Raw genomic sequence first — 288,358 nt, 5'->3', positions numbered from 1 at the left:
TCTGAGAGCTTCGCAGAACATTCTTCTCAAACCAAAGTGGATGGGGCTTACCGTACAAGGCGACTGGGAAAGGAACCATCCTGAAAGCAACCGTATTACCTTTTCTCCAAGACATGGGCCAAATACTGCCAGTATTCTGGAAATCAGAAATTCCTAATGAATTTGTGTGGTGGCTGTAGTTTTACTCACTGCTTTGTTACCCCATCAGCTCCCCTGACCAGTGTTGCGTCGTGGCTGGAGTATGGTTTTAGTAACACCAGACTCCCTAGGAAACTTCACCAGTAACAAGTGACCTAAAAGATTAACAACAACTCAAAAATAAAGCAAAAGGAGACCCTGGCCTTACCTGCACCAAAAAGAAAAAAAAAAAAAAAGGGAAAAAATCTAAGAAGTAAAGTGGAAGACTCACCAAAATGTGGACATTTGAATATTTACTATTATTCCTTAAGAGAAAACAACTAGAGAAGGAAAATGTCCACAGATTTTTCCAGCCAGTCGAGATCCCGGGAATGTCTCTGTGTGGAAGACAAGAGAGAGCCCCTAGGCTTATATTTTTGCCTGTTTTTTTCCTGTTTGGGTAACATGAGCTGGAAGAAAGAATATCAGTTAATACATGGGGAGAATCGCAACCCAAGAAATCTAAAACATATAATAAAAGTTTCCTCCTTCTTTTCTGTTCGTTTTTGATATTGGTGCTAAACTTCCAAGTGTCATAATTTAAAAGGAAATTTCATGCCCTTCTTATTTATTTTTAGGATGAAGGATGATACCATTATTGTTTTTTTATGTGACTTTCTTTGAAAAATGCAGTATCATATTTCTTCAAAAGAAATTTAAAATTTTTTTTTGAAGATTTTATTTATTTGAGAGAGAGAGAAAGAGAGAGAGAGAACACAAAAGAGAGCATGAGCAGGTGGGAGGGACGGAGGGAGAGGGAGAATCAGACACTCTGCTGAGCAGGAGGCCTGAAACAGGGCTCCATCTCAGGACCCTGGGATCATGACCTGAGCCCAGGGCAGACGGGTAACCAATGATGCTTGTGGAACAGCATCTACAAGAGGACACTTATAAAGATGCTTGAGCAAAAAGAAAATTATTACCCTTGAAAGAAAAGAAATTGTTGGGCCCCTCAGTACCAGTCACCATACACAAGTCGATACCCACCCAGAGCCTGGTGTTTTCATGTTTGTGCCGTGTCCTGGTGGTGTTAATGAAGACCAAGTGACAGGGTATATGCAGAACGCTTGGGACATTATCAAGACTTAATACATATTAGCTGGTAGCTATTGTTTTTTATGAATCTGAAGAGGGGTTTTGTATGGGGATTCCTGCTTCCCGTGGGCCTGGCGGGAGAGGAAGGTGGTCTGGAGAAGAGGGGGGCCAGGGAGAGGGCACACGGGCAAAGCTCCACTGTCTTCGGGAAAATAAACGGTTAGTTGGCTTATGTCGTCTATATTCCCCGTTTAAAAAAAAAAAAAATAGGAAAGGGAACAAAAAAGAAACAATAAGAACAACAAAAAAAAATCAGCAGAAACAGCAAACCTGTTTCTGGAAGGCAAAAGGAAGAAGAAGGAGGAGGAGGAAGAGACTGAGGGAAACTAGTGAGAGAATCTGATATTGTGACCCTGGGCCTACAGGGAAGGTTTCCACGTGACGGCCTATTTGAACCAAGGCTGTTTGAAGGAAGAAAACTCCGCAGACAAAATCAGAAAAATAGGAAGAACGAAGGCGAGCGGGGAAGCCGCACAGCCCGTGGCATGGAGGGGTATGTGCAAATAAAGGGGTAGTGCCTGAAAAAGGATAGATTTTTAAAAGTATGTAGATGTACCCAGTTATAATTTTATCAAACGTTATACTCACCTTGACAATAAATAGAAGACAACTGGCATAATGTCAACATATTGTTTGGTCAAGTTCCGAAGATACTTAAATTCAGTTTGACAAGTATACAAAACATTACAAAATACAATTATTTAAAAATTGTTTTAATTGTTTTATCGTTGTTTTAGTTGATTCCTGGGCTATTGCTTTTGATAAGTAAATCCTCCCTCATTTTGCTGGTACCTCCAAGGCAGTGACTGACACATTTATGTATACTCACAATTAAAGCAAAAACACAGGAACTCCTTGGGTGGTGGGGTGCTTGGGTGACTCATTCATTTAGGGGTCCAACTCTTGATTTTGGCTCATGTCGTGATCTCAGGGTCGTGAGATCGAGCCCTGCATCAGGCTCCACACTCAGTGGGGAGTGTGTTGGAGATTTTTTCACTCTCCCTCTACCCTTGCCCTGTATTCTCCCTTTGAAATAAGTAAATAAATCTCAAAAAAAAAAAACCACAAAAAACTCCTTAGGTAGGATAGGATGCTGGGTATGTCACACTACCGGGACATGTGCCACAGGGTCCTTATTTTTAAAAGAATTTCCATCCAGTCTAGTCCTTGTTTTTGAATGCCCTGCCCTGCACTTCTCCAGATGTGGCCTGAAACCCACGTGTATTTTAAGCACCTGTTGATTTGTTTCTCTCCCCCTCGGACTCCAAACTGAAAGGGCAGATGGTGAATAGTTGTTGACTTAGAGCAAAGATCTGTAGGAGGAGAGGGGGCAAGCCCTTTGGGGAGGTGCACCAGCAGAGGGAATAGCAGAGCAGGTGCCCACGACCGAAAGGGCTGGGCATGTTTCAGGAGCAGGTATGGGTGGGTAGTGCGGATTCATTAGAGTGATTAGAGGGAGGCGGTTAGAGCAGAGAAGGATCTTGGTTAGAGAGGTTAAAATGGGGCTTGCAGATTGGGTAGGACCCGGAAGGTCACTGTAAGAAACTGGCCTTTTATTCTGAATGAGCTGGGAGTCCATGGAGGGTTTCGAGCAGACGGTGATATGATCTGGATTTTCAAGTTAAAAGGCTCCTTCTGGCTGCTCGACTGAGAATCAGCAGGAGAAAGCAAAGACTAAAGTAGCAAAGACAGTGGGCAGGCTATTGTAGCCATCCAGACAAGAAACCGTGGCAGCTTCCCCCGTAGAGTGTTCACGTCAGCTTCTGGATTCACTGAGCAGGCTGTGAACTGGGAGAGCGAGGGAGATGAGCACGACCCCAAGGCCATTGGTCTGCGTGGCTGGAGGATGGAGTCACAGTGTTCTAGGGGGCACATGGGGAGCAGGTGCACTGTGTGGGAAGCCCAGGAGTTTGGTCATGGGTGTACTAAGTTTGAGTTCCTTATTAGGCACGTCTTTCTTTTTTATGTTGAATTCTGCATCCAGATTGGAGAGCTGGTGGTGTTTCTTTTTCAGTATGACAGTCTATCAGGAACTGAAAGTTTTCATAACAGTCTGGCAGGAACTGAAACCATGGTGGAGGGGAGGAGAGGGGAGGGTTTGAGTGTTTTTGTTTAAATAGGAGGAGACAGGGGCGCCTGCCTGGCTCGGTTGGAAGAGCATAGTGACTCTTGATCTTGAGGTCATGAGTTCGAGCCCTATGTATACTTAAAATTAAAAAAAAAAAAAAAAGAGAGAGACAGATTTGCAATCACAATCCCATTGTTCTTTAGTGATGAACACATTTGAGGCAGTCTTCAACAGCTGGCGCAGGGCTATTAGTGCTCCGTGTTGTGGGTTTTTGGATTAAGGTAGTTCTGAGGGAAAGTTTGGAATTTGAAAATGCATGTGGGGCTCTGGAGAGGCACGTTGCCTTGGGCCCTGAACATCCCCAAGTTCTCCTGCTCAGTGCGCCTGACGGTTAGGTTCATGCTTGTCCTGATACAGAGCAGTTTCCCTCGTTAGTTAAAGTAGGTCGTGGCAGAGGAGGAATGGCTTGTCTGTTGCCAGCTTAAGGGCTGGGGCCTTGACCCCGTGTCCTTCTCCTTCAAGGCAACCCGCTGCATGTTCAGATGTCATTGTGGGCTCATGTTGTAATCCCTGTGTTATATCTGGGCAAGGGAACTAAAACAAAGGTGCAAGTATTGCTTGCTCTGTTGTTAGTAACGAAGTCCTTTGTCTCTGACCCAGGAATCTCATGTCTGCCAGCACCCAGGAAACAGGAACAGAGTAATGGTTAGAGTATAAGTTGTGTAAAATTTCAGATCCTTCACATCCCTTGATGGGCCACATCTCCCTCAAAGGAGTTGTCCGAAGCCCATGCTGGGATAGAGAGGTAGCTTGAGTGAAACACACAAAAGGTCAGGGCAGTTGGCCCAGACCCAGGGACGGACTCTATTTCCTCCTGTTGACTATGCTTCTGGATGAAGTACTTGATGGGACAAGAATGAAGAACACTGAGCTGAAGACCTTAGGCTAGTTTTCAGTGTGTTTATACTCCTTCACTCACCATATAGTAAAAGGGAGTCATTTCTGCAATTCCTTAGGATTCGGTACAGGATGGGGGCAGGTAGAAATGTCATTTTTAGGGTAAAGACAGCAGATCTTGGCTGCTGAAAATAAAGGAAATCCTGGTCCACTTGTGCCTAAGGATGGGCGGGGAGTCAGGCCACAAAAAAATCCAGCACCTTTATTTTTACAAAGAGAATCCATTTGGATATATTTTTAAGAAACTCAGAGACTGACTAGGCCCCTGGGATGCTGAACCCTCTCCATTCACGCTCAATGCCCTTGAGACCACCTCCCTCCCTTATGGAATTGAACCAGCCAGCAGATACCCATAGCAAATGTTGTGCTGGGGTGGGGGAGCAGGTACAAAGACCTAGAAGAGTCCCTGATTGTCTAAAGGAACAGTAGGAAGGGGACACCATTTCCTTAAGTGTCAGCTTTTCAGAAATGTATAGTACTAATTTAGTAATGTCCCAACTTTACGCAGTATGACAAATCTCATCTTTATACTATGTGCCGTGCAATCCCTCTTCCTTCTATGGAGACTCATCTTTTGAGAGTTAACATCAGGGATGAAAAAAGGAGGGAGATTAAGATGGTCTGGAACCAGACCATCTGGAACCATCAACACAAAGAGCACATAGATGAATCGATCATTGTAGCAATAGATGAATCGATCATTGTAGCAATAGGTTTGAGTGAGGTACAGTGAAATTTCATATTCCCTCCAGTGATTTCCTTAGTGTTCCCCTCTGACTACCCCAGCCCTTCTGGCTGGCCACAGGCTGTTCTTAGAGGGTTGAAGGAGAGGATTAGAAAGGCGCACTGTGACAAAAGATACACAGATAAGTTCATCCCGATCTACTTACTTAATTTAGCTCATATTTTTGCCCCAAGACAGTAAGAAATCCTTGAGTCCATTGCTTGCTTTTGCCCTTCTGAACTACGCTGCCATCCCAAATAGACGAGGATGCAGGAAGATGATGGAATTTAGAGAGGCTAGAAACCATTTTGGTAAGAAGTAGGGACCTCTGACTCCTATCCACGTGTGGTCATTTTGTTTTATGTGGTATGTTGGCCGAATGCAAAAAGCATCCCATTGTCTTTTCTCATGCAAAATAGTCTACCTCCTCTCAATTTGCAAAATTTCTTGCTTACCTCTTTTACTCAGTATTCCAAGTCTTTATATAAAATGACAGACATCATGTCTCAACCTGAAATCCAGATCACTGATACCCAAATTAGATTCTAGCCATTTCCGCCCTCTTTTGCCATCATGTCATCCAACAAAAAACACATTAATTGTGAACAGTCTCAGAATTAGTTCTCCTGCAATATAGTTGGTGAATTAATGGAAGTTTCCGCATCATTTAAAGAATGAAGAACACGAACACAAATGCTTACTGTGTCTATGGCAGGGATTTTGTGGGCAATCATTAGCTACTGGAATCCAGAGATAGAGAGGTAATTACTTGCTTCCCTGGGGAATGGTCTGTTGAGAAAAACACTTTCAGTTTTGTTGTGGGGAAGTAACATTAGGGTTAGAAAGGAAAAAAACAGCACTTTTCAAGTGTTCTGGGAAGGATGGACTGATGTCTGAGGACGGAAGCATTTGTGTTAGGGAGTTTTGAGTAGAGACGTGTTCTTTCAGATTCTGAGCCCTTTTTTAATGGGTTCTAGACCTCCTCCAGATTCTGGAGTTGGGTAGACTGAAAGGACTATTTTTTAAAAAAATATGATATCATGGACAGCAGAACATTAGCTTTCCACTGGGAGGCCTCTATTCATCTGTTGTCCACTCTTGGAACATAGGATCCTCCAACACCAGCCACATGTGATTATTATAAACTCTCAGTGGGGCCAGCATGAATTGGGCTGTGTTGTAAATATGAAAGACACACCAGATCCCGAAGACTTAGTATGACAAAAACAGACTGAACCATCGCATTAATTTTTACAATGCTGACACTCAAAGTGATAATATTTTGGATACATTGGACTTAATAAAATAGAATATTATAATTGGCTCCATCTGTCTCTTTTTTTTTTTCACTTAAAAATGTGATCACTCTAAAAAAATTTTTTTTAAAAGATTTTATTTATTTATTTGACAGACAGAGATCACAAGTAGGCAGAAAGGCAGGCAGAGAAATAGTGGGGGTGGGATGGGGAAGCAGGCTCCCTGCCGAGCAGAGAGCCCCATGTGGGGCTCCATCCCAGGACCCTAGGATCACGACCTGAGCCGAAGGCAGAGGCTTTAACCAGCTGAGCCACTCAGGCTCCCCAATCACTCTAAAATTTTAAGTTAGATGTGTTTCCTTGGGAAAGCACTGTTCTAGAAATTTAGAACAATAGATTAACTGCATGTCTGAAAAGGAGAAGGAACATAGAGGGAAAAAGAAAAATGTTTTGGCTTTCCGTCTTCCTCTAGGTCTTGAGGAATTTAGTGAAGGAAAAAGATTTTTTTTTTCTTTCTAAGAATTTTAGAGCTAAGGCCATTAGAAATGATCGAATCTGGTATTTCTCAAATTCGAGATCTTAGGTATCTTTGAATGTAATCTATAATTGCAGAGGAGTCTGCAGAACCCCCTTGAGAAGCAATGATAGAATCAGGAAACTTATTTTGTAGATTTAGGAAACCAAGGTTCAGGGAGACTAGGTGACTTCAGGGCAGTGAAGACCCAATATTGGAAACCAGCTCCCCCTGCCCAGCCTACTCTCTGGTACCCTATGGGAATGTTTGTTTTTTAACAAGCAGTAAATTCCACTCTTTTATCTCCAACAAGATGTCAGTATACATGGAAAAGTGAGATATGTCTCTATAGCAAAAGGAGAGTATGTCAGGATAGACTTGAGGGTATCTAAAAAAAGGTCAAATTCAGCTCACTTCCTTTCACTCAGCTGCTCTATTTCTATCTCCCTTTTCTATCCCCAGTATTCCTAAAATCCTCATTTGGATTTTATATTCTATTTTCTGGCACCCCGATGAGGCTTTTAAAAAACTTATTTTGATATCTTTCTCTCTGGATCCACACATGATCTGAGGAGATTATATTTTCTTTGCAGATTCCTCTCTTCTTCAAACTCAGAAGTTTCCTCTTCAAAATATATACCCTGGGGGCATCTGGGATGGGCTCTCTGCTCAGCAGGGAGTCTGCTTCCCCACCCCCCCCACCTGCCTCTCGGCCTACTTGTGATCTCTGTCAAATAAATAAATAAAATCTTAAGAAATATATATATACATATGTAAATGTATATATGTATATATATATATATACCCTTTACCTGCTCCATGTCTTGTCTTTAAGATTACTGTCAGTAAAAACAAACTCCATGTATCAACCATGTCTTATGGTTTCTCTGATGCTAAGGCAGCTAACTGAGAGGCTGGCCCCAGACAGTACTCTCTGATAAACTTCTCAGAGCTTCCTTCCGTAGTAGCACAGTGTTTCCCTCCAACATAAAACACCCCCAGAATATGCCTGTGACCCGTCCAGACTTCCTATACCTTTCCCCTCCCTTGGTGTTCATGACACTGGAGTGGTATCTCTCGGGAAGCCTCTGCCGTGGCGTTTCCTCATCAGAGAAAGTCTAGCCTTTCATTGAAGTTCTTGGCCCCTGGGGAATTATGGAATTCCCCAGGGAATTGGCCTCAGTGGAACTGGCCTCAGTGATTACACGAGAGAGTTCTCCACTTCTCTTCATCCACTCGGAATGCTTTACAGTTATCAAATATAACTAGAACTGTCGGTAGTCTTTAAGAAAATTGACACAACCCACCAGTCCTTTCTCTCTGTATCTGCTATTCAAAGAAAATTAAGATTTTGGAACCTTTGTGATTACTTTCCAGAGGAAAGATGTTATGAGGAAATCATGCAAGGAATTGACTCATGCAGGGTAAGTAAGTGTATCTCAGTTCACTTGGTGATGACTAACAGCATTCTTCTGGCTGTTAAAAGCAATGATTTCAATTATTATATTGTGTAACCAAAAGATGGCAGTGCTCACTCTTCCTGTTTTCTCTGTTAGGACAAAATGGAAAGGTCATCGTGTTCTTACTTCCATTTTTCCTTTACTCAACACAAAGGGAAAATCGTGAGTAAAAGTTACATAATCAAATAAGTGAAATCTATCCCGAGCCTCTTTAGTACAACACTAATAATCTGCGAAGGATAATTCCATAGCAACAAGAATAAAAGACATTTTCTTTTATTTACTTGATTTACTTTTCTGATACTGGATCGTTGCTTCTATTTCTAAATATTTAAAGCACTGTCTCCAGCGAACCTCCAAGCTACCTTTCAAAAGACAGAGAAAAGGTAGATTTCACTGGTAGCTGGTAGTTCGTGTCTATATGTGCCAAGGGAATATTGACTAAAATAAAATTCGGTAATAGTGATAGTGCATTTCTTGGTTGTTACATTTTTCCAAATTATTGCCGCATTAACCCCATCCTATCTTTTCTTAGGCATCAATTTATCCTTCAAATCCTAGCAATTTTTTTTCTTTTCTAACATTACTTCCTTGTAAGATGTGTCTCTTAACAATTAGACCAAAGATTGGGTCATTTAGAGTATTATACCTAGACAAGGTGCATTTATTTATTTATTTTTAAAAGATTTTATTTATTTACTTGACAGAGAGAGATCACAAGTAGGCAGAGAGGCAGGCAGAGAGAGAGGAGGAAGCAGGCTCCCTGCTGAGCAGAGAGCCCAATGTGGGACTCGATCCCAGGACCCTGAGATCATGACCTGAGCCGAAGGCAGTGGCTTAACCCCCTGAGCCACCCAGGCGCCCGACAAAGTGCATTTAAATAGGAAACCATACAGTCTGGCAGAGCCAACAAAAAATTTAATTCTACTGGCACTGAATTCCTCCAAAAATAATGATTTCAACTCATCCTATTTATTGATGAATTGGGTGGCTACATGCAGGGCAAATTTGTGGATATCTGTGTTGATAGACTGTGCGTTGTAGACAGGCCTGAACTCACAGACCTTGCTAGGCACTGTGATTGGAAACAAGTTACTCAACTTTGGGCAAGTTTGATCCTATGGAAAAATGGTGATGAAATACCCAATTTGCGGGCCTGTTGTGAGAATAAGGTGAAATAATCAGTATACGTGGAACTAGCAACCTTGTGCCTGGGAAACAGGGGTCCGTCAACCTAAGCCTTCTTTCCTATTAAGTAAACACACACTTACATCCATCATTATTGTTAGATGGCCAGTAAGAGAAAATAAAGAAGAGGACTATACTTGTACAAAGGTTCTATCCCTTTGAGAAGAAATGCTTAATTGATTTTCACATTCCATAGGAATTATTGTTTAAATCACTCATTCAGTAATTCCTTTGGTTGTAAATATCATTTACTGAGTGCAGGGTCTTCCTAAGGGTTGTATGGATTGACTCCTTTAATTCTCATTGCTCCTGTGACAAGATACCATCATCTGCATTTCATAGCTGGAGAAATGGAGTTAAGAGCTGTTAAGTAACTTGTCCAAGGCCCCACAGCTAATAAGATGGAAACCCCAGCATGCAAACCCAGGAAGTGTGTCTCTAGAATCTAGGTTCCTAACCATTATGCTATTCCACATCTCTATTTACCCTGGTTAAAAAGAAGAGGGTCAGTGCCTTGAAAGGGAGTCTTCTTCTTTTTCTCCTCCTCCTTCTCTTCTTCTGTTCTTTAAAAAAAAATGATTTCACTGTGGCGAGAACACTTGAGATGAGATCTACCCTCTTAACAAATGTTTAATTGTATGATACAGTATTGTTATCTCTAGGTACAATGTTGTATAGCAGATCTCTAGAACTTTCTCATCTCACTCAGTCAAAACTTTGTGCCCGTTGATGAATAACTCCCCATTTTTCCTTTCCTCCAGCCCATGAAAACCACCATTTTACTCTAATGAGACAATGAATTTGACAATTCTAGGTCCCTATGTAAGTGGAATCATATAGTATCTGTTTTTCTGTGACTGGCTTATTTCACTTAGCTTTATGTCCTCAGGGTTCATCGTATTGTCACATACTGCAGAATTTATTTTTCAAGGCCGAATACTATTCCATTGTATGACTATACTATATTCTCTTTGTCTGTTCATCCATGGATGGATATTTAAGTTGTTTACACATCTTGACTGTTGTGAAGAGTGCTTCAATAAACACAAGAGTGCTAATGTCTGTTCAAGCTCCTGATTTTATTCCTTTAAAGAAAGATCCAGAAATAGGATGACTAGATCAGATGGTCTTTCTACATTAGTTTTTTTGAGGAACCTCCCTATTGTTTTCCGTAGTGGCTACACCATTTTGCTTCACCCCCAGCAGCATACGAGGCTCTCAGTTTCTCCACATCTTCACCAAAATTTATTGTCTGTCTTTTGGTAGTACCCGCCCTGACAGATGTAATGCGGCAGCAGGGATATTTTCATACTCTGTAATCCCAGCCCAACGGCAATGTGGCTGGCTGCTGAGTCAAAGGGTCCCTAGCACTAAAATAAGTAGTGTCAACAACGAGGACATAGAATTTTGGGTGGGCCCCCCATGAGAGTTGTTCAGCTGAGCCTGAGCAGGTAGCCATCGAAAATGAAAAGACGGGGCATCTGGGTGGCTCAGGTGGTTAAGTGATTGCCTTTGGCTCAGGTCATGATCCTGGAGTCCTGGGATTGAGTTCCACATGGGACTCCCTGCTTAGCGGGGGAGTCTGCTTTTCCCTCTGATCTTTTCCCTTCTCATACTCTCTCTCTCAAATAAATAAATAAATAAATAAAATCTTAAAAAAAAAATAAAAGAAGTGTGCCTTGCTTAATGGCTAGGGCAGCTCTCTCCTGTACTCTGATTCCTTCATCTTCACCCTGGCTTTCAGCTGCTTTAAGGAAAAAAAAAAAATGCTCACAGGCAGGGCTAAGTTCTCCCTGTCCCCAAGCAGAACAGAGGTCATATACAGCCATCCAAGTATTCTGGGGGAACTTTGGTGATGGATTGGAGAGGGCCTCAAACTCCTAGGGCTATCTTGAATATAGACACCCAAGTGATCACCATATCTTCAGGGAGAAGGGCACTCGGATTTGACCGATGGGATTTAAGGAAGGATCTCACTGGGAAAAGGAAGCTAACATGAACTTGTGGGTGGGGACTTTGGGGCAAGTCAGCACACGGTTGTTACATGGACGTTTGAATGTATAGGAGGAACTAGGGTGTTAGAGACTTGTACTTCCCTATCCCGTAAGTGCCATAGGGGACCCTCCTGATCTGGACGAGCCATTGGGGTAGAAGTGCTGGCGAGGCAAAATTCCCTTCTGTTTGGCACTAGTGAGTGAGTCAGGATTTACTTAGTGCCTCTATCCTCTGATGTTCACTAAAGAGATGATATCCTGTTGTGACAAGTCAGCAGTCTGTCTTAGTGACCCAGACTTCCACGTTATCACACCTCTCTCTGCGGGAGTGTCTGATAAAACCCAACAATATTCTGCTTCCCCCACAAAGCTTTCTTAGGACTATGTGAGTAGATGTACAATGATCCATCCTTCCAGTGATCAAGGAAACGTTGCTATCCATTAGCCTCCGGGCACCAAAAAGGAGGCCAGTGTGTTGGAGACAGTACATGTCAGTACTCTGGCCGTCTGTTTGGTCCTTTGGCTGTGGCAGGCAGAGTTTTAAGATGGCCCATGACTTTCTCCAGGTTTTACTCCTGCCATTATGTTACATTATATGGCAAAGATTTTGCATGTAATTAAGGTTAACAGTCATTTTCATTTAACTCTGGGAGATGATCTGGGTACACCTCACCTCACGTAAGCCCTTAAAAGCCCTCAGTTTTCATCAGTTGGTAGAAGAAGAGGAAGTCAGAAAGAAAAGAAGCAGGAGAAGGCCATTTGCTGGCCTTGAACATGGGAAGAGGTACAAGGGTTGGAGATTGGCTTCAGGACAGGGAGCGACCTCTGGCCAACAGCCTGCAAGCAAATGAAGACTTTTGTCCTACAACTGAACAAACTTGAGATAAGAGTCCAGTCTGACTGTTGTCTTGAATTCAGCCATGGGAAACCCTAAGCAAAGGACTTAGCCAAGCTCACCCAACCTGCTGATCTACAGATCAGGGAGTTAATAAATGGGTGTTGTTTTAAGCCACTAGGTGTGGTAATTTGTTCTATGGCAATGGAAAAAGAACCCGAAAATTAACATCCTTCAAGGAGGCCCAGGCCAACTTGCCACATTAGAAGCAACATTTTTTAAAGAAATATTTCATGATATAAAATGAATTTTTAAAATAAAAACGTTGGCACTTACTTTTAAGCTAACTAACTTATGAAACCATTTTCTTTTGTAGAATGCACAACGGCATCATTAAAACAGAGTAAAGAAGTTGTATAACAATTAGTTCTGGTTGCTGTATTCAGATACAAATTTTGTATCTGCACATGTGAAATAAAATTAAATTTCTCAAACACTTTATATGCAGCATTTTTTAAGAAGTGCACTACTTTTCACTGTTATGATCTTTGTAAAGGATTTGGCTTAACGCTTAAAAAAAACCCTAACAAACCAGGCTTTAGGATAACTCTGCTGTATTTTTTAACCATATGTGTATACAGAACAGTTTGAGTCAGCACGCAAACAACTTCCCTTTTTATCACATACCTGTATTTAGGGAAAATTCTACCGGTTTTTGCAAAAATAAAATCCCAACGGGGTCAGGGTCCTAACTGAGGGTCCAAGAAATTGCAATCAATGTTCTGGAAACCTTTTGGGAAAAGTAAAGTGGGGGAGGTGCAAGGGGAACAGAGTAGCAATGCAGTCCCTATCCTTCACATTGGCAGCTGCTCTGGGGAGACACTTCTTTTGCAAAACCATCTAGTGATCTGGTTGCTATAGTAGCAATAGTAATACTCTGCTGCAGGCTCCACATAAAAAATACTTCTCTTTCATTCTTTTTTTTTTTTTTTAATATTTTGAAATATGCTTTTGAAGTAAAATATTCAGGGCTGATGGCCTTCCTTTGGTATGCAGTAAGGCAAAGCCCTTTCCTTCTTGTATCCTTTCTGTGTATATAAAACCAATACTTTAATACTTGCAATTTGTGTAGAAATGCATGCATGTATGTATGTATGTATATATGGATTTTAAAGTTTATTTATTTAATCTCTACACCCAACGTGGGGCTTGAACTCACAACCCTGAGATCAAGAACTGCGTGTTCTTCCCACTGAGCCAGTCAGGCACCCTTTCATAGAATTTTCAAAGGAGGTTTTCATGTAGCTGTGGCCACACAATGAGGTGAACATGACGATGCCACAGATCCTCAACAGCTCCTTAGCTGTCTAGATAAATTGTAGAATTGGATTTCTTTTTGTACTTCAATCCAGAGAAAATAATTTTTTTGAAGGGTTTTATTTATTGGGTGCCTGGGTGGCTCCGTCAGTTAAGCATCTGCCTTTGGCTCAAGTCATGATCTCAGAGTCCTGGGATCAGAGTCCTGCATGGGGATCCTTGCTCAGTGAGGAGCCTGCTTCTCCCTCTCACTCTGCCTGCTGTTCCTTCTGCTTGTGCTCTCTCTCTCTGTCAAACAAATAAATAAATATTTTTTAAAAAATAATATTTTATGTATTTATTTGAGAAAGAGCGAGTAAGAGAGATCTTCCTCTTCTCCCCTTCCCCCTCCTCCCCTTGTCGTCCCCCATTCCTCCTCCTCCTCCTTCTTCTTCACAGCTTTATAGAACTATAAACTCACATACCATACAATTCATCCATTTGAAGTGTGTAATTGATTTTTTTTAGCATATTCAGAGATGTGGCAACCATCACCACAGTCAATTTTGAACACTTTTATCACCTCAAAAAGAAATCTTATACCCTTTAGCTATCACCCTTCTATCAACCCATCTACCTCTGGCTGGAAGCAACCATAAATACACTTTCTGTCTCTATAGATTTGCCTGATCTGACCATTTCACATAAATGGAATTGTATAATAAGTGGTCTTTTCTGACTGGTTTCCTTCACTTTGCTTGACGTCTTCAAGTTTCGTCCATTGTGTAGTGTGTGTCAGGATCTCTCTCCTTTTTATGCCAATAATATGCAAATTCAACCTTTGTTTCATCCATTCTTCCATGGTTGGACATTTGGGTTGTTTGCATCTTTTGGATATAATGAAGAAAGCTGTTCTAAGCACTCACACACAAGTTCTCATTCTTATTTTTCTTGGCTAACGAGCAGTGGAAGGTGCTGGGCCCTCCATTCCTCCTAGCCATGCATCAAAAGACCCAAGACTTTCCTTGTCCCCCTTACAGTGCTGTCTAGGAGTTGGTCTGAAGTCTTGGCTGCTTTTGGACTTCCTCATTTACTGAATCTTGAAAGACGAGGTTTAAAGATAATTTAATAAAGGCCTTTGGGGAGTTGGAGTGAACAGTTTCACGGATGGAAATTTCATAGCTCCAGTGAGCAGACCCACATTCACACCCAAGTGTTTTTGGACCCTGGTGATATTGTTATTTATGCTGAGGTCTGTACTGCAACAGGGATTTTGGAAGTCTTGAGGGAAATATCAGATTGGGAGCAGTCATGGGGGTAAAAGGACTATTGCTCCATGAAAATCTAAACTCCCTGTTGTGTTCTGGGTCATGTTTTCTCTCTGTGTGGTCCTTGTGAATCTTTGCCTCTCTCTCTTCTCATCTTACTTTCCTGCTCTGCTCTTATTTTTCTGCTGTAACTGGCTTAGTAGAAAAACAAAATATAATTTAACTCATATACAAGGTTTATAGCTCTTCTTAGTCATATACGAAGCAGATAAGCAGGAGATTTTATATCTTTCTCTTAAAAATAAAATTACTTTTTAAAAAGCAGAAAAGCAAAAGGAGGTGACCTATAGCTGATTTTTTTTTCTTGTGGATTTAATAGTTCTTTTTTTTTTTAAGATTTTTAAAATTTATTTGACAGAGAGAGCGAGAGATCACAAGTAGGCAGAGAGGCAGGCAGAGAAAGAGGGGAGGAAGCAGGCTCGATCCCAGGACCCCAGGATCATGACCTGAGCCGAAGGCAGTGGCTTTAACCCACTGAGCCACCCAGGTTCCTGTCTTTTTTTTTTTTTTTTTTTTTAAGATTTTATTTATTTACTTGAGAGAGAGAGTGAGAAAGAGCATTGAAAGGGGAGAAGGTCAGAGAGAGAAATGGACTCCCCATGGAGCTGGGAGCCAGATGTGGGACTTGATTCTGGGACTCTGGGATCATGACCTGAGTCAAAGGCAGTCTCTTAACCAACTGAGCCACCCAGGTGTCCCTGGATTTAATGTTCTTGATTAAAAAAAAAAAAAAAATTTCTCCAGTCCCATTTTCAGAAACGATTAGGTTTGAGTTGTTTTCTTCTTTAATCCTGTAGCTGAGAGAACTCAGAAAGATTGGGGAGAGATTGCTAGGATCTGTTCATTAATCTTGATCCTTAGAATAATTTTTAAATTGAATAGAATATTTGAACACAAAACCTCCAGACTGTGAAACGATTATTAAACATCCAAACTGTGGGAGTCTAAAATCTATCTTAGTTGGTAACAGAGGGAAGGAAAAATATCGTTCCTCTTCCCAGCTTACGTTTTCAGTTAGGCCTCTGTAACAAAAGACAGATTAGTAAGAGAAAAGCTTACAGATTTATTTAATATAAGTTTATGAGACCTAGAAATCTTCAGAAAGCAATGAAGACCTCAAAGAACCTGTTATACTTGAGTATTTTTATGCTAGGTTTGATGAAGAGGGGGACATCAAGGGAAAATATGAAGGATCTGAGCTAAGGGTAGTGAACGAGGCGGGGGGTGGGAGGGGGAACTTAGTAGGGCATTCTCTCAGATTTCTCTCAAAGCCCCTCTGTTTTGGAAATAAGAATGCCCCTCTTCTCTGAGAATAGGGAAAGCACCTTTATTCTTTTTTTAATAAAGATTTTATTTATTTATTTATTTATCAGAAAGAGAGAGAGAGAATGAGAGTGCACAATTAGGGGGAGTGACAGGCAGAGGGAGAAGCAGGCTCCCCACTGAGCAAGGAGCCTGACCTGGGACTTAGAATCATGACCTGGGCCAAAAGCAAATGCTTACTTAACCTACTGAACCACCCAGGTGTCCCAGGGAAGGAACTTTCCACATAAAGGTCTTTGACCTGCTTCAGGTTCCTTCCCAGGGAAGGAACTTTCCACATAAAGGTCTTTGACCTTCTGAAAGGTCAGAAAGTCTTTCCTGTACCTGTTATTTCTCAAATCCCTTCAGCTTGAGATTTTATATATGCCAAGATACCATTTTTGGGGATGGTGTGTCCTCAACCCTTCCAATGATTACGAGGAAAAAATACCTGTTGGAAAAATATTTATGACCATGCACTATCCAATTTTTTTACTATTACCAGTAGCTGTCCTATCAGATTTAGTGCCTGAATAGAATTAATTAATCAGTTAATTAATTAATATACATATTTTATTCTGAGTGTTTTCCTACTCAAAATTTAGTACTGAGATTTTTTCCTATGTAATTTGGAACAAAAAGCCAAGAACACTTGGATGTATGTAAATTTTGCTCCTATTTTCTGTTTGTAATATTTTGTTACTAACCTTTCTAATTTGGTATAAACCACAACAGCAAAAATGCAAAAATTATATTGATGCTGAAATTTACTAAGTAAAACCTGTAAAAATGGCAGCTGAGTACTGTTGACATGGGGACAAGATGTAAGAGAGAAATGAATGTAGCTTGCAAAACTAGGAAGACAGTAAATGGATTGCTCTTCAGAAAACTTGTGATTAAAATTTCTTTTTTTTTTTTTTAAAGATTTTGTTTCCTTATTTGACAGAGAGATAACATAAGCAGGGGAAGCAGCACGCAGAAGGAGAGAGAAAGAAGTAGTCTCCCCGCTGATTTGAGAGCCCGATGTAGGACTCAATCCCAGGACTTTGGGATCATGACCCGAGCTGAAGGCAGATGCTTAACCAACTGAGCCACCCAGGGGGCCCCAAATATCTTTTTTTTTTTTTTAAGACTTATTTATTTTTTTTTTTTTTTGAGAGAGAGAGAGAGAGTACAAGCAGGGGGAGGGGTAAAGGGAGAGGGAGGCAAGCAGAATCTGTGTTCTGGAGGAGAACTCTTATGGGGAGGAGGAGCCTCTTACGGGGCTTGATCCCAGGACTCTGAGATCATGACTTGAACCAAAATCGAGAGTTGGACTCTTAACCGATTGAACCACCCAGGCACACTTAAAATATCTTAAATTTGTTCATTTGGTTGCTTTTTTTTTTTTTAAAGTAAAACAAAAAAGCAACAGCAACAAAAAGAACATCATCAAATTCCTAAATCAGATAACTTCAGTTCAAATGACCTTTGATTTGTGTGTGCTCTTTGCTCGTGATAACTACCTAGGTTTCTCTGTAAAGCAGTATGCCTGGGTGACATGACATCTGCCACGATTGCAAATAACATCCCCCAACCTCCCCATCTTCTTTGGCTGGAGAAAATACAGGATTTTTCTGATGTGTACTGAAATACCGTGTGTTAAACTAGAAGACAAAACGCGGATTTTTGCATGCTAAGCTGTAGCTGGCACCAGAAGCATGTTCATTTTGACAGAAAATGCTCTTCTATTTTACCCTTGCAAATTCTCTGTTCCATAATAATCCTTGTCCAGCAGCCATGCGATTTGTCTTGACTGAGGCAGCTTACATGTGCAGTGGAAGGACCCTAAGCTGGGTAAATAGGGCAATTTGGGTTGTAGTTATGACTCTATCACTGCCATTGGGCATCTTATGTAAATATAGATGAGAAGAAAATGTCAACTTATAAATATCTATAGTTTTCAGGCCTTACCTTGCAAGGAGGAAGGGTCCTTTATTCTCCACACCCAGCAAAAGGGTGGAGCTTTGAAAAGCTGATGTTGCTGAAAGCCATCAAAATCAATTTATATTGGAAGGAAACAGATATAATATTCCTCAAAAAGGAATTGGGTATAAGAGGAGACAGGAGTAAGGGAGGAAACTTAAGTCAGCTGATTTGGGAAGAAGGGAAACCCAGAGAAAAGAGTGTATCTTTAAATAAACTTTATTGAAGTAATTTTTAAATACAATACAACGCATCCATAGTAAGTGTCTTGTTTAATCCGTCTTCGCAATCATGTGTGGCCCCATAACTACCAGTGTGACCACGTTTAATACAACATGGCCATCGCTCCCGAAAATCTTCTGCCCTAGCTGCTTTCTGTCACTGAAGATTAGGCTTGTTTCTTCTAGAGTTTTACGTTAATAGAATTATACAATATGTACTTTCTTGTGTGGATTTTTTTGCATAGCACATATTTTGAGATTCATCTATGTATCAGGAATTTGGTTCTTTTTATTATTGAGTTATGTTCTAGCGCATGGATGTACACAATATGTTTATTTAGCTGTTGGTGAACATTTGAATGGTATTCTTTTTAGGGCTATTACAGGTAAAGCTGCTATGACTATTACTGTGATGTAATGCTATTACTATTGTAATACTAATATTACTGTTGTATATAGTATTACTATTGTAATACTATTACTATTACTGCTATGACTATGTCCAAAGGTTTTTGGACATAGGTTTTCATTTCTCTTGGAGAGAATGCTCAGAAGTTGAGTAGCTAGGTCATATGGTAATGGTATGTTTGACTTTATAAAACAATTGCCAAGCTGTTTTACAAAGGTTATACTAATTTACATATTCACTAGCAATGGAGGAGAGTTTCAGTTGCCTCATGACCTCCTCAACACTTGGTATTTTTAAACTTCTAATTAAGACATACCTGTGGGTGTGTAGAGGTGTTCCTGTGGTTTCAATCTGCATTCCCTAAGGACTGATGACCTTGAGGACCACTTCCTGTGCTCACTTTACATCTGCGTACCTTCTTTGGTGTAGCTTCATTTAAATCCCTTACCTGGTTTAAATTGGATTATTTGTCTTATTACTGAGTTGTAAAAATTATTTACATATTCTGAGTACAAGTCCCTTGTCAGATCCTGTAAATATTTCTTCCCAGTCTGTGGCTTGTCTTTGCATTTTCTTATCTGTGTTTTTTGAAGAGCAGAAAATTTTAATTTTGAAGTCTAATTTATCACCTTTTTCTTTTGTGACCTATGTTTTTGGTGTGTTAAGAAATCTCTGCCTGCCCAAGGTATATATATTTTTTCTGGAAGTATTATAGGTTTGAATTTTAGATTTAGGTTTATCATTCATTTTGAGTTCACTTTAACGTATGGTATGAGGTAAGGGTCAAGGTTAGTTTTTATCTGAATGGATAGCCGGCCACATTTGTTGAAAAATTTATCCTTTTCCCTTTGGATTACCTTGATCTCTCTCTCTCTCTCTCTTTTTTTTTAAGATTTTATTTATTTATTTGACGGAGAGAGAGAGAGATCCTAGGTAGGCAGAGAGAGCAGGGGAAGCAGGCTCCCTGCTGAGCAGATAGCCTGATGCGGGGCTTGATCCCAGGACCCTGAGACCATGACCTGAGCCAAAGACAAAGGCTCAACACACTGGGCCACCCAGACTCCCCCTTGATATATTTTTAAAAAAAATGATTTACCATATATATATGCATCTATTTCTGGACTGTATAGTCTCTTCCATTGATCTCTATGTCTGTCCTTTGATCTCTATTTCCATCCAATGGTAATAATACCACACTGTCTTAATTACTATAGTTTCAAGTCTTGAAATCAGGTAAGGTAAGTCTTCTACCTCTGTATTATATTTAAAAAATATTCTGGTTATTGGAGATATTATGGATTTCCCTAAGATTGCTTGTGAATTTCTTAAAAATAAATACTGGTATTTTGGTTGGAATTATGTTGAATACATAGACCAGTTTGGGGGGGAATTGGCATCCTAATAATACTGAATAATCTGTTTCATGAACATGGCAATATATATTAGACTATATTCTATGTACTGGAATTTTCTACGTTGGTACTTGGTCTGGAAAGTAGACTTCAATCTTAAAGTTAAAAGGTGGGATTTTTTTTTAATTATAAGAATATTTTAAAATGATACTTTTGGGATAAAGAAATGTTTTCACTTGTGAAATGATAGACTTGAACTACACAATCTCTAATGCCTCTTTCAATATTTTAAGGTTATTAAACAGATCTTACTGCTTTTACAAATAAAGATCAGGACTGCTAGAGACTCTTACCCAAAGAGTTAAGTTAAAGAAAATTAAGTCTTTCTATTGCAGTTTTAAGAATCTGTGAGAAATGTTACTTTGGCCCTTTGGCCTCTAAAGGACAAAATAATGGGCCATTCTATAAGATAAAGAAGCTAAAAGGAGTGCAGTTTTATACATTAACTCGAAGCATAAGAGCAAGACCTAAAATGAAAATTTGGGGAGGTACAAAATTCTATTTTTATATTGGTTTTCAGGGACACTAGTTTTTTTTTTTAATATTCTTTTAATTTATTTGACAGATAGAGATCACAAGTAGGCAGAGAGGCAGGCAGAGAGAGAGAGAGGGAAGCAGGCTCCCCGCTGAGCAGAGAGCCTGATGCAGGACTCGATCTCAGGACCCTGAGATCATGACCTGAGCTGAAGGCAGCAGCTTAATCCACTGAGCCACCCAGGGACACTAGTTTTTAAAGCAGTAATATATTTATCAAGTTATTTGCTAATCCTCCAAAACATCACAAAAATGATAAATTGAATGCACTTTCTTTTGTCACTTTCTAATATCAAAAAGGGATAATTATACTGTCTGTAATTACAATTTGATAACAACTGTATCTGCTCATTTACTTTGAGTAGTCATAACAAAATGCTGCTAAGTTATTAAAAAGAAATATGAAAAATTCCTGGAATCCTAATAGGGTAAATAAAACACTATAAAGTGATATACTAAACATTTTTAAGTACTTATTTGTTACTACTTTTACTGTGCATATCTCAGCTGCCCACATGCCTTCTTTAGGGTTTTCAGCTGATTTATTTATTTTTTAAAAATCACTGCAGTAAATAAATGCTTTGGCCCCCAAAATTTCAAAATCAAGATTATAAACTAAGTCCCCTGACTTCCAATTTAAGATGAAGCACTCTTAAAAACTTTTTTAAAACATTTGTAGTTAAATGTGAAATACTGCTTGGTAAAAATACACAGAATTCTTTTATTCCAATGTCTTTAATCAGGTATCAAGAAATTTTCTGTGAAGGGCTGGATAGTCAGTATTTTAGGCTTTGCAGACCAAGAGGAAAAACTGAGGATGTTATATAATACTTACGTAAGAAGACAGAGAACACATTTCCATAATGTGGAAAAATCTGCAGCAAAGCTAATCTCTAAAACCATTCAGAGCTTGATAATAGTGGTTGAATGTGGTTCTCCTGATTCAGAAAAATTTCTGTCTACATCCTAAACTCAAAAATTGCAATAAAATCTTACCACCTCTAAGTCATCAAACTGCTGTAGAGTAATGCAAATCAAGATATTAATCTATTTCTGAAAAAATGTTATGGAACTGATGATAGGTTCATGTTTATTATACGACACTGTAGTCTCTGCTTAAAAAATACAATGTAGGGGCGCCTGGGTGTCTCAGTGGGTTAAGGCCCTCTGCCTTCAGCTCAGGTCATGATCCCAGGGTCCTGGGATCAAGCCCCACATCGGGCTCTCTGCTCAGCAGGGAGCCTGCTTCTCTTCCTCTCTCTCTGCCTGCCTCTCTGCCTACTTGTGATCTCTTTCTGTCAAATAAATAAATACAATCTTAAAAAAAATACAGTATACATCAACAGCACCAAAATAAACACTCATCATGATAGTCTCAATTCACAGGAAAACAAGTCAGAAATACCAGAAAACTTTAAGTGGGATATCTCATCACAGATGAATTTCTTCAAAAAAATTAAAATGGAAACAAGGCCAAAGTCAAAGTAAGTTTCTGAGTGATTCATTTTTTTTTGTTTTGTTTTTTAAAGATTTTATTTATTTATTTGACAGAGAGATCACAAGTAGGCAGAGAGGCAGGCAGAGAGAGAGGGAGGAAGCAGGCTCCTTGCCAAGTAGAGAGCCCGATGTGGGGCTCGATTCCAGGACCCTGGGATCATGACCTGAGCTGAAGGCAGAGGCTTAACCCACTGAGCCACCCAGGCGCCCCAGAGTGATTCATTTGTTAACCAAGCAAGGAAAGCCATTGCCTGGTGGCAGGTTAATGAAATTACTATTGATTGTAGTAGCCAAAATGAGTACAGAGAAAATAAACCCATTTAGGATTATAATCCTTTTGGTGTGAACACTTGCTTAAGGAACAGAGGATACTGGGAAAAACATCAATTTTTTACAAAAGGAAAATGATTCCAAGTGGTTTTCCTTGACAACAGATAGGATTGAAAATGTTGTTTTTGTTTGTTTGAGGAGTTAATGGCAAATTTAAAGTGACTAAAGAGGGGTGCTCAGCTGGCTCAATCAGTACAGCACACAACTTTTTTTTTTTTAAGATATATTTATTTATTTATTAGACAGGGTAGCAGGTAGGGCAGGCAGGTGCACAGGAAGAGAGGGAGAGAGAATCCTCAAGCAGGCTCCCCACTGAACAAGGAGCCCCATGTGGGACTCCATCCCAGGAGACTGAGATCATGGCCTGAGCTGAAATCAAGAGTCTGACGCTTTACCAATGGAGCCATCCAAGCACCCTGAGCAAGCAACTTTTGATCTTGGGGTCGTGCGTTCCAGCTCCACATTGGGCATAGATTCTACAGACCTGTACTACTGGGGCAAATAATACATTATATGTTAATAAAAAAAAATTTAGGGGCACCTGGGGAGTCTTTCTGCTCAGCAGGGAGCCTGCTTCTACCTGCTTCTCTGCCTGCTTGTGATCTCTCTCTGTCAAATAAATAAATAAAATCTTTTTTAAAAATTTCATTTAAAAATTAAAAAAAAAAAATAAAAACACTAAAAAAAAATAAAATAAAGTAACAGTAAAGTGCCTGAAGAATTAGCTCTTGAATAGCCTGCATGAAGCATCTATAGATAATAATGTTTTTAAAGTTGAGAAAGTTCTAAGTCAGCATAACCTAAAGTGGAATATGATAGGATGTGTCGTGACCAATGGCAGCAAACATTTGTGTACAGCAAAGAGGCTTGGTTGTACAATTGGTTCCCTTCTTCCTTACCAATCTGGTTGCCTTTTATTTCTCTTTCTTGCCTCACTACACTATCATTTCCAATACAATACTGAGTAGAAGTAGCAAAAGCAGGTATCCCTATCTTGTTCCTCATCTTAGGAAGGAAAACTTTCCAATTTTTCACCATTATTTCCTCACATTTTCAAAGCAGAACAGCTTATGCTTTAAAACACAATCATAGCTGCCTCTGAATTCCAAAGGCTATCTTCCTAATGAGATTAAAAAAAAAAAGAACTAAAGATCTTATAGACAAAAAAGTGAGAGAGAGAGAGCAGGGAGGAGGGGCAGAAGGAGAAGCAGACTCCCCCTGCTGAGTGGGGAGCCTGATATGGGGCTCCGTCCCGGCACCCTGGATCATGACCTGAGCCAAAGGCAGTACATACAGTATGGAAGATGACTGAGCCACCCAGGTGCCCCCAAAATAAAACATTTTTTTAAAAGATTTATTTATTTATTTGAGAGAGAGAGTGAGAGAGAATGGGGGGAAGGGCAGAGGGAAAGAATCTCAAGCAGACTCTCCGTGGAGTGCAGAGACTCATGCACGGCTCGTCTCACAAGCCTGCCATCATGACTTGAGTCAAAATCAAAAGTAGGACTCTTAACCAACGGAGCCACCCCAGCGCCCCTCACCTGTCTTTTCTACTTTTAATACTTGCTCTACTTCCTAAACCCAAGTCTCTGAGGTGCCTAGGTTGGAGAGGTAAGTTAGAAGAGGGAAAATTCTTTGTATCTATAGAATGTTCCTGGCCAGATACCTTTCTTATAGTCAGGTTTCCCCAATTCAATGTTCATTGCTTTATGAAATGATGAAGTAGAGAACAAGGATGGAATTAAAGCTCCCCCACATAGTACTGCGGCAGAAGCTGCCCTCTTTCTGGTAGGTAATAGGTTAGGCAGGTTATCCCTGCCACTAGTATTGCCATAGGTCACCTGCAAAACACATCAACTTGGATTTATAACAAATGTGTGTTATCTGCATAAATTGCAGGAGCAACACACTGAAATTGGGGGGGAGGGTGGGCAAGAGTAATTTAAGTCTAACATTGTCTCCCTAACAGAGGAGTATCGGGTGGTAGCAGTCCCATGGATTCATGGATGGAGGTGAACATTTGAAATGTATGAAGCAGATGAAATGTATGAAACAGATCGTGTTTTCTTCCTGTCTACATTTTACATTCCCAGGGATAGGTGAATAATCCCCAATGTGACTAACTTCTGTCTCATACTTGTCTTGAACTTCTTTCTCATCCTACATTTAAGTGTTTCAATTTCTTGGACTCTTGGTAAACCTAAAACTCCAGCAAATACTGGTCAACAGCAGTATCTAGAGTGGTGTGTATCGTCTCCTCACAAATCTTGTTTAAGTATATTACAGTGATGGGGCGCCTGGGTGGCTCAGTGGATTAAAGCCTTTGCCTTTGGCTCAGGTCATTATTCCAGGGTCCTGGGATTGAGCCCCGCGTTGGTCTCTCTGATGGGAGGGGAGGCTGCTTCCTCCTCTCTCTGCCTGCCTCTCTGCCTACTTGTTATCTCTGTCTGTCAAATAAATAAATAAAATCTTTTTTTTTTTAAGTGTATTACAGGAATCACTGGAAAATCAATTTTATCTTTGGTATGTTGGAGGTCAATATTTTGTCTCCTGGTTTCTTCATTAGTTTTTATATTATGATTACATAAGTATTCTTGATGTTCTCTATCTATCATGCCTTCTTTTTCATGAAGGCTCATCTCCTTCAGAGTTCATCCTCTAAGGGCATAGATAAGTCAAAGATCTCTGCATTTGTGTCAGGTTGCCAGGTCTCTCATTTCACTATTGAAACTCATGTTCAGGCTCAAAAGAAGTGGTTTTCAATTCAGCAAAAATTGTCTACTACTGAAATAGGGGTGAGAAGCATGAAAATAATGTCGAGCCCCTGTGGACTCACACTGGGTGATTCAGTGTCTGTCCAAACTCTTCTAGTGATGTGTTATGATGGGGAGTACAGCACGACACTTCATCTTCTGTTTCCATCCACTCCTCAGGTCCAGCCCGGTCATCAGCCTTGGTCTGTACTTTAGAATCAACTATCGAAGGGCCAAGTAGCTCCCAACACTCCTGATTGCTACTCCTGGCCTGACTTGCTTCTTTCCAGTTCTCATTTCTATGGCCCCTTGTGACGGCCAATGGGAAACTTCTACTACTGTCTTTTCACGCTGCCTAACCTGGTCCATACCTACTCTTGCTTTGTGTCCTGATTCATAGGCTGACCCTCTCTCTTGTTAGCCTGAATATGGGGGAAAAGACAATAGGTCCACTGCTCCAAAGTCTCCACTTTTCCAAACTATTTCAGTGTACTTAGAGCACATAGGACTTGACACAGTTAACTTATTGGTAGACATGTGTTTTAAAATCTAGTGTCCATTAGAGGGATTTTAAGAGATTTTCATTTATGCAAGGCAAGTGAGTCCTTCAATTATATCTAATATACCTATCACTACTATATTCCCCACATGAGAAATAATTTCATTAAGATTTTTAATCACTCCTTGAAAATTAATATGTTACCAAGAAACAGGAAGTACTGATTTTTATAAAATGGGAAATGGCCAAGATCTAGCACAGTTATCCTTTAGCAGAGTTCTAAGTACTCAAGGAATAGTACTTGGTCTTGAAGAATTAGAAACAAAACAAAACAAAACAAAAAACAACAAACTTTAAAAGTTCCCCAAATTCCCCAAGTTTGTGCTTGTGTGTCAACTTCATAAAAACAGCAATCTGTTACTGGGTTGGTGGTTATCGTTTCTTTACTTAGAGTCTGAGTTTTAACCCAGATATCCAAAGCTGGAAATGAATTATGCATTCACCGTGGTAAGCTCCAACCCAGGGAATGATACGGAAATATACTTAAAACATGGTCCTTATCGAGAGATTTAAAATGTTCAAGGAGAAGAAATTTGGGCAAATACTATATGTCTGGACCATGATTAGTAAATTTGAGAGTTGGGGTACTATTGGTGCTGTTTATATAATTTTAGGGCAGTTTGTATAACTTTAGGGCAATACTATGAGGTAGAATCTTGAGAGAGAAGAGCAAAGCTGGAGGCATTACACTTCCTGATTTCAAACTGTATTACAAAACTATAGTAATCAAAACAATATGAAACCAGCATAAAAACAGACCGATAAGTGGGAGTGCCTGGTTGGCTCAATTAGAGGAGCATGCAAATCTGGATCTCAAGGTTGTGAGTTTGAGCCCCTCGTTGGGTGTGGAGAGTAATTAAAAATTTTTTTAAAAAGGGGCTCCTGACTGACTTAGTCAGTTATGCTTCTAACTCTTGATCTCAACTCAGGTTTTGATCTCAGGATTGTGAGTTCAAGTCCCGTGTTGGGCTCCAACCTGGGCATGGAGCCCACTTGAAACAAACAAACACCCACACAAACAAGCGGACAGAATGCCAGACATTCAGATCAACAAAACAGAATAGAGAGCCCAGAAATAAACCCATGCACATATGATCAATTGATTTATAACAAGGGATGCAAGAACATATAAGGGGAAAAAGACAGTTTCTTCAATAAATGCTTTTAGAATAACTGTATGGGCAAAGAAAATAATTAAGTACACTCCGAAACCACTACATACTTTCCCTGAAGGATGCCTTTGAAATGTGTGTACTAATCATGTCCAAGAACTTGCTTGTTAGATGACTGCAGATGTGTCTACAGGCTCCAGAGAGGTTTGCTACCCAATTCTGCCAGGAAACTGCTCTTACACACTTTCTGCCATGGAAGCTACCCCAGAATGAATTGAGGTGCCCTACGGTCATTGGCCGTGTTTAGACATAAATGAACAGCCCACTGTTTTGGATGTTACAGAAAGCATTCCTGTGAGTGGAAAAGGGATTAGAAGCCATAACCACCAAGGGTTTTTTAAATTCAAACACACTGTGACTTAAGGACACTCTAGTTTTTCTGAGTTGAAGCATAAAGCCCGCATCATCATCTCTCATCACAATGGATGCTAATGCTTCTGTGAACAGCCCAGGGAGCAAGATGATAGAATGTCTGTACTTGACTTCACTGCCTAATCTACCATATGAGATCTAGTTACCATGAGCAGTCAGATGGAGAAAAATGATCATGATGAAGAGAAGACCCCAGGGAAGGGATTTTTCTGCTTGAATAAATAAAATTAAATCACTTCCACTGGGAAAAGCACATCAAATCCAAAAAGGAAGGAGCCACAAGAAGAAATGGAGACTGGCCCAGAGCACAATATTTTTTTCAGAATTTTTTAAAACCACAATCAGAAATACATTTTACATCGTGAGTCACTACACGCACATACCCCTAACTATAACAAAATTTCGCAAAACAACACTTATCCTCATTAAGAGCAATGCACTCAGACATTTTCTATTTTATTACTTTTTTTTTAAGATTTTATTTATTTGTTAGAGAGATCACAAGCAGGCAGAGAGACAGGCAGAGAGAGAGAACCAGGCTCCCTGCCATGCAGAGAGCCCTATGCGGGGCTCAGTCCCAGGACCCTGAGATCATGACCTGAGCCAAAGGCAGAGACTTAACCGAATGAGCCACCCAGGTGCCCCTTTATTCCAGTTTTTAATAATTCTTTTATTGAAGCATAGCAAATACATGGAAACATACATGATGGTAAGAGAAGACTTTGATGAATTTTCACAGTGAACACATCTAAGTAACCTATGTTTTATTCTGTTCTGTTGCATTTTATTGTAGTTATATTTTATTATAGTAAAATAGGCATAATAGACAATTTACCACTTTAGCAATTTTTAAGTATACAGTTCTGTGGCATTAACTGCATTCACGCTATTGTGTACCCATTACCACCATCCATCTCTAGACATTTCCATTACCCCTAAATGAAACTCTGTGACCATTAAACCATTATTTGAGAGAGAGGGAGAGAGAGAGAGAGAGAGTATGAGCAAGAGGGAGAGGGGCAGAGGGAGAAACGGATTCTCATCTGAGCAAGGAGCCCGATGCGGAACTGGATCCCATGACCCTGTGATCATGACCTGAGCCCAAGGTAGATGCTTAACCCATTGAGCCACCCAGGCATCCCTTAGTTATACACATTTCTTATTCACTTATTTAGTCCTGTGAATTTAGAATAATAAATTTTAATATTAATGCTTTTGTTTCAGTCAGTGTTTGTTATCTTCAATCAGAGATACTCAAACAAAATTTAAAAATATATATTATAGGCAAGGATGCGGAGAAAGGGGAACTCTCCTACACTGTTGGTGGGAATGCAAGCTGGTGCAGCCACTCTGGAAAAGAGCATGGAGGTTCCTCAAAATGTTGAAAACAGAACTGCCATATGACCCAGCAATTGCACTATTGGGTATTTACCCTAAAGATACAAACGTAGTGATCCAAAGGGGTACGTGCACCCGAATGTTTATAGCAGCAATGTCCACAATAGCCAAACTATGGAAAGAACCTAGATGTCCATCAACAGATGAATGGATCAAGAAGATGTGGTATATATACACAATGGAATACTATGCAGCCATCAAAAGAAATGAAATCTTGCCATTTGCGACAACATGGATGGAACTAGAGTGTATCATGCTTAGCGAAATAAGTCAAGTGGACTAGAGCGTATCATGCTTAGCGAAATAAGTCAAGCGGAGAAAGACAACTTTCATATGATCTCCCTGATATGAGGAAATGGTGATGCAACATGGGGGCTTAAGTGGGTAGAAGAAGAATCAATGAAACAAGATGGAATTGGGAGGGAGACAAACCATAAGTGACTCTTAATCTCACAAAACAAACTGAGGGTTGCTGGGGGGAGGGGGGTTGGGAGAAGGGGGTGGGATTATGGACATTGGGGAGGGTATGGGCTTTGGTGAGTGCTGTGAAGTGTGTAAACCTGGTGACTCACAGACCTGTACCCCTGGGGATAAAAATATATGTTTATAAAAATAAAAAATTTAAAAAATATATATATTATATAAAATTCACATAACTGAACAAGAGTATAAGAGATTCAAGTAATAAACTTACAAATGATGTTGTTTGCAGGTTTATTGCATTTGTACTTCTGAAGTTACTAATGCCTAAAACTGCCCTAAGACTTGGGAATGCCCAACCTAGTGAGTGCTAATTTTTTTTAAGAAAGGGGTGAAGATAAGTCATGTCCGTTTCCTGTTGTTTCTGTAGCAGATTACCACAAACTTATTTTCTGCTAGTTTTGGAGGTCAGAGGTCTAAAATGGTTCTGCAGGGGACGCTTGGGTGGCTTAGTCGGTTAAGGGGCTGCGTTAAGCTCAGGTCATGATCCCAGAGTGCTGAGATTGAGGCCCGCACCAGCCTCCTTGCTAGTGGGAAGCCTGCTTCTCTCTGTGCCTGTAGCTTCCCCTGCTTGTGCTCATGCTCGCTCGCTCTCTGACAAATACATAAATAAAATCTTTAAGCAAAAAATAAAACAAAATGGATCTGCAGGACTGCATTCCTTCTGGAGGTTCCAGGAGAGAATCTGTGTCCTCGCCTTTTCCAGCTTCTAGGGGCTGCCTTCCTCCACCTTCATGGCCAGCAGTGTGGTACTTTCCAGTGACTCTGTTGTCTTTTCTCATTTCTGGCCTCCTGCCTTCCTCGTGTAAGGATGATACTGGGTCCGCCTGGATCATTCCACATCTAAAGATCCTTCACTTAATCACAGCTTCAAAGCTCCTTTGCCACATAAAGTAGCAGAGTCACAGGTTCCAGAAGCTCCAAGACATCTTTGGGTGGCCATTTACTCTGACTATCATGTTCTTATCTTTATTTTTGTTTGTATTTGCATAAAGAAACATTGAATGGATAGGTAAGAAAGAAAGTAATAAAAATAGTGACTTATGGGGACAGTGAGGAGTGTGGACGGGGGAAGAATTTTTTTTTAAAGATTTTATTTATTTCTTTGAGAAAGAGAAAGAGACGGGGGTGGGGCAGAGGGAGAGGGAGAGACAGAATCTGGAGCAGACTCCCGGCTGAGCAGAGCCAGATACAGGCCTCGATCCCAGGACCCTGGGATCATGACCTGAGCTGAAATCAAGAATCCATGCTTAACAGACTGAGCCACTCAGGTGCTCCAGGGTGGAAGAAATATATTTTTAAAATATTTATTTATTTATTTATTTTTAAACATATAATGTATTTTTATCCCCAGGGGTACAGGTCTGTGAATCGCCAGGTTTACACACTTCACAGCACTCACCATAGCCCATACGCTCCCCAATGTCCATAACCCCACACCCCTCTCCCGACCGCCCTCCCCAGGGTGGAAGAATTCTTAATGTGTATTATTGTATATGAATTTGGTATCTGAATACACGAATGTATTATCTACTCAAAATAATAATAACTGTTTAAAAAGTAGGGCTTGCTGATTATCAGGTATCCCCTGTGAGGTACCTAGACATTTGCAAATTCTGGACTTCTGGAAATAACAGCATAATCCTTCTGAAGTGGATGAACTGACTCGATAAAGTCAGAATAGGATGAGTTCACTTACACTGCTTACGCAGCACGCTGTGAAATCTGTCTCTGGCTAATTCTTTCTAGTGAAATGGCGAGAAGCACCGTGGTGCAAGGACTAGCTCTGGTCCAGCCTGGGGCCTCATTCTCCGTGGGCACTGTGGTTTCTAGTCTCACGGATTTTATGACAAGTGTCAGCCAGTTCTCGGTGTTTTCTTGAGCGCTCACCTGCGGTAGACAGTTTGCCTTTAAAGCCTCCTGTCTCACCCTGAAACCAAATGCACTGACGCAGGCTGCAGGGACTGTGGGCCCCACAGAGGCGGGGAAAAAGCGGGGCCGGATGGCTCGTCCTGTCCCTGGGGCTGCTGCTTGTTGTTTGTGCATGAGCCAGCCCTTACTCACCAAACCAAGAAGAGAAAACTTTCGCCTGGGACCACCCGCCAACGCAATGTGCCCCAGACTCCAGACGTGTCCCACTTGGGGTTTCACATTTCAGTTCCACCCGCGAGAGAAGGCAGGTGGGGGAGGGGGGGAGAATCCGGAGTGCCAGAATCATTGTGCCATGCTGGGTTGATCTGGAAGGTTTTTCTACCTTCCTGGCTGGTTCATCCCCAAAGACAGAGAGGAGAAGCAGACATGCTGGGCGCCCCAGAGCCTCTGAACCACCACCCCCACCCCCGCGCCTGGGGGCTGAAGTGCCTCTTTGCTTTTATCTTTGGTTGCATCAGAAGGAAACTGCACTTTGAGGAAGAAGATTGCTTATTGTTCAAAAGGGGCAGTCTAACAGGAGATGGCCCTGTCTTCCGCAGATAACAAGCAGGGCAATTCTCTGCTGAGTAACAAATCAGCCCAGGGAGAGACTTAAAGGGTTTCTGCAAGGGACCTGCTTCCTCTGGCTGAGTCACGGCCAGCTCAGTGTGACGGGGGCTGGCTGCTTCCTGGCTGTGTCCGTCATCTGGGTGGGGACACTGCCTCCTGTCCACGGGCCTCCTGTCACTTCCTTCCTTTCTGGGCTGAAGGTGACCCAGAGGGTGGTGGAGGGGACCAGACATCCTTGCGTGCAGGTGAGGAGCTCTGGATTGGGAGCAGGACCCCTTGGGCTCAGAGGCTGGAGAACTGGGTCTGCCTTGATTTACCCCTTGTGTGTGCCAGTTGGGTGTACACTGTCACCACCACACAATGCTCCCTTCGACCTTGCCAGCCCTCTTCTCAACACACGCCTCTGGTCTCAAGGTCAAATGTGGACAGAGAGTAACAATAAAAATAATAATAGTGTTAAGTGATTTATACCTGGATTATAACTCTTATCAATTATAGCCCTCTGTTACCCTCCTATGGAGAAGCCTTCCTGCATAAAGTTATATATCAGATGTTCCGTGGCGGCCAGTGGGGAAGGGGATAATTCAAATGAGAAATTGGTATAATACAGGTTTGGTGAGACAAGGGAGAAGAAAGTTAAGAGAAGATTTCTAACTCAGTGGGAGAGAGGCTAACAGGGTTTTAAGGGACTGGAGGTACTGCAGGGAAATTTGAGCAGCTGGACTGGGAATGGGACTTTAGGGGAAGAAGTGATGTTGAAATGGGACCTTGGGGAGAGTTTCCACGTGAAATATGGTGCAAGTTCCCTTCTCTTTAAGTATCTTTAAAAATACTTCTGGGGAGGGGCACCTGGGTGGCTCATTTGGTTAAATGTCTGCTTTCGGCTCAGGACTTTGGGATCAAGCTGCATGTCGGGCTCCCTGCTTGGTGGGAGCCCGTTTCTCCCTTTCCTCCCTGCTTGTGCTCTCTCTTGCTATCTCTGTCACTATCTGTCTCTCTCAAAAAGATAAATAAATAAAGCCGTAAAGAAAAATGCTTCTGTGGAGACCCAAACTGCTTTTCAGTGTGTTGGAATCCGATATGTGTTTCTATGTGTATTTTTAAGTGCAGACTGGTCCAGGGAGGCTACTAGACCTGGAGTGCCAGCCTCCACTCAGGTTCCCGAGACAACAGGGCCGCCATTCTGTATGGGGGGGGTGGTGGTGGGGTGGGGGGGCAGGTGGGGAATCCGAGGGCTTGGGAATGCAGAGCAAGAATGGGGCTGGGGACAGGAAAGGAGGAAAAACAAATGAAAGGGTGTGTAATTCAGAGTCAGCCCCGGTCTCACAAGGAAGAGAGCAGTTGCACATAGGACATTCTGTAGAGACTGCATGAAATCATTGCTCTGGGGACCGTGGACCGCCACTGGAGTGGGAACAAGAGGAAGCAGTGTATCTGTCAGCTCCTTCTATCTGCTCTCATTGCCAATGCCCAGTCTATGGGGCATTAACTTCCCGTGTTTGTGTGTGTGTTACTCAGCCCCTGTGGGCAGCCACCAAGACAGTGAGAGCCTCTGGAGTCTGTTTGGGTCACACTGGGGTGCTGGGCTGTGGCCCTTAACCATGGCAGATGTTACAGTGGCCTCCGCTGGCCAAGAGAGGCAAGGCAGGAGGCAATGCTGGGTGGTGGTGAGGAACTGTGGTTGTTCCTGGAGCAAGGACTTGGAGAATTGGGGTCAAGATAAGCAAATCTGGGGAGGCACACCAGCTGGGAGGGGCACAGCGCCTTTATGCTAATAAGAAAAGGTACATCTGCCTCAAGCAATTGTATTTCTATTTGTTGGGAAAATTGGGATGTTACATTTAATTTTTTTGGTAAAAGTTCTGTACTTCCATCTGCCTGAAGAGTGTCAGGATAAATAAGTTCATGAAAGGTGCTTGTGCAGGATACAACATGTGTAATTGTCCATGGCCTTGAACTGGTCTCATGATGAAGAGCAGGCTGGCACAGGAAGGCTTTTATAAAGTCCTTTCACGCATTACATGGGAATGTTGATTTGTTGACACTGAACACAAGTTCGCTGAAAGATTCTGGAGGGAGACTCTCTAAGTGGGAATAAATGCCATAGGAATGAGTAAGTGAATGAATGAATGAATGGAATAGTCCAGTCCCAGAAAGGCTTTCTCCTTCCCACTCTCCACCCCCATCATTTTCCTCACTTCACTCCAACAAGCTCCCCTTTATTTATTGAAATTAGCTGTAATGTTTCAATTTTTTAAAAAGATTCCCCCGCTTTGAAATATGAACTTAAGCATTGTTTTTTCTAGCACACAGCAGGAACTCGGTAAACACTGGTTGCTTACTACATGGCTCAGGGCTGTGTGAGCAAACCAGCACCACACCGGGGTGGCTCTGAGGTGATCATGCGGAAGGCACATGCGCAGGAGGCTAGATTCCCCCCGCTGAGTGTACAGTGAGTCGACAGACTCTGAGGAACTGCTCTCTGGTGACTTCTTTTTAATCATGTCGTGGATATCCTTCTTCCTTTAATAAACATCCTCTGGCTCAAAGCTAAGGACAAAAGTACTATGACGAGTCTCATCAGTGTCCTTTTGAAGGTACTTTATTAAAATAACAACAAGGACAAAACCTGAGGATGAAGCTGTTTTAGAATCAAGCAGGTGAGCATTAGCTCTTGGGCTGGGAATGTCTATTCAATTCTTGGGCGACCCTGGACATAACTGTTCTGGGTCCAGAGAAAAAAGATGTGCCAAGTTGTCAAAATAAAACAGATTCCTAATGGATCCAAGACTGTAGATAAGACGAGGTGACTCAGTAATTTTCCATGCCGGAGACCTGTTCCACCAAACCCACATGAAACACAGGAAGAAAGGCATTACTGACTCAGAAAAACTAGGGCATGAAACTATCTCTATTTGTAGGTTTTAAAAATTTATTTCTGTCCTTATCTTGTTCCAAAAAACTTTAGGGTGGCTTCCAGAGACACAAAGACTATAGCAAGAAGACAGAGCCCTGAAGCAGGAGAGCAAAAATAAAAATAAAACCAAGGATAATGTAGGAAACGAAGCCTGAGGTTAATACAAAAATGCACTCTGACGAGCCATAAATTTGACTCTTAGCTCTTCTTTTTCTGCCAGAAGAGAGAAACGTGATAAGTTGGTAAACCTGGGTCCAGAGTGAGAGGGACAGATGCTCAGGGGGAAAAGGAAGGACTTCTGATGTGAAGAGATGGGGCACTAGGGGCGAGCTAGTGGAGAGAGCCTCAGCAGGACAGGAAGAAGTTGGCGACGGCAAAATGTAGGCCCCTGTGCCCCTGGAAATTTCCAGAAAGAAGCCACCAGTTGGCATGCTTGGGCCAGTCCAAAGTGGCCTGTTATGGTAGTGAATCACTTCCTGCATCTGAGAGCTCCAAGGAAAAGACACCAGAACAGTCTTGTCTGACCTTGATACCACTTGCTCTTTTAATTTTGCCATGCAATTTATAGAATCCTTCACACACGTCCTCCGCTACTTGACTTTTTACATGAATCTGCCAACTTGAAAAAATATTCTCAAGCCTGTTTTGTTTGGGCTGAGCAGCCTTATTGTAGGTTCTTCTATATTTCAATAAGCTTTATGAATGTTTGAAGGGTGGGGAACGCAATGTGGTATATTGGGAAAGGCATTGTGTTGGAGTCAGAAGAACCCGGATTTAATGTCCAGTTCTTTAACTGAATATGTAAGCATGAATGACCTTAACTAGAAAATGGAGATGAAGTATTATGGGTGTCCCTTGTCCAGGACATATTTCATAAGGGCTGGTTATGATCACTGAAAACAGCTTTTAATATCCCTGATACTTAAAGATCCAAGATTGGGAAGGGTCAACCTATTCCTTCTTGTAGAAACAAGAGAGAGAGTGTGAGTGGGTGGCTGGGAGTGATCCACTCATAGTGGTTTGGTCTACTTTAATGTCTCTCAAACTTTTTGACCGTGACCCAGAATATAAAATGCATTTACCTTACTACCCTATATACCCATACTGACCTGTAACTAGGAAAAAAAAAAAATCCTGAACCAGCACTGGGATATTTTCTTTTCCTTTTCTTCCAGTTAATGAAAAATGGCTGGTCAAGAGTCACTACATTGATTTCATGACCTATTAGTGGGCCTCACCATAAAACTTGAAAACCCTAGTCTAAATAAATAGTCCGGTTCTATAAATATGGGTCGTGCCTCAGACCAAGAGACAACAGATTATTTCATTTTTTTAAAAAGCAAATTCTTAAGCTCTCATTCTCAAGAGATTGTTAAAAATTTAGTCTTGGTTGTGATTGTGGTTCTTTCGCTTGACACTCTCAGGGTCTTGCAAAGTCGTCCAGTCTTATGCAGGCCAGTGTTGGGGGAGGGCCTTTGGGTCTTGGGTCTGAGCTCTAACAGCCCTTAAAGCCTGGGTGAGGCCAGGACTGCCATGACAAGTCAGCCCAGAAAAGGCTTGCTGAGGCCAGGACCCGAGGACTCCAGGCACAACCCCTACTGAGCTACCATCCAGCCCAAGCCCCTGAGGTTCTGCCCCGCGGTGGGGCTCTGAAATACAGGAGTTCCCTCTCCTTTTGGGCATACTCTTCACTCTCTTCCAAAACTATGAGAATGTTCAAAGCTTTGCTCACTTCTATTCCGTTCAGTATCCAAGCAATGTCAGAGCCTCTCCCTCACCTGGGACGGAGACTCTATTGCTTATTTCTACCCGACAGCCCTGAGAGCCCAGGTCTCTTGGAATCAAATTCTCCTTTGCCTTCAATACCCACAAATAGGACTATCAGGACAGATCGAGGAGCTAGGAAAAACCTCTGATCTAGGTATTTATAGATTCTACTCTGGAATCTGCCTCTGTAATGGGGTCCTGCAGGGATGGTATGAACCCAGCATAGAGGAATGCTCACAAGTATCTGTGAAATGAATGAATGAATGAATGAATGAATGATTTGGGGCAAGTCATTTGATGTCTCCAGGCTTCAGTTCCTTCACGCTTCTGCCTTCAGCTCAAGGTGAAGTTTGGCACAGATGGTTCATGGAGCCTGTTGTTCAGCTGGGATGTGCCAGGAAAAGCAGAGTCAGAACATTGGCTCCTCTCCATACCCAGAGTGGAAAAAAAGGGATAACTGAATGTAGTCACATTTGGCCTTACTGAAGAGAACATGCATTTTTTTCCCCTCTCTCCATTTGGTGGAATTTACTGTCTTTAGTTCTCATCTCATGTGCTTTTAAAAAAATACTGCTTTCCAAGGCCTTCACTGAAAGGGGCCTTAACCCAGGGGCAGTTAGTCTACCACACAGCCCACTGCTGACATTAGTGATATCTTTCCATCTCTGTATTTCTCTTTTTAAGGGAGTTGAGAATTAAAGAAGTTTTAATAAGCCTGTTCCTCTGCTGTCCAACTCTCTCCTCCAGGGATAGACAGCTCCCCCGGAGGTGTGCACACCAGTGTGATGGTGGTGCTGTCTGCCCCAGAATCTACAAAACCCTGGGTATGCGTGGACCAATTTGCAGAAAATGTACTTGTGTGCGAACAGAAAGCTTACTAGTTGGCTACCACCTTGCCTTAGACCTAAGCTATCGATACCCCAGAATGTAGACAGGCTTGGATAATGATTATGGGGAGAGCTCCAAGGGTTCCCTGCCTTCTGTACTTTATGCCAGGAAGTTTCTTTATTTAATTCATTTGAAGAAATCTTATTTGATTTGATTTAATTACTTTAAAGATTTGATTTATTTGAGAGAGAGAGAGAGGGCATGAGAGAAAGCACAAGCAGGGGGAGTGGCAGAGGGAGAGAGAGAAACTGGCTTCCTGCTGAGCAGAGAGCCTGATGCTGGATTTGATCCTAGGACCCTGGGACCATGACCTGAGCTGAACGAAGATGCCTAACTGACTGAGCCACCCAGGCTCCCTGCAGGGAAGTTTAGAAATTGGGTATTTTATGCCTTAATTCTTCTCTCTTTTTTTAAAATATGAACTCTATGATTTTAATCATTTATGACCCCTATCTCAATTAATATACCTGGACAATTCTATTAACATTGTGTTCCTTTATGTTTTTATAATGAAACCTTGTGTATATCTCTGGTGATGTAATGATCATTTTTGTGAAAATTCTCTGTCTACACATCTACCTTCCTAACTAGATTGAGATCGTCCTTAGCATAGGAATTGAGCCTTTTTCATGTTTGTATCAACTTTGTATTTAAAAAATACAGTATATTGGTCACAGTGTATGACCAATGAATATTTGTGAGATGAACTAAATGTAAACATTTAACCCAGGGGCAGTTAGTCTACCACACAGCCCACTGCTGACATTCCTAGCCCTGTGACCACAGCAGACATCACTAGTTGGTCACTGATCACAATGATCTTTTCCACTAAGCTGGGACATAACCATTAGAATTTGTCTCAACACAGCACTCTGTGCAGTAGCTATGAATAGTTCAAGATTGGCACACGGGAGGAAATCTGTCATCTAATGTTACCCTTTCTGTAAGCTGTATTAGCTGACGCAAGACAAAGCCTGGGTCAGGGCCAGTGTTCATCAGCTTTATGACCTACTGATTGTTTACGGCTAGCATCTGTTCTCACTAATTAGTGCCCATGCCATGCCTGAGGTTAAGTATTTTGAGTATAGCCCTGGGATCAGACAATCATTGTCACACATTCTCATCCCCCAACCTCTGTTTCACTCTTCCCTTGGGGGATTCGGGTTTCTCTGACTCCCCCTGGGGTCTGATAGAGGAGGAACCATCTAGCCTTCCCAGTGCCAGGAAGCCCTTTTCCTGCTTGCACTGTAACCTCCTCCCCAAGGCACTTTTCCGCAAGTGGGGGTCATTCTCATTCCCGCAACACCTGAAATGAGAGATACTGCCTGCCTGATGTGTTTAAGTAATGAAATTCCCCAATGCCCGTTAATCCACAGTGATTTTGAAAGTGGAGATTTTGCCATATTAGTTGCCCATGACCCCCCTGCTTTGTATTTGACCCAACTGTTGCTGGTTCCCACAGCACTTGCCAGGGAGCCTTGGGCAGACACTGATTTGTGCCAGGGGACTCAGAGGCATCACTGCTGCTGATACCACCCTTCGGTCTTGCCCTTAATCTCCCCTTAGCCTCCCTTGCTGAGGTTAATCTCTACTTCCTCGAGCTAATGCAACTGTCTCCCTTGCAATGACACAGAGAATTTGCTTCACAAGATCCTTGCTGTGTAATCAGATTACAACCATGTCATCTTTGCATTCTGTCACTTTGTGGTCCAGAAAAATATTCCTGCAACTACAGATGCTCTTTTCTGGAGAGAAAAGACATGGTATTGGACATTTCTTTTCTTTTTTTTTTTAAGATTTTATTTATTTATTTGACAGACAGAGATCACAGGTAGGCAGAGAGGCAGGCAGAGAGAGAGAGGAGGAAGCAGGCTCCCTGCTGAGCAGAGAGCCCGATGCGATGCGGGGCTCGATCCCAGGACCCTGGGATCATGACCTGAGCTGAAGGCAGAGGCTTTAACCCACTGAGCCATCCAGGTGCCCCGGTATTGGACATTTCTTATGTGTCACTGCAAGAACCCTTGGTTTAGCTGACCTCCGTTCCAGCCACTGTGACCACTTCTCCTGGCTTTAATTAGTTTAATGGGGGAGAAGCCTGCAAACATCTTGCTTCAGGCACAGGCTGTAGTCTCTTGTCCTGAGACCTCCCTGTGGACCCCATGAGAACTCAGAAATGTTCAGTGTCCACATATATGCAACCTGAAAGTATGAGGGTTTAGTGCCCAAAGGGCAAACCTTTAACCAACATGAGAGGGCAAAAAATGCTTCCCCTTTCTTACAAAAGGTCCTGAGACAGTATAAAGTCTTCCAGACTATAATTATGTTTATATAAGACTATTCAATCTGTTTTATACATAAAGATCATCTCTTCTCCCCCTTTCCTTCTCTGTTCGGTCTTCTTCTTTCTTGTATTTATTGTCCAACATCTAGAAACAATTGACTATACATGTGCTCAAAAACAAATAAAAGAAAAAAACCTCAGTCAATACACACACAAAAAAGAATTCAAAATGAATCATAGATCGGGGCGCCTGGGTGGCTCAGTGGGTTAAGCCGCTGCCTTCGGCTCAGGTCATGATCTCAGGGTCCTGGGATCGAGTCCCGCATCGGGCTCTCTGCTCAGCAGGGAGCCTGCTTCCTCCTCTCTCTCTCTCTCTCTGCCTGCCTCTCAGTGTACTTGTGATTTCTCTCTGTCAAATAAATAAATAAAATCTTAAAAAAAAAATGAATCATAGATCTAAATGTAAGAACTAAAGCTATAAAACTTCTAAAAATAAGTATAGGAGACATTATATATAGTCTTCTTAGAAAAGATAAAGATTCATTATATATGAGACCAAAAGTAAGATATGTTAAAGAAAAATTTGGTACACAAAAATTATAAAAATAAAAAAAAACTTTTATTCTTCAAAAGACACTTTAAAAGTGAAAAAAAAAACAAGACCACAAAGCATAGACTAGGAGTTAATATTTGCAAATTATAGATCAGACAAAGGACTCATATGCAGAATATAGAAAGAACTCTTATATTAGTACTAATACAAGAAACCCAATTTTGGGGGCACCTGGGTGGTTCAGTGGGTTAAACCTCTGCCTTTGGCTCAGGCCATGATCCCCGGATCCTGGGATTGAGCCCCGCATTGGACTCTCTGTTCAGCAGGGAGCCTGCTTCCCCCTCTCTCTCTGCCTGCTTCTCTGCCTACTTGTGATCTCTATCAGTCAAATGAATAAATAAAATATTTAGAAGAAAAAAAAAGAAACCCAATTTTTTAAAAAGACAAAATATTTGAATAATGATATCTGAATGATTATAAGTACATAAAAAGGTATTCAACATCATTAGGGAAATGCAATTAAAATCAAAATAGGGTGCTACTCTACACCCACTATCCTGGCTCTACTTGATAAAACAGACAATAGCAGGTGTTAAGGAGGATTTGGAGAAACTGAAATACTATTACATTTCTGGTGGAATGTAAAGAAAAGCAACCTCCTTGTAAATCATTTTTCAAGTTGCTTAAATGAAGATATACTTACCACACAATCTTGCAAATCTACTCCTCAGGAAGTGAAAAACTCCAAGAATCCTGAAAACCTAATGTGCACAGAAAGAGTTGTAGTCCCTCACTTGTGACTAATCATAGCAGCATTATTCATACTGGCCCCAAAGTGGAAAGAACCCAGAAGTCTGTTAGCTGGGGAATGAATAAACAGAAAGTGGAAAATATCCCTACAATGGAATAGCACTTGGGATTAAACAAACAAACAGAGCTACTGATTCATGCAACAAGAATGAAGCTCAGAATCATTCCACAGGGGCACCTGTGTGGCTCAGTTGGTGAAGCGTCTGGCTATTGGTTTTGGGTCAGGTCATGGTCTCGTTGTGAGGCCGAGCCCTGCAACAGGCTCTGTGCTCCACAGGGAGTCTGCTTGAAGATTCTCTGCCTCTGCCCCTCACTCTACTCCTGCGTGCATGTCCTCATGCTTTTTCTCTTTCAAACAAATACATCTTTAAGCAAAACAAAAGATCCTAAGCAAAAGAACCCAGACACAAGAGCCTATCGATTTGTTTCCATGTATATGAAATTTCTAAAAAACAAAACAAAACAAAAAACTCTTGCATAGACAGAAAGCAGATCAGTGGTTCTCTGAAGCAGGTAGAGGGATGTGGAGGGCAGAATGTAGAATTGCTTTTATAGTTCATGCTGCAGTGACTTATTTGAGAACTCTTTCCCAAAACAAACCCACTAAAATTTTCTCCTGTGTTTTCTCCTACAAGTTTTGTCATTTTAGGGTCTTTCATTTGGGTCTCTGATCCATTTAACTTATACCTATGGTGTAAGATATAGATTGGAGTTCTTTTTTAATTTTTTTTTTTTTTACCATGAATCCATATCCAGCTGTTGCAACACCCTTTGCTGAAAGGACTAGTTTTTGGTCTACTGAATTGCCTTTATACTTTTGTCAAAATATCAATCTATCATATTACGTGGATTTTTTTTCTAGACTCTGTTCTGTTCCATTGATATGTTTGTCTTGATTAAACTGTCTTATTTATTATTGCTTTATAATAATAATTTACAATAATATTTATAATAAGATTTGAGATCAAGTAGCATAAATCAGGTACTATAAGGCCTCCAGCCTTTTTAAAAAAGTTGTTTTGGCCATTTTAGATCGTTTTCATATTCTTGTAAATTTTGCAATACACTTATCAATCTCTAGCCGAAAAATTCTTATAAAAAGTTTGTTGTGATTTTGTTAACTCTATAGATCTACTGGGGATAAGTGCCACTGTAATTTCATGAGCAAATTACTTAAAACCAACAATTAAAAAAACAAATCTCATAAGCAGCCAGAGAGAAAGATGCACTACAGAGTAACAAACATAAGAGTGACAGCAGACTCACTTCCCATCAGTAAGAAAGCAAGCCACAAAGACGAGAGCAACCTCCAGCTGGATTTTGTAAATGGAGTCAGAATCTAATAGACGAATGTGATCCATTTACATTTATGTTGTGTACCGATACATTTTTTTTTCCTATTATTGTATTCTGTGTTTTCCATTTACTGTGGTCTCTCCCCTCTCCCTGACCTCCACCTCCTTCGCCCGTCTTAGTGCTATCATTATGACTTACAGTAAATGCTGATGAAGACAACCAGTGTACTTAGCACTGCTGCTTGCATACCACTCAGATCCAAGTCTTTCTCTGGTACATTTTAGCCAGTTACTTCAGGCAAGTCTGTAAGTAGTACATTTGCTTGTCTGAAAGCATCTTTATTTTGCTCTCAGTCTTGAGTGACGGTATCACTAGGATAGAATTCTGGGGAGACAGTCTTTTTCCTCATTAGAACTTTGCAATATCACTCCATTGTCATTTGACTTCTGTTAAGTCTTCTCCAGTATGATTGCCATTCTTTGATACATAATCTGATGGCTTTTTTTTTTTTTAAGAGATTATGTATTTATTTGACACAGAGAGAGTACAAGCAAGGGGAAAAGCAGAGAGAGGGAGAAGCAGGGAACCTGACGCGGGGCTCCATTCCAGGACCCTGAAATCACCTGAGCTGACCTGAGCTGAACGAAGGCAGACACTTAACCGACGGAGCCACCCAGGTGCCCCAATCTGGTGGCTCTTAAGGCTTTTTTCCCCCTTTGTTTTGGATACGTGCTGTTTCATTATGATATGTTGAGTTGGAATTATGCTTTTCTTTTATCTGCTTAGGTCCTGATGTTGCAGGCTTGCAAGGTTCTTGTCTCACAGAGTCGAGGAATGACTCTTGTGGACATGGAAAGGTGAAGTGAAAGTTTATTAAGTGAAGGTGAGAGCAGAAAGGGAAGAAAAAAGCGCTCCAGAGAGAGAGGGGTCCCGAATGCGTTGCTGCTGAGGACTTACAGTGGAAGTCTTTACAGACAACTGACTGGGAAGCCTGTGGCTTTGAGATTCTTGTGTCTTCTTGGTTTTTTCCCTTATGTCTTGTTCTTCTTTGTCTTAGCCTCTCCACCTGCCAGGGGCAGTTTCCAAACCCAGTCAGGGGAGTTAAGGGCCTCCTGTCTCTCTTGCCTCTACCTCAACCCCTTCTCTCTCACAGGACAGGACCCGTGGGCAGAAAGAGCTATACTGGGATTGTGAGGAGTGACTGACTGTGTACTTTTGAACTAGTGGGGGTTAGGCATAGCACGAGTCTCCAAGGAATCTAGAAGCAAGGTTTTCAGGACCTTGAGGGACCAGCTACTGCCAAGATAAGGTTCCTTTTTAAAGGTTAAGGCCTAAGGCAGCCACGAGTTCCTCAAGGAAGGTCATGCCCTGCATGTTTCAGGTATCTATCAGTGGGCTGTGAGCTGTAAAGAGATTTTAATTTAAGCTACATTGTGCCTTTATTTTCCACATCACTGATACTTTCCTTTCCACCAGAGAGAGATTCCTTTTATAATTCAGGGAATTTTCAGCCTTTAGCTTTTTAAATACCACCACCTCCTCCGCTTTTTTTTTTTTTCCCCCCTGTTGATTTTTTTGGGTAATTTTTACCAGACATATTTCGGGATTTCTCACTCTGTCCTTTGTGTGTCTTTGCCTCTCTTTTCTTTTGAAGATTTTATTTATTTATTTATTTGTCAGAGAGAGAGAGAGAGAGAGCGAGAGCGTGCACAAGCAGAAGGAGCAGCAGGCAGAGGGAGAAGCCGGCTCCCCACTGAGCAGGGAGCCAGATGTGGAACTCCATCCCAGGACTCTGGGATCATGACCTGAGCTGAAGGCAGACGCTTAACCGAGTGAGCCACCGAGGCATCTCACCTCTCCTTTCTATTTTCATCCTATGCCACAAGGTTTTTTGTTGTTGTTGTTGTTTTAAGATTTATATTTCAATTCACTAATTTTCTATTTGCCTGGATCTAATATGCTATTTTTCCACCTACAACACTTAAAAAAAAAAAAAAAAAGTGATCCCTACACCCAGCCTGGGTCTCTAACTCATGACTAGAAGATCAAGAGTGGGATATTTTATTGACTGAGCCAACCAGGCACCCCGTAGTATACTTTTAATTTCAATAATTATACCCCGTCTTTTTTTTTTTTTTAAGATTTTATTTATTTATTTGACAGACAGAGATCACAAGTAGTCAGAGAGGCAGGCAGAGAGAGAGGGGACAGACAGAGATCACAAGTTGGCAGAGAGGCAGGCAGAGAGAGAGGGGGAAGCAGGTTCCCTGCTGATCAGAGAACCTGATGTGGGGCTCGATCCCAGGACCGTGGGATCATGACCTGAGCTGAAGGCAGAGGCTTTAACCCACTGAGCCACCCAGGCACTCCTCCCCGCCCAATTTAAGTAGGCTCTACGCCCAGCATGGAGCCTAACGTGGGGCCCAAACTCATGACCCTGAGATCAAGACCTGAACTGAGATCAAGAGTCTGATGCTCAACTGACTGAGCCACCCAGGCCCCTCTCAATAGTTATAACTTTTATTTCTACAATGCCTATATAGTTTCCTCTCAAAAAACAGGTTCTTCCCATATTACTCTGCACTTGACTTACAGTTTGCATACCTTCTTGACTCTCTAAATATTTTAAACAAAAACAAGCTTATTTTATAATCTCGTTCAGCTTAACCTATTACCTTTAGTTTTGGGGGGTGCAAATTCTCCTGTTTGATGTTCCTTGTGACTTCCTCTCTGTGCAATCTATACATTTTTCTTGTGAATTTATCTTCAGTGAGTGTATCCAGATGGCCATGTAATCAGGAGTGTCATAGTCAGCCTGGGTAGCTTGCACATAGAAATTATTTTCTCACAGTTGTGGAGGTTAGAGGTCCAAGGTCAAGGAGCTGCCAGCAGGTTTAGTGTCTCCTGAGGTCTCTGTTCTTGGCCTGAAGCTGGCCCTTTTCATCCCAACCTCACATGGTCTTTCTTGTGTCTCTTCCTCCTCTCAGAGAGATGCTAGTCCTACTGTATCGGGGCTCCATCTTTATGACCTCATTGACCCCTAACTACCTCTTTAAAGACCTTGTCTTTAATTACAATCACCATAGGGGCTCGAGCGTCAATGTATGAATTGTGGGGGGTATAATTCCGTTCATCACGGGGGTAAAAAAATGTCTCTAAGAACAGATTTACAGGGCCTCCTCCATGTTTCTAGTGGTTTCACCCATTTCAGAATTTTTATATTAATTTCTTTGCATGAGGGTTTTCTCACCATATCCAAATTGTAAATGCAGAACCTCACACGTTTATTTTGATATATTGTGGGTGGCTCTTTTGGTCCAAGGATCAAAGTAGGTGGTTATCTTCTTGTTTCTTCTCCAGGAACATAGGAAGAGATTTTCTACTCATTAAGTTCATGAAAGAAAATACTGACATTACTCATAACCATCCTTTCCCCGAGGTTGGGGAACTAACTCTAAGTGTGTTAAAACTTCAACTCCCAGGCATCTGGGTGGCTCAGTGGCTGCCTTTGGCTCAGGTCATGATCTTGGAGTCCAAGGATCAAGTCCTGCCTCAGGCTCCCAGCTCCACCGGGAGTCTGTTTCTCCCTCTGACCTTCTTTCCTCTCATGCTGTCTCTCACTGTCTCTCTCTCAAATAAATAAACAAAATCTTAAAGAAAACCTCAACTCCCAGCTGATAAGACCTCTATTTGGGTGTGATAACCTCAGGCCATGCTGCTTCTTCTCTTCATTCTGGCTTTGGTGTCCTTTAGATATTGGACCAGTTTTCTAAATATTGTGAACTGGGCCACCTACCCATTTAAGTCTGTTCATATCTATAGGAGTTACAGATGTTTAGAAAAAGTTGGTGGAAGAGGGCAGAGAATTTCTTCCATGTCCACCCAGTCTGTGATATTGACCCAAAATCATAATTCTGGAAGGCCTATCTTCATTAGTTCCCTTTAATGGCCAGTAACCGTTCTTAAATTTCAAAGTTTATGTTCTCTGTATTATACCGTACTACCTTATTTTCCTAATTGAGAGACATCTTTAAATTGAAGCTTATAAAAGACTATTGATGGATGGATGGCCACATTCTTCATGATTATAATTTTACATTTTAACCCTCTTTGAGAAGATCTATCAGCTTCTTCACTCTTCTTGCCTTCTATGGGAAATGGACACCTCCCTCTCCTCCCATCAGTGACCTTAAAATTACAAACCCAATGAAAATAATTGCCACCAGAGGAAAGGAGTTTATTCCCTCTGTGACAATAAAAATGTGTCTGGCCATGTTTTCCTAAAAAAGGAGGGAACAATATACCAAACCTTGTATATTTTCTCTGAGGTGATTTCACAGGCCAAAAGCATCCTGAAATGTTTTGGCAAAGCATGGCTACAATGGAGACTGCCCCATCTCATGCTAACAAAACTCCTCAAACTCGTATTTCCTTTCCTTTCTGGGTAGACTCTCAGTGAAGTCCCCAGGAGGTTCTGTACTGACAGCAGCAATGAGCCGATCACGATGGAAAAGCCACTCCTCATGGAATTTACATAATAGACACTTCACAACAGAGGAAGATATGACAATAATTACAAAAATGGGAAAAGGGCCAAGAGCTAATGGATTTCTTAGCTCCATTTTCAGCAACCCAGGTAGAATTACATTTTAAGAAATCTGTTTCCATGCAATTTAAAGGTCTGCTGATTTCAACATTTGGCGTCTCCTGTATTTTTCTAATCAGCTCTCTCTTAGGGAGAAAAGAGGAAAAGTTGACATTTTCCTCTGTGCAAATTACTTAAACTGGAAAAGGTTCATTTAGAAACTAAGAGTCTACTGCTTACAGACTTAGCATAACAAACATCCATTGCAGTCACATGAAAAGCTATTGGAAGATTATGGCGTTAGTCTTTTTTTCTTTTTTAATTTTTTAAATATATATATATATATATATATATATATATATATATATATTAAGGTTTTATTTATTCATTTGACAGACAGAGATCACAAGTAGGCAGAAAGACAGGCAGAGAGAGAGGAGGAAGCAGGCTCCCTGCTGAGGAGAGAGCCCATTGCTGGGCTTGATTCCAGGACCCTGAAATCATGACCTGAGCCTAAAGCAGAGGCTTTAACCCACTGAGCCACCCAGGAGCCCCTAGAGTCTTTCTGATTGTAGACAGAAGCGACAAAAACGCTGTAGGTAAACTTAACTACGAACTTAACTGCTTAACTATGAATACAGACTGTGCTTTTTTATGAGGTTCTGTGTCTTCTGTTTCATTCTTCGGTCAGGTCTCTCCACGAAAGAATGTGAGAGTCGCTGTTCCCCTTGGACTGAATCTCTAAATCGACCTGTGCTTCTCCGCCATCTTGTCAGAACAACAATAAGGTTAAGGACTGCTTTTGATAACTAGGATGGATGGCCAAAGTCCTAGCTCAATCTCAAGTCTCCTGTAACACCTTTCATTACTCTCTCCAAATTTATTCACTTGTCTTTAAATAGTCTAACAAAAATATGAGCCAGCGACATTAGCCAAAGAGCTCATGTAGGGCAAAATCCAACCCCAAACAAGTTATAATGAAACAGAATTCCCTGAAGTCTGAAAGCATTCAGCATCCACAGGTGCACAAGAACTGTCACAGAGGATTAGCAGCTATGAGGCTGAGGGGACTGTGCACTAATCTGGGATTCGAAACTTGGGCTGCAACCAGATAATACCCGTCTCACCCTATACTAGTTAAAATGCTTTTAAGCAGCACAGATACAGAGGCATCTGCAGAATGAGGGCATCCAGCCATCTGTTACCATTCTTGATCCTCTGAATACAACCTTCTCATGAGCTCCCCCAAAGCTATGCAATCAGGCAGCCTGCATCAAAGGGGTGGGGCTGGAAGGAAGCAGGGAGCAAAGAAAAAGGCTTAGATACATCTGTGCATATACAATGAGTACTTTGGGCAATTTTATATGAAGCAAGTTAATACTGTGCTTCTTTTTCCTGAAGAGGGAGGCCAAATGTATTATTGGTCTGGATATGTTTTATCTCCTTTGGTCCTAAGTCATTTATTCATTTATTCGTTACCATTTATTCATATATTCATTACCTCTCCATCCAAAATTTATGGAACACTTACTGTATGTCATGCTCCATTCTAGGTGCTAGGGAGACAGATATTGATATAAAAGATACTAAAAAAAAAAAATGGTAGAAAGAAAAATAAAGCAAGGTAAAGGGGGCAGCAAATAACAGGGACTCTCACCCCAACTAAAGGGGTAATTTTTATTTAGAGGAAAATAATGTAAATAATAGATTTGCATTTGTTAGAAAAATACTGTGTTTTTTTGATACTAAAGTGTTTCATTTCATTTTGTTTTGTTTTAGATTGACTTACATCATTTATTACATTTTGGTTCTACACAATTCCACAAAGGTAATTTATATATCCTTCCAAAGTAGGCTTACAAATCAAATTATAATGTATTATTATCCTATTTGAGATCATTAAAACTCAACAATGAAATGATATTCTGATTTCATGTCTAGGACCAAGGTTTGAAAAGCAATATAATGACTGTCTCAACTATATCACACTAGTTTTTCTCATGTAAGCTAACTAAGATTTAAAAAAAAAAAATCCAGTAAGATTAACATACAGTGTCATATTAGTTTTAGGTGTGGTGCTCAACTTTTGAATCTTTCATTCCAATAATCATTCTATGAAAGAATCAGTTTCTTCTATAATTAAAAAACACACACTAATTTCTAGGATAGCGTATTTATATGTAAAGGTATATGTTATGTTAGCTATTAATTAAGCAATTAACTTCCAAATTGTCACAGGTTTTTTTTTTTTTTCCAGAAATAGACACCAAGATGGAGTTTGATGTGTATGGTATTTATTAGAGATCATCTGTGGAAAGAAGGTGAAGGAAGTGGGATTTCTTCGTGGGAAAGATCCTAGTACAAAACGGGCCAACAATAGGAACCCTTTTGACAGCTCTGGAGCAGAAGCAGCCTATCAGAGTGATCCCTTGTTGGGCTGAAACGGCTGGGCCTTTGTCTCCTACAACAACCAGTCAATGGATATGGGTCCCCTAGGAAGACCCAAGTTCTTGGGTGAGTCAGCTCTCTGCTACTGAGGCAAGAAGCAGCTGGAGCTTGTCCTCCAACAGCTGGCACAAGTCTTTCCTTGAAAGGGTTGCAGGCACTGCCTCTCCATGTCCACCACAGAAAGAAGTGTATAGACTTGCGGGCCAAATGGGAGAGAGATTCATAACATAGTAACAGGCAAAAAGTTACCAAGTCTGGATAATTATGAATTAAGTCGCTATAAACATCCATGTACAGGTTTTTGTGTAGACATAAGTTTTTAACTCCTTGAGTAGACATCAAGGATCACTTTTGCTGAATCATAGGGAACGAGTCTGTTTAGTTTTGTAAAAAATCCCAAACTGTTTTCCAAGGTCCCTGTGTCATTTTGGTTTCCCACCAGCCTTGAAGGAGAATTCCGGTTGTTCCATATCCTCACCAACATTTGCCCTTGTCAGTGGCCAAGATCTGAGCTATTCTAATACATGTGTGATAGGTTAGCTAATTTCAAATTAATTTTTTATGAAGCTCTCAGTTCACATTTTTTAAAAAAAGATTTTATTTTTTTACTTGAGAGAGAATGAGTGAGAGAGCATGAGAGAGGAGGTCAGAGGGAGAAGCACACTCCCCAACAAGCTGGGAGCCTAAGGCGGGACTCAATCCTGCACGTCCGGGATCATGACCTGAGCCCAAGGCAGTCACACAACCAACTGAGCCACCCAGGTGCCCTCAGTTCACATATTTGAACAAAATCCTAATTATGAGTCTTTGAAAAATGAAGAACAGAAGAAATGAAACTGTTTCAACAGAAACCTTTAAAAAAAAAATTATTTATTTATTTATTTATTTATTTATTGACAGACAGAGATCACAAGTAGCCAGAGAGGTAGGCAGAGAGAGAAAGTGGGGAAGCAGGCTCCCTGCTGGGTAGGGAGCCCCGATGCGGGGCTTGATCCCAAGACCCTGAGATCATGACCTGAGCCGAAGGCAGAGGCTTAACCCACTGAGCCACCCAGGCGACCCTCAGTAGAACCCATTTCTGAGTAACAGTGATAGGTCTATCTTTGACCAAAATTAGTCAAAGGTTCATTTTCTTTGTGGTTGAAATATTGCTTTTTTGTTATGTTTGATAAGTGATAATTAAAAACAAAATACTAAACCAAATGATAAGAAAATACCATTTCTTAATTTTGGCAGCAATACACAAATATTTGTATGTTGCCATTCTTTTAAATTCAAGTACTAAAATAATTCTAAAGCTGCTTGTCAAATTGCTAATTGATAAAAAGAAAGTACAGATTAGGTGAAAGTAGTTTAAAATCCTTCATATTTAGTTTTTAAAAGATACCTTAAATTTGACAGAATTCTTTGAGGGTGCAAGTGGTATCTGAAATATAAAAAGTATAGCAAGGTATAGTTCTAGTGCGATTGTTGAATTCCGGTGATGGTGGGTCTGCCCAAAGCTGGAGTGGGATGGGGGAGCTGTAGGATCTGTTAGAGGTTGTGACACCGACCTGAGTTTTGAAGGAGGAAAAGAATCCTTCCTTGTCTTTCTATGCCAGCACACATGGTAGAGAAGAAAATCCAGGATTTGGGATTTTTTGCTCCCCTTTACTGATTTCTACAGTGAACATGAAAAAAATTGCTTGTAGAACTTTAAAAGCATCTCTGGTATTCCTTAGGGGGGAAAATTACTCTTTTCTAGATTTTTTTCCCTAAATAGGGCAGATCTGCAAAGACAGAAGGATGAGGAAATGCTAAAAATAACTTTCCCCAATTAGTGGTAGCCAAACACATATGGGAAGATGGAAATAGTTTTCGATGGCCCAGAGCAAAACTGTGATGCAAAATGAACTCCCCAAGGGCAGGGGGTAATTAGAAACAGCCCCGAAAATGTACTCAGGATGCTGTGGGAATAGTTAGCGAATGTTGAGGGAGGTGATTATGGCCTTGCAACCTCTTGGAGCCTGTGGACATTGAGGAACTGACTCTGAAAATATTTATTCCTGTTATTTTTTTTTCACAAAGGCATGGGGGCTGGGCTCCTTCTTGGAAAGTCAGAAATTCCAGATCTTCTAACACAGATTCTATGGAGGGGAGTGTGGTCTGAATTGCACATTTCTTGAAGCCCAGAGGCAAACGGCTCTATTGCTGTTTCTCCAGGGAGGGATTTTGTTTTTGACTTGGGCGTGTGGAGAAGAGCCACCTGTGGGCCATGGGCACAAGAGGGCACGAGAGCCTGCCAAGATCAGCATCACTCTGGGCTTTGGCCCAACTGACCAGCCGGTTTCCCTGCCTTGGAAATTGGGGCTGCCACTCAGCCAGCTGGATGGGTGCTGCTGCCAGGGCTGCCTCCCCGGGTGGGGCGGGTCAACAGCTATGACCACAGGGGCCTCGGGACCCGCCATGCTGGACAACAGGGAACCTGATCTGACTGGAAGGGCAGCTCCGCCATGCCCCTGCCAGTTTCCCTTTTACTGGCTTCCATGTCTGTTAATGATCCCGGAGAGCCACATTCTCCTCCCTCTTCTCTCGTTTCAGTGCAAGATACTCAATCAGCACATTCCTGATGAGAGCAGTGGTGGATAAAATGCTGTATGTATTTCTTGGTAGTGGTCAGCAGCCAGTACCATAGCCCCACACTTACCCCTGGGGACTTCTCCAGGTTCCCCTTGACCCTTCCCAGATTCTGAGGGGTGAAGGGCTCATGCCCAGCATAGGTTGTCCTTCAGGAGTCCAACAATGTCTGTGGATTGGCCTGCATCCATCTGGCATGGTTGTTCAGTGTTGTGAACTGAACCCGTGCGTGCACCTGTTCTTTCTTTTTCTTTCTCCTCCGACCCTTAATTTCCTACCTAGAATCCCAAATTCTGCTTTTGCCCACCCCCTATTCTATGCTCCCTCAAACCTACAGGCCAGTCCTCTTCCTTCCAGAACAGTGGGCTGGTTCTCCTTTCCCATGATGAAGAATGGCTCACTTTCCTCTGCTTTGGTCCTGGCAAGCGATGGTTGGACAGTGATCACCTCCCCCAGAGGAATCTGATCAGGGAAGGGGGAGGGCTCTGGACACATCACACAGGCAGCCTGTCACTTACATCACAGCCAGACTCCCTAGGTTTTTGGGAATCATCTTCTTGAATGCCTCTATTCAGCCAGCTCAAGGTAGAGCCTCCAGACTGACCTCTTTGCTTCCTGTCTGCTAATCAGTTTATGGAAAAAATGTAAACCAAGCCTCACTGTTCCCAGAAGAGCCTGCTTTCAGACAGTCTGCAGCTCCCTCTTCCCCTTTGTGGTCTCTCAGTTATAAACCCTACTTTGCATTTGTCCCAGGCAATACCCCCACTCACTCTCCTCCTTCCCATGAAAGCATTGTTGTAAGCAGACAACCAGCTAAAGGTCTCCGAGTCATTCTGATGCCAAGCATCCCCATGTCTCTTCTGGTTCTCCTCAGGTTCTCCAGGTTCAGGGAAACCTGAACTCAGAACTAACAACCTCGTAGTCACTGAAGAAGCCGCAGTTTCACAAATTACGTGGATGGCCACATGCCTTTCCTGAGTACCCACCACGTGTGAGATTTGCTGTGCACAAAGATGACATGTTGAAGGACAACGTCCTTCTTGGGGCTTGAGTTTCTGGTTGAGAGAAAGAAGAAATACAACTTACAGGGAGATGGAATGAAAAATGACAGGAAGGAGTCAGAAAGGAATGGCGGCAGAAGATGAGATACCACTCTGGTTGGGGGGACTCCCACGGCCTATGTTGAGAGGAGGGTCCTAGACCTGAGGAGGAGGCAGCTGGGTTTGAATAGTGGCTTTGCCAAGGTGTGTGCGCCCACCATACCTCAGTTTCCCTGCTTGTGAGATAGGGTCATCAGGAGAATTACGTGAGATGGTGCTCATCAGGCCCCTTGCACGTGGCCAGTGAGGAATTAGTAGAAGAAGCTGTCGCTGTGTGAGCTTCATGGAGGAGATAGGACCTGGCCTGGTGCTAAAGCCAGGATACACGCGGACAGATGCCCAGGAGTTTTCATGGTAGAGCCGGGGACTCAGAGACAAGCAAGGCACGGTTCTTACTAGGAAAGGGCTTCTAAAGAACTGACAAATCCCATTCTTTTGCGCTGATAAGATAAGTGATGCCAACCCTTACGGACACCGGTGTTTAATAATAGCGACTAAAGAAAGCTGCTATAGAAAAGACAAAGCACGAAGGTGTACACTGTAGTAGCAAAGACTGTCAAAGGAAGGGCTCAAAGGATTTTCCCTGAGATGGGTATTTCTCCCCATGGTGGCTAGGGGGCGATGGAAGCCCACAAAACAGGGAGATGTTCGCACACAGTGTTAACTGTGCAACCGGCAGGTCGGCCCTGGGCCCTACTTTGCTTACCTGAAAAGAGCATCCACCCCCACTCCCACACCAAACACCCCACATGCCCACCCTTTCATCCTTCACTCTCCAAATATTTCCTGAAAGACTAGTATGTCTCAGGCTTGCATAGGTACCAAGGAGCAGAAATGTATGGAAAACTCTATAGATGTTGAATACTGAGTCTGAGTCTTTTTTGTTTTTTTTAAAGATTTTTCTTTTTTTTTTTTCTTTCTTTCTTTCTTTTTTTTTTTTTTTTAAGATTTATATTTCTTTATTTGACAGACAGAGATCACAAATAGGCAGAGAGGCAGGCAGAGAGAGGGAGATGGGGGGAAGCAGGATCCCTGCTGAGCAGAGAGCCTGGGCTCAGTCCCAGGACCCTGAGATCATGACCTGAGTTGAAGGCAGAGGCTTTAACCACCCACTGAGCCACCCGGGCACCCCTTGAGTACTAAGTCTTAAATGTGGCATTGATCTGTTAGGTTGTCACGTCTGAAAAATGCATGTGTTAAGATGAGGTGTCATTTGCACACTTCAAGGCTCTTTTAAAACTTGTACCTGTCTAAATACCATTCAAAGTTTTGGGGACTGCACTCAGTTTGAGGAAAAGAGGCCCAACTGAGCAGTGAAGTCTGGATAGAGACTGGCTTTGCCATCCTAGAGTCTCGGTTCAGCTGTGGGTTGCAGCACCATCAGTGGCCTGAGCTCAGATGAGCTATTTAATGTCTCTGAGCTGCAGTGCTGCAGCTCTCATGCATGGTTGTATGTATGCAGTGTGCGGCATTCAGGAGGTGATCAGCAGGTGTTCATTCCCGAGATTCTGCTCTCTAGGAGGAAGAGAAAGGAGGCAAGTGAGGAGCCACGTACTCCATGTGCTTGGCTGGGGACACAGCCACTGCCCAAAAGGCATTGTCTCCATAGGCATACACAGAGAACATCAGTTAGTTCAAATGCTCCAAAACACTTGAAATCAGAGGGGAGGGAATCCAGATAGTCTGAAATATGCTTATTACAAGGCGAGGAGAAGTGTTTAGCCCAACAGACATGTCTTGAGGGCTCCAATGATGCGCGGCAGGGGTCAGGGATGGAAAGACCGAGACAAGACAAGGTGGGAATCTGGCCAAGTGCAGAAGCTTCGGGAGCAATGGTGTGACACCTGGGCAGAGAGTGTGAGCCACAGAGTGAGGACGTCTGCTCCCCGGTTTCATGTGGCTTTATTAATAGCTTATGTCAGCTGGTTTCTGGGTAATTGGGTTTGATGGCTCAGCCTGGATTTGATTGACATGTGTGCTGAGAGGGGCTGTGGGGGGAAATCTTGAACTTGATTTAGTCACAATGAATTTTACATGTCATAAAGTATTTTATGAACTGCAGGTTCATATCAGGTGCCCTGGATGACCTCAGAAAATGTTTATTTTTGAGGATAGGAAGTTTGCTGTTAGAATGGGGCTTGTGAGAAGGGGCTTGGGTTCAGGACTCTCACACTTGACTGCGACTCTAATTTTGCTCCTTATTATTCATGGGTTGTTAGACATGCACCTGATGACTTCTAAGACAGAGCTTGTTGCCAAGTTCCAGGGTGGTCCCTCAAATTCCTGTCTCTGGGACTCACATCCTAGATAATTCCCTCCCCCAAATGTGGTGAGACTTTTGAGTATGGTGGAATATCATGCCCAAGATTTTCTTACATGGTATGACAAAGGTGAGGAGATTTTGCTGAAGTAATCGAGGTACCATGTCTGTTAATGTTGAGTTACTAAAAGGGAGATTATCTAGGGTGGGCCTGACCTAATCAGGCATGCTCTTGAAAAGAGGGTCCAGAGGTCAGAGACAGAAGTCAGGAGGATTTTCTGATGGCTTTGAAGAAGCAGACTGCCAGGTTGTGAACAAGACCACATGTCAGAGGATGACTCCAATGGAAGGTCAACAAAAATGTAAGGACCATGTGCAGCCTCTGTAGGGAACTTTGGCTCTCATTTCAGGAAAGTCTGTCTTGGAAGACCACAAGCAGTGGGTTTGATGAGATGAGATCACAGCCCAGCTGACGTCTTGACTACAGCTTTGTGAGACCCTGAGCAGAGGACCCATGAAGGCACACTGAACTCTTCATTATGCAAAAGTGTCCATTTAAGCTTCGAAATTAATGGTGATTTGTTCCTCAGCAAAAAAAAAAAAAAAAAAAAAAAAAAGAACTTAGAACTCATATTACCTACTTTACAGGGCTGTTGTGGGGATTAGGAAAGAGGTGTGCAAGGCACCCGGCATGTAGGAGACCACTAATTAATGATAGCTTTTAGACCGGTAATGGGTAATATCCCACTGTTTTTTAGGGAACATAAATCTCCACTTTTGGAATGGATCTGGTGAGGTGCTAAGAAATATTGAGAGGACCAAGGGAAATGTTGTGTGTACCACACTCCTAGTGTAGTGTCTGCAGACGGCGGCCTCAGTAAACAGTACGGGATGGCACTGATGATGGCGATAATGACCATCCTGACTCACAGTCATGGTGGCTTTCATCCTGGTGAGAATTAGGTCTATTTCTCAATAAAACACAGATCTCTTCTTCCCCCTTAAAACCACTTCAGCTAATTAGCTCTTCTGACAAAAGTACCAGAGACTATTACCATTACCGTTACTGTCCACAGATAGCCATGAACCTTAGACATAATCTGGTCCGACTTCTTCAGTTTACCAAAACACCTTGAATATGAAGCAGGTGTTTTTAATGTCACAAAGCAAATTAATAACGGAATCAAGAATAGAATTCAGGTATGTTGACACCAAGGTCATTCCTACAGAATCACATATTTATTTCTTTTCTGAAAATGTCCTTCTATTTAAGACACAGAGCAACTCACATTTCAACTCAAAAATTGTCAGCATTCCCTTGCAAAAGTCACCTTGCACGTCAGTTGTGAACGTTCATTTCCAGCTACCACTCCCAAAGATTTGTTATTAATCTTAATTCATTGAATTAATCCTTATTGAGAGCCTGCTGTGTGCTATATTTGGAATCAAGTTTGTTAACCTGTAGTCCCAAGTCACACTAAAATTATACCCCAAGTTCCTTGTTAGATTATGTGCCATAATGACCCTCTAAGTAGGTGCTGCGGAGACGACCATTTTTTTAAATTTATTTTTTTAAAGATTATTTATTTATTTATTTGACAGACAGAGATCACAAGTAGGCAGAGAGGCAGGCAGAGAGAAAGGTGGAAGCAGGCTCCCTGCTGAGCAGAGAGCCCGATGTGGGGCTTGATCCTAGGACCCTGGGATCATGACCTAAGCCGAAGGCAGAGGCTTTAACCCACTGAGGCACCCAGGCGTCCCTGTGATGACCGTTTTATAGGTGAAGACATTGAGAAATAAAGAGGTTCAAGGGGTGGTTGCCAGAGAGGAGGGGGCTAAGGGGCTGGGTGAAATGGACAGAGAGGCACAGGCTTCCAGGTAAATGATGACTAAGTCACAGAGACGAAAAGTACAGCACAGGGAACATAGTCAATAATATTGTCATGTCATTGTCTGCTGACGGATGGTGACGGCACTTAACTGAAGTAACGAATAGAATTGACGCATTAATATATTATATGCTTGAAACAAATGTAATATTGTATTTTAATTACACTTCAATACAAAAATAGATAATAAAACACTGTGTCTCAAACTAGTGAGAAAAGAAAAAAGAGGTTCAGGGGTTTGCAAGGCCAAACAACTGGTAAGAAGGATTTGAGATTTTGGCCAAATAATAATAATAAAATGAATCGGAGAAGTAGAGAACCAACCCCCTTCTGCCTTCAGCCCTGTCACTGGGGCTCTGCTGGATCTGGGGTGGTGTTCAGGCTCGGGTCCCCAGGACTGACAGCACAAAAGCTCCCAGCATGGACAATGAGGGAGGAGGAAATGTTGAAATGGCTCTCCTGGTTTTTTAGTCCCTTCTCAGCAGAATTCTTCTTTTTCCTCAGCAGACATTTCAGAAACTTGGTCAGATACCGACAGGAGCCTAGATCCTGGGGGTGGAACCCCGCATTTCTCATTAATGACCCTGTCTATCCAGGGCTGAGCCTGCCACCCACCTGTAAGGAGGGCAGCCTGCAGGAGGTGACCAGGCTCTGGCTCCGTGGCTGGGGTAAGCTCATGAGCAGCGACAGGTGTTTCTTCATGCCTCCTGTATTTGTAGTGAGACCCGGAAACGAACCCCATGGGGAAGACCACCGAAGATGGAGGAGAATCTTCTGGACAGCACGAAGTCTAAAGCCCTGCCGTATATTTATTTATTTTTAATTTTTTTAAAAAGGGTTTATTTATTTGACAGAGAGAGCACGTGCACAAATAGTGGGAGCAGGAAAGGGAGAAGCAGGATTCCCACTGAGTAAGGAGCCTGATGCAGGACTTGGTCCCAGGACCCCGGGATCGTGACCTGAGCTGAAGGCAGATGCTTAACCGACTGAGCCACCCTGGTGCCCCTGAAACCCTGAGGTTTATAAACCTCTCCCTTCTGCCACAGGGTCCATCTCCATGGGCCTGCAGACCCTGGGTTTATGGATCTGAACATGCAGGAACAGAGTCTCGGTTTGTGGGGAAACTTGGCATTTCATGAAACAAACTGTTGCCAAGCATCTCTTTGGGCAGAACACTTGGAAATAAAGTCCGGAAGCCTGCTGACACTCGGGCCTGGTGCCTCCCACCCTTCATCTGCTCTCAGTATTCTCCTCTGCTCTTGCCCTCGGGCTCCTGTGCTCTCTTCGCTCCTCATTTCCCCTTCTCCAAGGCACAGGAGTCAAAGAATGGAGTTCGGTCTCTAGGGTTCTCCATCTCAAGTGCATCTCCTTTCAAAACCTTTTCTATTACCGTGGATCAAAATGCCCTTGCTTCTACTCGAAGTAGATCTAGGCTCAGTGGTACCAGGGGGGGACAGAGAACATAAGCTCCATACACCCCCTGGTCATGAACTTCCTCTTCCGGTGTGTACCAGTTTCTCCTTACCATGTGCAAAACTCAAGTGAGTAATATTGCCCATGATGTCTTTGTGGGGGCTCCTGTGTCCCAAGTATGTGAGCATTGACCGTGGCTGTGAGGGGGGGTCTGTAGTAGTCCCACTTCCTGGGAAAGGCAGGGAGGCCCGGGGAGGTTAAGTCACATGCTCAAGATGGTCCCAGGACTGGAAATGGCAACTGCCCCATCCGGCCCTTCTAATCCCCTTCAGGTTCTTCTTTCCTTTTCTCTGTGGTGGGGACCAATTCCTCATTTCTTCTGTAGCTTCCTTGTTCATTGGGTCTATTGCATGTGATCTGTCTCCCTGCCTCTTCCCCCCCAGGCCCCAGTGGGAGGCCACCTGCCCTATGAAGGCTGGGGCTTTTGTCAGTTATATTTGCTAGGAGATCCTGGTGGCTTAGAAGGGGGCCTGCCTCCCAATGACAATGAATAAATAACTTTTTAAGAAGATTTAATTAATTAATTTATTTGAGAGAGAGAGAGCGAGAGTGCTTGCATGGGGTGGGGTGGGATGAGGTCCTGGCAGAGGGAGAGGGAGAAAGAATCCCAGCATTCTCCCCGCTGAGCGTGGAGCCTGAGGCAGGTCTCAGATCTCAGGACCCTGAGATCATGACCTAGGATCAGATGCTTCACTGACTGAGCTACTTAGGCACCCTAAATAAACATTTTAAAAAAATGAATGGATAACAGTAGCTAAAGCAAGATTTCTAATGACGAGTTTTACCCCAACTTTAGCACCCAATTTAGGTGTCACCCAAATTGTCTTTTTTTTTTTTTTTAAATATAGACCATTCATCTCTTTTGTATCCTATGAAGAAATAGTGTTTGGAAAATTCATGTAGATGAAGCAAGCTCTGTGTCTTTCATCTGAACCACGTCCTGGGGCAGCTTTGGGTGTCTTTTTATTGACACCTGACCAGGAGGTGTATTTAGTTGCTGGTTGCCCCAGAAATCCATATTCATTGTAAGAGCTGAGCTCTTTGAACACCAGTGTGGAACGCATTAGAGCTACCTCGGGACTCACATCAGTGTCATGTTCAAGACTCACTTAACGGGTATTCATGTTTTTCCTCATTAGATTTTTCCATATGGCTTCCAGCTTCGCATGTGTTTCTACTCCCAGACAGTAGCATTTGTAAACACTGACATCCCTCAACCTCTTCCCCAGCTCTCCCTGCCAACTGCCTTCCAAAAATGAACCCAACTCTGACTCGAACACGTGTTTATGTGTATGTCTGTCTTGTGCCATTTTCCCCCATATGCTCCTTATATGGGAATGTTCTAGGATTTTCGTAGATCTTTTTATGTGGGCTTCAATGTCTGCTTTAGTTGCTGTCTTACATAATTATTCTCTCTATTCATATAAAGGTTTGTTCATTTCCAAAGACTTCACGTACATTTCTCATCCAACCCTCCCTGTGCCTGGCCTGTGAGGTTAGCAAGACAGGCATAATTATTGGTGATATTTTATAAATGAGTAGTTTGATGCTCAGAGAGGCTAAGTGTCTTTTTCAAGGCAACAAGGTAGGAGGAAGCAGAAGTGGGACCAGAGGACTTCGGAGGACATGCCCTGCCCTTTCCCACTGTGCTACTGGGCCTGGACCCCTGTTGGCTACATTTCAAGTGTTGTGCCATGTATAATTATGGGATTAAAACATATTTTTAAGGCTGGTGTTCTCTGCAGCTAAAGTAATAGTCCATGTGAACAGTGTATAAATAATTGAGCTAAGGGAACCAAAATGTGATCCAAGGGAATGAGAGAGGCTGACGGGTTATCATGTGAGGCACAAGAAGTAAATAGCTTGGAGGGACAGAAGATACAGTCTGTGGGTGAAAGACCAGGGACAGACTGAGGGAAAAGGAAAAAGAAAGCCTTCCATGGGTCTTGTGTTCTTCACTTTCAAATAAATGATCTCCTTTATTCCTCAGACTAAACTCATAGGGAGATGTTATTAAAATTTCCATTTAATTGAGGAAGGGATTGCAGACCAGAGAGTTTACTGCTTTTTTCTCAGTTGGGAGAGCCGGAATTTAAAGCAGCTTTTCTGACTCTAAAGACTGAATTTTTTAAAGTGTGAAACCTAGATTATTTTTCCTCCAAGATTCTGAAGTCCGTCTGGTTTCTTGCATTATATCTAAGTTCTTCTCTAGTGACAATGGCTGCCCTCTTGGCTTCTCCCTTTTTATAAAGAGCCCTAGAGGCACCCAGTGGCCCACGTGACAAATACGAGTTCAAACCCAGCTCTATCACTCACCAGCTGTGTGAATTTAAGCAAGTTTCTTCCCGTCTCTGTGCCTCAGTTTGTGATCTGTAAAATGGAGATAATAATAAATCTGGCGCATAGAATTGTTTTAAAGATCAAGGGAGATGTATGTCAAGTACTCAACACAGAGCCCAGCACCGGGAAAACCCTCATTAAATATTAGTTGTTGTCATCATGCTGTATAATAAAAATTTGTCTGTTCTTTGTCTCAGGTTCTAGACTCCTGGAATTTCCTGAGCGCTAGGAGCCCATGGACCACACCTGAGTTAAAGCTAACGAGGTAACTCGGGATGGGGCCAGTTGTGGTGTCAGCCTGACCTCCCCACCTCTGGGGAGGGAAGACGGAGTTCGAGTTCAATCACAGGGCCAATGATTCGGTCAATCATGCCTCTGTAATAAAATTCCGGTGAAACCCTGGATACCCAAAGCTGCCCCAAGGTTAGTGAGCATACTGCTGTATTGGGAGGGTGACACGTCTTGATTCCACAGGGACAGGGAGTGGAAGCAGCTCGCTCAGGACTGTTCCAAACTTTGCCCTATGGATCTCTTCATGTGGTGATTCCTGATTTGTTACTTAACTTTTTTTTTTTTTTTTCTAAAGCTCTTGGTATGAAACCCAGAGTAGGACTTGAACTCTGAGACCCTCAGACCAATACCTGAGCTGAGATCAAGAGTCGGATGCTTAACTGACTGAGCCACCAGGCACCCCCTGATTTGTATCTTTTATAATAAATCTATAATCATAAAGATAGCACTTTCTGAGTTCTAGGAATCATTCTAGTGAATCATTGAACTTGAGGGGGTCACGGGAACCCCAAATTCATAGCCAGTTTGTCAGAAGTAGAGGAGGCCCGGGGACCCCCAAACTAGCAGCTGGTATCTGAAGTGAGGCAACGTGGATGGAGCACGTGCCCTTCACCTGTGGAGTCTGTGCTAACCCAGAGGGGTGAGAGGCAGACGTGACCACCATGTTGCATACTGTTCTCATTGGATCAGGCATCTCCTGTCCCAGAAAAGGAAACACCTCCCAGAAGGCCAGGTTCTAGGTCATGGGGGCAGGAAAATAGACCATGTTCAGTCAGAAACTCAAGTTCCTCAGCATGTAGGTCTTCTCTGGGCTACGAAAGAGGGTGTCTTTGTGGATTTCCAGGAAGGGAGGTGGGAGTGTGGAGCAGAGGTTTGCGGGGCGGGGGGCCTCTGGAGTAACAGAGTTAGAATCCTATCCCAATTTGTTCGTAAGTAATGCTTACTTATTCTGAGGACACATTAATTATTTCTGGAATTAAAATAGTGCTGCTACTATTACTATTACTACTACTACTACTACAACTACTACTGCTACTACTACTACTAAACATTCCAGGTAGCTTCCAAAGTGGCTTATTGAAAACTGGCTGTTTTGAACTACCCTTCCTTTTCCTGGACATTTGGGGCCCTTCTAAGCTCTCTCATCTCCAAAGCAAATTCTCTTAATGGCAGTCTCCACAACCTGGATGCCTTCCAAATATTCCTCGTTTGTATAGATTTCCTGGTCCAGGCTCCACTTAGAGGCCTTGCCCCAGCTCTCCCTGTTCACAGGCCTCGGTCCAGGTCAGCACAGGGCGACACTGGATGCTCACCCTTCTCCCCATGGTAGGTATCCTTTTCTCTCTCTCTTTCTCTTCAGAGTTTCAGATGTGCCTCTGTGTAAAAGCCTTCTGCTGCTTCTTGCCAAGATTTTTTTGCTTTTCTTCTAAATTCTGCCTTAAGACATAAATCTTCTCTGAAGTCTTTTATGGAGATTTCTGCACCAGAGTGTTCCTATGATTTGTAGCAACTGAACAGCTGTCTCCTCTTCTAGATTTATCTTGGAGGACAAGGAACAGCAGATGAGCCTATGGTAGAAGAAGAAATCGGGAGTATTTACTTCTGCAGTTCTCTAATAAAAATGAGGTTTTCCTTAAAAACAATGATCCTGTTAAAAACTGACAAAATGAGCTCTCTCCAGGTGGTCCGAGGTCCCTGACACATTTGGCTGGGGCAGCTGGGAGTTGGTGGGGAGACCGCTGACACAGAGCAAGGGTGGCCAGATACGGGGATGTCCGATCTCCAGCCCTGGAGACAGATAGCCTCAGTTGTGAGGAGAAGGATGTCCCCAATTCTTAGGTGCCCACAAACTCAGTGGCTGTGACCTGAGCCTGCTCAGTCTTAATTGCACAACCCATTTGGACCTGACAGACAATAGCGCTTCTGTCGTAAAAACCAGAGCGAGGAACAGTTCCAAATATTTCACAGTTTTCTCCTCTAGCCATCAAATGACACCCTTCAGAATTCCACCTTCTGAGAGCCAAAGCCTTTTCTTTGTATCCTGATCCAGTCTCTTCCCTTTTAATGGAGAGAGTGCCACTGGACCCACCTTTGGGTGAGCAAAGCTGCTCTCCCTTGTCTGGCTAGCAACCAACTTAGCTTGGTTTTTCTGTCTCTGGTTATCTTTGTTCAATTTCAAAGCTGTTTCTGCTATTTAAGAAGAGATGTGCCCTTGGGTAACCTTACTGAAACTCGGTCCTCCCAGATGAGGATAAAAATAGAACTATCCTCAGAGAATTATTTGAGGATTAAATAAGATAATCCCCATAAGCCTAGTACCTGGCACACAGTAAGCACTTTATAACTGGTAGGGGGAAAAACAAAATGGCTGCAAAAAAGACGGAAATCCCTAGAGTGCCATTTGACTTGGACACCTTGTTAACCCTGACGTTAGTGAGTACAGGAGGCTTAGTACTTATTTCGTCCACTGTGTCATTTGACTCTCATGGCACCTTTCAGGAAATTTGGAGTGGATGTTACTACTATCACCTCATAGACGAGTAAACAAAGGCAAGGAGATTCTATGGGTCTTAACCTGAGGTTACCAGTGGGTTAGTGGCAGGAACCTGACTAGTGTTGGTCACGCAGGACCACAGTACTTCCCTCTCAGAACAAAATGTGAACAAAATGTGTGGATGAACAGTACTTGGTTGACCCAGTAGGCTTGGTTGTCCAAACTCAGCACATTCTGAAAGTTCTAGTTCTTGATTGGCTCCTGAGAGAGAAATTTAAGTCCTTGGAATATCTTGCCTGACAAGAGGGTCTTTATTTACCTGGGGCACTAGGCCATGCCAGGTAATCTGTGATCGTACTGCGATTTATGATGGGGGCTTTGGCCATTCTGCCCCAGTTTGGAGATGCTAGATTCTAAATAGCTAAGGTCAATCATGAGGGTACCCCACGCCTATGTGACTGACCCTAGTAAAATCCCTGGGCACCAAGGCTCATGTAAGTGTCGCCAATTGGCAATATTTGGCTCATATTCTCACACTTTGTTCCTGGGAGAAGGAGGTGCTGTCCACAGGGCTCTGGTGGGGACAGAAGACCAGAAACTTACTCCTGGAACTCTCCTGGGCCTCTGACACTTTTCCCTTGGCTGATTTTATTTTATGTACTTATTTATTTTTTAAAGATTTTATTTATTTGAGAGAGAGAGAGAAGGGGAGAGAATCAGCTGGGGAAGGGGCAGAGGGAGGAGAAGCAGACTCTCTGCTGAACAAGGAGCCCAGTGTGGGGCTTGATCCCAGAACCCTGGGATGATGACCTGAGCCTAAGGCAGACACTTAACTGACTGAGTCACCCAGGCAGATTTTAATCTATATCCTTTCACTGTCATAAGCCATAAACATGGGTAGATCAGCTTTTCCGATTTCTGTGAATCCCAGAATCTGAGTGTGGTCTTGGGGACCCCTGATCTACTGGGGAACCAAGGATTTGCTACCTCATCACTGGGAGCAAGACCTGAGATCTGGGAAGCTACGTTTCTGCTTGGAAACATGTGCATTCCCCCCATCTCCTACTCAGGCCTAGGTCACCACTGTGGTCTCTACCTCAGGCTGTGTGCTGCAAGTCTTGAGACCAGCCCTGCTAAGGTGGTTTGAATCATCTTTCCAAATCATCCAAATCATCTTTCCAAAAGGTGATGTGCTGGGCTAGAAAGACAGGAAGCCTGCCTTTCTTCCAACACATTGGGTTTCCGTTAAGGACATGGACTCAGTTGAATCTGGAGGACATACTGTGTTTGAAAGTGAGTGAGGCACTGACCCAGGCTCTCAGGCCTGGCGTGTCCTTGCTGGGGGTGGGATGTCTGGCTCTGACCATGAAGATACACAGAGGAATCAGAGGCTCTTACACACTGGGATTTTGGCAGCCTGTACTGAGATGACATGGGGCACTGGCTCCAAGCAGTGGGGTTTCTATCCTGTGATGGATCTCACTCCTGGGTAAGGTCTACAAGAAATAAGCTAAGGTTATCTGTGTGATGGGGCTCCCACTTGACTTGATTGCCTTGACAGTGAGGAGGACCGGAAAGGGGCTGGAAGGGAGTGGGGAGGATGGACGAACAGGAAGTAGAGGAAGTTGTGAATCAACCTGCCATTAGGAAAGCCACTTCTCTAGTGTTTTATTGGCTTCAATTCACTATTATAGCTGCTAGAAAAATGTGCTATATTCTTGGTTTTGAAACAAGTTCAAAACAAGTTCATCTTTTTTCCTTTTGGTTTCTATTTCCTTTTAAAAATGCTAACTTTCTCAGACAGGGTCTGTTTCTTATTGTTGTCCCGACACCCATGGAACTTTCTCCTCACTCCGTGTGGCCACCATCTGCCATCCTTTGGGTCTCAGCGTCCATGTCACTTCCTCCTGGAAACTTCCCCCAGCCTCCAGTCTAGGGTAGGTTGTCTTTTGTGGTGGCTTTAAAATCTGTCAGCTTGACAAGGGCAACCGCATCTCTCAGAACTCCCTTCCCTGTAAGTGACCAGCCACAATGAGCTACAAAACAGATCTCGTAGGAGGTGGGGAAGGCGGAGATGAGGCAGCAGGCTGTCTGGAGCTGACAATGGGGTCTCATACCTGCTGGCTCATCTCATGGGTGGGAGGCAAGGGCTGGCCCCGAGTCCTTCACTCTTCCAACTTCTCCCACTCCTGAGCCAGATGTATGCTTTTGTCCATGACAGAGGGGGTGTCTGGGAGGCAACAAGAGGGCTTCTTTATCTCCCGCCACTTTATGTTCCTCTTTCTTTCCCCTATCTCCTACCCTGTTGGCTCAGATGTGAAGACAACAGCCAGGTAGAAGGCACTTAGCCAGCCCCTACAATTGCATGACGCCAGTCCCTGTAGCAAATCTATCTATCTATCTATCTATCTATCTATCTATCTATCTATTTACCTAACTACCTAGCTGTCTTAAATCAGGCTGCTATGACAAAATATCACAGGCTGGGTAGCTTATAAACAACAGAAATTTATACTCATGGTTCTGGAGGCTGGGAAGTCCAAGATCAAGGCTCTGGCAGATTTGGCATCTGCTGAGGACCCTCTTCATCACAGATAGCCATCTTCTCACTGTGTCCTCACAAAGCCTACAAGAGAGGGAGTTTTCTGGGCTCTCTTTTTAAGGGCAATGGTCTAATTCCATTGGCGGTGGGTTTCAACATATGAATTTAGAGGGGACCACCTGTGTCTTTGTCTATCTCTTAGCGGTTCTGCTTCTCTGAACCCTGATAGACCATGCCAACCTCTCCTTCAATACCCAGACTTCACATCATAGCCTTTACAACACTGGGTTCCAAGTATCACCAAGCTATTCAGGCTTCCCTTACTGTGGCATCCCATGCCCTTCCCTGAGGCCAGTACTTCATGAGAGCAAAGAAGAAGCATTGCTTGTTCTTGGCTACACTTCCTGAGATAACATAGTCTCCAGCATAAAATAGGTGCTCAGGAAATACTTGATGCATGAAAAATGGAATGAGTTTTATTTCCACTGAATCTTTTCCCCACCTGTTCATCAGGAATTTGTTTGACAGTTCATAGCTAGGACTTGGACTCATTCCTTGCACATACACAGGGATGAAAAAAATCAAGGTGCAGTAATTGAGGGAAGAACTAAGCATTGGGTTTGGAAAACTTTTGGCAAAGTGGCTTAAATAATTTAATTGTACTAGAATCTCATGTTCACATCATTTCCGTGCCTTCACCTTTGGGCAAGCAAGCATGCACGTGAGCACACTGATCCATCTGCTTTGTTCTCTGGATTTTTTAAGTTGACTCTAGAGGAGAAAGCCTGGCAGGCAACCCAAGGCTTTAGGTGCCCAAGGTTGACTTCCCTTGTTGTGTGGTTTTAGGCAAGTCATCTCAGCTCTCAGTTTCCCCTTCTGCAAAATTAGTTGGTAGGACCAGCTGATACACCATCAGAAGCTTTATCTTTATCACGTCGGGCTGTCTGCTTCTACCATCTCATGACCATATAGCAGAATAACATAATGTGAGGAAAATGCTCTGTGCTCATGCATAAAAGATGATATTTAAGGTCAAATTCTGAATTCCTGTCCTTGTCAGTTTTTTTTTTAATTGTGGTAAAATCTATACACCAAGGAACTTTCCATATTAAGCATCTTTAAATGTATGCAATAGTGCTATGCAACCAACCCCACCATCCATCCACAGAACTTTTTCATCATCCTAAACAGAAACTTGGTCCCCATTAAATCACTTGGCATTCTCTCTTTCCTGTGGTCCCTGGCAACTGCCATTTTACTTTCTGCCTCTATGCATTTAACTATTCAAAATACCTCAGATAAGTGAAATCATAGAATATTTGTCCTTTTTTGACTGGCTTTTTCACTTAGTGTAAGAGCCGCAAGTTTCACCCTTGTTATAGCATGTGTCAAGATTTCTTTTTTTTTTTTTTTTAAGGCTGAATAATATTCCATGGTAGTATGGATGTAACAATTTTGTTTATCCATTCATCCTTTAATGGGTCCTTGGGTTGTTTCTACTTTTGGCTGTGGTGATTACTCCTGCTATGAACAATGGTACACTCAAACATCTGTTCGAGTCTCTGCTTTCAATTCTTTTAGGTGTATACCTAGGGGTAGACTTGCTGGAGCATATGATAGCCTATGTTTAATTTGGGGAAAGCTGCCAAACTGTCTTCCTAGCTCCTAATTTTTAACGTCTGTCACCTCAGAGTTTGCAGCAACAAGATTTGGTCATGGGGTTATTAGGTTGCTATTAGAACTGGCTTCTGTCTGCCAACCAGGAAGAGGGCCCTCGCCAGATTCTGCTGGCATTTTAATCCTGGACTTCTCAGCCTCTGGAACTAAAAAAGTGACTGTCCATTTTTAAAAAATAATTGGTGTTGAGGTCCAGGCCAATTTAGAAAGTGAGACAGTTAATTCTTTAGAAGGAGATAGGTTCGGGGGGTGGCATCCCATCCCAGCTGTGTGATTCTGGGGAAATCATCCACCACCTTGACTGGTGGTTTCCACATCTGTGAAGTGAGCATATGCTTTATTCCCCAAGGTCATGAAGGGGAGTAAACACACAGGAAACATTTTGTGTAACGCCCGGCATAGAGTAAAGGCTCAATTGAAGATCAACCCCCTTCATCCTTTGCATTTCATGGCCACACCTTCTCCACTTGAGTCCACCCTCTGTGCTCCACAAAGTCTGTCCTTCTGCTCTACTCTGCTTAGAACACTTGTCTTTGTTGGCCCATCTCCATTCTTTCCAAGCCTCCCTCTCTGCAGATCCCATTTGGAAAGGAGTTGTTAACATGCTCCTGCCAAGGGCTTAGTAGTCCATAATTTAAAGCATGTCCTCTCTGGAACACCTGTTTTTTGTTTTTGTTTGTTTGTTTGTTTGTTTTTAACAGAGTTTGATCTTGCAACCAAAGGATGTGTCCTAACAGTATTTCAGACTCTTGGGATGGAAATGTAAAAGGTAGTGATGGGACGATAGACCTCTACTACGTAGCTTAGATCCTACTGAAGACCACACTGTGTGCTCTCCCTGGCCTAAAACAGTGTTGGGGTAGACGGAATAATTAGACCGAAAAACTGAACCATATTGGTCGGAAAAAGGGAGGTAGCACACATTTCTGACCAAACTTCTTAGAGGCAAAGTGACATTTCCATGATTGAAATGTTCAATTCACAAAACCCCTGGGATATGGTAATTAACAGTCAGCAAAGCAGACCCATACGACTAAGTGACTCAGTGAGATCCCATTCTGAAACAAACACTTGAGACTAAGGCAATTTGATATGAAGCTTTTTTGGCCGGAACTCCTGGGGGTCAGCATAAAACTTATCCTCATATGGTTTGCAGGTATATGAGGGTGAAGTGAATGAATTTCAACCAGAAACTAGGCACAGGCTGTCAAAATTAATTTTTGTATTTCATCTTTGTGCGAGAGGTTGTCCGATAGATGTAGTTTGTATTCTAAAATGTTGGAATTTCTGGGGCATTTTGATGGATTATGAAGACAAAGAATATATTCAAAACTGAGCTGGTTTTAGAAATGCTAGAACATATGGTACCCATCCTAGTGAAATTCACTGCCAACACAGGAATCAACAACAATAGGAGTTTTGGGTGAGGTGAATTGGGAGATGCTGCCAAAAAGTGGGCTCTTCCTGTCCCTGTCCCTGCTGCCTGTAGCCTCTGGCCAAATGTTGCCCATAGATGAAAAACAAGGTATCCCAGGAGGTTGCTAAGTGGATGACGCCATGCGGGGGAGCTGGGTTTGCCCCACTGAGTATGCCGCAGACTTGACAAGGCACATATGGTGCTCATTCCTGCAAATGTCAACCCCTCATTTCAAAACCTAAAAATGAAATAAAGTGCATTTTAAACATTTATGCACAGATCAATCGAGAATATGTTTCCATGGATGTGAGTTTGATGTATGAAGCTGTTTTCATACTGTGCCTTGCATATTCCCCTGATAATCTGCCTTGTTCTGACCTGCAGGGTGCCAGGGGAACCGACTCACTATAACTGAAAGGCATCCTGGCTTTCTGCTCTCATGCCAGTGAAACTGCAGACTGAGTAGACATCCTCCAGTGGCTCTTAACTTTTAGGTGATGCCTAATAAGATTGATACCATACAACAATCAAAATCCAGGCAAGAAAATATTCTCAGGAGCCCTTATGAATTTGACAAAATATACAGCCTCTTTGCCTTTACCTTTAAGTGGTCATTGGCTGTATTGGTCAGGATAGGCTGGGTATGCCACAGAACAAAAATCCTTCAACAAAGATATATTTCTTGTTCATGTCATATGTCCAACACAGGTCAGCAGGTGTAGAGGAGTGATCTGTTGTGACTCAGGAACTCAGGCTAACAGAGGCTTTGTTGTCTGTAATGTGGCTGGTGGCCTACGAGGGAAATCCTGCTCTATCTCCTATCTTCAGTTTGGATCAGAAGTGACACCTGTCATTTCTACTTGCAGTCACATGGCCCCATTTGATGGCAGGGAATTTTGACCTGTAGTTTTTCATGTGCTTGGGGGAGATGAGACTTGGAAATGAGCACTAATAATGTAAATTAGATTTTAGAATTTCATTCATTTGTTCACTCATTCATTCATCCACCCATCAAATGAGCCCATACTAAATGCAATTCTAGGCCTTATGGATGATAAAGGCACATATAAAGTACACTTGCCCTCAAAATCAGGAGACACCATGTTTCAGGCTGGCAGAGGAGCGGTTGGAGACTTTGACCACCCACACTTAAATGATTATGTCATTTGGAATCTCTCTTTCCCAAAATATGGAGAAGGATTGCCCAAAGAAAGGGAGATCAGGCAGCCCCTGACAAGAAAATGCAGGAATTACAAATGACCCTTACCATCAAGGACATAGCAACCAACCAGCCTCTCACCATCTCTGCTGGAACTACACTTCTGGGCCCTGGTAACCAAAATTGAGTGGAAGAGGTAGTGTTCACAGGAATGCTAGATGTTAAAAGCAAGAATACCCTGGCTGATGATTTAGAGTGGGCTTTGAGGCAGGGCTGGATCCCCCAGTCATGACTGCTTCTCTTAACACTGTCTCAAAATTTCTTTTCATTTTGTCATCATGCCTGACAAATGGATTTGAGATTCACTTTGGTTATTGAACAGCTTTGTTCAAAAATATACCTACTGCCCAGAGGATTTTGAAGCTGATGGCTTTCAAGTGTGACCCTCTTCAATCAGATACTTTTCCTTTCGAAGACCTAGTTGAACTTGGGGAGAGGGATTTGATTGAGAGCCAGGGATAACAGGGCTAGTAGGGGTGAAGGGCTTGGGCACCACTAGTAAAATGGGGGCTTGGAGAAAGAAACATGCTAATCTAGGGAAGGAGGTGGTGTTCAGACCTTTGGGGGTGACTGCACCTTGGACAGTGGGAGGTTAGGGAGAGTAACTTGCTGAGTACCTGTTCAGTGTCAGCACAGAGCTGGGACCTTCACATACATTCGTCTCATTGTCTCCTCCCAAGAGCTCTGTGGGTTAGCCGTTGGCTCCACTTTATAGGAGAACAACCAAGGTTCAAAGACAGTAAGGGATTTGTTCAAAGGGCTGGCAAAGGCCAGAGAAGGAATTGAAAGATCCAGGCCATTTCCCTGATGCCATTTTCCTTCCGGTCACTGACCTCTTCCTCACTCTTACAGTACTGATCTCCTGGTGTCCGGACAGGACTCAGGTCAGGCCTGGAAGGACCAGAGTCCTCTGATCTGGTAGTCAAATAGACCTCGATGGGCCAGCTCAGAGACTCCTTTTTTAGCTGATACTTTTCTTACAGCAAAAGGCACACCGAGCTCCAAGTTGCTTGCTTACAAATGCATTAGGAGGGGGGGAAATACAACAGATTATGGAGACTGCTTAAATAATTAACTCCCTTAAAAATCGCCAAGTAGGGTTTAAATGTTATCTTAATAGTTCTGGGATGGATGGATGACTGTCAAAAGTGTGATTATCCTTAACTAACTTCTTGGTGTGAAAAATTCAGAGTCTGACTTAATGAGGATCCCAACCCTCACCTTTTGTGCACTTATACTTCTCTATGATTGATTTAACTAGTCTAAGTCTTCTCCATGTTATCTGTTGAAATTGTCTGGGAGTCGGTCATGGTTTTTGGAATGAAATGTCTTCATCCTAGGTTCTGAAATAATCAGAGTATTAAGATGAATAGGGACCGGAGGGCCTGGCTGGATCAGTTGGTAGAGCATGCAAATCTTGTTCTCAAGGCTGTGAGTTCAAGTCCCATGTTAAGTGTAGAGCTTACTTAAAAAATAAAAAAGAAATGGATAGGGGTCAGTTTTCCTTGTTAATTTGGAGGTAGGACACCTGGGTTCACCTGGGTTCCTTCTAGAGCTGGATCTGCCTCTAGTTAGTGATTAATTAAGGGGATATCATTCAACCTGTCTGAGTCTCAGACAGTCTGAATCTCAGCCTGAGAAATGAATGTGATGAACTGTAGGATTTCTAAGTGGGCTCAGCCCTCTGGGATTCTAGGATCTACAAACAGCTGGGATCTCTGAGAAGACCAGTTCTGGATGAATGTGAGGTTTTGTGTCATTTAAATTAGGAGATGCCACATTCTGGCCAACTTCCTGCTGTCTGGGTGGGCATATTATTTTCCATTTGGCAGCTGTTCCAGTGTGGCATCAAATATTCTAGACAGAATAATTTCTCAGAGCAGCAGAAAGGCTGCCTTTGGTTCTCCATTGGCTTGGAAAGTAACAAAAACAGGTGCAGGAAACAAATAAACCATTTAATGTTGTCATGACCTTTTCTTTGGATAGATTTGATCATCATTATGTGGCCTACCAAAGCATCCTTTTGAGGTTAAAGGAGTCACAAGAAGGTGACCTGCTAGCAACTTCCTTGGAAGAGAAGCAGCTCAACAAAGAACTTTCACGAAGGTCTAAGAACTTCAGGATTAAAATAAAGATAAGGGTTTTTCTATACCTACAATTTAGTGTTTTTCCCTTGAAACCTTGGACACCTTCCCGTTCAAAGAGAAAACCCCACATGTTACGTGACATTTCCTTGCTTTTCTATGACACTTTCTCTTTGGTCATTTCAGGCTGTTTTGAGAAACCCAAACTGACTGAAAAACCAAGTCCAAGCAATTGCTTGGCACCACGAAGACAAAACAACCTGTCTCATGAACTACAGACCACTTCTACCTTTCCCTCGATGAGATGGGCCCAAAGGGGACGCTTGCCTTCTTCCAACTGTAGGCAAGAATTAAGAGGGTGTGAGCAGACAGGAACGCAGGCTGGTGGTGCACACATGGAGCTCTGCTTCAGCAGACTCTGACACCCACTGCAGACAACTGTGGTTGAGGGTTCTCGTTACAAATGTATTCTTTGGATTGCAAAAGTATTTTGCTCTTTTGTCACTTTTCTGCGATCAAGTCAATGCAATGTGCTATACGCAAAGTCCTCTATTAGGAGGTGTGGGCACAAAGATGTCTAGGAGGCAGAATTCCAGCCCTCAAAGAAAGAAAGCCCAGGGGAATCCAGTTGTGGGGTGGGGGGGGGGGCTGTTGGTAGGGGAAAGGGAAGGCGCTGGGGCTGGTTGAAGGGAGCTATCAATGGGCAAATATAGAGCAGACTGAACACAACTATATGGTGTCCGGGATTGGGAAACAAGAGGGACAATCAACTCTCCAAGAACATGTTTACACAGTTTGTAAGGCATGTTTAAATGACCTCTATTAAAATCACGATACACAGATGTTAACGGGAAGGGGTAAGAAGGCAGAAGGATGAGACAAGCAGACAAGGAGGTCTCAAGGGTGATGCATGTTTATGTTAACTATCCCACACCCTAATGAAGTGCAGGGTCCACCCCTCTCTCTATGGTTGCCTTACTTCTAGTGGGTTCCTCCCTTATGGTACACCTGGCTGAACCTCTGGGGTCCTGAAATGATGAAAGAGATAAGCAGAGTCCTGAGAGGGGAGGGCAGGGCCAAAAAATGCCAGTGCTGTGCTGGGAATGTTGACTAGGTCAGCTGGGTGGAGGACTCTGGTTTGTGGAAGCGAATAATAGAAAATAAACCAAGAAGAATAGGAAGGGATCTGATTTTAGAAAACCTGAAATTTCAGCCTGAGGACTTTGGACTTTTATCAGTAGTCAGTGGAATGTTTTGATCAGGGGAGTAATAGGATCAAAATAATGCTTTAATAATAGGAACACCCTGCCTATATTTGAGAATTTATTTACAGAGAAACTACCAGGCAGAAAATCTTGATTCCGTAGGGATGAAGCAGAAATTCAAAACTAAGTTAGCAACCATTGCCATGACCCTTACTGACCGCCCTCTCATTTGGCCTTATCCCCTACTCTCTGGAACTACAATTACCATTCCTGTGTGCTGAGCTATGACCGGGTAACTAGATCACAAATCCACTGGAAGAGTCAGGGAATAATGCATAGTAATAGCTCAGGACATGTTTCTTATTAGAAATGATGACAAGACAGGAAGTTATAATGGAAACCAGTGGGAAAAGAACAAAATTTGTGAACCCTTGATTTGCACTTGACTTTAGGGGAGGGTCTGTTGCTCAGGGAATAGAATTTGTATTTGAGACATAAGAAGTCTATGTGAAGAGTTATGTTGGCTTCTTTTAACACCCATGACATTATGAATATATTTTTAAATCCATAAAAATAGACTTAAAAATATGTTCATGAGTAACAACAACAAATTCCTACTTCTCTTGGTGGGTTTACCTCCTCCATTTGCTGGAGGGATCACAGTGGTTCTCAAATGACAAATGTGGACAGTACATTGGCCCTTTTTAAGAGGCCAATGTCTAAATTCATTAAAAGGGACATTCCTATCCAAATTTGGTTTTTCCTCTAAACAGCCCAGGTGAACTAAATATTGTTCTTCATTTCTTCTTCAGTGCATGCCTTACAAACTTGGCAATTACTTCAGAATGTGGAAAGGCCAGCCAAAAGTTAGCCATTAACTCACCAAGAGAATTCTTATTCAACTGAATAGATACAGACAAAGTAAATAATTTTCTAAGTAAAATAAAGAAGGGAGGGTCATCAAGGAGCTCTTATAGGAGTAAGAAAGTCATTGATAACAGTTGTTATTTCCTCTCTCAGGTGAGGCAACAATTATTTCCTTGATTGTCAAATATGAAGTGTGTTCATTGATACATTTCCTGATTTGTTTCTTAAATGTTCGCTACGTTTGCTCTGTTGAGAGAAGGGGTGGGTTAAAACTCATTCACTTGACACATTGAATAAAGTTAAAAAAAGAAAAGAAAACATGCGAGCACCAAAGTGAGAAAGGTTGGATGTGTTGAATTTATTCTGGATTACTATTAGCCATCTCTGTTTTGTGTTGGTGGTGGTCTTCCCAAAGAAACCACCAGAAGCCCTTGTTGATCAAGCAAAGCAGATCGTGTTAGATCTATAGCAGGATAGGAGAACATGGCATTGTTAGTTTTCTTTCTTTCTTTCATTTTTTTAATTAAAACAATTTTTTAAAAGATTTTATTTATTTATTTGACAGACAGAGATCACAAATAGGCAGAGAGGCAGGCAGAGAGGTGGGGGGGAACAGGTTCCCTGCTGAGCAGAGAGCCCAATGTGGGGCTCGATCCCAGGACCCCGAGATCATGACCTGAGCTGGAGGCACAGGCTTAACCCACTGAGCCATCCAGGTGCCCCTTTCTTTTCTTTTATTTTTTTTTTTTAAGATTTTATTTATTTATTTGAGAGAGAGAGATTGAGAGAATGAGTCGGGGGAAGAAGAAGAGGGTGAAGCAGTCTCCCTACTGAGCAGAAAACCCAATGCGTCAAGACCCTGGGATTATGGGATTATGACCAGAGACGAAGGCAGACACTTCACTGACTGAGCCACCCAGGAAGCCACAACACTGTTAGTTTCAGAGTGCTGAAACTTCAGAGACATGGAGAAATTAGGGTAAGGCATAGGGAGGTTGTTTGGGCTTGGATTGAGTGACTTTAAGGGGTGTCTTACGAGGCAATGAATGGGATCAGATTGGTTAGTTTGAGACAGCATAGTTTTGAATTTGGTGAACCTAGGAGGCAGGGATCTTGAAGTCAACCTCGAGGAGCAAGCCGTTAGTTTGATAAGTCAGTTACTTTAACTGGGTCACAGTTTTAGCCCCAGGAACAAGCATCGCACAGAGCAAATACAAAATCTTTTATCTGCCAATGGTGCTGTTTGATGCAGAGGCAGTTCTCACCATCACTGCCCACTTCTCCAGCTTCTTTCCCACCAGTTAATATACATCCCGAAGGGTGCCTTGGTGGCTCAGTGGGTTAAGACTCTGCCTTCAGCTCAGGTCATGATCTCAGGGTCCTGGGATCGAGCCCCACATTGGCTCTCTGTTCGGCAGGGAACCTGTTTCCCCCTCTCTCTGTGCCTGCTTGCCTCTCTGCCTACTTGTGATCTCTCTCTCTCTCTCTGTCAAATAAATAAATAAAATCTTAAATATATATATATATATATATATACACACACACGTGTGTGTGTGCGTGTGCATGTGTGTGTGTGTATATACACATATGTACACACACACACACACACATATATATATATATATACAGCTTCGGCTTTGGGATGCATATATATATGGCTTCTTTCATATATATATGCATCCCAAAGCCGAAGCTGGGAGGAGGTGCAATAGCCCCTCAAGGGGTTCCTGTTGTCGTATGGGGAGGGGCCTCTGCAGAATTTGCCAGCACAACAAAAGGACTGGACCTCACTAGGGAAGGGTGGGCCAGCTCTTGGGCCCAGAGGGTCCAGGGGCCTCTGTTGAATCCACATCTTCAGGCCATCATTTGAGATGTTTCTGTCCCACACTTCAAGATGCCAGGTTTTCCCCATCAGGGCCCAGGCCTTTGGATAATAGAGCTGCCTTGGTGAGCACTGCCACCTCCTTGGAGCTCCAGGACCCTCACAATGAGCTCTTCAGCCTGCACGTCGGCTGTGCCTGTCATTCCTCCGCAGGAGATAAAGGCCCCTTTGAAAGCTCTCACAGAGACCCTATGTCAGCGGGCCTCAGTAGCTCATTCTTCTTCTGCCGGCCAGCGACCCAGCCTAGCGGCATCCAGCCCCTGGTGCTGTTTCTGCAGACTTATGCCACCCATGTTTTTAAATGCCTGCTTGCACCTGTCACAGCATTCTCCTCCACCAGACATTCTCCAGGTCACCATTGGTGAAATCTTGAGCAACTGAGCCAATACCTTACACGGGGGACTCTCAATGCCCCATCTGCTGACCAGAAGGGCAGACTCTTCACCTGCTGAGAGGTGGGCGGCCCAGTTCTGCATCCCCATCAAATTGCCCATTTCCTCAGAGCATTCCTGTCCCCCCCTCCTTGTGTTATTCTGGATCCTTCAACAGCAGATGCCATGACAGGATTAATTGTGCAAGAAATTGGTTAGGGGGAAGAGAAAATGGGGAGAGCATTTGGGGACAATAGAGGAGTGGCCAGACCACCAAACAAGGCTGGGCACAGTGACAGTAGGAGGAGGGGAGGGAAGTCTAGATGGAAGCTTCCAAACGGCTTTGACGTTCTCAGGGAGGTTCCCCTCAGACCCTCAGGAAGGGCCTGCCTTACTGTCCTGCTGCGCAGGGTCATGGCCAGGCAGCAGATCTTGGTGTAAGATCAGTAGTGAGTTTCAGAGTTGGGCACCTGGGTCCCTTGTCACCCTCCAGGCAGAGGAGAGACACAGCTGCCACACGCACACAGACGCACGATGGATAGAGGTGGAAGAAAGCGCTCCTTTTGCCTTCTTGCAGTCATCCAAATATCAATTTTAACTGAGTAAAAAGCAGAAGAGTTAAGTTTTGATGGTAATGTACTCTATAATTGCTAGATTAGAATTGACATCTGACTCAATCTCTTGGTTTCAATTTCAATTTGGAAAAAAAATAATGCATGTGATTCATTTAAAATGTGAGCATTTCCTGAGCTTAACATTTCAAGGATCCCATGACCGAGTCTCCAGCTCTTTGACGCAAATCTGGACTCAGGCCACGCGATCTTCCTTGGCGTCACTGCCCACGTCGTTCGCCTGTATGAGTCTACTTTGGCTTTGCATCCCGTCTTATCTAGTGCTCCTTTTCCTTTCATTCTTCACAAAGCAACATCTCGCTAACTATTCAGGTTCTCTTTAGTCAACCCAGCAAAGCAAATGCTATTATCCTTATGTCTATACATTGTATTAGTCTTTTATGCTATGTAACAAACTGGCATAGATTTAATGGCTTAAGTCAACATGCGTTCATCCTCTCAGTGTCTGTGGGGCAGAAGTCCCACCTGGCAAAACTTCATTGGGACCTTAGCAAAACTGCTTTTGGGGTCTTGTCAGGGCTGGGTTCTCATCTGGAGGCTCGAAAGGAGAAGGGTCTGCTTCCAAGCTCATGCACGATATTGGAAGGATTCTTTTCCTGGTGGACATAGAAGTTATGGTAGCTTGCTTCTTCATAACTTTCAGGGAGAGCAAGACTCTAGAACATATCTAACAAGATGGAGTCTCACATAACAGAACCTGGGGGTGGCATCCCACCACTTTTGTCCTGGGGTAACTCATTGGGGTCATGGTGACTGCCCTTAAGTTCTATCTGCACACACGTGTGGAACCTCAAACTCATCCAGATCAGGTAATATGCTAACTAGCAAGAGGCAGATGCCAGACTTCTTTTTTTTTTTTTAAATTTTTTATTTTTTCAGTGTTCCAAGATTCATTGTTTATGCACCTCACCCAGTGCTCCATGCAATACATGCCCTCCATAATACTCACCACCAGGCTCACCTAACCCCCACTCCCTCCCTTCCAAAACCCTCAGTTTTTTTCTCAGAGCCCACAGTCTCTCATGGTTTGTCTCCCCTTCCAATTTCCCCCAATTCACTTCTCTCCATCTCCCAATGTCCTCTGTGTTATTCCGTATGCTCCACAAATAAGTGAAACCATATGATAATTGACTCTCTCTCCTTGACTTATTTCACTCAGCATTATCTCTTCCAGTCCCATCCATGTCGATACAAAAGTTGGGTTTTCATCCTTTCTGATGGAGGCATAATACTGCATTGTATATATGGACCACATCTTCTTTATCCATTCATCTGTTGAAGGGCATCTTGGCTCTTTCCACAGTTTGGTGACCGTGGCCATTGCTGCTTTGAACATTGGGGTACAGATGGCCCTTCTTTTTACTACATCTGTCTTTGGGGTAAATACCCAGTAGTGCAATTGCAGAGTCATAGGGTAGCTTCAGCTTTAATTTCTTTTTTTTTTTTTTTTAAGATTTTATTTATTTACTTGGCAGAGAGAGAGATCACAAGTAGGCAGAGAGGCAGGCAGAGAGAGAGGGGGAAGCAGGCTCTCGGGGCTGGATCCCAGGACCCTGAGATCATGAACCGAGCCGAAGGCAGAAGTTACCAGAGGCATGCAGGCACCCCTCCAGTTTTAATTTCTTAAGGAATCTCCATACTGTTTTCCAAAGTAGATGCCAGACTTCTAACCATGTTCTACCTAATTGAACCTAACAGCCATCTTCTTGACACTAGACTGTATTCATTTATTTCATTATATTTGGGTGATATGAAGGGATGTAGTTACTTTGATTTTCCTCATTTGCACAGCTTCTTCTATGCTTTGGGAGGGACCTGGGGTCTGGGGTGGGGGTGGGGGTGGTCAAAGTTTATTGAGCTCTGAAACTTATGAAGAGTTGCAAACTAACAAACCTGGGCATCTCCCAGGGCCTTAGGGGGAGCCCTGTGGAACCCACCTGGCAGAAGCCCTAATCTTAGATAAGACAGAAAGTACATATACACTTTCTCTCTGGGCTGCAGGAATTATGCACGAGCCCTTGGTTCCCCTACTCTCCTATCCCCACCGTACCTCAGGAACACCATGTTCTACCCTGCTGCCTCATGCTGCTTTAGGTCTCCCTGGCCACTGGCTCTCTCTCTTTCCAGATGATCATTCAAGTATCACCTCTCCTCTCTCCTGGACACCCACGCCTCCTCCTCCCCTTCAGCAGATGACTGAGCATCCCACCACACAGAGAAAATAGAAGCCACCAGATGGAGATGCCCTGCCTCTCTGTGACCATCTCTGCAAACTTCCTTCCACTTTGCCATTCCAATCTTGGTCCAGAGAGATACGGACCTTCCTCTGAGTCGAGGTGCTATTCCCTCCTGAGCTCAGGATGCCGCCTGTATCATGCCTCCTGACTTCTCGGAAAGCTCACATTCTGGGCCATTCTTCTTTTTTCTTTGCATTATCCCTTTTCTCTTTTATATTCAACTCCTCCCTCCCAAGGGCTCTTCTTCATCTGTTTTTAAATCTGCAAACCAAGCCAATCCAAGTCAGAAGAAAAGAAAGGAAACCCTCCCTTTCCCCCTGCCCGGAACCTACTGCTACCCTTTCTCTGCCCACCTCTCTGCAGCTCAGTCTCTCAAAATTCTTGATTATACTTACTGGCTGCAATTCCTTCCCTTGCCCACCGCTCCAATTCTGTGACTGCACTGGCTCCATCTTACTTAGCTAACCCATGACCCCTGGGTTTCCCTCTGTCATGGCACCCGCTCCAGGTGAGCTGTGACGGTGCTGATGAGTCCGTCTCCAGCAATGAGACACCCTCTCAGAGGACTGCCATTAGACACAGTGACATTGTAGGGAGGCGGGGCTTGAGGTGTCCATTGCGCAGGTGTGCCTCAGACGGGTCCTCACAGGGGCAGGATGGCCAGCGGGAGGAAGTTTCCAGACCAGTATCTCCCTGACGACGCAGGCTGGAGCTCCTTTTAAATGACTGTCTCCGCAGTGCAGTTTGCGGATTTATTCCTGGAACGTCAGCCCAGAGTCTGTTTTCTTGCCTTTCCCAACAATTCTCTAAGTTGCCTATGAGTTTTAATAAATCTCTTTTATTTAAATGAGCTAGCATGGATTCTGTTGTCTGAGACTAAGAACATTGACTGAAACAGTGACTTTTTTTTTTTAACTGATGAATCATTTATTTGGACAAAACAAAAATGTGTCTACCTTATTTCTTTTTATATAGAAACTGGGACATTTCAAATATATTAGGTGTTTTTTTTCTCTTTTTCAACAGAATTCATTTCCATCTGGTCCCAGGAACTGCTTCTCATTTTAGGATTCATATTTTAGTAACACATATGCACCAGTTACATCCACAAGAGCATATTTGAAACTGGGGTAGTCATTCATTATTACCGTGACCATCCCAAATTATAGTTAAAAAAAAAAAAAAAGTCCTCTGGCTCACCATGTCCTGCTTTTTGAGTCAGTTCTGGTCTTCTTTGTACAAGCCTCTATGTGGCCAACTGTGTTATTATCTCCTTTAGACAAAATTTTGATGTTTATCTTTTGCATGAATTCTGATTGCTCTATGAACTACTGGAATGGCTCATCCTTGATTAATTAATTAATTAATTGGTGGGGAGAGAGAAAGAGCACGAGTGCTGCTCGGGGAGCAGAGGAAGAGGGAGAATCAGATTCCACTCTGTGCAGGGAGTCCACCGGGGGGCTTGATCCTAGGACCGTGAGTTCTTGACCTGAGCCGAAGGCAGACGATTAACCGATTAACCGAATGAACCACCCAGGTGCGCTTTGTCCTTAAACTTTAAAAGCAACTGCTTCACCAGCACTAACAGGGTTCTCTTGGAAATTTGATAGGGACAGAAGGTCTATCCCTTTTTGGGGTACTGCCACTCTTCACTTCCATGTTGGGATGTCCTCTGCCAGTGAAGAGGGCTAATCACTGTCCTAATCTTCCCTGTGTCTTGAGGCTCTTCCTCCTTCTGTTTCTGTCACACCCCCACAGGGTTGGGTCCTAGGTCCCTACATCTTCTCACCCTTCTGCCCCCATGGACTCTCTGGTCCATGTTCATGGCTGTAGTCGGTCCCTATATAAAATGATGCATGGGTGGTATGTATAGGTAAACCCTTTTCTATACATAACCAGAGAGATGGTTTCTTTTTTTTTTTTTTTTAATTGATGTGTGGTTAGTATGCAATAGTATAGTAGTTTCAGGTGTATGACATAGTGATGCAACATTGACATATATTATGAGGTGATCACTGAGATAAATCTAGCTACCATCTGTTTCCATAAAAGTTGTCAGGTATTGTTAGTTTTTATATTGCTACCATAACAAATGAGCATCAACCTAGTGGCTTAAGACAATATCCGTTTATTATCTCACAGTTCCATGGGCTAAAAGTGCTGGTGCAGTGAGGCTCAGGGGTATCTTCTGCTTAGGGTCCCACAAGGTCAGAATCATGGTAGCAGTGGGATAGTGTCCCCTTTGGAAGATCTAGGGGCGAATCCACCTCCAGTCTTATTCAGGTGTTGACAGGATTCAGTTCCTTGTGCTGAGAGGGCTGAGGCCCCTGTTCCCTTCCTGGGAGCCTCTCTCAGTTCAAGGCCACCTGCATTCACCATGCTGCCCCTCCCTCTTCAAACCAGGGAGGACATATTGAATCCTCATGCCTTGAATCCCTCTGGCTTCTCCTGTAGCCTCATTTTTTCTGATTGCTCTTGAAGAAAATTCTTGGCTTTTAAAATTTTCCTTTTTTTTTTTTTTAAAGATATTATTTATTTGACAGAGAGAGAGATCACAAGTAGGCAGAGAGGCAGGCAGAAAGAGAGGAGGAAGCAGGCTCCTTGCTGAGCAGAGAGCCCGATGTGGAGCTCCATCCCAGGACCCCGAGATCATAACCCGAGCTGAAAGCAGAGGCTTAACCCACTGAGCCACCAGGCACCCCAAACTTTTCCTTTTTTTAAACAATTTTTTTATTGAGGTACAATCCATATAACATGAAATTCACCATTTAAAGTATCTAATTCAGTGGTTTTTAGTATAGTCCCAATCTTATGTAACCATCACCATTATCTAATTTCCATCACCCTAAAAGGGAACCAGGTGCCTCTTAGAGGTCACCCCACTTTATCCTCCCTGTTCCCTGACACCCACTAATATTTTCGGTCTCTATGAATTTGCCTATTTGGGCATTTCATATAAACAGAATCACATAATATGTGCGTTTTTTGTGCCTGGCTTCATTCACTCAGAATGTCTTTAAAATTCACCCAATATTGTATCACATATCAATGCTTTATTCCTTTTTTTATGGAAAAATAATATCCCATTGCATGGGTGTACCACATTTTGTTCATCCATTGAGAATTGCTAGGTTTTTCAGTTGCTTATATCCTTCGCTGTTGTGACTAACGCTGCTGTGAACACTCATGTACAAGTTCTGGTATAAACATAGGTTTTCATTTCTGTTGAGTATGTGCCAAGGAGTGGAATCCTGGGTCAGATGGTAGGTAACTCCATGTTTAACCTTTGAGGAACAGCCAAAATGTTTTCCACAGAAGTTGTACCATCTTATGCTCTTAGCATCATTGAGCAGAAATTCCAGCTTTTCCACATCCTTGTCAACATCTGCTATTTTCCTTTTCTTCCTACCTTATTACAGTCATTCTAGTGGTATCTCATTGTACAGTTAACTTGCATTTCCCTGAAGACTAATACTATTGACCATGTTTTCAGGAGCTTATTGAATATTTGTCTATCTTTTTCGGAGAGATATCTATTCAAGACCTTTGCCACATTTTTAATTGGATTTTGGCCTTTTATTATCGAATTGTAAGAGTTCTTTATATATTCAGTATACTAGACCCTTGTCAGATTTATGACGTGCAAATATTTTCTCCCCCTCTTTTCACTTGATTGATAGAACCTATGGTGCACAGAGGTTTTTCACTTAGATTAAATCTACTACATCTGATTTTTTTCTTTGATTGCTTGTGTTTTGGGTGCCATATTTAAGAAAATTTCTTTGCTTTTAGGGCTAACGTAATTATATTGGACTCATATAGATAATCCAGGAATATCCTTTAAGCCTCCTAACCTTAATCACATCTGCAAAGTCCCTTTTGCCACATAAGATAACATATTCACAGAATCCCGGGATCAGGATAAGGACATCTTTGGAGGATCATTCTGCCGATAACAGCCAGTGCCTTGACAACTGTTTCTAGGGTTTTCAAGCCCTTCTGATTCAACATGTCCACAATATAGCCTCTTCTAGTGTTCATTATCCTGGTGAATTATACCATCTATCCATCTCAAAAGCAAGAGTTCAAAGTCATTATTGAAATCTTCCCCTTTCTGACTTTGTCATGCCCTACTCTCTGGCATATGTCCTATGCCAAGTTTTCTGATTTTTCCTTTCCAAATTTCACACATATTTATTATCTGTCCACTTTCTCCAATTCCACCAATCTTATCTACTTTTAGCTAGAGTTTTTGACTTTTAACAAGTAATAGATGTGTCTGTAAGAGTAACACATCTCTAAAACACTGAAAAGTGTATAAGACACACAGCATTCAATAAGGGTTAGCTATTTTATTGCTGCTGTTGTTGGTTCTGGATAGAGACAAAATCCCTTAACAATGCCTGTGAGACCCTATGTAGTTGGGACCCTCCCTGTCTCCCAAACGTTATCTGACAGTGGTCCCTATTGCTTTTCACGCTCCATCCAGGCTCACCTTTTCTCGATCTTTGTATTCCTCTGTTTTTCCTCTCACCCTGAGAACTTTGGATTTTACTTCTCTTTCCTCTCCATCTGGTAAGTTCTCATCTTCTTCAGATCTCCATGTAAGTGCCACTTCCTCACAGAAATCCCCCTTCTCCTTAGGTACTCACAGTATGGTGCCCAGCTTCTAGTCACAGTTGCAATTTTTTATTTTGTGTCATTATTTGATTTATGACATTCTTCCTCACTATACTGGAAGTTCACCAAATAGCTCTAGCATCTAGCACAGCACACGGCATGAACTAGATGCTCTGTAAATATTGATTGATTAAATATAAATTTTTATAGAATCCAAAAACCTCATGGCTGATTATCAATCATCTGGTCTACCCTTTCCTAATGCTGAAATGAATGAAGACCTCTAAACAGTCCTGACAATTTTGGCCAATTATCTCAATTATTAGCTTCCTAGACTGTTTGCTGGAGATAGTGGTCTGATTTCCTATAAATCTGACTTATAGATAATATGTTGGTTTTGTAGACTGGTTATTATAGATAATGGGTTCTTTTTCCAGATGTGGGTCAGAACTCTATTTTTGTATATGGTCTGGCCATTGTCCATTTGTATACTCTGTTTCTCACTCATATATCTGAAAAAGGGGAACTAGGGGTGTTAAGAGACTTGTCCAAGTTCACCCAGCTTGTAAAGAACAAGTAATGTTCTAACTAGTAATGTATACTTAACTCTGCCACCTCATCCCACTCATGCAGAAGGCTGTCTATGCCTGTGATGCAAATATGTCTTGTATGTAATGTCCTGTAATGTATGACTCAAAGGAAGAGTCCTTTACAATATTGTTAAGGAGATTGAGGAGAGACGATAAAATAAGAAATGTTAAGCTGAGGGTGATGAAATGGCATTTAGTCCTACTGTTATAAAAATCTGCACATCTTCCCTTGAAAGGTGAGTTAGCTTCCATTTCCCCCCGGTGTGGTAAGGAGAATGCAGACTGATTCATTTAAGTGCAGTTCTCTTTAAGCATTTAAGACTTGAGTTGACTGACACACAGGGCAGCACTGGGCAAGTACGCCTCTGAGGAAGATAATTGTGTCAGGCATGGGAAGACAGAACCATAATTTGTGGACCTAGGAAAGGATCGCTTTTAGCTTCAGGGAATTTCTCAAGGAAGCTCTTGTCTGGAATTAGGTTGACTGAAAGATGAGTTTATCAAAAATCTCAGTCCCTGTGATTATCATCAGAATACAAGCGGCTGCTCAGTAGCCCTGTGGAGCAGGGCCCTGTGGGAGCCGGATTGCTGGATTTATCTGCATCTGGTTGTTGAGCTCACTGTGCAGCAGAAAGGCATGCTGGGAAGAGGCCCACCACAGGACCCATGGAGCTCTGTCTTCAAGAGTCTGTCAGAGACAATGGTCAGGCCACTGCTGACTTTAGCCTGGTGTGGCTTGTACTCAGGCCAAATGGAAAAAAAAAACTCTTTCCAAACTCGAAATATCTTCATTTAAGAAATAAATATCCTTTACAATTGTATTTTAAATTATAATTTAGTTTGCTATGTACAAATACTATAAATACACAATTATAAATATAAAGTTGTAATAGTTATAATAGTGATAATAAATAAAAATAAAATTACTGTCAAATCAGCTGCTCATATATCTAAAGGAACTATGCTAGTTAAAAAGGAGTTTTCCAGCTCAAAGGAAGAACTTAATAATACTGCAGAAGGGTTAATCTGAAGCCATTTTGCAGGGTAACAAAGAGAACAAAGGATAAAAAGAATCCAGTGCTACTTTGCATGATAACAGGCTCACGGGACTGCTAAACAGGTGGGGGCCTGTTTTGAAAAACCATTTATTTTGGAAAATGTTCAAAAGAGTACATTCTTTGCAATATTTTATGCCAAATCTCAGAAATTGTGTCTTCTCACTTGTAAATAATTCATCGTGCCTCTTTACCAGATGAAAACTTTGACAACAAAAAAGGACCACGAGTACACTGAAAAAATCAACAATTCCTTAATACCATCTAAACCTCAGTCTATGTTTAAACCTTAGATTGTCTCAAAACTGTCATTATTAAGGTTGGTTTGTTTAAATCATGAACTCAACAAGATCTAAATATTGCCTTTAGTTGACAAGCCAGCAGGCGCTTTTGAATGAAGGAACACATTTTCTTACGGTTGGTTGACGCCAGGGAAGGAAAACCAAATTCCTATGAGTCATGCAGGTCACTCTAAATGGGTGAAATGGATTTAAAACACACACACACACACACACACCACACACACACTTTCATTACATTTCATTACAGATACACTTTGAATATTAAACATCTAGGAATGAACTTCACTTCCAAAGACATACGAACCCCCCTTTTCACCTCCCCTCCCTGCTTGGTGATGGGGTTCAGGAGTTCTACTCCCAAATATGGCACACTGGCACCGTGAGTGTTTGAAGAGGAAGGAGTTTGAGTAAACAGCAGAAACAACGTCATTCTGACCTTCCCCTAATGCTTCTCCTTGGAAATAGGCCAGCCCTCATGTGAGGGGTGCACTCCCCATACCCAGAGGAAAGGAGCATCTTATCTCTGAAGACAGAGGCACTTGAAAAGAATCCTAACCAACAAGTGTTGTAAGTTTCCAACAGTTCCCTACATTCTCATCCTCTATAACCTATCCTATTTCTGCACAACTGCCTGTCCTTAATCAATCCCAGCAGAAAAACACACATATCTAACTATTTCTTCTGGTCCTTCTTTCTTTTCTTTCTTTTATTTTTTTTTTTAAATTTATTTTTAAATAATCTCTACACCGAATGTGGGGCTCAAACTCACATCCCTGAGATTGAGAGTTGCAGGTTGTATGGACTGAACCGGATGTGCGCCCTTGGTATTCATAGCCTTAAAAAAGCTCTCTAGTCAGGGGTGCCTGGGTGGCGTTAAAGCCTCTGCCTTCAGCTCAGGCCATGATCTCAGGGTCCTGGGATAGAGCCCCGCATCGCATTGGGCTCTCTGCTCAGCAGGGGGCCTGCTTCCTTCTCTCTCTCTCTCTGCCTGCCTCTCTGCCTACTTGTGATTTCTGTCTGTCAAATAAATAAATAAAATCTTCAAAAAAAAAACTAGTCTGTAAAAAAAAAGTTCTCTAGTCAGGTAAAATTTATATTAAATATGCTTATATGCTTTTTTCCTGTTAATCTATCTTTGTCAGTTTGATTATCAGAACCAGCCCAGGGACCGTAAGATGGCTGAGAAAACTTTTCTTTTCCCTCCCCTACATGGGTCTATTTTTGCTTTTGATAGAGATGTGGGCACAACAATTAGCTCATTTTCCTGGTAGCTCTATGAATAATTAAATCTCCACTATGACCGTAAGATAACTGATAATTGGTTTTTGCCTGTCTGGGGAGACCCTGGATGTTTGGACCATCTGTGTGACAGAGGGGAGAGCAACTAAGGGGGCAGCTGTATTCACGGCATGGCCAACGCCATCACTATGGCTGGCTCTGAGTGGCCCCATCTAGAGAAGCTAGAAATTCAGATATTTAAGGGAGAGCTTCTGAGTGAAAATGCTGGCAGCTGGTGAAAATGGAAAACAATATAGACATGCACACTTGTCATCTTTCAGCAGTGTTTCTGGTCAGAGTTTCCCTGTGCCTGCTCCAGGAAAGTGAATTTTTCCAAAGTAAATCCCCCAATGGGTTACTGGACTGTCTTTGAGTCGCTGCCATCAGCCTAATCATGCTGAACGATCAGGCTCAGCAGAAAATGGTGTTTTCCTGTCGAGATTCAATGTGTTTCCAGTCTTTCTCAGCCCTTGCAAGAACAGTGGGCTGCCCAATGTTATTGTTACATTCTGACCAGCATAAACCCACTTACTTACTGCAGCCGGGAGAACCCAGCTACTTGTACCCTTCCTGAATGCAGGCAAACAAAAGTGTCTTTTTGCATATTTAAACCCAGCAAGTTATTAATTGAAGTCATATAAACTCAGTTTTTTGGTACCCTTATATTCACATTGTGAACAGACGTATTTCACTAATTAAGATCCAGCACCTTGCTGGAAATGCTCAGCTTGCAAAAGGCTGTTGCCAATCCCACATATATAGAAATGTGGTGAAAACCCTTAATTCGTATTTCTCTAGTCTGATGTATATTGTGATCCAGGGGGAATGAGGTAAAGTTTGTATTTGAATTCCCTTTGGGGGAAGGGGATGATTGTGGAACACGATGTCTCTGTAAGAGAAGCTATTTTCATGCATCACGGAAACCCTCTCTTACCCACGGGTGTGCTAACTATAAATTGCTTCATGTAGAAACAAGCGGCATTTCGTTAGCCAAGTGCAAGTTCCTGTTCGTACTCGAAAATGATAAGCCTGCATTTCTTTGAAGAGAGAAAGAAAGAAAGAAAAAGGATAGATCTAGCAAACACAGACCGCATACTATGTCTCCAAGTAAAACACGCCGGAAGAAGCGTGGATTCTCTGGTTTGTGTTATTAAAAATCAACAGAGGGGGGCACCTGGGTGGCTCAGTGGGTTAAGTCTCTGCCTTCAGCTCAGGTCATGATCCCAGGGTCCTGGGATCGAGCCCGACATCGGGCTTTCTGCTCTGCAGGGAGCCTGCTTCCTCCTCTCTCCCTGCCTGCCTCTCTGCTTACTTGTGATCTCTGTCAGATAAATAAAGAAAAAATCTTAAAAAAAAAAAATCAACAGAGGCATACTAGACATTTTTAGAATTTATTTGAACAGAAATGTATTGGCATAGGGCAGAGCCAAACCGGAAGTGGTTAGCAAACCCTGGAAAGACTTCTTTACACAGAGAGAAAGTGCACAAGCAAAGTAAGGGAATTATGGACCGGCTAAAAGCTTAAAGCCTCCCTGGCTCTTTGTGTTTGGTTGTCTTTAGCATTTTGATTTTGTAACCTTGAGGCATTTACAGACTTTGATTTTCATTTGCTTCCCATAAGGCCACCACCATGGCGTTCCAGCCACCTCAGTCTCATGGCCTCCTTGTTTCATGAATTTAACATTGTGTAGTTTGCAGCTTGGGGTTTGATTTCCGGAGTATCTGACCGAGAGCGCAGCCCCAGCCACCGGCTCGGAGAGCTCCTCAGTGAGCCTCAGGCTCCCAGCCCTGGCCGGAGCTGCAATCCCAGTAAGGGAGTCTCTCTGCTGTACCTCAAACTTCCAGGATGAAGAGAGTTGCAAGGAGAAAGGTTGATGCAGAATCTGCCGCCTCTTTCTCTGGCTGAGTGCTTGTCATTTGAACCTGCCGCACCTCCCTTTTGCACACCTACTTGGCTACAAACAAAGCTTCCAAATGACTCAGAGTGAAATTCCTCCCTTCCTCCCACTGGGTCTGAGCATAGCTGGCTCACTTCCTATGTATGTTGTTCCCCAGACAAAGTCCGGACGCTTCCTTCTCGAAAAGTCAAATGGTTGTCCCACAGCTGTGCCTGCGGCAGGTGGTTCCCTTCCCTGGTCCCATCTCCCACCCTCCTTCCTTCACTCTGCCAAGGAGCAAGGCTTCCCAGGCTGCATGCTCCCCCTCTCACTCCTTTGCTTTACCAGTACTCGCACCCCCTTCCCTGTGCGTCTGAGTCTTCCCCCTCCCTGCGAGGAAATCCCAGAAGCCTGGACAGGTCCTTCGTCTTGTAAATTCTTTAATTCTTGTAAATTCTGCAGAATCTTACAGGTGTGTTTCTCAGCTCAGGAGGCTGGTGAGATCTGTAACCACACCTATTCGTGGAGATTGTGTGTTTGGTTTTCTCAGCACGTCATAAAGAAGTTTCTTCCCTCTAACCCCTGCTCCTCCAAGTGTGTCCACAAAGGAGCAGTTCTGGCTAACGTTGGAGCTTGTTGGAAATGCCCAGTGTCAGACTCCAGCCCAGACCTACCTCAGCAGAGCACCTGGTGTTTTTGGTGATTCGTAAGTACCCTGAAGCTCGAGGACCTCCACTCTGAATAACCAGGGATGGCCCTGTCTTGATGATGGAGCAGACAGAACTCCCACACCTGCAGCTTTTAAAGAAACTGCCTTTCCCCCGCATCACTGACTTGGAACAGCCCTTCGGCAAGTGAAATAGTGCAGCTGTGGACTTTAGGGTCTTAGGGACCCAGGCCCAGTTTTGGGGGTGTGGGTTTGTCAGATGGATGAGAACAGACTTCAGGGCTCTCATGCTGAAACTTTTTTTTAGATTGGTTCGTAATCCCCAAATGACTCTAAAACTGACCTTGACGTAGCAAACATTTAATTCGGACAAGCACCCGTGTCTGGCCCTCACTTTGTCCATAGTACACCTTTCAGGTGATCCTGGTTCCCAGACAGCTATTCTGCAATATTCTGTGCAGTGACAGTGACGGATGCCCTGCCTAGAAGGCTTAATTTACCCCACCACCCCCACCCACTGTGGGAAAACTGGTTGCCTCAACTTGCATATTTTTTGAAGATTTTTATTTTTTTATTTTTGATCCTATGACCCTGGGATCATGACCTGAGCGAAGGCAGAGGCCTAACCGACTCAGCCATCAAAGTGTCCTTCAGTTTGCATATTACTATCAATATACCTGATCTATAAATCTGTTCTTCAGATACTCTTTTGAACCAGCTATATGATTTGCTTCCCTCATGAGTTAAATAAAATCTTTTTTAAAAATCTGAATGAGAGTCATGATTTTCTCCTTTTTGAAAATAATCTTTTAACGGCAACTACTTTTCTTCTCTTGTTCTAGTTTATGGTAGGGGTTCTCAACCTCAACAATATTGACATTTTGAGCTGGGTCATTCCTTGCCAAGGGGCTATCCTACACCGTTCATAGGATGTTTAGCAGAGCCCTTGGCCTCTACCCACCAGACATGCAATGCACGCCCCCACCCCGAGTCAGGGCAGCTGAAACTATCTCCTGACATTGTTAAATGTCCCTGATGGGGCAACCCTCCCCTATTTGCTCCCCCTCCCCCAAACTGTGAACCACTGGTTTACAGTGAATAAACAAGACTATGAATCTTACAACTATTAAACTGACAGATATTCTCTCGACGTTTTCCTAAACTGTAAGAGAGACGAGGAAATCTGCTGGGAATATCATATTTCAGAAATTATGAAAGGTCATGAGAGCTTTGGGAAAAACAAACAATGCTGAAATTCAAAACGGAAGTCAAGAGGCCAAGAGGTTGTTTTTTTTTTTTTTTTCCTCTCATAAGAGACTTGGTTTCAGTGCCCTGAGATCCTGAAGAGCTGGCTGGGGGAGCCCACCAGCTGCCAAGAGAGGGGTAAGTTTGCTTTGGGATTCTGTGGAGTTAGAGACCCCATGCCTGAGGTTGGTGATGGGTTGCGGAGCTGTTTTGTTTGTAATGTTAGTCATCATATAGTACATAATTAATTTTTGATGCAGTGTTCCATGATCCATTGTGTACGTATAACACCCAGTGCTCCATGAAAAGGTGCCCTCCTTAATACCTACCACCGGGCTCACCCATCCCCCCACTCTCCTCCCCTCTAAAACCCTCAGTTTGTTTCTCTATGAGAGTCTATAGTCTCTCATGGTTTGTCTCCCCCTCTGATTTCCCCATCTTCATTTTTCCCTTCCTTCTTCTAATGTCCTCCATGCTATTCTTTATGTTGCACAAATAAGTGAAACTATATGACAATTGACTTTCTCTGCTTGACTTATTTCACTCAGCATAACCTCCTCCAGTCCCATCCATGTTGATGCAAAAGTTGGGTATTCAGCCTTTCTGAGGGTTGAGTAATATTCTACTGTATATATGGACCACATCTTCTTTATCCATTAGTCTGTTGAAGGACATCTTAGCTCTTTCCACAGTTTGGCAATTGTGGCCATTGCTGCAATGAACATGGGGGTATGGATGGCCCTTCTTTTCACTACATCTGTAACTTTGGGGTAAACACCCGGTAGCGCAAATGCTGGGTCATAGGGTAGCTCTATTTTTAACTTTAAAAAATTTTTTAAAAAAATATTTTATTTATTTAGTTGACAGATAGCACAGGTAGGCAGAGAGGCAGGCAGAGAGAGAGGAAGAAGCAGGCTCCCCACTGAGCAGAGACCCCGATGTGGGGCTCGATCCCAGCACCCTGGGATCACGACCTGAGCCGAAGACAGAGGTTTTAACCCACTGAGCCACCCAGGTGCCCCTCTATTTTTAACTTTTTGAGGAAACTCCACACTGCTTTCCAAAGTGGCTGCACCAGTTTGTATTCCCACTAATAGTGTAAAGAGGGTTCTCTTTTCTCCACAACCCCTCCAACATTTGTTGTTTCTTGCGTTGTCAATTTTTTCCCCTTCTAACTGGTTTTGATTAGAATTTCCCTGATGGCTAATGATGATGAACATTTTTTCATGTGTCTGTTAGCCATTTGTTTGTCTTCTTTTGAGAAGTGTCTATTCATGTCTTCTGCCTGTTTTTTGACTTATTTGTTTTTTGGGTATTGAGTTTGAGAAGTTCTTTACAGATCTTGGTTATCAGCCCTTTGTCTGTAGTGTCATTTGCGAATATCTTCTCCCATTACATGGGTTGCCACTTTGTTTTGTTGACTGTTTCCTTTGTTATGCTGAAGTTTTATCTTGATGAAGTCCCAAAAGTTCATTTTTGCTTTTGTTTCCTTTGCCTTTGGAGACATGTCTTGAAAGAAGTTGCTGTGGCTGATGTCGAAGTGGTTACTGCCTATGTTTTCCTCTAGGATTTTGATGGGTTCCTGTCTTTCATCCATTTTGAGTTTATCTTTGTGTATAGTGTAGAGAATGATCCAGAGTTTCATTCTTCTGTATGTAGCTGCCCAATTCTCCCATCACCATTCTTATTGGAGACTATTACCTTCTTATTGAAGAGACTGGTTTTTTTTTTTTCCCATTGGATATTATTTGTTGAAGATTGTTTGACCATAGAGTTGAGAGTCCATATCTGGACTCTTTGTTCTGTTCCACTGGTCTACATGTCTGTTTTTGAGCCAGTACCATGCTGTCTTGGTGATCACAGCTTTGTAGTATAGCTTGAAGTCAGGCAACGTGATGTCCCCAGCTTTGTTTTTCTTTTCAATATTTCCTTGGTGATTTGGGGTCTTTTCTGCTTCCATACAAATTTTAGGATTGTTTGTTCCAGCACTTTGGAAAATGCCATTGGTATTTTGAATCGGGATGGCTTTGAAAGTATAGATTGCTGCAGAGCTGTTCTTACCTGAGGATGACCCCTCGGACAATAGGTCATTTTAACAGTCCTATGTTCACTCACTTCCTCATTCACTCATTCACTGGCTTCCATCACGGCCCGCAGCTGTGCATCCTGACTGAGAGGAGAGAGGTAGGGATGCCCAGATTCTTTCTCTCTGTCTTGGGAGCATTCAGTTCACAGGCAGAACGATGATGTGGTCTCATACCCTCGAGGGTAACTTCTCTATATAGAAGGCTGTGTTCTCATTGTGGACTTCCTTTTATACAGCGTTCATAATAACCCTTGGAGGTAGGAATGAGTTATGATAGCACCCTTGTCAAAATCATTTGGCCCTAAATGCCAAGGTTTATTTCTGGGCTCTTTGTTCTATCCCTTTGGTCTATATGGCTGCCCTTAAGCCTGGTGCCACACCTATTTTAGATTACTATAGCTTTGCAGTAAGTTTTCAAATCAGGAGGTGTGAGTCCTCCAACTTTGTTCTTCTTTTTCAAGACTATCTCGGCCATTCAAGCTCCCTTGCAATTCCCTATGAATTTTAGAGCACACGGCCCTGCAAGATTCAACGGCACACTTGCCAGAGCACTGTCTAGCATTGAAAAGTGTAGCTTCTGTTCGATGTGCTGTACTTCCTCTACTAAATTATCTAATCAACAGTCGATCTCATTGCTTTTGACTTCCCATCCTTGTGATTAACAGAGAACTTTCACATATCCTGAAGATGCTATCATGTCCCCCTGACTGAGAATTACTGTCTTCTGGGTATTTCCGGAGCCTAGAAGATTATTGTCCACTCATTTCTTTTATTCTTATCTTAACAATATTTTTTTGCTGACTTTAACTAGAACATTATATGATGATAATGAATATGCTTTTAAAACGACACTCCCTTGGTCCTGACTCTGTGAGGCAATGATTCTCTGCCCCTCCCCCGTTCAGAACTACTGACCTGTGGGGACGAGACAGACCCCGGTGTGGATAATGGTTCCTATCAGAAGATCTAAGGGCTGGGTTCTTGATTCAGAGAGTCTGGCTGCCTCAGATAAGAGCTAGCTCTGAGGTACTTTCTGAGACATGTGTAACCTGCAGAGAGACCACTCCGAGAGAAGGGCCATCATGAGCTTCCACAGACATTCCCTCCTTGACAAACTGATCAGACTCCTCTGAGCTCTTTCTCAGCCAGACCTCAACTTTTTGGGCTTCTGTGTTTGTCTCCATAACATCCAGTTTTAGCAAGAATCCCGGTAAGTCTGACAAATCCACATGAGTCCTGATACGTTTAGGAAGAATCCCCTCCCTTTGATATCTGATCACCCTTCCTATCTGACAGGTTCCTCTCGCACAACGTCTCCCTAGTGATAGCTGATCAGCCTGGCCTGTTCAGCCAGAATCCCCCCCGTATCCCTGAGGTTTCCTCTCATAACTTCCATCCACCAACTCTGCTCCCCTGCCCCCACCCTGCTCCTTGCCTATCAATACTCCCTTTCCCTTGTACTTGGAGTTGAGCCCAACCTCTCCCTGAACTACAACCCCCCACTACAGTGTCCTTACATCTGTCACTAGAGTTCCCTGAACAAAGTCTGCCTGGCCATTCTCTAACAAGTGCCTGGAATAATTTCTTCTTCAATAGTGCCTCTTCATGAGGAGATGAGGGACACATCTCCCTCTGGTCTCGGTATCAGGAGACGTTTGCTTCTTATGAATGTCTGGTTTGCTTTAACTTCTGGAAGAAATCACTATCTTGCAATAGCATTTTTTCCCTGTACCAGGCATGCAGAGAAAGATGGCATGTGTTTCTTTGTGTTACCCCCTTCTGGTTTTACTATTTTCATGCCCACTGTTTTTCTGAGCTCTGTTCCCTTAAATATTTACTAATCATTAAATGTCATAAGGTTTTTTTTTCTTTTTTTTCCTTTTTTTTTTTTTTTTTTGGTCAGCAGCCTCAAACCTTTATGGAACACAGTTCATGTCAATAAGTCTTCAAAAATAGATTGAAGTTGGCCTTCAATAAACTTGGTTCAATGAACCTTCAATGAACTTGGCCTCATGCTTGCCCCCAGAGTGGGACCCAACGCATCCAGTCCTGTATTGCTTTGAAGGGTGGCCTCATGTCAACGCTAAGCCTTTGTGGGATGAATCTTAGCAAAATTTTTAATGTATAAATGGGGAAAGCCTAACTTTGAAAAATAATCTCATAATTGGTCTACTTGTCAGAGGGGTCAAAAGAGAGACTTATTAAGTATAGTAAGTATTTCTAGTCGTTTAGGTGCTGAAGTGGACTCTGCTCCCCACCCCAAACAAGTTCTAACACTGAATTAGTTTAACGCTCCTGGGTCTGCCTTCCTTTCCCACAGATCGCTGTTTGTTTGGAGAGAATCTTGAAGCATCTGAACTCTAAGAATACAATGTAAAAACAAAGCTTTCTTAAGCCCATCAGTGTTTTAAAAAAGAATAAAACAACCAAACATAATTGTGGTCTTTGGCTAACTTTCTAGAGAGAAGAAAACAAGCCATCTGGTGTAACAGGCTGCTTTGGGGACAGCGGATCACAGGGCCGAATGAAACATTCATAGTAATTAGTGGCTGCCCCAGAATAGAAACTTCAGCAGTGCTTTTCCTGTTGTTATGGTGACAGCCCCCCCCCAAACAACCCACCCCTCCCCTTTCAGGGCACTCAGCACTTTCTGTGGCCTTCCATCTGGTGCGTGTCCTTGTTGAGTGCAGTGAAATTAAGTTGATTGCTCATTTGTCACCCCACAGTAGCGTGTGTGTGTGTGTGTGTGTGTGTGTGTGTGTGTGTGTTGTGGGAAGGAGGATGTGGATTGGAAGACATGGGGGTGGGGAAGCCTGTCCCCTGTGCTCAGCAGGAGGGACAAGAGAGCAGCTGGCACACCAGCCCAGCTCACCAGACAGGTGCTGCCAGGGGCTCAGAACTCACTGACAGCCCGCAGTGCCTGGGCGATGATACAGGAGAACTGGCCTTGGTTCAAGCAGGTTGTTAACCTGTCAAGAGGAGAGGAGGAGGCCTGGCACCCAGATCTTTGAGTTACCGAGACATCCTTCATACTCACCTTCTACTTCTAGGTGGCCTTGTCATTTCAAGGGGTTCTTTTTTTTTTTTTTAAGATTTTATTTATTTATTTGACAGAGATCACAAGTAGACAGAGAGGCAGGCAGAGAGAGATGAGGAAGCAGGCTCCCTGCTGAGCAGAGAGTCCGATGTGGGGCTCGATCCCAGGACCCTGGGATCATGACCTGAGTTGAAGGCAGAGGCTTTAACCCACTGAGCCACCCAGGCACCCCTCCACAGGTTCTTGAGAAACTGTGAAGTCTCCCAAACTTTTGTTGCTCTGCTAAAAATATAAGAATTTGGCCAGGAAGTCTGATTCGCTCCAGAGTGTAAAGTAGATTGTCAAGTAGAAATTGGGCTGCTTATTTTCCTTAGGGTCTCGTTCATTTTGGAGCAGGGTGTTAAAGACATTGATTTGAGCACCAATATTGTGTGCTGATGTCCACAGGGGCCCCAGGCGCTGCAAAGAAAGCCAGCTGCTTCGGAGATCACTTCTCTACCAGGCACTTGAATCTCAGAGGATACGTGACACGCTCAGGAGAGATGTGTGTTAAACTTGGCCGAGGCTATGGTTTCCTTGTCATTAGATCTGTAGGTTTTGGATGTTTTATTCCCTTAATAAATCTCCCCCATATTATGTTGCCCCATGGACTAGAGTGTGCATGAAACAGAGAGAGCTGATGCCATTGATGAGGGCTGCTTAGTGAAGAGATTTCCCGAGAATTCAGCGTGGAGGCTGAGCCATCAGAAGGAGAGACTGCTAACAAGGGACACACTTTCACGGTGCACCTGTCCTGCATGTGAATCTCAGCCTCGGGCTCTGTCAGACCGCTGGTTCCCTCCTTGCTGAGTTTTTGTGATGGTCATAGCCAGCTTCAAGGTTACTGAACTTGATGCATCCATGTTTATTTTCATATTTTTCTGCCAGCGACAGACTCTGCCATTCATCCTGCATACTTAGTTCTAAGGACACATTTCTAGCTTGAACTTTTTATTTATTTAAAAAATTAAAAAAAACATTTTATTTATTTATTTGACACAGAGAGAGAGATCAGAAGTAGGCATAGAGGCAGGCAGAGAGAGAGGGGGAAGCAGCCTCCCCGCTGAGCAGAGAGCCCGATGATGTGGGCCTCGATCCCAGGACCCTGAGATCATGACCTGAGCCAAAGGCAGAGGCTTAACCCACTGAGCCACTCAGGCACCCCTAGTGTGACCTTTTTAAACAGATAAGCTCTGCATAGGCTGGGTCCGGTCCTGTGAAGGCGATCATTTGACCAGCAGTTCTGAATCGTAGACTGTTGGAGCTGGAGTCTCTTAGGGGTCAACTAATCACACTTGGCAGAAAGGCACACTCAGGTCAGAGAGCTATGGAGCTGGGCCTTGGGTCCGGCACCCCTCTCCCTCTGTAGCCTAATTGCATGAGAGTTGTTTGCACCGGTACGGTGGAAGGGAAGTTACAAAGAGATGTTGCAATTTCTGGTCTAGTTAGAAAGATGAGATGCGCGATTAGGCCCCAGCTGGGGATGTCCCAGGGCTGTGGGAGACGAGTGTGAGATTGTGGGATGTTCCCCCCTGGGGGCTCAGACTGTCCACCCCTCGCTGTGTTCCTGGGAAAATTATCTGAACTCTGTGACTTTCGTTTGTGCAATTGTAAATTAGGATTAAGAATACCTTCTTTGGAGGGTTGCTGTCGAGATTGGAGGAGATACCGCAGAGCCCGTCTGGGCGTACTGCCCAGCTAGAGTAAACGCACAGTTTCATTAGTTATTCTCATTAGTCAAGCTCATCCCCGCCGCCCCTTCCTGCCCGGCTCTTTACTCACTCATTTCTTAGACCTTAAGTTTCCCCTTCAGGCTCTCGGTAAATAGACGGTACATCTCTCTCTGCCTGGCAGCTGTTCGGGTTTCAAGGGCAGATGGCCAGCGTCCTCATGCCATTAACATCTGACAGTCTTTGTGAACAGAAGTGGCTTGACCGTCGTGACCCTCAGTACCAGACTCCTAGTTTCCATCGGCAGTCCCCAGCCCCATAGGGGCGGTCCAGCCTCGTTCCCCAGGGACGGAGGCAGGCTCCAGAAGGCAGGGAGCCAGCACGGGTCCCTGGTGCCTTACCCTCTCAGCTGCTTGCCAGTCCTTCTGGAGGCCCCAGGTTTAAGCCTGCTTATCGTTATCTTTCGGGATAACTTCATTCAACAAACATGCCCAGCGCTGTGCTCAGTGCCAAGCACACGTAAGTGAGTAAGAGAGTTCTTGTCTTTGAGTTGCCCAGGAACTAGTGAGCTAGATGCCTAGATAGCAGCACAGGGCAGACAATCAGGTGTGGGAATGTAGTGGTGTTATCCCAGAGGGCAAGGTGGCACCTGTCCCATTTGCAGGGCTGACTCCTGTTCTAGCACCATTCCTAAAAGGTCTTAGGTTCTTTCGTCCTCACCACGTGGCTACAGCGTGGGTGCGTTATCCTCACGTTAATGGAGAGGTTAACCACCTGGCCAAGGTCACCCGGGCTGGCTCTATGTAGTTGAAATCAAAATTTACCCACTATATCAGATGCATAAAACCAATGCTACCCTCTCATCTGTGACTGAGCTCTTCCAGTACTGGATGAGAATCCCGCTGGTTGTAACACACACTTAAGAATGTCTCTCCCCCTCTCCCAGCCCTCTCCGTTTAAAACAATAATTTGAAGTTCAACTCCTTTTGTCTGGGCTCTTTTCTTCATCCTTCTCTAAGGATGGGCTTAAGAAAGGGCCTTAATACTGGGATGGGGGTGCGGGTAGCCGAAGCATGCTTTAGAAAAGGTGACTTCCAGCTTAAGCCTTGAAGATCAAGGGTTCGGCTCATCAGTTATGAGTGGTGCATAGTGTTAGGGATAAACGAGGCAGCCGGGGGAATGGAATGTGGGAGCACACAGCAGTCTGTGGAACTGCATAGATTCATTTATTCACTCATTCCGTAAGTGGTTTCTGAGCGGGCACTACTTTCCTCTCCCCAGCCGTGGGGCTGCTGGGTTGGGCACCCCGTAGACGGTGGTGCAGTGTTTGCTAGGAAGAGCACAGGAGACTGGAGGTGGTAGGGGAGACGGTTACCTCTGAGTAGATAATCAGAATTTACTAAATAAATGGACATAGGCAGTGTCTTCTGATGGAATTTGTCTGGGTCAGTGTCTCAGTTATGTTTTGCTGGCCAACAATGCTCCCCACCACCGCCACTCCAACTCAGTGGCTTAAAACAATTGTTTTATTATCTTTCTCGATCCTGCCTACTTAGTTGGGTGGTCCTTCTGCTCCTAACCATGTCAGCTGGGTCTGTAGTCAACCAGGGCCATGACTGAGCTGGTTAGTCCATAGGCAACTCAAGCGAATTCCTGCTGTCACAATTGCAGTCAGATCTTTAAACTGCTAACAGAGGCTAAGGGATGCGTATTCTCAAATGCAAATCAGTCCATTATGACACGCAGTGACTGTGGGCAGGGACCCTCCTCAGGATCTTGGAGAGAGGCTAGACCTGCCTTGCGACGCATTATAGTGTTGATTGTTTAATATGTTTTTTTTTTAAGATTTTATTTATTTATTTGACAGAGAGAGATCACAAGTAGACGGAGAGGCAGACTGAGAGAGAGATAGAGGGAAGCAGGCTCCCTGCTGAGCAGAGAGCCCGATATGGGACTCAATCCCAGGACCCTGAGATCATGACCTGAGCCGAAGGCAGTGGCTTAACCCACTGAGCCACCCAGGTGCCCCGATTGTTTAATATTTAAAATTCCTTGGGATAAGAAAAGTGTTTCATGTTCAGTTACTGCTCTGTCATTAAAGTTCTATCACATACTTGGGTTTTGTGGTCTGTAGGGATTTAGAGTCATCTGTGGGTATGTATTGGAGCATTCAGGAGCATACACAGAAAATAAGACAGGCTTCATATTATTAAAGACCTTTTAATATTAATATAATGTTTCTTCGAGGATTTGTGATAAGAACTGTCCTACACATTTTCCATGGTAATAAAATGAGACAAGGTATGTGAAAATACTTTGCATGCCATAATTATCACTAACAATCACTCAATAAATAAGTGACCACACACTGTATAGATTTTGTTTTTACTTGTGTGCTTTCTACACCGTGTTTTGGTCTCTGAATGACATTTTCTCGGCACTTGGGGAGATCCATTGGCCAAATTGAGGTTGTACCAATTTCTGTAAAAAATTGACAATATTTCTAAATACATATAACAAACAGCCTTTGAATTGCTCAAAGACTCAGGATTGATGCTGACCATTTTCTTGCTACACTGCTTCACATTTTTCATCTATAAGATTGGACTGAAAATCTAGGCTTCAAAGAGTAGTAGGAAGGCATTAAGTGAACAATGCACAAAAACACTTGGCAAATATGTAACATTGAACAATTGCACCACTGTACTACTTACTATGATTATCCCTCAAAATATCCTGGGGTGTAGTATTACCAGTCCTATTGTCTATACTCTAGATCTTTTCAACTTCTCAATGTCAGGAAATTTATTCTCAACACTGAGATTTATTAAGACAGAGCTTTATTTCCCCATCTTACAACACTACAGGACATATTATTTCAACTACGGCTAACATAAAAATGTTGTTCAATTACACATATCTTAGCCTAAGTGAACATACATCATTATGTTATACACACACAATTTGTAAAAGAGTCATCAGTTACAAACGCATTAGCCTGTACATTGAAGTTAGCCATGGGAAAATGCTGTTGTCACAGAAAAGTGGACTCTGAAAATAGATAAATGTTCAGATGCTTCCTTTTGAAATAGGAAGCATTCATCTTGTGACAACATTGGTTTACAGTAGCTTTATTTCCATTATGGAAGTGCCAGGCAGGCAATTATTGTCCTTGAAGAATGTAAGGACTGGTTACTTCATCAGCACAGAAACAGTCATCCTGTTACATGCCAGATATAGTCTGAAGTCCTAAATGCCAACTCAGCTTCTTGATTTAAACTTTTTAAAATTTGTATATTCTTTTGATATATAGCAAAAGCAATAATACAAAATTCAGAAGGTTCTAGAGGGAATAACATGAAACATCCCCCTGCTTCCCAACCCCATAGCCATCCCAGGCCCTTCCTTGAAGACAAATAATATTGATTTCCTTTCTTGTGTGTACTCCATAGGTATTTTATGCATACACAAGCATGTATCTCTCTCTTTCTTTTCTCCCCTGAATTGTCTCCCCACCCCCACCCGCATTTCATTTGTACCTCAGAATGAGACTCTATTTGTAGATAAGCCCTTTAAAGAGGTGATTAGGCTAAAACAAGGTCCTGTGGGTGGTCCCTAATTCTCAACGAAGTTTGTCCTTATAGGAGGAGGAAATAGGACCCAGACACACAGAGAGGGAAGACCATATGAAGACTGAGGGAGAGCTACAAGCCAAGGGAACAGGTTCAGAAAAAAAACGGTCCTGCCAATACTTTGATCTCAAATTTCTAGCCTCCAGAACTGTGCAAAAAGTTCCTGTTTTAACCACCCAGGTGTGGTGTTCCTTACAGAGGTTGCAAACCCACACTCCCCCCTCCTTTTACAAACCTGTTAGCACACAATGCCCACTTTGCTGTGTCTTCCTCTTCACTTACTTTATGGTAAAGAAGTACCTTAAAGCTTCCTGTTTCATTTTACAGTATAAGAATATGGATTCTTTTTATTGGACAGATTTAGCATAATTTATCTGGCCACTTTCCCACTGATGAACACTTAGGTTATTTATAATATTTTGCTATTAAAAACAGCACTATAGATAGGGGTGCCTGGGTGGCTCAGTTGGTTAAGTAACTGCCTTCGGCTCAGGTCATGGTCCCAGAGTCCTGGGATCGGGCCCCACATCAGGCTCCCTGCTCATTAGGGAGCCTGCTTCTCCCTCTCTCTCTGCCTGCTGCTCTGCCTACTTGTGATCTCTAGCTCTATGTCAAAAAGAAAAAAAAAAAAAGCACTATAGATGGATAGATAATTTTGTACATAAATATTTTCATACATGGACAAGTGTATCCATACAATCGATTTCTAGAAGTGGTACTGAGATTTAAAAAAAAAAACCTGAAAGGACTCCATGAAAGACTGCTTTTCTGGCTAGTGCCTACAGCTCCTCCCTTACATACACCTTACAGAACAGATAATGAATGGCCTCCTTGTAAAGGTCAAGGAGTTCCTGATTTGTTTGGAGTGTTTCAGCCCAGGAGATAACATCTGAGGAGCGACTGGGTGGGGTCATCATGAGTATTTTCCAAGACCCCTGACTCAGCAAGACCCCTGGCTCCAGGGCACGAGTGACTTCTTTTTTTTAAGATTTTATTTATTTATTTGAGAGAGAGACCGTGAGAGAGAGCATGAGCGAGGAGAAGGTCAGAGAGAGAAGCAAACTCCCCGTGGAGCTGGGAGCCCAATGCGGGACTCGATCCTGGGACTCTGGGATCATGACCTGAGCCGAAAGTAGTCATCCAACCAAATGAGCCACCCAGGCGTCCCAAAGAGTGACTTCTGGAGGTTACCTGAATACTGGCCTTTGTTCCTGGATGCCCGAAAGGACATGCACACTGGACACCAAGCAACCCAACATGCTCGTGCTCCTATAGGTAAAAATGCCGGTTTGTGAGCTTGTCTATGAACAGTGCATGAATTTCATAGCCTGTATCTGTAGCCTGAGTTAACAGCAGGAGCTTCCAGAGTTCCCAATAAATGTGTCCAAATGCCTGGCCTATCCCATTTTTCCATCTAATTTAATTTTTGTATCCATCAGGGTTTAAAGGTATGGGATGTATTCTTCAATAGAAAACTATGAGAGTCTTATTTATGTATTTATTTATATCAGAGGGTGAGATCCATCATCCGTGGAGCACTGTGTGCTGGAGATAGAGGGGGAGACAGGCTTCAAAAAGCCTGTGATTGATGAGGGTAGGCACATGGGAGCGAAGCATTTAGCCTACAGTTTTCATGGGAAAAACTGAGTTAGAACTCAGAACCGAGGTTGTAAAGTGAACCCATGAGAACCCATAAACAAACACTTCATATTTTCTTTCTCATTCTGTCCAGAAAGGATTGGTGCTGGTTTAAGTTTTTATTAACGTAAGGAAAAAAAAAAACAGTAAAATACTATATTCACAAATATAAAAATTAATAAAACGTTATTATTCATAAAATTAGCAATAAAGGATATTATACATTTGAACACAGATTTCACCCTGCAGTCTGAAAGTAAAACATTCCTATGAAACATTTCCAAAGCCAAAATGGTACACAGCAAAGAAGCAATTACCATTAATTTATACAGAGAAAAATTTGAATGTTTCTAGACCTCTGTTGGGCTTTTCTGATTCCTTAGCACACATCTTGCTAAGGAGTGAAGCAGATAAATGTAGGTAAAGCACATGCTCATGGACTGTTCAGAGCTATGATGTGGGATGCTGAGATGCTGAGTGTAGCTCCTGGGGAAGGAGCTGGGCAGGGCCAGTCTTGCTGCTTGGCATTTGTGCTGCGTCTGTACCTGCTGGGCTCATTGCAAAACAAATGCTGAATGCTATTTTTGCTTTTTGGGTAAGAGCAAAAAAATCTCTTTGGGTTTTTTTTTTTAGTTAGCGAAACAGGTACTACTGTACAGCCTTTTTTAAAGCCAAGTGGCATAATGTGAAATTTTTAAAAAGATTTTATTTACTTATTTGATAGAGCGAGTGAGAGAGAGTGCGCACACACAAGCAGGGAGAGCAGGGAAGGGAGAAGCAGGTACCCCACTGAGCAGGGAGCCCAATACAGGACTCGATCCCAGAACCCTGGTATCATGACCTGAGCTAACGGCCGATGCTTAACGGACTGAGCCACCCAGGCACCCATAATGTGATTTTTGTAAAGCAAAAAACTTTCCCTTGGCAGAATGATTCATAAAATATGAAACCATTTTATTAGCTCAGGCACAGCAAAGACAGATAACAAATGTACCCAAGTTTTTTACTTATAAATTCAAAAGGTCTGATGTAGAACAAGTGGAAAGAAGAAAAGTTGGATGGAGTGGATGTTCTCGTAGGGTAGCTTGGGGTCTCACTTTTGGAAGCAGGACTGGTCTTCTAGCACCTGGAAACAACTGCCTCATCCACCAATGGGTCCCTCCCTGGAGACTGCCCTCTGCCACAGACTGTCTACCCTGAGCTTATGCCTCATTCCCGTCCCCAGAAGGTGGCTCCTGGTCAGTGATAGGCTGATGTGGGGCATATACAAGCCCGTCTTCTTGTTTTGGTCTGGGCTCTGAAGGACTGTCCCAGCTCCCTTTGAGACGGGCTCAAGCTGCAGTTTCCAATGCACTGGGGGTCAGCTTCTTTTCCAGCCCCTACTCTTGCCTTCCTCACTTTTGGAAATTAGAACAGGGAGAAAGAGCCTATGCCAAGGAACTGCCCAGGGCTCACTGCAGGTCCGGGAGATCCAATATCAGAAAGTATGATATGCACAGTTGTTGACCCAGCTGTGGTTCATGGAAATTTACCTTGGAAGGTGTGGTAGGCAGAGTTCTGAAATTGCTGCTCTCCATTCCTAGCCCTGGTGGACACATGTCTTCAAACACTGGTCTCAGAACTGCTGTATGGATGTTTTTCAGATAAAATTAAGTTTCTGGATCAGCTGGCATCAAGATAGAGAGAGTCTCTGAAGGCAAACATGGTATCTAATCACACGAGCCCTTTGAAAGCAGAGAGTTTTTTCCATCTGGTTACAGAAGAGGAAGTCAGAAATTCAAAGCCTATGAAGGACTGGTGTGCTCTTGCTGGCTTGAAGATGGAGAAACATCTCTGGAAAGGACAGAGATGATGTCTAGAAGCTGAGAGCCCCTCTCAGCTAAGAGCCAGCACAGGATCTTGGTCCCATAACCACAAGGTTGAATTCTGCCAACGACAAGAATGAGCTTGGAAGTGAATTTTCCCTAGAGCCTCCAGACAAGAACTTTGCCAATATCTTGATTTTGGCCTTACTTTGGGTGGGGGAACCAGTCATGCCATGCATGACTTCTAACATGTAGAACTGTGAGCTAACAAGTGAGCATTGCCTTAAACCACTAAGTTTGTGGCACTTTGTTATTTATGCAGCAGTAGAAAGCTAATACGGGGGGACAATACAATGGGAGGGTCTCAGGATAAGCTCCTACCCATTACAGCAAACTGCACTTAAGTCGGTCCAATTTGATAACATCATCTCCTGGGAAAAGGGGGGTAGGTCCTCTGAATGTGACTAGACCTGCATCCAAGAAAAAAGGGACCAGGAGGTCTTAATGAACTTTGGAAAAACAAAACAAAGAAAACAAAACCTCACTGGGTCTGATTAAATTTATCTGAGACTAGATCAAGTTTGCAAAAAGAGACAGAGTAAGGACTCAAGTTAAAAATTAGTGTGAGATCTAAAACCAGAAAACTAAAAGAAAACATAGGCGGTAGTCTCTTGGACATTAGCCTTAGCAACGTGTATTTATGGATCTCCCTTCTCAAGCAAACAGAACAAAAGTAAAATTAAACTAGTGGAACTACACCAAAATAAAAAGATTTAGCACAGCAAAGGAAATCATCAACAAAACACAAAGGCAACCTACAGAATGGGTTGATCGTTTGCAAATGATATATCTGATAAGGAGTTAATAACCAAATTATATAAAGAATTTATGCAATTAAAGGCCAAAAGAACAAACAATCTGATTTAAAAATGGGCAAAGGACCTGAATAGACATTTTCCCAAGAAGACATCCAGATGGCCAACAGACACATGAAAAGATGTTCAGCATCACTCATCATTAGGGAAATGCAAATCAAAACCAGGATATCACCTTATCCCTCTCAGAAAGGCTAGTATCAAAAAGGCAATAGATAATAACTGTTGGTGAGGATGCGGAGAAAGGGAGTCCTTGTGCCTTACTGGTAGGAATATAAGTTGGGGCAGCCATTGTGGAAAACAGCATGGAGGTTATTCAAGAAATTAGAAATAAGATATGATCTAATAATATCACTACTGGCTATCTATCCGAAGAAAAGGAGAAAACTAACTTGAAAGCTATATGCACCCCTATGTTTATTGCAACATTATTTACAACAACCAAGATATGGTAACCACGCAAGTGTCCACTGATAAAGGGATAAAGAAGGTGTGGTATATACATAATTGAATATTATTCACCCATAAAAAAGCACAAGTTCTTGCCATTTGCAACAATATGAATGTTGTTGACGGGCAACATTCAAATCAGCCTAGCGGGTCTTAGGCTGAGTGAAATAAGTCAGAGAGAGAAAGACAAATACCATATGATTTTATTTACATGTAAAACAAAACAAAACAACAACAACAACAAAAAAAAAACAAAACAAATGAAGAAACAAACAGACTCTTCATACAGAGAACAAACTGGTGGTTGCTCTGGTGAGGGAGTGGGGAGTGGGTCAAACAGACTAAGGGGAGTAAGAGGCACAAACTTCCAGTTACGAAATAAATAAGTCATGGAGATGAAAAGTACAGCCTAGTGAATATAGCCAATAAAATTGTAATTAACTGTAGGGTGACAGGTGGCGACTGCATTTAAAGAGTGAGCACTAAGAAACGTGCAGAATTACCAGATCACTGTGTTGCACACCTCAAACTAATAAAACATTGTCAACTATACTATATTTCAATAATAAATAAAATAATAATAATTAGTAAAATGAAGTTCCATCTTTACCCTTCTGAGTCTGTGATAGGTAAAATTTATATTTACTGTGATTTGTGTTTGGTTGTTAAAAGTGGTTAAGATTTTGCTTGCCCTGTCGGTTCCACAGGACAATGATACATTTTTCTTACACTGTTGCAGGCTATTCACATGCTAAGAAACATTCCTCCCTGTGCTAGGATCTTCAAAGACTTTTAGAGAAACACCTACCAACGGCAACATAGGGACTTTATATGGATCCTGATTCAAATAAACTTTAAAGAAAAACTTATGAGATAATGGGGAAATTTGAACCCTGGTTGAATAGTATATAATGTTAAGAAAAACTATTGTTCATTTTCAAAGGTGTGCTAATGGATATATACATGCAAGAATATAACCACTCATAATGAAAGATTTATGGATGAAATAATATAATGTCTGGGATTTGCTTCCAAATAATCAAGTGTGTGTCTGGGGACTAAGTTCAGAGCAGAGACACATTTGGTCATGAGTTGACGTGTTGAATTTGGGATGACAGGCATATGGATGTTCATTATATATGTTCATTATGACAAAATACATACTCTTTTTTATTCTGTGTATTTGAAACTTTTCATTAAAGAGAGTATGAAGCCCACTTCGGTCCCATTCTGGTTTTGATGACCGACGTCGCAGATAGTCCACGCCCTCCTGGGTGCAGGGGTCCTGGGCGGGGGGAGTGCTACCTTGGCTGAGCAGGAGCTATTCCAGGTACAGCCTTTCTCTAGCTCCCTTCATTCCTCTCAAGGCTTCTTGGCAGAATTCCTACTTCTCTTCTTTTGTATCATCTCTCTTTTCTATTTCTGAACTCCATTTCATGCTTTCCCTAATTATTCCCAACAAAGAGCAACTTGAAATTCATATGCTTCTGCCGAACATCTTGTTGCTGAAAGGGCATACGGAAATAGCCCAAAGAGCAGAATCTCTGGCAAGGAAAGCATCTGGGGAAAGATTTCTGCCTTAGTTTTCTTTAACACAAGGTTATTTAGCACCAGTCTCAGAAGACACATAGGGAACCGCATTCCATTTTCTTGTTAATTACATTTGAGCTGAGATACAGAAATAAGAAAGCGTTTTCCTTTTTTTTTTTTTTTTAACAAGAAGTTTATTCAAACAATAAGATGCATGGCTTGAAGGGAAGTGATACCTGAGGCTACCGTTTCTTTTAGAATAATTTATCTCTACTAAAAGTCAGTTTGCCCTACATATAACAGCTACATATAAAAAAGTTGTAAAAATTATCTTAGTTTTACAATGATAAGTAAAAAACATTAAAATTCTCCAATTAAACAATGTAGAAGAATTTTTTATGTTGTTCTTTTTTGTGTGTATTAAAGACTGAAAGCAAAATAACTTACTGGAATACAAAGATAAGAGCTGAATGAGTGTACCACGAATGGAGAAAGGGGCTATTCCCACAGAAGCAGTATTTTTCTCCATTCTGTCTCCATCTGATGTTGATCAAAACACATCATTGGCCATTTATTAAACAACAACAACAAAAGCCAGTATGCTTATGCACATGCTCCAAATACGTTACATACAACAAAAAAATCAGGAGGGGGGAAATGAAAGAATAGAGAAAACTGTATTACACAATATGATCCTAATGAGGATATGGTAGAACCTAATTGCAGTTCTACTTTCTTCTTAGTCTGGAGGAACAGAGTTCTGGAAAGAAGTAGCAGATTCCCTTTTTAGTAGACACCTCCCACCCCCTCCTGGAACACATCAATTGTTATCTTCCTCATCCACTTCCAACCGTGCAGGTCTGTCTGTTTCATGGATTGGTTGCCCGTCAAATCAGAATCTGATCTGCCTCATTGACAACCCTTGCCATGCACAATAGGTTGTCATCATTTACTAAGTGGCATATGCCTCTTAATCCTAAACAGCACTACAGAACCATCCTGCCCCCTACCTTCAAGTTATTATGATTGTAGTTCTCAGTTCTGACTTATTCCTTGGGCTCTTTATTGGCCATGGTAAGTCCTGAGGTCTCTTTGGCTGCAGCTTCACAAAGAAAGGATCAGGTTGGCACTGAACAAGCACAAAGCAGCCCCCCAAGAGGAGCAGATGGAGGGTGGCAGTGCTCAAAAAGCATTTTCTGAAATAAAAGATAAGTCTTTAGAACTTACTAGAATTTATTTAAAACCTACCAGACCAGGGCAGGAGAAGATCTTTATCATGGGGTTTATTTCTAATTGAATTAATTGCAAAAGAGCTGACACTTAGCCAGAGAAGTCTGAAACTCCCAGGTAACTGAAATACTTATGTAAGATAAAACTCTTAGCAGGGAAAGGCTTCCCAATACAGCCAAAGAGCAAGAACTGCTCTTTTTATGTCAAAAAAAGAATAAAAGACTTGGGAATGAATTTAACAAAACAAAATGTCTACTCAGAAAACTATAAAACATTGTTGAAAGAAATTAAGGAAGATCTGAGAAGATCTCCTTAATTTAGATCTCTCTAAATGAGAGATCATTTAGATCTCTCTAAATGAGAAGATATCTCGTGTTGGAGGATCAGAAGACTCAAGATGTTGTCAAGATGTCAGTGTTCCCTGTAGTGATTCATGGCAAAGTCATTCACTGACATCCCCATCTAAATTCTAGCTGGGTTCTTCGCAGACATTCACAAGAGGATCCTAAAATTCATATGGAAACACAGGAGACTTAGAAGAGCCAAACATTCTTGAAAAAGAAGAACAAAATTAGAGAACTCATTTCTGGAAACAAAAACTGGTTTTAAATCTACAGGAATCAAGACAGTGTGTTACTAGCATGCAGACAGACATATAGGTCAATGGGAATAGATACATTTGCAGTTAATTGATTTTCAATGGGTCCAAGGCCATGAGGAAAAGAAGAGCTTTTTCAATATGTTATTCTTGGATAACCGAATAGCCACTTGTAAAAGAATGAAATTAGATGATCTACCAAACACCATATACAGAAATTAACCCCAAATGTGTAAAAACAAACAAACAAACAAACAAACAAATAAAACAAAAAAAAACCTAATCTAAAACTATAACACCCTTAAAGAGAAAAAAAATAGGTGTAAATCTTTGTGATTTGGATTAGGTATTGGTTTCTTAGATAGAACACCTAAAAGTATAAGTAACCAAAGAAAACACTGACAAATTGAACTTCATCAAAATAAAAACTTTAGTGGCTCAAAGACACCATCAAGAGAAGTGAAACAAACAAACAAACCAACAACAACATATAACCCAATTTAAAAACAGGTGGAGGGGGGGTGCTTGGGTGGCTCAGTGGGTTAAAGCCTCTGCCTTCAGCTCATGTCATGATCTCAGGGTCCTGGGTTCGAGCCCTACATTGGGCTCTCTGCTCAGCAGGGAGCCTGCTTCCCTTCCTCTCTCTGCCTGCCTCTCTGCCTACTTGTGATCTCTCTCTGTCAAATAGATAAATAAAAATCTTTTAAAAAAACAAAAAACGAAAAAAAACAGGTGGAGAATCAGAGTAGACATTCTCCAAATAAGATCTGCAGATGACCAAGAAACACATGAAAAGATGTTCAACACCATTAGACATCAGGGAAGTGCGGCTCAAAATTACATGAGATACACTTCACACACACTAAGATAGCTATAATCACCAAGACCGATAATAAAAAGTATTGGCAAAGATATGGAGTATTAGAACCCTCCAGCCTTGCTAGTGGGAATGTGAAATAATGCAGCTGATGTAAAAAATAGGTTGGCAATTTCTCAAATGGTCAAATATAGAGTTCCCATATAACATCCCAATTCTAGTACTTGGTCTATACCCAAGAGAAATGAAAACAAAGGTCTACACAACAACCTGTACATGAATGTGGTAGCTTGGGGCTAGGTGACCACTTCCAAGATAGCTTTGTCACAGGACAGGCTACAGGCTGACAGCTCAACTGAGTCTGGGGTCCTGAGAACTTGGGTCCTCGCTTCATGAGCTCCTCCATGGGCTGTTCTCCTTCTTCATGTCACAGTGACCGAGTTCCATGAAGAAGAAGGGGCATCCCAAGAGGCAGGAAGCAGAATCTGCTGGTTTCCTGGGGCCTGGGTCTAGAAACTGTCACCATTACTTCTGTTCCATTTTATCAGTTGAGCACTCACAGAGCCTAGATTCAAGAGTTGGAGATATTGACCTCAACTCTTGATGGGAAGTGTGTTAAAATTTTGATGACATGTTTTATGATTGCCACACCCCATGGTAATTTCCAGAGCCGGGGTATGACTCCAGGTATGTCTGAATCATGGAGTTCAAAGTCTTAAATATTCTGCTTTCCATTTCAGATAGGAGGGGTGACAGACCCTGGGACGGAAGACTGAGAAAGCTGTTTGAAATATTTTCAGTTGGTTTTAGGAGGGGTGTTGTTGTTCTATTAACCTACTCATAATCATGACCATTTTGAGGGAAAAGAAAGAGAGAGAGAGAGAACAGAACAAACTATTTGCAATATTTATGGCAAATTTCAGTGAAGTCACTTTAATGCTGAGTATCTGAAGATGGGAAGGTCGGAGATGAGGCTATTAAAGAACAAACAGAAGAAGGGCTTGTTTCCCTTTTAGCAGCAGATCTGAAGACAGGACACGTCATGAACAGAAAGAGCTCTGTCTACGCTTTGGTTGTGAAGGAGAAGAACAGTCTCTTTATAGTGGGCATGTCTTAACTCAACACCACATTACTCAGCTGGGCTTTAATCCTGGGGCTACAATCAGGCCATTCAAAATGCCATCATTATACCTGACAGATGGGGCATGTGCCAGCATGATTCAGACCCAGGAACACATCAAAATGGGAAATCGGGGCTTTGTTCAACTGTTGACTTTACGATGCAAATAGAATCCAGCCCCTTTCTTATTTTATTCTGTTATTGTTCTCCAAAGGTTTTCCCCAGAGGATAGAGAAATTCCAGCCATTGCTCTCATTTGCTTTGGAGATCTTGGGTTTTGATAGCACTACAGATAAAGATTTGCATAAACCCCAGCTGCTAGAAGACCGGCTAAGTGACTATGACCTGGTAAATAGGATCTTGGTGCGTGGATAACATGAGGTGCTCGGGAGAGAAACTGACGTAACTGTACAGTGTTGGAGCATCATTAACGAAACAATGCATTGAGGATGTCCAGAGATGCCTTATTTTCTCATGGTGCTCAGTAACAAGGAGAAGATAGTCATTTTTACTAACCATTAAGCTTGCTTTCCAGAGTAAGACATCCTTACTGGGATTCCTAAGAGCTGCTTTCCTGGACCACACTGGGACAACTTCATGTGTGGCTCAGCATAGGCTGTATCTTGCACTATGCTGCTTCTGAGGTCTGAGGCTCAAAGGGGTCCATGGAAAGGGCTCTGTAAAGATAATTCACAGGAGTGGCCTGCAGTCTTGGTAGGACAATGGTTTAAACAGTTCTGCTAAAGGAACAGGTAAGAAAGCTGCTTCATGGGCTGATTTTCTATGAGTAGTTGTCTCCTTAGGACTAGGAAGGGCAAGGAATCTGGCATAGGACAGAGGGGTCAAATGACCCAGAGAGAAGTTTTTTTCTTTTTGCTGTGTCCTGCCCTGAGTGCTCAGGGAACTACCAACAACATTCCCAGCATCTTTGCCTGGCAGGGCTGATAAGCAATTTGCTGCTGCCTTGCCCAGGCTAAACCCCTTCCGTCCCTAATGGACCAGAAGCCATTAGCACCATCGATCGCTGGCCAGGATACAGCCCCAGTTCCTCTCTGGATGATTTATGATCTCGGTGCTGAGACAGGGGGCACCGATGGACTGTCTTCTCAAGATGTGGTCCAGGCGGCGCTAGCATTCTTTCAATGCAAGCCTTTAATCAACAGCAAAGACCCCAGAGGCTAAAGAATTATAAAAGCCCGGGAGAAATTTGAGGCTGACAGTTTGTCATCAGTGCCCGTCTGAGGCTGCATACTGGGAAAAACAGCTGAGGAGTTTAAGAGAACTAGACTGGTGGAATGGGAACCATTGGAAGAACAGAGTTTTGGTTGAGTGGCTCATCTCTGGGGTAGTCAAGGTCAGGAGTAAAGTTTTAAAGTCCCCCTGAATCTCTCCTCCTCTCTGTGGCCTCTGCTGTCCCCATTTCTTCCAGATAACTGTTTGACTGTCACCTCCATTCAACCCTGTACATTTTCTGCTCCAGTACTCCCTGGACAGAGAGCCTTCCAGAAGCACCCTCACCCCACCTAAAGGGAATTTAGAGACCAGAGATTTCCTTGGGGTACTGGCAGCAGGTGGCTACTGGTTACATAAGTGCTGATTTTTTTAAATCTTTTAATCCTTGTGTTAGGTATGACACCTAACCTAAAATTTACCGTTTGAACCATTTATAAGTGTGCAGTTTAATGGTACTAAGTAGATACACATTACTGTACATCCATCCCTACAAATTTTTCATCTTCCCAACAGAAACTTTATACCCATGGAACAATAACTCAAAGGTGGAACTACTGAATCACATGGTAATCCTATGTTTAATATTTTCAGAGTTGGTCATACCGTTTTCCACAGTAGCAATGCACCAGGGTGCTAATTTCTTCACATCCTTGTCTGCATTTGTTATTTTCTTTTTCTTCATTTTTTTCCCCTAATGATAGCCATCCTAATGGGTATGAAGTGATATCTCATTGTGGTTTGGATTTGCATTTCTCTAATGACCCATCATATTGAGCATCTTTTCACATGCTTTTGGACATATGTATGTCTTCTTTGGAGAAGTGTCTATTTAAGTCCTTTGCCCGTTTTTAAATTGGTTTTTGTTGTTTGTTTTTATCTTTGAGCTGTAAGAGTTCTTTACGTATTCTGGATATTAATCCTTTAACAGATACGTGATTTGAAAATATCTTCCCCCATTCTGTGGGCTGCCTTTCACTCTGTTGATAATGTCTTTTGATGCACAAAGTTTTAGAATTTTGATGAGGTCTAATTTATCTATTAGTTCTATTTTTGCTTATACTTTTGGTGTCATATCTAAGAAATCATTGCCAAATCCAATGTCATGAAGATTTCTCCCTATGTTTTCCTCTAAAAGTTTAATACTTTTAGTTCTTCTGTTTAGGCCTTTGGTCCATTTTGAGTTTATATATATATATATATATATATATATATATATATATATATATATTATAAAGCAAGGGTCCAATTTCATTCTTTTGCATGTAAATATCCAGTTTTCCCAACACCATTTGTTGAAAAGACTGTCTTTTCCCTGTTGAAAGGTAGTGGCCATTCCCTTTTGACTTTGGTAGATTCTGTTCCCCTACACTTTTCAGATTCCATGTAGGTCTAGGTAGGTTTAAGTGTCTCTGTCACAAGCCTGACTATGCTTTTTGCCTTTGGAGTCTGCCATCCACTTCCTGCATTCACAGGAATCAAATGTAGACTAGATTTAACTAGGATTTAGGTTGTCTGGTTAGCACATATGGTAAAATTTGCACACAGTCATAATTAGCCTTGAAAATCTTTGTATCACCCAAAAATTACATTGAGTGACGCACCTCCGTAAGTCAATCACAGCTAGTTTCCTCTTCTGTGTTAGACATGACTGCTTTTTGACAGCGGGGGTGGAGACGGAATTGGGTTTGAGCATCAGATGCAGAGATTGGTCTGCATTTAGGGACCATTTTTAAATGAAAAGTATGAATCTATAACATCACTTCCAGGATATCTAGATGCTCACAAGGTGCACTGTCCTGGGCACCGGAATCATCCTTGGGAATGGCACCACTCATTCCAAGGAACTTGTCCACTGGGTGAGGTGTGCTGCGGGCCCTAGTGCATTGTGTTTTCTCTCACTCTCTGCAGATGGCAAAAGGTTTAATTCCTATAAGTTAAAAGGCTTATTGCATGGCTCCACTGTAGGCCATAGGCAGCTGGGCAGTTGGCTTGTTTGTGGGTTCCAAAAGCATTCCTTGTCTACCTTCATCTCGCTCCTCTTTGGGCCCCATTGGTTAGAAGTACCGTGGCCTTCTGACTTGAGGATGGCTTTGGCGTCTCTCCTGGATTAACTGCTCCCTGTAATTTGGCTTTAGGATGGCCGGAACTCTTTGGTTCTTGGATTGTTGTTTGTAGAGGCTTGGTTGGCTTTTGAATTAACTTCTCAACTTGGACTGCTAGACTGTGGGCCTCAGGGTCACAATTGAAGGGCCTGCCCTTCCTTTGTCCCTCTGTGTGCCAGGCTCCTGCCCACAGAAAGCTTTTCCTATTCATCCCCACCCTCTCCAGTAGAGAGAGAGAGAGAGAAAGAGAGAGGGAGGGAATCTGGAATCTGCTTCTCAGACTGACCCTAGATGCAGCTAGGAATCTCCAGCCTGGGGCTGGGCTCCTCTTTTCCTGAGACATCCTGGGCCTTCCTGAGGAAGGAAGGAAACCTTTCATATTCTTAAAATACCACCTGGAATCTAGATGGTCACTGTGGACCCTGAAGCCACAGGGTCACTCTTCTCTGGACCCTCCCTCCATCACTCAGATTTTCAGAAAAATGTCTTGTCAATTCTAATTTCCCTTTACTCTTGACTTTCTTCAATGTGTTTAATTCGATGTGTCCTAGTTAAAGGTCACTGCTGGCTTTTTAAGGAAGCTATTTGCTCCTACACTGAGAGTGTGATTAGCCTTTCCCAGTGCTGATCACTATCTTGAGGTTCTCTGGGTTAACTGGCTTATTCCTCAGCTAAATTTGTGGGGGGAGGGGTGGAGATTTTCCATGGTGCTCTCACCACTGGTTTATGGTAGGAAAACAAACTGAACGATCCAAATCATAACAGTATTTTCCACACTGAGAAGTCATGGCTATTTCCATCGATGCTAAGAAGTGGGACCATCCCACACAGGTCCACCTCCAGAGCTGGTGGAGGCCAGAGACACAGCTAACTGAAACAGAGGCTCCCACTTACTGCTGCACAAGCACAACTGGGACACCGGTGGTCCTTGCCCATCTCCAGCATTCACAGACTTTCTGATAGAGTTTTTGAGCAGCATGAGAGGTGCTATTTCTTTCTTTCTTTCTTTCTTCCTTCCTTTCTTTCTTTCTTTCTTTCTTTCAAGATTTTATTTATTTATTTGACAGAGAGAGATCACAAGTAGGCAGAGAGGCAGGCAGGGAGAGAGGAGGAAGCTGCTTCCCCACCGAGCAGAAAGCCTGAGGCGGGGCTCCATCCCAGGACCCTGGGATCATGACCTGAGCCAAAGGCAGAGGCTTTAACCCCCTGAGCCACCATTTCTTGAACACCTCCATGCACCATCTCTGTGCCAAATACTTTCTCTATATATGATACTATACTTGTCCAGACAATGGCTCATCTTCACAACTCTTGGAGGGAGGGTATTAAAACCTTTGATTGGGGCACCTGGGTCCCTCAATTGGTTAAAGCCTCTGCCTTCTGCTCAGGTCATGATCTCAGGGTCCTGGGATAGAGTCCGGCCTTGGGCTGTCTGCTTGGTGGGGAGCCTGCTTTCCCCCTTTCCTTCTGCTGGCTTCTCTACCTACTTGTGATCTCTCTCTCTCTCTGTCAAATAAAGAAATAAAATCTTTAAAAAAAAATCTTTGATTTGTGGTCAGTGGAAATGGAGATCCAGATGGTTCAAGCAGCTTGCCCAGGGCCACACAGCTGGTGACTGGCAAACTCTGTACTGCTTGATGCCAAACATCTTATTTTAACACATCACCACACAAGGGGCCCATCAAAATTCTGAAGTAGCTAAATCTCATCTTTGTTGCTTTCAGCTTTTCCTCCTCTCTGTGTGCTCCATCCGAGAGGCCATAATTCACGACAGTACCTCACATCGTCCTGGGCTCTCAGATGGAATCCTGAGCTACAATTTATTTCTTAATTTTTCTCCTCACTCCGAAATAATTGGCCCCGGGGCCATCCCAGTAGGCTCAGCTCTGGGCTGGGTAATACATTATGCAAAATGGCCACAATATTAATATGAGATAGTGGCTTCCTCTGTCTTCCTTTTTTATTATATGTTTGCACTTTAATGAAATGCTAGCTCAGAGGACTGTTGGTAGGAATTTGAGGTACATAACAACCCCAGAATGGAAAACATTTTTGGATAGGCTTTGTCGGTATCTTGCAAATCTCAAGAGTCACACCACAGAGGCCAAAGCAGATGGTGGAGGGTACGGCACAAGGCTGAATGCCCCTTGGCAGGGAGGGGAGAGACACCATCTCCTTCCTGCCTCCCTTTCTGTAAGTGCTGTGAGGACACGGAAGGACTTTGCGGTCTGCTACTGTAAACACTTTGATGGGATCTATGAGATCAGAGACATTGAAATCACCTTCAAGGAGCCAGACAGAAAGGCAGGCAATAAAGCAATAGGGGACCAGGCTGGAGCAGACAGATGGCGTTTAACACCCAGGATCCTCCATTTGCCCAATGCAACCATCACCCACTCTGGGCCTTAGTCTCCTAAGACAGGGATAACAGCACTATTCTCAGGCCTGCGAGGATTAAGGGAGTGCTCCATACGATCGTCTATGCACATTTTGAAAGAGTGCTCAGCAAATGACGTCGCAAGAAGTACAAAACACCATTGAACTGTACATTTAAAGTGGTTACCATTTTAATGAATTTTCTGGTATGTATATGTTATGGACTGAATAGTTGAGAGCCCCAAATTCTTATGTTGAAACCCTATCCCCAAAGTGAAGGTGTTTGGAGGTGGGGCCTTTGGGAGGCGATTAGGTCATGAGGGTGTTGACCCCTCGATGGGATTAGTGGCCCAGTAGGAAGACATAGGAGACAGACAGACTGCCCTCTTTCTGCTCTTCACCACGTGAGCACACAGCAAGAGGACAACCGTCGGCAGGAACCCCCTGCAGGAATCAGGAAGAGAGCCTCCCCAGGTAACGGATCTGCTGGACCTTGGCCTGAGACTTCCCAGCCTCCAGAATGGTGAGAAATGTTTATTGTATAAGCCACCCAGTCTGTGGCATATTTGTTACAGCAGCCAGAGCTGACTGAGACAGTATATTTTTACCATAATTTTTACAGAGTGCAAAGTGACACAGCACTCATCCTCTGGCTCCCTTTCCTGTTCTTTCTAGATTAAGATAATTCACTGGGCATGACACCCGACTTCTCCCTCATGTTTTAGTCAAACGTCACTGTGTTGGGGGATAACAGGCCTGATGTGGGACTTGCTTAGTTTGGACCTCACTCTTAACCTATCACATGAAGTCCCCAAGTGGCAGTTCTGATGTAGGCCACAGCAGAGTTGATGCAAAGAATGTGAATAAGCCTGTTGTGGTCACTGTGATGTGTCTGTTGACACAATGTACACCAAGACCCAGACTGAGAGAATCTGTCAGGCCATCAATGTCATTGCTGGGTCATGGGGGTGAGCGGATGGTAGCTGGGCTGAGAGCCCAACAGGGGCAGTGGCCTCTTCCTTACCAGTCACACTTGCTTCCTGGCAAAGCAGGACATGGGCACAAGGACCTGACTGAGTCTCAACAGATGAGCCACCCCCAGCCCCAAGGAAGGATAATGGATTTGCAAAGAACAAATGGAGATGACATCATCTCCTAACAGAAGAAGACTGTCTCTGGGAGCAGAGAACCATGGAGCTGGACAGCAGGGTCTCAGAAGGTGGTGGGAAAACAGTCCGGAGCTCTTTGTTGAAGGCAGCCGGAAGGCATGGGATAGAATGGGAGGAGGCAGAAGGGCCAGCAAGAAAGAGTGACAGGGCTTCAGGGATGCTTAGTGACTTTGTGAACAACCTGAAAGCAGGTAGGAGACAAACCCCGAATGTCCAAAACACACAGGTGAGTGAAGGGAATTGGGGCTTCCATTCCCACCAGTGGTGGCATCTTTGAGATGCTGTTTCCAACATTCAACAACACAGAGGAGGCTCCAAAATGTGATGTTGGACTGAAGAAGCTAGACAGAAGAGTGCCTGTAGTATGATTCCATTTACATGAAATTCAAAGGCACAAACAAATCTAGGGCGGTGGAAATGTGAGCAGTTATATTCTGGCTAGGGATGGCGCTGTGGGTAAGGAAAGGGAAGCAGGGACTATTCTGGGGTGATGGCTCTCTATCTCCACTGGGTAGTTGTTACCAGGTATAAAACTCAATGAAGAGTACACTTAAAACCTATGCAGTTTACTGACATATATTACACCCCAATAAAATTAATAATAAACACACACGATTATGTCCAAGTAAACAAAGTTTTGTGCTAGATGTCTGTGGGCATTAATCTGATGAGAATCTGCCCTAGGGAAGCATGGAGCAGACAGTTGTATAGATTAGACAAAAGACATGGTCAAAAGTCATAGAAAAAGGAACCTGGTGATAATGTCCTTAGACAGGAAGGTACAAAAGGACACCAGAGGCTAGAGGAAGGAGGATGATTTCTAGTTGCAAGAAAGGTGTTGGACTTCATAGTGGAGGTGGCGTTTGTGCTGGGACCCTCAAGCAGTTGGGCAAGAACCTCCCAGGCAGAAGAAATAGCTGAATGAAGGCAGAGTGAGAGGAAGTCTAGGAAACAGCACAAGTTTCCATTTGGTGGAGGTACAGATCACGAGAAGAGAACAGTGGAAGAAAAGGTTAGAAAGCAGGTGGGATCCATCTGCACAAGGGTCTTGAATGTCAGATGGAAAAGTCTGGTTTGACTAGCAGGCGGTGGAGGATCTTCAGGCGGGGATGTGACACTGGTGTGATGTACAAGTTAGACTTGGAAGAAGGAGGCTTCAGGGTGAAGCTTGGTTTATAGTCATGCAGTGTCTGCTACCCAAAGAGCGACCCATCACCAGCAGCACCAGCATCACCTGGGAGCTTCTTGGAAAGGCGAACTGCCCGGTCGAGTCCCCCAAGGGAATCAGAATCTGCATTTTGGCAAGATCCCCGGGGTGTCCTTGTGCACATCAAAGTTTAAAAAGTACTGTCGGGTGCCTGGGTGGCTCAGTGGGTTGAGCCGCTGCCTTCGGCTCAGGTCATGATCTCAGCGTCCTGGGATCGAGTCCCGCATCGGGCTCGCTGCTCGGTGGGGAGCCTGCTTCCTCCTCTCTCTCTGCCTGCCTCCCTGCCTACTTGTGATCTCTCTCTGTCAAATAAATAAATAAAATCTTAAAAAAAAAAAAAAAAAGTACTGTCCGCAGATCAGATCATGGAATCATGGTCTTGTGTGGGGACGGATGGGGGATTCTGAATCCATCCTTTGTTGCCTGAAGTCCCGAGCCCAATGGAGGAAGGTATGTAGATGCTGGATCTTGGCGGGGCTTCAAGAATGGTTCATTTTCGGTGCCTGCAGAAGAGCAAATGAAACTCAGTATAAGGCTGGGGCAAAATGTCCAAGGCAGGTCTGCTGTCACTCCTCCATTTCTCATTGGCATCCTCCAGCAAAGTCCTCCATGGGTGAGTAATGGTAGAATCAATACTCTCGACTACAGAGAGTGGAAGCCAGGAGTGTACTTCATTTGAATTATTTATCATCCCCCAACATAAGGAATTGAAGACTTGCCAACCACTGAGTTCTTGAAAAGGTCATGGTCCCTTTTTATCTTTTTTTGTCTGTCCTTTCAGGCCAGCTCCAGCTGCCAGACTGTGTCAAGATAATTCTAGGACTTTTTTTAAAAAACTACTTTGTCCACAGTGAATTTTCCTGTTTAAAAGAACTGACTTTTGAGGAGGGCTCTGTTTGGTACTGAGCACCGTGGGTGTCTGGTCAGTGTAGGCTACGGTTGCCGGGATCCCCAGTGTTTATCTCACTTGTCCTGTCCTATAACCCAGGTGCTTTGGTCCCTGCCCTTGCCCCCTGGCCTAGGTGAGGCTAGCAACTTGCCTGGCTCATGGAACAAAAATTTCCCCATCAATGTATATCATGAAATGTTCAGACACAAAGAAAAGTTGAAGGAATTTTATAGTACTCACTCATCTACCCAACCACCTAGACTTTGCTATTAATACCTACTATCCTTGTTTTATTCCGTATTTATTCATCTATCCCTCTCTCCAACCATCAATATGTTTACGTTTTCAGATGCATTTCGATTTTTTTTTCTTTTGAGGTAAAATTTACGATCAAAGCAAGGCTCACATCTTGAAGGTTTTCACTTCTTGAGTTTTGGTCATTGCCTAAATCTGTGTAGCATAAGTGCCCACCTCCCAAGTGACAGCACATTCCTCTACCTTCATGCCCTTTCCCCACTGGTTTGCAGCTCCTCCCTCACCAGACACACCACTGAGCTGAGCTTTTTTCTATCATAAGGTATCTTTTTTTTTTAGTAGATACTTTCCTTTTTTGCATATGTTCATTTTGTCTATTTTAGAATGTCAAAGAAATGGAATCCTATGGTAGGTACAGTGGTACCTGCTCTTTTCTGTCTGGCTTCTTTCCCAAGTGTGATGTTTTTGAGATTCAGCTGCATTGTGTTGTATATTGGTCATTTGTTCCTTTTTCTTGCTGAGAAGTGTCAGGCTGTGTGAATATACCTCAGTTTGTACGTCCGTCTCTGTATGGGTGGACACTCGGGAGTCCCCAGTTTGGGATATTATTAATATCCATTCTTTTATAAGCCTTGTGGGTATATGTTTCATTTCACTTGGAGAAACGCCTAGAATGGAACTGTTGAACCAAAGGGCAAGTGTATGTTTTAGTCTACAAAACTGCCAGATACCACAATACAGCCGCCAACAATATACAAGTTCCGGCTGCTTCACTGTTGGGGCTGGTGTTTTTAAAATGTATTTTTTTTAAAGAGTTTATTTATTTAACAGACAGAGATCACAAGTAGGCAGAGAGGCAGGCAGAAAAAGAGGGGGAAACAGGCTCTCCACTGAGCAGAGAGCCCGATGAGGGGTTCAATCCCAGGACCCTGAGATCATGACCTGAGCTGAAGGCAGAGGCTTTAACCCACTGAGCCACCCAGGCACCCCAGGGGCTTGTGTTTTTAATTTCATCTGTTCCAGTGGCTGAGTAGTGCTGTCTTGTGGTTTTAATCATCTCTATCTCCCTGTGGACTAATGGGATCCAGCAATTTTTCATGTGTTTACTGGGCATTTGTGAACCTTCTTTGCAAGGTATCTATTCACATCCTTTGACCTTTCTAAAATCGGGTTGTCTTTTTACTACTGAGTTGTAAGAGTTCTTGACTTGTCCCAGATACTAGCATTTAGTTTTTTGACTATTTTATCTAAGCCTATGGGTGACCTATTCATTTTCTTAATGGTCACTCGATGACCAAAAGATCTTAATTTTGGTGAAATCGAATTTCTTCTTCTTTTTTTTTTTTTCTTTTATGGTCACTATTTTCTGTTTCCTGCCTCAACAATGTTTTCCTACTCTCAGAGTCATAAAGATGTAGGTTTTCCCTTAAAAGCTTTATTACATTGTCATTAACATTTGCATTTAGGTTTATGGCCCATCTCCGGTAACATTTTCTGTGCAGTGTTGGGGGGTGGGTGGAGCAGATACTGATGTTTATTTTTTCCACTGGGACATCCACTTATTTTTACACCATTTGTTGAAAGGGCTCTCCTTTCTCTTTTGAATTGCCTTGGAACCTTTGTAGAAAATCAAACAAACTTTTGCTTTTGGCCAAAACGGTGTAATGTGGACCAGATTTACCACTGAGTCATAAAACACTAGAAACCTGGACAAAAATCCATGAGATAACAGTTTTGACATTGGACAACAGTTGGCGCAGGAAGGTCATTCTTGAGAGAGGGGAGACAAACGAGGTCATCTTACTGTGGTCGTGGCTGACCCACCTGGTGAGTCTCCAAGATGCAGCACGGTGAGGGGGACCCAAATCAGGCCTGGTGGTCTCCCTCAGTGGAGGAGTCAGAGGAGGGGATCAGGGAAAAGAAGGCAGCTAGAATTTCCAAGGCAGAATGCCAGAGAGGGGAAGGGGGCACCCCAGTTCTGTCAGGCTGTGCGTGAGGGGTGGAGGCAAGTAGGTGTGGTCAGGTTGGGTTGGGGGCCATTGTTGCTCTGGTTACCTTCAGGGCACCACCGTGCATTTTCAGTCTCTGCCTCAGTGGGCAGCTGTCATGCTCACGCGGGGCCTGTGGGGTCAGAGGCTTTTTCTCACCTCCTTCGTTGGTTCCTGCATGTCCACCACGGAGGGGGCCTCTCTGCCTGTTTGTGCCCTCCTCCAGAAGACTGCTGTGGCTTGTTCCTCTGTGTCACGCTTGTGTAGGGGGATGAGGGCTCTCAGTTTTTTGGGTCCTTCTTCAGTGTTAGGCACAGTCTCCTGCCTGGCCCTAAATTTTCTCACAATGCCTGATAGAGGCCATGACTTTCCTGGGCTGCTGGTTGTCCAATGTCAAAATCATTCTGTCACAGGTTTCTAGTGTTTTATGGCTCAGTGGCTAATCTTGTCCCTGGCACACCATCTTGGCCAATAGCAAAAGTTCATCTAATGTTTAACCAAGGGTCCAGAGCAACACAATGAAAAGAGCTTGCGTGCAAGTGCAGACCACTGCCCCTTGTATCCAGAGCTCCTTGTCACCCTAAACTGTGATACTTGGGCCACACTTCAGAATTTGTTTATTTCCAAGCTATTTCCTTCCTCCTCGCTTCTCATGGCAGCCATGTGTTCCTCCATCTCTCTTAAAGGCAAATCAGTGATGTGTACCACCTTTTCTCAGCTCATTACTCTTCAAATTACATTCGCTTCATTGTCTAGTGGCTTTTGTCTCTTTGATGGGCTCAAGAAAAGTAATGATGTTTTTAGAGTGTTCAGCTTTTTCTTGTTAGGGTGGAAGCCAGGAGCTCCCACCAAGGGAAGTGGAGCTCTGCCTCATTCACTTTAACATACGTTTGTTGAATGCCTTGCTCGCTGGGCTCTGTGCATACAGAGGAGATAAGACATGGTCTTTACTGGCTGCTGGCTGAACAGCTCATGCACTAGGCTAGCAACATCACAAAAGGATGTGTTCACTGCTGGTATGCTTGGAAAGTGCTGGAAATGGAGAGCAGCCAGCACCCAGGCCTGTTGGGGCTGCCCTGGAGAGTTCAGCTGGTGCTGATGTCCTATTACATGGAAGAGCAATGACTTTCGGGCCGACAGAGGAGATGAGGACATTGTGGGCAGAGAATCACCATACTTATAGTCATGTAAGACGTAAGAGCATGGCTGTCCCCAGCAGGGTCCCAACCTTGATTTCCAAATTTGCTGCTGGCTGCTGGAGCTCTCTGACAGTCACGTCTCCGAGCCCAGGCATCTCTTTGATACCACCTGTCACCTTGATTTTCTATCAGACATCAACCAACACGATTACAAGCCTGGGCAAATAGTCTCCCACTGTTCTGTCTGAGCTCTGTTACACACTCTCGTGCTATGCAATCCGTGTGCCTTTCTCACGGACTCCACCAGACCTCAAGGGCAGCGGTGGTCTTTGCATCTCTCCCTGCCGGGCATCCGGTTGTAGCTGGCTTGGTCTGAGCTCCGAGAGTGCTGTATGAGCTAAAATCAAATAATGATCCAATCCACCCTGTCAGGGGCCAGCCCACTCTCTGGCTCTCAGGTCTGAATGGTACTCCTGCCAAAATCCTGTCTGGGAGATGAACATATAGATTCTGGAGTCAGTTTATTTATTTCTAATTGAAGAGAGGGGACCATCTTATTTCAGGCTGTATCTTCCTCTTGGAATTTGCAAGTCTGGTCTTTTCTAAATGTTAACTTTTCATGAGCTAAATTATTCATTCATTCCTCTAACCCAGTGACATTTTGATTGCTGCATTCACTGTTTAAATTTTGAATGATCTCAGATTCTCCTTGCACCGGTCTCAGCATAGCGATTAACGGCAAGAGGAGGGGAAGGAATTGCTTGCTCTGCAAACACTGGTCCCAACTGTACTTCTACAGAGTAAGTGACACTTGGTCCGGGGACACAAGGCATCTGTTTGCAGCTGTGACATTCTTTCCCATGGGAAATGCTTGCCCGGGTGTTTTGCTCCTGTCTTTTGCTTTTGCCTCTTTGCCTCTTCCTAACAGAACAATGTCATATTTTTTTTTCCAGAACACAGCTCATTCTTGGTTGGGTACGTGGGATGAAATGATGTCTTGAAATATAAAACATGAAAAATTGTCTAACTAGCGGTGAATTTTGGAAGACTCGGGGTCATGGGAGGCAATGTAAAGGATAGTTTCTCTACATGCGCTGTTCAGTAATTACGCAGATGTTTAAAATAAGTAAAGCAGCGGGCCACTGCAGTTGTCCTCATAGTCACAGCTTTGGGGACCGAGCCGAGGCAGGAATGAAATCCCGGCAGTAGGAAGGGAAAGTGGAGCCATGGCTCCAGGAAGTCAGGGCGAGGCTGGTTCTTGAAGGCCGGGTCAGTGCTCCTCGGGGATGATCTCCCAGATGAGAGACAGCAGGTGGCAGGCAATGCGTTAGCTGTGGTCTCAGAGTCAATCTATGCAATAGGAACGAAATACTTGTTTTCCTCATCTCCCCTGTTTTACATACGGTTTATTTTTCCCTTTGTTTTTCAGTGAAACCATCCCACTACCTAAATTAACATGAGCTCTTTCTGGATGATCTGTTCACCTTGCTGTCCCTGCCTTATTTAATCTCTCCATCCCATTTCTGTTTGACTCTCTTTGCTTTTGTGATTTGGCTTCACACCCTTCCCACAGCACTCCTGAGGTCCTCTTTCCCCCTCTTGGGTCCCGCGACCTCCCCTGTTCCCTTCTGTCTGCTGGCATGCAACGAGGCGGCAGTTGGCCATCTCCTTCTGAAGATGAACATGACCGAGTCTGGAGAGATCAGCAAATATTTGCACCAAGCTCTGTTTATATTTTCCTCACGAATATCCCCTTAGCAAATGTTTGGTGAATACCTACTATGGAGACAGGCAGAGGAACAGAAATCCTCATATGTCTTGTCAAATCATAGGTGATATGATGTATTAGACACAAGGTGAAAGCGCTGTGTGACCCCAGAGGGCTGCCCTTCTGAGAGCTCGTGGAAAGCGTAACAAGAGTGGTGATCTGGGGCAGATGGGGAGGGGGATCAGGCTTGGAGGGCTCTGAAGCTCATTCAGTTTGGATGGACTTTTAACCAAAAATATCTTCTATTCTTTTATACAAACAAGAAATACCCATGTAAACACATGGCTCCACCCTCCCATGTTGTGGTAGTAGAGGCCCATGTGAATGCAAGTCCTGAAGCTTACATTTCACTGGCTTCATAGTAAATCTGTCACTGGAGATGTTTGAATTGTTTTTTTTTTTTTTTTAAGATTTTATTTATTTATTTACTTGATGCAGAGAGAGAGAGACAGCAAGAAAGGAAACACAAGCAAGGGAAATGGGAGAGGGAGAAGCAGGCTTCCCGCAGAGCAGAGAGCCTCATGTGGGCTCCATCCCAGGACCCCGGGATCATGACCTGAGTCAAAGGCAGACGCTTAGTGACTGAGCCACCCAGACCTCCCTGAGGTGGGTTTTGAAGGCTGTGTAGGAGTTTGGCAGATAAGGAAAGAAGGCAATAACCCACCTCGCGAAGTTATTAGCATTCGTAAGGGCCAAAAACGTGAAAATGAGGTGTATGATGGCACTGACTGATTGGGATGAGTGATGGGGGATGACACTGGAGAAAGAATCCTGGGGTCAAATTGAGGATGACCTTCGTGTCTCAGGGGTTTTGATGATACCCTATATCATATGCTAAGAGAGTTTTACACAGAAGTATCATATGGGCAGATATGTTTTTTCAGACAACTGTTCCAGAGCAAGACGAATAATAGCTTGTTATTGGAAGTACCTAAAACTGTTGATGACTGATACCGTCTACTTACGGAGTCCACAATTACTATACTGAAGTTTCAATGAATGAATATATTTCCAAATAAAGAGATCCTGGAAACAAACAATGAAGTGGATAAAGCAAGTTGTGGAACATTGGAACAGAATAATATCATTTATGTAAAAATTGTATAAATCCTACAGAACCACACTGTGTCCTGTTTATGGATGCACACACCAGAGGCTCTCAAGAACCTCACCACATTTCCCCTGAGAATAATTGGCTAATTAAGCGCTCATGGCAATGCTGTAGAATGTAACGACCATCGGTAATGAGAATCAGTGTAATTTAAGTAATACATAAACATCAGCAAATGTCAGCTACTCGTTTTTTTTTTTTTAAGATTTTATTTATTTATTTGACAGATAGAGATCACAAGTAGGCAGAGAGGCAGGCAGAGAGAGAGGGGACAGACAGAGATCACAAGTAGTCAGAGAGGCAGGCAGAGAGAGAGGAGGAAGCAGGCTACCTGCTGAGCAGAGAGCCCGACGCGGGGCTCGATCCCAGAACCCCGAGATCATGACCCGAGCCGAAGGCAGAGGCTTAACCCACTGAGCCACCCAGGTGCCCCCAGCTACTTGTTTTGAATACTGATCCACAAGTACTGTTCTATCATTTTTTGTTATTATTTGTATTTTGTTCAAAAAGAAAAGAAACGATTTGGAGTATAAACACGGGATAATTAAAAAATTTTTCTTTCCTGTTAACTGATACTAGCTTGATACATACACATACAATTCTTACATTACATAATGTAATGAGAGGTCCAGGGCTTCTTAATCAAGGATTTCAAGGGAGAAGCCCAGTGAAGTCATCTTTAGCGCCACACAAACATCCAGGCTTGTTCTCAACCTTTGCATCGGTCTCCGATGGGACCCATGCACGCTTCACTCGCTGTAGAATCTGTGTTCTGATTTCCATGAGGCCTCCAAGGCATTCTGATCCACCATGGTTGGCCACACCTCTCCTGTTGGTCTTTTCTAACCCAAAGACCAGAGCTGACAGTAGCTGCACGGCGAGAGGGGACAAGACAGAAGCCGGCCAGAACCGGGCCCCTGCCGGGAGCACCAGCCAAGGCGAGGCCTTTGGAGCCCACGAGGCAGCTAGGAACAGAGCCCGGTCCCTGCGTACCTCCCAGCTGCTCAGAAGGTTGCCTTTTAAGTACCTGGTTCCTCTGGAGGCCAGGAGGTTGCTTTTCGTCTTCACGGGAAGGAGAAAGTGGCTCTTTCTCTTTCCAAATCAGCAGATCTTGCTGTCATTTAGTAAAGACTAGAGGAACCGAGGCTATGTCAGCAGCAGACACGGCGCTGTAACTCTCGGGCCTATTCTCGGGCGATCGTAGCAACACAATGGACACAAAACTGCCCTTATTCTTTTTTCTGTTAGATATTTTTTCCTAAACTATTCTCAATCTTCAGAGAATAAAGGAGTTGTCCGTTAAGCTGGGCAGTTTATCAAAACGCTGCTCCAAAGCTGAAAGACTGTTTGTCGCTTTCCTAATGCTGAGTCAGCAAGGGCTCTGCGGGGAGAGGATGGATTCGGGCATCTACTGGGATCTGGTGAGTGTTTGGGGTTTGTCCACTCAACTTCTGCTATCACCCGGAAGGGTTCCATATTTGAGACCCTTAACCTTCAGTATTTTGCTCAGGCCATTTGCAGAGACTGCAACAAAGCCTTCAGTGGTCACTGTTCAGAATGAAGCCTGCATTTTCTAGTCTCCCTTCCAACTAGGTGTGGCGATGTGACTCAGTAGCACTCGTTTGATGGGATGTAAGAAGAAGCTGTGTATGCAGTTCCTGAAAAGTGTCCTCATAAAAAGGGGGCAATTCGTTTTTTACTCCTTCTTCCTTTGCACTGAGTGGAATAAGGCTGTGATGATTGGGGCATGAGCAGCCATTTTGGACCCTGAGATAGGAGCTGTCATTGAGGTTGAGGGTGACAGAGCTACCTTATAGAAGCAGTTTGCCTCCTTATGATTGTGGACACCAGCCCTGCTTTGCCTATGTTTTCATGACAGGGAAACAAGCCTGTTTTGTTTCTAGTACTGCTCTTTTGGTCTTGTGTCCCTCACAGCCAACCTCGATCCTTGTTTATTTATAGCTCTCTTTTTCACCATTATGTTTGCATCGCAACCTGATCAAGACCTCCATCCTCTTTATTCCAGATTCTCTCTTGATATTATTTCCTTCACTATCCATACTCTCTTTCCAGCCCATGCAAAATACCTCATACTATGCCTCAGAGTCCTATGGCGACCTATTAGTCCTCAGGGCCTAAAGAAATTGATCCGCCATCCTCGTGGCCATGCAGTGGGGTGTGTTCGTAGATCAGCTTCTGAAGGAAAGCCTGCTTCTCTCGTGGCTGTAGCTACAGCCCAGGGGATGACAATTTTATTAAGACCAGTGATCCCGCAAAGAAAGCAAAGGCACCAAACACAGCTCTGGGCTCTGTGGTGCTTTATAGATGGCGTTGGGCTGAGCCTGAAAAAGGATGCATGCTCATTTAAGGAGACCAGTAGATACCAAAGGTTCTTTTGGCTGTTGCCTCAGCAGAAGACTCAGGGGTCTGAGAGCTGCAGCCCAGACAGCGAAGCACTGCAGAGAATGAGGGGGGACTGGACCCTGCCCCCGTCACATGGGTTAGGAGGCACCGCCACCTCCTTAATGAGAAAGAGAGTGTGATCTGCAGTCAGTGTTTATGACTCTGATATGGATGCTATGTTGGAATCTTTCTTAACGTAGATGTGAGCTCAGTCAGTTGCAGTAAACCATTTTGTTATCCTCGTGAGCTCTGAATTAAAAAACCTAGTTAGATATATTTTATATGGAAAGTAGGAATTAGAAGGGCTCCATCTGAGTCAAGAATCTCAACCCCACATCGGATAAACTGAGATAATGACGTCTTCGTGGGGCTCACCTCTGTTCACACCTGGTACTCCCAGAATGAGGCCCAGCCTCCTACGTGATTAATGCTGGGGTACCCTGCATGGCAGTGAAGTGCAATTATGCCTTTCTCTTCCACTGGACTCCGGAGTCCCTTGACACAGGTTTCTACTGACTCATCTCCATATCCCTGCAACCAAGGCTGCAATGTAGGAGATGGTTAATGATTATTTGTTGATTGTCCAAGTGAAAGAATCTGGGTGGTAGGGATATGTGATTAGACCTTATCTTGAACACATAATCACATAATAACTCAGATGAATGGATTTATTGAAAGGAAAGATTATCCACAGGCCCTGTAAGATGAATGCACTTCCACTCATCTTAAGGTCTGTAAGATAAATATAATCCCTGGGGTGATTTAGTGATGGCACGTGATCAGAAGTCGGAAGGAAAGTTGTATTATGGTTGCCCTTTTGGTCCATGTAGAATTATGTTATGATGAATAGAATGGCACAGTAGGCCCAGAGGATCTGTGTTCACAATCATCTCTTGCACTCATGTGTATGAGAAAGAACAAGTGGTACAAAACAGTGTGGTTCCTTACCCCAGGAGATCCTGGCATATAGCCCATAATAGGAGATGCTCTGGAAGGAGGAGGAAGGTGTGTCCTAGCTGCTTAGTGTAGGGCAGCCAGTTAGCCTAGAGCTATGGTTCCTTGAGAGACGGGCTGGCCCACTCAGGGGGAATTGTGGCTTTGGGGTGACACAACCCTTGGGGGACATCTTAGGTAGGGGATGGCTGTTAATGCCCAGATGGAGGTTACCAAGTGGCTCTTCCTTGTGGGAGCCATGGATCTGTTTACAGCTAGGACTTTCCAGAAAACATCATCTCACAAACTCCACCAAAGGTCTCTTATTACTCATACAGCTTCCCTACTACCATTTTCTCCTTTATTTTCCTACAAAACCATCCCTTCTTCTGATCTGGGAGACTGTCCTGGGGATCTCTGAATAACCAGTGTCTCAGCATGAACAAGAGCATGAAGCGAATGGAGAAGGGACAGATGGGTGGCTCTATGGGTGGGTAGACAGGGAGACAACTGAACAAACAGGAAGAAATTGATGATAATAATAAAGAGGTTAAACCAGGAATTAAGGCAGAGGCATAGAACACCTTTGTGTCATCTCGTTTCCTGGCGGATAGGGACCTAGTTATTGAAGTCCAACAGTAGCCTAAAACAGAACCAGGATTTGAAGCACGCTCTCATCTAAGCCCTTCTCATTTGCTACCTGGTGCTTGTAAATGCTTCATGATGGCATAACCTGCACAATTAAGACAACAATGAACACTGGAAGAGCAGTTATTGGGGGGGAAAGAAATGCGTGTATATTTCCTAGAAGATTTTGAAAAATGGTTTATTCATGGGAGTCACCTATTTTTGACAAAATATCATCTTACAGAAGCACAATACTTGACAAACGTCAGCTCACGAATGCTCCTGGCCTCAGGCCACCCCAGATACCGGTGTGCCTCTGTCCTCAATTGCCCCTGGTGTCTGGTGCAAGGGCTTGGATGGAAACCAGCTTTGTTTGCCACTGCGTGTTTGCCAACATTTTCAAATGGAACCACAATAAATCTCAATATGTGTTGATACTGTAGCAAATGCTGGGCTGGACAGTTTTTCTCCGTGATAGGTCTGGTGGCAAAGCTGTCGGCAACTTGCAGGCAGGAACCAAGTCTATTCCAGCTCCCACCACGTGCCCAGGTCCAGCAGAGCGCCCAGCACTTGGTAGAGGTCAGGTGTTTGCTGAACGACTGAACAAAGGCACCACCGTGAGGAGACTGGGGTGGGACATGTCTTTTCAGGTCCTGACTCCGCATATGCCACCTGTGGGGCTTAATCAGTCTTACCTGAAGGTGACCACGGAGGGTGGAGCTTCTAATCACCCCAAATGGTGCATGGGTAGGAAACAGATTACTAATGATGTGTTTTGCACACATTTAGAAATGCTACTGGAAGGTTTCTGCGCTGAGCTGGGACAGGGTAAATGGTGCAGAAGGAACACCTGCTGGCCGCTGGCTGTGAGCACAGGCTTTGGGTCAGCTGATCCAGGATCTGAGCTGCTGCTTCCACATTTATTGGCCATAAATGGCCTAACCCCTCTGAGACTCGGTTTCCTCATCTATAAGATGCATCTATAAAATTGTTTATTAAATGAGATAATACCCAGTACACAGTTGAGTGCTCAATAAATGACCACTACCGTGTTAGTGATTAGTTATAATTTCTGAATGTATTAGGCCCAGCCAATAATTGTGGGACTTAGGCAGAGGATGAACACAAACTGGCCAGGTTATTGGAGGCAAAGGGAGATGTGAGGCTTCTGATACCTCCTTGTTCCAGCTACCCATGGTTGTCTTCTCTTGAAACAGCTCAGGATCTGCTTGGCCCATAGTGGGCAGGGTTCTCTGAGAGGTGCCCCTGGAGCAGGTAATGGCCAAGTGACTGGAAGACTTGCATGAGGGAAAGTTTGAGAAAGGACTGAGAAAGAATGACTAATGGGAAACAGGCACTATATTCAGGTCCCCAGATCACAAATGTATTAAAGGAATGATGTGTACCAGAGCACTTTATGAAACCACGGATCTGTCCATAAACCATAGCTATTAGAATTACAATGTGCTTATTACCGTGCCGTGTGTGTGTGTGTGTGTGTGTGTGTGTGTTTATGCTAGGCAGTAGGTCTTTCAGGTTACCTGGGTTAGGCTCTATTCCTTAAATGTTAATGCTTTTATTTATATTTATTAAATATTTATTATTCCTTAATTGTCTCCCCCCACCCAAAGTGGAAATGAGAGTGCTGGATCCAAAAAGCATTTCTTGAGGGTCTGCAAATTTCTTGAGGGCACTGTGAAGTTACAAGGAAGAGAATCCCTGCCTTCATGCGGCTCACAGCCCGGTGCGCCTGAGAAGCCACACTGCCTTAATTCAGGTTCCAAGGTCAGGAATAGGTCCCTTTGGCTTTCATCTCATTGCAAGTGGCAGAGCAAAATTAGTCTGCAGGAAGCTGGAAGTATAAACCAGCCTTCCTTGGCAAGCGCACAGCCACCTGCTAGGCTGCGCCACCTGCCTGGGCACACATGGGGTGTGCTCCTGCCCAGGGGGAAGCAAAACAGGTCATTCTAAATGAGAAGAGGAGGCAGGTTTCTGGCCTCCAAAGCCCCATCCGCTCTATCTCCCACCTGCAGCAGTGACTTAAAATCCATTTTACCATTTCAACCCATTTTGTCGAAATGCCAGAGTCCTCTGCTCACCAGATGTCGCTACTGATGCTCATGAGTGACGTCTGCGAGGTGTCACTAGGCAACCAGGCGGCGCCCTGCGCATCCCCCAGCCGCTCGCCTGCGTCACCATCCTGCCAGCAGCCCCAGCAGCCCTGCTGGCGCCACTGCGCACAGGTGTGGCCCCAGCCCTCGCCTTGACCGCCACCAGAAGCAGTTTGCTGCCCATCTGGTCTCCCAGGCGGCGAGTTGATGTTGGATCCAAAGCGGCCACTGGCTGCTTTATGGGGCATCAGTGCCTTGAGTATGGTGTCCCAAATTTCATTAAAAAAAAAAAAAAAAAAAAGTCCGCTTGGTTCTGGCTCCTTCCCTAAGTGGGTCAGGGTAAATTTAGACAAGATCTTGAGTGTCTCTGAGAATTCAATTCAATTTGAACTTAACCTTTGAGGACACAGTGTTCTCAGGGGGAAGATGTTCCTGCTTTGTTATTTTGGGGTTTTGCTTTAACCAGTTTGGCCTGGAAATGACCTCTTTCACTGAGGTGTAGCCAACAAGGCAACAAGTGATTGGAGAGATCCCCTTGCGGCTGAGAGAAGGGTGGCTTTTCATACCCAGAAACCCTCTCTGCTTTCTCAGGGCATCAAAATCGCCAGCACAAGTGACCCTACACCCTGCAGCCTGAGAATCCATAGGGATAAATCCCATCTTAGCCAAGCTGCAGCTGCTCCAGAATTCCTGGAGAGCCCAAAATGAAGAATTGGGCTTCATTCTGGTTGAATGGGGACTGGGAAAACTCTTGAAACTCTCTTCATGCCCGATAGCAGTGAGAAGTCAATTGTTCCTATCTAAGTAAAGCAGCGAGGGGATAATAGAGTTGAGAGGAGGTGGGCTAAACAGCTCTGTCTCCCCCTCCCACGCCTGCCCCAGCCAGCCCTGGTGCTGCCCCCACCAATGTCACAGCTTTGCTCACACAGCAGGTGTGAGGTTGGAGGGCATCTGCGGCAGGGCTCTGGCCCCTCCCCTCCCCATGATAAACACATATTTTAAGTAAACAAAGTAAACCTGTGGGTCATCTCTAAGGGTGCTGGGGGCCCCATCTAATTCTGTGGTTCTATACTTTTCCTTCAAAGGATCACATTCTGTGATATAGGAGTAAATGCCTTGGGCAATTTCCCTGCCTTCTCTGGAATCTATGAAGCAAATATAAATGTGTCCCGAGTGCCCAAGTTCATCCTTCTATGCAAGGAGTGATGTGAGGGTTTAACAGGCCATGATCCCTTTGGAAAGTGTACCATATTAATATAAGAAACAGTTTTGAGTAACCATTACGGTTTGTGATCACACCGAGAAAAGGATTCTGGTTAAATAGGTCAACTGAGGCTATGTTACAATCTTGAAAACAGATGACGTCAACGAGATTTAAGACATGACTTAGTCTCAAGCTCCAGGGCAGAAGCAGGTGAGCTGAGTTGGGCCCAGGTCCACTGGACCACCTAAATGTGCTCCATAGTGGGGTCCTTTCAACATGGTGGCCTGGCCCCATTTGGTTAGCCCGGGTGGGCTGGGGAATGGGGTGTGCTTGAGGCAGCTGCAAGTACTGCAAGTATCTGTACAGTAAAGCCTTGGGATGATCCAGGCTTTGATAATCATCACCATGTTACCTTAAGGCAACCAACGACTTTTCTGATCCTCACTTCCTTTAGCTATGAGGTTAGGACATCATTTACAGAATAAACGAGAGAATGAAATGAGACGATACTCACTTGTGTTTCTTGAGCAGTTTTTGCCGGACACAGTGCTCACCCACTGTTTCAGTCCTCACAACCACCTTAGGCAGCAGCTGTGGTTATTTCCATTTTACAGAACGGGAAATCTGAACTCCACGGAAAGTAAGGACCATGCCCGCAGCCACACACTGTGGGAGAGTCAGGATTTGTGCCCACATCAGACTGAATCGACCCGAAGCTCTTAAATTTGGTTAAGACTATGGCAGCCCAACTGTGTGCTGTAAAACAGAATTAATTCTGATGGGGATTCATTCTTTGAAATTTTCTTTTTAAATTTTTATTTTTTTAAATTTTTTTTCAGTCTTTAAAAATTTCTGACACCCAGGTCTCACGAGAGCAAGTCTATCAATAAGTCTGGGAGAGACAGGCTTTATTTTATTTATTTATTTTTAGGCCCCGGGTGATGCCAGTGTGCAATGACATTTGGGAACCACGAGGTTAAGAAATTCTCTTCTGATGGTTCTCGAATTCCGGCTGCACAGAACTACCAGGGAGACATCTAAAATATATGGATGGCCACACCCACAGAAGTCTGACTTATGCAGTTGGGGGAAGGGGCTTAAGTTACTCTGGGTGATTCTCAAACACAGCTCAGTAGAGATGGCTGTGCTAAGTTAACAGAGAAAGCAGCCCCAGAAAATGGTTGCGATCTCAGTTACTTAACACATCAGATAAGGTTAGGGCTTGGCCAAGATGCTCTTAAGGTCTCTTCTAACCTGTACTTGTAATTCCCTGGACAATCATTACTCAACTTCGTCTCAGCTGGCTAGCTCAAGGGCAGAGCTCAAACTATACTTCTCCAACAGCGAGTGAAGGTAGGAAGAAGCAAAGGAGCAGGAAGGAGCATGGCTGGGATATTTGGCACATCTGGTTCTGTTTCATACAGGTAGTCAATTAGTTCTGTATTAAGCACAGTTCTGCCTTCATCTACCCTCTTGGCTAAAAGAACTGGAAATTTCTTTTATTCTGAATTCAATGAATTAAGAAAATGAATTAAGAAAAATAACCATTTGCTTAACTTTAAATTCTCTTATGTCTTTGTTAGCATTTCCTTACGATGTGAAAACTTGATCTCCTGCTTAGATTTCTTTGTATTATTCATACACACATTTACAATTTTGGAGGACTATTATTGGAGTCAGGATGGGCGAAGGCATGCTGCTTTAATAAGCAATTCCCAAATCTCAGTGGCTTAACATAACAAAGACTTCTTTGCCCCTCATGCTACATATTTAAAGTGGGCTTGTATATTACAGTCCTTCAGGGGCCCAGCTGGATGGACACCTGCTACCATAACTGTCAAGGCACAAGGTAGGTGGTGTGCTTACTGGCTCTTAAAATTTTAAGCAGGAAGTGACACCTGTTGCTTTTTATTCACAATTCATTGGCAGACAGCCACACCCAACTTCCAAGGGGGTGGGAGAAGCCATTTTATTATGTGCTCGGGAGTACATGGAATATTCATGAAGAACTCTCAAGACTAACACAAGCACATGCACATCTAGCTCCCTTTTTATTAGCACTACCTTGAGAACACTGGTACTGCCCAGAGTCTAACTCGCATGTCCACAGGCATGAACCCATGATAAAAAAAGTAGATGAGATTGCTGGCTTCATGAGGAATGCCACGACTGAGAGTCTTCTAGTGGACAAGAGTAAAAGTGACTCCTTCTCCAAAATGCCATAGAGGATGGTGTACTCAGGAAGGAGTGACTGGCATTCCTGCTAGGGCAGTCCTTATTCTGGGAAGACTATGTCGGGATGGATGGCAGCATCCTGAAGGTCGGGATGGATGAACAGCTTTTCTCCATCTGGTTTTCTTTCCATTTAGCATGGCGTCACATAGATGCAGTTGGGGGAAAGGGCTTAGATAAACCTACCAGTTCAATATACAATAGTCTTTGAAAATAATTGTGAAACTATCTTGTAAAATCTGAAAGGAACATTACATGCATAACTTTGATAGTACCTCTTAAAGTTTTTCTCATGCTCTTTCTTCCTTCACTATTTCCACCTGGTGAAACCTCCCACATTCTTGAAGACTCTTACCAAACAGTCAGCCTGCCGTCCTCCTAGACCATCACCCCAGGCAGAACTAATCCCTTTTATGTGCTCATTCTACATTTACATATAGTATTATGACTTATTATATTGTACGATAATGTGGCATTTATAGAATTATTTCATTTAACAAAACATAGCACCAGCCACTATTCTAGTTGTTTAAGAAGCATTATCAGCATAGCTTACCTATTATGTGATTACTACTATTCTTATTTTTCATAGGAGGAAATAGGCTCAGAGGGCATAGGTAACTTTCCCAAGGGTGTCTGGTTAGAGAGCAATGCAGCAGAATTTGAACCAAAGAAATTGGACGCCCTTGCCCTGGTCATGAGCCTCTTGGGGGCAGAGAGGTAACATTTATGTTTACATTTCCACAGGCCAGCCCAGTCTCTGTCGCTAAGACTGATTTTTAAACGAATGAGCACAGTATTCAAATCTGTTGATGGGCTCTAACTTATTAGCCTATTTTCAAATTTCTCTGTATAATTTGTGCTGTCATAAAACCTGTTATACAAATTACCTTGATGTCATTGGGGTTATTTGGGGGTAAATTCCCCTAGGTGAAATGATTCAGAAAGTATAAACAGTTTTACAGATAATTGCTTAATCATGCCCCAGAAATTTGGGATTTAGAATTTACAATTCCACAAGCTGTTTTTAGGTGTGCCTATTTCATCAGAGTATCTTCAGGACTTTGTTTTTATTTTAATCGGTTAGAAGTGAATTTGGGGGGGGGGGCAATGCAGGCCGTGGGTTGACGAATGATGAATTGCTCCAGGATCACCATGGGAATGATGAACTTTGGAGTCCTGGAGACCTGCCGAAGTTTATTAGCTCACTGGGAAGTTACAGAAGCTTCTATCATTGGAATGGAGTGGGTTTGTTCAATCTAACGGATGGAATTTGGCTTACGAAGAACAACGGCTGGCTTGCTTTGTGTTCCCATCCCGTTCTTTGAGATTAGGTTGCTCAGGCCCTATCAGTACCTCCCCAGCCTCCCCAACCACCCCGGTGCCTGGAGTCTTAGTCGCCCCCTACAGAGACAAGCCACTTCTATTAAGTTACCCACGGAAGGATGAATAGCGCACAAGTGCCAACTTCCTTGGGAAGGATCAGACCTTAAAAACAAAACAAAACAAAACGCAACCAGACGGGAAAGGAATACAAACCATGCTGTGTGCTTTTTCTGGCCCTGAAAGGATGGGAGCGAAGAGGGAAGACCGGTTCTTCAGGGTGCGAGGCCGTGGGCAGGACAGCCGGCCCGGGCCGGGGCCTCAGAGGCCGAAGAATAAATAAGGGCTTCCTTCACTTTTTATCCGAACCACGGCGGCAGATTCTGGAGTTTGGAGTCGGGGCCTGCGGAATCCTCAGCAGCGGCTGCTGATGGCTGGTTCTTGACGAGCAGCACGTGGCGATCCTGCTGGCGACACGGCTAATAATAACAGGAGCGGAAAAGCGGTCCGAGTCGCCATCGTGGCGCATGCGCACTCCTCCTCCCAGCCTTACACCTGCGAGTCTCTCTGCCGGCCCACAGTTCCACGGCTGCTCCTTGCTCAGGCCTCTGCTCAAACGGTAGCTCCCCAGGAAAGCCTTTCAGGACCTCTCCACCGCACTCCCACCTGTGTGCCCGGGGTTCTCACCACTACAACGGAAGCTCTGCAAAAGCAGGAGCTCGAGTTTTCTGTTCATGTTTGGTGTTCGCACCTCCCTAGCAGAGTATCTTGCACACAATAAACCTGGATCCTTAACACGCCTGGGAAGTAGACATTATTGTTGCTGTTTTTCAAATGAATCTTCAAGAGATGGCCCAAGGTCGCACTCCTGGAAGTGTTCAAACCAAAATTCAAATCCAGATTTTTCCACTCGAGGTGCCACACTGATTCTAGTGACCCAGGGTGTATTAAAGACCGGGTGTCATCAGATCCATTCAAACAGCCAGCTCGCTCATGACTCAGCCTGATTTCTTGCTATACCGGTTTCCAGGGCACACTGCATTCAAAGAAAGATGTGCAAAGGACTAAATGCAAACCAAAGACAAGCAACCTGAGCAGAAGACATACTGGGGACCTCATGAAAACAACTATGCCTAAAAGTTAGACTACGAAGTGCCTCAGTGCTGTAAGTTCACTGATAATGTCTTAATTATTCATGAATTGCCTCCTTTTTGGCAACTGGGGAATGCAGAAGGTTGATTAAAATAACCAAAGCATGTCCTTTTGGTTTAAAAATAGACACATTACCATCAACTGATGAATAAACAAACAACATGTAAGGGCATCCATACAATGCAATAGCGTCCAACTCTAAAAGGAATGTGGGGCGCCTGGGTGGCTCAGTGGGTTAAGCCTCTGCCTTCAACTCAGGTCATGGTCTCAGGGTCCTGGGATGGAGCCCTGAATCCAGCTTTCTGCTCAGCGGGGAGCCTGCTTTCCCCTCTCTCTCTGCCTGCCTGTCTCCTTGTGATCTTTCTCTCCATCAAATAAATAAGATTTTATTTATTCTCTCCATCAAATAAATAAATAAATCTTTAAAAAAATAAAATAAAAAAAAAAACCCGAAGCTCTGACGCATGCGTGCTACAGTATGGCTGAGCCTCGAAAAGGCTATGCTAAGTGAAAGAAGCCAGACAAAAAGGGCCGCATATTGTGTGATTCCATTTATGTGAAATATCCTGAATAGGCAAATCCACAGAGACTGAAAACAGATTCATGGGTGCCAAGGACTGGGGTGACCGACTGCCAAATGCCTACTTGCGACCCTGGGAGTGGTGGGGTAGGGTAGGAGGTGGGGGAGGGGCGCTGGGGAAGAGGGGTAGGCCAGAACAACGTTCTGGGTTTAGACAATGTGGATTGCTGCACAACATTGTGAATGCTCTAAAGGCCACTGAATTGTACACTCTAAAGTGGTTAAAATGGTAAATTTTATGTTATGTGTATTTTATAATTTAAAAAGACCAGTGAGTTAGAAAATAGAAAATAATAGTTGTACTTCTCAGTTACTTTTTGAACGAAAGAAATATGCTTAATTCTGGCAAGTTTAATTTTAAAAGAGGATGAGGAGCACCTGGGTGGCTCAGTCAGTTAAGTGTCTGCCTTCAGCTCAGGTCATGATCCCAGAGTCCTGGGATGGGGACCCTGCCTGGGGCTCCCTGCTCAGTAGGAAGTTTGCTTCTCCCTCTCCCCCTACTTGTGCTCTCTCCCTCAAATAAATGAATAAAATCTTTAAAATAAAAAGAGAGAGAATGAAACACAAATGTACTAAATAAAAATTAGAATCATGGAGTGTACAGATAATGAAAAAGAAAAAAGCCCAGGTTGAGTAGAGTTTGATGAGATCTGTCTCTGGGCTGCTGGTGCTGGTCCTGACCCAGTGGGCAGGGCACGCCCCGTGTGTGAGGGGTGCTAGCTGGGCTCCAGAAATTTTCTTCTGCCTCTTTCTTCAGAACATAAAAGCAAGTGGCACATTGAGGACAGCTCCTGAAGACATTAACACACACTCCCTGCAGGCCAGGCCCTGGTGCACCTGCTCCCCTTCAGAGCCCAGAATAATCCACTTAGCTGCCTCAGGCGTTCATTTGGGCAGGAGTCTAGAACATGATTCCATCTGACTTACAGTCTTGCTTTTGCAGGTGTTGGAGTAGTTCCACAACAAAGAGACTCAAGAATATCTATGCCCAACTATTAGAAAATTGGATGGAGGGGCACCTGGGTGGCTCAGGTCATGATCCCAGAGTCCTGGGATCGGGTCCCTCATTGGGCTCTCTGCTTGGTGGGGAGCCTGCTTTCCCCCACCCCACCGCCTACCTCTCTACTTGCAATCTCTGTGTGTCAAATAAATAAACAAAATCTTAAAAAGAAAATAAAGAAAGAAAATTGGATGGTTGGAGACGTTCCAAATCTGCTTTCAAGGTACTGGCACTGTGTCAGGTGGTTCTGCTCACCCCAGGGTCTGCTTCCAGTCCCGTGAGCCTGTCACTGCTCCCGTCTGATGTACTTACTGCCACCACCTCACACTCTGCTCCTCCTGGTCTCCCAACCCCACGACCCCTCCCTGTCTCCACACTGCAATCCATTCTTCCTCGAGGTCCAACTCAAGCCCTAGTGTCCTTGGGATTTATACCACAGCATTTCTACATTTTGCTTTAGTGCTTGGGAATCTTATCTCCTCCAACCAGACCGTACCTTCTCTCTCTGATGACCAGACCTCTCCTTGTTAACTCTGGGGTGCCCTGCCGTCTCACACCGCCTTCACTGCCTGCCAGACACCTTCGCCTCTATTCTGCCAGCCCCCTAGTTGTCCTCTGCTGGGCAAATGTGTCAGCAGTTGGCTCAGGGAGCGATGTGTGAGTTACAGGAAACCCGTGAGATTTAGGACTCCTGGGGCTTTGGCTAGTGCCACCCATAAGAGATCTTTTTTCTCTAGGAGTTGAGCAACAAAGAGGAGTTGCTGGGGGCCACTGTAGCCGACTCTTGAGACCAGGGTCCTGAGGGCACTGTTGGAGGCCCAGCCCTGTGATGGCACTTCTGGCACTTTTCCAGCTATGAGTGCCAATGACTCCCCTTCTTCCTGCCAGCCGGCTGCTTCCAACTGGAGAAACACTAATGCACCTTCCAGCATTTACTATGGGCACAGAAGTAGTTTGTTGACTTGTTAGGAGGAGTATTTTTTGCATTAAAAGTTGTTACTGTGGTAAAATATACATTAGCATTCACCATTTTAGTCATTTTAAGGGTAGAGTTCAGTGGCATGAAGTACAGTCTGCTTCCACCATCTGTTTCTAGAACTTGCCCATCCTGAACGGAAACTGTACTCATTCAACACTTACTTCCTGTTCTTTCCTCTTCCCTTGTAACCCAGTCACCATTATTCTCCTTTTTGTATCTATAAATTTGATTACTCTAGGTACTTCATAGAATTGGAACCATACACTGTTATTTTTGTGACAGGCCCATTTCACTTAACATGACGTCCTCAAGACTCGTGCATGTGATAGGCAGCACGTACGTGCCGGAATCTCCCGGCTTTCTAAGGCTGAACAGCATATTAGCACATGGACAGACCACAGCTCGTTTATTCTCTCGCTGATGGACGGATTGCTTCCGCCGGCTGGCTCGTGGGTCACGCTGCCGTGAACATCAGTGGGCTGAGAGCTGTTCAAGTCCCAGCTTTCAATTCTTCTGGGCCTACGACCACAGCTGCTGGAGCACAGATGATTCGGTTTCCCTTCAGGGCCGGTCATGCTGTTCTCCACAGCGGCTGCCCCAGGAGTGCCCCAGAGTTCCAGTATCTCCATGTCCTCACCAATAGTTGGCATTTTCCATTTTAGAGGGGGAAAATATTTAAAGGTGGAATATTTAAAAGTGGGAACGCTGGGAACAGAGTTTATTCTGTCAACGAGTCTAGAGAAGGACATTCGGCCTGAAGCAGTTCTTACGCTCTGTTTGGCAGCGTCACCTCTTCATAAACCCCTACTCTGTCACCCACTAACAGCCCGGAGACATCAGGGATGGAGGCACCCTCCTGGTGACTGGCCACTCCCGCTTTCCCAAAGAGAGGAGAAGGAGAGAGGCCGGGCACATTTGGACTTTGGATATGAGTTTCCTCATACCTCCACGCCTGCCATGTTTTCAGTCAGAATGAAGTTGCCTTTTCATCTACCCCAGGATACTCTTCCAGAGAACAGGGAAGCTGCGGTGCACCACATGCTCACAGTGTGCCCCAGTGAGGTGTGTCAGGACCTCCCCCCTCCCTCATTCCCCTGGCTATGGAAAACTGTCACTTGAGCCCTTAGGAGAAGGTGCAGGGCATGTGAAACACGAGGTCCCGGCACAGGCCGCCATCTTGTAAAGGCTTTATTTCTACTTCATCATTGTCTCATACAGACTCTGAGGCACCATCCTTTGATTCAGTGTGGTACCCTCCTGACTTTTTGTAGTGCTTTTCCTTAAACAAGAAAACTTTGAGTAAACACTGCATATTGCCAGTTCATCGTTAACAATAATTTAAAAATGCCATTGCTGTTGTATCTCAGTGCAGGAGGACAACGATAAAAGTACAGTATGAGGGATTCACAACGTATTACGGTGGGACAGGTGACTCACACTTAGGCGATGGCGAGACCACAGCAGCAGTATGTACAGGCACCCCAGCGCTTCGAACCCAAAGACGTGCAAGTTGAGTAGAGTACGTGGATTATACAGCAAATTTGGTAAGCCCAGCTGAGGACTCTGTACCTTTTCAAGAATGCGGACATGTATCCCCTCACATAGAGAGGATATCGGTCTTGTCGACTGGCTTCATGGCTTTTTCACTACAAAAAGTTCACTGAATCAGACAGTCTGAAGCATTTCAAAAATTCTTAAAAACCCAAGACACTGACAAAATAAAATTAACTTAACACACCCCAATTCAACGTGGAAATTAACCAAACCAAAGTGTAACAGTGCAAATTTAACAGAGAGGCAGCCAGTATTGAGAGCAAGGGTGTTCAGAATCTCTTAAAATGTACATCTTTAAAACTTTTATTGTTTAAATTTATTTATATCTTATCTAGCTTTTTTCTTGTTTAATATACTGTGTGTAAAAAAGATGGAGACAAAAATAGTTTTCTGAGCTATGAAAAAAATTAAGTTATTACAGGCACGTTTACGGTTTCGTTCTGGAAACATCTCAGGTTCACAGGTTGGACATTCAGCAGCTGTGTGTTTTTTTAAAAACATTCTTTGACCTTGGGAAAGCTAGATCTCTCCTTGTGGGCAGAGCTTGGTTGATGACGACAGTGTGGTTATGCAAATTACAGGGAATTATTCCCTGATAATCCATGCAAACTTTGCACTCGTCACAGGTGTGTCTTCTCCCCTGGTGGCTCCTCGTCGCCGAGCTCCTCCAATGAGGCTGGGTCTCCGGGTGACTGAGCCGGTGAGGCAGTGGGGGAATGTGAGGCCCAACGGGACGGAGGGCGACGGTTTGCTGGTCTCTCGGGCCTGGAGAAGCAGGGTTCTAGGGATGGAGCTAGTGCGGAACAAGGTAGTTCCTTCAAAGCCGAGAAAGAGAAAGACAGGATTACTCACACTGATAGGTCCCCTGGATTGGGGTGGTGGTGGGGGGGCGTGGGGTGTGACTCTCCTCAAACACACTTCTCAACAGACTCAAGTTCAATGCAATGGGTCAGGGGCAACTTCAGAATGTTAATTCATATTTTGCTCCAGGAGAATAACTTAAAGTGTTAAGTGAAAAATTCAGCACAGATGATCAGTGACATAGTAATGAGAAGATAGCAACGTATGATCAAAACATGGCAATGCAATGAGATGGGTTTTTACATGGCGTCTTCCAGATTGGGTTGGAGCCTATGGAGGTGGGAGAGCCACCCGTCACCTGGTCACATCCTAACCCAGTTGATCCCATCCTTTTGGTCTTCCTGAATGATCTACTAGCCACAGTGACCTGGCCCTAACAGGCCAGCCTCCCTACGCTTTGGTCTGTTGGGAAGCCCACGAAGAGACCCATGATTTATCCAGCTGCATTAGCAACAACAGTCACCTTAAAACGAACTCTGCTACTGCTTATTCTAAGTTGACTGGCAGTGGGTTAAACAAACTCCCACGGCATGGGAAAAAAAAGGCTGCAGGCAGAAATTTTAACTTCGTTCTGATATTCTTTAATGATTCTTCCTTACTGCAGCATTTTAAAAAGGGGAAATCAGAGTGTGCTGGCGCTTGTCACAGGGATCCTACGCCCTCGAACAGATCGTGCACAACACACTCAACCAGAGGGCCAATGACCTGTCGGACTTCTCAGGGGCCCGCGCTCCTTTCCTGGTGTTAACGAGTGTAGAGCTACTTAGTCTGCAGGACAGGAAGCAAGGATACCCACACTTGGGAGCATGCCGGTGCCCAGAAAAGAGTGGTGGGGGCGTGAGGAAACGGTGGGTTCCCTGGGGGCGGGGGGGCAGAACCTGCCCCCGCCCCAAGTGACACTCAAACGAGAAAAAGCTGAGATGGTAAGCCACTGTGATGAAGAACAACAGAGAACACAGGCGCTCAGAGCCTGTCAGAAGGGCGGCGGAAGACCGACAGAGATGGGACAAGCAAGCGCAAAGGCCAGGATGAGGACAGTTTGGTCTGCGGAGCAGGGAGTGACAGCAGAGAAGAGACAGTGAGCTATGTCGATGAGCAATGGGAGGAGGAGGGAGGGCGGAAGGCGGAGCACGGCCTGGTCCTTCTGGAAGAGTGATGGAGTGAGGTGGTTCCCGCCTCCCCCATGGGCCCAGTGGAAAATGGCTTTAACACTGGAGACGACTCTTAAACATCTCCTGCCTCATTGTGACTCTGCGTCCTAGCAGAGGATGGGGAAGCCTGGATTAGCAAAGCACTCAGCCGATGGGAACCATGACAACCAGGAAGACCTCGCCCACGAAGCCCAGCCTGAAATAGCTGAGATGCAAATTGAGGGGGTTCAAAGTGGGGGAGATGTCCTCCCCTCACCTCAGCCCGCGGGTGCACATGCGCCGGGGTTGCGTGGCTTGGGAAACCTGCCACGGCTTTGTCTTTTTCTGTCTCTGCTCCTGGTATTAAGATTTGCATGTTGTGTTCTGTTTGTATTTTGTGTGTGTTGTGTAGTGTACGTGTGGGATCGTGTTGGGTATGAGGGCTGCGTTGTATGTGCCGTGTCTGAGGGCATGTGGCGTGTGTGCACTTTGTGTCATCTTGTGTGGGCTGTATGTGCTGTGTAGGAGTGTGTGATGTGTGTTACATGTGTGGCAGGTATGTTGAAAATGGGGATGGCTGCTACCATAGGTTTTTTTCCCCTGACCCCACAACAGCCCTTTTCCACCTGGCTGATGCTGGACCAGAATGGGCTTTTTGATTAGACCGTGTGAACCCCTAATAGGAAGAAGTGGGGGACCATGGGTTTAAGCATGAACTTTCTCTTTAGTAGTATACCAGTATAGACAAGCAAATGATCTTGTCCTTCCCTGAGAGGCTATTGCAACGGGCTGTGTGGCCATTTTATCTTGGGAGCACCTCCTTCATCATTGAGAGCCAAGTGCATTTTTGTATTTAGCATTCCGAGTTAAGACCTGTGGGTGAGGTGGGTGGGTGACCAATTCTTGATCAAAGGTTAAGTTGGGATTTTTTTCCCATGCCTCCATTCAGGCTCAGATGACAATCGTGAGGCTATTTTTTTGGACCAAGGGATGGCTTTGTTGTTGATTCATCCAACAAATATTTAGTGAGCGCTTACTAGGTCACCTATGGTGATCATCTGGAAGGACAAGATACATTTGGATTTATTCCTTCTGGTGAAGTTGTTGAAAGAGAGAAAAGCCTCATCGCATTATGGTCACAGCTCATTATAGCATCTGGTGGCGTGTATGTGCCTTAGAACACCAGCGAGCAGGTACAGGCCGACTGGGAAAACGCTGGGCTCACAGACCCCCCATAGGCCAGGCCTCTGTGCCCGACACAGTCCCCTCTCCGGCCAATATCCCTTTGCCCTCTGGAAAGCAGAGAGCGGAAACGTTAGCAGGATTTCTTCACAGTGAGCACTCGCTACTCTGGGGAGCAACTGGGGATGTCTACGCCTGCCGACTGGCTCCTGAAGATGGACTCCAGGCCAGGGCAGGCTGGCAGCGGGCTCTCCGGACAGGGCAGATCCACCTGGCATGATTCGGCCTCATTTCTGAGTGTCAGATACCAACCCCAAATTACACAGAGGACCTTTCCAGACGGTGTGCAAAGAAGGTAGAAAGCACTTACGGCGTGAGGCAGGCAGGGCTAGAGTCCCCAGGGGGCAGTTAGTAAGACAGTTTGGTTCTGGACAGAACAGACAGAGAAAGAAAAGAAAAGCAAGTAGGTTGGAAAGTAGTTTTTAAAAAAGAAGAACAGTAAAGGTTTAAAGTCAATAAGTCTGGTGGCAGCTCCAGGGACAGCTATCAGGAGAGACGTGAGGCCCGCAGAAGTGGGCAGGTGCACGCGCAGGTACACAGGCCTCTCTCTGCCGGGGTCCCGGTGGTCCAGCGCACAGAGGGACCCTCACGACAGAACAGCAACAGACCTCTCCCTCCCGCTTTCTGTTCCTCCCTGATTCGCCCTTTGGCGTTTCACGTTTCAGAAACCCTTTGGCGCGCATAGGGATAGAAGCCACATGACTGCTGTATTTGAAACAGAGGATTAAATGCAATGATCATGTGGCCACTGCTCTCACTGAGAAGTTCCCTTCACACTGTGCACTAGACACGGGAAGAAAGAATAGCACTCCATTTCCAGATTGTTCTCTTCTTTCACACCACAACTCTCCTCTTAGCTTCTCTGCAGGGTAGAGCTGGTACTACAGCTTCAAGAGAAAAAGAGGATAAATAGAACCATGGGGGCCGGAGGAGGGAGAAAAGACAAGGGAAATTTCCCGTTGTGCCCCACCCCCACCAGGGAGGTCCCCTGATCAGGCATCCAAGGGCGTGGACAGGGAAAGGCCCACAGCCGGGGCACTTGGGGCAGGCTGGATAATCAGCATTAGTCCTGGTGATTCCGGAATGAAAACCCAGAACTACTTACTCCATAATTTATGGAGTGGTGGGAAAGTTTCCAATGGGCCTAATACAGGAAGTCAGTTTAGACAAGGAGGAACTCCAGTGGAATCGAGAGCCAGCAAAATTCCAACAGAAAAGGAAAAGAGAGCCCACAACATCTAATCTCTGCCACTGGGCGCTCTGCGCAGGTTCTGAATCTCCGAGCTTGGCCAATCATCTTTTTGGTAGCAAGCACACCCAGTGAGAAGAAAATCTATAGCAGACATTTCACAGAGGCCCTGACTGGTAGGCGGACAGGCCTAGTTCAGTCCTGATAAAACCGGTTTCATGCCTCGTGGTTGTGATTTACATGAAGCGGTTGTCTTTCTACTATCACAGATTGCCTGGAGCGGTCACTGTAACTCAGAACCCTTTTGGGTTCCTAAACATTAATTTCTCTTTAGTTTCTAATATTAATGGAATTAACTGCAGACACAGCCAGGTAATGTTTTGGGTTGGAGCCCTCATTTCACCAGATTCTTCCAGAGCCTTAAGAAGGTTAGGGCATCCACCTAAATAAGCCCTTTGTGGCAGGAAAGTCACTGACCTCAGGCCCCTGGAGGGATGGGGTAACAGAAGTCCACACAAGACACAATTTGTCACCCGAGAACACTCAACCATGGTATTTGTTCTTCTCAGCGTACTAAGCAGCTTTATCACAAAGACACCTATGTTCCAAACGTGGCCAATATACTATCATTATGTTGAAAGAAATGGCCACTGCCATTTCTGTAGGGCACTGGCAATGCCACATGGTTTAAACTCTACATTTTGAGTTGACTGTTCCTGGGTGGGTTCCACTGGGAGCCACCGATTCCACACCACCCCCCCACCCTGCCCTGCACCAGGAAAATGTGGAAACTCGCCTGCCTCGTCTCCCAACAAGGCTGCCTGGGCCATGGCAGGAGAGCAGGGCCGCAGCCCGGGGAGTATGTCTCTCTTCTCTGACCCTCGCCATCTGCAGGAGCTACCTGGAGAATGGTGACAGGTATCTGGACTCCACGGGGCTGGAGTCTGTCCATCTGGGCTAGTGGTGAGCCGGCCTCACCCTCCAGTCTGCACGCGGGATCCCCGACCCAACAGTGTCTGATGGAGGTGGGGACCGTGGGCCGCCCCACCGCACCAGGCCCGCAGCCCCTACGCGTCTGGTCCCAGCATAACCATTAGACTTTGTTTTGTTTCACTCACTCTTGAAGTGGAAATGCGGACTATTCTTAAAGTGGTGTGGTGCAGACATACTGCGTGTGGAAACACGTGAGATCAAAATTCAAGGCTGGCCCATTGGTGAATAATGTTAAGGGGAATGTAATAATAATTGCATAATAATCACAGATGCTGGTATGGGTGGTCATATACAGTGTGATGGTCATACGAAAGACGTAAGGTGGATAACTGTAATCACATCATAGGAAGGCAGGATTTTTGATCTTATCCATCTGCCTCACCCAGTTTTATGGCCAGGGAGACAGAGGGCTGCTACTCTGTACTGTAGCCAGCACTGGAGTCCAGACCTTCTGGGACGTTCCACGTTATCAGCCTCTCTGGCACACCTCTTGTGTTGTCCCAGATAAAGATGTGGAGCACTCAGATAGCCCTGATGTGACTCCAACACACCTCTCACACACGCACATTTCTAGGACACAAGTTCACACAGAAAGAGGACAAATTATAACCCCAAGTGAAAGGCCCAGATAGACAAGCATCAATCACCTAGACCAGAGAACCTGAGTCAAACCCTGAGCTACATCTTCAAGAAAAGATCACCGAGGACAAGAACATGAACTTTTCTTTAGGAGTAACCCAGGGCTTGTGTTTCTGCCTATCCAGTTCTCCCAGAACTTCTGCATCTTCCAGCTCACAAAAACCCATTACGGATAAGGATTCTTGAAATCAGATGACCTAACAAAACCCCAGGTTTACACATCTTTTCTGAGCATTTAAACAGAAGAGCTGGTGGGGTGAGGGTTGGAATACTCAGCCTTATTACCTCGATGGACCCTGGTTCAGCTTTGACTCTTTCTCCCGTGTGGTTGTCACTGTTAAGACTTGGGGGCGCGTGCCTCCTCTCCTCCTTTAAGGCATGCTCCAACAGCTTCTTGTTGAGGATCCGGGCTACGTTCTCAGCGAGTGTGTAACCAGGGGGAGCGGATAAGTCCTGCCTCAAGGGCGTGCCCTCTCCCCCTTCCTCCCTCCACGTCTCTGAGCCAGCCCCGATGGGGCTGGGGGACCGTCCTCGGGAACTGGGGCCTGTTTCCTGGCCTGGGCCCAGGTCTGACCGAGGTTCTGCTGAGCGAGACCGACTCCCGGCCCGTGTCCCCTTCTGGAAGGGGTCCTGCACCACGGGGCTGTGGTCGATGATGTTGAAGAGGCTGGAGAGGCCATCGTTGATGGCGGTGTGCACGGGGCTCTCTCTTGTGGTGGTGGAGCGGGCCCAGGCTGACTCGCTGCACCCCTTTGGGGCTAGCCCCAGGGAGGTCCTGCTGTTTGGCGGCTCGGCTTTGGGGAGGGGCTTCCTTTGCAGCTTGGGAGACCCGTACTTGGGGGAGCAGCATGTGCGTTCAAACTTGGCCTGCACCTTCTCGATGGCGGGGGCCACCTGCCTGCTCCTAAGGCCACGGGAAGGAGACGACGCGGGCGTGGCACCACCCCCTGCCTTTGGCGTGAGACACTTATGGGGGCTGCTGGTGATGGTGCTGCCACGTAGGGCTTCGGTCTGCAGGCCAATGTTGATGGTCTGCACGGTCTGTGTCCCTGTTGTCCGGGACCCATTGGTCTGGCAGGCCATGTCCTTGACAGGAGGCTTGGCGGGACTGGAGCATATGGCATTCCTGACGGAGAAGGCCACCTCCTTCATGTCATCACTCATGTTCTTGGACAGACTGTGTAGTGGGGAGGCGAACCCCAGGGGGGTGCAGAGGGAGCTTTCCAGGGGGCGCAGTCCTCCCTCCACATAGTCCCGGGGGTGTCTGGAGGGGGCACAAGGCCACCTGCTAAGCACGTGTTCTGAGGGACCCCCCTTTGCGTCTCCAGCGCCCCCCCTGGCTCTGCTCGTGGGAAACGGGCCCTCGGGCTCCGACCGGCCCTTGCCCTCACCCCCGGCCACCACGATGCTGTCCATCCTGCGGATGGCGGGCGGGCTGTGCAGCACCCGCACCCCCGCCTGCTCGGCGCACACGTGGCTCCGCAGGGGCTGCTTCTGGCAGTGCTCTGGGCTGGTCATGGTGTCCGTGGTCATGGTGACACTCGTGGTGAGGTACCAGGAGGAGTCGGGGAAAGGCTCTGCGCTGGCCTCATTCCCTGCCCGCCCCCCCTCGGTCCTGTCTGCCCATGGCTCCGGGGGCCTCTCCTCCCAGCTCTTGCTGTTGAACTCCTCGATGTACTTCAGGTCGTCCGGAGACAGGGGCGGGGTGACGTCCTCTTTGCTGTTGGCAGCCGGCAGGCCCTTCTCCGGCAGGAAGGGAGAGACGTCCATCAGACGCTGGAACTCAGACATGGAGGACACAGACACAGCCCTGGGGAAAGTGGGAGAGAAGAGGGTGTCAGCTGCCCGCCAGCCAAGAAGCGTGCTCACCCCCGCCCCTGACCCCGCAGCTCGTGGGTCCCGCCCCCGCGCGGTCCGACTGTGCGTCAGTCTCCATCCGCCTCCACTACCCGCACTTCTTCCAGCCGCTCGATGTTCTCTGCTCCTGAGCCGCCCCCGTGCGTGTTCAACCGACTCTTCATGGCTCTGGAATTGTTCCGGGAGCCTTGTAGGAGTCAGAGTTTCATACAGGCGGCCCTCAACTACCATGGAACGAGCAGGAGGCTGGGCTCTGGGGGATGGTCAGAGCTAAGCTCCAAACCCACTTTGGAAGGCTTTCATTTTGGTCTGTGGTTGCTCCAAAGCAAGAAGGACACCTGGCTGACGAGTGCCTTCAATCCCTAACCCAAAGGAGTTTCCAAATCCCCGGCACCGAGGCAGGTGCTCGAGCTACTGACGGAAATACTGCTCCGTCCTGATCCAAACCTGGCAAATGGTGTGCGCCAAAGGGGTCGATATCACAACATCACAGGTATAATCTGACATCTTGTTCATCCGCCAGCCTCATCCTCTGCTGGATGAACTTCTGGTGAAGTACCATTGACCCCTGAACATCACGGGGGTTAGCTGGTCCCATCCCCATGTAGGTGAAAATCACGTACAATTTCTGACTCCCCCCACACTTAACTACTCATAGCCTACTGTTGAGCAGAAGCTTTATCCTTAAGATAAGCAGCTTATATAACACATACTTTGGGGTATGTATTAAATACTGTATTCTTGTAATAAAATAAGCTAATGAAAGAAAATGTTATTAAGAGAACCACAAGGAAGAGAAAATACATTTACAGCACTGTACTATATTTACTGGGAACAAAAATCCACATCTAGGTGGACCCGTGTAGTTCAATCTGTGTTGTTCAGGGGTCAACTGTACTAAGGGTCATCCCCAGAGGCCAAAGGGAAGATGTGGAGCAAAGGAGGGAAGTGGAAGGTGTGACAGGTGGGCACGTGATTTCCAAATACGACTTCCTACAGAAAGTTCATCCTGCCCTGCTGAAATCCACCACCAGGGCTCAGGTCTCCCCTCCCCCCACCTGCTCCCTCCTGTACAGCCCAGCCTGTGCTGTGTTCTTGCTCCTCCTGGATCCTTGGACGAGAGGAAGATGCCTGCAGACACTCAAACACATGGGAGGGTGAAGAGGTCTGAGCTGAAGGGATATCCAGGGTTGGGGGAGTGCTGCCCGATGGGCGTGGATTTGGATGTAGATTCATGGATAATTAGTGCTTTCGTTCCACGTATTTCTAGTTGGTATGAATTTCCCTACTGCCTCCTATAGGCCCGGGCAGGCACCATATGAGGTGTTGGGGATTCCAAAATGCTAAGACAGGAGGTTGCTGGCGCGCTTAGGCAGCTTGTCAACCCGCTGGACCTTCTGGCCGGAAATGGCTCCTGTCGGCGTGGAGGCAGGGGCATATGCAGACTCACTCTCTCTGCAACGAGACCACTTTCTCATAGGACAACATATTCCTATCTGCGCACCCCAAACAGAAGTTTAAATATTTAGGGTTTCAGACCAGCACAACTGGGTCCCAGAAGGAGCGTGCATGGGCCAGTCTACTGCAGAAACCATTAATGATGGTGAGGCTAGAACTGGGGTGTGTGTACCACATGGACTGGCTCACAGAACCGGCAAAGACCTGGGTACCTTTGCCCTCACCCTGGGTTGCCACCCTGGGGTAAAAGACAGAAGCTACAAATGATACCCATAGGCTTTCTATCTTGTTATTTCTCACTAGAAGCAAAAGTTAGTGATTTTTTTGTTGTTGTTAGAAATAATCTACAAACTTTCCCATGGACCCATGAAGAACAGCAAGCTGGCTACAACTAGCACTGAAAAGAAAAAGAAATAGGAGGGGTGGGTCAGTTTATCATAGATCTGAAGCCTTCCAGTGTGATTTTTCTCTTCTTGCCTCTAACCAAGTCAGGGAGTTGCTGAATTAATAATGAGCTTCAGATGCCTCGGTGGCGCAGTGGGTTAAGCAGCTGCCTTTGGCTCAGGTCATGATCTCAGGGTCCTGGGATGGAGCCTGGCATCAGGCTCCCTGCTCAGCGGGGAGTCTGCTTTTCCCTTGCACTCTGCTGGCCCTGCTTGTGCTCTCTGTTAAAGAAATAAAATCTTAAAAAAAAAAAAAAAAGATAAGCTTCAGAACGTTGTTCACTGGGGACTGGAAATGCCCCGTAGGTACTGAAACCCCAGTCCTTTCCACATTTCTTGAACATGGCTCGTCTGAGCCCCGTTTCTGCCCACAGAGGCCTTTTTGCTCCCAGGCGTTGGATGGATCTCATGGAACAGAGGTGATGTGGGCAGAGAAAGGGAACACATCAGCCTTAGCAGTGGCCAAAACAAAACAGATACAAAACCAGGACACACTAGAAATGTGCCAGTGCATGAAAGCGCACAGAAGAAAGTATTTGGGGGGGAAGACAGGAAACTGCTAGAACCAAGAGGGAGAAGGGCATAGCGAGGACAACACGTGTACTTTCTTGCCTTAGACATTTTGATACGTACTTTTATTTTTATTTTTTTTAAGATTTTGTTCATTTATTTGAGAGACAAAACACAAGTGGGCAGAGGGGCAGCGGGAGAGGGAGAAAGAGACTTGCGCTGAGAGGGAGCCCAGCACTGACCTGAGCCAAAGGCAGACGCTTAACCAACTGAGTCACCCAGGGACCCCTAAAATGTAAGTTTTAATATTTCTGATATTGCGTTATTTAAGTTTTGATTTAGGATTGATTTTCTAAGTATGGATGACTTTTGAAATTAATAGCAGCAATAGGATAAAAAATAGGGGGCACCTGGCTGTCTTAGTCAGTAGAGTGTATGACTCTTGAGCTTGGGGTTGTGAGTTCGAGCCCCACATTGGGTGTAGAGATTAAAAAAATAAACTTTTTGAAAAAGATAAAAAATAAGAGCTACTAAGTGAAGAGTTCTGTGAAGATAGCTAAATTTTGTTGACCACTTACTCTGTGTCAGGCATTGCTCTGTTTTATGTGGAGTAACACATTTAAGCTGTGAAGAAATGGAAACACCTTTTGTTTACAGATGAGGAAACCGAGGCACAGGGTGGTTACCGAACTCATGGCTGGCGAGAGCAGATGTGCATTTGAAACCAGGCTCTGGCTCTTGAATGCGGCCCTGGACTGTCCAAGAATGACCAGACAAGACAATGTCTGAAGGACAGAAATACACCATAGGTGTTTTGGATGGCTTGGGATGAACCCAATACCGGGCAAAATGGGAAGGAGACAGTAATTCATGGACCCGAAGTTCACAGGAAAACCGGGGATGAGGAGATCTGGAAACAGCGAACTGCCCTGAGGAGAAGTTTCCTGTGGTGGAAATAGCATGTGTTCGTCTATAAAGAAAAAGCATGTGAGTGGGGATGGCGGGAGTTGTGTACAGGAAGTCTTTCCTCTCAGTTGTGTTTTCAATGTTTAAATATAAACAAATTTGCTTAGATGTGTCTTTTCAGATATATCCTATCATACAAATGACCTAAAATGATGATAATGAACATTGCCAACATCACCCACTTTGTATTTACTTTAAGGTTGACGGACAGGAAATATGTTAATAAACTCTCCTGGTAGAACTTTAAATGCCTAGTATATAAAATGTCTCCGAGCACATCAAGAGGGAGTCTTTCCAGACTAAATGAAAAGTGACAGGTTTCTGTGGGCTGTTCAGAGACCACTAGACACAACATTCCTTTATATACACGATACACAATTGTAACTGTTCTCACCATGACACTAACACCCACAAGAGTACAGCGTCTCCCTGGCCTTTCTATGGCAAATAATAATAATAGAGCAACTATGTACTCAGAAGTTTTACTTTAAGTCATTCTCAAGACGGTGGTTACCACAGGTTCTGGTGACAAGATAGAATTTTAAGACTGAGAGGTTTTAATTTCAGTAACTGACTATTGTTTTCATCAGTCTTACTTACCTTTGAAGATTTCCTTTGTGATTTTCTTCTTCCTACAAAGAAGGAGGTAGATCATCTGAATCAGTTAATATGGTTGCCAGGCCCTTTCAACGTGCTAAGTAATCTGTTTTGCACTTTGGCCACAGGAAAACCCCATTTAAAATGTACACCGAGGCCAAGTTTTGGTCAGGAATGCTCCTGCCCCTCAGCCCTTTGAAGTATAATAATAAAACCAGAACCCACAGTGGGGTTGGAGCTCTGGCAGTCCAGGGAGGAGCCCATGTGAGTGAGAAAAATTGGCTATATACTTTGTCATGAAGAAAGTGCTTTCCTGGGTTTCTGCAAAGGAAGCTACCTGTGTAAACTTCAAAGCTGGCTTTTGTCATGACCCGAATACATCTGAATGTGTGTGTGCGTGTGAGAGAGAGAGAGGAGGAGGTGGGAGAAGGGAAAATGTGCGCTCCCCCCAGCCCCCCGCCCCGGAGAGAGGAAGGTGGCAGCTATGTCCCTCAATCTAAGCCTCAGTGTAGAAGGTGATGCAGCAGCCTCTGGCTTGAGCACTTCTGTTGCAAGCTTTGCCATGTGGAATCAGAGGCAAGCTTACAAGAACGTCTGCTCCGTGGCAGCTCAGTATGGAGCCCGGTCACTGTGGACTCCAGACCCGGGTTTGCTTCCTTTCTGCTGTGCAGCTGCACCATGGGAATTGCCAGCAGACCAAACAGGATGGCATCCTAGTGATGGCACCTGGCCCATACTGCCAAGAAGGTATTTGACCTCACAAATACCAGACCGAAGTCTAACTGGCCCCCATTTCAACACTACTTGACACCAACTCTTTGAAGTCTTCCTTTGGACAGGTTAAGTGACAGGTACAGCAGCTGTTAAACTTACTCACAGGTAATGATTCCTAAAATCCAGGTGCAGAAGGGCACCTGGGTGGCTCAGTCGGTTAAGTGTCTGCCTTTGGTTCGGGTCGTGATCCTGGCATCCCAGGATAGAGCCCCATGTCGGGCTCCTAGCTCAGCAGGGAGCCTGCTTCTCCCTCTACCCTCACTGTGCGCTCTCTTGAATAAATAAATAAAATCTTAAAAAAAAAAAACAAACAACAAAAAACAAAAACCCAGTTGTAGAAAGGGCATAACCACAAAAACCTGACATTGAGCCGTGGAAATCTGAGTCCAGAGTTGAGCTTACTGCATTGTTGATCTAATTTACGCACAGCTTCTAAGTGCTGGATTTTCCCCACTTTGCAGAGAATAAGAATTTATAGCATGTCATTGTTTAGTAACACTTAGCATTTCCCAATGTGAGGTACCTTCTTTGGAACAGATTTTTTTCTGTTACCAGTAAGTGTTAAGAATCAGAAGGCTGCGGTGATTTAAAGAGAGGTTGCAGACCTATACTTCCCAGAATGAAAGATCTCTGTGTGTTTTCCTGGACCTGCTCATGGGTGAGACCAGTGTCTCCAAACCCCAGACATGTTTGGAAAGTGAAAGTGAATGCAGCTCGCCCTAGGAATTTCGGGTCGGGACCACCAAGCAAAGATCTTGGCACTCTGAGGGTTTCCTGCCTACTTAACCCGGAGGCTACAATTTGCAAAACCAGAGCCTGCCGGCCAGATGGCCAGCTCTCCTGACAACCCCTTGGTCCTGCAGCAGTTAACTGGACCCCAAATCCCAGGCCGACCTGGGGAAGGCAGTTCCTGAAGTCCCGCTGGGGCCCTCGGGCTGGAGGCTCCTCTGGCTCGTCATCCAGAGACAAGGCGTCCAAGTAGAGGTTTTCCCGCGCTGAACATCTGTCCGATTCCTTCAGCTTGGACAGCGGCCGGTCTTCAAACGGGGCGGAATCGGTGTCTGCGCAGGGCCACACCCCCAAGGGACGGGGCATTCGGGGGCTTCCCGGGTGGGCAAAGGGGTGCATGTTGCCTTCCTTTTGATCACAGAGGAAACTGCCACTTCTCCGGGGACTGTTTTCTTTCTGCAGCTTGAGGGTTTTAAAAATGAAAACAATGAGCCTCATTTTTCTGTCTGTTGGTCTCCCCAGACCACTGCTTCTTCACAGTTTGGAACTACGTTTGGGTCCATCAGAAAGACTGTAAGAAGTCAATGGTCTTAAAGTTTTGACCTTACTTTCAAAAGTAACCCAACATTACAGATGCTTTTATTTAAAAAAAAAAAAATCACAATTTTATCCAGCCTGGAAAATGCATTAACCATACACATGAGCCTATTTCCCATGAAGCTGTATCATTTCATATATATATATATATATATATATAAAATATACACACACATATATATCACACACACACATATATATATATATATATCATATGCACATATATATCATATACAATACAACTTCATGGGAAATTATACATTTATTTTTTAAAAACTGACATTGTTACATGACATATTTAGAAGTCTTTTTTATACCTTTAGAACTTAAGGCACATTCACCGGGAAACCATCAGTGATACCAAACTTCTGAGGGGAAATTTGATTGTCCTAACTAGCAGGGTTTCCTCATTTTAATGCTATTATTCCCAAATCATTTGGAAGGGGTCCCATCCATAATCCAAGTGATGAATTGGGTTATAACCACTGGGTGTCAAAAACAACTTCTAACTTTGCTCGAGGGGATTACAATTTAGCTATCAAGTTAAGGAAAGATCTGGACTGACTGAAAAAGGAAAAGCCACATCCTATAGAATGTAGTTGTTTGCCTGACTTGGGAAAGGCAGGAAACAATAGTGAGGAACACACAGGCACCCCTCAAGTGAGGAAGGCCTGAGTTGGGAGCCACTGTTCTGTGGCTGGCTGGCAGAAGAGACGTCCCCAGAGATCCCCAGCTCAGTGTCCTCATCTGTAAAGTGGGGACCTCACAGCTGTGAGGGGAGGAGCGCAGGGGCCACCGGCAAGGCAAGCTCAGCAGGGCTCACTCTTCGTCCGTGAGACCAGCACTGACCTCCCTGGGGTCTGGGTGCGCGGACACGCCTTGTTGATTTATGGCACTAAAAGGAACCATGTGGAGCAACTCAGGAAGGGAGCCAACGTGAAATCACAGGGAAAGGCAGGGAAATGGCGAACTGGGCGGATGCTGCCTCCCTGGAGAAGCCGTAATGGACTACTTCTCCCCAGACTCTCCAGAGCTTTCCTCACCGCCTTCCTTTCGAACCGTGCACACAAAGGGCTGAGGAGACCCCCACCCAGGTATCTCCACGATGGTCTTTACTGGGTGACACGTCACACACCCCACCATGGCAGAAGCTCTCCTGGCTAAGAAAGTTACCTGAAGGGCGGAAGTGACATCTGGATTTTTCAAAGAAGAGAGATGATGGGTCCTCAAGGGCTGACATGGCGCCAGGAAGTTCTAGAACTCCCCCAGAAGGATTAATTTATTTTTTAACTGAGACTCTTTCACAAATTACACCTCTGTGTCCCAACTGAGGCCTTCATCCAGGAGCTGGAGGTAAGTGTGGCCTGTTCATCATCAGGAACCAAGCCATGTGAAATAATCGCCATTATTAAAAGGACTTTTACTCAATTTAAGTAATTTCTGATATGGTGTGTTATCTTCATTTTCTGAGAAAGATGGAAATTCAAGCAGCCAGAGCTTCAGTGTTAGAGTCTGAGGTGGGGTCAGAGTTGAGTTAGGGAACAAGCCAGTCACTCTGGGTTTCAGCAGCTCGGCCCCTCTCATCTCTTCCCATCCCCCCCACCCCAAGGCACAGTTTTTCCCAATTCTCTTAAAGATACTAAATGTTTTCTTTACAACACCAACAAACAAAAAACGACAACAAAAAGGGAACGCTTTTTATTATGTTCATCTAATGCATGTCAACGCAATTTAGTTCTAACACATGATCATCTCAAAGCTATTCTGGGCAAGGAATTAAAACGCAAGAATCACACTTGGAGCTGTAAATGTGCACCGAGGGTGTGTGTGAAGAGGAGGAAAGAATGACTAAGGAGGAGGCTTTGAACGAGCACATTCTAACTCAGCACAGGGGGAATTCAAAAATAAACACAGGCGGCCAGAAGCAATGCTCACTAAAGCTGGTCAGTATTAGGTTTCCTAAAAATGAACTGGAATGGGTTTAGCTGGAGGGTATCTGCTGCTAAGATGCCTCTGGGATGTTGTAATAGAATAATGGGTCCTTAAAAGGATAGGGTTTCCTAGGATAGTCATTTCAAACCAGCCACCAGCGCCCACTGTACTTCGAATCCTGCCCTAGAACAACTTTTAATGCAAATAGAAAACTGAAAAGACTTGCATTTCAAATAATACAGGAAACAATAAGCCCTCCACAGTGTCACCTTACCTGAGCTGGTCCAAAAAAAAAAGGTCGCTTTGTGAATGGGTTTTAAAAGAAAGGCCTTTCAGGCTACAGAGGTAGTTGATTTAAGAAAGTTTCTGGAAGGAGACCAGAAAGACGCATGGTTTTCCCTGTAGGTCTTTAGTACAGTGGCGAGTCCTATATCATCTGCATGTTAACTGGGATCTTAATTCTAAGGAGAAATGTAGTGTGACTCCATAAAAGTTAACTATCGCCCAATCAAATCTGGACTGTGACAAGGGTTGCTGATAAGATAGATGACACGTGTTATGTGACCTTAACTGCATCCCCACAGTCATCTGTCATATGAAATGCCTCATGCAACGCAGAAATTATGTAGGAATTTAATGACACCGGACAAGTATGAAGCATGTGTTCTGAAAGTGGAAAATGGATTTAGTGTTACTTCCTTCACCAACTATATTAGGTTATCACAGTCAAGGTTACATGGCTCACCAAGTAGTCAAATATCAAGAGCATATATTATGAGGAATGTTCACCTGTATTTCTTATTTATCTATGGAATGTGGAGTTAAAAATTAAACGAATGATAAACGAAATCTACACCACACACATACACACACACACACTCTTTGGTCGATTTCTTCTTTCCAGAGAATGACTATAACTGCTTCATTTAATTTTTGGGATTGGGCACCAAGATTTATAAAATCTTTTTTTAAAATGCTGACTATTTGGGGGAAAAGGTTGGATTTATTTTTGAAAGCCACAACTGCATATCTGAAGCATCATTCACTGGCAGCAAATCCTCTTCTAAAAACAGTGGTGAGATCATTGTGCAAAGCCTGTGGGATCTACCACACAGATTTCAGGAACAGATGAATGCCTGGAACCCACGTGTCTCGAATCCCTTATACTCAGAGACATTAACCTTGAGGACTCACATTCTGAGGCTATCGGCTCGGCAGAACCACAGTCATTCTGACTCAAAAGACAGATGTGAACCGGAAATGGGGTTCAGCTCACGCCCAATCTTACCCTTCAAGATACAGTCTTAAAATGGGGCCACTGCTCCTCCCCTGGTCATTAACTCCTCAAAAGTTGACTATCATCAGATGTCCTACTACTTTTTCCTTTCCAAGGAATTCCTCATTCCAAAAAGTAAAAACCCTAAAAGACTTGCTTAAATTATATCCAAGCTGTGACTTCCAAAAAGGAGCTATGACAAGACCACAGCTAACAGGCAAAGGGGACCCCAGAAGGGCTGTGGCAGGGATGGGGCTGGCCTTACTGTGCCATAGGAGGGATGAACACGGTGAGGGCTCCTGGAGGGGAGGCCAAGGGGGACCCTCCCTGATAACAAGGTGCCTGGCATTTCTGAGACACTGGTTAACCAAAGCTAGATGTGATAAATCAGTGACCTCTTTGTGAGAATACGTGCTATTTCTGCCCCTGCAATTTCCACCTAACCACTGATCTGTTCAGGAGAGCCCAGGCACACGGGGGATTCAATACAGAAGATTCTTCTCAAATGATGCATTTCTAGGCCAAACAGGAAGTGGCCACCTTTCTTTTGCTAGACTTTGGGGAATTCTGAAATGAGCCACATCAAAGACCAATATGGTGACTCAGGTGGGTGAGTAATCAAATCTAGGAAGAAGGTCCGCTCCATTCTATCTGCAGTGTGTCTCCTTCTCAACACTTTCTGAGCCAGAGAATCCTGGCTTTTTTTTTAGTCCATTCTCCTTCTCTCCCTCCCCGACAGTGTGCAGAAACTAACTTTGGCCATTGCACCGGCATAACACAGGTATCTCACACATTTTCAAAAGGCTCCCACATCAATGCAGGCAATATGGGTATTTGTAAGAGAGTAATAAGGTTATTTTCCTGACCTCAGTTTCTTATTGATTAATTCATTTCCTTGAGGTCTCATAAATTTATAAGTGGGGCAGGCTGAAATAAAAAATAAAAATAAAAACAAAAACCATATATGCTATATAAAAATCCAGCCAGAGAAGAAGTTTAAAACTTCATCAGTTTAATATTTAATATTTAATCTGTGCATCACTCGGGCTAGAAACTATGCAAACGATCCTGAGTCTGACGCAATGCAGAGAACAACTCTCTGGGAAGTAGAAAAACAACTCCTCAGGCTCCCCCTGAATTCGTCCGGGTGTTTGAATTGTTTGTTTAGCTGAAGACAATGAGCTACCAGCCCCATCCTCTGACTGTGGTCCTCCCTAATCACAGCTCAGCAATAATCACAGGTGCAACCAGCCTCATTTCCAACTTAATTCAGCGATTTCTTTCCTAATGGAGAGCAATTCCATTCAAGTTGGAGCAGCCACTGTGACCACATCTTTAGTGATAAACTTAAAAGGTAGTTTGCTTTTTGGCAGGAATCACCTTAGAACGCCTGAAATAACCTCATGTTTCAAGCGTAGTCTTTAAATTCCTTCAGAATATTACCCACCCCCACCACCCCTGACCAAAGACATACCACACATATACACACACACAAAGAAATTACCTACAAATTTAGCAATAAAAAGATCTGTGTAATGCAAGGGCTGAGTGTGGGTCGCCAATGCTAGAAATTCTGTGATTTTTTTACCTCTTCCTCCAGACGCCCATGAAACATTAGCCTGATTTTTTTTTTTTTCCCCTCTAAGGGCTCTGATTTCAGTTTAGTTATCTGTACTCTCTTCCCTGTTCACTGGTCCCGGGGTACTCCCTTTACCTGTTCTATTCTCCACAGGAGCTCCTTCTTCTGCTGCTCCCACTCCTGCCGGTCTCTGTCTAGACGGTCAAGAAGTTCCACCTTCTCCCGGTTCCAGTTCTTCTCGCTGTGATGAATCTGCCAGCGCAGGTCCATGACCAGGCCATGACTGTCAGCAAGGAGCTTCTGGTGTGTCTCCCTCTCCTTTCTGAATGCTCCTTTGCTGTCAGTAAAAGAGCCTGCTTCTCCCAAGTTCTTCTCAGTCTTCTCTTCCAGCTGGCAAGGAGAAAGGACTTAGACCTTAATCTCTGGAAAATCTTACATGAACAGGTGAGGAAAATCTTACCACATTTGCATATTATCCTCAGAAACATGTTTAAGTCAAGATTTGACCAATCCCATGGTGGGGGGTGAAACAATTTTCATTTTTAAAGCCCTAATTACGAACATTTGACATAGAGAGTCACACAAAACATAAGGCAGTGAGTCCACTTAGCTTCCTGTGGTCTGCCTCTCAGCTCCACGTCCTGCCTCAGTTACCACCATACCTTGCTTGTCCTTCTATAGAGCTCCCTGAGGGCAGGTCCATATCTGTCCCCAAGTCCTCAGCCCCCACATGGAAATGAGGGATGGGCCAGCAGTGGGACTGACCCGTCTATAATAAATATCCATTAAACATCCTTGAGATCAAATACCAAAACAAACAAATATGTGAAAAAACTTCCATCTAGACATACCATATTCCAATTGCTAAAAACCAAACAGGAAACCTTAGAGGCAGACAGACACAGGACACATAGACACGAATCACAGCCCACCTCTCCTCTGAAACTATCCAAGTCAGAGGACAATGGAGTGGCATCCTTGAATGGCTGCAGGGGAAACTGACCGACTTCTATGGTCAGCAACAATATCTTTCAAAAATAAAGGGGAAAAGGGCTTTTTCAACAAATTTTTTAAAAAATCACTGCCGGCAGACCTGCACTTCAAGAAATGATGGAAGTTTTCAGGCAGAAGGATTAGGATACTAAGAGACACTCTGATCTACACAAAAAATGAACAATGCAAATGACAAAAGAAATACAAATACAAGCTCATCTCCTCCTATTTTTAAATTTGCTTTAAAGTATTACTGAGTATCTAAAGCAAAACCAGTTGCAGTGTATTGTTTATAGAAGTAAGGTATGACAACAAGAGCAGAGGACAGGAGGAGGGTGTTGGGAACACACTGTTGCTACAGAACATGATCGATTTTAGTGAAAGATCCGTGAACGTAAGGATGCATCTTTTTCTATTCTAGTTCAGCAGACTGCAGGATTTTTACCTACGGACCATGTTACTCCATTCAATTCTAATGGGTTCTAATCCATTCTTTTCCTTGAAGCCAGAAAAATGTTTTAAAAATGTAAACCAAAATGCTTTACTTCCATGATAAAATCAGGATTAATGTTTCAATCTTTGGCACATTCTTTTCCCTCATACCTGACTAGGTGCAGGTCCTCAAAGATACTCCTTTTTTCATGATGTTTTTTTCCTCTGAAACATCCTTTCTCTCCTTTTCCAGGTACTCACTCATATTCATCTTCTGAGACTCATTCTAAGCAGGACTTTCACAAACAATCCCTCCCTGAACCCTCAGGTTGAGGTGCATGGCCAACATACCCCCTACTTCCTGACAGCACTGTGTATAGGCCTGGTGGGACACTGATCACACTATTATAAATTACAGCCCTGGTCTGGGTCTCCCACTGCACTGAGAACCCCTTTAAGAAAGGTCTTCTCCGTTGCTGGATCCTTGGCATCTAGGACAAGGTCTGACTTGGGAGTGAACTGATAGAATCGCCAATTCGGCCAGGGACACAACATGACCTCCATGGAGATAAAATACTTAACTTTTGGTAGAATTTTCCTGTTTTGCTTTTAAGTAGAAGAAGAGTAAAGATGGGAGTATTACAAAGAAACTAGCTTTAGCCCACATTCATTGTTTCTTGGTCTGCAGTGGTTTCAGAAACTTCTTAAAATGATCTGGGCAGAAGATGAATCTTTACCTATTACCACCTGGCTTCTAAGTTGGAAGTCCTAATTTTATTTCATGGTGTCTAGTGATTCTCCCTGAGGCTTTATGTGTAGCATGCATGTGGGTGGCCACCAGGTTTCTCTAAAACAAAGATGAAATATTTTGAAATTGGCTCACATCAAAGATTAGGCCTCCTTTCTTTAGCTACATTTACATCTGCGAAAATATTTAGCTTTCTCCCCCATAAACATATTTTAAAATAGGTTTCAGCTCACCAGAGAGCATCTTACTCATTTTGTCTCCACTCCTGACTCTTCAGGCTGTGCACTAAGATAAACAGAGCCTCTAGTAAGACACCAGGAAGGAGACAGGATTTGTAACTGGGTCAGCGGCTCCAGCAGCCCGGCCTGATGCTTCCGTTTTGCCCTGTTTTGCTGCTTCCTCTGTGGAGAAGGCAGTGTCTCCACTCTACTGGGGGCTGCGAACCTGAATCCAGGGCTCCCCTGGGGCAGCTGGCCATGCCACTGAACTTGTGGGTACCAGGCCAGGTGGGGGCTGGGGGGAGCACTGTTTTCTTTTGACATGACAGGCTCTTTCATCTTTTATCAAGGCCACTTGGAAGATGTCTCCTTTCTGGGCAATTTTTTTTTTTCTTTTATGACCTAGCCAATTCATATAAAATTTTAATTTAAGATATACCTCAAAATAGGACTTAGAAAGTAGATGATCAAAGATGCACAGACTTTTCCTCCCATTGTGACCAAGGGGCTGGAAGAAACCTGGAGAAATAATCAGAGCAAGAGGACCCGGGGCAGGACGTGATATTGCTTATAAGGGTTTCCAGGGAGAAAACACTTAGAAAAGAACGTTTCTGGTGATGTCTGACCTTAACAACTATGGCCTTGGTCTAAAACCTCTGAGACGGCTCTGCTTGGTTGGGAAGATGAAGGTAAGACCCCGTTCTCTCTACTCAAGCACTAAAGCCTCCATGATCTGAGACCAGCCACTTCCTCTGGGCCTCCCTTTCCTCCAGGGGAATTAAGGACCGAGATACTAATCAGATTTCTAGGGCTTGTAGTACAAGGTCTACAAGCTCTTTTCAGTATTTGGAGAAATCTAGAGGAATGCATGTTTGCCTTTTTCAAAGATAACTAGGCCACGCTCTGCATTTTCTTTGCGCCTGTCTGAACTATGACTGTGTGTTCCGATCACCACTTCATGTTGGCCACCCCTTGATGGGGCTAAATACAGCCTTGTTCAACATAGAATGGAAAAATAAATGCTGCTGTCAAAAAGCACTTGGCGGGGACTGTGCTTCATACTTGGGAGAGGGAATAGGAGGAAGAAGAAGGTGCCTTGAAAAGGCTGGGAATTATTATTTTTTTCCCTAAGCAGGCTCCACGCTCAGCATAGAGCTCAAGACAGGGCTTGAACTCATGACCCCAGCGATCAAGATCTGAGCTGAGATCGAGAGTCAGATGCTCTACCGGCTGAGCCACCCAGGCGCGCCGAAGCTGGGGATTTTAAAAAGAGCGAGCGAGTGAGCAGGCAGCTATTCCCGGCTTTCCCCCCCGAGTCCTAGCTCTTTGGTCTACCATCACTGCAGATTTGTTGACTGTGTCTTCTCCCCATCTGGCCCAGATGGCAGAGGCCCCGCAGCGGGAGCAGAGGGCAACCCCACAGGCAGGTACCTGTTCCAGGCGGCACTTGAGCGCGGCCCACTCCACGTCCCAGGCGGCCTTGTCGCTGGCGTACTGCTGCTGCAGCCGCCGCCGTGCGTGCTCGTCCTCGCGCAGCTCAGTGCGCAGGTCCTCCAGCAGGCTCTTGAGTGCCCCGAACAGCTGCTGGTTTTCCACCACCTGCGAGAGCGAACATGGAGTTGGTTCTGTCATGTAAGGTTATTCTTTAGGTCATGGCATCAAGGGGGTGCTGGGTTGCGTCCAAGGGTCCATTGCAATGGGTACACAACAGGCAGAAAGTCTGCAGCTTGTAGGACAGAGCCCCTAGGGTCCCTATGCTGCCAGCTGTCAGGCTCCCGGAGCTGAGGCCGCTAAGGGCCTGGTGGAACAGGAAGGGGGAACCCCGCACTCAGGGCTGGTGCTCCGGGCCCAGAAACATTAGGGAAGAAGCTGCAGGAGGCCACAGGGCGCCCGGAAGGCAGGGCTGCGAGGAAGCCCAGTGTGATTTCAGACATCGGCAGCGAAGGTTGGGAATGCAGATCTGGCAAGATATAAACACTCACCTATATATGTTGTTATTTTAATACCAGCTGTTGAATCAGAAGAGAAAAAATAAAGGTTCTGTGTCTCTTATCAACACAGGGTGGTCATACTCTAACTTGGATGGATAAGTACGGCCATGGGGGAGGCCATTTTGAGCTTTAATCAAAATCAAATGTAAATGTTTAACATGCATGATGGCTTCCTCATGGTCTTCTGAGACAGAATCACTGTGTCCCTCCTTTGGGCTGCACCAACATCACCAGTAACCATGCACCTGCTTGTTCTCCCTGTGCCTCCCCTGACCACCCCACCACCGATGTGAGTGCATGGAGACAGACAAAACCCAACCCACCACCATGTTTCCTGCGGCCCACACAATGCTCATCTCAAATGAAGTATGTAAACAGGTGTGATAAATGAAAAAAGGATTTTTATCACTAATCTGCTTACACCTAACTTAAAAGATTTTTTATTTTCTAAAACTCACCCTGCCCTTGGAAAGCACATTTCAAAAGCATGACTGCTGTCTTTGTACGTTTCAGCATGGGCATTGTATCAGAAAGGCCGGTCCAAGCGAATTAAATACTGAATCAATTAGGATATTTGGATAGTAAAAATGCCACGAGCTCATCCCTTCCAATCCAACAGAAACACTAAAAGTGCATCCTGAGCTCCCAGACTGGTTCCAGGGCCATCTTGTTGGGTTCATGTACAAGGCAGGTAGAATCAAAGCTCTCTCAGTACTGCTGGAGTCAGACTGTCTCGACTCTGGGGACACAGAGCACCTTACTCTCAGAGACTCCCCGCCCCCCCGCCCCCCCCCCCCACTGCTTGATAGCCCTCTTGTGCCCAGGGCAGCAGGACGGAGCCCCCAGCTCTCCTCCACCAGATGGAGAGTCTGTCATGCTTCTAAAACCATCTCATTAATCCCTTAAACACCCATGCACAGAGATGAAAATGGACAGCCACCTTTGGGAAGAATTTAAGATACTCTGGCTATCTATACGTTTAGATTTAGAGAGAGTTGAATTAGAAAAGAGAAGCTCTTTAACATGAGTTTTATTACTGAAAACGCCCCAGTTTTCCCTGTAAATTGTCTGCAGTTCTAATATTAGATGCGGTAGACTTTCAATGGGGGTAGAAAGGCCTGTTTGTTAACATTTATAGCTGTTTGGTTTTTCTCCCCTTGACCGTTAATTGTTACTTGAATAGCTCTGAGACTAAAACCAGTAAGAGTACAATCTAGACAACGTCTGAAAGATTCAGCAGCCAGAGAGCCTTCTAAAAATCCTACACGTTCCTTCCAACCAAAATGTAAGTAAATTACCACTACACTCAAAGAGGTGCTCAGGATACATATACAACTGTAATAAATGCAGAACAGTTTCTTTCAACTCTACACCAAAAGTTTTTAAAAATTATGCAAGTGCAGGTGAGTCAGAAGTGTTGCAATAATCTTTTCAGAAATACATACCTTTTTGAGTACAGAATTTGAGAAAAACTATGCTTTATAGTAGATTCATACGCTATTTCTAAAAAAAAAATTTATTTATTTGAGAGCAAGAGAGAGCACAAGCAGGGAGAGCAACAGGAAGAGGGAGATAGAGAAGTAGACTCCCCCACAGAGCAGAGAGCCTGATGTGGGGCTTGATCCCAGGACCTTGGGTCATGACCTGAGCCAAAGGCAGATGCTCAAACGACTGAGCCACCCACACATGCCATCATAAGCTCTTTTCATCTTTGGATTTTAAACTTAAAAAATCACTACTTTTTAAGTCAGAGTATTTTAAGCATAAAGTAATTTTGATCTAGTCTCTGTGTAGTCATTTAATTCTCACTGAAGAAAACAAAGAAAATCATATAATCAATTCTTATATGTAATCAATATCTCCTTACGAACCTTACTTTGTGAGTATCATCAGACTGTGGGGTTTCTAGCCCCACACCAAATGGTTCTGATAACATGAGGACCAGAATTTGTGGTCCTTGAAAGGAGGAATTCACAGAAAAGTCTTTTTGCAGACTGAAATTTTGGTTCTTCTGGAAATAAGTATTTTCTGGCATTAGCAAATACCAGATTAAATAAAATTAAGCCTTAGCGTTTTCATGCACAGTTGGGTCAGTATAATTATCATAATGTGCTATTATACCAGCATAATATTGATCGCCACGGAATGAGTTCAAAAATTGCTCTGGGACGAAGGTGGCCAAAGGGAGCAAGAGAGTGCACGGAATGGATGTTATTGTACTTGTGATAATCACCCAGGAGCAGCATGTGTCACTGCAAGAAGCCAGACTAGCTCTCTCCACCATTGATGTACAACGTCGAGAACTGAGGTCCAAATAAAAATTTCTGAAGACCCAGATGGGCAGGATACTTCAAACCTCTTCAGGTACAAAAACCCAATAATGAAAAGTAATACTAACTGTCTCTAATAGAGGGGGTGCTAAGTCAGGTGTGCCCATCGCTCACTGGCAGGATCTCATTGGCCTCTCTCATCAATCCTGGGCGCGTACCATCCCGTTCCCTGGGTGACAGTGGAGGAACCAGAGCATGCGCAAACGCAGCAACCGCCGGGCTCTCCCAGGCAGGAGGTGCACAGCGCAGACTGCACTCCCGGTCTGTCCCACCCGAGGCTGGACAAACGGAGCCAACCTATCTATATCTAAATTCTGACATTATACACTACCCAGGCTTTTTTGTTTTTGTTTTTTCTTTAAATTTTGCCTAAAAGAAGCCATCTCATCTCTGGAAACAAATTCCATCCCCAGATCAATGGAAATGGTATTAGTAAGCCATCCTGAAAGAATGCCTTGTCTTACATTTTTCCTCTGTGGGGGCCCTTGCTGGGCAATGCTTTCTGTAAAAAGACGACCCTAATAACGTTAAGAATGGCATCAAGACTCTTTGGGCCATTTAGAGGTCTTTGGGTGAAAGTCGTCTTGGCTACAGAACTTTCTGAAACTTCTATGCCAGGGGCCCAATTATGCAACCTTTTAGTTTATAGATCTGTTAAGTGTAGGTCAATTTCAATCAAAAACACCAATTTTTCAACCTCTTCAAGATCAGCTGGCTGGTTTTCTTGTGTAGAAGCAGGATAAAATCGCTGCCACCATTTCCTTTTCTGCAGGCTTAGGTTATTTCAGCCGTTCCAAGTTCATCTCTCTTTGGCAAGGCTTGCAATGATCCCAAAATTGGGATTAGGAGCTTGACTGTGCTATAAAGTGCTAACTTTATTACAGGTTCAAGGTTGGGCTTCTGCCAATAAGACTACTACCCAAAAATACAATAAATATTACTAATAGAAAGTAAAAAGGAAGCTTCTGGGAAAGAGAACATACCAAAATATTTGTGATGTAATGACAACTACTTCATAAAATCATTCTTGCCTAAGATTTCTAAGATAAGGTGTTTCATAATTCTATGAAAGACCTAAACTACCACCAACCACTTTGCTTGTCTCAGAGCCGTTAATTTGGGAGATGGGTTTAATAGAAAGTTGGAACAGATACACTGACCGGCCACTAAAGGCTGACCCACAGAGAGCCAGGTGGCCTCTACTTCGTGCTCATCTAGGCTAGCAGACATAGGCAGGGAGTTCCAGAATGCTATGGTAGCTGTGCCTGACCCCCAGCACAGGCGTAGTTCCTATTTCATACTTATAAAGAGGGGGACCTCATATCCTATTCAATTCCTCTACCTGCAAGAATCCCAGGATAAGTCCTTTACTGTGAGATCAGACCAAAAGGATACATTGACACATTTTAATAAAGAAGCCATTTGTCATTCTTACTTTCATTGTTTCATTCAGATTAATTTTAAGATTCTTTTCTAAAACGACTCTCCTCCCACAGTTAAGAGAATGAGTCACTGAAGACCAGCCATGAAAATCCCCGGTAGAGGGTTATAGAGATGAGAAATTCATTTATGTACAGGGGCGCCTGGGTGGCTCAGTGGGTTAAAGCCTCTGCCTTCAGCTCAGGTCATGATCTCAGGGTCCTGGAATCAAGCCCCACATTGGGCTCTCTGCTCAGCGGGGAGCCTTCTTCCCCCCTCTCTCTGCCTGCCTCTCTGCCTACTTATGATCTCTCTTCCTGTCAAATAAATACATAAAATCTTTAAAAAATTTTTTTAAAAATCATCTGTCCTTTGGCTGAGAACATGCCCGGTGATCCAGGCCACAATGACTGGTGATCTCAGGGCAGGTCACTGTAATTTTCAGAGAGCTTCCCAAGAATAGATGTGGGCTTGTGAAAGAAAGATGGACAAATGTTTAGTAAGTTATAACACAGGTTATCAGCCAAAGGCTCCAAGAAAACCAGGGCAGATGTGATGAAAATCAAGTGGCCAGAGGGGAAGAAATCACTTATGAGCAAGGTTTAGGGTTTACTGCTGATTGTGGCTGATGCTGGGAGGCACGGCAGGGGTCGGAGAGTCCTTTCCTGAATATCCTCTAGTACTTGTGGTTCTTCACTCCTGTGCCTGTGCTATTTGCACAGTAACAGTAACAGACAAAAACACATCGCCAACATAAAATGTTTCATAATCATAAGCTCTAGTCTGGTTCCTTATACAAAGAGTTGCACGTCTCTTAGGGGAGGTTATAAAGTTGTAGAATCTGAAAAATGAATCATGGTACATACAAAATTGAAGGTAAAAGTGATCCAGGCTCAAGAGGAGGGCTTCTTTATTGGGAGGGGGGAATAAAGTCAGAGCAGATCAGTTTCTGACGTACAGAACTGTACGTTTCTTGTCTGGCAGAGGTGCTCTTTCTGGAAGTTTCCACATCTTGGGCAAAGCAAAAAAGGTGAGCACCAAGGTGAGTCAACTGGGAGGCCCAAGGTGCCAAAGGCACTCGGTCTACAAGAGAGAGGCTGACTTCTACCGAGGGGGGCTTCTGAAGGCCCTGAGCCCCAGACGAGTCCTGGATGAGTTGAGTGACAAAGGTCCTGGGGAACAGATGCTAGTCATTTCTAAAGCAGGTCCTGAGGGGGGAATCTTCAGGGAGCCGCTGTAGGTGAAGACTAACGTGAAACATAATTTCATTAGCTCTTGCTCTGAATTTTAAATTAGGTTCTATATATTTATGCTTAGCTGCTTTAATAAAGAATATTATATCCCCTCCCTGGATGAAAAAGTAACTTCTCTCTTTGAATAAATTAATCCAATTCATAGACAATTAGCTAGTGGAACCACGGGGCCATAATGCTGGGGCTCTTAGTCACCTTGCATTAAAAATCTTGATTTGGGGAACTCCTAGTAAGCATAAAATGCCTACGTGGGTCTCAAAAGCTTCATGTCGTGGCCAGCGTCCCGGAGCTCAGTGAGAGCAATACAATAAGCTCTTGCCTATTTTCCAGCTCTTCCAGAAGGCCAGGCAAACTGAAAGTGCTTTCTGTTCTCGAGGACAATCAGGTCGCGGCCGCTAGATCACTAGTCCTGTAACTAAAAATCAGTCGATGGGGAACATTCACACGGCTGAACATTTTCCAACCTGATGATCTTTTATGAACTATTCCCAAGGGTGACTTGATACACACACATTTTTCTTTTTCTTTTTTTTTTAACCACTTTGGACAATGATGCATTTTGCCATCCACTGTGTTCAACTGTGAGAATGCTCACTATGACACACAGCGGAAGTCCAAGGCCCGGGGAATTAGGTCCCTGGCGTGTTTAGCCTTGGGACAGGAGGTAGGCCACGTCGTCATGCTGCTTATCACCTTGGCAGGTTCTCAGAGTTTCTGAATAGGGTGCGGCTCTCTGGGACACGTGTCCCTGCTCTTGCGGGCAGGCTGCCTAGCTAATACCCATGCCACAGAAGGGCAGGCAAATCTGCTAACGGAGAATGTTCGCTCCCAGGCTACCAGCTGTCGTACAGTAGAGCGCATTAATCTTCTGTCCTCAGGCGGACGGCTTCGTGCACTTGACTCCTGTAGACAGACGGGGCCATGAAAGGCCACCTGGATTCTGCCAGGCCGCACCCTGTCCTGCAGGCTGCCCCCCGCCCCCGCCCCATTGGCCTCTTCTGCACACCATACAAAGTGGAAATTCACGACTCCCACTGCCACTTCTGAGGGGACTAACGAAAAAAAATCAGCTTTGGAAGGAGCGGGCAAAGAGAGATGATGTTAAAATATGCTGAATGTGAGGTTCCAGCTGACTGACTTTACATTATTTTCCACCCCCAGGGTAACATTTTCTGTGAGAACTGTTTAGAAAACCAGATGTGTTACATTTTTTCCCTTTTCCTAAGCGTCTGGACGCACGGGCTGGAAACACCCAACACATGACCTGAGACACGACAGGTTTAGGGCTAAGAGGCAGTCAGTCACTGGGTGCTCTCTGAGTTAATCCCAGATGCTTTACAGAACTGCCTGACATCTCTTTGAAATATGGTAAAAACGGTAGGTTTTTGAGGATTATTTGCAAGCGTTGTATTTCCTAACTAGAGCCATTGCTGGAAAACTCACTCCACGCGTTAAGAACTCCCCAGGGACCCTGGCATAATGACAAACTTCCTAATAAGTGTAATTAAACATTCATTTGAAAGTGCAACCTCTTTCTTGAGTCATATTATTCAGGGGAAACGAAGGGCGGATGGGCGTGCAGAGAAAACAGCTCTTCAGTTGTGAAAATCGGATTTGTCTAAGAAGAGAAAGCAGACCGGGGCGGCGGGGAGTAGGGTTGGGGAAAGACACACAGCCCCGAGGCCTGCGCTCAGACATCACGATTTTTCTCATTTGGAGCTGAGCCAGAGTTCTGATGACAACCCTCTCCCACTTGACCCTCTGAGGCTCGGAGGGAGGAGCCACAGCTGTGGGGTCTAGCACGCAGGGCGTGGCCAGAAATGTCTGTGGTCCGGGAGCCACACCGCCCCACCCCGGGTCACTGTGCACTTCGGGCCCACCCGGACCTGCCCCTCCCTGCCAGAGCCAAGAGTCTAGGGCTTGGGGCTTCTGGCTCTGCCCTGCAGAACCCTCAAAGAAGCAACACAGGATCGGAAAAGACTCAGACCAGGAAGGCTGCGAGGAAGGAAGCTTTAACGCTGGGTACTTCCCAGGGTCTCTCAGCACGCCAAAGCCGACACAGCTGCTGTTTTGTAGTGGGCCGCATCAATAGTATCTTCTGGCTGATTAAGCAGGGGCTATCTGCTTAATAATTAATAAATGTGACATTTGGTATTCATAATGATTTCATATTATGCACTGAAATCCCATCTCCATATACGCTTTTCAGTTTTTCTAAGTGTCATCAAAAAAAAAATTTTTTTTCGAGTGGCCCAAAAAGAACTTGAAACACTTTATACATGTTTGGGGTTAAAAAAAAATACTTTTTCTTTCCTCCTTGTGCAAGAGGTTGCCTAATTCGTGAGGCCGCCGATATCCATTCAGCCAAACATCAACAAAAAGAGCCCCTGTACCTTCTTGTTCTGGTCCCGAGGAGGGTGCTGCCCCCGGTAAAGTCTCTTTCGTGGAAGAACAGTCAGCCTTTCTGAAGTCACAGATCCTTCTACACACCACTCTATAAGTCCCCCTTCTCCTTCTCAGGTACGTTTGCCGGCCCTTCCAATTGATCGGATCCTACCATGCTCCTTATTGACATGTGTAAGGCAAATGGACTAATGGGTTGATGCTGAAATAAAGCCTTAATGATATGATTTCTAGCACAAGCACAGTGACAGGCCACTACAGGCGCTCAGTGTTTTCCGCTCCCCAGAACACAGCACATAAAGTACGATGACCCAGACGTAGGCTAGGAGTCTATTCTCAGGTGTGGGTCACAATGGGAGCTGGAACCTTGGCACCCACCTGCCTGTGGAGCTGTCCCCCGTGTGTAGGCTGCAGCCTCGATCCGTGGTCACCCGTTTGCACCGCAGGGTGTGCAGAATGCTCTCCCATCGAAAAGCCGCAGCCTGGACTGTTGTCATCTCGGTCTGGGCTGTCCCCCTTGGGCTCCCCCTGAACTCCAAGCTCACCGAGCCTGGGGAGGGTCTCTGGATGCTCGCTCTGAAAACAGCAGGAGACAACAGTCACAGCTCTACCCGACCCCTTTGCTTGCAGCCTGGTTTATTGCTTGAGGGTAATTCTCCCCTTTATGGGTTATCATGTCTTGACTTCTCAGCCCTTTCCTGAACATGCTCAGTTAGCCCATTTCATTCACTGGCCACTTTCTTCATGGAAACAGCACATTGTGGATATGCAATTGGTCAGAAAAGATCGGAAATTTGACTGTAACTTATTTTGATAATGAAAAGTTTTATTATTTATAAATCAGTATTGTTGACAGGTACGGTATTATAAGCTGGAGGAGGAGGAATTCCAAAGCACTGATCAGCAGTGAACTTTACAACCACTTCTAGGCTTTGCGCAAAGGTGGTTTTCAATGTCAAGGTTATCTGGAAGCAGGCTGAATTAATTTGGGAGGACTTTCCTCCCCGAAGAAAGAAACAACGGTATCTGCCCCTTCCTAGGATGACTTAAAATTACGTACAGTGAAAAGCAGATGAAAACTCTGTGGGGGCTAAGAGGAAACCAATATTCACGAGGCCCTGAAGCAGCAGACAAAGGAGCCAGGGGTGTGGCTGCCCAGTGCACACCCCATGGCAGTGGCCAGAAGGCAAGGCCCGAAGGAGCCCACAGGGCTAAAGGCCACAGGGACTGAATCAGTCAGAATCAACCAGAAAGCAAATGACTCTGTGCTATTTCTGTGATGAATCTGGGAGTGCAGGCAGAAGGGGGGCGGGGCACGTATGCAAATGTCAGAGGTGGCAAAACGCAGACCCATCTGGAGCAGAGCAGAGACCCTTATCAAAACACATGGGCAGAAGGGGCTCTAGCATTTAGGAACAAAAAACCAAAACGGAAAGGAGACAGAAAGATTCAGAACTCAGTCTGACAAACCAGCAAGGCTTCTCAAGAGACACACAGGACCTCAGGGTGACAATGTGCATGACTTCAAAGGTCAGCAAGGGGAAAAATGGCCACACAGCTTCGCCGCACAGCGGAGTTCGAGACAAGGGCTCTGACAACGAGGCCAGGGGACAGCACAGAATTCTTGGTCTAATATAGAACTGGACAACATGTTGCATTTCCCGTGCTTGGATTGGGCTTGATAAAATCATCCTAAGTAACAGAATGTGACTTTGTGTGTAGGGGGGTAGAGGGACAGCAGGGCCTGGGGGTCAAGAACAAAACAGACACAAATAAAATGAACTCTCCGTGGGGGCTGCATTGGGGGGGGGGGTACCTCAGTGAAGTCCTCGCCTTCCTCCTCCATCTGCTTCCCTTGCCTCCAATGCTTCAGCAGCCACCGGAGTTTGACATAGAACAGGAAAATGTTCTGCTTCAAGGACCGGAGCTCCTGCTGCATCAGATTCCTCTCGTCACTCCAGGTTCGCTCATGGAGGGTGTTTTGCAAAGCCAGGCTGTGCATTTCTAGTTCTTTCCACCTTAAGGCATAGAGGTGCTCCTCCTCCATCTTGAATGGAAAGAGAGACACGAGTGTGACGGCAGCTATTCCAATGTGCCGCAACACCAAACCAAGTTTTGATCAAGTTGCCCCTGGGACGGGAAACACAGACTCCCCCAAAGCCCAGGAAACTCCTTGAGAGGTGTAGTATTTAGGAAACCTCAAGGGTTTTCCGATTCGGAAGGAAACGCTATTTCAAACCAAGGTGCTATCGTCAGTTCTCCTTGTCAAGTCTCCTGTGGTGTTTTTCGGAGGTCTCTAAGCTTCAGGAAAATCGTTTCTCGGATGGACGGCTCACAGCGGACTTCCATGCCGATTCCCTTTGCCCTCTGTTTGTGGGCCTGCAAAAGGCACACTGCAATTGGAAGCGGGGGTGGGGGGGAGGTTAAGTGGAAACCCTTCTCCTTGGTTTCCTAAGCCTTCTAGTGTGCACCACCCTCAGAAGACAGGAGAAAGCAAGCTGATGGAAAGGCCCACAGAGAGCGGGAGAGCGAGGTGGGCGGATGGGGGAGCAGGGACTGTCCTGGAGGCAAGGTCCTCGGCCACAGATGGTGGGGAGCAAACAGGAAAGTACGCTGAGAACCTCCTTCCACACTTAGCATTCCACATTCTCATTGGCTACAAGTAACTCTTAGGGAAATAAAGCATTGCTGAAAAAGAAGTGTTTTCCATTTCTATGCTCAGTTCCTGCTTTTCAACATGGGTACAGGCGCTCTTCCAAGCAATAAACAATGATGATGTCGGTAATGACTAAGCAAAGGGGTGTGAATAGAATTTTATTGCACAGAGAAGGGCACAAAAATAATATCAATAGTAGCTAAATGAAAGCTTTCTGTTCCACAGACTGGGGGGGTGGGGAGGATTCTAATGCCAGCCTTATAGTTATCAGCTGTCCTCTCCCAATTTAATACTCCCTCTTGGCCAAACACCAAGGCTTTGAGTTTTGTTTTGTCTTATTTTCCTAAAGGACTCCATTAGTGCTCCAAAACCCATGTTGCTGTGACTATGGCTGCCTGTGGTCGACACCATCCTATGTGTTAATGCCAGTGAAGAGGGAGGGGCAGCTCTGGGAAGACCCCGGCTGTGCACAGAGACTGGCGTGGTCACTGTCAAAACACCAGATCTTTACTGCACTGCAAGCTGGCAGAACACAAACATAGTGGTGATTTCATTCCCCATCTCGGCAGCCCTCAGAGTCCTGCCGTGGGTTCTCTTCCTGGTGGGCACAAGAGCAGGATGAGTGGGGAGGGGGGCAAGTCTTGTCTTCAATACACTCCTTTGTCTTGAACCCAAGTACTACCATACCTGGGACCCTGCTATTTTGCTCTTAGCATCTCCAGGGATAAACTCACTTCCAGGGATAAACTTTTGGTGCAGGGGGAAAAAAAAAAAAAAGTTAAATTATTTAGGAAGTGAGGGCTCGTGTCTGTGACTCCCTTCTCCTAGCAACTCTGGGAATTAACAGATTCTGGATTTAACAACTCTGATTTAACAGATCATGGATAATTAGCCAGTAACAGGTAATTCTAAGATAAGCGAGGAGAGTTAATAAGGCCGCAGCTCAATCAATGGCAGTTTTCTGAAGACAACCGTTGAGGGTGGGTCTGGTATTTCTCTCAGAAAATTTACCTAACATTGGGAAAGCTTACAAATCTGATTATTATGATTATTATGGACACCCTTTCTTGTCCAGATGCGTTAAGGCCCTCTGTGATGCTCCTTTGCTGGTTACAGCTACATAGGTCAGATGTTAGGAAGAACTTCCTGAGACCACAACATAAATAGTGGAAAGCATGTTTTAGAGGAGGAAGATGGACAGCTGTCTTCATGAGATGTCCTCGGGGCAGCTCAACCGGATCCAGGAGTCCAGGAGCCTGCGAGTGACAGACAACGCTCTTTCAAATACATCCTGTCACCTGTCTCCAGGGGGCTCCGCGCTCAGAGCCCTGGGTGTGCTGAAATTGTGTTACATATTTACCTTCCGAATCTTGTTTGTAAATTTCTCTGTCTCCTCTTGATGCAGTCTGGTCGCCCGCGTAAGCTGACCCTGCAGCTCCTCTAGCGATACACTCTGTTCAGGTAAAACAGGGGGGCCCCTGAGCTGATCGGTGGGATAAAGGAAGGGGTTTAGTGGAATCGAGAACTCTGCCTGACGGGAAGACGCAGGACAGACATCTGCACAAGCCAGGGACACACACGGAGCGACACAGCATGGGCGGGCGCTGTAGCAGTGGAGTGAGTTCAGCGGCAACTCAGGGCCCTGGGGTTGTCTGTGATGGGCAACCCCGGCCGTCCTCAGCTCCCACCTGGGAGACAGGTGCTTAGCGGTGCCTGTCGCCCGAACGTGGGCCACCACCGTCCCCGCCACCCAGGCCGAGCCAGGGGTGGCAATGACCAGCTCACACAAGTTGGTCTTTAAGATTCACTGCCTGAGTTCATTCCAGGTTGCAGCATTCATTTGCTCCGAGGCTTTCCTAGCAGAGATTTTCCTGCCCTGTCAAGAGTGCCTTTGTTTCCTCTGAGCACCAGGGATAAGTGGGGTGGGGTGCCTTTGGGGACCAGAAACCTCTTTTCAGTTGCACACATTGCCTAAGAGGAACGGCACAAAGATCTGCTTATTACATTTTGGGTTAAAAATAGCTAAAGGAATCCTTCTTCATGCCCTTTCCTGGTAAACTCTACCTCTTGGTAAAAGCCTGTCTTTTGTGCCTTTATGTCCAAATGGCAATGATCGAGAAGTAGGGGCTATTGTGTTTTAAGTAAAGTATATTTTTTAAGAAACGGAAACGGTTATATTTAAAATTCTCAGGCATTACTAAAATCAAAGCATGACGTTTTACCCACTTGGTTTATGCTGCTTGAAGGCAGGGGTTCATAAATCCAGGAACTAGAGTGGATTGTTGCAATTAAAATAGAACCTACTGGTTCATTCTGATGAGCTAATCTGTCCTTTCTCACAGAGGATACTGTTCGCTCATCCTAAATGGCTGTGACCTGGGTTGTTGGGACCAAATATCATGCCCCAAGAACAGGAAATGGAGGGGAATGGAGGGAAGTGCAGATCTCCTTCTTTAGCACAAGGGATGATCAAGAGTTTACAGGAAGAAGGATGACGACAGAAAATCAGAGATGCTGGGGATTTGCCAACTTTTGGGTAACATTTCAGGAAGCTAGATATTTCAGTTCATCCTACTTTCAAGAAATCAGGAACTACTGAGGACCATCATGCCTCTTGGAGTTGCTTGTTTCTAGAGATGATTACTATAGACTTTTATATTTACTAGGCTGGGCTTCCAGTTCTCGCTGAAAAGAGGCATTTCTCCCCACATTAAACTTATGCCAAGGACTAGTTTCTCATTTTTAAGAGAACTACTTTATTGTTTTTTAGAATGTATGGTCTTTTATAGTAATGACTTAATCTTTTCTCCTGTTTGCCTGCCTTTCGAGGTTGTGAACACACCTAATTTGTCATCTCTGATGTTCTAGAAGAATCTGAAGGCGTGTCTGGGAGTAGAATCCTGCAGTTGGCCATCAGCTAGCTCTTGCTCCAGAAGCGTGTTTTTGGCTTGTGTGTTTGCGGTTTTGCACTGTGAGCTCATCTTCAGTGGGGATTAGCTATGATCTTGTATGTAACCTGGGTTAAGGACGGGCCTCCAGGACGGATTTGTGTTCCCAGAAGCCAGTGACAGAACACCAATTCTCCTTCCCTTGGGGACTCCTAGCCAATAGGTAACATCAGTTCAAAGTCTGATCCCGGTGAGGCTGACTGTCCGGTATGGTTATGTAGGGGGAGACTTCAGGCTGGTAGACAAGCTTCCCTCTACCAATAGGCAGACGTCTCTCCAGCTGAGGCTTACACTGTGTGCAGCCCCTGGAGGCCCTGGGTCATTGCTCTCTCCACCTGTCTTGGGCCCAAGGCCCTATGTCCTGTTCCTATGCAGCTGTTAATGCCTAAGGCTCTGGGTTCCCAATTCTGGCAACTCTCCCCCTAACCTGCTCCTAAAAGCCACAGACACTGCTGCTCTGATGTTCCCTTCTCAAACCAATCCCAACCCCTGAAGATTTTCCTAAATTTGGGGGAGAATTCAGCTACCTATTTAAAGAGACATCTTTTATTAGGCAGCACTTTATTCAATAAGTATTTATTGAGCACCTATAGTACTTGGAACTATACTAAGGATTTATGAGTACATAAAGCTGCCCCAAATTCCTGCCCTCCTGGGGTGTCCCACTTTGCACAGAAGTGTCTTTATGTGCCTCAGGCTACTTTCTTCCCAGTTTTACTTTTTTTGGCTACTCATTATTCTGTACATTTAAGATATAAAAATCCTCCATATTTGGATACATCTCCTACTAGTCCAAGAATCCTCCATATGCAGAGATGTTGAAAGGGGCATCCCAGGGGTACCTGGGTGACTCAGTTGTTACGTGTCTGCCTTCGGCTCAGGTCATGGTCCCAGGGTCCTGGGACCAAGCCCCACATCGGGCTCCCTGCTCCACAGGAAGCCTGCTTCTCCCTCTCCCACTCCCCCTGCTTGTGTGCCCTCTCTCACTGTGTCTCTGTCAAATAAATAAATAAAAATAATTTTAAAAAAGAAAGAAAAAGGCATCCTAATTAAGCCTAACTTTCAAGAAAACCAAAGACGTGTTAATTTAGTTTCTATACATGAAACCAAACGAGTTAGTTTGGCTTAAATCTTAATGAATAATGTAGATAAACTGTTTTTTATTTTAAACAAATCTATGAGCCTCATACCTAAGCACTGATTTAAAAATGTGTCCCTCTATTGGAACCACAACTTTAAAGGCTCACCTTGAAGATGAAAAGGACCCTTGAAGTCCTACGAAGTCATTCATCTGGGGCATCTGGTTTACCTACAGTGGCTCCCTGTCACCCATGGAAATGTGTCAACAACAGAAACTTCCTCATCTGCTACAAGTTTTATTTTACTGTCCATTTTTGCTGATGGAATCTTAAAACCCCTCAGGCAAGTTCAGTGTTCCTAGCTGGGATGCCGTCACTCCAGTGTTACAAAAAACAAAATACGAACATGCTACAGTCCAAGTTTCTGTCCAGAATTATTCCACGGCCACACAATTGCATCCAACCACATACATTAGGACCAAGTGTTCACATGACACATAGATGTCCTCTAGAAAATAAATACTTCCCTTCATTACCAAATTCCCAAAGGGTTGATTCTAAAAGCCTTCCTTGCCTACTTACCTAAGATTCTGATTATACATCAAATTCGCCTTTATCTCTCTCTACGTAAGGCAGTCTATTGCAACAAATACCATCCTTACTTGATCCCAAGGCTGTGGAGATGTAGCGAGCTCGATGTCACAATCACCTTCCCTGGCAATGTACTGAATGCCACCACTTGTGCTTTCCCCAGGTGGCTGAGTCCCACACCACTTTACCATGGGAATTTCTGGACCTCTTCAGAGAAAGTGGCTTATAGATCACTTTCCACACTTAAAAAGTTGCCTGCATTATCTCGAAGCAAAAACAGGAGTGCTTTTCATTATAGTCGCTATTAGCAATGCTCCTTAAATAACAGGACTCTATTCTACCTCTATCCCCAGGACTTCATTTTCTGGTAAGTTCCATTTTGTTCTGGCCAGTTTTGTAACTGCTTCTTCCAAAAGCCGTAGAGGAGGTCAACGCCCGTGTACACATACTTGGCATAAAACCCCACATCATTTTACCATGGCTGGTATTTCACAGCTGGGGCATGAGGGGTCCCAAATGCTTCATGTATGTCGTTGATTAAGGGATCAAAGGAGGAGCTCGGGAAGAGAGCTCTTTGAAATTTCTGATCTAGAAATTCAATCCTCTGGGTATGGGCTCGGTATCATTTATATCTGAAACGTGACCAGGGCCCATGCTTGGCCACTTCTCATTCAGAACTATTTTTAAGGCGCCCCGCACATTCCAAGCTGCGTATTCTACACACTGCTCTCTTAACAAGTCGGAATCTCTCAGCAGATTTGTCAGGACCTGCAGGGAGCAAAGTCAGGGAAGAAATCTGGTGCACGGCAGGAGCATCTAGCGAACATCTACTCAGATGAATAGGCACCAGAAATATCTGTCCTTCTGAAGTCTGGTTTTTGGTTTTTTTTTGTTTTGTTTTGTTTTGTTTTACCTCTGAGCTAATTTTGGTGTGCTTACATTAATGGGTTAGTGGGTTTTAGTGCCTTCTGACTTCAGCTTGTTCTGCCTCTTCCTGTTTTAAGAGTGCTGGGTGTGGATATTCCCTTCGCTCCTGAAGATGTACGTGTGTCCCAAGCAGCAGGCCTTCTGCTGCACAGATACGTCACCTCCTGAAATGCTCCCCTGTTCGAAGGTGGTTTTTCCTTTTCTCCTTCTTGGTGTGCTTGCTCTTACCAGTGCTAGTACTGCGAGTAGCAGTTTAACCCAGCCCAAACACCCAAATCGTCCAAAGTAAGAATACGCCTTCTCTCCTCTTACCCCAAACACGAAAATCTACACAGATTTCAGAGAGGGCATTTCACAAATGGAACTTGAGAAATCGATCCTTTGTTAAAACTTCAGCTCGAATTCAGAAAGTTTTTTTCCTCTTTGAAGCTGTTGATACTAGGCGTCCTTTCGGCTCCCCACTCCCAAGAATTCAGAACAGAGCTAAAGAAAATTCACACTTGCAGAGTATGAATCAGCTTGCACAGACAATTAGTAACTTCAAGGGCAATGTAAGAGAAGGAAGAACACTACTCGAGGTACAGTGGCTTCAGTCTTGGGCCCATATGGATGGAAGTGTCCGAGTTCACCTTTTCTGCAGTTACAGGGTGCTCTAGGGTGTCGGGCTGTGTGCACGAGGCTCCATCGGGAGCTCCTTCTAGGTCGGGCTGCCCCGCTCAACGCAGGGGAGCTCTGTGCTCCGTTTCATGACAGCTTCATTGGAAAGGTTTGGGCAACGGATCTGGAGATGTTTTCATTAAGAGGCTTTTAAGAGTTCTGCCTCTAGCATTGTCCATTGTCCAATTCTTTAACCCCCATGTAATACTGGAAGACCAAACTAAGCAGGGGACACCCACCCCAGGGACTGAGCAGCTCCTCTAAGACCTCCAAGGGGTCTATGCTGGGCTTCTATCATAAAAGGAAAAACTACAGAGCTGTCCAAGTGATTCTAGAATACGTCTTATCTTTTTAAAAATTTTTTAAAAAATAGAACGTGTTTGCCTACATAATTGAGTCTTCTGTGTGAAATGCCTTAAGGGATAAAAAAGTCAGAACAAAGGATGTTTCAGTCCCAATGGATACTAGCCCCCTCTTAGGAAATGATGCTCTCTGGGCCTTGCCTTTCACCGTGAGCTTTTTAGCTTTCTCATCAAACTCTGTAAAATTAAAGGAAACTGAAGATGTTTAAAGGAGGTGACACAGCATGGCAAGAAAGCTGGTTTTCTCCTGCACGGAAGGGGGGAATTTGCCTGAAGACCTGACATTCCCTTCTGAGCTATACTGTGCAGTGATCCCAAGTCACCCCATGGCACTGGCCAGCTCTGCTGATCTACTTCTCAGGGAGGTGTATTTTCCCGGAACACTCAGTCTGAGTGAATGAACTAGGTTTCTCTTTCGCAAGTCAATGGTTTCTGAAGGTATGCGATGCCATGTGCGTATGTGGCAGGCAACGGGGAAACTTATCAACACCCCAGTGTTAAACAACAGCTTATCAGCGTTTAGCTAAACAAGGCGACGTGTAACACGCCTTGAGCAATGAACATATGGGAGGGAAGCAGCACTTAGCCTAAAACTGTTATCCTGGAGAATGGGGCTGCCGTGTTCAGCCGGAGCCATGCCTGTGCAGATCGGGAAGCAGCCAGGGGAAGATGAGAAAGGGCTACAGTGGGCAGAGGAAACTGGTTCCAGAACTAGGGGAGCTGTGACATCCCTTCCCTCCTGGCAGGCTTCAGTGGCAGGACACCTTTCCCCTCCTTATTATTAGTCAATTACTCCTTATTATTACTTTCCCACAGCACTTAGCACTGTTCATGCTACTTTCTCAGCCAACAGTTCCCCGGCTTTGAGAATCACCCACATATAATCACAGGAGGTAGCTAGGACAGTATTTTTCTTCCCATATCACAGATACAAAAACAGAGGCTGAGATATGCTTGAGAAACAGAGCCGGTAATGGACAGAACAGGGCTCAAGCCCAGAGCAAGAATGGATTTCAGCACAGTGTGGCCTCCCTGCTAGAAAGAGCTAGGGGTGCGGTATTCACTGAAGACTAGGAAATGTGTCTCCCTGGGAACGAATCATTCACTGGTTTTGAAATGTGCATAACTGCGAGCTTGCTACTGCCCAAGCAACCAGCATTCTCAGACGAAGCCCCTGTGTGGGGCACAGGCTGATCACCAGGGTTTCCTGCAGAAGTTTCACAGGTTATAAGACACACCAATCCCTAAATCCACATATGCTTTTACATAAGCTGTGAGGGCAGTTTTCAGGTCACTGTGTGCCCAAATCAATGAGGGTAGAGATGTGACCTACTCTCCCACAGGACAGAGGAAAAGCCCACGCTGGACATCTGGGAACTCATGTCTGGGTGAACCAGGAGTCCCATGTGCCCAACTGGGACCAAGGGACCCACAGCTCATCCCAGCATTGGCCGCAGGTTGAGCTGAAAGGACGTGGCTCTACCCCAAGAGCCTCGGCGAGCATCACTTCCTAGTCAAACGCCCGACTTTTCTGCTGAGTGAGCTCAGTGTGCTTCCAGGAGTGAGTCCCCTGTCTTTGTCGCCCCTGCCGTCACCAGGATTGGTTGGAGCTGAGCAGTAACACCCCTACTGGGACTGATGAATTAAGAATTTCAGCCAGACCTTGTCTAGTGTGGAACATGGTACTCTAGCCCTGCACTAACCTGCCTTGACGAGCAGCATCAGAGAGAGGAATTCATTCCTTGGGGACACCTGTCTCTCTGTCACAGGTGGAATTACTTGCCAGGAAGAGCTTCCATCGACAGGACTGCCGACCCCTGTTTCATATGATGGAATATCTCTGGTAGCCTCGATGGGGGTCGGGAGTTTTGCTACCAAGAGGATGCTATGGCAACAGAGAACCCCCAGGTCGGTAGTGCACTCCCCGATTCTGCCCATTGGCTGGAGCCCTGCCACCAGAAACTACAGGACAGGCCACATGAGACACAGGGAAGGACAGTTCCCTCCAGCCCAGCAAAGACAGTGCTTGGCTTTCATGCCTGTTTTCTTTCCTGTTTGACACGAAGCTACAGAACACTCACAGATCAGTCCCCTGGGCCTTGCTGAGTTTCCAAGCGTCCACAGGCAGGACGATGCTTGTCGGACAAAGGAGCTGGCGGTCTGCCCGCCTTCACGCTGTGTGGACCCTCCCATTCCAGTCGCATGCAATGGATTCTGATTTCCCAGGGAGTCCCGCCTGGTTCCGCACCTGCCCACCACGTCCCTTAAGGGCCCTGGACCCAGGCAGGAAACATCACACGACCACACAGCCGAAGGAGGGGTGGAAGGGCGGGGGTTGCTGGCCAGTGGGGCCAGGCGGTTGCTGACCTCGAGACTGAAGCAGCTCTGGCCTCCCAGCCGGCAGCTCCCGGCGTCCCCGTCGGCCCGGCGGTGCAGAGGCTCCGGCTCGTCCCCGTGCTCCTGCCCCGGCTGCCACTCCAGCTGACCTCTCAGTTTGGACTGTCAGGTGCAGGGGAGGGATTCGGATTTGTTTTGTCTTTAATTTGCAATAAACAACGAAGGAGCGGGGAGGGGGGAGCGGGGTAGGGAGGAGCAGGGAGGGGGTTGCTCAAGGAAACAGACAGGGTGAGGTAGACGAAGGAAACCACCGGAGGAGGAAAAGCATGAATGGACACAGCGCCGCACGAGAGGGACGAGCACAGACCCACAATGAGGATGAGCAAAAGCGATCTGAGAGATCTGCAGAGCAAACAAGAGACACAGAGCGGGAGGAAGGCAGAAGACCGGTTACACGGCACATGCAACGGGGATGCGTCAATCAGAGACTCGACCGCAAGCACGCTACCCACGAAGGATACGGAAACAAGGCTCCTCCTTCCTCGCTTGTGGTCGAGCAGCAAAAGCCATAATCCAGGCGGCAGCTGGGTCATGCACCCAAGGGCGATGCATAGGAAAGCAGTCCTTGGAAGGCCGCTCCACTCCGCCCTCGCCCTCGGCTCGGGGAGGGCAACGACCTTCTCCGTCCGCGCCATCTTTTTCCCGGGCCGGCTCGTCTCCCCACTCTGGCTCATCTTCCAGTGGGAGCGGGTGGGCCTGGCTGCCTAGGGCCTCTCGGACCCACACTGGGCCCCCCTGGCCATCATCAACCCAGGTAGGGACGCATGTGCTCCTGAGCGAGTCTGCTAAGTATCCTGACTGTGAAATGAGTTTGTACTTTGTTTTAAACTCCTCTGCTTCTTCATCGAGATGGCCAGTCGTTTGAGGCACCAAAAAAAAAAAAAAAAAAGAAAAGAAAAGAAAAAAAGGAGAAAGGATGGACTGCGTCGATCCCTATCACTTCCATTGGGGTGAGCCTTGTGTCGTGAGGGAGGGCCTCTAAGCCAAGAGCAGCGGCGCAGTTAAAAAAAAATAAAGAGGAAAAAGGAAAAAGAAACAAGAAGTAAAAGAAAATTAAAAAAAAAAAAAAAAAAAAAAAAGAACCCAACCAATAGAAAGGGTTTGGTTGACACTTGAGGCTTTAGTACAATGCAGGTTTGAAATCATAACCAAGCAGCCGAGAGCAGAATGAGTTCAAGTGCAGCAATGCCAGCGAGGAGGAGGAAGAGCAAAACGGAGCAGGGAGGCGGAGCCAGGAGCCCCCTTACCTGCAGGTCCGGGACCAGCTCCTTCCCCAGGTTCCCGACCGGGGAGTCCCGGGACACGGAGGTCACAGTGGAGAGAAAGCTGGAAGACTCTGTGAGGTGGGGCAGCGGGGACAGGCCTTCCAGGCGCTCCCGCAGGCCGTCCCCGATCCGGTTCACCTGCTCCAGGAAGGCCTGCAGCTCCTTCCTAAAAGCCTTCATCCTCGCGTTGATGGTCCCCAGCAGCGGGGGCTCCTTCTTGCCCCCCTCGCCCGTTTCCCCTGCCCCCTGGACGTCAGCCCCCGGTGAGGCCTCCCCACTGCCCTGCAGCCCCGCGTCGTCGCCGAAGCCCGCAGTGTCCGTGATGAGGCGCTCCACGGTCCGCTCCAGCCGCTCGGCCTCGTGCTTTATGCTCGCCAAGCACTCGGTGTCCTCCCTGGCCCGCAGGAGCTCCGCCGCGCACGGCTCGCTCGCTTCCGAAGGCTTGCCGCTGCCGAAGCCCGACGTCTTCTCGAACATGTCCTCCGAGTCGCTCTCGCCGCCGATAGGGCCCTCCCGCTTGGGCTGGGGCTGGCGGCCCTCCTCCCCATCGCTCTCCTTCTTGCCCTGGTCGCTGTCGGCGTCGCTGTCCCGGGGGCTCGGGGCGCGCGGGCCCAGGTGCGCGGCCAGGTCGTAGCGCTGCACGTTGGACAGCAGCACCCGGTTCTCGTACTGCAGCTTCAGCACCTTCCCGCTCAGCTCGTTGATCTGCAGCCGCGCCGACTTGAGCTCCTCCTGCAGAGGGGCCCCGCTGCCCGCGCCCTTGCCCGCGCCCTCCGCCAGCCACCCGGGCTCCGGCCGGGGCTCAAACTTGAACTTGCTCAGCTCGTGCGTCAGCTGCCGGTTGTGGTCTTCGATCTCGGATATGGACCTCCGGAGCAGCTCCGCTTCCTCCTCCACGAACTGCAGGTGCCGGCGGAGCTCCGCGGAGGACTCCAGGGAGTCGCCGAAGGGTGAGGTAGGAATGCTCGCCACGTGGTCCCGGCCTGAACCCTCTCGCTCATACTGGACCCGCAGGTCCTCCATCTCCGCCTTGAGGCCCCGGTTCTCCACCTCCAGCTCCACGATCTTCCGGCCCAGGATGTTGGCCTCCTCTTCCACCAGCTTCAGCCGCAGCTTCAGCTCCGCCTCCCTGGTGCTGGGTGGCCCACCCGCTTCCCCGGTGGGCAGAGGGCTGTCCACATCTCCATACAGGGCCTTGTACTTCTGGAGCTCCTGTTCCAGCGCATCTTTCTCCCTCCCCAGCTTGGCCATCTTTTTACGCATCAGGGAGCCTTCCTCTTTGGCAAACTGAAGCTGGCACTTCAGATCGGTACTGTCATCCTGCCGGGAGAGAACAGCCCAAGAGAAGGGTTATTTGAAAATACCACATGTCCGTATTTTCTTAAAATTTCCCTTGCACCTCACCCTCCAACACACACATGTGCACACACACACACACACACACACAATGATCTTTCCATTAGCATGTTGAGTTACAGGTCAAAGGACCCAAGACAATGCCATCATGAGCCCAGGCCTTCACGGGCCAGACACGGCAAAGGCCTATGGCCTGTGGCTTTGTCTCAGAAACCGAAGAAACCAAACAATTCATTTGGGAACAACATGCACGTGGAACCCATGATACAGGTGACGACGGCAGAGGACGTAGAAAGCAATGAGACCCGGTGCCTGTTAGCGACACGGCAGTCCCTCACTACTGTGTGGGTCTATCCGACGAGTCACCAGTGCTGGTGAGAGATGCCGGAACTCTCACGAAGCCTGGGGTAGCAGACAGGCTTCAGAAGTGAGCTCGACGTGTTGCCATTCATTTCCTCCAGTGTGGACCTCACCATCTAAAGCAGCCAGCAGCCCACAGGAGTTACCAGGACGGGGAGGCCCTATCAGAACCCGACACTGCACTGACTTGCTGAGATCCTGAGGTGTGGCAATTCACCTCTACTCCTCCCCTAGTCTCTCCACCCCATGCATATCACAAGGAGGACAGGAGGACAAGGACACGGGATGACAGGCAGGAGGGGGCTTTTTGGAAGCCATGGTGTGGAGTAAGTACATGCTCTTGCAGTTAGGATAAAAGGTCGCAGACCTAACACCTGGGTTACCCCAACCTTTCACCAGGCAAGGGCAGGCAACATGAGAGACCCCGCTCCTGTTCCACTCCCTTTACTTGCTCTAACACAGCAGGAAGTGAAACTCAGAAACCCCAGGCCAGAGTTAAGTGTTTGAAAACCAGAGACGTGGTTCTCACTGGACTCACTACAGGACTCTGTAGGGTCATCAAAGCAGACTGTCACTAAAAAACCATACTTGCATGGCTGAGGTCCTGAAGGCAGGTTTTGGACCATTTGGAAATCTGACTGTGCCTTCCCAGGGCAGATCTCCATGCCTGGGACCCATTCTAACGGTTTTGTGGGTCTGCAGAAATGTTTCACTGGGCCCATTCATGAATGGGAGAAATGACGGATTTCGTGAAATCATTGCTCTCTGGCTACTACAAATTTCCAAAGGCTGCTGTGGGGACAAAGACTTTGGCAAAGGCTTCCCCACCACCCAGAGAGACCCGACAACATGGTAGCTGTGCCCCATCAGCCCTAGGGGAGGGAGAGGCATCAAACCAGTCTCCCGGGGGGCACCTGGGTGGCTCAGTGGGTTAAAGCCTCTGCCTTTGGCTCAGGTCATGATCCCAGGGTCCTGGGATTGGGCCCCGCATTCGGCTCTCTGCTCAGTGGGGAGCCTGCTTCCTCCTCTCTCTCTGCCTGCCTCTCTGCCTACTTGTGATCTCTAAAAAATAAACAAAATCTTTAAAAACAACAACAACAAAAACAACAGTCTCCCGAACAAATCAACCCTCTGGGGAAGAGTGAACTTTCAGATCCTTGTGCTCAAAAGGCAGCAGAGTTACAGGCAGGTTTCACCCTCAGAGAACAGGGCTCATTCTCTGCCCTGTCCTTGCTGCACACTTGCCATCGTGTAGCAAGATACAGAAATACCCACCTTGGTGCCTCCCAACTGTCCTCCTTCTACCTTACCTCGATCCCTCCTCCTGTACCCCAAACCCACGGAAGGAAAAAATAAATGATGTGGCAGGGAAGCCTCCAGGAAAAATCCAAGGCCAACTGTGAGCCAGTGCCACATGGGCAGGAAAGCCATACTGTATATAATCCTAAGACTAAGGGAAAAGCATGCTTGTTTGTTGATTCGTTCATTCTTTCAGTGAATACGGAGAATCCACCATGTACCAGAAACCAGCATGTTACTTTTAAATGACCCCAGTTTCTTAAAACTTTCAAAATCAGATCAAATGCACCCTTTCAGTTATTTGGTAAACACAGATCTGCAAGAAGTCGATGCATCCAAATGCAGACAGAGGGCTCTGCCGTTCACAGGATGGGACAGAGTTTAAATAAGCAAACAGACGTACCAGGGGAGACAGACTGTCAACACTTTGTAAATGGATTAGCTTGGGGGTGAAGAGCCTAGGATGGGAGACAGGGCAGTGCCCTCAGCCCCAACATTCCATTTGAGAGCCAGTGTGTGTCCTTAGTCCAATATCTCCTAAATGATTCTGTCTCCACCTTGAAGCACAGAAATCCACCTCTGTATCTGAGGACCGCAGCCGACTTCATGGAAGAGAATGTCGCCAGCCCCAAGAGAACATCACCATCTGCCCACCTTGGGCCTGGGCAGACCCAGGAATGGGCAGGGCCCCCTGCTGGGACCAATGCCCCACCCTCCCATCCATGGACACCTGCAGTCCTGCGGCCCTGGAAGGTGGAGGCCAGGCTGGACATGGGCGGACAAGGGGCACTATTATCTGCATAGCTCAGACCAAGATCGGGGAGTCTCAGGTGATCTTCCCTGAGGATCTTCCCCCACGAGCTGAACTGAGAAACCGAGGGAGGCGGTAGCGTCTCTGAGAGGCCTGCGAAACCCCGGCCTTCCCAAAGGCTCTGAAAGGCTTAGCTCTAATCGCTTAGGGTAGGCAATCCAAGAGTCCTCACATCACATTGATTTCTAGAAACCCTAAACCTCATAACCCCCGCCCCCACCCAACCCTCCCTACAAGTCTGACTAAAACCAGAACTGCTCTCCCGAATCTAGACCCCAGTCTGTTAGAGAAGCAAGATTCTATGATGCACCCTAAGGAGAGTCCGATTCATAGATTACCTGAGGACTGATAAAGTATCCAAAAAGTCTTCTTGTTCCTTAAAAACAGAAACTACACACACACCAGGAATTCTAAAGTAATGCAAGCATGCTGTCACGTCTACTCAACACCATGCGCAACACCAGACCTGCCACCAATGCTAAAGCCGGTTTCCAAAAAAAAGACAATCTCTGGAGCCAAGGGAGTCAGATTCGCGAGAGGGTCAGATTCGCTCACTCTGGTCCAGGCAGCTGGAGCTGGGCGCTGTGCCTGCCGGCCAGTGGCAACCCTGAGAGTGGGGGTGGGGGACGGGGTGGAGGAGGGGCAGAGAGAGGAGGCCCAGGGAGCCGGGCTCAGTCTGTTCTGGTGGCAGGGGGCCACTCCTTCTCATGAGATGGGCAATCGCAGCCTCAGCAGAAGGAGCAAGAGGCGGGATCCCCATCTTACCTGGCAACCACACGCTTTCCAAAATCCTGCCAAAATTCCCGGGGAGGGGGCTAGGCTGAATCGTAAGCTGAAGGATATCGAGCTCTGGTTTCAAGAGATCATCAGCTAGCTCCAGGAATGCAGTATGAAAGCAGACGGTCCAGTCAAACTTTCCACACCACAGGCAGAGAAGGCAAGCACAGCACAGAGGGGAGGACACACGTGGGACCGGGACCACCACCGCCGCCACCACCACCAGCAGCCGGAAAGGCCTTGTCAAGCAGCAGAAATATATCGCTCTGGGTATATATTCTTTGGCTTGCAAGTCTGATGTCTAGCCAGCACCCCAAGCGCTGACTCCTCGCGTTCCTACCTTGCGCCGGGGTGCCGGTTTCCTTTGAGTTTTGGTTGCAGACCTGCAGTTTCCAAGGCGCTCGGGTCCACCGCTCTGCTGGACAGAATACTCCTTTCTCAATGATAGCGCAGGCGGAAGGGGGACTCAACCCATTCCCGGTGCCCGGAGTAATTCTCAAGACACTCCCGAGGGCAGTGGCACCTGTTTCTCAGCCCGAGGGACCCCCCCCCCCCCACCGCCCAGGGAATGCAGTGCCATATGGCTCAGTCCTTAATGGGGAGGTGGTCACCATCTTAAGGGAGATCTGCCCTGCTCAGGAGCCAGGAAGCTGAGACACACTCGACGCCCAGGAGGGTCCAAGCTCCCAGCCCCGGGACTGCGGATTTTAATTTCCCCAGTATCAGTGGGTGGCAAAGTGAGGTGAGGAGAGTAGCGAGGGCAGAGCAGAAATGTTAATCTTGGGCACTCCTGCTGTCCCACGGCCCGGTTCTCCTTGAAGGATGTTCTGGGCATCAGTGAGTTTGGCTAAAGGCGCAACAGAGCGCATAGAGTGTGGAGTTCATGGGCAGGTCGGCGGAGCTCTTGGTTACCCAGATTTCGTGAGCCTCTCTAATTACTACTTGTGCTAAGAGCTCAGGGAGCTGACATCCCACTCCTGCCTTTACTCTCTCCCAATACCTAATGCCAGTAGCATTCATTATTTTAAAAATTCTTATTTTTTAAATTTCTTTTCAGTGTTCCAGAGTTCATTGTGTATGCACCATACCCCGTGCTCCATGCAGTCCATGCCCTCCACAACACCCACCCCTGGGCTCACACAACCCCCACACTCCTCCCCTCAAAAAACCCTCAGTTAGTTCCTCAGAGTCCACAGTCTCTCATGGTGCGTCTCCCCCTCTGATTTCCCCCAACTCCCTTCTCCTCTCCATTTCCCCATGTCCTCTGTGTTATTCCTTATGCTCCACAAATAAACAAAACCATATGATAATTGGGGGGGGGGCAGAACAAGAAAGGAATCCAGGAAAGCAAGTGTTCAGAAGAGTTCAGGCATTGCTGCAGAACACACACCATGTACACGGAAAGGGCGATGCTGTTACCACCCCCAGCAAGAACACTGCACCTTCAATTAGGACAGTTTGGATACTGTTTGGCTTGCACGCTAAAAAAAAAAACAAAAACAAAAAAACAACCCAACACCAAAAACATTGCCTTATGAGTGACCCAACACCACACAAGCTGTACTGTTTTACTGTGTGAATGACTGAAGGCCAGAAAATGTTTCGCCAGTTGTGAATGCTACCAGAGAGCCCTGAATTACACCAAATTATGCTTCACAGAGTCCGTCTGTTCTTGCCTTTCTTGAAGAAACCACCAGCTTCTCGGTACAAGAAACAAAACGAAAGAGCTGGTGGGTTAGAGTGAACATTTTCACCCCATGGAGGTTTTGAGTGAGTCCCCATTTTTGGAGCAGGTCATGTTTCTTTGAATATTTTAAAGGCAACACAAGCACTTTTGAGGCAATTCAGAATGAGGTGATTGCCCCTCGAGGAGACATAACATGAGAAGGATCCTTCTGCTTACCTGGTTAAAGGTTTTCTTTTCTTTGTATGTTTCCCGGCTGCCTCTTCTTTTCAGGGAACTCTGAAATAGATCCAAGGGACATTCTGTTAGGGAGGGGTCATGGGCAGGAGCCGGCACCAGGCTCACACCATCCCCACTAGTAGGGGACACACCCAATGGAGAGAGGCTCTTCCCCATACCCTGTACTGGAATCAAGGAACTTTTTACAGCCAATGTTTAAATGCTACAGAATAAGCTCGGCAAAGTCTCTGAACCCTCATGATTGTACCTGGAGTGTTCCTCAATTATTCAGCTTAATGACAAGGGAGGTAGTTTGGATAATTTGAAATAGTGGGGGAAAGATGGGAGAAACGTAGGCATTTTAGGAAACAGGTATGTAATGTTTCTGGAGCTGCCTTACCTTCCTAATTATGTTTTGTTGGGGCAAATATAAAAATTAATTGGTATGTCCTGAGTGCCTAGGGTAAATGGCCAGATAATAAAGTGTAGGAAAGGAGAGAAGGGTGGCCTAAGTTTAGGGAGAAAACCTCATCCAGGTTGCAACACAGCCCCCTTCGACTCATGACTAAACCTACATCTTCAAGTTCTTGTAAGTCCATACGTGACTCATGGGACATGGCCTTGGCTGTGCCCTTCAGTGGGCTGGGTCCCTGCCTAGTTCTACATATACTTCTGCCTGCTATCAGCACGAAATCCATCTGAAATACAAAGAGGATTATAAATAAAAGGCCCGGGGATGTCTGAAATGGAACAGCAGGAAGCCAAGACAGTCCCTGTTAAAGTATGAAGACTGAAAGAACCAGCCAGCAGTTCAAGAAGCATCACAGCGGGAGACAAAGGGACGCGAAGCCTGCAAAGATGAAGGGAATCCTAAGATAAGCCAGGAGAAGGTGGTTTGGAAGGTTAAAAGACTTGCCAGCTCTCATTCAGACCCCAGCAAAGCCTGTGAGTGGGAAGGGACTTTCCTTGCCCGCCGGCCCCTCCCCTCCACAGCCCTGCCGTACAGGAAGCACCAGGAACAGACCTGGAAGCTTGGATCCTCTGGGAGTTCCTGTCAAGGGGGCTCAGAGCCTCTCTGCTCATTCCTTTGCTGCCCAAACAGCCTGGGAAGGAGGCTCGCACACATCACTTACGTCAAGGTCAGACCTATAGTAGTGAACTCAGTTCTGTTTACACTCCAAGTGACTCACTCATAGAAAGCCAGCGAGTGCCATTTACTGGATGAATTTCGGGGTTATGAAATAATTCCAGCCACCCCTTACCCTCTAGAAGGCCAGAGGACTGGAGAAAAAATAGCAGTTGAGAGAGGGTGAGAAAGTTACAGAATCAGCATGGAGTGTGGGTATTCCTGGGTCAGCCACGTCGGTGTGTACGGAAACTGATTGTTCAAACCCAGCTGCAGAAGCAGCTTTGTTTCTTGTAGCCTTTTTGGTAAAAGCAGGGTCAAAGTAGAAAGAGAACCAACGTCTTCCAACAAGTTATGTTAAGTCTGTGTTAAGAAAGGCTTGAGATTTACTACCCAGAGTCCATAGGCTTTCCAAGATTTTTCACGCGGCAATGAAGGGGCTTCTTTGATTTGAACGAGCTGAACAAGATGAACGCTTCTGATGATTCGTGACAGAGAAGAGTTACAATAAAGAAGCAGGGAGAGAAACCATTCCCAAGGAAGGCTTCAGCCTATGGGATTTAATTCTGGGACCGATGTCTGCGCAGTCAGCCTGCTGTCCCAGAGTCTCCCTCCACGGCATCATTTGCTACCCAATGACTGCAAAACACATTGTGCACACCCAAAAGGAAGCTATCTGGAAGTGACATGAGAGCTAGAGGTGGAAACAGAGGAATTACGGTGCTGCATTGGTTGGGCGTAGGGGGGAACACCTGGGCCAACCAATGGGGAGCCTGTCTGTGCACAGATCCCTCCACCCGACCTGATGGGGTCTCCCCCTTGCTGAGCCCTGAGTGCAAGTGCGTCAGAGTCCCGTGATCCTTCTAGCGAATCACAGAAGAGGTGGGGCGGGGAGGGGGGTATGGGATCCCCCACAGAGGTCCCAATCACAGCAACAACTACAGGGAAAAACCATGCCAAGATTAAAGTTAACCAGAAACTGGCAGGAACTCTATGAAAGAAACCATACAATTTTGGTGCTAGACATAAATGCTTGATGCTGTCTGATGGAAAGACCCTATTTTATCAAGATGTCACATTTCGCCCATATCATTGTAAGTATGATGTCATGTTAACCAAATTCCTTTCTTTCCATATATATAATGTAATATATACACATATATACATGAGAAGTATTTATGAGTGTGTATACACACATGCACACACACATAGACTCACACACACAAATGCTATTTGTGTTTATGTGAGGGAGGTAAGAATATGGAAAGATTTGACAAAATGATTCAAAAATTCATCTTGAACAGGGGCTGGCAAACTAAGGCCTTCAGGACCAATCAGCCCACAGCCTGTTTTATAAATGAGTTTCACTGGAGCAAAGCCTTGGTTATTACTGTCTACTTTGTACTACGGAAGGACATCTGAGGAGCAGTGACAATGGCCTCCAGAGCCTGTCGCATTTACCATCCTGCCCTTTTCAGAAAGTTTGCTGACCTCTGACCTAGAAAAATAAATTGGTAAAAACAGCCAAGAACACTCTGCAGAGGAAGAATAGGACAGCAGCTTTGCACTATTAGGTGTAGAAATACAATATAATGGTTTGGTGCTGGTATAAAAATAGGCAGATAAATGGAACAAAACAGAAAGCTCAGAAATAAATTTGAGACTCTATGAGATTTTAACAGTTGATATGGGTAGCATCTGAAAAGTGGGGGAGAGGATGGACTGTTTGGTACAGGCTGGATAAACTACTGGCTAGCACAGGGGGAAAAAAAGCAAAATCAATACCAGGTATCCCCCCCCCCCAAAAAAAAATCCACATGAATTAAAAATCTAGATATAAGAAATCATAAAGGAACTAGAAAAAGAAAATCTCTATTCTTGGGCACAGCCTTTATAAACATACACAAAAAAGCCAAAACATACAAGGAAAAGACTGATCAAGTGGACTGGTAAGATTTTAAATTTTTATGTTTCAAAAAAAAAAAAAACACAATAATTTACAGTATTAAAAAGCAAATGACAAAATGGAAAAAAAGATTTTTCTAGTACAAGACAGACAAAAGAGTAATATTTTGCAAGCAGCAGGAAAATCAGTTTCATTAAAAAAATAAATGGCCAACAAACACATGATTACTAGCAATTGAAATAAAATGCCATTTTTTCACTGAGAGGTTTAGAGACCAAAAGATGCAGAACACCCAGTGTTGGCAAGTGTCCACAGAGGCAGGCACTTGTATCCAGATGAGTGAGAGTGGGCATTACATCCCACAGCATTACCGGTGGGAAAATGAGCCCGATGAACGCACACACTGAGCCAGGAATCCCACCTCTGGAAAGAAACCACTAAGTTCCCATGACTCAGACAGCCTTCACTCACTCAGTATTAACAGTATCTACTATGTTGCCTTGTCTGAGCAACAGAGTAACAAGTCTTTATTTCTAAGGAGCTGTCATGAGAGTGTGGAGAGTCAGACAGTAAGAAAGGAAACAACAAGAACAAAGTAATTTCTGCTGGCCTAAGGAAACTGCAGAGATACTGAGGGGAGACTTTGGGTAAGAATGCTGATCACACTACCTTTTCTAATAGCGAGTGAGTACTGTGGATGGTGTTAAAATTATGTTTTTGAAGAATACTTCCAGATTCAGGAAATAGAACACATTAAAAGAAAAACAGAGGTTGCAAACATCATGTATTTTGTGATTTCAATTTACATCTAATAAAATATCAATAGCGATATGTCAGAAAAGCAGACTGGCAAAACAGATACCAAGTGTTAATAGTGTTCATCCTCAGGTTATGGAATTATGAGTGATTTTTATTTTCTTTTTTGTGGCTTTTTATAGCATCCAAATTACCCACAGTAAATACTATTTCCTTTACAAGTAAAACAAAACAAAACAAAAACAAAAACAAAAAAACTGAGGAAATTATTAAAGAGGTCAGAGAAAAGAGGCTCCCACTGATCTCTTATGTAGGATTGCCGTGGGTTTTTTTGGTTTTTTTTTTTTTAACATATAATGTATGATTTGTTTCAGGGATACAGGTCTATGAATCATCAGTCTTACACAATTCACAGTGCTCACCATAGCACAGACCTTCCCCAATGTTCATAATCCAGCTACCCTATCCCTCCTTCCCCCTCCCCTCCCGCAACCCTCAATTTGTTTCCTGAGATTAAGAGTCTCTTATGGTTTGTCTCCTTCCCTGGTCCCACCTTGTTTCATTTTTCCCTCCCTTCCCACCATGGCCCCCGTGCCCTGCCTCTCAAATTCCTCATATCAGAGAGAGCTCCGATTGACTTATTTCGCTCAGCATAATACCCTCTAGTTCCATCCACGTCATTGCAAATGCCAAGATTTCCTTTTTTGATGGCTGCATAGTATTCCATTGTGTGTGTGTGTGTGTGTGTGTGTGTGTGTGTGTGTGTACCACACCTTCTTTATCCACTCATCTGTTGATGACATCTAGGTTCTTTCCATAGTTTGGCTATTGTGGACATTGCTGCTATGAACATTGAGGTGCACATGCCCCTTCAGGTCACTACATTTGTATTTTTAGGGTAAATGCCCAGTAGTGTGACTGCTGGGTCATAGGGTAGCTCTATTTTCAACTTTCTGAGGAACCTCCATACTGTTTTCAAGAGTGGTGCAGTGGCGTTTCATCAGAAATTATTTGCCAGGAGCACCTGGGTGGCTCAGTGGGTTGAAGCCTCTGCCTTCGGTTCAGGCCATGATCTCAGGGTCCTGGGATTGGGCCCCGCCTGGGCTCTCGGCTCAGCAGGGAGCCTGCTTCCACCTCTCTCTCCGCCTGCCTCTCTGCCTACTTGTGATCTCTCTTTCTGTCAAATAAATATATAAAATCTTAAAAAAAAAAAAAAAGAAATTATTTGCCAGCTTCTTGGATCTCTTTTTGTGAGCTGACATTGTTTTTATCAGCCTGGTGCTTCAGGCATAACTATATATATATGTATAATCCATATGTATATTGTTTTTAAAAGACCAGGAAGCCCCCTGAGGAGTGAGGGAACCCACCAGGTGCCCCACTCTACCACAGGTGCCTGGTGTCTGGCTCCCTCACTGACTGACAGACGGTCACAAGGCCCCCAGCCTGGGGTATGGTGTCTTCCCAGGCTCACCTGCTACTTTGGGTCTCCTGGCCAAGGGACCCTGAGTGTAGGATGGTTTATGTGCATGTGATTCATGGCCAGTTCATTTCTCTAGAAGATTCAGAGATCCAGTGGAGAATCTCTTCCAAGAAACAATAAGAAAAAGGGGAAATGTTGACCATCAAATAAACCAAACCCAGAATGGAGGACTTGCCTGCTGATTCATTAGACTCTTTCTTTTTAGTCTGGCCAACAGCCAGCAAATCAACTCTAAATTCCTATTGAAAGGAGAAAAAAATTGAATTTCTCACTCCAAATTGAACCCATCTAAGGCTGATGCATTTGCTGAGTACTGAAAATGACTAAATAAAATATGACGTTGGGCAATTATTTGGACTTTCAAGTCATTTCTTAATATTTCCTATTTTAAGCCAACCAGTTTCTTCCAGGCAATTTCAGAAAAAAAACGAACAAGCTCTCAATTGCTTAAGTGTTTCAGAGACAGGCTTTGGGCTTAAAATTCAGATTAGTAATAAAAAGAGACAAAAATCATGATCCTGTGAATCATGAGTGAGGATGGGAAGGAGGGTACGGATGTAGACAGGTGACTCTCAGAATTCTTAGAGATCCTTTTTATCTAGAAAGCTGTTTAAGTTTTGGGGGGCTGATGTACAGCACACGTGCTTATAAAATCTTATAAAATCAGAATAAGAAAATGAAGAGGCAGAGGCCTTCTTTCTGTTTAGGAGAAAGTTACCAAGATTCTCTTACCCACATTAGTCTCCACCGAAGGGTTAGGAGAAGGTAAGACTTACAAGCTTCTCCTTTAGTTAGAAGCAGCAGGTCCTGGCTGGAAGATGACCTTTTATTCTTCCTTCCCCTCCACTAGCCTCTAGATGGCTCCCAGGGAGACTGGTTCCCATCCTGCCCTAGAATCATTGCACTCAGCTCAAGTCCATGCACCACTGTTACACCGCAGAGCCCTGTAAACAGAGTCCTCCTCGGATTCACATCCTCCATGGCCACAACCGAAGGAAAACACTTTCTCCTTGGCTGTTTGGGAGAATAATGGTGGATATTAACAATTACTGTTTGTTGGGCACACATTCACATCAGGGGCAATGCTAAACCCTTCCTTCCTCCCTCCCTCCGTCCTTTTCTTTCTGTTAGTTATGAGAAAGAAGGGTGGTGGGCAGAGGGAGAGGGAGAATCTCAAGCAGACTCCCTGCTGAGTGTGGAGCCCGACATGGGGCTCGATCCCACAACCCTAAAATCATGACCTGATCCAAATCAGGAGTCAGATGCTCAACAGACGGAGCCACCCAGGTGCCCCACTAAACTCTTCCTTTATGCGTCTGATCTCATTTCATCCTCATAAAAGCCCTGAGAGGCATACATTATTACCACTGATGAACAGATGAGAAAACAGTCCGAAGTGAGATGAGGTTTCATGGTGTCCCCCACTCCGAGATGGGGCTCCAACCTGAGCCAGACTCCACCCCCTCATTCACAGTCCCAGCCCTGAGAGCCTCCAGGCTGCCTTCTGTGCTTCTGACAGCACAATCTGCCAATCTAGGCTGCTTTTCTTTTTGTTTTCGAGGTTTCTGAGCCCCGAGTTGCTGAGTCTTCTTGTACAAAGAGTCTCTCCTTTCTCTGGCGGAAGAGCACAAAGACCTATTACCGGAACAGTTGCAAATTGCTATGCTCACGAGGTACCTCATGGCCATGAAATATTTGTTTGTACTGGTAGTTTCTGAGGATCTGAGGCTGCAGACAGCACAGGTCCTTATATGGAAAAGACAGAAGCTATTATCAGAGGACAAAATGCTACAAAGTAAGTGAGAAGAGAAGACTCTATTGGGCTGTCCAGCTCAAGAAAGGTACAGCTGGTTCGGATCCCAGCACCCAAGCAAGGCAAAGAGGGAGAAGGCCAGAAGGACAACAGCCTGGCCACAAGCCACACAGTCCAGGCTGCGAGACCTACCTGGGAGGGACAGAGACCACTGGCATACCCAGGCTGCCCACCAAAGGCCACCTTTGCTTGGGGAGAGAACATGGTGATAAAAATGAGAGGTTGCTGCTTGTGCACATTTGGAAACATGACACGTATCTGTTTCGCAGTAGGGGCTGGTTGTTGCATTTTAAGCCCCAGAGACATTTATCTTGAGGCCCAGTAATTGGAAAATTGTGGCAAAAACATACTACAACACGGCAGTCCCAGCCAAACACAAAATAAATGAAACTGAAGGTGATAAAGCGACGGGTAAATTATCATTACTCTGCAATCAGAGAAATGGAAAATCATGACTATGGCAAGACCGAAACAGTGATGGTACAAAAAATTAGGTGTTCTTACCCCAAATTATAGGAATTCCCAGTGTATACACACACACAGGCACTCAGCAACACCATCAAGCAGTACACGAAATATTGAATTAGAATCTATATTTCAGAAGCATCTACGGACTCACTGAGTAGGTGACAAATAAGTGGCTGTGGGGCATTCACAGATGTTGAAAATCCATATAAATATATGCTATTTGCTGATCAGAACTGAAGGTAAGGTTTGTGTCTTATTAATAATAATCTGTTCCTGGCTCCCACTGGTTTAGAAAAAATATACTAGTCCATGGAGAGAGGCAGATTATTTCCCAGTCTAACAAAATAATACAAAAAAGTTAGAAGTGCTTTGAAAAACAAAGTTGGGACACCTGGCTGACTTGGTCAGTAGTGCATGGCACTCTTGATCTTGGGGTTGTGATTATGGGCCCCACATGGGGCGTAGAGCTTGTTTTTAAAAAAAGAAAAGCCAGGGCACCTGGGTGGCTCAGTGGGTTAAAGCCTCTGCCTTCGGCTCGGGTCATGATCCCAGGGTCCTGGGATCGAGCCCCACATTGGATCTCTGCTCAGCGGGGAGCCTGCTTCCCCCTCTCTTTCTGCCTGCCTCTCTGCCTACTTGTGATCTGTCAAATAAAAAAAAATTTTTTTTAATTGAAAAAAATATATAAAAAATGTTAAAATGTTGTTCCCCTTTTCAGAGAAATTAATCACTCACTTTTCTTTCAGGTGCACATAACTTAAGAAAATACTTAGTACTTCAAACAAAAGAGCACATGAAACACTTTTAAATTACTTATGGTATATTTCATAATAATGAGCCATCACATCCTTTGGACCTTCTAAATTGACTCCAAGTATTGTTCTAAATAACAGAGTGTGCTATTATACTATTAAAATGTATGCATACAAGGGCATCTGGGTGTCTCAGTGGGTTAAGCCTCTGCCTTCGGCTCAGGTCATGATCTCAGGGTCCTGGGATCGAGCCCCACATCAGGCTCTCTGCTTGGTGGGCGCCCACTTACCCCTCACTCTCTCTGCCTGCCTCTCTGCCTCTCTGCCTTGTGATCTCTCTCTCTCTCTCTGTCAAATAAATAAATAAGTAAATAAAATCTTTAAGAAAATGTATACATACATTTGTCAAAACTCAATGAACATAAATTTAACACCTGTGCATTTCAATACACATAAATTAACAAAAAATATAAGCAAAATTAAGTTCTAGTAATAATTATTTATTTAAGGTATATTAAGGTAAGTGAATTGGTGCTTACATTTTCAAATGTGTCCAAAAAATAAGGTGGGTTAATAGATAAATAGAAGGCTAGATAAATATCTGATGAATCAAGTATTGTAAAATGTTAATGCAGAATTTAGATGGTGAGTATACAGGTGTTCACTATAAAATTCTTTAAGCTTCCCTGTATGTTTGAAAATTTCCCTAGCGTTGGAAAAAAACGCATTATGCACACAAATTCCCGATTTCACTGATAACAGCTGCTATAATATTGTACAGCCATTAAAAATTATGATTACTAAAAATTTTTAATAACATGGGAAATTTTTCATAAAATGCCCACCTTTGAGATATAGGCTAAAAACATAAATTTAATTATCTCATCAAGATTAAATACTTCTGTCTTTGAAATATTTAGAAGCAAGTACACTAAAATGCTAGCAGGTCTTAGCAATGGGCAGCAGCATTATGGGTGACTCTGTGTTTTTCCTTACAGATTTTTTTTCCAGGAGTCAAAATGATTATATATTACTTTTCCAGAAAAATCCTTTTATTTTAAGGATAAGAGAACTGACCCAGAATGCAAACACACCCACTAAACCTACCACTGTGTTACTTTGGCCCCGTCTCCCCCGGAAGCAAGGCACAAGACTGATGGACTTTCCCTCAAGGGAGACAGGAAATTAAGCTAAGGGATTAGCCCCTAGGTGGGATTAGCTCCGTGCTGCTGGAGATCATCAAATACATTTTCACACGGAGGACAAAGGAGGGCCTAATGGACATGGGGGGGATAGCAAATGGATCTGAGTTTCTAATCACCTCCCCAGCCGAAGGCTTCCTCTCAGAGAGGCTCCCTGACCAGGCGGAGGCTGACTCACTGACCCGTGTCTGTCCAGGAGCCCTGTTATCTGAAAGCCCTGCTCGCCTCCATTAATCATCCACCAAAGGCTCTGAGATCTGGAAAGCAGCCCTGGCTAGCATTCTGCCTAAAGCCAACACTGTCCCTTTGGTAAATAATCGTCTGGAATTCTCATCTCCAAACCAGAGCACCTGGGATTCCCACCACTAACACCAAGGCACACTCTTTAGGGATTGAAGAGGGGACAGGAGATGCTGACCCCACAGTTTCGTGACTCCTACGGAGCCAAAGCTCTCTCTAGTCCCTGTCTGCACCACCCCGTTTGGGGGACTGCAGAGGATTCAGTCAAGCAAGACAGCCACTGCCTTTCGAGGTGGGCCAGCCAGTGAGCATGGGGAAAGTAAGGGGCTTCCAGCAGAACGTAATCTGGGAGGAACAGAACAACATCACGGCAGGAATACTGACCAGCCCTAAGTGCAGAGCCGAGGGAAGCCCCGGGTTGGGGGCAGCGCTCTGTGAAAGCAGGTATCCCTGGGGTCCAGCGATTAAAAGCAAGGAAGCCCACTCTGTCATCCGTGGTGCTGTCTTCTGTGAATACACGGGACAGAAGCCTGATGCCCGAACCGTGCATATTGCTGCCGGCATGTCGGATCCATGCAACAGACCATATAGACAGTGCTCAGAAACACGATCGGCCACCAGAGCCGGTGTGGCCTCGGCAGTCCTCAACAGTCAAGCCAGAGCAGGCACCGTAAGAGCCACTGTCGCCTTCAAAGCCCTCACTTCAGGATCGGGCGGTGACAGTGGCCGTGTCACAGAGCCCAAGGGCAAACGTGTTATTTGGACTTGCAACAGCCTTTTGTTAGGATGGTTCCTCCCCAGGCTGTGTATAGATCCATTTGTGCCATCAAGCCAGATCCTAATGGCTCCTGAGTCGACAGAGGACAGAGGCTTAATCAGGAGGCACCGTCTGCCTGCAAGCTCGTCCTGCTGCCTTCTCTGATGCAGCTTTGGGGCTGCGACCCGCTGGGCGGATCACTCATCTCTGACGAGCCTGCGTGCCTGCTTCTGAGCCCTCGCCTGTCCCAGGGTGAGAGCAGATGTCCCTGGTCCCTCCGACCTTCAGACCCTCCGAGTCTCCTCTTCAGCGGAATCACTCCCTCCCATAGCAGCCTGGGTTGGGAAGCGTGTGGAGGAGGAGGGGAGACCACACATGCCCACAGCACCTTCTGTCTCGCACTTTCCAGAACGGACAGCAGGCATGGCAGTAACCTTGCAAAGTTTCCCTGAAGCAGCCAGGGATGTGGGGAGGGGAAGGTTACACCTTACTTTGGGGTGTTGTCCCTGAAGTGCAGGGACAACTTGGGGTTGAGGTGTTTTTGCTTTGTCTGACAGCCCTCTGTTCAGACATCTCTGGCCCCTCAGGGGCTCCAGTGCCAAGTCCCTGCACTTGGGATGGGGCCATGTTTCCATTCTCCTCACACCACCAAACATTTTGCACGTTTCCAGGCCCCTAGTCACAGCTAGGGGCCGGCCATTCCACTTCTGCCTGCCTGGCCAGCACCACACATGGACTTGGGGGGAGGGGGTGCACGGTGCTTCAGAAAAGTAGCTGATGCTCCCACAAAGAGTCCTCTGGAGGTTTAAGTAGCAAGTAGCCTGCAAATGGGAAAAAGCTGCTGGAGAGGCCTTGTTTTATCCCAGAGGATGTCCGCTGACTTCTTCTGTGTGCCGCTCAGCTCACACTTCACGGGGTTCTGGTCACACATCTCTGTACTCCACTGATTCGCTGTGACTCTCCTTTTAGGCATTTTATGTCTTCCTTTACCCTCTGGAGTACCTACACCTAAGAGCTCTCAGAGTTGAATGTGTAATTTCAATTGTTTTTTTTTTTAAAGTAAGAGCTACATCCAGTGTGGAGCCCAAGGCAAGGCTTGAACTCATGACCCTGAGATTATGACCTGAGCTGAGAGAAAGAGGCACTTAACAGACTGAGCCACCCAAGCATCCCCTCAGTTGGCTTTGAAAAGCTTTCATAGTATGGCTTTAGGGAAACTTCATAAATTTGAAGATTTTTGTCATCCAAAATCTGTCCACATCTTTATGAATTTTTAGTTTTCCAGTGAGCATATGAAGACATGCATGTTATGTGTGTAAAAGGGAAAAGTGGGCAAAGGCCATGGGCATTCACATCCAAATCCAGGTAAATCACTAGTAGTCTGTGACCCTGGGGTAGCTCCTTGAGTTCCTAGTACCCCAATTTCCCTATTTAAAAGCAGAAATAATATTAATGCTTACTTTGTATAAAGGTTTCTTGTAAGGACTAAATGAAATAATATGCTTAATAAAGTGATTGCCATGGCCACAAAAAGCAAACATTAGCTAACCATTTATGATTCTTTACTTGATTAATATTTTCAGATGCTAATCACCTTTTTTTTCCCCCTAAAGTAGAGGTGGGAAAACCATTATTATTCATTCCAGCTTTCTTCTCTCTACAGGAGCAAAACCAGTGTTCACAAAAATGTTTTTTTCACTCTACATGAGGAAAGTATGTTTGAAGTATCAACTTTGTCAACTGTGTAGTTTCCATATATTCTCTTATTTTTGCACTTTTTTTTTTTTTTTTTTTGTAATAGAAATTGGCTATTTCAGGATGCCTGGGTGGCTCAGTGGGTTAAGCCTCTGTCTTTGGCTCAGGTTGTGATCTCGAGGTCCTGCGATTGAGCCCCGTGTCAGGCTGTCTGCTCAGCGGGGAGCCTGCTTCCCACCCCCACGCCCCATCTGCCTCTGCCTACTTGTGAACTCTCTGTCAGATAAATAAATAAAATCTTAAAACAAAAACAAAAACAAAAGAAATTGGCTATTTCAGAACTTCAAATTCATATCCCAGGTCACCTAAAATCTCGCTATTGTCACTGAGGAAATTTTACCTTAGAAAGAAATCCTCTCTCACACTGAGTGGACGTTACTTCCATCGCTTCGGGGAGGTGAGTAGGTCAGATTTTCCACAACACACTTACGTGTGCCAAGAGCCACTGGCAAAGATGCGTAGGATGAGTCAAACCGTGAGGAGAAAAATGAGGACACGTGCTCTCCCTCACCATCAGATCCTATCAGAGCCTAAGGCTCAAAGGGAGACACGCCTCTTTGGGACTGACAAGGTTTTTCTTTGACACAGTCACATAAAGTGTGTGGCATCCCCAGGCAGATTTAACTACCCAGACCATCCCCCACAGCACCAGGGGCTGGTTCTCGTGGCAGCAAGGGGAGGTCATTTATTGATGGGGCCCGTCACCCTCTCTTTGAAAATCTCAGCCTTCGGAAAGATACCTTCTAAAAACACTAATTATCAGAGACACACAAACGGACACTCGTACGGTAATGTTTACTGCATCGTTATTCACAACAGCCAAACGAGGGAAGCAATCCCGGATGAATGGATAAGCGGAACAAGTGGTCATCATACAATGGGAGGTTATTCAGCCGTAAAAAGGAAGGACTTTCTGATACACAGGTGAATCTTGAAAACGTGGTAGGTGAAATAAGCCAGACCCCCTCCCCCCCCAAAAAGGAAAAATATTGTGTACTTCCCAATTATGTGGGATACCTAGATTAGGCAGATTCAGAGAGCCAGAAAGTAGAAGAGAGGTTACCAGAGGCTGGGTGAGGGAGGAATGAGGAGTTGCTGTCTAATGGATGGAGAGTTTCTGTTTGGGATGATGGAAAGTTCTGGAGATAGTTGCGATAGCTGCACAACATTGTGAATGTCTCCAATGCCACTGAATTATACACTTAAGAAAAGGACAAAAATGGTAAATTTTATGTTCTGTATATTGCAGAACAGTAAAAAACAAAACAAAATCAAAAACAAAAACCTGCTCCATCTCAAATAGCCTAAAAGCCATAGCAAAACCCTCCAAACAAACCTTTAGCTATGGATCGCTACAGCTTATATTTTGGGTGTCACTATAAGATCCTGTGATTTATTTCATTTTCCATGTGTACAATACTATAGATTCTCTCTCTCCTTTTATGGCTAAGAAGCTAAGATTCACTAGTACTGTTTTTAATCTGTAAAATACACATTTAGATGGATTCAAACTGCTAATAAATGTTTTGAAGGCAGCTTTTAAACAGTGACCAAAGTGTTAGCAGGTTTTTTGTTTTTGTTTTTTTTTTCCCTCCAGGGCTTTGCTTTTTTTTTTTTTTTTAAAACAATGGCACATTTTAAAATTCTGTTTTATTATATCACCAAAGGTAGTTTTTCCCCACTGATGTTTTAGATCCATACATTTTAACCAACTACTACCTGCAGGCTCTCTTCATAAGAAACACATCATTTCTATGTGGTCATAGCATTTTTGTAGAAAAAAAAATTTCCAAACTTACCAGAAAATTTGGATTTTTTTCATGGCAGTATCCAATCTTAAAACTTGCTGGAAGCAATGCAGGAGTATCTTCTACAATACTTTCTTTTTTGTACATATGTACAGAAATACATTGCTTTTATGGAAATATGGGAAGTAAAAAGAATGAAAGGAGAAAACAGCTGGAAAGACTGCAGGTAAGAGAGAGGGACAAGACCAGGGAAAAGGGCAAGCCTTATGTTTTGTCCCTAGACAGAGCTCTAGCTGACCAGCTACCTTATTAGCTCTTGTGTCAACTGAGAGGTCAGGACCCTGACACTTGCCTTCTGGTGGGTCAGCAGGGAAAACCTGGTGACGTGACAAGACACCCAGCAAAGGACCGCCGTCCAGAATGTCAGGAAGCTTAGCAGACTCGCTGCTTCTATTCTGTATCTAGTAACTTGTTGCACTATGGCCAAAGACCTTGTATTCAAGGTCTGGCCTCCTCGCAACACCTCTGGGAGGTGGGTGTCATCATTTGCATTTCATATGTGAGGGGAAGTAACTCACCCACCGCTCCAGGTGGGGCTTGAACCCAGGCTCTCCACAGAGCTGAGCTGGCTGTCTGATGAGGGAGCTCAGATGGAAGGGGGGTCCGAACCCCAGCGGGCCACTCATGTCCATGCTGACTGAGCTCATGTTCCAGTGGAGCAGAAAAGTACACAACAGAAGATAATGCTGTGCCCTTGATATTTTGGGGGCTGACAGGGGGGTAAAGAGGTAGCTACGCACTCCTTGCCTCACTAGAGTCACTTCATGTTTGTCTGTCCTTCGTAATGAGAGCAGAGCAGCCTCTAAGGACTCAGGGGACCTAGAAGGATGAGCCCTTCAGGGCCCCCTGCAGAAACCGGAATCCCAAACACACTACCGTCCTCTCAATCCGGACACCCACAGCCCACCGCCGTCTCCCACTTTGCCCTCCTCAAGCCTGGGCACGCTGCAGACCCGAGTCTAGTGTTCTCTGGGTACTGGTGGGCACAGAACACCTACTGTAACAACAGTTCATCATTTATGGACACGATACTCTGCTCTGGAAATTTCTGCCGGTTACATGCTTCTTTAGAAATCCTAGGTTTGAGAGGACAATCTTCTTATAATCAGGGTCTCACGATGGAGTTGTGCTTTCTAAGCCTCCTTTCTTCCCAGGAGACTCCTTCCACATTGGGACAAATGAGAACCCCTTCAGCTCCCCCATTAGAAGGGTCGCAAAGGGTCCTGGGGGTGAGGGGAAGTAGTCTCACGTAAATTAAGAGCACAGAAAGAACGGGAGAAAGAACCATTTCTCCTGTGGATTCTTGGCTGCATGGAAGAAATCATAAGTAACTCTTGAACTTCAAGGAGTCAATTTCCCACAGTCTTTGAAACCAATGGTATTCTTTCCGAATGCCTCCTGAACTTGGCTCCTTGGCACAGCCAGAGATGATCTAGGGCCTGAGGATGGTTACGAGTGCTGAGCTCCAGGAAGAATCCTGAAAACACGTCCCAATCTTCCACCCCCCGGAGAAGCAGGAGCATTTACTTGTAGACCTTTGCCCACACAAATGCACTTTACAAAAAGGCTTGTCAGATGCTATCGATGAGCTTAAAAGCACTTGGCATAATTCGTGTGTGATCTGCTTAAGTCTTTCCACCCAAAGGCCATTTTCCTCCAAAAGTGATCCCAAATGCGGAATTACAAAACAATAAAAATGCCCCTTAACCCACTCCCCATCCCTTTTAACCTTTTATTCTTCTGTTCCTCTATGATTACTGTCCAGGACTGGGATTCTGGAGGAGGCATTTCAACTACATTGTACTGAATGCAATAAATGGAGAAGAGGAGGGGCCTTTGAGAGAAATCTACAAGCCTGGTATATTCAGCCCTCTTCATCTCTCTGGAACCCTGAACCTGGTTTCCCCCATTCTCGGCACAATCTGCAATAACAGAGTTTTGTTTGCTCGGGCCACTTATCACTGTCTACCTATTGTGTGATCACAAGCACCTAAGAGCCAAGAATTCACAATTCACTGAAGTCCCCTGGCTCGTGAGAGGTGAAAGAGAGCCTAAATACAAAATAAGCATGAACAGTTTTTAGAAAAACTTCAAGAGCACAAAGTAACACAATCCTAGCTCAAGTCAGACTGGATGTTTACAGCCTTATCAAGTCAGATGCGTTTAATGAGTATCCTAAGGCACAGGGCCAACCTCATCACAGACGAGATTAATCATCCTGCAAAAGTTCCCCACTGTCTCTACTCTAGATCCTACAGATTAAGAAAAACCCAGGTGAAGGGCACTGCTGTCATGTATGAACCTCACCTAGAAAATGGGAAGTGAGCCACAGTTAGATAACTGGAAAAATCTCTCGGCTGTTGTTTGGTATCATTCTTGAAGAAAGGATTAGCAGAGTGGGTGATACCATCTAGATTATGATTATTATAAAGCTTTCTTTCATCTTTCTGAGATAAAAAGTCTTTAAACTCGTCTTGAAACCCTTGTTTAGCCAACTCCATAGTTATAAAACCATTTAAAGAAAGAACATCTCTATCAAATGAACATGTACATTTTATTAATACCAAAACAATAAAAGTAGGAAATGACAGCATTTAATACAGTAAAAACATATTCCTTTTAACCAACTGAGCCACCCAGATGTCCCAAAACATACTCCTTTTAAAGAACTGGGACACTTCATCAGACTTCCTGTGTTATAAGACAATATTCCACTGAGATACTGTGATGTTTGATAAATATATATTTGGTCTTCATTGGTATTTGGTCTTTCTGGCACAGACCCTGGAATTTTGTAAATGACAAGAGTCATAAACATGTGTTGATATTCATAATAAACCCCTGTCAACCACACCTGAATTTATGTTAATGAGGTGACATTTGGAAAGCTCCTAGAACATCTTAGGAAGATCTTAGATGGGGGCTGATCACCAGAAGAACCATGTAATAAGAGAACCTTCAGTCCCATCCTCAGATCTTCAGGAAGGAGAGAAGGGCTGGAGATGGCCAGTGATCTAATCCACTGTGTTTATATAATGAAACCTCCATAAAAATCCCAAAGGATGGGGTCTGGGAGATTTGGAGATTTGGAGAGTGGTGCTCCCTGAGAGTGTGGAGGCTCTTTGCCATTCCCACGTATCTCGCCTTATGTATCTGGCCATTCCTGAAGTATATCGTCTTATAATAAACCGATAATCTAGTAAATAAGATGTTTCTGTGAGCTGCTCTAGCAAATTCATCAAACCTCAGGAGGGCATTATTGGAACCTCTGGTCCACAGCTGGGTGGTCAGAAACACAGGTACCTGGCCTTATAATGGCATCTAAGGTGGGGAGGGGCCAGGAGGGCAGTCTTGTGGGACTAACCCGCTATCTCCAGGTAGACAGTCAGAATTGAGTTAATTGCTTGGTGGGATGGACAAAACCCCACATACCAAAATTCGTGTCAGAATCAAATCTTCACAAATCACTTCAAAAATGCAAATGATCTCTTTTTACTAAATATATATCTCCAAACACACCTTTGTGTCCTGCAACATTTTATGGGTTAGAACCTGAGGGCATAACTGTTTCCTGTCACATGCCCTTGGAACTTCCAAGATCTTCCCTGGGCGGTAATATTCTTATATCACCTGCTTCCAGGTGTCCCTGCTCCCTGGCCTTCTCTAGGTTTGTTACTGTCCCCTATTTCCTGTCAATCACCTGTTACAGAGTTGACTGGGGGTTGTCTCGGTCACCAGAACACATGTCTTTAGTTCCTACAGTGACTATTGGCTATTTGGGCATTCTTGGGGAAGAAGGGGTTCCAGGGATATGAAAGATTTCCAGGGACATAACACTCTCCTCTGTAGAAGCTAAAGCTTCAAACAATAAATAAATGGCATTAGTCATTAAAGGTAACTCAGGTTCTAGAATCCTGAAGTTTAGAACCCAGTAGGAGAGCATGATGGTAGCCCACAGGCCTCAGCAGTGGGAAAGCTAGTACTTCTAATTTCCAGCTACTGTTTTAGAAAATACATTCTGCTTTCCCAGCCTTTTAAAATGGAATTTACAGAACACAGGTCAACTTTGTTCTCATGTCTGGGGCTCCATTACCAACTTTTGGGGGGACTCTGCCATGGGCTCTCTGGCTGACTATACCCGGGGGCCAACTCACTCCTAAGAGGTGACCTTCCCCACTAAATGCATCCCAACTAAAGAGGCATCCCAACAGCCTCTTTGGGGCTTCAGAGCCTTTTTTTTTTTTTTTTTTTAAGCACTCCGAAGTTTATGAGCATGTTCCAGATGTGTATAAAGCTGACAACACCTGAATTCCAGATAAAGACACACTCTCGTCTTTCATATTTTATCATCTTTTTGTTCCTCTCTTGTAGTCTCTCAATTTTTTTTTTCCTCCCAAAAGGTTGCCTCTACCCTTCCACATTGTGGAAAGGCTACATAATGGGAAGCTGAAGCTCTTGCCACTGATCTATACAATTCTTTCTCCTGGCTAGCTACGGCTGAAATCTCACACCGTTCCTTAAGGGAAATGTGACAAGGGCTGAAGTCACCGAACTGCCTTAATGACCTCCAGAAAGTCCGGTGACCCTCCAACAGGGACCACCGCACTCACATGCAAAAGCTCAAACATCCCACTCCTCAGACAGAGCTGTCTGCCCTCACTCCTTGCCTGCTCGTTCTAATTCTGAATACACGTCTAACAAAACTGATGAAAATAATCGTATTTGTGTGATGTTGCATGACTTCCCATACAGCCTCTACCTCAAAGCCCTGCTCCACGCACAACTCCCTGTGAGCACATCATCTGCGGACTTTATAGGACTTTTCTCCCGGAGGGGATGGTTTGTCTTTCAAAGGTGCCTGAGACATTAAAAATAGTTATGACCCATCACAAAATAGGTCAGGTTATCCTGGGGGCCCCAGAGAGATTGTCCTGGAATTCTAAGAAGCGGCACTGGTGTCAGGAGGATTTTCTGGGACAGAGCTGGTTCCAGGGAAAGTGAGGAGAAGGGCATGCGATGCCCATGAAGTGTCCTTGATGGGAAAGAAGGCTTGCTTGGCTGTCCCTTGCTCCTCAAGAGGAACAACCACACACTCTGCAAGTGTCAGGACCACGGAATTACTTTGCCACCACCCCACCACTTGCTAAATTTGAGCCTGACACGCCAAGATCATCAAGGACTAAAGGCCAGGTTTTTTGGCCCAGGTGGGAGTTTTCATACAAAATGATGATGACAAGAGTCAAAGCCCCAAAAGCGCTTGTGACCCTGGCGTCCAAAGGCTTGAGTCCTGGACCCTGTCCTGTCACTTGCTGTGTGATGTCAGGCAAATCCCTTGGCATTCCTCAGTCACAGCCTCCTGTGGGTAGACCTGTGGGTAGACTCACAGAGTGAAAGCATGTGAGGAGCGAGCGGCCTGGGGCGTGGACCCACTTGGTGTTCCTCAAATGTGCTGTCTCAGTCTGCAGCCTCTCAAACCTAAAGCCACCTAGGGACTGTAATATTTTCAGTGACTTTCAAGTTAAATGCTTCCGTCACCAATAGAAGCATATGGCACTCAAAGCCAGGAGTCGGGGGAGGGGGGAAGGGGGCGGGGCTCTTTGGTATTATCAGAAAGAAAGCTGGGGCAGAATTAGGGAGAGTTGTTTTTTTCAGGTGAGCTCTATCTGCAAGCTAATTTCTTCCCACCAAAAAATCTGAAAAACTAAACCCTGATTCCATAAATACTCCTATGCGTCACACATCAGAGAAACAGAGACAGAGAGAAATGAAGAATAAGAGAGCACATAAGACACATAGAACTGGGCAGGGCGGAGGCATTATCAGGTAGCAGGCATTCTGCGGAATTACATGTGTCTGCACTCCAGCTATGCGCATCCAGAGTGGCTTTGGCTACGGGAATATATATATATACCAACTAAAAAATATGTAACCATTCTTGATAGAAAGGTAACAACATGATTTGGTTGGGTTTTCCCTCTGACATCACTGGTATTTCATTATCAAGCACTTGATAGGTTTACTTTGGTTGTTCCAGGTAAGCCCATCTCATTCTTCTAGAATGTTCTAAAACCAAGGGCAAGGGCTGAATCATCTACCGCCTCCAAACTCCCAACAGCACCTGACGGGATGTTACGCACATAGGAGATACTTTATAGACAATTGTTTAAAGTGGGAGAAACATTTTTTTCAAGCAGTTGCTTCACATCATCTGCAGGAAAAGCAAAAGGATTTTCAAATCATTTGAAATAAGCATTTCTATATATTTTAAATTTGAAATCTATATAACTGGATTAAATGCTGTAAAATGGTTCTTTGTTAAACAGATGCCAATTTTACTTTATTTATTTATTTTTAAAGATTTATTTATTTATTTGACAGAGAGAAATCACAAGTAGGCAGAGGGGCAGGCAGAGAGAGGAGGAAGTAGGCTCCCTGCCAAGCAGAGAGCCCGATGCGGGACTCGATCCCAGGACCCTGAGATCATGATCTGAGCTGAAGGCAGAGGCTTAACCCACTGAGTCACCCAGGCGCACCAGATGCAAATTTTAAAACGTCTCTCAGATGTTCACCTATGGCATTGTCATATTTCTTTTTGTTTCATTTTTATATTATTTTATATTCATTTATATTTTATTTTATTATTTATTATATTATTTATATTTATATATTTTTTATTTTATTTTTATATTATTAGAAGACCATATTTTTTTTTATATTTGAATACTTTTGTATTATGAGAAGACCATTTCCACAGGTCTCTCATGTTTCTATGCATCATGCTGGACCAAGGACACAAGAGTCGGACCAGTCTTTCCCTGGACCGTTTCTCAGGACTGTGCTTGCAGTGAGCGACTTGAAGATGAGGTTAATGCTCCCTCTGTAACAGAGAGCAGGCATGTTGACTGCTGCTGTCAATGCTGGGTGCCCCCCACCAGCTCAGTGCTCCCCAGAGGCAACACAAGCCCACTGTGTGCACATCATCCTTCTGGGCCCTCTGGGTCCTGCTCCTTGGACTTGGGGGACCAAGGGGGGGCTGACTGCTGATGGCTGCCTGGTACACCGCAACTAATAAAGGCCTTCTCTCCCACACCAGAGTCTCACATTTTCCGTCAGCATCCCTGGAACTGTTCACAGGCCAGCTAAGCTGCTTGTAACTTCGGTAAATAACACGGATCCATCCGTATCTTAGTTCAAATAGTGGGTGAGTGTCTCCAACTGACATTAGAGTTGAGTAAAGGAAAACTGGGTTAGAAGGTCATGCCTATAAAAATGGAATTCAAGATTTGATATATTTTTTTAAAAAAGTGATTTTTGACATTTCGGATAAAGTGTCCTGCCCACCTCGGGCTCTGCGGTATCAGGTTCCGAGTGTGCGCACAAACATATCTATGATGTGCCCGTCTATCTAGCCAGGCACCCCTGCCTGAGCCGTCTGGCCTTACGTGACTCTGCTGCTATCCCTTTCTGAGGGCTCCCATGACACTGCTAGAGGCAGCTGGTCTCGTAGCCCAGGGATCAATAGTAAAACGTCAAGTGTGGCCAGCCTCTGCCCTTGGCCTGGCACCAGCCTCCTTCCTCCCCACAGTGGCAGGCCAGAGTGGCCACACCTGTTGCTAAAGCAAGTCATGAAGCTTAGAGACTGATTTTTCTATTTAAAAGTTATCAGCTGTCAGCCCTCTCTCAGCACGCCGCCCATTCGTGGAAGCTGACTGTTCAAAACGTTTAACCAATTTACAAAACTGCCCAGGAGCTTCATGAAGCCAGGATACTTCCGCATCTCACTCAAAACTACAGACTGTTCCTGACTTGTGAGGGTTTGACTTACGGTTTTTTAACTTTACGATGGCATTTAGAAGGCGCTACGCCGTTGACAGAAACTGTACTTTGAACTTGGATTGTGTATGCTTTCCTGGGCTAGTGATATGGGATGATCGTCCCCTGGGATGCCGGGCACATGGGCACAAGAGTCAATGACCGACCCGCAGCTGTGCTGTACCCCCACGGCCATCACTGGTCCCTTTTGGCATAGGATTCTATAATTACACAGAAGATTCAACATCTGATTATAAAATCGGCTTTGTGTTAGATGAATCTGCCCAGTGGTGGTCCTGCACACAAGGAAGGCAGGCTGGGTGGAACTGTGACAGGCCAAGAGAATCAAATGTCTTTTCACCTTAACATGTTTCCAACTTAACAATGGGTTTCCTAGGACGTAACACATCGTAAGTCAGAAAAGTTCCACATTTTGATGTTCTCATTTAAAATACTGGATAATGTATAATTTTATCTCAGTCTCCAAGTCAACCTTGTCCACGGTGTCTTCTCCCAAATCAGTCCCCTCCTCTCTGTCCTCAAGATGTCCCAGATTCTAAGCCCTGGAGTCCTCTCCAGTACCCTCCTTCCCTTCCTGGCAGTCTTACAGGTTGTGCCTCCTTTCAGGACATGTCCATGTTCATCATCCCTCCTCGTCGTCAGCTTCACTATCTCCATCCAGCCCAGGTCAATGAAACAACTTTCCAAAGAGAATGTCCCTGACTCCATCTGTCCCAACTCAATGCATTTCTAACCTAACCTAGTCTTCAGCATGACAACAACAAAGAAGACTATTTTTCACTGTGATGTCTCCCTCTTCCAAAAAAAGCCAATGGCTCTCCTTGAGCCAGGAACCAACTTCACGGGTGCTGACCTGCCCTGAATCTCACCCCAACACCTAGCCCCAGCCTGCACTGGATCTATAGGATCCAGAACAGTGAGAAAGTTTGCCCTGGGTCTTCTTGACTATTTACGGGCATGCAGCAAAACCCCCCAAGAACAAAAAAAATGATGGTTTTTTTAGTGTTCATCTACCAGAAATGAGTGTCAAAAACAGCAGAGCAGTGAGAAATTATGACACAAAATTTAAGTGACCTTGTTACTTAAAAGGACTCTCCTGGAAGGACTGAGACGGCCAACTTCTGAGCACAGCCCAGAACAGCAGTAGCAGCGTGACCAGCCTCCCCAGGAGCACAGATAAAATATCACATTACACTCCTGGGTGGTCACAGAAAGAGATGTGTTTAATGTCTCTGCCCACAAAACTTAAAACAGAGCACCAAGTGGCTAAAGGAATACTCTTCTGGAGCTTTCTTTTGACAGAACACAGACACGCTATGTCCAAACATGTGCAAAATTCCTTAAAAACATTCAAGTCGAAGCGCACTGTCAGCAGTGGCTTGAGCCTTACGAACCTCTCTTTTGCAAATATCTTCTTCTTGATAGAATCCAGACACATGCACACACATGTGCACGCTGTATGCCGAGAGACATGTACGTGGAGCAGGGAGACGCTCGGTCACATATCTACACCCACTTGTGCTGCTTGGGTCTGGTGCCCAGAGGGTCTGCCTAGCCAAGCCTGAAGGGTGGCATGGGGACCCATAGGGCAAACCTGGCCAAGGTGCCCACTGCGCGGGGATGCGGCCCACTGCCTCACAGCTGCCCGCCATCCTCCCCGTCACCTTCTCCCGCTCGCATCTAATACAGCAACACCTTAACACCTTAACAGAAGGTGGCTCTGCAGGGCTCAACCCCAGTCACCTTGTGACTCCCAGAAATAAATTAAGTTTTACAGGCAAGTCGCTTGCTGGAATGAAGATAAAGTACTCTAATTAGCCAAGAACTCCCTCAAGTCAGGGGGATAATCTGATTACAGCGGCAATGCATTCAGAAAGCTTGTTCATAATCTAGTTACAAGTCCTCCTACACCCAGAAGAAACATGTTCTCAAGCCTTCTGCAGAGCCGTGTCCTCTGGGCTCATTCATCTAGGGTCCAGCTTGGTAACCCCGAGGAAGAGCTGGTGGCGTTCTAGAGCTCCTCCCTGCCCTCTGTCTGAGGACAGGCAAGACACTTCTCCTTACCCAGCCGGCCAGCCAGCCAGCCAGCCAGGAGACAAGCACACACTGCCTGGTGCCAGGAACCCATCCCTCAGCCAGGGACACAAAAAGTGGCCAAGCAGGGCCCCGCCAGGGAGAAGGGCTCTCTCCGAGCCCACGGCTTTGGCAGCCAGACGCATGGGGCCAACCAGCTGACAATTTTAATATTCCCTATGGATTATCAGAAACAAATTCAAAGTGTATTTTTATGTCAGCAAATCTTTACCCCATTTAAACATCATAACGCTCTTCCAAGGTTGGTGCTATTGTCTCTATTTTATAGCTGCCTACACCGCAGTCGAGACACTCAAGCAGCCTGCCGCCGTCACCTAGTTATGAAGTGACAGGAGGACCCGATGTCTGAGTGGAGCCCGGCGTGGGCTGGCCAGCACCACACACTGAGTTCCAGTGGAAGACACAGTTCCCACGAGTAGTTAGCAGGTGGCCAAAGCCTTTGCTGGCTCACGGACCTGCTGCCACAGCACCTGCCCGGGGTGAGGCTACTCTTGCCATTCAGATCACCGCGCACAGCCTCTGAGCCAGCGTCCCTCCGCCCGCGTCACTGTGTCGTCACTCCGCTGCCAGTGATCGGCCAAGGAATGCCTCTGAGAGTGGCAGGGCCCTGTGGGAGTCCTCCTGCGGCGCCCCATGGTCTTCAACATAGCATCCTACACTCAGAGCCCAGACAGGAGATTCACGCCATCTGTCCTTGGTCAGTCTGACCTGTCCAGCCTCACTTCTGGTCGCTCCACGTGCCGCATCCCTTGCGGTTCCGTGCGGTCGGACCCTCTGCTTCTCCTCCCAGGGCCCCATTACTGTGATGCGACGTCATCACTGCCGGGGACCCTTGGCCGGGGCCACCGCCCTTGCTATTTTCTCATTGCTCTTCAACACCTCTCTGAATGAAGTGTGGGGACACTGCGCAGGGAAGAATGCCCCGCAAATGGAAAAAGTGGCTGGCTGCTCAAAAGCTCCACCTTTGGCTGCTGCCAAACAAATAAGGCAAGTGGCCAACTATCTCAGAAGGTCATCTGAGGCCAGTCCAGGGTCTCCATTTATAACGGAACTAAAAGTAGAGATGAAGCATGACATTGGGAGGGAGGCATCACATGCTAGTGGGGCCAACGGAGGACACTTTGCTCGTCCTTGTGCATGAGAAAGTGCTTTGAAGGGACTGGACCTTAAGTGACCGTGACAATCCCTGGGAAGGAGCTGCGACCACTGAGGACGTCTGGCTGCAAGATGCAAGGGTCTCACGTTGGTTCCCGTTTATAAACCATGAGGCTTCCCTCATCATCAAAGTCTTACACTCAGGCTGGTGATTCTGTCCCGAAGACAGAGGGGCCTGACCCTGCACTAATGTAAAAAAAAATTCTGAAAATCCATACCAACATATCAATAAACTTCCCTAGGCCTAATGGAAACACACATATTATATATCTGTGCATATTTTATATTTATATTAGAATACATAGAAAAGGTATAGATCTCATACCTCAGCTTCCGAAAATGTGAATCAGTGCTATTTTTCTGTTGCTCTGAATTTTTATCCATCCTCGGTTGTAAAATAAGTTTCCATTGATTATTTTAGTTTTCTTTCTCTTCGTTCTAAATTGGTTTCAAGTTTCTTGAGATTTCTAATATTGTCTCCAAACGGGGGTTTACTGTACTTATTACATATATTGTGCCGAAGTCGCAAAATATTTCATGAACTATCCATAAAAAGAAACCAAAAACCATGAGAAATCTTATGGGACTTAGTAGAAATGTTCATGGTTCCAAAAAAATTATGTGCTCTCAAGTTATCATGTCGGAGCCAACCACGGATCTGCTGGTGATGCCGACAAGGTCATGTGCCCAGCTGGAAGGCAGAGGAGCCGGGACCTGGCTCCTGGGGGCGCCATACCAAGAGCCCTCACCCCTACAGAGCCTGGCCTCAGCTGCTGTGCCCCCGGGAGGGTGCAGCCCGACATTCATTCGTGCACGCACACATTCAACAAGTACTCATCGGAGGTTTACTAAGGGTTCAATCATACTCCACTGTGATAGAGACAGAAATGAGTATGACAGGGTCTAGCCGAGATGTTGAGACCGATGCCCAAAGAACAAAACAGGGCAGAACGTGATGAGGGTTCGAGCACTCACTTCCAGCTGGGATCCGGAAGCCTCCACGGGGAAAGACTGGAGGGGAGAGGGCCCCATGGAGGTAGCCAACTAAGGGAGCCGTGGTCCCGAAGCAGGCTTGTACAGGGAGGGGGTGTGTGACACGTGTGGGAGTGTGGTCACGAGAGTTTCTTGGGAATAGGGTGGAAGACATGGGTGGGCAAAACTCAGGCCAAGGAGGCCTAATGCCAGGGTAAGAAGTTCAATTCACTTGCCAGAAAGAGAGTCCCCAGTGATTTCAGAGCCCAGAAGTGACTGCCGTGGAAACTCTGTGCAGAGCTGGGTGGAGGGGCCGGACCAAGGCAGGGGCCCCTCACGGGACTACTGCAACAGTTTGGAGGAGAGGCTCAGAGAATGGAACAGAAGGGGCAGAACAACGGGCCCCGGGGTTCTGAGGGGCTGCTTTGGGAACTGAAGACCAGTGGTGTCACCACCACGACACAGAGGTGAGGAAGGGGAGCTGGTGTGTAGATAATGTCCAAGATGTTAGCAGGGGTACCGGAGGGAGAGACAGTGAGGAACAGAGCCCCAAGACAGTGCTGCCCAAGCTCTCTCTCCAGGGGCAATTTAAGAAAAATACGATACAATGAATTTCTGAAGAAAGAAATAGAAAATGCAAACCCGCTGGCTGTGTGCCTGGATGTCACGGCAGGGTGAAATTCCCACAAGAATTTCTAAGGGCTTACTCTCCACTTCTGGGCCTGTGTCCCAAAAAGACACACTGAGGTCCTAACCACCACTACCTACGAATGTGCCATTAGTTAGAAATAGGTCTGTACAGGTATAATTGAGTTAAGATGCATTCGTCTGGTGTAGGGTGGCCTTAATCCAGTCTGATTGGTGTCCTTGTCAGAAGAGGAGAAGAGACAGAGACATACAGAGGGAAGGTGCCCTGGTAACATCAGGGGCCAAGACTGTTGCTGGGCAGCTGTGAGACAGGAGTGGCCAGGAATGCCCAGGAACATGAGATGTGAAGAGAGAGGTCTAGAACAGATTCTCTTCTAGAGCCTGAAAAGAGAGTATGGCCCTCCTAACACCTTGATGTCAGACTTCTTGACTCTGGATCTGAGAGAAGACGTTTCTGGTTTTTAAGATGTGCAATTTGTGGCCTTTTGTGATGGCAGCTCAGGGAAACCCAATAGGACCCAGGGGAGGAGTGGGACTGGCCAGCACCAGGAGCCTGGCAGGGAAGGTCTGGGGTTCTGGATCTAGTCACTCCAGAGGCTGGCCATCCTCTCAGATTGCCACCAGGAAGAGCTAGGCCACTATGGTTGCTTGGGCACAGTGAGCTTTGTGATTTACACAGGGGCTCCTGGCGACAAGGCCCAGTGTTACTGGAAAGAAGGAAACTAGCAAGTCTGTATCTCCAAGCTAAACCTTAAACTGACTCCCCTGTCCATTCAGCTTTTGTCTCTTTTCTCTGACAGAAGAAAATACCCCTTTTTACATGTACAGTAGGTCTCATTAGGACAGATGTTTCCCATGGGAAGCCCAGAGAAGTCAGCCCAATTAAAAAAGAATCCTGTTGAAGATTCATCCAGTCCTCAGGTATTTATTCATTACTATTGAATATAATGAGATAATTATCTGTTTACTCATCCCACACCAATAACCCACACCCACCACTTCAGGGGCTCTGGGTTCGGCCACAGCAAAGACTCCACTCTTCAGGGAAAGAGCACGAGAACCTTCCGGCAGGGTCTGGAGACGCTAAAAATGCAGACACCCCCGAGAAAAAGCTCCTTCATGAAAAGAAAAACCACCAGTTTAGTCCCAACCTTATTTTTACTCCAAACAGGATAAGGAACTGTGTAGGAAAACAACTGCTTTAACAGCTTCAGGTTTTTCAGGATTTAAATTGCACACACACACACACACACCCGTGAAAAACAACTCTGCTAAGAGCAGCAACAGGCCAAGCATATATCCTAGGCAATCCAGATATGCCTCCTCAAGTCCTCCCAATGACCTGGCGACGAAAGCACAAATGACCCCAATTAGAAAAAAAAACGCCAGCCTCCCAGAGAACGATCATCTCCAGCGGGGACATGGTGGGGAAGGGGTAAGGGGAAGAGGTCAAGAAAACACCTGCCAATGGGTGAAACAGAGGAAGGGCGTTAAGGACACACTGATCACAACGAGCACTGAGTAATGCAGAGAACTGCCTAATCACTATACTGTACACTTGAAACTAATACAACATGGTTGTTAATTATACCTCAATTTTAAAAGTTAAAATTAAAAAAAAAAACTGTCCTGGGAAAACCAACATGGTCACCCATTTAGTTCTGCATGGTGTGTGTTTCATCACACCTGCCTCCCAGCTTCTGGGATAAACCTGCTGATCATTTCTTATGTCTTCCAAGTGCAGACACAGAAAAGTATTTAATACAAGACAGCGGTGCCAGATCTGACCCCGAGAAGGCTTCCAGGTACCTCTACACAGAGCTGAAGGGCTATTCTGACAAGTAGAACCATGTAGTACACCTTTTGCAACCCGTGAGTGTGTAAAATATTCCCCCTCTGTGGTGGCAGTTCTAGGGGAAGAGCAGAAAAGTCAGAGTCTGCTGGTGTGTTTTTCACAAGCACTCATACACATACACACCTGTTCAGGATTCTGTTGTCAGAACAGGAATGTGTGCAGTTTGCAAAATCTCCCTGATGACTCAGGGACATGACCCACTCTAAGTTGAGACTGACTACTCTAAGAAAAGATACAACGAAAGGGGCTGGGACAACTGGTCACCCATGGAGGGCGAACGAAGAAGGCTCCATCGCTCACACCCTACCACAGAAGATAAATCCCATCTGGGTCAGGAACTTAATTGTGAAAGGTGACAAATCTATAAAATCATAGAAAAATATGTTCATGGCTTTGGAGTATGTGCCATGAAGAGTAAGACTGACAAATTTAACCACAAGAAAATGTAAATTTCTGTTCAAAAGTTATTAACTATACCCTGCGGTGAGCATTGCATAATATATAGAATTGTTGAAGCACTCTGTTGTATGCCTGAAATGAATACAATGTTGTATGTCTACCTACAACATTGTTGTATGTCTACTAATATTTTAATTTTTAAAAAAAGAGAGATTACTAAAAAAGTGAAAAAGATACACCACAAACCAGAAGACAATTTGCAGCTTCTGCAAACTAAAACCTATGTCATTTCATTCAGAAGACTGGCAAAAATTTTAAGTCTGACCATGCAAGAGTTGGCATGGCTGTCAAAATTTTCATGAACTGCTAGTGACAGACAAGTTGTTACAACCACTTCGATAAACCATTTGGCATTAGCTGGCAATAATGAACTTATGCAAAGGACTTGTATAGACATTTGGCCAAAGAAGACATAGAAATGGCCAACAGGCACATGAAAAGATGTTCAACATCACCAGTCACTAGGGAAATGCAAGTCAAAACCACAATGAGTTACCTCTTCATAGCCTTTAGGATGGGTACCATAAAATTACAAAATAACAGGTTTTGATAAGGACATCTAGAAATTGGAACTCTTGTGCATTGCTGATGTGAATGTGAAATGGTGTACCCGTATGGATAAAAGAACAGTCGTTCCTCAAAACATTAAAAATAGAATTACTTCTGGGCACCTGGGTGACACAGTCGGTTGGGCAACCAACTCTTGGTTCGGCTCAGGTCAGGATCTCAGGGTTGTGAGATGGAGCCCAGTGTTGGGCTCAGTGGGGAGTCTGCTTGAGACTCCCTCTCCGACTCCCTTCCTCCCCTGTCCCTTCTCTCTAAAATAAATAAATATTTTTTTTAAAAATTGGGATTTTTAAAAAATTGGGATTACCATATGATCCAGAATTCAAAGTGGGACTTGAACAGATACTCATACACCCACGTTCATAGCACTATTATTCACAAAAGCCAAGAAGCAGAAGCAACCCAAGTGTCTGTCAGATGAACGGATAAACAGAAATGTGATACCACACATCCCATGGGATATTTTTCAGAATGAAATTCTGATACATGTTGGAACACAGATGAACCTTCAGGACATTATGCTCCATGAAATAAGCCAGATATAAAAGGATAGATACCGAATGATTCCACTTATAGGCAATACCTAGAGTGGTTAACTTCATCGGGACAGAAAATAGAATGGTGGCTGCCAGGGGCTGGGGGCAGGCAAAATGAGGAGTCACTGTTTAATGGATACTTTGAGTTTTACAAGACATAAAAGTTGTTCTGAAGATGGATAGCGGTGACGGTTGCACAATTCAATATGAACTTAATGCCACTGAACTGGTACACCTAAAAACTGTTGAAATTATCCTTTTTATGTTATGTATATGTTACCAAAATTTTTAAAAACTAAAAATTTAAAAAGCTAAACGATTAGAGAAGTTCCAGTGCATGGAGTTGGGGGGAGGGGTGGCGGGGAATGAGGCACGTGCACAGAAACATGGTTCTGTAATCAAACAAACCTGGAAGCAACCAACCAACTAAAAAACACAAAGAGAAGAGATCCTGACAATGGAATAATAAAAAGCAATAACAACGTGTGAACTCCAGGGATACGCATCAGTGTAGACAACTATCAAAAATGCACTGTCACGTGATATACCGTGTCCTAGAAGAGTATCTACAGGACCATCCCACTTCTTTGCTTATTTAACACAAGCAAAACTAAATGACACACTTCTTTGGGATACGTAGAGAATTGGCACACAAGAAAGAAAAGCAAGGAAAAAATCAACACAATTCATGATAATGTTGAGTCAAGGGTAGGAGACAGTCGTAAGTGGATTTTCAAACCAACTGGTAATGTTCTAGTGCCTAAGATGGGCATTCTTGCTTTTCTGCTTTAAATTGTACAGATAAAATTTACATATAGGACCACCGGGGTGGCTCAGTTGGTTAAGCAGCTGCCTTCGGCTCAGATCCCAGGGTCCTGGATTCAAGTCCCAATCAGGCTCCTTAGTCAGTGGGGAGCCTGCTTCTCTCTGCCTCTGCCTGCCACTCTGCCTGCTTGTACTCTCTCTCTGACAAATAAATAAAATCTTTTTTAAATTTTTACATATAAAAATTTAATAACATGTGTACCCTTATGTACATATACATATATTTTTATATACTTACAATACATTATTTTTATATATAAGGCAGTTCATAATTTTTTCAAAGATCATCTAAAAAATTAACACATTTAGAACCCTCTCAAATATCAGGAGGCAAGAAGGATGCCTTCCTCTTACCCACTCTTTGCAGCCCAGGCAAGAGCCCACTGCGGGTCCTAAGATCAGTGAGACTCCATTTCAGTGGGTTGGCTGCCCTGCTCCTGGCTCCCAGGCTTTCCCTACACAGGCTTCTCGTTGTCATCAAGAAACCATGGGGCGGTGGGGCGGGGATGAGGAACTCTCTTAACAGAATTTCAGTGACGCCCTGATCCTTGCAACAAACAGAAGGAACAGAAAACAGCATGGGAGTGCCCTGGCCTTTGACAAAGGGGACCTGACAGATACCACACCATGGTGCAAACGGGACATGCACAGATTCGAGCTCATGCACTCTAACAAAAGTATCCAGACGAGTGAAAGTAAAAAATAAAACAGACAGAAGGAATGTGTCCAAGACAAAGAGATAAAGAAATACGGGACTCAGCTCTACGCAGTGGCAGGGCACAGAGCGAGGAACGGAAACCAGGTTAACTTTTTATCTCAGAATTTCCACATAAACCTTCTGGTGTGTCTGAATTGGGTAATTTACAATAAAAATCATGCTCTGAGAGGATGGAAAAAAAAATATACGGTGTCCCCTTACAGAAGGAAATCAGGAGCTCCAAAAGTTAAAAGGGCTTAAAAATACCAAAGAGACTCAAAATCAAAAAGGAACTCCTGGAAAACCTATTATTACTTGGGTCACTGGAGGAAAATATGAGCTAGCAGAATGGCATAATGGAAAAAGAGCACCAGACAGGAACCCGGAGATCTGATAGGCTACCACCCGCACCCAGCACACGGCAGAAAACGTACTACATCTAACAACTCTGGGTGAGCGTCTCAGCTCTGCCACTTACACGACGGAGGCCAGGTCTGCACCCACTCAGAACCTCAGTTTTCTCATCACTAAAGTAGGAATATAAAAATGCCCATTTCAACGATTAGAGGAGCACGTGGGAGCATTTAATCCCCAGGGATACCTAATAAATGTCATACCCCAGGCCTCAGTTTCCCAACTGTGCAAGTCCGAGAAGGAAGAAATGAACTATAACCTCACAGGCTCTACCGTTTTGTTTCTCTACTGTGGTAGGTAGACTAATCCCCCTTCTCTCCCCCAAAACATGCTCTTCCTTGATCCAGGGGATCTGGGATGGCCGCCCTTCGGCAGAGGGTAAAGACGGTTGTTAAGCAGCGGACCTTACAATAGAGAGATTATCCTGAATTACCTAGGTGGGCCCCGTGGAATCAGAGAGACCTTCAAAATGGAAAAAGGGAGGCAAGACAGAGAATCAGAAATCTCACCCCACCATTGCTGGATATGAAGATGGCTGAAGAGGGTTTTGCACCAAGCAAGTTGGATGTGCCGAGAAGCTGAGAAGGGCAAGGGAACGGATTCTCTAGTCAAGGCTCCGGGAAGGAATGCAGTCCTGCAAAACCTTCCTTTTAGCCGGTGAGACGAAACTTCAGACTTCTGAACAACAGTATCTTGAGGTAGTAAGTCTGCCCTGCTTTGAAGCCACTCTGTTCGTAGTAATTTGCTACGCCCTCTGCAACTACACAGCTTTACTGGTTTCCAGTAGCTTTCCCTGAGACCTAAGCGCTCCCCACACAGTGTGGCTGAGCCCTGGAACGGGGGCCCTGGCGTCTAGCTGCCTCAAGGCAGCTTGTTCAAAGGGCCTGACGTCAGTCTGTGATACTGGCGGACCGCCTATGCTTGGGACTGGACCTACATGGTGCTGGGGAGGAGAGAACTATGAAAAGAAAGAAAAAAAAGAGGATCACCAGTAATGGACAATATGATTACATGTATCCGTTCATGTATAGATGGTGTAAATTTGTGAGTGGACATATAATTTTCAAAAAATTGTTTTTTAAACCTTACAAAACTGCTAGAATGGTGTTCTATGCTGGTGATGCACAGCCTGTATCCCTGGGGCTAATAATACATTATATGTTAATGAAAAAACAAAAACCAAAGCAAAACACAACAAACCCAGGAAGCTACCCCTGAACCAAGGTTAGAATGTCTTCTCCAGCTTCTCCATCCTGGGCTCTTGGCTCTGGGCTCCCCCCAAAGCAGTTTAAAGTAACTCATTCGGGACACCTGGGTGGCTCAGTTGGTTAAGCCGCTGCTTTCGGCTCAGGTCATGATCCCAGCATCCTGGGATTGAGTCCCACATCGGGCTCCTTGCTCGGCAGGGAGCCTGCTTCTCCCTCTGCCTCTGCTTGCCAATCTGCCTGTGTTCGCTCTCTCTCTCTAACAAATAAATAAATAAAATCTTAAAAAAAAAAAAAAGATTGTATAAAGTAACTCATTCAAATTTCCCATGTAGTTTTCAGTTAGTAAGATGAGGTACTCTGAATTGCATTAACTAGAAAAAGAATACTATTGATTTCTATTACTAACGCCAAAGGAAATGTCTGAGGCATACGGACGGATGAACCGCCTATGCATCTTGAAAATGCACAGCATTGTGGCTGTTGTTACACTTGGCTCCCTGCAAAGTCAAAGTTTGGGGAGCTTTGCTAGGGGAAAGGCATAAGTTATGGGCTCCTCAAGTTCGTTCTTCTATGCTCTCCATTTTTTGTTGGAAAAATAAGCGATTCAGAAGTACTAAATAGAAGTATGCGGAGATATTTGGAACTGGCTTTGAAATACTCACCATAAGGGAAGGAGGAGAAAATGAAAGAAGGAAGAGATACAACAAGGTGGGCAAAATGTGAACGGTTAAAGCCGGCTGACGATCGTTGGCCGGTTCACTACACCATCCGCGCAAGTGCTATCTATGTTTGACACCCTCTGTAACTAAAACCAACTTTAAATCAGGTAGGCTTCCCACCTGTCGATGCACGCCCACCAAACTGGGGCCGGGCGTCTGGGGGAAGAGGGGCTTTTTGCCGCTCTAAGAGGCCGGGCGTGGTCCAGGCTGGGGGAGCCCCTGAGAAGCCGGGCGGCAGCACCCAGGGGCCGAGCTGAACTGGGAGGAAGGAGAGCAGCGGGAATAGGGACAAGGGTCACGGGAAGCAGGCACTTCTTTTTTTTTTTTTTTTAAGATTTTATTTATTTATTTGACAGAGATCACACATAGGCAGAGAGGCAGGCAGAGAGAGGAGGAAGCAGGCTCCCTGCTGAGCAGAGAGCCCGATGCCGATGCCGGGGCTCGATCCCAGGACCCTGAGACCATGACCTGAGCCGAAGGCAGAGGCTTTAACCCACTGAGCCACCCAGGCGCCCAGAAGCAGGCACTTCTTGAAGACACAGCTTTACTGGTTTCCAGTAGCTTTCCCGGGGACCTATGCCCTCCCCATACAGTGTGGCCGAGCCACGGGAAACACGGGCCCAGGCTTCCAGCTGCCTCCAACCAGCTTGTTCCAAGGGCCATTTAACTCTCCATTAACTTGATTTGATGAGCTCCTGGATGGCCACCAAGTGCACTGAGGAATAAACTCCGTCCAGCAAGCGCATTGAAATTTACCGCATCCATTAACAGATATGTGAGCCTGTAGCCCTTGGCAAAAGGCAAATCACTGCTGTTTTCTGATTTCCCCTCATGTCCCTCCTGGTCTGTGCGTGCACTGAGCAGACTCCCCTCATCTCTCATGGTTTCCTCTGTAACTTTATTCCGTTTATGTTTCCCATCCCATAATCTTTTATTTAGTTACGCCATTTGCTACCGCCACCCGTGTAATTATTGCGGACCTGACAGAAGTTTCAAGGCAAAAATCCTACAGTCCTCAAACCATGCACTCATCCCACTTCCAAAGGTTCACAGAACCAAGTAGCTTTAGGCACGGACCAGAGCAGTCAACTGGGACTCAAGAAAAACTGTAAACATGTCACTTAAGCGTTCTGGGCCCTGGCACTGAAAAGGAGAGAGCCCAGGGTGCTTTGTGAAGAGAAGACGGCACCTGTGGGGAAAAGAACTTAGAGGCAAAAGATCCATCTTAGTGCTCAGTCTTCAACTCCACTCACTGACTATAAGAGCAACTACACTCCAGACACCACCCTGGCCCACAGGATACAACAATGAAGACAACAATCCCGCCTTGAGGAAGTGCACAGCCCAGCCGCACATGGCTTTCTGAATCAACAATCTAACGTTAGTTCTTGGATTTCCATGGGCTTCAGGGCATCTGTCCAATGGGTGCTAAAACATCAACCAGCTTGCTGTAGGAGCTATAAAATACAAGTAAACCACAACCAGCTTGCTGTAGGAGCTATAAAGCACAAGTAAAACCAAAGCATGAATGAAGCACTACCCTGAGATGGTCATTACCTTATTTCTCAAGGATTTCTCATGCCTGAGCAGGTTCCTGTTTCCCTGAATGCATAGGCACAAGAGAACACTACAGACTGGATTTTGGTTAGTGGAAGAACAACCTAGATAAAGTTAAGTGAGTAAACAGAGCAACATACAACTGTTTCTTTACTCACCAACTATTAGGACAGTTTTGCCTGCGAACTCACTCAACAGAATGGGCTCTGGGAAACATTAACATGTTTTCCAAGGAGAGAACATTTGTCATAGCCCTAAGAAAGGAAACGTTACTTTCAGCTCTTTACAATCACAGATATTTACAGAAACCCTTTGTATGGCCCTTAACCATGCACATAGAACTCCCTGTGACCAGGGACCTGGCGTCAGGTGGTGGTGTTTCACCAAGCTGATGATGGTCTCCTTGACCTTGTCAGTTCCTGAATTACTCAGACGTCTCTGAATACAAGACAGAGATGCTGATGTTGGTCTCTGGAATATGTATCCTTTGGAGAAAGCATCCCATCTAGGATAAGATGTCTTATAAACACTACTGATACACATAGGGATTTCTAAGGGAAAGTCATTCATGCATCTAGCAGAATACCTTTCTGTCACCGCCTCTCACCCACTGTGCGCACGCACATGCGTACACCCCAGTACTGCTGGGGGACATGCTTCCGGTGGAACAGCCCCTGTTTGCCCCTTATTGTCCCAACACTTTAGCGCTCACATTTCAGAGTACGTTTTTCAGATGAACTTATGACATACACCAAAACGCACCATTTCCAGACTTCAAGGATGTCTTCTATAGCTAAGCAGACTCTAACCTTAACGCAGTATCTGTTACTCAAGGTTCTGTGTGTGGTTTCTCATTCTGTTGAGCCTGGTTACTGAGGTATAATAGCTGCTACAGAATCATTCAGGGTAGAAGTCGGTCAAAAAGGACTCTGTAAGCACCCTCTTCCTCTGCCAAAGCATCGTATTCTACCTCATGCCCAGACAAGGTCAGTCTAATCAGACTTTAAAAGGCAGTTCTTGGACAAAACCGCATATATTACGTGGAAGGATAGGAAGACAGTATCAAAAGAAACAACTCCGCTTTCTAATCTGAAAGCAAAATAAATGTCATGTCTTTGTTCTCTGCAAATCACATGAGGTCAACTAGACCTTCACAATCTCCCTTAAGATAGTTTTCTAATTACTTGTGTTATTGGCCAATATTTCGCAGAATATTAAAGACCACCATCTCAAAAATCATGCTATAAGCCCAAAGGGGTTCACACTGAGAGTAGAAAAAGACTATAAAAAATAATTTTCCAAGAGAAGACAAAAATCACCTTAGTTGTCCATTCTTTGAATTCCCTACTATATGTAAACTAGGGATAAAAAATACATCTGTGATCTAGAATGACAATACTGTTTTACAGCAGATAGCGCATAAAAATTATTATTATTATTATTTTTTTTTTTTGAGAGAGAGAGAGATCGTGTGAATGTGGGGGGGAGGGCCAGGGGAGAAAGAAATAATCTTTTTTTTTTTTTAAGATTTTATTTATTTGACAGAGAGATCACAAGTAGGCAGAGAGGCAGGCAGAGAGAGAGAGGGGCGGGAAGCAGGCTCCCGCTGAGCAGAGAGCCTGGCATGGGCTTCGATGACCTGAGCCATTACCACCTGCCATGACCTGAGCCAAAGGCAGAGGCTTTAACCCACTGAACCACCCATGCACCCCGAAAGAAAGAATCTTAAGCAGTCTCTACACATAGCTCAGAGTCTCGATGGGAACTCAATCTCACGACCCTGAGATCATGACCTGAGCCTAAGTCAAGAGTCAGATGCTTAACCAACTAAGCCACCCAGATGCCCCTAAAATTATCTTTTAAGAGCTACACTAGTAAGCTTGGCACAAAGGCAGAAAATGGGCTCCTAAGCTTCTCAGTCAGGTGACTGCCCAAGAGATGGAAATGAGTATGGAAATGAGAGACCAGGAAAGATGTTTTTGGAGGGAAATGCCATTAGCCATGACATCATTGGACTAAACTATTCCTCCTTGAATACTATTGAAACAGGAAAAATAAGAAAGTGAAAATAATGTTTTTTAGACCAGATGCCCTCTATTCAGATTGACATGACACCCTGTATTTAGGGCATACAGATTTTAACTTCTAGAAGCTCTGACTGAAATCTTTTGCTATCGGTCTCTGTACCATCATATGGGCCCAACAGACACTGCTAGGCAGCTGGACCTGGACATCAGGCAACCAGACCCTGAACCAGGCACGATGGGCCATTAGATTCAAAGTGATGCCAAACACAAGAAATGAGGAAGGTGCATGAACATGCCAAGAGGAAGTCACAACAAGGCTCATCATAGTAAAACTACAACAGGAACAAGAAAATCTGAAGAAGAACCAGAGGGAAAAGTCAGGCTACCAACAAAGAATGACAATAAGCTAAGGAGCTATTAATAGACACACACACACAAAAAAAATCAATGCCAGAAATAGATTTGGAAAATAATGGAATCAGACCTTTGGGAATACTGAGACAAAGTAACTGTTAACCTAAAATTCTCTACCAAATTAAAGTATCATTTCAGAGTCCGGGGCAAAATAATGCTGTGTTCTAGATACAAAAAAGACCTCTCTTAGAAATGATCTCCTACTTAAGCTTGTTGAAATAACACTAAAAGAGGCCTTCCAGCAAGAGGGAAACAGAATCCAGAAAGAAAAGTAGAAACTCGGGTTGGTTGGTGTAGGTCTAAATGGGAAATCCACACCAGGACTTACAACGAAAAGAGAAACAAATGGATGTTTAAGATTGGGCGTGGGAGGATGAGGAGAACGGCCTTAAATGTCCGTCTGCAAGTCAGAAGGAGCTTGTCTCATTCAAGAGGACGGTAAACACACTTTAAGAGAGTTTATTCAAATTTGCGAAGGCGATCAGTAAAAGAACAGAGAAAAGAAGACGGGACTTCTAAACCCACAGAGGGAACGAGAAACAAGTCCAGTGTTTTTGACAGAACGCAGGAAGGTGGGGAAGAAAAGAGAAAAACCACGGTAGCAGGAAATGTAGAACAGGGCAGTAGAAATAAGTCTGGTTACAAATGCAATCACAAGGCTCTAAATGGAATACACGCTCCCTCTTCGGACAAGCTCAGAGTATCTCACACACGCACACCCATACATATACACAAACACTCAAACACAGACAGCGCTGTGGAAAACCGGGCATGGAAAAGCTAAAAACAAGTAGAAAAATTACACCAGCAAAAACTACCTAAAAGAAAGCTGACGTAGCACCAGTAATATCAGACAAACTGGAAAAAGGCAAAAGCATTAACAGGGATGAAAAATATATGAACAATAGGAAAAGAACAATGTACCAAGTTCTAAAAATCACAGATTTCTATGTGCCTAATAATATAGCAGCTAACACTTCCCCCAAACGAAGTCATTTCCTTTATTTTACTTAAAGGCTCCAAAACAGAATCCTGGTGGCTCAGTCGTTAAGCACCTGCCCTTGGCTTAGGTCATGATCCTGAAGTCCTGGGATCGAGCCCCGTATCAGGCTCCCTGATCAGCAGAGAGCCTGCTTCTCCCTCTCCCATCCCCCTGCCTGTGTTCCCTCTCTCGTTGTGTCTCTCTCTGTCAAATAAATACATAAAATGTCAAGTAAATAAATAAATAAATAGCCCCCAAAAGCCACACTGGTCGGATGGAGGTTGTCCCTGATTTAGCGGCAGATTCTTCCTGCAGGTGGTCATGGAGCCCTGAGTGTTTCCAATTCTCTAGAAGTTCTGAAGGCATCAAGGGCTGTTTTCCTCCTCTATGTGTCAAGGGACTCAAATCCAACCAAACTCCTCAGAGCCGAGAGGAAAACAGGGGGATTCAAATGAAGGGAGACACCCCCTTGCCCAGTTGCCCTGAAATTAGACAAGTTAGACAAGACCTGCTTGGTATCTTCCGTGGTTTCTGCTCACTTCGAGGGCTGTCAATGAGCTTGTGAAGACAGTTCCGAGAACAGCCCCACTCCCCACAGCCAGCCCAGCCCACTGGCATCTGCCTCTTGCCGCCAGGCACCTTTCTTTGTCCACACTCCGGAAGCCATCTCAGCCAGCCCAGCCTTTAAACAGGCAGAGGTGACATCACCAAAGGCCACTTCTTATTGCCTTCTTGAAACATCCTTAAAACTCATTAGCTTGAAACTTCCCTGTCTCTATTTAAATTCTTTACTACTAAATGTCAAAACAGAGCCTAGTGCAAGAAATAAACAAAACTCTTTGTAATGAATGTCAACCCCTCTACTAAGTTTAGTTTCATCTGTTTGTTGTTCTTAAGATGAAAGGAGGAAGCTTTGTGTGAACGTCTGGCCTCCAGACTTTCCCACCTCGTAAAAGGAACATGCAGGGTTACTATACAGGCAGTACTCACAAATATAGGACTATTTATCTAAAAAGGAGCTAAAAGATAGCTTTCCCAAATCTTACAGGAATGTTTTAAAATACCTTCATGTTTCCTTAGGTATCTAACTCAAGTGGGAAGTAATTTGGGCATGAGACACAATAGGGCTTATCCAAGGGAATTAAAAAAGTATATATATGTCATATTCCATTGATTTTAAGATACACACTTTCGCATTTTAACATCTCTGAGCTGTCACATGGTATGATCTACGGCATGTCATGATTTCATTCATGGGCAGTTGATGTTATCTGTTCTTAATGTTACACATTTTCATCAACGACCATCAGTGAAACATGGCCTGTCAATGGAAATGACCGCAGCCAGACAGACTCTGTGACCCAGGATTTTTAAAAATGTGGTGGATTCCCTCCTTTATCCTGTTTCTTCTACACAGAGATGCCTTAATGTGTAACAGTGGGCACGTTTATAAGTTTCACACATACACCCCCCTTTTCTTCCAGAAAGGGAAAGGTCGTTTGATCCAAAAATATAATAAAAGCATTGGCTCTGTCCCTTATCAAGTCAACGTTACCCACTGGTGTGAGGTCCTGTTTGCTTACAAGCTGTGTGACCTAGGGCAAGTTTCTTAACATCACTGAAAATGGGTCTGCCCCACCCGGCCCACTCGGTTGCTTAGGGATGGAACTAGGTGAGGCTTTTAAAGAACTGAGTGCTGTGTCTGGCACCCAGGAAATGGTCAGTCGTCTCTGGGAGAGGGCCTCTTACCTGCTTCTCCCCGCTGCCCATGGCTGCTCCCCTGTCCACTCCCTCTAGAGGAACTCTCAGCAGGTGAGATCCCCCTGCAAGCAAACCACCCTTCACTCTTCCATCTTTCTCCTGCCAGGGTGTTTTAATGCCCCCAGGGCAGGTAAATACACCAAAACCCCAGCACTCAAGGTGCATGTTTTCCAAGGCTCATGCTGGGCCTTCTCCCCACTGCCCACAGCAGTTCAGAGGCTGCTGGAGGTGGACAGGAGAAAGGGACAGATGGACATGGGAATGCCACTGCATTCTAATGAGAGTTCGTGTCCCACCTCTGCCCTGGAGGCAAAGAGCCACTTGCCAAATCAGTGATCAGCACCATCCCAGACCACCAGAAAGGGGTGCTCTCTCGGTGAGTGACAGGGGACAAGGACAGGAGAGGAAAACAAGCTCAACTGGGGGGTGGCAAGACAGAGTATGAATGGGATGAGGGGTGGGTTCAATCAAACCACGGCCAGGCAAAGGCCACTGTCATGCATCTGCCAGGATCTGGCCTCTGACTTGCTTTAGGAAAACTGTAATTAATGGCCAGGGAGCCGCGCAGTCACTGCCCTTGACAACTTCTGCGGTCATAAACGCCCGGCTCGAGACTATGAGTTGGCGACCTCACTGGAGCAATTATATGGTGTGGCTTGGTGGTCTGGGGCCTCGGCTTTGATGGAGAGGTCACTCCAAGGCCTCATCTTCCTACTGTCCTGGCAGGGACCACTGCTGATCTAAAGATTGCCTGGGGGGGGCGCCTGGGTGGCTCAGTGGATTAAGCCACTGCCTTCGGCTCAGGTCATGATCCCGGGGTCCTGGGATCGAGTCCCGCATCGGGCTCTCTGCTCGGCAGGGAGCCTGCTTCCCCCTCTCTCTCTCTCTGCCTGCCTCTCTGTCTACTGTGATCTCTGTCAAATAAATAAATAAAATCTTTAAAAAAAATGAATAAATAAAGATTGCCTGGGGAAATTTAAAAAAAAAAAAAAAAAAACCATGATGCCTAGGTCCTCCCCCGGCCCCCAGGTGGTGATGTAACTGGCCTGGGTGTGGCTTGGGCATCAGGACTCCCAAAAGCCCCCCCCCCCCCCGCCCCGCCCAGGGATTCTGTAATGCGGCCAGGGTGGGGCACCAGAAGGCTAAAAGGTTCACAGGCCCGGCTCAGGTCCCTTTCACTACCCAATAAAAAGCAGTGGAGCGAAAGACACCTTGTTACAACCTGCTCTGAGTGCAGCTTTGCTCTAATCCTCCTGCAAAAAAAAAAAAAAAAAAAAAGACGCAAATGTCTACATGATCCTTTCAAAGGGCACCTCTTAAGGTGTCTTGCAAGCATTTGACAGCGAAGGCAAACACGCTGTGCTCACCTCCGAACCCACCTCTTCACAGGATTAGGAAAACATAGGCCGGCCCCACCCTCAGCAAAAGAGAGTTGGGAGCCAAGCTCTGGACTTCTAGGACTGGAAGCCAGATACAGAAAGAAGAGAGCTAAGAGAGCTCGCCTAAGGTGCTGGGCAAACCTTGCACATTTCCCTCCCGATCGGGTCAAACAAATCCTTTAGGGGGAAAAAAAACTGACACCACGGTCAGGGCCAAAGGTACCCACATTACCACGTGCTTGCCGGGTCAATCAGGACTCTTCCTCTGAAGTTCCAGCGGGGGAGTTGGAGGGAGTGCCCAGCTTCGTCTCTGGTGCTCCACTAGTGGAGGGGTTGGTCCTCCTCCAAGGACATTTGGCAATGCCCATTGACACGGTCACAGAGGGGGAGGGGGGCTGTTACTTACATCTCATAGAGCAGAACCAGGAGTGCTGTTCATCACTCTGTAATGCACAGGACAGCACCCCCCAACAAAGAATCATCCAGTCCCAAGTGTCCATACTACCGAGGCTTAAGAAGCCCAAGTGATTTCTTTTTTTTAAAGATGTTTGTTTATTTATTGGAAAAAGAGAGATACAGATAGTGAGAGAAAACAGGAGCAGGAAGGAGAGGACTTGATCCCAGCACCTTGGGATCATGACCTGAGCCAAAGACAGGCACTAGGTGCTCCGCCCAAGTGATTTCAATGTGTGATGTTTTCATGATGGTTATATGACATCTGGTGACCCTATGAGTAACCTTGGTTAAAAATAAATCCAAACCCAAACCCAAACTCTTGGGAAACAAACAAGAAACTCCCAGAGTTACTTCAAACTTGAAAAGCAAAAGAGTCACATGGTCCAGCCCCTAACATGGACTCAGCTCACCAGTGGGAAAATTGCCTCCAGTTCACATGAGAGAAACTTCCTGCAAATCTCCTCTAGCAGGAGCCTTTAAAGCTCTTGATCATTAAAAGTGTTTTTTTTTTTAAGATTTTATTTATTTATTTGACAGAGAGAGAGAGAGCACAAGTAGGCAGAGAGGCAGGCAGAGGGAGAGGGAAAAGCAGGCTCCCCACTGAGCAGGGAGCCCGATGCGGGGCTCGATTCCAGAACCCTGGGATCATGACCAGAGCTGAAGACAGCCACTTAACCAACCAAGCCACCCAGGCGCCTGTAAAAGTGTTCTAAATACATGTATTAGACCCAAACCAAGGAAACTCTTGACTAAAATGACATCATCTTTAAATCATGCTTTTCCTATGATTTACAAATACAATAAATGAAAAGCTCTCAGAAATGACTGTTTTACTCGTTCATGGGAAAAGTCATTAATACCCATAAACAAACACAGACCATGAAGCATTTGAAAGCCTCTTCATATCCCGACTCTCCATGTGGTCTTCGAACTGACTGCAGGGACATGCCTGGTGCCCTGACCCCTCCCCCCCACTGGTTTCCCCACACTGCCCTCTTGCCAGACCTCTGACCAGAGAGACAAAGCCACATATGACAGGAGGACAACTGCTGAGGGTCTTCCCCGACTCTTCAAAATGAAGTCATAAACACAAATGCCGCCTTGATAAATAGACATTGCTTTGTCTGGGCCACCAGCTCCCATCAGCATCCAAAATCGAACAGCAGCCCAGTTCAAATACCCACCCCATGAAGAACACGCCCTACACTTTCCACATTTCCCTCATTCCAGGAAAATGACCGTGGGTCATGAGAAAGAGCACCTGTGATGTCGGGGAACACACGAGAGCCCAGCCATCCCACACAAACCGTTCTTTCAGTAAAAGGATTAACCAACCTGTACAAATAAACCGTGAGGGAAAGTGCCCCCGGGGAACTTAGGGTCTCTCTTTTGTCTGAGGCTCATCCTTAGGTCAGAAATGCAAATACTGCCAGAGTAACTGCTCAACGGCAAGACATTCCGTGTGCTTGAGCAACTGGACGCCAGTCCCACCTGGAGCCTTTGCAATGCTGAGTAATTTCTGATGACTAGGGGGAAAAATGAAAACTGCTTATTTGGCTCATAATCATACCACTCAGCGTACGATGACTCGCACTTGAGTCAGAGAAATACCCAGAAAGTATACTCGGGAAACAGATAATACCATGTGGTGTTTTCTAAGCATTTCTATCTCTCTGACTCTTGACTCTTGACTCTGCGTCTGAAGACAAGTTACCTAAAGTATATCACATCAATAACATGACTTACAGCATGGAAATTTGACAGACTCGAGTATCGATTGCAAACTTTGAAAGGAGACGTATTTTTATTCAGTCCCATAGCGCAAACTCAATGCAGTTAACATTCCAGTGAAGTCTAGAGCATCAATACATGTTCTGTCTCTACTTTGATCATTTTTAAAGACAGGCAGTGGAGAACACAGTCTATCTCACTGTAATACACAAGTTCCGGGTCTAATTGCTTACACAGCAGTAGGTAACATGTTTCTGCAATGCACCCCACATATAAAAGATCCCTCCACATTATAAAAGTGGTGTTGAGGAAGAGGAGAAATAGATGGGTCTAAAATCTCTGGGGCTTGCAAAGCAAAGGCTGCTCGCACAGCCTGGTTGCTTCTGATGTGGCCACTCTGGGGGGGTCACCCTCTGCCCAAAAGGTCAGCTGAGCCCCCACAGTGCCTGCAGGTGACCCGCTGCAGGAAATAGCTATACAGGAGCCCACCCAGCTCACCAGGGACAACTGAGTGTGGCCCGATCCCAGTGATGGGCACCCAGAGCCTGTGTGAATAGGAAGCAAGCAGACAGAAAGCAGCTTTCCTTATCGCTAACCAAACAGGGTGACTTCATAACCCACAAACAGTCATTGTCAAAATACTTGATCTAGAGTGGAATTACTGGTTTGTACGAACTGTCCTGGGGTAAACATTTACAGGATCGGAAATTCCTCACCAGGAGGTCTGTAAATATGTTACAGCTCTTTCTCAAGGAGAAATAAAGAGAATGAAACTTTCACCCATTCAACACGTATTTACTGAATGCTTGATAAGGGCAGGGATGTGCAGAATACACCTGCGTCCTACAAGGCAGAGACAGGAGTGTTCTGAAAGGCCAGTGAGGGGTCCAAGGAGACTCAAACTAATGGCTGGAGCAGACACAGCAGTTTCAAGATTTATACTGCTATGTCATCAAGACTGTATTGGCAGAGATCGATGGAACAGAACAGGATTGAACAGGATATGTTCAACTGAGTTTGACAGGGTGCAAAGTAATTCAATGGAGGAAAGATAGCCTTTTTAACAAGTAGTGCTGAAACAATTAGACATCCGTAGGTTTAAAAAAAAAAAAAATGAACTTGACCTAAGTCTCATGGCTTACACAAAAATGAATTCAAAATGGACCATGGACAAGAATACAGAAAAAGGAAAACCCTCTTATACTGTTGGTGGGAACACAAACTGGTACAGCCACTCTGGAAAACAGTATGGAGGTTCCTCAGAAAGTTAAAAATAGAGCTACCCTATGATCCAGTACTCGCATTACTGGGTATTTATCCAAAGGACACAAAAATATGGATTTGATGGGACACATGCATCCCAATGTTTATCAAAAATAGCCAAACTACGGAAAGAGCCCAAATGTGTATTGACTGATGAATGGATAAAGAAGATGTGGTGTATACATGCAATGGCATATTACTCAGCCATCAAAAAGGATGAAATCTTACCATCTGCAGCAATGTGGATGGAACCAGAGTATTATATTAGGCGAAAATGTTAGAGAAAGACAAATACCATACAATTTCACTCATATGTGGAACTTAACAAAGAAGACAGGTGAACATATGGGAAGGGGCAAAGTGAAAAATGAGAGAGGGAAACAAACCATAAGGACAACTGAGAACAAACTAGGGTTGCTGGAAGGGAAGTAGGTAGGGGATAGGTTAAATGGGGGATGGGTATCAAGGAGGGCACTTGTGATGAGCACTTGGGGTTGTATGTAACTGAGGAACCATTGAATTCTACTCCTGAAACCAATAGTGTACTGTATATTAACTAGAATTATAAAAAGATGGACCATGGATTTAAATGTAAAACATAAAACATTTTAAAAAACAGAAGAAAATATATTCAGAATCTAGGGGTAGGCAAAGAGCATACCATAAAAGGAAGCATTTATAAACTAAACTTCATCAAAATTAAAAACATTTGCCAGATGGGGCGCCTGGGTGGCTCAGTGGGTTAAAGCCTCTGCCTTTGGCTCAGGTCGTGATCTCGGGGTCCTGGGATCAAGCTCCGCATTGGGTTCTCTGCTCGGCGGGGAGCCTGCTTCCACCTCTCTCTCTGCCTACTTGTGATATCTCTCTCTCTCTGTCAAATAAATAAATAAAATCTTTAAAAAAAAAAAATGCCAGGAGGGAGAGAGACCCCACTGAAAGGACTAAAGACAGGCTTGGAGTGAGAGAAAATACTTGCAAACCATATATTCAACAAAGAACTAGTATCTAGAATACAGAACAAACTCTGAAAACTCAACAGTAGTTAAAAAACAAAAACAAAAACAAAAAACAAGCAAGCAATCCAGTTAGACAACGGGCAAAAATGGTCAAGAGACGTTTCACCAAAGAGGAAACACACATGGCAAACATCACAGGAAAATATGTCCAACATCATTAGCCATTAGGGAAATGCAAATGAAAGCCACAATGAGGGGTGCCTGGCTGGCTATCAGTGAAGCACGTGACTCTTGATCTCGGGTTTGTAAGTTCGAGCTCCCTGTTGGGTGCAGAGATAACTTAAAAATAAAATCTTAAAAATAATGATAATAAAATAAAACCACAATGAGGTATCCCTTATTAGAATGACTAAAACAGCGCCAACACCAAATGCTGGTGAGGATGCTGGAAGCAGTGTTAAATGGAGCGGCCACTCTGGAAAACCGTTTGGCACTTTCTTAAAAAACAAAACAAAACAAAACAACACAAAACAAAACAAAAAAAAAACCTAAAAAACAACTACGATACTACCCAGGAAATGACATCCCAGGCATTTATCCCAGAGAAATGAAGATTTACGTTCCCACAAAAACCTGCACACCAATGTTCACAGTGACTCCATCTGTAAAAGCCCCAAACTGGAAAAACATAACAGATGTCCCACATCTAGCGAGTGGGTAAGTGACTACACACTAGGGCTCATGCATGCCTTGGAACATCTCTGATGAATGCTGCAGAGTGAAGAAAGCCGGTCCCAAAAGGTGACATAGCAAATGAGTCCATTTATATAAAGTCTTGGAATGACCAAATTATCAAAATGGAGAACACAGCAGTTGTGGGGATGGAGATAGAATGGGGACAGGAGGGAAGCTGGTGTGGCCATAAAAGGTCACCATGAGGGATTCTTGTGGTGATGGAATTATTGTTCTCACAGCTTGACTGAATCAAAGTGACTGTCCTAGTTCTGGCACCATCCCAGAGCTTACCACCTGGGGAAACGGGGTAAAGGGTACGGGAGACCTCCTGTTAACTATTTCTTACAACTGCCTAGGAGTTTACAAAAATCTCAAAACAAAAGGTTTAATTACAAATAAATAATACCATACTAAAAACACTATACTAAGAAGTATAGGGGCGCCTGGGTGGCTCAGTAGGTTAAAGCCTCTGCTTTTGGCTCAGGTCATGATCCCAGGATCTTGGAATGGAGCCCCGCAAGGGGCTCTCTGCTCAGCAGAATGCCTTTCCTCCTCTCTCTCTCTCTCTGCCTGCTTCTCTGCCTACTTGTGATCTCTGTCTGTCAAATGAATAAATAAAATCTTTAAAAAAAAAAAAAAAGAAGTATATAGGGTGTATTTCCAATTTCCTATGAAAAATAAGCTGTATCTCTGGGATGTTAACATAAGGGAAACTTTCTCTCTCTACTTTTTGAACATTCTCTAGCCAACATGTAACAGTTTAATCACACAGAAATGTTTGTTCAGAGGTCAGAAAAGTGTTATAGAAGGCTTTGGGGAGGAAGTGGCATTTCTGGGAGAATCTTAAAGAATGGGCAGCATTTCAACAGATAAAAGAGGCATCTTGGAACAGTCCTGGGGAAAGAATGGCCAACACCACGGAACAAGATGGGAGGGAGAGGGCCATAGGAGGCCCCCATAGGAGTGAGTGGTAAGACAGGCTGGGAGGCCTGTGCTCACTGCCTTCAAAGGTAAATTCTGCTGTCCTTCTTCCTGTAATTTTCTCTGTAGAGATGAAAGCAGCAGCTTAATAAATACTTCTGAAAGCAGAAATTAATTTTATATGGCAGCATTAATGGGTCAAAGAAAGACACAGGTGCTCTTCCTTACCAACACACTGAAGCAGGGAGCCTAGAGCTGCTCTCTCCTCCAGCAGCTTGCCCTGAAGACCACAGTCAAGATGGCCCCATGAGTGCTTACCTCCGGTCCTGACCTAGGAACCTGCCCCTTCCTCCTGGGCCTACAGAGAGGGAGAGGGCGGGGCTAGAGATAAAGTCCTAAGGAAAGAAGGAGTAGAGGAGCGTTTCTGGAAGCCAGGAGTCCTGGGGTAGCCACCATTCACAACCTACCCAGACCTCGGCTTCCTCGTGTAGGTGATAGGGAGGTCGGCTAACTCAGCTCCAAGATTCTTCTGGCTCTGATGTTCCATTGGCCTGAGGTCCCCAGGCCTGGGTCTGGCCACGCATGCCAGATCCCAGGAGAGCCACCAAACTCAGTTACTCCTTCCAAAGTCCCTGCCTGTGTCTTCACCATCATTTTCTTTCTTTTCCAACCTAACCCCCACACTACGTGGAAGTAAAATAGTCCTCTGACAACAAAACTTAACAAAAAAACACAACCCAAGAAATGAAAGCATTTCGAAGACTCAAACCTGGGAAAGCCACCCATTGCTCTTGGAGCCACAACCAGAGCTCCAAAACAGAAGCAAATGTGACTGCCCAGGGAGAGCACCAGAAAATCCCTAAGGGAGAGAGAATGCAGACCATTGCCAAGTGGGTCACAGGACTTTTACTGGCCTTCTAGAAGACCTCAGTATGATTCTGTCTTGACTATGACAAGAAATCGCTCCAAGGGCACCTGTTCTGAGTGACCAGAACAGACTGTGATGGGCTCTCCCTGTGCCTTTCCAGTAACAGCATGAAATTAGCCATTAGTACTATTTATCATTGTTTAACTGAACACAAACCCCCCTTCTTCCCAGACACCCAAACTGTTCCATTTACAGCTTAAGCATTCAAAATTATTTATGCCAAATCTTCCTACAGTTGCTGGACTCTTCCTAACCCTTCCCAGCCTGTGAAATCTGGATTTTCTGGCCCAGTATTTATTCTCTTGGTTGAAAGGGCTCTACTCTAATTCCATCCCCACCTACTGGTCTGATGAGAACCTACAAAAGGCCATTTCCCTCTAGACCCCTGTGCAGACACTGCATGTATATGAACACACACAGATACATACACAGATATATACGTATGCATACACACACACACACACATACACACCCCCCAGACTGTACTTGTATTTTAGTGTTTGGGAAGAAGACTTAACCAGACACCCTGATTCTTCCTGCTCCCACTCTCATCCCATTTCATTCTCATCCCACCCTCATTATTAACCCAGCAGGCCAGCTAACTGGGATATCATTCAGGGCACTGCATTTCTCCCCACTTCCTGTTCTCTAGTTAGAATCACCCTGCCCCCCCTCCCCCGCTCCCAACTCATGAGACCAGCAAATGGAACCAGATGTTACTTATTCCTCCCGAGGTATCTTGGAGAGCCTGCCAAGCTAACACAAAGAATGCCTGCCTGGACTCTGCGTGCCCTGCCGGCCCGCAGTCCACCATTGACTGGGCCAGGAGCGAGGCCCCGACTGACTCCACGGCAGCTGCCAACAACCTGGTCGGTGTCCAAGGAGATGCCCTGGCATGAGGACTCGGCCCAAAGATGTTTTGCACTGGCTCACTCAAGCATATCTTTTTCTTATGGGGAGGACCATAAAGTCTGGAGACATAGATAATGTTTTATTAAACTATAGAGTAATAGCAATAAACCATTTATTATGTTTGTACACCTATGCTTCCAGACTTTAGGGCTGTCTGAGAGTTTAAATGCAATGACACACAGAGAAAACTCCTCACCCACTGGTTGAGAAAAAAGCAGAAAGACTAGGTCTTAGTCTGTTCAGGCTGCTGTCAAATACTGTGGACTGGGTGGCTTAAAGGACACGCATTTATCTCACACAGTTCTGAAGGCTGGGAAAGCTAAGATCGCAGTGCTGGCACATTGGGTGTCTAGTGAGAACCCACTTCTGGGTTCACAGACGGCCATCTTCTCTCTGTGTCCTCAATTGGTGGAAGGGGCAAGGGAGCTCTATGGCATCCTTGAAAAGGGCACTAATCCCATCCACAAGGGCTCCACCTTCATAATCCAACCACTTCATGAAGGATCCAGCTCCTCATTCTATTCTATTGGAAATTAGGATTTAACTAATGAATTGGCAGGGGCTTGGGGATATAAACATTCAGTCTCTAGCAAATACCTACAGAGAATGTAAGTAGAAGCCATGATGTAACGAATCCATGAGTTTAAAAAAAAAAAAGAAAAAAAAGGCCTGGGGCAAATGGGAACTGGTGAGTAGCAGGGTAGAAGTAAATGAACAGAGAGAGGCAGGGACAATAGTGCTGAGCCATGAAAAGGAAGACCATGGGGGTTACTCATGGCACTCCAGAGTGCTACTAGAAAGCTTCCACTAAACCCCAAAGGATCACATCCTGTTTTGGCAACACAGCACACTGAGCCGTCTTGAGCCTTCCCCCCAACAAACACCTAGAAATGCTAAAGAAAACATAAAAAGCAGAAATTCATACACAGCTGACTGACAGAGTCACAAAAGGAAAATTCCCTAGTATCAGAAATGCATTAGGGATTAAAAAGGTAGAGGGCAGGCGGGAATGGTGGCAGTTCTCTTACCCAGAAATAGGCACTCTAGCCAGGGACGTGAGAAGAATCTTTGATAAATGCCCCGGACAACCCACTAAAGGGATGCACACCACTGAAAGTAAACTAAAAATCACTTGGGAAGTGGGAGAGTAATAACCTGCTATGACACTGGCAGGTGACAAAAAAAAAATCTCCTTGAAAGTATAAAAATATTTAGATGTATGCCATATATAAGTCTGATAACCAACTGACACAACCCCTTTGGGACACAACTCCATGAGCCCAAAATTAACAAGTGTATTTGAACCAATAATGCTACTCAGGCATTTGGAAAAGACCAATGCAAAAATCTCACCAAGTGGAAATTTCAACAAGAAATGAGCTCATCTGAAAGCTCATAAAAAAATCCACATTCAGTGAGAGACAACAGATCGGGAAAAACTGAGGGACTGGTAACACACAAGAACTCAAGAAAACGGAACAAACTGAAAGAGGCCGTGACTTAAAAATGTTTCAAAATTTAAGGAAGAAATAACATACGGTAAGGGAAAAAAGAAATTTATGAAACAAAACAAGCAAATTTCAAAATTCATTTCATTGAAATGAAAACTTAGTGGATGAAGAAAAGAGTAATTCTTTTGTGAAGAAGAGAATTCATAACTTGGACAAGAAATGAAGTAATTATTCAAAATAAAGCACAGTGGGGCACCTGGGTGGCTTAGTCAGTTGAGCATCCAACTCTTGGTTTCAACTCAGGTCATGATCTCATGTCCTGGGACTGAGCCCTACCTCTGACTCTGCACAGCAGGAGGTCTGCTTGAGATATTCTCCCTCTACTCCTCCCTCCCCACTCTCTCCTGTGAACAAGCATGCATGCACATGCATACACTCTCTCTCTAAAATAAGTAAATAAATAAATTATATATATACGTACATATATATAAAACACAGATAAGAATAATTAAAAAAAAAAAAGAACAGTTAGGTGAGATGGTGGATGGAAGAAGAATGGCCAGCAGAAGTTCCTACATAAAACTAATAGGAATTCTAGAAGTGATACAGAAAATGGGGGAAGAAACACTATTTAAAGACATAATTTCCCTACTGAATGTTATTCAAAGAGTGAGAATTTTCCAGATTTCACAAAAGACATAAACAGACTGACAATGAGTGTTGCCTAAAGTATAAAAATAAATCTAGACACATCTGGTTGAAACTGCAGAATACCAAACACAAAAAGAAAAGCATAAAAGTAACCAGGAAGTAAATAGAGATCATCTACAAAAATGAGAATTATTTGACAGCAGACTTCTTGACAGCAAAATACAGCCAGAAGATAATAAAAAATACTATCTTCAATATGTTAGGATCCTATGCCCAACTAAATATGTTTCAAGACTGAGGATGACATAAAAGCATTTTTAGACAATACCATTTACTGAAAGAAAACACTCAAGGACATGTTAATGGATCAGTAAGAAGAAAATTGAACTCACAAGGAAGGAGTAACACTCAAAAGCAATGATAACAGACTGGAAAATATGTAAATGAATCTAAATAAGCATTAACTGTTAAATTAGCCAACTTTTGGGGGAGATGCTTTTAAAAAGATAACACTAAAATGATACTACATAATAACAGTATGAAACACAGGAGCTCACTGGAGTTGAAGCTTTCTAAGATGCTTAATATTATTAAGGAGAAGAACGGGGATAATGATTAGTTTTAGATGCTAAGTCAAACAGGCATGTTAAATATGTAAGAGTAATTTTTAGAACAATAATACAAGTTCCTAATCAAGAAAAGAACGTGAGAATTGAAAATTCAATCAAAGAGAAATCGATATAAAAAAATAGAAAAAAGAAATGAAGAAAACACTTGGAATTTACAAACATAAAATACAATGATAGAAATAAATTCAAACACATCAACAATCATAATAAATGTAAATGGGTTAAATTCACAAGTTTTTGTTAAAAAAAAAAGATAGTATCAGATTCCATTTTTTAAAAGAGAACTATAGGGGCACCTGGGTGGCTCAGTGGGTTAAAGCCTCTGCCTTTGGCTTGAGTCATGAGCCCAGGGTCCTGGGATCGAGCCCCGCATAGGCTCTCTGCTCGGCAGGGGGCCTGCTTCCCTTCCTCTCTCTCTGCCTGCCTCTCTGCCTATTTGTGATCTCTGTCTGTCAAATAAGTAAATTAAATCTTTAAAAAAAAAAAAAAAGAGAGAGAGAACTATAGACCCGTCACAAGAAATACATCTAAAACATAATGACTCAGAAAAATGGAAAGTAATGGAAACACAAAAAAGCTATACCAGGCAAATTTAAAAGAAAGAAAGAAAGAAAGAAAGAAAGAAAACAGAATACATTAGAATAAGGAAGTCATTATCAAATGATAAAGGGGAAAATTCATCATCAAAAAATGGTTCTAAAAAAAAAAGTTCTAAATCTGTATGCATTTATATTCAAAATATATAAGCAAAATTGGCAGATTACAAGGAAATATAAATACAAAATTATAACAGGTGATTTTAACATACCTTTATCCTAAATAGATCTATTTAGCAGACAAAACAAAACTATAAAGGATATAAAAAATTTGAACAACACAATTAACAAGTGATCTAAAAAAACTTTCCAAATTGTTGCCATCCACATCACTGTAAACTGTAATTGTTTACAGTCCACATGGACAGTAAATCAAATGTATAACTACCCTTTAAAAAACAGAACTGTAACAGAATGGTCAAGTTTCATTCTTCTACGTATAGCTGCCCAGTTTAAAAAACAGAACTGAATAGAACTGAAAATACCAAAATGCGTCCCATATGGCAAAGATAAGCATTATTTCGTGAGACCTTTATGTTTATATTTTGAGTGATGATATAAAATGTACTGCTTGTTGTGAGTTCAAATTTGGAAGTCTTCAATCTAATGGATTTAAAGTCTTCACCCCAAAATTGGAGCATACGCTTTCCTCTCAAGCACTCAAGAAATATTTATAAAATTTGAATCATTTACTAGCCACAGAAGAAATCTCAACCAAACCCAGAGAATCAATACACATCCTGAATGGTGCTGAAAGATGGCCCGCAAGAGCTATCTGGCTGCTAACTGGTTCCCTATGGCTTCATTCAACAATCCCTAGGGTGGATGGGTAGGAGGGGTAAGGGAATCCAAAGATACAAACTTCCAGTTATAATAAATAAGTCATGAGATATAATGTACAGCATAATGACCATAGTTAACAATACTATACTGCATATTTGAAAGTTTCTAAGAGAGCAGATCTTAGAAGTTCTCATTACCAGAAAAAATATGTTTGGACCCATGTGTTCAACAAGGAATGTTAACCTACTATTGGGGTGATCATTTTGCAATATATACAAATATTGAACCATGACACCTGAAACTAATATAATGTTATATGTCAATTATACCTCAATAAGAAAAAAAAAAAAAAAGAAAATCCCCATTCCCTGGAATGATCTAGAATGTGTCTCTGTCCCTTCCAAGTGCCAACTAAACTGGCCGGTTATTATTGTGTCTAAGATATAGAAGTATTCAAAAACTTTGGTAGAATGAAATACTGCTCAGTGAAAACAATCTTTAAGACGTTGAAACTAAGCTAAGATTAACCATTTTCAACCTGTCCAGATAATTCATCATAGAGTTGAGTACTAGAAGAAATATACTCCTAAAAAGGTGGTACACCCCTCCACTTGAGCTTGCACAAGTGGAGGGGTGTACCAGAATTGGGTGCATGGACCACGATGCAAAGAGGCACAAGGAAGCTGGCTAGACAGAAGGGACAATTCCACATAGTTTCATATTGCCAACCCTCTTTAATCATCTTATCTATCAATGGAGACAGTGACTCTTCTAAGACCCTCTCTGTTCAAAGGAGACCGGAAGGCACAGATTATTCTCATCTCGCTCTGCTGCCTTTCTTTCATTCCAGGGTTTGCAGCAAGGGGGGGAAACCCAGCCGGGAGACAGGGATGATCCCCAGCAGAAAGCGTCCTCTACGTCACACTAGAGAGTCAGCCAATCAGGAGCCAGGGCAAATTCATGTGTTTAAGCGGAGAGTCCCATGGTAGGCATTGGGGGAGCGTTGAAGGTGAAACAGAGAAGGGAGAGACTGCAAGTAGTGTCTGCCTTTAATGTGTCGACGGCATAGAGTCGGCTCTCAAATATTCACTTGAGAGAAGACTGGTCAAAGTATGGGTAGAATAGAGAATCTAAAAAATCTTATTTGAGGTTAAACCCGACCACCTTAAAGTACACAATTAAGAGGCATTCACAGGGTTGTGCAGCCATCAACTTTATCTACTTTGAAACCTTTTTGTCACCCCAGAAGCAGACCCCATACCCATTAAGCAGTCCTCTCCCTTCTCCACAGCCCCTGGAAACCACTAATCTGTTTTCTGTCTATGGATTTACCTATTCCAAATAAATGAAATCATGCAATATGTCCAGCTTCCTTGGTCTCTTTTCCTTGGTCTATTTTCATGGTCCATCCACGGTACAGCATGTGTCAGTGAGAGAGAAAGATGAAATCTTGCTATTTGCCTCAACGTGGATGGAAATGAGGGTAGAATGCTAACTGCAGTAAGTCAGAGAAAGACAATTATCATCTGATCTCACTGACATGCGTGGAATTTAAGGAACAAAGCAGAGGATCACGGGAGAAGAGAGGAAAAAATAAAAGAAGGTGAAATCAGAGAGGGGGACAAACCGTAAGAGGCTCTTAATCATAGGAAACAAACTGAAGGTTGCTGGGGGAGGGTGTAGGGTAACTGGATGATGGACACTAAGGAGAGCGGTTGATATAATGAGCACTGGGTGTTATATAAGACTGATGAATCACAGGCCTATACCTCTGAAACCAACAATACATTATATGTTAATTAATTGAATTTAAATTAAAAAATGTTTTGAGGGGCACCTGCTTCCTCCTCTCTCTGCCTGCTTCTCTGCCTACTTGTGATCTCTCTTTCTCTGTCAAATAAGTAAATAAAATCTTTAAAAAAAAATGTTTTGAAAAAAATCATGTTTTCAGGGGCTCCTGGAATGGCTCAGTTGGTTAAGCATCTGCCTTTGGTTCAGGTCATGATTCCAAGGTTCTGGGGTCCAGCCCCACATGGGGCTCCAGACTCGGTGGGGAGCCTGTTTCTCCCTGAACCCCTCCCCCCACTCATGTGCGCGCGCTCGCTCTCTCTCTCTTTCTCTCGCTTTCAAATAAATAAATAATCTTAGAAAGAAAGAAAGCAAAGCAAAGCAAAGAAGAAAATTCCTAAGACCGCAAAAGCATTAAGGGCAGAATGTGAAGGCATTCTCAGCGCCAGCAGGAAGAGAGGTCAGTGCTCCCGCCAGAGGGACCAGCAGAACCGCAGCGCCGTGGACACAAATGGGAAAGACAGGGAAGAGTCAGGTGGGGCTGCGGGTGGCAGGTCTGATTCTGGACTCTCTGAGCGTGAAGTGCTCGGGCAAATCCATCTGGCAGAAGCCCACCGGGGCCACCGCAGGGACAGTGTGCAGTCCCAGGAGAGGAGCCCCCCGTGGCAGCAGCTACGGAGCCCAAGAGGCACGGAGATGCCCTAACTGTCCTCCCAGGCTGAGAGGGACACGGTCGTCTGCAGCTACTTCCGTCATTCAGAGACACAGGTGACGCACGAACTCCCCTTGCCTTTTCCGGAATGTGACTCATCCGCTTATGAAACTTCAGAGGTAAACCGATAACGAGTGGGACTCAAGATCGAGAAAACAGGACAGTCCCTTCGCAGCAAAGCTCCTAGCGCCTTCCCTTCCCGCTTTAGTAAAGAGAATCCACTCACGAAGCCACAGCTAGCACTTTCCAGTAATAATCTCCTCTACCACCTTTGAACCTCGGGTTGCCTGGTTCCATCATTCTCTCCTTCCTGCACTGTCTAGAGCATCTACCTTCTGTAGAGTCTGGTCAGTTTTAGGGTTTGTTTGGAATCGTGAGGTTTGGTGCCAAGACGCCATCCCGTGGCTGGACTGCAGCTCTCCAGGTAAAACAGGGACTGTAGCCCAGCTGGGCCATGCCTGCGGGGGACTCTAACCCATACAGGCAGGGAGGCGCCGGCCTGCCACCTCCTCTGTGTACATCCAGCCTCAACCAACATCACCGTTCTCTAAAGACCCTTGCTTCACCCCTGCCTGGCGTTGAACGTCAGTCATCATTTCTCTCCCTGAGGAGCTATTTGTAGCCTGATGCCAAGTCCCACACAAATCCAGCTCTTTGGGGGCAAGAGAAACTGCCTGCTTCAAATATATCTATTTACTTACTTATGTGTACATATAATTTGAATATTTATATGTAGGCATTCACACATACAACATTTGTAAAATAGACTCCTAAGATGTTTTCTGCACCCTCAAGGTCAGGCTCAAACTGGAAATCCTGAGGAAAGAAGCCATTATGGCAAACCTTCTAGCAGACTTAGAGCAAAAGGGAAAGAAGAAAGTAAAGGATGGGGGACTCTAAGTGCAGAGGTAAGACACCCACAAAGAGAGGAGAAATCCCCCCAATCCCTTGGGGTAAGTGCACACCTAAGTTAAGGAGCAAGGGTTACGCATGATGAAAGAACATTCTCAGACTTTACCTCCTCTGTGAAGCGCACCGAGTCCCCAGGCGAGCTGTGCTCACCACAGCTCCACCCTCTCGCCCTCCATTCACTCCCTCACCCTGCACGTCTCGGACAACGCCTAAGTGCCAGGCACTGTTCTAGGCACGGAGACCCCACCATGAACTACAGAGACACACCCTCTTCCCACAGAGCTCAAGTCCTGGAGGCACATTAGTGAAGGCAACAAAGAAATAAAACCCATGGCATTGTCAGACAAGCGCTGGCAATATACAAGTGAGTCACCAAAATCCACAGCATGTCAGATGGGAAGGCAGATAGGGATGGCCAGGAGAGGGGAAGCAGGAACAACTGGGAATGTGTACGTGTGCAGGGCCAGGTGGCTGAAGTGGGATGTCAGCAGAGACCCGAAGGCGAGGGACTGAGCCCCAGAGCTACTGATCTCTGAACAAAGAAGGTTGCTCCTCACCCCCCTGCCAACCTCTAGAAACAGCAGGGCACCTGAGTGGCTGTTGGGGGGATGGGGTGGAAGAAGAGAGCCAGCAACACCGGCTCCTTTGCCGCGATTACTTATTTTGCTAGCCACGTGTCAAATTGAGCTGTAAACATCTTGAGAGCAGAGCCTGTGCGGCCATACTCACACCTGCCTCCCCAGAGCATGGTACGGAGCCTGAATTAAGTGTGGGCAGGTAGAGAGCTGGGTGGATGAGGAACAACTGGGTGACTCGGGAAACTTGTCCAAAGGGAACATGCACTAAGTGAGGCTTTTAGCAGGTAATAATGCTGGCTTCAGCCATCACTGTAAAGGCTTCACCAACAGTTTCTAACTCCAACAACATACAGGCTATTTTCTAAGAAAATACACAGCTTTAATCTTATAATGGAAGTAACAATAAAACAGCATTTGCATTACTATATGCAAAGGGGAAAAATATATATATATATATATGTATTCATTTTCTTGACCACTTTGCTAGAATACATTCACTCCCTAAAATAAAAAGAAAACCCTGTATTTAAACCATGTTGCCTAAATAACAGATAGAGGTGGCATATACAGATTATTTGTTTACACAGCTTAATAGACAACCAGAACACATTTTCCAGCTCATTGGAAGAGGAGACTCGAGGAAAAAGCTACTGCTTAATTTTGTATTCCGGTAATAATATTCTCCATTTAGACCCATAAAAGGAATTAATGGCCAGCTCATCTGAATGGAAATGATAAAAAGTAGTTTTAGACCACGGTTAACCAAGCCCTTTCTGTAGAGGGTCAGACACCAAATATTTCAGGCTTTGTAAGCAACATATAGTCTTTGTCAGTCTTCTTTGCTTTTTTAGATTTATTTTTGTGTGATTGTTGTTGTTTTACAATGCTACGAAAAATGGAAAAACCGTTCTTAGATTCTGGGCCCTACAAACAAACCACAGTTCAGCAAATGGGGCCCTTGGAGTCCCAAGCTCCTAACAATTAAACCCAAGAAAGAAATCCCCGTATGTCTTGGGATTACCTCTTTCAGTCTCTCCAGCTCATTCTGGAGGGCTTGTTTGGATATCTCCACTTCAATCATCTGCTGTCGGAGACTTTCATTTTCATCTTCCGCTTTAGCGCGCTTTTCCTCCACGGTTTCAAGTTCATGGTGCAATCGGACAGATACATCTTTGGCTACCTGTATTGACCCACGGAGATAGTTATCAGGACATGAAGCTTTGCTGTGTGCTAAGGGCACATTCAAACAACTTCAGAGGCAGAATCATTCAGTGATATGATATCGCCATAAAGGGCAAAGACCTTTGCTGGGCAAAGACCCCAGCAATATTAACAAGCCTATTTTTAAAGGAGGAGGGTATTAGTTTCAAACATGAAATCTACATTATAAGCGAAGCTATGACCCTTATCTGGATTAAAAGGCTACTGTGGATAGCTCTACCTCGTTATAGAGTATCACCAAGAATCCCAATTCTGCTCACACACACTGCTTTAATGATAAATTAGAAATAATAGTAACAATAACAATAAAAATGGATCAATAAACATTTCTGTTCCTAAGGCATACTAAAACTACTTGCTAAAAACAAAAACACAACAAAATAATCCTGTAAAATAATGTAGTCAAGTTTTATCTTGTCTACTATAGTAAAATATCTGAATGTTAAAAGCAATTAAATGTTTTTACCTTCTAAAGGGAAACAAGGAATGAGATTTTGCAAGAGAAATATAAATTACCCTTATATCCCCCGAATGACGTTTTCTTAGTGGTTTATAGATTTGACAGAATTACACAGATTCTTTTCCTGTTATCATAATGAAAGGCGAAATGAGATTTCATAAGTACTCCCATAATAAGGAGGACATTATGCATAATTCATCTCTTGATAAATGATTTGATAATTGGAGCACAAGAGAAGCCATGCTACCCTCGGAGATAGCAAATGGTATAATGTCTGGAATTTCTTCACCTCATTCCCACCTCTGCCAGTGGTTTTCAAAAACACCTTAGACAATTAGCTTTAGACAATTAGTTATGGTCCCATTTCTCTTTCAGTTAAATCAAAACACCATCCTTGGGTTATGGTCATTTCAGGTTTCCTGCATTCCAGAAACTTAAGTAACGATAAAAACATTAAATGATTAGAATCATCCTCTATGAGTGGTCTTTGACTATAACTGAACTGATCATCAATAGATTTTTTTTAAAGAGTGTAGATCTTTAGAAGGCATTTTTGTACAATTCTCCACAACTGTCAGACCAAGTGGCAGATATCTTTTTTAAATTTATTTTTAATTATTCATTTTTTTTAAAGATTTTATTTATTTATTTGAGATAGAGAGTCAGAGAGAAAGAACACAAGCAGGGGGAGGCCCAGAGGGAGAGGGAGGAGCAGACTCCCCACTGAGCAGAGTGCCCAAGGCAGGGCTCCATCCCAGAACCCCGGGATCATGACCTGAACTGAAGGCAGACACTTAACTGAGCCACACAGGCACCCCAATTCTCTCTTTTCTTTTAATTTGTAGATCCCTGGGCGCCTGGGTGGCTCAGTGGGTTAAGCCACTGCCTTCGGCTCAGGTCATGATCTCAGGGTCCTGGGATCGAGTCCCACATCAGGTTCTCTGCTCAGCAGGGAGCCTGCTTCCCTCTCTCTCTCTCTCTCTGCCTGCTTCTCTGCCTACTTGTGATCTCTGCCTGTCAAATAAATAAATAATTAAAATCTTTTTAAAAAAATTAATTTAAAAAAAAATTGTAGATCCCTTATTACAATTTGTTTTCTTTTCCTTAGGTTTTAAGATTCCAGTTCATGGGACAGGTTTAAAATCTTGGAATGTCAAAGCCATATGACTACCCATACCCTACACACCACCAGGTGAATGAAGAACGTGTATGCTAAAATCTGCTGAGAGAGAGAACTACCCTCAGAACGGCAGGACCGGGTATGTAGGTGGGGCCCAAGGGCTGCCGGTCCCCAAATCTGCAATCCCCACCCGCTATCATCCCTGGTTCCTGCCGCCCCATCTGGGAACGAGTGCCCCCTATCAGCGACGCTCACTCACCTTCAAGTCCTGCTCCAGACTCCGGATGAGCTCGCCATCCACCTGACCAGTCTCAGCCACTTTCAGGCTCTTCTGCTCGGCTTTCCTGAGGCGGTACTGCAGGATTCGGCAGTTTTTGTGGGCGCGGTCCAGCTCCCGCCGAAGCTCCTGCAGCTGGTAAACATCTTCCTCTAAGTAACTGTCTCTCATCTCTTCCATCTCAGCACGGAGTTCATCCAGCTCGTCCTACACAAGCCAGATGGAACAGAGTTATAAGCCAGGTCCACCCGGACAAGGATGGGGTCCCCCGTTCACTCGGCAATACTGGACGTCCACAACCTGTGCGTTTACCCCGCGGCGGATGGGCGCACCTACGTGAGGGGACACAGGGATCTCTGGGAAGAGTCACACAAGACAATATCTTCACATGTCCGTTCAAATCTCATGGGTCCAGAAACTCAAAACCAGGATGGATTATTCATTGTGGCCTCCCGACATTGATTTCACTCCCAATTTCTTACATAATCAGAATCATAGATGAAGTCAACTCTGCAGATAACTGAAACTTTAGATTCAAACCAAACCCTGACCTAAACCTTATCTCCAGGGCACAGGCTTGGGACGAAGAGGAGGGGCACAGAGCCCCGTCTTCGAAGGACGTAAACAGTGCAATCATAACAACTGCCTTGGAATTACGACACACCTGCAAAAATGTCCCTAAAACGTGGTTCCACCATACACGTCTCAGCACTGACTATGTGACTCACGATTCCAAAGATATAACTTTTGCATTATGTCAAATCCACACTGGGTTTGGTTTTTTCCATTCACTTGGCCTTCATTTCCCATCTCCACTTTACTCTGGCATCAGCATGAAGACATTGTGGGTACAGGAAAACCCAGCACTTGTTCCCTGCTCCCCACCCCCTGCCCTCCCATTCCACAGCCAAACCAGTGCCGTCAGCCCAACAGCAACATATGTGTGGGGCACTCTCTCCTCGGTGGCTGCACACACCACAGCTAGTCTCTGCCTCCGTCCATCCCCAGGGAGCAGGTGCACACACAGGTGAGTCAAGTGGGGCTCCTTGCTTCCCTCTTTTTTTTTTTTTTAAAGATTTTATTTATTTATTTGACAGACAGAGATCACAAGGAGGCAGAGAGGCAGGCAGAGAGAGAGAGGAAGGGAAGCAGGCTCCCCGCCGAGCAGAGAGCCCGATGCAGGGCTCGATCCCAGGACCCCGAGACCATGACCTGAGCCAAAGGCAGAGGCTTAACTACTGAGCCACCCAGGCGCCCCACCTTGCTTCCCCTTTAACCAATTCTCCACCCAGAGTTACCCTTTACTGTGGAACTCAGACCACGACCCTCAGACCTTCCAGGGGGCTTCCCACTGCCCTGAGGAAATCCTTCAGAGTCCTCCCCAGGGCCTCTGAGCTGCCCTTCTTCCCTGCCACACTGCGGGTCTCACAGCGTCTGGACTGCTGGAGACCTTTCCACCTGCTCTCCCCTCTCCTTAAAACGTCCCTTCCCAGCTTTTACAGAGCTCGTTGTTACATCATCTGGAAGGTACACACACAGCGCCTTCCTTGACCACCCATCCCCCCAACCCCTCCCTGCTTCTAACCCTTCTTGCCTTGCTCTGTTTTCTTTCCACCTCTTATCACCGGCTACTGGTTCTTTGTGCTTTTTCCTATTCCTGTCTGTTGCCCATACTGAAATGTGAGCTCTGTGAGGGCAGACCCTTCGAGGGGCTTCTCCGAATTCACAGCACCCAGAGGGGTGTGAGCCACACAGTAGGCCCTCCATAAGTATTTGTGGGAGGAACACACATGAACATTGGTCAGTCCCGACAAAGGCCAAATTGTAAAGACTGACCAAAATCGGACACAAATGCACCTTTGTTTTGTTCCAGTCTTGTAACCTAATTACCAAAAATTCTTCTCAAACCCACGACATGGCTGCAATATGCAAGACAGAAATCTATTGAAGTATTACAAAAGATTTTAACGAGGAGTAATTTGGAAGGTGGGAGCTTAAGAAAAGCATTCTAGGAATTTTTTTTAAATATTTTATTTATTTATTTGACAGAGAGAGAGAGAGAGATCACAAGTAGGCAGAGAGGCAGGCAGAGAGAGAAGGGGAAGCAGGCTCCCCGCTGAGCAGCGAGCCCGACGCAGGTTATGATCTCAGGGTCCCAGGACCCTGAGATCATAACCTGAGTCAAAGGCAGAGGCTTAACCCACTGAGCCACCCAGGCGCCCTCTAGGAATTTTCTTGATTATTTGATCATTGATGGCTTAAATGTCTCCAGACTTGGATACACTCAGTCATTCCTTTGTGTTGTTCAATTAACACTGAGGGTGAAGGAAAAAACTCTCCATGATGTGGATACACTAAATTGTCAGTTCTTATCCCACTATTCAGTTTGTCCCTGATTCTCTTCACTCTCACTAATCCTGTGTTTGTTCTTAAAAGCAGGGATTTGCTTGTAATAAAGAACAAGAGCTTCCTAACATCAAAGCCTCAGGCAGACAAGAAATTGACCAGAAGGGAATCTCCAGATTTTAACCTGGAAAAGTTTAGGTGTAACAAATAAATTGGGACTCCTTATGGAAAAGTACAAACTGGCACAGACGGGATAAAGACAGTTGCCTAGCCAACCTCTGCCATATGTAGGGGTCTCCTGGAAAGAGCACTATAGAGCATTTCATTCCCCCAAATCCCAGCCTGTAGCTTCTCCCCAATCTGTCCACACTCCCCTAACCAAGAAAATGGCCTACTCAGCTGCCCGTGACTCCAAACGGAGCCTGTCTGAATGGACTGCCAAGAGGAATGATGTTAAAGAAGAAAAGCTTGACCACGTCCCAAATGGTATTGACAAAATTAATAAAGTGGTTTTCTCAACTTCTGAGTGTTCTCACAAAATTTCTATAGCATTAAAAATATAAGATGTTCTCCTGTGTTTAAGAAAAAGGAAAATCTTAACCTTGAAAAGTGTTGCAAAGTATAAGCAAGTTTTGTTTCTTTTTTAAGATTTTATTTGTTTATTTAACAGAGAAAGAGAGATCACAAGTAGGCAGAGAGGCAGGCAGAGAGAGAAGGGGAAGCAGGCTCCCCACTGAGCAGAAAGCCTGATACGGGGCTTGATCCCAGGACCATGAGATCATGGCCCGAGCTGAAGGCAGAGGCTTAACCCACTGAGCCACCCCGGCACCCCAGCAAGTTTTGTTTCTGGTCTGTCTTCCTTCATGGAGAGCTCTTCCTATGTATCTTGTTTCTAGTAGGAAAATTCACCGGGACTGGGAATTCACAGACCAAGCATGGACGCCAGTCAGTTGAACATATGTGAACAGGATGGACAGGCTGAGCTCTTGACGGAATGGGAGAACACAGCTCTTTCAGGAAGGACCTTGCCAACATCAGCAAAGAGTAAGTTGGCAGACTGATACCAGATCCCGACACTGGAGCTGTGATGTGATGCCACTGTGTAAGAGCGATGGCCCTGACCCGCCCCACTGGGGGAGACCAGCTGCAGACAGCAAGCTCTAACACAGGCCTTGTGGGCGTCAGTCTTCTGGTAAAGATTAGTTAATTAGTCCTGAAGCTTCCAAATCAAGGTCAGGTTTCTCTCAAGTTCTACCTATGGATATGATGGGTCTGACTTTCAGGAAGAGCCTATTCTCTACACTTAACCTTAGAGTACAGTTAAAAGGTAATTGTTTCGTTGCGTAACTAATACGGAGTTTAATACAAGCAAGAATCATTTGTATGGGGGCGCCTGGGTGGCTCAGTGGGTTAAGCCTCTGCCTTCAGCTCAGGTCATGATCTCAGGGTCCTGGGATGGAGCCCCGCATCATCACAGCATCAGGCTCTCTGCTCAGCAGGGAGCCTGCTTCTCCCTCTCTCTCTGCCTGCCTCTCTGCTTACTTGTGATCTCTGTCAAATAAATAATAAAATCTTAAAAAAAAATGATTTGTATGTATACATACAAATATACAGTAACTGTGGCCATTCTGTTCATGGAAGGAATGGTCTGTGATTGCTTTTCCTTCTAGAAAGCTTACCTATAAAAGCCAAGGTCGTTAATGCCTAGAATTACCTGTTACTCAAACAAAAGTTTTCAAAGTGTGAAAACGGTCATCAGAAAACATTAGATACAACTTTCAGGTATAAAACTGTCCTCCAGTTTTCAGATTTTGTACTAGGAGGATGCTCACAGACGCAACTCAACAATGGATCCATCAAACAATGGATATGTTCTATAGATGCATAAACAACCACGCAAGCTAAAAGAGACAAGTGTGTAAGGGCTCGACGAACCCGCACCTCCAAATCATTCAGTAGGTCAGATGGAAACAGCTAACATTTTTTGGCATAAATAATCACCAATAGTAGTTGCACTGAAAGGAAAATTAGGGAGAGCCCATAACTGCATGTATTTGAATCATTGCCTTTATAACTCATATTTTATCTAAAATTTGTAGAACAGAAGACATCTCATTCAGCACTTTACCTTCATTACTAACCCTGTTCTTATCCTGCCAGGAACATATGGCCCATTTCATAGACAAGAAAAGCAAACCCAAGCTGGTTAGCATGTCCAAAGCCTCATAGCTAATAAGCAGAAGCTAGACTGCAAACCCAGGTGCTCTTCCCAGTAAATACTATAAATTATTTGCAACAACCAGGACAAATGAAACAATAATAACCCTTAAATCACTCTTTTAAAAGCCCACCCTAGATGTGACATAATAAAGCAAGTTAACATTTTTAGACCTTGACAACTGTCGATGTATGAGTATATCCCTTATCTCAACTGGCCCTCAGAAAAACACTGCAATATGCAGTGAAATTATTAATATCCCCATTTTAAAGATGAAGCAATTGAGATTCTAAGCATTTAAATGGCTCTCAACACCAATCTGCTGCAGAGATGGGACCAAGGCCAGTGTCTCAGCTCCCTTCACAGAGCCTTGAAGAAAAGCAGTTTTCAGGTTCAGCGAAAAGAAATTACAAGAAAAGCAAATTATAAACCATGTCAGCCGGCAGCAGACATGTGAAAAGCAAAAACTGTGATTATTCAGATGAGGGTCATGATGGATGGTGATTTTCAAGCTACCACTACGTTAATTTTCGGACAGCACACTCTAATTTAGACTGTGTTGTGTTAAAGAAATCCGAAAAATGTCTGCTGTTTAAATGTTTAAGAAAACCAAATCAAGCAGAACATATAATGTGTCTGGCAAATATAATTTAGACATACAGGAAGTAGACGGAGAAAACGCTGTTGTTTTTTATATGCAGAAACTAAGAAGACCTGTCCTTAACAGTTTTATGTAAAATTAACGCCAGGTTTGTTTGCATACTTCACTGTTAGATCATTACTTCATTGAAAAGCTAATTTAGTTTTAATTAAATCTATTTTTCAAATTCTGTATATAAAATGAAACCTTGAAGGTGAGTGAGGCTCCCCAGCTACTACCCTTTGCCTGCAGATAGCAGCTCGAGCCCTATTATACACATCAAATTACAGAAATAATGAGGTACCCTGTGTGCACTGGGGTAAATGAAGATTAAAACGAAGCGTTTCAATGCCAAGCTCCGTGAAAACAATTTTATCCACAAATAAAAAATAAAAAGGGAATCCACAGTATCTGTGGGATTGAAGGGATGCAAACTCTTGATCATACTGATTGTTGACGGAAATCTTAAAATCTCCCTCAAGCAACCTGAAAATCAATAACTAGTTCTACATTAATATTTTAATAACCCTTCTTTAAATAGACCCCAATTTGGACAGGGGAGCAGTCATCTGGCTACTGTTGCAATAATTCCATCTTCTGGGAGTTGTAGACAGAAACGATTGTCTGCTGTAATAGACAAATAATCCACCTCATTTCCCTCCGGACAATGGAAATGTTCTCTGCACAGTCCTAGCTGTAGCAAAGAAGGCACAGGGGGCCGCTAACCATTGTTTACCAAGTGACAGTTCACCCAGCAGCTGATGGGCTCTGTTTGCCCTGGTCTACATGATCTCGCCTCTAAGACTATTCCAGCCGCTCTTTTGCGGGCTGAATAAAGAATGGGTGTGGAAAGGGGAATGTCAGGAAAGAATAGGAGTGCTGTCCACTTTAACCCTTCCAAAAGAAAGGCAGAAGAGAGGAGGAGCTCAACACGTCAGCTGTTCAGAACCGTGGATGCTGCTGGCCTCAGCGTCCCCACTCCAGGCCGGAACTCAAGGCTACTCAGGTGAGAAACGGAGTGGTCAGGCTAGTTCCGTGGTCATACACTGCAACCTATAAAACCCCAAACAGCCCTACCCAATGCTCTCCCTTAGGAAACCCCTCCTCTCAAAGGATGGGATATTGCCCGCCCAAGTAGCTAGCCGTGATTTTTGTCTGAAACAAAAAGAATTCTTACGAAATCACTGAGAAAGCAGAGGAAAACAACAACAACAACAGCAAAAAGCAGCCTTTCCCCACACCAACCCGCGCCCATCTTGCAGGACACTGGGGCTTTGGAGAACATTATTTGGACACAAGCAGAGGGGGACATGGTGAGCACATCACCAGGAATCCGAAGGGCATTTTCAAAACGGGCCAATAAGCTCAAAGTGATTAATTCCTCCTGAAAAGCCAGTGGAAACGGAGGACATAATTAATATGTTCCCAATGAGCACTAAGGCTGGTCTGATGGGCTCAGAGCACTCGAGCAAAAACCCGGTGGTGGCAGGGCGGCTGGCAGGCAGAGAACACACTGGCAGCATTTCATAGATGCTCTCATCCCTAAGAAACATACCTGGGTTCGGTTTGAAAGTGAAGCAAAGGCCTTTGGACCATTGAACTCAACCGCTCACCAGAATGCATGAACACATCCAAATATATTTAAGATCATCGGGGTAAAGGGACAAGACTGCTTTTCTGACTGTGTTTCCACACAAAAAGCCAGCCACCTAGACTGCATAATTGTGTGTTTTTCAACTAGCCACCCTGGTGCCCTTTGACGAAGGCAGAAGAGGAAGAGAAAGCAGAATCAGGGATGCCCCAGACATCTCCACACAGCTCAACCCAACATAATATACTTGTCTGTTGACATCTATTTTAAAAAATACAGCAGACCAGCTAAAACTCAAGAGAATTCCACTTTGATTTTTCAATCACTAAGACATCCCCCTGGGGCTCTGCAGGCCTTATGTATCTGCTGGATTACCTTTAGGTCATTCTACCTTAGGAAGTGTGACCGCCTTGCACAGTAATGGTGACAGAACTGACATGGGAGAGAAGGTGACCTTTAACATGGTCACAATCCCCAGAATACATCCAAGTAAAATTCCTGGACCAAAGCTCTTCTTGTTAGGGAACATTTGGCCAGAGGAATGCTCTGTCTAATCATGAGAGCTCTGTGCAACCTTCACCAAGAAAGCAGGAGGTCAAGGATGAGCTTCTACTGACCATGAGAAAAAAGTACCAGTGAGCAATGAGACCAATAAAAAGATAAGTTTTGATTTAGAATGTACACACTCTACACACCCTGTGCCAAGGTATGCCACCCACCTCTGCCCCTCGAGGTCACCTGTGATCACAGCCCCATTTTGCACCAGTGGGCATGCCCACTGACCTTAATCTACCAGGACTGCTGTGTTTTCTCCCAAACTGAATGACTGTAACTTAAGCTCTTGTATCTGTGTGCAGACTTCTGGTTTCCTAGCTTCCTCCTGAGCTCCTCTACCTACTTCTCTCTCCTGCTGTCAAAGGACAGGCTGGGAGACGCGCTCAGGCAGAGAGAATGGTTGGCCGTGACACTTTCTCCACAGGAACCAGCAAGCGAAATTTCCCACAAATTAAACATTGTCAGTGGGATTTATATGACCATCTGTACAAAGGCTAGTGGAGAAGTGTTCATTATGGCCCTTTCACCTAAAATGAAAAGAGGCCCCCTAGGAAAGCTAAACATTGGGAACATTTCAAGCGAATAAAACAATAAGAAAGCAAGTGGTATACACTGAGAGAGGCAGCCTTGCTGTGAATAGAAATGCAGCCTGGTGTGGGCGGCGGGGGAGGGGAGTAGAAAAGTTGCACCCCCTACTTGCTGTATGGCCTTGGGCAAGTCATTTAAGTTTTCCAGGCTTTCAGCATTCTTGTCCATGAAATTGGGGGTTATGATAAAAATGACCACAGCTATACCCTATGTTGTGAGAACTCACTGAAATATCAAATATACCAGATATCAGACTCCAGGGTCAGACACCTAGTTCATTCAGAGACTCCACCACCGTGAAAGGATAAAGCAAATAAACAGTTACCTAGGAATGAACTCTGAAATGACTATTGAGCTGCCTACCTTAAGATCAAAGATGCAATGGGAAACATCCTTTCTTTTATGGAACCCTCAGTTTCCTGTTGCTTAGCAGGTCATAATCTGGATAAACATCATTTAATCAGAAACACTGTAGGTCAGGGATCATGCTTAGAGCTGGCTCTGTAGCCCAACGAGATTATCTTTCTGGCCCTTAGGGAGTTTACATTTGCTGAAGATCTACAAAAGCGCTGATTTCAAGATTTCAAGATACAACATCACCAGCCTTTCTCTTCAGCACCTTTGAAATTCACTCTGTTTATTACGTAAGAGTGGGAGACACCAGCAAATGTACTGTTTGAAACATCTTGCTCCAAACTCCCAATCTGTTCTCACCTCTCCTCCTCTGCCTCACTGCTTGCTACCTCTTTGCAGGCAAAACTACCACTGGGCTCAGCTGGGGTGAGCAGCTCCTGTAAGAGGCTGAGGTTTAGAACATTCGGCAGCGAACCTATTCCGAAGACAGCTTGAACTGCACACTTCACCACCCTAAATAAGCCCATGCCCTTTGGTCCCACTGGCCAATAACCGGGCCTCATTCGGGTAGGTTCAGCATTTGCTGAGAAAAAGTACAAATCACATAACCCAGATAAAGGAAGGCCGTCCACTGGTTTGGGAGGAGATCCATATCAGAATCTTAACAGAAACATGAAAACAGTTATACCACTGTAGCTATTTACTAACTTAAAGACTATAATAAAGCAGTTGCCCCAAATTCCATCCCCCTTATTTTCTCTCAAGTCACTTCAGTTGTCTTAACCCCCCTTCTCCCCCATACACATACACACACACTAAGCCCTCCATTCTGCAGGGCCAACCTGCCCGCCTCCTGGAGAAAAGGCAGAAGTCAGATTGAGGGCCCCAAAGCTAAGAAGACCAGGAGGAGTTCTCTGCTAGCAGGACCTCACAAGAAATACTCAGAGATTGGGCAACGGAGGTTGCAATTCCCTTGAAAGTGCTGGCGTGCAGGGGGGATTAAGTGGCCTCTCCTGACAAGCAAAACCGGCTTGTGGATGCCTACAAAGGACTGGCGGACCAAGCCCACCAACCCCCCAGTCCCCAACCCAGGGCACACTCATGGGACCCCTGAACTTAAGGTTTATCACTGAAAACTGGGAGGTGCCCCCACCCAGAGAAACAGAAGGGGCCTCACTCTGTACCACTGCAGGAAAAGCATCTGATGCATCCACAGCCTGGCCCACAAAAGGCTCCCCAATCTACACACCCCTGCCCAGGCGGGGAGAGCTCCCTGGCTGGGGGTAGCCAGATCCCATAGGTGAGAGTGGGCACATTTTGGCCGGGCGGACGGTCAGCAGTGTATCCAAAATGTAATTCTGGCCACCTCTCCCCCAGCACATCTACAGAGCCAATGGCATCAGCAAGAAGAAGCAAGACCCAGAAACAAGAAAAGCTAAGTGGGGTGAGGACCCGCCCAGACCCACAGGTCTTGCTGCTCCTTCCAGAAGTTTTAGCTTAAGTTCCCAAAGCCCAGTGTGTATGCGGGGACGGGAAAGTGAAGCGCAGAAGAGAGAACGTGCTTGTCAGGACCCGGAATGTTGGACTCGTGGGTCCCCCCCACCCCCGCACCCAGACCATCTGGGGTCGCCTCCGGGACACCTGAGGCCGAGCCGGCTGCTCACCTTGAGATAGTCGTTCTCCGAGCGCAGCTCCTCGATCTCCCTCAGCAGCTCCTCCTCCTCCGCCGCCGCCGGTACCAGTCGGGTCTGCTCGCCCAGACCGGGTTCCTTGGGCACCCCGGGGACCGTTCGCTCGAGCGGCGCGCGCCCCCCGGCATCCTCTGCCACACCTATTCCCAAGGACCCCGTCGGGACCCCGCCAGGGCTGCTCCGACCCCCGAGGCAGGCGCCGGCGGCGGGAGGCGCGGCGAGGAGCGCAGGGGGTTCGGGGCTGCTGGGCGGCGCCCCCCGAGCTGCCGGGCTCGTCGTGGGGGCTCCTCGCAGCGGTTCCCGGTCGCTGGAGCCCGTGCCAGACTCGGCGTCGCTGCTGGCGGCGGGGAGCAGGCGTTGCTCGTCGGACAGGGGTTCGGAGGGGCAGTCGGAGAGGTCGGAGCTGCTGTCTGTGTGGCTGATGCGCGAGCCGGGAGCAGGGGAGCCGGCCGAGGAGGTCACAGCGAGGATCACGGCGGGGATTGGAGCGGCGGGGGCCGGGGGCCCGGTGGCACGGGCGGGGGGCACCCCAGGGCCGCGTTTGGCTTTGCGGCCCTTGGCAGTGGCGGACAGCGGCTCGGTCCCGGGCGGCGGCGGCGGCCTCCCTGCCCGGGGCAGCAGCTCCGCGGGCGCCGTGCGCGCCGCCCTCCTGAGGCCCGGAGCGGCCTTGGCGCCGCCCGCTGCCCTGGCCCCGGCGCCCGGTGGCGGCTTGTCCTTCGCTCCAGGGGCGCCGCCGCTGCGCCGAGAGAGGCGGCCGGGCGCGGCCAGGGTTCCCGGCGAGGACGATGCTTTGCCCGCGAGGTTGGGCGAGCGTGGAGCGCCGGACGCCGGGGCTCGGGCCGAGGAGGGGGCCGCCGGAGCCGGGCCGGACGCCGGGGGCCGGCCGTGCAGGTCCTTGAGGAAGGGTCTGGCGGGCGAGGGCGCACGGTGCAGCCGCCTACGCTCGGCCAGCGGGTGGAGGTGGTGGTGGCGGTGGTGCTGGCCGGGCGGCAGCGGCTTCGCGTCCGGGGCGCCACCGCCCGCGAGGCCGTTCAGCGTCTCCATGGCCGGCTGGTCCCGGGCCGCGAGCAGCAGCTCCGGCGGCAGATGCTCCGGGCGGCGGCGGCGGCGTGCAGCCTCCCCGCGCGCCCGCTCATCACTGTCCCCCAGCCCCGCCCGGTCTGCGCCCCGCGCTCCCGCGCCGCCGCCGTGCCCGGCGCACCCCTGGCCCCTAGGATCCCCGCGGGGCTGGCAGCCGCCGCGTCCCGCTCTCCCCTCGCTGAGGTCAACGCCGCTCGAGTTCACCCGGCACAGCAGCGCGGCGGCTCCGCGCGGCTCGCATCACCTAGACTCGGCGCTCCGGGCTCTCGGGTCTGCCGCCGCGGCCTCGCACACCCGCACTCGCCCGCTGGCGGCGCGCTCCCCGCTCCCGCGTCCGGCTCCCCGCCCACGGCAGCCCTGCCCACGGCAGCCCTGCTCCCGCAGCGCCCGCCCGCTCCGGCTGAGAACTGCACGCGCGCTCCCCCGCCTCCCCGCGCCCTGCGCCCGGCCACCGCGTGCGCATGTCCCGCCTCCCGCCAGCCGGCGCCGGGGGTGGGGCGGGGCCTGCGCTCCCCAAGCTCGCGCGCCTGCTGCGGCCCCCGCCCTTCTTCGCCCTGGGACCCTCCTCGCTTTTTGTGGCTCTCTGGACAGTGCCTTGAGCTGGGGAGGGGAGGAAGTGAGCAGGGGGTATAGTGGGGTGGGAGGGAGGCGGGCCCTGACTCCTTGCGGTATATTGGAGGTCCGGGAAACGTGAGCGGACCCCTCCGTAGCGCGTGCAGTGGGGTGCTCCCTCTCCCCCTGTTGTCGACCAGCGCTCCCCACAAACCCCTCTATCCAACCCCTGCCTTCTAGGGCCCCCTAGTTCCCTTCCCGCTGTCTTCTCACAGCTGTGCCTGTAGTCCCCGCACTTCTTTAAGGATTAGCTGGTACCCGATGCAGCTATCACGTCAAAACGGGCACGGTGCTCCACAGCTGGCACCCCCAGTGGCCTCCCGAGCTCAGAGAAGGAGGAGCTGCTGTAGAAATAGGAGAAGCAGCTCGCCAAGCTTGGGGTCAGAAAGGGAACTCACATTTATAGTGCCGGCTGGGAGCCAGGCACTGTGAGACACTCCATAGGCATTGTTTTATTTAATCCTCGTAACAAGCCTGAATTGGAATTACTGTCTTCTTTAAGGATGAGGACACAGGCGCAGGGAGGTGAAGTCGGCTTTAGGCAGGCTATGGCCGAGGCGGGATCACATCCAGTCGGTAGAATTCTCTGTCCTAGGTGCTGTCCCCTCGGAGAACCATGGCTGTGAGTACCTGTTCTGCCACCTGAGAGTCTAACATGGGCCAATGACCTTTTCAAGCCTCAGTTCCCCTGCCTGTATAATTAGAAAATTCTGCTACGTGACTGTTGGAAGGATGACTGTTGGGCAGATGTGAGGACCACTGTGCAAACTGTAGAGTACTTTTCAAATATCCCTGGGTGCAGGTTTTGGATGTTGGGTAATACTCAGAGGACTAAGGCCCAGCCTGTCCTCTAGATTTGGCTTTGCCAGAAGGCAAAGGGACAGGCAGTAATTATGAGTTGCTGGGGTAAGCATTTGCCCGCCACCTGGGAAGACTGGTGTTTTCCTGGAGTGTAGTTGGGTGCCCAGGATTTACAGAGCAGGGATTGTAGGTGACAGAACCCTGGAGGGTATGTGGGACCAAATATCCTGCAGCTATTATCCTAAAGGCTGGAGGAGCCTTTGGAGAATGGTGAGTATGGCTGATCTTATTTGCCTAGAAAGATCCCAGTGGCTGCAGCAATGAGGAGAGGGAGACGCATGAGGGGAAGCAGTCAGTGGTGACAACAAGCACAGGCCAGGGGTATGGGATCGAGAAAAGGGGGCAGACTTGTAAAGCTACAAGGAAAAGGAGACTCCAAGGTCTATTATCTTAACCACAAATTACCCTACTGAGCCACCTCCCTCAAAAAATACAGGATAAAGTGATTTTTTTAAAAATCACTGTAAATCAGGAGAGCATACTCCCAGAAGACATCCTGTCTGCTTCTCCTTAGATGCCGGCAGTGATCCTGGGCCATGGCTAGCTCTGAGTGCACTGGGACCCCATCCTCTCTGCTGCTGTTATGTTTTCTACGACTCATTTATCTGGCAATTCCTCTGAATGTGGAACAGCACACTCAGAATATAATATGTACTGAGTCTCCTTTGACTCAATATCTAATAAGACCACAGCCATATTTCTTGGAGTATTTGAAGAAAAAGAACACTGGTAGGCAACAACACGGCAGCAGAAGGAAAACGAGGACGTCAGTGCCCAGCCAGGGCTGGTGGGGGAGCGGCGGAGAGGTGGGGCCGAGCAGCCAGCTTTCCCCTAGAGGGCGCTCCAACTCTCAGTTGGACACGTGTGATTTTAAAAGATTTTTGTTGGTCCATCAAGTTAGTCTAAAGGTGTTAGGGGTTGCTATTTAAAGTGGGCTTAAGGAGTGTTTTTCAGGAAAACAACAAAACCCCATGTGGGTGTGCCTGTCTGGGTCTGTCTGCTCTCAGACCCAGTCCTTGCCCTTCCCTGATGGCTCCTACAGAGGGGGAGCAACTGATGAAGGCTGGTTTTTTAGATTCCTGGCCTTGTTTATTGGGTTTGGCTGGTAGAAATTGTAAATAAATAAATAAATAAATAAATAAATAAAAGTGTAAAAGCAAAGGAGCGTAAAAGCAAGGGAGAAACCAGAGTTATTACCTTCTCTGCCTCAAGTGGCTTCTTCCAAGTGGCTCAGTCTCCTTTGTGGACTGGCTTCTTGGGGTTCCAGCTTTCGCTGAAGCCCTGAAGCCCCTAGTAACTTCACCTCCTCCTGTTGCCTCTCCATGAAGGGTACTAGCGCCTTCTTATGGTTGCACATCTCTGGGTTACTTCACTGTCCCCTGTTTGGTTCTTGATCCCTCCCCCACCTGGCAATCAATTCCCCTGCCTTGTAAATCCTGTATTATAAGCACTGGCACTACATACCAAATTTCTGATTTTCTCATTCTTTTGCAGAGGCCTAAGTACAGGCCTAGAGAACTGCATGCACTAATAGGTAATTTGGTAGGACGGTATCCATGAATTCCTTGTCAAACAGCATGCGGTAGAGTGACAAGAGCTGAGGCTTCCACGCCTGGTAATCCGGGTCCTGATCCTGCCTAAAGCACTAGCATGCTCTGTGCCTCTGGATAAGGTATAATTATCGCTATCGTCATCGCCATGATCTATTTTATACCAGTGGAATAATCAATACTCTTTGAAAGGTGAGCGCACCCAACTTGGAGTGAAAGTTAAAAAACCTAGTCTGTGTCTATACAGCTCTATGAAGAGAAACAGATTTTTGTTTACCTTGTTTGACACATAGTGGAAAAAATATGATATGGGACTACACTCCCCTTACCGCTCTATGCAAACAGGCAGAATTATATATAGGATTTCTGCACCTTCAAACCCTTGTCCAAACCTACAGACATTCTTTTCCAGTTTTTTCTGCTTATTTTAACACAAAAGTGCATTTAGAATATGAAATCATGCCTCGATTAAATAATAAGAAGTAATCCTCTTTGAAAAGAGTAGGAAGAAGAGATTTTTAACAGAGAGGGGCTGTGTGTCTGTATGTGTGTGTATGCGCACATGTGTGTGTGTGTGTGTGTGTGTGTATGTATGTGTCTGTTTGAGGAGAATTGGGGTTAAAAAAGGAAACCAGAAGTCAGTGGGCCCTCCACCTGAGGTTGAAGCAGATGTATCCAACCCAAGGAGGTGTGTGGGGGTGCCTTCCAGCTTCTCCCGCAAGGTTACTGCCCAAATGTCATGTGGGAGCTGAAGCAGGCCAGTCCTACAAGGACCCACGGACCCCTTCTCAGGGCCAGATCGGCAGCTCTGCATAGTGGTGATGGTGTGATGACTCAAGGGCCTCTTGTGGCTAGAACACATTCATAGCATGTGAGCTAGTAAAAATGCAGATTCTATGGGGCCACATGCCCCAGAGATCTGGTTTCAAAGGTGTGAAGTGAAGCCCTGGAATCAGTATTTTTAATACATATATTTTTTTTAAACATTAACTTTTTTTTTTAGGTTTTATTTATTTATTTGATAGAGATCACAAGTAGGCAGAGAGGCAGGCAGAGAGAGAGGAGGAAGCAGGCTCCCTGCCGAGCAGAGAGTCCATGTGGGCCTCGATCCCAGGACCCTGAGATCATGACCTGAGCTGAAGGCAGAGGCTGCAACCCACTAAGCCACCCAGGCGCCCCTTTAATACATATTTTTGATGCAGGTAACCATCTGACCACACTCTGAGAAACCCTGTATTGGTATTTCTAACAGGGCACCAGGTGTCACAGATTCTTCCTTTGCATTTCTTCCTGTTTTGTTTCCTTTTTTTTTTTTTTAATTTAATATTTTATTTATTTATTTGACAAAGACACAGCGAGAGAGGGAACACAAGCAGGGGGAGTGGAAGCGAGAGGAAGAAGCAGGCTTCCCGCTGAGCAGGGAACCTGATGCGGGGCAGGGGGGTGGGGGAGGCTCAGTTCCCCGACCCTGGGAACATGACCAAGCTGAAGGCAGATGCTTAACAACTGAGTCACCCAGGTGCCCTCCTCCTGTTTCTTTTTGAAATTCCTTCCAATGCTGTATGTGAAATTCTGGATGATAGACATGTAGAGACGGAGACAGAGATGTACTCTAAGTCCGAGCTGGAGACAGCGTCCCACCAAAGAGCTCTCTCGGGGCCAGGCGTGTGGGGAAAGAAGAGAATCTCCCTCTCATCTGAGAACTAAAGGAAGATATACCTGAGGGTAGAAAGGAGGCCCTTTTGCTCTTGACCGGTCATTCTCAAATGAGAGTGGAAGCACCTTTAGGGGCATTTTGTCAGTTTGCTGTCATGACAGATGGGTTGTGGGGGCACTTGTGGAATTTAAGAGAGGGTGTCTGGAATGCTAGTGTTGCAATATGCCTGAGAAGAGCTGTTCCATACACTGTCCAACTTCCAAATGCCCTTCTGAAACATTCCCGTGGGTTAAAGACCAAACCAAACCAAACCAAACACTGTCACTATCTGAGCCTAGAATGTAACTATCGATCCGTTTGGGGAGCTATAGCAGAATACCGCAGTTTGGGGGGCTTATAAACAATAGAAGTTTGTTTCTCACAATTCTGGAGGCTGGAAGTCTGAGCTCAGGGTTCCCATATGGTCACACTCAGGTGAGAGCTCTCTCCTTGACTGCAGATTGCCATCTTCTCGTGTCCTCACATGCAGATATGTGTCTGGTGTTCTCACATAGCAGACCCCTCTGCGGTCTCCTTTATAATGGCACTAATTCCACTCATGAAGCCACCACCATGCTGAGCTAATCACTTTCCAGAGCCCCACCTCTTGAGACCATCACCTTGGGCATTAGGATGGCACATGAATTTGAAGGTGAGAGGGACATGAACATTGGTTGATAGCACTATTTTACACATAAACACAATACTTTTATGTATAAAATGGAGTTTTTAGGGTTGTTTTCAGAGATACTAGATTTTTTCTTTTCTTTCTTTTTTTTTTTTTTTTTGAAAGAGAGAGAGCGCAGAGGTGGGGAGGGGCAGCAGGAGAGGGAGAGAGAATCTCAAGCAGCCAGCATGGAGCCTGATGCAGGACTTTCTCCCACAACCCCGAGATCATGACCTGAGCCAAAATTGAGAGTTCGATGCTTAACGGATAGAGCCACTCAGGCACCCCATACTGAATTTTTTTTTTTTTTAAGGAATGCAGCTGCAATAGAAATCAAGACTGATTTAAATTTATTTGGAGATTTACAATGACTTCTTCACGTTCCGTCATTTTGTCATCGATGGCAACGCCCCTCAAAGTATCTGAATCATCACATTAACACACCTCTATCTGTCTGCATTTTAGCAATTGCCTCTATGTATAGAATCTGACTACTCATTATATATATTTTCTATATTTTACCTAAGTTTTATATGTGGAAATACATACTACTTTGTTATAAATCACTTTCTTATTACTTCTTTTATGTTATTATTAGAACACTATATTAATTTTATAAGATATGTATGATACATAATGAGTGATACACACATAATGATTCTCATTGCAGAACGTAGGGACCTTTGTAAGAAAAGGGGGTGCTGTGTTCTGACATGTGTGAGATCCAATGCTCCTTTGGGGAAAGAGCTAAGGCGTGATGGAGGATGCCCCCTAGTGGTAGGTGTTGTGATGGCACACCTCTTCCCCAGCACGCAAGAAAATGAGTCTCCAAGTGTTGGTGATTCCAAGAGACTTCCTTTCATTAAAAGAGGCAGTATTCCCTCATAAAAGCTTTTGACATGTTTGCGAAATTCATGGTTAGAAATTTGGGCTCCCTTCTTCTGACAACATAACTGCTAAAATTTTTTAAATTATTTTTTAAAACTTATTTTGGGATTCTAAGATTGACGCACAAAGAAAATACATTGTTAAATAGGAAAAACTAATCAAAATTAGGTTTTTTAAAGATTTTATTTATTTATTTGACAGAGATCACAAGTAGTCAGAGAAGCAGGCAGAGAGAGAGAGAGGAAGAGTCAGGCTCTCTGCTGAGCGGAGAGCCCGATGCGGGGCTTGATCCCAAGACCCTAGAATCATGACCTGAGCTGAAGGCAGAGGCTTTAACCCACTGAGCCACCCAGGCACCCCTCAAAATTAATTTTGAAAGAAAGGCAAGGGCCCTTCCTGATAAGCAGCATGTATACTCTGAAAAACTCGGGGAAATTAATGTGCTGTGTTACCACCCCTTCAATTTAGAACATTACAGATTTCACTAGGCAGCTTCTGAAATGTACAGCACATTTGTATTTGCTTTTATTGTAACTAGTATTTCTATCTCTACCTATACAGTTACTACCTTTCAAAACAGAAATGGGGATGTGAAATAGAAGACGCCATTAGCCACTTCATCTCACTGGTCCGCTTTCCCAACTTCAGAGCTCTTCTTTCCATATAAAATAAGTGCAGGTTTACAAGGAAAGCAAAAATGGAACAATGGATTTATAGAAGCTTCCACAGCACATAGTACTTAAGAAATAAGCTTCCTGATTAATTCAGGAAATACAACGCTACAAAAGAGCATGCCTATAAATACATTTTGATTACTATTTCTATGTAAAATTACTGTCATGCAGATTTCACCAGTGAAGTGACAGAACAACGTGGATTCTATGTCTCATCACAATGATTTGTTCATTTACCTCGGAGAAAATAGCTCAGTCTTCCTGGACCTTTGAGGCCTCATGTATAAAATTAGGGAGTTGAACTTAAGTGAGCTTTAATGTATGTCCCAGCTTCACGAATCTGGGGGTTGAGGGGAATTTGCATGTGCTATTTTAATTGTCGGCGTGGGATTATCTGTAGCAAATTGTAGGCCACCTCTCTTCATTCTCAGACAAAATGTACCAGGCAATATAAACCAATTTTAAAAGAATAGTATAATTAAGAAGGTTAATATGATGGAATAAATATGACAAATGTTAGTTATACATATTCCTGATTATCCTATTGGGGCAGACTATTGAGAGTTAATTTTTTTTTTTAAGATTTTATTTATTTTATTTTAGAGAGTGTGGGTGGAGATGGGTAGAGGAACAGAGGGAGCGAATTTCAAGCAGACTCCAGGCTGATGTGGGGCCTGACTCAGGGCTCCATCCCATGACCCTGAGATCATGACCTGTGCCGAAACCAAGAGTCGAATGCTCAACCAACTGGGCCACCCAGGCGCCTTGAGAGTTAATCATGTTTTTTCAGTGGCCCTCAGTATTATTACTTAGAATAAGTTCATTTCACATTTGTCTCTTTATATTCTCCCCCACAGGATCTGAGAAACTGAAAGCAAAAGAGGTCTTGGAGAGCATTGCCATTCTGTTCTTTTGTCAGCCCCTAGATAGGAACCCCCAGCATAGGGACCCACTGGTTGTTATTCTGAAGCTGTCCTCTTGCCTATAATTAGGGTTATCATGATCAGACCATAGAATATTTGAGAACAGAGGAGAGGTGGCTACCTGAGCTGCACCCAGCAACACGCCCCTTCCTGCTCCCCCACATCAGCCTCAGCCCTCTCACCAGCTGTAGAAAATGGTGAAAGAAACCACTTACTATGGGGCACCTGGGTGGCTCAGTGGGTTAAAGCCTCTGCCTTCAGCTGAGGTCATGATCCCAGGGTCCTGGGTTGGAGCAGCGTGGGGGGGGGTGTCTCTGCTCAGCGGGGAGTCTGCTTCCCTTCCTCTCTCTCTCTCTGCCTGCTTCTCTGCCTACTTGTGATCTCTGTCTGTCAAACGAATAAATAAAACCTTAAAAAAAAAAAAGAAAGAAACCACTTACTATGATATTTTGGGGGTCAAACCCAATGCCACCCTAGAAGAATTGAAAAAGGCCTCCAGGAAACTGACCTTGAAACACCACCCTGATAAGAATCCTAACGAAGAAGAGAAGTTTAAACAGATTTCTCAAGCTTACAAAGTACTCTCTGATGCAAAGAAAAGTATGACAAAGGAGGAGAACAGGCAATTAAAGAAGGTGGAGCCAGTGGTGGTTTTGGCTCCCCCATGGACATCTTTGATATGTTTTTTGGAGGAGGAGGAAGAATGCAGAGAGAAAGGAAAGGTAAAAAAGTTGTCCATCAGCTCTCAGTAACCTTAGAAGATTTATACAACAGTGAAAGAAGAAAACTAGCTCTGCAAAAGAATGTGATTTGTGATAAATGTGAAGGCCGAGGTGGTAAGAAAGGAGGAGTTGAATGTTGTTCCAGTTCCCCAGGTACTGGAATGCAAATAAGAATTCATCAGATAGGACCTGGAATGGTTCAGCAAATTCAATCTGTGTGCATGGAGTGCCAGCGCCATGGGGGAACAGATCAGTCCTAAAGATAGATGTAAAGCTGCAATGGAAGGAAGATAGTTCGAGAGAAGAAAATTCTAGAAGTTCATATTGACAAAGGCATGAAAGATGGCCAGGAGATAACATTCCATGGTGAAGGAGACCAAGAACCAGGACTGGAACCAGGAGATATTATCATTGTTTTAGGTCAGAAGGACCATGCTGTTTTTACTTGGTGAGAAGACCTTTTCATGCGTATGGACATGCAGCTGGTTGAAGCACTGTGTGGTTTTCAAAAGGCAAATATCTACTCTTGACAACCGAACCATTGTCATCACCTCTCCTCCAGGTCAAATTGTCAAGCATGGAGATATCAAGTGTGTGCTAAATGAAGGCACGCCAATTTATCATAGACCATATAAGAAGGGTCACCTCCTTGTCGAATATAAGGTAAACTTTCCTGAGAATGGCTTTCTCTCTCCTGATAAACTTTCTTGACTGGAAAACTCCTGCCTGAGAGGAGGGAAGTAGAAGAGACTGATGAAACGGACCAGGTAGAACTGGTGGACTTTCCAAATCGGAAAAGAGGGCGTCATTACAATGGGGAAGCATGTGAGAATGATGAACATCATCCCAGGGGTGGTGTTCAGTGTCAGACCTCTTAATGGGGCCAGTGAATAACACTGCTGGCACTTTTTGTGCAGTAGTGAATGAGTGAAGGACTATAATCATAGCTTACTACTCGCTCTTGTTTTTGTTTTAATATTAAACTCTAGTAGTGTTTTAAAAGTTAAATGAGGAATAAACTCAAATATAAAAACTCAAAAAAAAAAAAAAAGAATATTTGAGAATGAAGGGACACTATTAATAATGACATGAGACAACAGGCACGAGCTGGACCTGAGCAGGCAGCTCAGGCTATAAGGTCACCCCATGATGCATGCACATTCCTCAAGGTAAGAATGTTCTCCAAACTGGATCAGACAGACTCCTGTTTACATCCAGCTTCACTAAGAAGACATGAATCTTTCATTATGTTTAACTTCTTTACATATAATTGGATAGAAGACTGTTCGAGAGGGCATCTGGGTGACTCAGTAGATTAGGTATCTGTCTTGGGCTCAGGTCATGGTCCTGGGGTCCTGGGATCAGTATAAGGCAAGGCATCAAGCTGAAACAGAATAGAGCAACCATTCTCTGTTTTACAAATATATGAATCGGTGAAGCACAATCTTCGTGCTTTAACGGGTCGTGTTTGCCCTTGAAAAAGACTGTAAATATTGAAAAATCATTATATATTTAACGACTGCAAGTCTCTGAGCAGCTAAACCTTCTTAGTAACTGTCCAGATCAAAGCCTACTTTGGAGATGATGCGAAATAGACAGTCTTTTAGCTGCACGAATTGCTTTTGTCCTACAGTGACATGAGGATCTTATTTTTTGCACCAACGTAACGCCATTTTATCACCTAGGATACAACATTTGGTAATTTCATGAACTGCCCATTCCTCTCTGCCATGCAACCTAATTTGCTTGCTTATTTCTGTTTTCTCTGTAGGGTGCTTCTCAAATATCATCAAGGAATTTAGAAACTTATCAAGTAATGAAAAACGAAATAATCATGGAAGCATAGAAAGAGGATATAAAGAAAATAAAAAGTCATTGTCTAGTCAGTATTAACACACTATTTAAAGGATTTAATTGTTTTCATCCCTTAAAAGATAAATGAAATAGAGTGGAACGGGCTGTCTTTAAAAGTACCATCACAAGCTCTCCGGAAAAGCGTTGCCTAGGCTGAAGGCGATGTTTCAAAAAATGCTACAGAGAAGATTGTTATCTGGGCCAGGGGTTCTCTTTCAACTCTGTAGATGTATTCTTGGCTGTCTTCCAAAGAGGATAACCTTCTCAAGTACAGAGCCACAGGGCAGTACAGAAATCTGCACGCACTAGGTAGGTGGCAAATCTCTGCCTATTTTCTAACTACTGTAACTCACCACTGGAGCAAGTGGGGGGTCAAGACGGAAGACAGCCAGGAACTTTCAGAGCTGGAGGAGAGAGCTGCCGCCATTACTGTGGCTATCCTTCTGGTCTTTATTCTCAAAGACGAAAAGAGTCATATCTTTGTCATTGTCTGGCACCTTGAATATTCCACATACTGAGAACATTCTACACGCATCAGGATTTTATGTAATCATCAAAGTTGCCTTTCTCCTCCTTTCCTTGCTCCCACTCTTGAAAGTCTCTACATATGTATCATCAAGGTCAAGGGACTGGTTACTTAAAACTTAGAAGAATTGCCGGTCTGTGCAAATTCCTCTTCGGGGACGATGCCCTTCTATCTCTTCACTTAGCAAGATTCCAGGGTCTTAGAAAATGTTCTACAAGGAGAACATTCTGGATTTCATTTTTGGCTTTAGTCACTGAAAATTATGGAGGCCAAAGCATTCTTTTCTACTATTTCTACACATACTTCCGGGGCGAGAAGAAGGGCGAGAAGAAGGACGAGAAGTATCGTCATCCTACAGCTTTTCAAAGAAAAACTCATTTTAATCTCAGTTAATGAAGTGTGGTAAAATCAAGATCACAAAAACCAGCAAAGAATTTGTCCTAGATGCCTGAAACCTGTCAGAGTGAATTACCGAGCATATTCACACCCTTTAAAGAATTTGTAATTTCAGGCACTGCTGGGAACAGGTGAGTGAGCTGCTGAGAAGCCCAGATCTAAGACTCAGTAAGCAAGGGCTCCGGCAGCACAGAGAGGCTTTCCTTTTGAGTCAGGAGCAGCCTGGACCGCCTGGTATAGGGTTCAAAGAAGCACGAATGACCTAGGACCTCTATCCTATTATTTTCTCTTCTTGTAACTTCCTGGTGTTGGCACTTCCGCTGAAAGCAATGACGTATGACATCAAAGGAAAAGAGAAGATTGGCAACCCCTAGTTCCTTTCCTGCTCCTCCTAAGCCGAAGGCTGGGCGTGTGGGGAAAGATGTGCAAATATCAAGCAGCAACAAAATAAAAACAGCTGAGTTTGGGGCCATGAATGTCATGCAAGGTGCAGTGAGAGGCAGAAGCGAGTGCTTGCCCCATTACTTCTATGAGAAAGCACAAGCCAGCGACTGTGAGCTGGGGCTCTGGCACCAGACCCCAACATTGCCAACTTGTATCCTCGGAGGGGTGTCCTACTCTCCGTGTTTCAGTTCTCTTAAAAATAGTGATGATAATGGTGCCTTACTCACAGGGCTGTTGTGAGGATCACATTTTTTAAAAAGATTTATTTATTTACTTATTTTTGAGAGTGAGAGAGAGAGAGAGACACTAGTTACACCAGGGTTTGGGGCAGAGGGAGGGGTTGAGAAAGTCTCAGGCAACCTCTCCACTGAGCACAGAGCCCCACATGGGGCTCGATCTCATAATCCTGAGATCAGGACCCTGGCGGGAACCAAGAGTCAGATGCTTTACCCATTGCAACACCAAGGCCACCCCAAGATGACATTTTAATACGCAGATATTGAGAACCCTATTGCTGGGCATCCAGCAAGACCTAAATAAAGATCCCAGCTATTATTAGTGAAGATGAAGGTTTGAAGCAATATATCATTGATTCATGACACGAGCAACTCTCAGTCTGGGCCCACCAACCAACCTTCCGATGGTAATTTAGCTTTCCTACGTAAATCCACCTCCAGGGAAAGAATGTGCTCGGTAATACATTTCTTTCTTCCTTTCTTTCTTTCTTTCTTTCTTTCTTTCTTTCTTTCTTTCTTTCTTTCTTTCTTTCAATATTTTATTTGTTTATTTGACAGACAGAGATCACAAGTAGGCAGAGAGGCAGGCAGAGAGAGAGGAGGAAGCAGGTTCCCTGCTGAGCAGAGAGCCCGATGCAGGACTCGATCCCAGGACTGAGATCATGACGTGAGCCCAAGGCAGAGGCTTTAATCCACTGAGCCACCCAGGCACCCCGGTATTCCATTTCTTACTGGAAAATTATGAATAGGTATTCTGATTTGCAAATTGTTTTTAAAAAAGGAAGAAAACATGCAAAGAGAAGTCATTACGCCTGGTCAGGCTTTACGGTGGAGGTAACAAATGAGACTTATCAAAGGGAATAAGGGGACCTAGATATGCTGTTCTCTTCCTTCTTTTTTTTTTTTTCCCAAATATTTTATTTATTTTTAAGAAGTAATTCCTCAAACCCCACAGCACCATTGAGTGCCAGAGCCAAGCTTTGCCCTCAGGAGTTCTCACCCACTGCCGTACCCTGCACTACCTTCCAGCATCTGCTCCTGCCTTCCCCACAGGTGGGGCGACCCCGGGGTGGCAGGATCCCGCAGAGCAGCAGGGGACCTTGCCTAGGGGTGACAGGGAGGGGACTTCGCGAGATGCACAGAGGACAGATGTGTGAGAGAGGCAACGGGAAGAAGAGAACGAACCATCATCAAGCAGAAATGATAACCGTGGATGTCTTGCTTCTTCATGGGAAATTTAATGCCTGATGTCTGCTCTCTGGGTTCAGAAAGCCAGGAGTATTTCTAGAATTTCCATTCATCAGTGAGATGATGGTGGAAAGAGAGTTTTATATTTAGCAGGAATCAGAGATCCTCGGGAGTGCATGGAGTCCATACAGGAAAAATGAGTTCTGCTCAAACTCTATATAAGTTAAAATTTGAAAAGGTGGGGAAGCAGTTTTTTTAGTTAAAAATGTGAATATGGCCACTGAGTGAGGAGAGGCACAATCCCTGATCTCTGTATTGTGACCTAGGGAAAGGCTGACCTTGAGCCCCTGAAACAACCAGCTGTCTTTTTTTTTTTTTTTAAGATTTTTAAAAATTTATTTATTTGACAGAAAGAGATCACAAGTAGGCAGAGAGGTAGGCAAAGAGTGAGAGAGAGGGAAGCAGGCTCCCTGCTGAGCAGAGGGCCTGATGTGGGGCTCGATCCCAGGATGCTGGGATCATGACCTGAGCTGAAGGCAGCGGCTTAACCCACTGAGCCACCCAGGCACCCCACAACAAGCTGTCTTTAGGTCCATTCAGAAGTTTACATGTGGTCCTAGGAGAGCGTCATTTGAGAGGAGCCAAGGAAGAAGCAATTAGATTCTTTGAGACTTGGGAAAACAGGCATGAGGGAAATGACTTGAGATTTTCCCGTGTCCATTTGACAGCACTGCTGTGTTTGGACCTGTTTCCCTTTGTGCTCCATGGTGAAATTCGCAATGGACAAGGGCCAGCCCACCAAGATTGCCCTTGGGTGGCACTTACCTGCTATCAGATGAAGAAGCATGACTTTGATCAGTGCCTTCAAAAACTGTAAGCATCTCCTTCTCAGACATTTATTCAAGTGCAGAGATAATGTGGCCAGATCCAATGCTGATTTAACAAAATGCCTTAGGAAAGCCCTTAATGATAGCAGTAGCCTTTGTAGATGTGAAAACCCTGTGGGCGCCTAGGTGGTCCCATTGGTTGAGCATCTGACTCTTTATTTCAATTCAGGTCATGATCTTGGGTCCTGGGGTCAGGCTCCTGGCTCAGAAGGAGTCTCTCTCCTTCTCCCTCTGCCCTTCCACCCACACTTTCTCTCTCTTTCTCTCTCAATAAATAAATAAATATTTTAAAAAAGAAGAAGAAGAAAATCATGTCATCAGTGTGCATGGTGTAACTGATGATTTCACATTTGTGTGTGGAATTGTCTTAGCATCTCTTGCCACAGATTTGGATGTTTTCAGTTCCTTGTCCCCCCACGGCAGTGTTTCCACATTAAGAACTAAGGAGAGAGTTGTCACAATCCCATCCCTCTGTTTGTCTGCTTTGGAGGACATTGAGGTTTTCCTGGAACTATGTGCTGTCTGAGGGTCGATCGAAGGAGGCAGAAGGATGGCCAGGAGTCTACCTGGAAGGCACTTTTAGAGGACAAGGCTGATGCTTGAGGGAAGAGAAGATGCTTCTCTGTACCACTTTTCCTGATCCTTTAAGTTGGTTCTGGGCTCCAGAAGTTTCATCTTTCTCCTCTCTCTACTTGCCCAATGACTTCTAAGCCAGTCAATTCAGAGAGTATGTTTTCCTTGAGCATTTTCTATATGCAACACACAGCCATCACCTATCTCCTTCACCGTGCCCCTATCTCAGCCCCTGAGCTCTATCCTGCACACTGTCCAAGCTCTCGGAAGTTCTCTGGGTGATGACTGATTCCCATATCCTGTCATTGCAAGGTTGGCTTGCTTCAGGGCACAGCATGGGAGTGGAATGCCTAAGCTGGACTTACGGCATACGAATTGCAACACTTCCATATTTATCCTGCACAAACAACCAGGACCAGATTGTGTACACATTTCAGGGTAAGTCTGAGACACGCCCTGTCAATCACTAAGAAATTTCTTAAATAAAGGAGAAATGCATTCATTCATTCATCTACCCACCCATTACTTCTACTGTGCAAAAGTGTTAAGTACGCCTCTCCAAATACATAAACATGAATGTTTCCTTTTCTAATTTTTGAAAAGTAAGGACGGAGAGGGTGCTGGGTGGCTCAGTCAGTGAAGCATCTACCTTCAGGTTGGATCATGATCCTGGGGTCCTGAGATGGAGTCCCTGCCTGGGGCTCCCTGCTCAGTAGGGAGCCTACTTCTCCCTCTCTCCTTACCCCCCCCCCCGCTCATCCTCTCTCTCTCTGCCAAATAAAATACATAAAATCTTTTTAAAAATAAAAATAAAAAAATAAAAGTAGAGACAGAGAAGATACTGCATCATTTGCTGCTAGATACACTACTAATCTCAAATGAGGGGGAAAATGGAAAGGAAAATTTATACATTTTTTTCTCCTGATTCACAATGTTAATAAAATCTTTGTTCTTATTTACACAGCTTTAAATGGAATTAAATATAAAAATCTTCGTAATAGTGAATGTGGTTGGGTACTAAACAGAAGACTAATTTATTTTCTTTTATTATTATTATTTTTTAAATAGGCTCAATGCCCAATGCAGGGCTTGAACTCTCCCTCCTGAAATCAAGAGTTGCATGCTTCACTGACTAAGGTGGCCAGGTGCCCGGAAGGCTAATTTGAATTACAGAAAATTTATAGGGTTTGTTTTTTTTTTTTCTGATTTAAGAAACCAGACTTTAATCATGTATAATAGTAATGGGAACTAGGTGGGGCGCCGGGGTGGCTCAGTCGGTTAAGCAGTGAAGCATCTGCTATCGGCTTCAGGTCATGATCCCAGGGTCCTGGGATCGAGCCCCCTCTCCCTCTGCTGCTCTCCCTGCTTGTGCCCTCTCTCTGGCTCTCTCTCTCAAATAAACAAATAAAAGTCTTAAAATAATAATAATAATGGGAACTAGGCAGCCCACGATCATTGTTGCTTTAACACCCAGTTTGCTCTGCCCTTGGCTAGCAAAGAAGACTTGCCGATGTCCTTCTTGGGGACCAGACTGACCTCAAAATCTCAAAAGACCACAGGGGATCTTGTTAGCTGAGTGAATCTGAGCAAACTATGCCTTAATTTCTCTCCATGTAGCTTCCTTTGTCCACCAACAACAAGACAGTAATAGTGATAAAACCCTCCCCCAAGAACTGTGAGGATTCAATGAGATACTGTATGTCAAACCTTTTCTACATTCAAAACACACGGACAAGTTCCAATTCATGAGCTACGTGACCTTCTGGCAAGTCACTTAACCTCACCAGTTTCAATTCTCTCCGATTCTAAATTCTCTTTCCAAACAGCCTCCTTGGATTTTAGAGAATTGTAATTAGCATATCAAGCACCAGCCTAATTTGTGCCAGCTCCTGCTATCACTGCAATTACACTGTTTATATGTAAATGGCACCCTGAGTCCCTGAATGGAGCCAGGGCACACAGCTAAGAAAATAGTGTCTAATCTTATTGACACTCCTCCTTTCCTTAGCAAACCCTTGTTCCGGGAGAACACAAAGGTACACTTCTGAGCAGCCCCTAAGGCACTGATAAGGTGGGGAAAAAAATGCAGTTTGAATTCTCAAGATTTTTCTTTGGTTGAGTGATGGGAACATAAATGACCCTACACACACCTTCCTTTAAGAGTGCTTTGGAAGCTAATTCTATTTGGATGGACTGTTGCAATTAGCTATGAGAGCCAGTTGAAGCATTTTTAAACTGAAAGGAAATGTTCATGGACCTGAACTCACCATTAGGATGAATGTTTATGTCTGGAGAGGGGAGTGGGGGGGCACAAGTATGCATCCAACAGAAATCTGTATAGTCAGGAAGGTTTGACTGAATGAGTCTTAGAATCTGCTGGTTGGTTCCGTTTCCCACCCAAACATCTGAGTCAGCCCTAGTTAAGGCTCATTCATTTAGCACAAGAATTTTGCCAAACACAGAGAACACAAAAATGACTATTCATTGTTTTGGCCCTCCAAGAGTCTTGTTCAGGAGCCGATTTATAAGCAAGGATGATGTATGATGATGTGTTAGGGGAGATGGGTGCCACTATGGGGCACGAAAGAAAGAATAAACGGCTTGCCCTGGATGCAGGTAGGAGAGGGCTAGTGAGGAATAGTCTGGAAAGGAGGTGACCATGTTTGTCTTTTCCAAATTTGTGTTCCCCCAATTATTAAGGTTCCCTGTTCCTCATTTTATTTTTTATTTTTTAAAAGATTTTATTTATTTATTTGACAGACAGAGATCACAAGTAGGCAGAGAGACAGGTGGAGAGAGAGGAGGAAGCAGGCCCCACGCTGAGCAGAGAGCCCGGCATGGGGCTCGATTCCAGGACCCTCATGACCTGAGCCGAAGGCAGAGGCTTTAACCCACTGAGCCACCCAGGTGTCCCCCTGCTCCTCATTTTAAGGAAAGATAGTAGCTCTTGCCATCTGTCAAGTTTAAGCTCTCTGTTTGGGAACATGACATTATCTCCAAGCTAAATGTGTCAGAGGGAGATCTTGGTGGCTAATAACTGCAGGCAAATCAGAGGTTTGCTGACTTGCTTGGGCATGTTCTGTGTAAGGGGAACTCGGCAGGGCCGACTCATCAACCTTCTCCTCAGCAGGGAAGCGAGGGCTCACCAACAGCTTGGGCTTCCCATGGGGCCAACTGAAGAGGAACTGGGTATGTTCCCTAAACACAGCCCCACAGTTTATAGAGTAAACAGTAGGTGGGCTTTTCACCGGCTCACTTTCTTAAGCCCCCATCTTTAGGATAGTTGATTCTTTGGAATGAGGCCACTTTGCACCAAGAAGAATGTGGTAAGGTGGTTTGTGGTTAGGTTCTCTTCACTCCCACATAACCCAGCCAGAAGGTGGTTCTTAAAGGTGTCCAACAACCACCATTAGAAGCTTCAGAGCCCCCAGGGCAGTGGTTCTTAAATTTCCCATGTAATAGCGCCGCCTGGACCCCACCCCTAGAGTTTCCCATTTAGTAGGTCTGAGAATTTGCATTTCTAGCAAGTTCCCTGGTGAGACCATAGTTTTGAGGATGACTGCCTCAGAGCATGACTGATGGCTCTTGCTAAAGCAAACTTTTCAGACAATTTAAGTATGAGACTTAGTGCAATCTTGCATAGTTAGTTGATTAGACCAGATATAATAAGAAAAGGATATTTGATGAAAGATCACCTCTGTCTCACTTGACTGAGTGGGTGGGTGACAGGTTTCCCAGACCAGTCTTCATGAAAGTTTATCATGTGGGGCATCTGGGTGGCTCAGTCGGTTGGGCATCTGACTCTTGGTTTTGGCTCAGGTTGTGATTTCAGGATCCTGGGATCGAGCCCAGCATCATGCTCTGTGGTCAGTGGAGAGTGTGCTCTGTCCCGCCCCCCACTGTGTGTGCACACTCATGCGCTTTCTCTCTCTCTCAAATAAATAAATAAAATATTTTAAAAATTAAAGTTTATCATGAAATTGTTTTAATTTGTCTTTTTAATCAAGAATGCTAATTTCTGGGATGCCTGGGTGGCTCAGTTGGTTAAGTGGCTGCCTTCAGCTCAGGTCCTGATCCCAGCGTCCTGGGATCGAGTCCCACATCAGGCTCCTTGCTCGGCAGGGAGCCTGCTTCTCCCTCTGCCTCTAGCCTGTCACTCTGCCTGTGCTTGCGCTCTGTCTCTCTCTCTCTAACAAATAAATAAAATCTTAAAAAAAAAAAAGAAAAAAGAATGCTAATTTCTTTCCAGAAGTTTGGGAATTACATCATACAGAATTAGATTCCCTCCCAGACCGGGTTTGGGACATATGTTCTTTTATACCAGTAATACAAGGCACTTGCTTAACATAAATAGAAGGTGGTTTTATTTCTTTACTCGGTAGATACTCCCTCAGGCCTCTAGGAAAGGAAATGCTGTCACACCACATGCAAAAGAAAACCAGAGTTCCTGCCTTCCGCACAGCTAGAATTCCTTGTCTGGCCTTCTGTCTGTAAGCTGTCTCTTGGCTCACTCACTTGTAGCTTTCCCTGTCTCTGGCTTTAGTCTGTGAACCCTTGGGCTGTGAACACTTAGGACGTTGTAGTTCTGTTCTCCCAGCTAACTGACTCTTTTTCTTGTACCCATGTTCCAGAACTCTCTGGAGAGAAAATCTGATTGACCCAGCTTGAGTTAGGGGTCTGCCCTGACCCAGTCAGGGTTGGGAGGCACAGGACCTTTAGTAGCTTTGGGGCCATTGACCAGTCCAGCATCCCTAAAAGAAAGGGGAGTCTAGGTGGGGAGGCAATGATGGACGCATGCTCAGTAGACCATATCCATCCTGTCACGCAGCTTTGCATACAAGGCACTACGCATGTAAAGCACCGAGCTAGACACTCAGTCAGGACTAGTTTCCTTTCCACCTCATTCTTCTTCCAGAAAATTCATCAGGAATTCGGGGAATGAGGTAGAGGAATCTGGTTAACTGTGTCTAGCAGGAGAGCACAGGTGGGAAGGTCTTCTGAACCCCTGATCCGACTTCCTTGCTGGCTACACAACTAGTTTGTTGCTCAGTCACGATCTCGGTCTGAAGGCTCCCCAGGAGAGGCAAAATCTTCAGGTCTGCCAGTTCAGGACATCAGGGAGCCGTCACACACCTCTGTTTCTTCACACTTCAGGAAAGTGTGACCGTTTGTCAGAGATTTTCTTTTTGCGGAAAAGGTGACAGAAAAATTATGGATGTTGTTTAAAAAAAAAAAAAAAGCAGAATTCAACTGAGTACACTCACAGATTGTAATTTTTTTTTTTCCATGATTCATAGACCGGGAAGCATCCCATCTAGCAAGTGGGAAGGAGATCTGAGCAGCTGGACAAAATGAATGTCTTTATAGGCCGGAGGGGGAGCAGGGACAAGGAAGTCAGGAACAGAAGGATTATTTCAGGCCACATCCCCATCCTTTAGGGTAAGAGCAGGGGTCTACAGCAGGTGCTCTCACTAGTGCGGATCAGGTAGTTCCCAGCGTGTTGGTTTAAAGTCCACTCTGGGGAGAGTCTAAAACTACAGTTAGCACAGGTACTAAGTCTTGCTTTGCTGGCATGGGGGTCAGCACATGTGACTCCATTTTGACCCTCTTATTTTTTTTCTTAACGTTGTGTAAAATTGTACCTTGATCTCAAAGGTCTAAACCATGGGCTTAACTATAAATCCAAGTGCTTGAGTGCATATGTGGACTTAATAGCATGTCAATTATTTTGTGCCAATTTTTTGGGGGGGACCTTTTGTAATTACAAAAGAGACAATGGCTCTTAATGTTAGCATTAAGAGCTTATAAAGGTGTGACATTTAATTCAAGTCTTTGTTTGGGCATGCTCAATTCAAGGAGTTCTTACCTTTCCTCTGCTCCCTTCTCCTCCCTCCTTCCTTTTTCTGTTTGTTTTTAAATTTTACCAAGGTATCTAGGACTTTCTGTCAGTAGAAATGGTCCTTTTATTGGTAGAGTTTTGACCCATCACAACGCTACACAAAAAGGCAAGATGAGAATCCAGGGCCATAGTAAAAGGTCTTTTGGACATTCTTGTCCTACCACGGTGCTGGAAGCCCTCACTATTGGGGGGTGGGGGAGGTCTGCAGCAAGACAGTGGCCAGGGGGACAGACGGCACCCCACAATGTTCCTGTCTACACAGTGCACCTCTAGCCTCAGGTCTATTCACCACGGCACTGTGGGAAGAAGCTCCCTGGTTTAATTTCAAAGTACCTGCATTTCTACCTGTGGTACAGTAAACCATACATCAGTTTAGCATTTATCATTTCCTGAAGGTTAAAAAAAAAATTCTTCTTTCTCACATTTTCTAGCTTGTCAGATCAGCCAGCTGACTAGCTACGCACCAAAGAACCTATCGAAATGATCTCCTTTGGGAATTGCACTGTTTTTAATCATTTTCACGTTGGCAGGAAAGAAAATACATTTCACTGTGCTTATTAGAGAGTTTCCTATATTCGCACAGTGATTCCTAAAAGAACACAGAAGAGGAAACTGCAAAATGAGAAGTTCTAATTAAAACGTAGCCCTTTCTCTTTTGGGTTGACTGTGATTTTTCAAATCACGTGACCAAATTCTAGAAAATAATACTTTATCCAGTAGTTCCAACGAAGCTCTGTGCACGGCAGTGACCTCCTCCTTCCATTTATCTTCTCATTGATTTTAGGAAGCAGAGCTTTTATCCAGCCTTCTTCCCTTCTGTGTTTTGTTTTGTTTTCCTGCTTTGTACTGGCCTCTGAAGAGGTCTTCTTAATTTGAAAATAATCTTTTCTCTGGAACTGTGGGGCTGTGGTTCTCAAGCCTCAACTTGTATCAGAATCGTCCGGAGGGTTTGTTTGCACAGTGTTAGCTGGAGCCTGATCCCACAGTTTCTGATTCTGCAGGAATGGAGAGAACTTACATTTCTAACACCATCTCAGGTGCTACTGTGGCTGGCTGCCCCTGGGTCTTGGGGGCCACACGTTGAGAACTGCTGGTCTAGATAAAAAGCAGGCAGCATTCCCTTCCCAAGGTCTGCCTAACTGCCTGCCCACCATCCCCCTTGTCTCAACTTCTAGGTCTTGGCTCTGGGGGAGGGGGGGGACGAACAGATTGGAGGAGACTCCAATTTCACTTCTTTTTTTTCTTTCTTTCTTTCTTTTTTTTTTTTTTTGGAGATTTTATTTATTTATTTGACAGAGAGAGATCCGAGAGAGGGAGTACAAGCAGGGGGAGCAGGAGAAGGAGAAGCAGGCTTCCCGCTGATCTAGGAGCCAGTTGTAGGGCTCCATCCCAACACCCTGGGACCATGAACTGAGCTGAAGGCAGACGCTTACCATCTGAGCCACCAGGCACCTCCCTAGTTTGACTTCTTAACGGGGAAATAAATCTCATATGTAAATCTATCTTGCAATAGTTTATAAATTCTTTTGTTACATTGTAGAAAAATATGACAGATTCTGTATATCATATTGAGCTCCCTAAATTATTTTATTTTTTTAATTTTTTTTTTTTTAAGATTTTACTGATTTGACAGAGAGAGAGGGATCACAAGTAGGCAGAGCAGCAGGCAGAGAGAGAGGGGGAAGCAGGCTCCCTACTGAGCAGAGAGCCCATGCGGGTCTTGATCCCAGGACCCTGAGATCATGACCTGAGCCGAAGGCAGAGGCTTAACCCACTGAGCCACCCAGGCACCCCCTACATTATTTTAAAGAGGAAAGAGAGGTTTAATCATCCCTAAACTTCTTCACAAGCTTCCTTATCCCTATGCAATTTACTTTTTATGTCTTGCTGTCTCCCATTTATTTATAAATACAAGTTCAGCCCCAAATTAAGGAATCCTCTTTTCCAAACACTGAGAAATTCCTGAAGAAAAGGGGAAGCATCAGGGTGCCTGGGTGGCTCAGTGGGTTAAACTTCTGCCCTAGGCTCAGATCATGATCTCAGGGTCCTGGGATGAGCCCTGCATGGGGCTCTCTGCTCAACAGGGAGTC

At 44.9% G+C, this 288,358-nt stretch overlaps 1 protein-coding gene, 1 long non-coding RNA gene and 1 pseudogene across 14 annotated transcripts in view; 2 read left to right on the top strand and 1 right to left on the bottom strand.

Annotated features, from left to right (window-relative positions):
- LOC309847325 overlaps window positions 1-73,209 on the top strand; it is a 77,572-nt gene extending 4,363 nt beyond the window's left edge. For 3 of the 5 annotated variants that reach the window (XR_014302395.1, XR_014302397.1, XR_014302398.1), the window contains 5 exons: window positions 48,654-48,702; window positions 49,132-49,388; window positions 61,198-61,265; window positions 61,587-61,687; window positions 72,627-73,209. This is a non-coding gene — a long non-coding RNA (uncharacterized lncRNA). Of the gene's footprint in view, window positions 1-48,653; window positions 48,703-49,131; window positions 49,389-61,197; window positions 61,266-61,586; window positions 61,688-62,825; window positions 62,918-72,626 lie in introns of those variants that run through there. The other 2 variants (XR_014302399.1, XR_014302396.1) reach the window with 2 other exon arrangements.
- A 69,823-nt stretch (window positions 73,210-143,032) lies between these two features.
- Window positions 143,033-265,781, bottom strand: MTCL1 (microtubule crosslinking factor 1). 8 transcript variants are annotated; one of them, XM_082697307.1, is made up of 17 exons: window positions 264,566-265,781; window positions 254,592-254,816; window positions 252,553-252,711; window positions 193,362-193,421; window positions 191,799-191,876; window positions 186,838-188,175; window positions 185,561-185,692; window positions 177,990-178,082; window positions 175,790-176,020; window positions 174,352-174,549; window positions 166,009-166,176; window positions 162,322-162,576; window positions 156,968-157,264; window positions 155,303-155,334; window positions 149,754-151,278; window positions 146,958-147,014; window positions 144,138-144,229 (listed from the first exon to the last, which is right to left on the bottom strand). In XM_082697307.1, exons 1-16 carry the CDS (start codon window positions 265,634-265,636, stop codon window positions 146,976-146,978), a joined length of 5,901 nt encoding a protein of 1,966 aa, XP_082553433.1. In that variant the 5' UTR covers window positions 265,637-265,781; the 3' UTR covers window positions 144,138-144,229; window positions 146,958-146,975. The 8 variants fall into 8 exon arrangements, with proteins under 8 accessions (XP_082553431.1, XP_082553432.1, XP_082553435.1 ...); XM_082697305.1 differs by lacking the exon at window positions 146,958-147,014 and having other exon boundaries at window positions 143,033-144,229; XM_082697312.1 differs by lacking the exon at window positions 191,799-191,876 and having other exon boundaries at window positions 264,566-265,769.
- An 8,645-nt stretch (window positions 265,782-274,426) lies between these two features.
- LOC309847836 (dnaJ homolog subfamily A member 1 pseudogene) lies at window positions 274,427-275,143 on the top strand (annotated as a pseudogene). Its single transcript has one exon. The product of its transcript is annotated as a dnaJ homolog subfamily A member 1 pseudogene (transcript).
- The last annotated feature ends 13,215 nt before the right edge of the window (window positions 275,144-288,358 follow it).

The sequence above is a fragment of the Mustela nivalis genome (assembly GCF_964662115.1).
Source record: "Mustela nivalis genome assembly, chromosome: 14".
NCBI lineage: Eukaryota > Metazoa > Chordata > Mammalia > Carnivora > Mustelidae > Mustela > Mustela nivalis.
Note: the sequence above shows the minus strand (reverse complement) of the source record. Positions and strands in the feature narration are given on the sequence as shown.

Bases quoted from the DNA above. Each gene is read 5' to 3' on its own strand.
- MTCL1 (XM_082697305.1), bottom strand. From the start codon at position 265,636: ATGGAGACGCTGAACGGCCTCGCGGGCGGTGGCGCCCCGGACGCGAAG. The intron at 191,877-193,361 runs GTAAGCAGAAGG...TATTCTGTCCAG, and splicing joins AAAAGAAAACCTTTAACCAG to CAGAGCGGTGGACCCGAGCG. The intron at 151,279-155,302 runs GTAAGTAAGACT...CACTTTCCCCAG, and splicing joins CACAAAGGAAATCTTCAAAG to GGCTGTGTCTGTGTCCTCCA.